The sequence below is a fragment of the Falco biarmicus genome, chromosome 1, assembly GCF_023638135.1.
Source record: "Falco biarmicus isolate bFalBia1 chromosome 1, bFalBia1.pri, whole genome shotgun sequence".
NCBI lineage: Eukaryota > Metazoa > Chordata > Aves > Falconiformes > Falconidae > Falco > Falco biarmicus.
In genome coordinates, this window is record NC_079288.1 from 82,793,878 (window position 1) to 83,001,158 (window position 207,281).

The 207,281-nt window shown below is 43.1% G+C and overlaps 6 protein-coding genes and 1 non-coding gene across 27 annotated transcripts; 4 read left to right on the forward strand and 3 right to left on the reverse strand.

Annotated features, from left to right (window-relative positions):
* Window positions 1–30,211: 30,211 nt before the first annotated feature.
* On the reverse strand, window positions 30,212–64,551 carry POLR1A (RNA polymerase I subunit A). 2 transcript variants are annotated; one of them, XM_056341006.1, is made up of 34 exons: window positions 64,362–64,551; window positions 63,034–63,238; window positions 61,073–61,222; window positions 60,875–60,982; window positions 59,868–59,953; window positions 59,649–59,758; window positions 57,955–58,041; window positions 57,174–57,276; window positions 56,551–56,713; window positions 54,610–54,783; window positions 54,300–54,422; window positions 53,253–53,480; window positions 51,378–51,632; window positions 50,823–51,014; window positions 49,891–50,034; window positions 49,268–49,451; window positions 48,072–48,154; window positions 47,800–47,958; window positions 47,372–47,470; window positions 46,334–46,486; window positions 46,061–46,143; window positions 45,133–45,298; window positions 44,401–44,622; window positions 42,643–42,857; window positions 41,833–42,000; window positions 40,761–40,896; window positions 39,604–39,761; window positions 38,535–38,649; window positions 37,821–37,931; window positions 36,699–36,974; window positions 35,837–36,037; window positions 34,951–35,068; window positions 33,533–33,697; window positions 30,212–31,212 (listed from the first exon to the last, which is right to left on the reverse strand). In XM_056341006.1, the coding sequence occupies exons 1-34, from the start codon at window positions 64,436–64,438 to the stop codon at window positions 31,112–31,114; spliced, it is 5,118 nt and encodes a 1,705-aa protein (XP_056196981.1). In that variant the 5' UTR covers window positions 64,439–64,551; the 3' UTR covers window positions 30,212–31,111. The 2 variants fall into 2 exon arrangements, with proteins under 2 accessions (XP_056196981.1, XP_056196974.1); XM_056340999.1 differs by having other exon boundaries at window positions 37,821–37,937.
* Window positions 64,552–64,583: 32 nt separating this feature from the next.
* Window positions 64,584–86,190, forward strand: PTCD3 (pentatricopeptide repeat domain 3). 3 transcript variants are annotated; one of them, XR_008822192.1, is made up of 25 exons: window positions 64,584–64,733; window positions 65,958–66,007; window positions 67,086–67,125; window positions 68,158–68,203; window positions 68,945–69,013; window positions 70,308–70,412; window positions 70,830–70,953; window positions 72,029–72,147; window positions 72,889–72,962; window positions 73,277–73,364; window positions 73,470–73,530; window positions 73,814–73,896; window positions 74,571–74,715; window positions 75,771–75,821; window positions 76,742–76,825; window positions 77,759–77,787; window positions 78,286–78,389; window positions 79,472–79,550; window positions 79,637–79,727; window positions 80,928–81,013; window positions 82,199–82,344; window positions 83,220–83,261; window positions 84,587–84,745; window positions 85,147–85,344; window positions 85,513–86,190. XR_008822192.1 is itself a non-coding variant. In XM_056341055.1 (24 exons), the coding sequence occupies exons 1-24, from the start codon at window positions 64,639–64,641 to the stop codon at window positions 85,580–85,582; spliced, it is 2,040 nt and encodes a 679-aa protein (XP_056197030.1). In that variant the 5' UTR covers window positions 64,584–64,638; the 3' UTR covers window positions 85,583–86,190. The 3 variants fall into 3 exon arrangements, 1 of the variants encoding a protein (XP_056197030.1); XR_008822195.1 differs by lacking the exon at window positions 64,584–64,733 and adding an exon at window positions 64,924–65,017; XM_056341055.1 differs by lacking the exon at window positions 85,147–85,344.
* Window positions 73,607–73,747, forward strand: LOC130143992 (small nucleolar RNA SNORD94). Its single transcript, XR_008819977.1, has one exon. It is a non-coding gene; the product is annotated as a small nucleolar RNA SNORD94 (small nucleolar RNA).
* A 1,052-nt stretch (window positions 86,191–87,242) lies between the features above and the next one.
* On the reverse strand, window positions 87,243–111,688 carry IMMT (inner membrane mitochondrial protein). Of its 4 annotated transcripts, none has more exons than XM_056341025.1 (15): window positions 111,534–111,688; window positions 105,115–105,191; window positions 104,497–104,686; window positions 102,822–102,942; window positions 102,076–102,153; window positions 100,907–101,008; window positions 97,960–98,096; window positions 96,844–96,947; window positions 95,200–95,335; window positions 94,253–94,382; window positions 92,207–92,221; window positions 90,398–90,621; window positions 89,049–89,180; window positions 88,530–88,659; window positions 87,243–88,199 (listed from the first exon to the last, which is right to left on the reverse strand). In XM_056341025.1, the coding sequence occupies exons 1-15, from the start codon at window positions 111,576–111,578 to the stop codon at window positions 87,589–87,591; spliced, it is 2,232 nt and encodes a 743-aa protein (XP_056197000.1). In that variant the 5' UTR covers window positions 111,579–111,688; the 3' UTR covers window positions 87,243–87,588. The 4 variants fall into 4 exon arrangements, with proteins under 4 accessions (XP_056197000.1, XP_056196991.1, XP_056197014.1 ...); XM_056341016.1 differs by having other exon boundaries at window positions 102,076–102,156; XM_056341039.1 differs by lacking the exon at window positions 92,207–92,221.
* Window positions 111,689–111,874: 186 nt separating this feature from the next.
* Window positions 111,875–114,270, forward strand: MRPL35 (mitochondrial ribosomal protein L35). The gene is made up of 4 exons (XM_056341215.1): window positions 111,875–112,030; window positions 112,147–112,315; window positions 112,850–112,994; window positions 113,901–114,270. The coding sequence occupies exons 1-4, from the start codon at window positions 112,003–112,005 to the stop codon at window positions 114,087–114,089; spliced, it is 531 nt and encodes a 176-aa protein (XP_056197190.1). The 5' UTR covers window positions 111,875–112,002; the 3' UTR covers window positions 114,090–114,270.
* An 854-nt stretch (window positions 114,271–115,124) lies between these two features.
* On the reverse strand, window positions 115,125–185,652 carry REEP1 (receptor accessory protein 1). Of its 15 annotated transcripts, none has more exons than XM_056341149.1 (9): window positions 185,450–185,643; window positions 157,954–158,026; window positions 154,808–154,884; window positions 152,821–152,941; window positions 151,081–151,194; window positions 143,619–143,669; window positions 137,541–137,709; window positions 121,636–121,668; window positions 115,125–119,051 (listed from the first exon to the last, which is right to left on the reverse strand). In XM_056341149.1, exons 1-8 carry the CDS (start codon window positions 185,479–185,481, stop codon window positions 121,649–121,651), a joined length of 657 nt encoding a protein of 218 aa, XP_056197124.1. In that variant the 5' UTR covers window positions 185,482–185,643; the 3' UTR covers window positions 115,125–119,051; window positions 121,636–121,648. The 15 variants fall into 15 exon arrangements, with proteins under 15 accessions (XP_056197124.1, XP_056197094.1, XP_056197143.1 ...); XM_056341119.1 differs by lacking the exon at window positions 121,636–121,668 and adding an exon at window positions 130,191–130,226; XM_056341101.1 differs by lacking the exons at window positions 115,125–119,051; window positions 121,636–121,668 and adding exons at window positions 125,941–125,992; window positions 130,191–130,226 and having other exon boundaries at window positions 185,450–185,644.
* Window positions 185,653–195,281: 9,629 nt separating this feature from the next.
* LOC130143742 (uncharacterized) lies at window positions 195,282–204,788 on the forward strand. The gene is made up of 2 exons (XM_056326613.1): window positions 195,282–196,745; window positions 197,680–204,788. The coding sequence occupies exons 1-2, from the start codon at window positions 196,196–196,198 to the stop codon at window positions 198,324–198,326; spliced, it is 1,197 nt and encodes a 398-aa protein (XP_056182588.1). The 5' UTR covers window positions 195,282–196,195; the 3' UTR covers window positions 198,327–204,788.
* The last annotated feature ends 2,493 nt before the right edge of the window (window positions 204,789–207,281 follow it).

The following is a 207,281-nucleotide window of genomic DNA, read 5'->3' on the forward strand; positions in this document are numbered from 1 at the left end:
TTGCAATAGATACAAAAAATAATAGCGAGTCTTTCGTGGAACAAATCAGGGAGTCTGCCAGAGTTTGACTGTTCTGCAAGGCAAATAGATTGTTTAAGATGCAGAAGAAACATCTGGAGAAGATACAGCCAAAAAAGCAAAGCTAAATGGGTTTATACATTTATGAATGGGGTGGATGAGCTTGGGCAAACTCCAATACTGGGACATTTCTTTAAGGGGAGTAATTGGGAAAACATGTCTCAGATTAAAGTGTGAGTATAAAAGATGAAGGAAGACATTAACAAAATGAGCAGTAGCGAACTGCTGAGACCAGATGGTGTTCAACCAGGAGTTTTCAAGGACCTCAGAGATTAAGTATTTAAGGTACTAACTGCTGTCCCTAACCTCTCACCTAAAACTACCTCAGCATCAGGCGTGTCTGGAAGGTTGCTCACATGACACCAGATTTTTGAAAGGATTTCAGAGAAGATTTTGGAAGCTATAGACCCAGAAGCCTGACATCTTTACTGAACAAGTAAGTAGAAATTATACTAAAGAACAGAAAAGACTTAGTGGGCACATGGAGAAAGTAACACATTAGGGGAAGTCATTATGGCTTTCAGAAAGCAAATTAATGTCTTGCAAATCTATCAGCCGTCTTTAAAGAATCAACAAGCTCATGGACCACAGAAGATTCAATTAACTGTCTATGATGATTTCCAAAAACACTCAGTAAGATTCTTCCCAAAAGGAAGTAAAAAAAAAAAAGGCTGCTAATGGGTATGAAACATGGACAAATAACTGATAGAAATGGAGGTGAATAGTGATTTACAAAATATGCTGATGATAGTAAGTTATTCAGGGTGGGGCTAACTAAGAAAAACTGTGAATTTCTTTATGTCACTAATAGATTCAGTGACAAAATGGCAGGTGAAATTAAAATCAGATAAATATGAAAAGATAACATGAGAAAAAAAGTTCTAACTTTACATATATGCTGAGGAACTTTGAGTTGACTTTTACCACTGAGGAAAAAGGCCTTGAGGTTATGAGGGGTGGTTCTGTGAAAACATCAACTCAAGGCTCAGGAGTGATCAAAATGGAAATTGAAAACTTTTAGGATTATTGTTAATTTTTTTTAGGAGAGAAATAGAGACCAAAAGAGAAAGAATAATTATGCCTTGTATAAATCCCTGTTGCACCTTCATCTCGAATCCTCTGTGCAGTTCTAGTGTCCCCATCTCATATATAATTTGGCAGAACTGGAAAAGATATTAAAAAAAATAAATGATAGAATTATCAGAAATAGGAGGGGGACTTCCAGATGGGGCATGGCTAACTCAGTTGGGTCTCTTCAGCATGCAATGGAGGGGAGATAATATCACAGTCTACATAAAATCTTCAGTGGTCCCAATAAGGAACAGGAATCAAGATTGTTCACTAACTTATCAGACTTGAGAACTGAGGTACATTAAGTGAAAGTAGAACTTGGAAAGCTCAGAACAAAAAAAAGGAGATAATGCTCAATACAGAGCTAGAAGAAGTCTTTGCTTCAAGATATTGTGGATACCAAAACTTTGCATGGGCTTAAAAAGCTACTGAAGAGTCATCAAACACATTTCATCTAGCTCAGCAAGTTCCTGACTTGTAAGTTGCTGGAACTGGGAAGGCATCATGGAGAAATACAGAATGTGTTTGCCCTGTTCTTGCTCTCTTCCTACTCATATCCTATCAACCACTGTCAGAAACTGCTGGGCTAGATGGAGGTTTCATCTGGCCCAGTATCAGTTTTTATGTACTTATGATTATTTTAATGTAGTGAGCTTGATAATATTACCTCCCAACCTCAGATCATCCAACTGTTATAATTTCCCCAAACTATTTCAGATAATTAAGTAATTGTGTAGGGTTTCTGCACCTCCTTTTTGTCTTTGCCTTAATTCCTTTGCCATTTCATGTACCTTAGTATTATGTTTAAGCCTTCATGCATTTTTGGCACTTCCCACTAATTTGAAATAAATTTCTCATTAGAAGTCTTAACATGTTCTTCCCAGAAGCATTAAAAACAGATTAATGCTGGTCGGTGTACTGCCTTTCTCACTTCCAGGGGAATGCAGTTGTCAGTGCAATCTTAAATACAACCTAGATGGAAAGAGTAATCTGTAGTACGTGCTGCTGTAATGTAACGTAGTATGCTGCTCTACAGGAAAATAATACATTCTGTGGTGAAGTCACTGGTCAAAATGTTTATATTTCCCATTTTAACTGGTGCAGACAGGCTTAGGACTATTGGAGTAAAGAAGTGTCAATACAAATATGTAATTTATAACGATGATAGACCAGATATGATTTGTGTCCGTTTGAGTTTCTTTTTCCTAGAAGAAAATATTTTCATGCAGTTCATATTATTTTAAACCTATTAATAATTGTGCAAAGCCTTAACAGCAGAGAGTGTAATGTATATATTAATAATGCATTTGCAGAGAAAAATATATTAATGCTTTCCTAAATGCTCAATTAAGCAATTACCTAATGCCACAAAGCATTAGTAATGGAGAGCAAGTATAACCTTAAACCATTTCATAAGATTGTAAATGTCTAAGAGTTTTTTAAGAAATCTGAGAGAAGAGCATGTGAAGTGAAGCAGTCTTGAGAGGAGAAAAGCATCAGCCCACTCTGGCAATGCCTTGGGAGGTTGTCACAAGCTCTTTTTCCCTGGCTCAGCTGGCCAGGAGGCATACCTTGGCTACAAGACTGTGGGCTACCACTGCTGGGGATATTCGATATTGTCACCACAGCCCAAGCCAAAAGGAAGACTTTTATGACTTCCTTTTTCCCCTTCTTTCTCTTGCTCCAGCCCTTCCTGGAAATGTCTGTGTTAAAATGAGAACTGAATAATGTAAAACATAAAGCAGAAGGAGCAAGTCTGTAGATTTGTTTAGCAAGCTTTCTCTTGAACTTAGGTAAATGTTGCCTTTTTTATTCTAGAACATTACTATTTCCTGTGCAGCTGCTGTAGCAGTTATGTCTAAAATCTAATGACAATCACTGATACAATTTGTCATTTTTTTCCTGAAATTTGTTTAGGCAGTGTCGTGACCCGACAGACTAGCCGCCCACTAGTCAGAGCAGGGAATCTGCTTCACCAGTTAGGGGCCCAGGAACTAACACTGGGACTCACAGTGTGATTAATATAGTTACTTTAATAAACACCATAAATCAATGCCCACAAGCAAACCACTATACCTATTAACAGAATGGAGGCAGCGATCATATGTTGATCACCCTTGATAGTATTACAAAAAACAGTGCACAGAAAGGTAAAGAAATAGACTACAGAGTTGATCAAAACATTATAGTAAGCTACAAGCGAAAGAAAGCAAACAGACATATGACCCACCCAGAGGGAAAGTGCAGCATGACGATGGTAGGGAGTCTCAGGCCGGCTGAGAGGGAGCTCCACTGAGTGCTTTCTGAGTCAACATTTTATACCCTTGCAGTCATGTAAGGTTTTCATATGGAGAACTTCTATAAGCAAGCCTTTTTTATCGGTTTAGACACAACATGAAGGTGTGATGTGTGCTGCCCCTTAGCCGATAGATAGTTTTATCTTCTGGGCTTTGTTCCCTTTGAGATGGAGAGTGTGAGTGAGGCGTTGTTATCATATATGCACAGTAGGGATCAGGGACCTCAGAAAGGAGAAACTACCTGGCCTACACCCAGCCTTGCTCCTCTCTTATGGCTTCAATGGCAGTTTCCCTTCTTCAGCACACTTCTTTGTTGTTTTTTCCATACAGCCTGGACCTCACAGGCAAACTAAGTAGATTTCTTCAGAGTAAAATATAAGCACTTATCACCTCCTGGTTTAAATTCTGACACTGTGGTTTTGATCAGCCTGTTTACTTAGCATATCTGCTGTAACCTTTGGCATGTCTCTGAAGCAGGGACCTTAAAAAAAGAGTTGTTTAATGTGAAGTATGTACACACCACAGACCACACACTTTTTGTGGTGTTCTTTATCAGTTAAGCAAACTTTCAAGTCACCTTGTCTACCATTTTTAGATAAGCTATTTGCAGATAAACTTAAATTACATACATTAGGATCATACGGCAATTCAGGTTAGAATGAACCTCAGGGGGTGTCTCTTCTCCAATCTCCTCCTCAAAGCAGGGTCAGCTCTGAGATCAGACCAGGTTGCTCAAGATGTTATCCAGTTGGGACTTGAAAATCTCCAAGGATGAAGTTTGCACAATCTCCCTGGGCAACCTGTTCCACTGTTTGGATGTTGTCACAGTGTAAAAGATTTTCCTTATATCTAGTCAGAACCTCCAGTGTTTCAGCTGATGCCTGTTGTCTTTTCATTCTCCCACCATAGACCCCGGTTAGGAGCCTGGCTCCATCTTCTCAGTGACCTCCTCCACAGGTACTGGAGGGCTGCAATCAGATCTATGAACCTCTTCTCCAGGCTGGATGAGTTTCCAGTTTCCTCAGTCTCTCCTCACGGGGCATGTGCTCTAGCCCTCAACCATTTTGGTGGACCCCTGCAGATGTCTTATTTAAAGTGCTAGGTAGAGGGGTATTGCCTGTGATGCTGTTAATACAGCCCAGGATGCTTTTTGACCATCTTCGCTTCCAGGGAACACAGCTGGTTCATGTGCAGCTTGCTGTCTACCAAGACCCCAGGTTCTTCTCAACAGAGCTGCTCCCCACCCAGTTATTCTCCAACCTGTGTCATTCCCAGGGGTTCTTCCTTCCCTGGGCTGGGGCTTTCCATGTGTCCTCGTTGAATTTCAAAAGATGAATTTCTGTCATCCCATTCCTCCAGCCTTTGTAGGTCCTTCTGAGTGGCAGCCCTGCCCTTAAGCATGTGGACTGGTCCTCCCAACCTGGTGCCACCTGCAGGCTTGATGATGAGAGTGTACTCTATCACCTCTTCCAGACCATGGATGAAGATGTTAAACAGGACAGGTCCCAGGATAGACCCTTGCAGTACTGCACTTGTTAGCAGCCTCCAGGAAGAGTACACCCCATTAGCCACTCTCTGAGCTTGATCGTCCAGCCAGGTTTTTACCCATCTCATTGCCCACCCCTCCAGACCATAAGGTCCTAACATGGATACAAGAATATTGTTGGCAACACTGTTGAAAGCTTGCGAAAGTCAAAGTGACATCAGCTGCTCTTTTCTCACCCACAAATCTAGTCATTTTTTCAGAAAGGGAACCAGGTTATCAGGCACGATTTATCCTTGTTAAATCCAGAGCTCTTCCCTGTCACCTTCTCCTTCACATGCCCAAAAATTGCTCTGGGAGGACATGCTTCATAATTTTCCCAAGGTCCAAAGTGAGACTGTCCCACCTGTTTTCCAGAGGTTGAACTTTTGGACCTTCTGGAAAATGTGTTTGGCATTTGCCGTTTTCCAGTTGTTGGGGTCTTCTACCAATCTCCATGACCTTTCAGAGATGACAGAGGGTGGCCTCGCAAGGACATCGGCCAGTTCTCAGCACCATGGATGCAGCCTGTCAGGTTCCACAGACTTGTATGTGTCAAGTTACCTCAAGCAACCCCTTGACTTGACCTTCAGCCATTGCTGTGTAAGTTACCCCATGTGTAGCCACCACTGTAATCTTCACAGCAGCTTCGCTTGAGATAAACCACATACACAGTGATTGAAACAGTGAAAAGGAGGAGGCTAGCGAGGCTGGGATTGAGAGAAACCTCCTGTCCCTCTCTGCAGCCTCCCAGAGCACCTCTGGTACCTTGGCTATATTCAAGATGAGCCAGAGAGCCACTGCAAAAAATACTTAGTGTGAGCAACAGAACAGAAGCTTGCTATGAGTAAGGCTAAACTGCCACACATAGAAAATGGATAAAATAAAGAATTGCGCCAAGGCTACAGCTGCCAGGCACAAACTCTGTCAGGCTGATGTAGAAGGTGTAAAGCTGCTGTAGAAGGGAAAGGTGCATACTAGCTCTGCTCCAGGGCTGAGAGGGCTTCTTTTTAGGTGGTGCTAAGATCTGGGAAACTGAGCAGACATGCAAACCATCGATTGCTTTAGTGTATGCTTTCCCCAAAATGCTTTTACCTAATATAAAATCCCAAGGCAACTCTGTCTGGGCATAACATATATAACTCATAATTGGGCAGCAATGCTACAACTCTTGAGCTGCAGTCACATCTGCAGGGCAGGTCCCAGGGAGCTGCCCTGAAATCAAAGTCTGTGGTTTGCTTTGGGAGGAGGGGGATTCTTGCTTAGGGGAGACATTGAAAAGTGACTGTTGACCTCCAGCCAACCAAACACACTCAAATAGTTCTGTTTCTATTGCCATGTGTTGTATTTTCTCTGCTTTCTGTGAGCCCAAAGGAATAATGAGGAGGAGGAAAGAGCTGATCTGGTGTTGCCTGACAGATGCAAGAGCAATTACCAGAACCCATCAAGGCTTTTCTCAGCTGCAGAAAGCGTGAAGAGCATATTTTGACAATGTGCCACAGGCAGACTGGGTCCTGCTTTGTGTTACACTGTGAATAAATAGTGCCTGGCTGTGTCAGGGGTTTACGCAGGGTTTTCAGGATCTGCTGAAGATCTGTTGTTGGTAAGTTTCTTTTACTTCTCTGAACTGCATAACAAATTAAATAAAGCATGCTCTCTGCAACACACGGTTTTACTGTGCCATAATAGGAGTCAGAGCAGGGCAAAACAATTTAAAAGCTTTAAAAAGAACAGGCAAGATGGAGGCCATGAGAGACAGATCAAAACAGTCCTGTTTTCGTACTGTAGAGATGTGAGGCTGCTTGCTGGTGCCCAAAGGGGAAAGTTGCTAGCTCTGAGAGGATGGGGTTATCAACACTGCACTGGGTACTGTTGACACATCTTACAGAACAAGCATAGAAATCCCACAGCTGATCCCTCCTCTCCAGAAACAAGGCTGTTTTCTCAAAGATTTACCCTAGCAAACATCCCCATTCTGCTGCCCGTGCCAAGTCCAGCAGGGCAGCATGGTCTGGGGTCCACCACACGTGATGTCTGTGTGCTTCTGTCTGCCATCATGTGGTCAGACATGTAGCCCATGCATGACCAGAGCATCTTCTGAGTAGATACAAACCATCTTCTTCCTCTTTCTTTTCCTTCATTATCAGAATCATGTTTTCTTTTGAGGAATACTCCTTGAAAGCAGACCACTCCAAGAGGTTCTTAAATCAGATTGTTTTGGTTCAACAACTCAGGGAAAGAGCTTCCTTCCACTTTTCTCTGTATATGTGGGTAGTTATTACAACAAGGTTACGTGTTACAGCATGTCTTTCCTTAATAATAAAGAGGCAGGAGGAAGTGGCATGCATTTAGTGCTGGGGGCTCAGCAATGCTTCTAGGATCCCGCTTCAGAGGGTGGAGTTACCTGCCAGCCTTGTCACTGCAGTAAGACCACCAACACTTCCTGCATGTGGAAGATACCTTGACAGCAAAAATACGGCTGCTTTTCCTAGAAATGTACAAATGTTAAATTACGCTCACTCTCTAATATCGCTGAAGTTCTGCCAGAGAACAAAAAAGATGCCTGGGCCAAGATAAATCAACACTGAAAACAGAGAAGAGCATTATTTGCCAGGTAGCCTGGTGAACCAGTTCAAAACCAAGTGCCCTGAGCCAATACTTGCCATTTTTACCCTTTCCACTGCTGCCAAATGACTTGCTTAAGATGTGGTGTTTCAGGTTGAGAAGCAGAAATAATGTGGTTTTGACATTGTAATAGATTTATAGAGAATTCTTCCTGCAAAAGCATGTAACCTGAAAGCCCATTTGCAGGATTTCTTGGAGGCGTCTTTGGACTTTCTCCATGCTTTGAGTGCTCAGTGTGTTGTGATATGTCTTTACTTTTACTTAAATTTGCATTGTCTTTTCTTTTTATTTTTGTTTCCATTTTGATTTTATTTTTGTTGGGAATAATAATAATAAAAAAAGGCAGCTTTGGAATACATGTTGGTTTCTGAACATTCTCTTTCTGCTGAGATGTTTGTTCCTGACAGACAATGGCTAAAGCCTGCGAGCTTCTCGTTGTTCAGATGCTCTCTCAGTGAACCAGAAGTATAAATACAGCTCTGTAGCCAGACTAAGAGGAAATACTGCTGGTCTAGCCTTTGCTTTCAAGAGTTTTGAATGAGAAACCACCAAAATAATTTGTGGGAAGGATGCTGTGTTTTCAAACACAAGCAGAAACATATTTTGTTACTTTTGCAATGTTTGTTATCAAAAAAGCTATCATTCACCCTGCTTGAATATTATTCTTATTTTTAAGCCTTGCATAGTAGCGTGTGTGATCTCCATGAGCTGACACCTACAGGACACTAGTTCTACAGGAACATGGTCGATACTGAGGATGGACTGATGTACTCTGGCAGCAGTTGACATTGCCTTGCTTTTCTGAGAGCTTTCTGCCTTGTGGGAGAGAAGAGGATGTCACTGAGTCTCTTGTAATGTACCACAATGGCTGCCCATTCCTGCCTTGCATCGCAGCACCAAGCCTGAGAGAGGGACCAGGGATTTTCCTGGCTTTTCCTTTCCCCCCAGCAGTGCTGCAGTATCATCCCCTTCACCAGGATTACTGTTTCCCTGCTAGATCCCTTTTTTATCCATTATCCCTTCTATCCAAACAGCAATTTCCAATCCCTCTGGCCATGTCCACAGTGCTCCCTTCCCTGACAATCAGAGCTGAGCCAAGACATTTCCTTCTCAGGGATGCAACCCGAAGTTAACCCAAGCCTTTTTTATTTTCAGCTGAGACTAACTGGCCTGGAATCTGTGTGCTGAGAATGATAGCAGAAAGAGAGGTCTTTCCGAAATATGGGAAATATTAAGGTGGAAGAGATACTTGCTTGAAGGTGCCTTTACAGACTTTTTTGATTAGAGACCAGAAAGCCCTTTCTTAGCCCTAAAGTTAGTTTTCATAAACACTTCCTTTTTTAGGTCTAGGGCAGCATTCAAAAATTCAAGTGGAGCAGCCAACACCACAGAGCTAAAGCATGGGAGCATCACTGTGGTGGTGGTGCCAGTACCACAGCACGGCAGGCACTGGAGCAGCTGAATGACCCTGTGGTTCTTCCTCTGAAAGTGGTTCCAATTCACTTGTCAGGAGATTTTCTGGCACCACTGAAAGCAAGGCAACAGGCAGCAAGCTTTGTCAGTAGGACTTTGGGGTGTCAGTCTGGCCTTTGGTGTTGTAATCCCTTATAAAGATTATAACTTCTTTAATTAGGGGTATGAACTTTTCTGTTTGCTTGGGTTTTTTGTTCCACGGAGGCATCCTACCAGGAAAAGCCACAAATATTTTAGTATAAACATGCTCACATCATTATAGCTTATTTCCCTCCCCAAATGGAAATGCACTTATATCACTATTAAATACTTACTGCTTTGAAGTTTACTAGTTTAAAAGCATTAGAGAGAAAGCAATGCATTAAGCATGAGTATGAAGTGGCTTTAGAGGAAATACAGCATTTGCCTATTACCCTCTAGCACTAAGGACATTTACCACCTCTGTGGCCATAGGGGCCAGGCTCAGCCTTTAAGCTTGGGTAGTGAAAAGATGTTTTCTGTGATTTTTTTATTTTGGCTGAAATACTGTGGGAAAACTCTCCCACAGTGTTTGCTGGAGTATCCGCTCCCTGTGGTAACTGCACTTGCTATGGTTACATTGACAAATGTTTCTACCACAGCCTGTAATGAAAAGACCTTATAAAATTAATTGCAAATGTCCCCCCTGATACTAAGAGATGTTTGATGGAGTCATGGATGATTGTGGGGCTCCTACTTATAGCATGGGTTCTCTCACCCTGCTGCAGGCCTTGCTATGTGAAGAAGAGTGAATCCTACCTTAAATACATACACCTGTTCCTTGTGGCCGCTGCAGAAGGAAGCCCACAGTGTCTGGCTCAGATATCCACATCGCTGTGAGAGGCCTGGAGAAGGGGCAGGTGAACCTCAGGGGAAACCAGCATCAAATTTCAGATAAACAACATCAGGCAGGCAGATACACAGACCTTGCCTTAAGCAAGGTTAAACTGTATTAAAAGATGAGACTGGAAATGAAAACGGGGTGGGGGAGCTCATTTAACTAGGCATTACAGCCTCTGATGGATCTGAGGAGCTGGAAATAAAAAAATGCAATGTTTCAAATGGCTCACACATGAGTATGACTATGAGTCACCTATTTGCAGCTTTTCTCCAGCACCAACAGCAAGCAGAGGCATAAAAATTTATTTCAGTTCTTAGGGAGTAGCCTGTTTGCAAGCCACATGGAAAAGCCATAGAATACGTCTATTTAAATCAAATTAGAGTTATAAATTTTGCTGATAATGTAATTGTATTCTCTAGTAGTTATATTCGTATCTATATTCTTCTGATCACTTACCCTGTGTTGGGGAGTGTAAGTGTTTTATTGCTTCTGATGAATGATATAAAGAGTAAGGTGGATAATTATCTTGGAAAATGGGGTCTGTGGCTTTCGTTTACATCAATATTGCTATGATTTAATTAGTGGTGAGAAGGCAGAGCTCAGTTTACTTGCCTCCTCTACCTTTACTTATCACTAGCAAATAAGTGGGCTTTTAATACAGCAGAAAAGCTTCTAAAAGGTCTGCTGAAGATGTAATCTAACCCATCGTAGGTACCCTTAGTGCTTCCTGTGTTTGGAAATGACACAATTTGACATTCCTTGTGTGTGGAGATGAAGGTGGAATGAAGAGATTTTTGCCTGGAAGTCAAAGGCCTAAGAGCCATGGGTGCTTCTCAGCATCAGCTTCATAAACCTGCTGTGTGCCCACGTACAGGCAGGAGAAAAGCAGGCTGTTGTTGGTACATGTCTTGTTTTAGCACCTGAGAACAACAACTGCATTTTCTTTTTAAACCCAAATGACTACAGTTTGTTTTGCAGTAAATCTGCCATAGCGTTTCATTATAAAAAGGTCATCTAAAAAAAACCCAGACAAAACTGTATCCATTTTAAGCCCCTGTATTGTTGGTAATGCACTAAAAATGGTGTTTGCACATGTCCTTTTAAGTGACGCTTCTCCAGCCATCCTGTAGCAAGTTGTGATAGAACCAGTGTCTTGCTCCTCTAGCTGTCTGCTTGAAATAACATTGCCAAAAATATTTGAAACCACAAGACTTAGCTGTGAGGCCAGTTTGACATCTAATACCAATGATCATTTCATTGCTTTACACTTGCTTTTTACCTGATGCTCCATGTACAGCTGGCAAGATCCTTCTCTATTCCCCATTTTGAGGGCATGTGAGATTGCATCCTGAGGGACAGTGGGGCTCCTTGTGAAATACAGTTGGCTCGTTCTGACCCCCCAACAGTTATTGTGGGTTCTGTGAAAATAAAATACTAAAAATTAAAGAATCAGCCTTATCTTTGTCATTAAGGAAAGAGTTCGCTTTGTTCAGACCTGCTGGGCAGGGCAACATGCGTTTCTCTCATGTTTAATTTTTGGCTTACCTACAGCTGCCTCTTAAGACTCTGACAGCAATGGAATAATAGGTGTAGAGATTTCAGTATACAACTGAGACAAAAAAAATCTCACCTTCCTGATGCTGCTTACTTCCTCACCACAGCTTGGCAGCACCGCTCTGGTTTTACTGCCATGTTTGTGTCTCCTGCATTAATCACGCTGCTTCCCAGCCTGCACAGTGTGACTGGCTCTGCTCTGCACAGACCACCATGCAAGCCTGGTCCTGGTTCCAGTAGCTTTCTGTATGTGCCTTCTGTTGGCCTTCAGCCTGCTTTACTTGTCCTGCCATACAATGGATGCAAAACATAGGTCAAGCAGAAAGTGTTTACTTTCTCCTTTCATGCTTTGGCTGTAGATGAGGTGCATTGAGCAACTCATCTTGCAACAGCAACCTTGCTCCTTAAAACCCCATTCCCCAGGCTGCGTTTCTGGGACTATTGCAGCAGCAGAGTGACTCACTGCTGTCTCCTCATCCCCAGTTCACTTTGTTCACAGACAAGAACAACACTCCGCCAGAATCCATTTTCTCTGTACCAGTACCTTGTTCAGCTGATTGGATAGCAACCTAGCACTGCTTCTGATAGCAGAGTAAGCTGATGCTTATCCTCATCTCCCCAGTGGTGCTTTGGTCTGTAAAAGGCACTGCTTACTCTTAACCTCCATTAACACTGTCTCCCAGATCACCTCTTCCCACCTGGTTTCTATCCCGTTCACAGGGATGAGGTTTCCCTTCTGCACCTGGCAATGCTCCACCTGGCATACCACTGATTCATCACCATGGGCATGGTCTGCAGGCTTGTGCTGGCCACGGTTATCTGCCTAGGTGCTTTCCTACCAAGACCAGCAGCACAGACATGTCTGTTTGGTGTCTGTTTTGAGTGCTCCAGGGCCTGCTCCCATCTCCTCCTCACTCATCATCTGCTTCTGTTTCACCTGGAGCTTTATTTCCACATACTTGGCCTCCTAGGAAATCCTTGCTGGCTTTACCACTTCTCCTTCTCACTGGGTTTATGTTACTCTTCCTGTTTGATGGACAAGAGAGATAATACTTGGCTAGACAATGGACTGGACTGGAGGTGGTGCCTTCATGGACCAGTTGGAGGAAAATTCAGTCCATCAAAGGAGGCAATGAGTGATGGAGTTGCCATTTTCAGAGGGGTAGAGTGACACAGCAAGAATTTCCCCATCCCTTCAACTTCATCTTCCAAAACTCAGATCCATCCCTCAGAAAATGTACTCATTCCCTAATTCATGAAGTCTGAGCAGTTTGGAGAGCACTCACTTATCCAGCCCACTCATTGCCGTATACAGATAATTTTGTCTATTGATTATCTTTAACAGCAATTACTAGTCAGGGATGGCAACGTTGCTTATAATGGTAAAAGAAGCTGACATACCTTCACAGGGATAAAAAAAAAAAAAGTTAAACCTTCATTAAAGTGCTAAAAAGCACTTGGATGATAAAGAAAAGGCAGTGGAAGAGCTGGTAAGTGTGAGCTGAAGCCAGACTAATTCAGATGGGAAGCTCAGATGATATTTGCAGCTGTAGCTGTAAGTAGTTTGTACCAGTGTTCCCTGTTCCTTTGAGGTCTTCAGACTGAGATAGATACTCTCTGACAGGAGAGTTTTCATAAATTATCTAACCTGTGGCATTCTGCTGCCCTCTTCCTCTGGGGTCCAGTGGCTTCTCCTGCATCATGTGCCTTGTCATACATCTATCATGTCCTCACAGAGGGGCATTCATGTTAGATCACTCAACTGGAGGCCATGTGTGTTGTCCACATGGGATGGGAGCACATCAAATCACAAGTCATTGGCACTTCTGGCCTTAATAGCTGGAGTACATGAACTGATTAAATGTGTACTATTGGATGGCATTGGCTATATCTTGCAACATTACAACATGCACTAGATAGAGTTTAATTAGTCTAAAGTAATGCACACCTGCATTACAAGGGTACTTAACCTGTCTCAACTCTCTTAAATTGGTTTAGCTTCTGCCTGCAAATTACTGAATTCTAGTGTAATTGATTTAAGGAAGGGTTAAACTGGGTTAAGTACATCTCCATTATGTGCTTTTATTGCTTTAATTAGGTCAATTTAAAATCAATTTAGCAAACTTGCACTGACTGGTTTAGCTAATGAAGATCAGAATCTAGATATGGTGAAAGAGCAAAATAATCCATTGAGTCATCAATTCATCATTTTTTATGGCCAGATGTCAGATGCTCCCTTTGACCTAAATTTATGCTTGTGGTAAGCCCAGTTCTCCTGGAGCATACATGTATGCTGGGGATGAAATTAGCTGAATTTGAAAATAGCTTTTCCCACCCACACTACTACTTGTTTCATGCTAGCAGTGTTGCTAGTTACAATGGAGAGCAGCCTTAGTGTTGAGCTGTAACCCTCTGCACAGCTTACACCCAGCTGGTCTGCTCCAGGCCTGAGCTTTGCTCCATGGGGACACTTGTTGAAAGAAAAACCACACTGCACTGTATGCATTTTTATCGCCAGCAACCTGGCACAGTTCATGAAGGTCAGACCTGAAGCTGAAAGCACCCTTATGGCCCTAAAACGTGATGTAGAGGAAAACACTTCCAGAATCCCCTGCTTCTGCAGCTCCTCTCCTTCACTGCACTGGGACACCGCTGGATCCAGAGGCAGGGAGGACCGTCAGATAGCACTCATTCTAAAGTGAGCTCTCCACTGTCAGGGATAACCCAGTGCATGGACCGTGAGGACCTTATTGAGGAAGAATCATAGAAGATCAGGCTGAAGAACTGAGAGAGATCATCCGTTCCACCTCCTGCCTGAAGCCAGGGATGACTACAGCAGTGGCATTTCTGAAGCTAGGGTGGCTGGCTAGGCTAGACCTAAACATTCCAGGAAGGAGATGAAGGTGAGGGCAAGGAGAAGGAAGACCACTGGACAGAAAATCTGGGGCTTTTGTCCCCCAGCCCAGTGGTTTGGACAAGGAAATCATGAAAATAACAGGCTGCACTGGAGTCCAGGGCAAGGTGAACCCATGATTGGCATCAAGGGGAAGGCTCAGAAAACCAGGAGAACCTCACTGCTAGCTACAAGGGTCTGTAACATGGTCGCATGACCCAGAGTCAGAGGGGAGACCAAGGCAGTGGCATCACAGCATGGAGATTTCTTTCTGAAAACTCACCTTCCTCCAGAGCTGTAGCGATCTGGGAAGGAAAACCACTGAGCAAAGACATGGTTCCTTGCATTTCAACATTGCTCATGATGTCAGCCAAAGTACTACTAAAAAAAAAATAAAAATAGTGAAACAAACCCTGGACTTAGGTTTGGATTTTTGTGGTGGGGCAAGAGGCAGGGCCTACTTTTGGTTTGGACAGGATACAGCAGGAGCAGTACAGGCACCACTGTAGTGCAGATGAGCAGTGTTGTAAACTAGAAATCCTTATTGGTTAATAAGGATAAACTAGAAATCCTGAACTGGTTAACCATGCCAGTATGAAGCAATTGTAAAACAGCACCATAAAATCAGCCTGATATCACATAACCATGGGTTCAAATAGCAACATGCAGCAGGCTGAGGCACAGGGGTTTGATCTGACAATCCTGTGAAAGCAGCTAGTCAAAAATCTCCATAGCACAATATAGCTCTCCAAAGGTGTCATTAAAAAAATGGCTTGTAGAGGGTGATCCTTTCTCTGTTATTATTTCTGAGATCCTGCCAATAAGCAACATAAGGATTTCCTGATGTTGTAAAAAAGGCCAGCATGCCCCTGAGCTGCCGAGGACCCTGTCCTCTGTGAACTGGCCTAATCTTTTCTTAAACCCCTTTAGACTTTTCATTACTAATATTATCTTGTGGCAAGGAGTCCGATGGTTTAATGACTGCTAGGTATGAAATCACGTCCTTTTATGCGGTTAAAGCTGTTTCCTGCCAACATCCTCCAAAGACGAAGTATGGACTGCCTCAGCCAGAGCTGCAGCACTGCCGCTGGGGTCGAGGGTGCTCAAAGGGCAAGGAGCGAGTCTCATACGCTCAGCAGCTATTTAAAAAAAAATTGGGGCAGAAAAGGAATGGGAATTTGGGATTTCATTCATCTGGTGCCTGGGCCAGAGGGTGAATGAGCAGGAGGGTGAGAGGCTGCAGGGGAAGGGAGAGGCTGCTGCCATGATGCACCCATCCCTCTCTGGCTGGACATTTCACACCAAAGCTGGATTGACAGGGGGAAACCAGAACTTCCCAGGCCATAGGTTGCATGATTTGTCAGGTGTGTGTTTCTCCACTGAAAACAGATACACTGGAAAAGGAGTCTTTCCTAATAGATAGTCAATAATTAATTTGTTTAACCCAGAACTGTGGTGGTTTTGAATTCTCAGCCAAATAAGTGTTTAGGAAAAATACTTCTGTGTGCTTTTTATCTCTCTTCTCTCAGTGGTTGGATCAGCTTGTTCTCCACCCTCAGCCAAACTTCCCAGCTGCAACATTTAAATGTCTTCATAAATCACACTTCCCATAGCTTTCCATCATTGGGATGTGTCTTTTCCAACTCAAGGCTCTGGTTTTCCATCCTTAGAAGAGCCAGAAAAGCTGCATCATTAGTTTCTCCACAGAAATCCCTGCTCTGCCTGTTTGTCAAGCTGGATGTAAAGACAACCACATGTGCAGTGCTGTGGGGATGTCAATCTTAACTGCTTCACAGCTGCTCATTCACAGCCTTGCAAAGGCACCACAAATATAACTGTCTCATTGCACTCAGTGTCAAAGCAATTGCATTTGCAGGCATTCAGGCAAATTTCAAGGAGATTATTTGCATGAATAGTTATTCTTGCTCTGCATAGAAATCACTGCAATTAACTTCCTCTTTACTGGGTGGACTCATTTCTATTTGTTTTTATTTAGATGTGTAATTGTATGCACACTCAGAGTTGCACAGTTTGTCTAAGGCTGGATGAATGGGTCAAACACTTCTATTCCGATTTGCTCATCAGGAATATTATTTGCAGCTCAATCTTTCATGAAAAGTTGAAGTGAAGCATCAATATATATATAAATTGCCATATACATATATCTCATTACATATATATACATAGGTATATTCAAGAGAGCGGTTTGGAGATAGTCTGTTAGGCTTTTGCTAACAAAAAGTTACCACATAGTGAATTTAAAATTAATTAATATTTTAAAAGGGAAGGATCCATAGGAAAGCAGTGTGTGTCTCTTCTCTAATAGCCATAAGGATAAAAGGATTTGTGCCTCGGCTTAGAGGCAGGGATTTTAAAAATAGCATGGTGCAATCCAAATACCACATAATTATCCTCACTGTATTTCTAAGCCTGAGAGCTGAGAGTCTCAGCTATGTGCAAACTGCCTGACGTTTCAGGACTGGCACCTGGCAGAAGCTGACCATGAACTGTCACCAGAGACATCCCCACCTGCTCCCTATCACTCCTACCTGCAACGCTGAGAAAAGCGTGAGAGCACAGCATGATGGAGAGCAAGTGAACAGATTGGAATAGGAAGGGAAAGCAAAGTCCTAGCTCTATGCAATTAGGGATCGCTTCTGAAAAGTGAGAAGAGCTCCAAATTCTGCCTGCTCATTTGTAATTTGTTGTCAGCTTTACATACAATATGTAATTGTATGTCAACTAGTTGTAGCATCCCCATTTCATAAGCCATGCTGGGAAGGGGTAGATTTTATTTAAAACTGTAAAGCCCCTCTCCAAGACATCCTGCCATGCATGGGAATGTCCCACGGCCACCGCAAGGGCAGAAGCAGCACTGGGGCACTGCTGTCCTACACACACACACGTACTCACGGAGGGGAAGAGAAAAAGCGACTTTCGTTGTGCCCTCCTACCCTTTGCTCCGCTCTGTCAGGTGCCTGCTGCCTGCAAAGCCAGGTGATGGCTCTGGGCTGGCTCTGATCACCCCCCTGCTCATCACAGCTGGGTTTAGCAGAGTGAAATGCCCAAAGCATACCTAAAAGAGTATCATTGAATAATATACATATATAATATTTATATATATATATATAAAAACCCCTATTATATATATTTTATGCATAAAAAAGTTAATGCAGCTGCTTGTGCCAGGATGCAGCCCAGCAGCAGAACAGTGGGAGCAGACAGCAGGCACCTTCTTCCTCCCTACTGAGCACCATCCATGCCATGCACTAACTTAGCACCGATGTTTAAGCCCTGCATTAAGCCAGTATCAAATCCTCATCACTACTTCGTGGTTTGTTTTTAAAGCCTGGTTCATCTTCAAAAATAGCCTATGCAAGCCCTGGCCTGGCCCCCAGCCCTGGAGTGGTTTAAGTCTAGATGATTTCAGCCAGCTCTGACAAAGGGGTGGAAAGACTTGGGTTTGCGGAGTTTTAATTCATCAAAAGCAGCTAGGGCCAAATCGGCAGTGGGTGAATCAGCTGCACTGTGAATCTGCAGCATCCTCAGCATGCGTTGACTCGCAGCCCCTAAACAAAGGAGACAGGCACCATCGGGTGTCGTGGATAAAGTGCCAAGAAGTGGTGGGAAGAATAGGGATGCATCCAGAAATATTTCAAGGTGGAGACTAAAGGAGGCACAGAGGTACCAGAGCTGAGGGACACTGGGAATTCAGGACATCTCAGCCAGGGTCCTCCAGCCTTTGTTTTCCCTTCTCTGGCTAGTGCTATGCAGAACAATGACAGAGCTTGTTGACCACCAGCCCTCTCTGATATTTCCCAAATAAATCCCATGTATCGATTTTTCCTGGACAATAAACTCTCACCTCAGCGTCTAGCATTTTGCTTCAGCAATTAATTATTAACCCTCTCACCTCGCACTGGGGTCCAAAGACCAGACCACCTCTGAGAGCTGGTTGGACCCAGTGCCCATCCAGCAAGTGCAGGGGAGGGTGGAGAGGGTGGACATTGACCCTCCCCAGATGGTGTACCTCAGAGCTCAAGTCTCAGAGCCCTGCCAGCATTTGCCATTCAAATCTACATCAGCAGATTTTCCAAGCAGAAAAACAAAAAACCCAAAACATACCTTGGAAAGGCAACTTCCTGGCAGCTCCCACCAAGCCAGAAGCCAGAAGGGTGGTGGACAGGGTGGGGTGGCTTGGGGGGGCAATGTGTAGCAAAACCTCTTGGTCAAAAATCTCAGCAGGAGGTTGGTGGGCACAAAAGATGGCCGGGACATAAAAGTGCGCCAGGACATGGTCTAGCTCTGATATACCCATGGCTATAACTCAGCTTGATGGTTTGATTTTTTTAATTTATTTTTTTAAGGCCTGTGGTACCTCAGGAATAGATTTCCTTTTTTCCATTGAAAAGAAAAGCACTGATTTGCTTATCAGAAACACACATCATTTATTCTTTCCTTCTATTCAATCACCTGTGTCTTTTTTCATCTTCCAAGCTCTTTACTACTAATTAAATGAGTTGTTTCCTTATTTTTAGTGTTAGTCATCCCAGATATTCATAATCTGAGGCTACCCAATACTGTATGATTTCTTAAAGGTAACACATTTGGAGTTTACTTTGTTTTCTGCCTTTAATGATCTGGGTTCATGTGTTGAAGTTCTTAACAGTAACCACCACAGTAAGAAACTTCCTCTTTCAAAAAGAAAACCAAGTATTTTCAAGGTATTAAACCTCCAAGAGAATCCACCTATCACCACATGACATAAACCCGTGACAGTTACCACCACTGCAGCTTTTTAAAAGCAAGCAACTGTCACAGCTGGAAAATCAAATGCAGACTGCACAGATGTAGAAAATTTCAGTTCCTTTGCCACCCCGATATTTGGGGCTAGCTGTGATTTCACAGGGCTGCCTCAGCAGCACAGATCCCCTCGGTGAAGGAAAGAGACTGTTTGGAGCTTGTGGGCCTGGGAAATTTCTCTGTTGGTGGCTAAAACCACACAGCTCACATCTGTATCCAAATTCTCCCTAGGGTAATCAAAAAGGTGCTGGAAATACACACTGGTTCACACTTGAGCATAGAATATTCCCAATAGCAAACATCAAAACCCCCACAGTCTTGTTTCTGGATGATCTCTAGCATTCAATCTTCACATCTGCAGTGTGTAAACATCCCCAAGCCCCTCATATGGAGGATGCAAAGTGGTACTGGGGCTGTCCACAACCACCCATCTCCTTAGACACAGGTGGTGAGCATAGCCTGGCAGGGCACAGGACCTGGCCATGACTTGGCAGAGGGCTGGGGACCCATGCTGTGCAGCACAAGAGCTTTTGGGGGCCTTCCAACCACAGGACAGCCAAAACCAGCATCCAGGTTGCTCCTCAAACAGCACTAGGAGAAACCACACACCTCCACGGCTTGTCCACATCTGCCCTGAAGGAACTTCTTAACATGTGCCACCATCTCAGCAAATTACCTGCTGAACCCCACTTCCCAAAATACCTCAGCAGAGAAGGAAAAATAAGGTGAATGGGGAGCTTTTAGCACTTGCTGAATGTCAAACAGCTGGCCAGCCAGCAAACACACTTTGATCCCCTTTGCATTTCAAATGCAACTTGACACTTGCATGCCCTTGCTGGAGGCACCACCACTGTGCTCAGTGCATGTCTGGCTGAAAAACCTTGAAAACCCTTTTACTAAACCACGTGCAAAAGCCTCAAGGTGGTTTGGGCCTATGGTAGCGCTTGGACCTGTTCACCAGGACATGCTTGGGCTCAGATACTGCTGCTTCTCTTAATAGTGAGAAGCTTCTGAGCTGGTGTGGGAGCAGGAACAAAATCTCCCCAAAAAGGGGAGAAAAAAAAAGCACCCTGGGTTAAAGAAGGCAGTGCCCTATGGATCAATGGCGAGTGGGATGAATTTGCTCACAGTGATCTAGCAGAGCATATGTGGTCTATCTCAGGGATCTCCCAGGCTGATGCTGGGAAACCTTCTTCCTGGGGAACAAGTTTACTATGTCCATGTGTTCACAGTCTGCGTCAGAGCCCACCCAGGAAAGCAACAGCTGTACGCAGCAGCCTGGCTCCTAATCATCATACAAGTCGTATAAACAACCCCAAAATAAGTGCCAGTTTGGTTTCTGGAGGTAGGTGCTTTCTGCCATGGGGCTTTCCACACCAAACAGGAGTCATCAGGTAAAGCTGAGAAAAAATGGAGAAGTCAGCATCTTGCAAGGCAACGCTAAGTCAAGCTTTCAGTGATGCAGTGATGGGTATAGATAGGGTTGGTGGGTCTGCTAGAAATCCAAGCTAGTGACTGAAGATACCTAGATATATTCCCCATGTCCTCTCCCTCAGGGGCTCGGTTGCTTCCTGGGTATTTTGCCTTTTGAAAGGTTTAGTGTAAGTAGTAATTGCCTGTAAAATACTAATGTAATCGATGACTGGGAATTGAGTTAAACCTCTTCAGTACATCATCACACCTCTCTCTCCCGGAAGGGGATTATCTGGCAGATGAAAACTGCATTTGGATGGACTGCTTCCTTCCCAAACACAGTTTTTCTCATCAGAGCAGAGCAGAAGATGATTGCAGTCTGCAGGATACTAATGTATGTAGTGCCAAAAAAATGCCCAGGTCCTCTACCACGCTCTCAAGGTTTGCAGAAATAACATCACACATGCTGGTGGCTTTCCGAGCTGACTGAAAATTGAATGGCAAATGCAAGCAGCAAAGAGGCAGGAGGACCCCAAGCTCTGGGTCCTCCTTGCATCCATCATTTTGGGGTCTGGATGTTTTTTGATGATTCCCTGTGGACAGAAGGTAGGAAAGTAGATTGAGAACCCTTATACTAAAAGTACAGGCTGTGCTTACAGCTGGCTGAAGAGCCTCTGAGCTAGGGAATGTTTTATGTTTCTTGAATCAGCACAGCAGAGGACTCATGCATGACAAAAACTGAAATGCTTGTGGTCTCTTCTGTCTTTAATAGGACAATATAAGTTTAGACAGGCTGCTCCCTAACCATAATTCTTTTCTTGCTGTGCTGAGAAAAAAAAAAAAGAGGATAACTGTAGTTTGAAGGGTGCTAAACAAGGACTGACTCAACCACCAGCATGCTCTCCATAGGGCTTTCTAAGTTAACAAAAATAGCATCAGCCATCTTTGAGGTGATCAGATATGAAGCAGAAATGGACAGCAAATGCAGTCAGGAAATGGCTTTATAAGCCTTTATTTAGGACCAGTGGCTTCTGCTGGTAAATCTCACAGGGTGCTGCAAGCTGCCTGTATTAAAGGAGTATCCACTGTGTTGCCAACGAGCCCCTCCCCACACATGGAGGAGTTATGTGATCTGTCTGAGATCATGAGACATCTGTATCTGAGCTGGGAACAGAGCCCAGACCTTGTGAGCGTTAAAAATATCTGCTTTAACTACGCAGCTTTTCCCTTTCACTTAGTGAAAGCTTTGAGCTGCCCCAGCTTCGTTGCATTAAATCAACTTATAACAAGACCAGAGTGGCACAGGTTGCCCAGAGAGGTGGTAAATGTCCCACCACTGGAAACATTCAACATCAGGTTGATGTTCGACAGGGCTCTGAGCAACCTGATCTGGATGAAGATGTTGCACTAAATGACCTTTAAAGGTCCCTTCCAACCCAAACTATTCTAATGAAGCGAAGGCTGAGATGGTCTGACTTGACCTGATGCTGTGGTGCTGATGGGGTGATGCCAGGTCTTAGCTAACCAGAAGCAGCGACTAAATAACGTAGCAAGAAACATTGTGATAGTTCTGCTACTGAGCCAGAAAAAAAGACAATGCAAAGGGCTTAAAGCTCCCTACTGCATTGCCCACTGTGCAGTGCAGCACAGCTGGACACTGCAAACTATTGCATTTTCAGATCACGCACCAAGGTAATTAATTACTAGTTGGCTGGCAGGTAGCTGTATCACTGCAAAGTTGCATAATTACAAAGTCATTTTCTTCCCTGCTGCACATAAGGGTCAACTGCCAATATATTTTTTCTGACATAGTGGAAAAAGCATAGTGGTAACACAGTAACCTTTATCTGACCTTAAAGATTTTAAAACCAGCAGGCTTGGCTTTAATGGGAATGACAGGACTTTACTGTTCCTTTCCCCTTCTCTCTCTCTCTCTCTCCCCTTGGTACTGCTTAACTCAATGTGTTTATCCAGGATTTCTCAGCCTGTTATCCCAAACAGCCACTGTAAATACACTCTTTAACAGATACTTATCTGAATTCACCCAACAACTTTTTTGAATTACTTGAGGTTTTGCTAGGAAACCAGAGACATACTGTAAAGCTGGTGCTTTGTGTTTGTCAGGTACATGTAAGATACAGTAGTTCTCAGATGATGCTTCCAAGTCTGGGAAGGAAAAGATGCACCAAGAGCACTTTCCACATCTCCATGTTCCGCAAACCCTTGCTCATCCATGATGGTCCCTGAATAAATACAGAGGTGATGGTTCAAATGAGGCACTAGCAAGAGGCAGGTGCCTTGGGTGAGTGCTTAGTTCTAGCATGAGATTTCTGACTGGTCTTGACAAAAATGTTTTGTGTTAATTTGCCAGGAGGGACTCAGTTCCAAGAAAAGGCAAGTTGTATTTTTCAGTGACTTCAGCCCTAGGAGCTTACACCCATCACAAGTTTTCCTTATTTAACTGTAGATGGATGTTTTTCAAATGTTTTATCAGGCAGTGAATAAATCCATTCTTATCCACAAAACTCCCTCACTAATTTAAGGAGGATTTACAAAGTAATTTTAGGACAAAAAAAAAAAAACCCAAACAAACAGAAAGAACTGCAGATGTTGAAAACTGGCTGGTTTATTTTATTCTGGCAAAAACCTTTTCACATCTAAAATCACTTCAAGAATTGTGGATATCTTAAGTAGCTCCCCTAAGCAGACACTCAGATGCAATCTTTCGCTTGACTGCAAGCAAAATGTCATAACAGGAGAACTCCTCTCTCTTGAACTACCATGCTCCTCTGTTTCTTTGGGGGTTTTATGGTGATCCAGTGAGGTGACAAGCCAAAGTCAAACCAACTTTTCAGGATGCATGTGTTCCCTGTGTTGACATTTCCACTTTCTCATCCATAAAACCATCAGTTTTTCTTGCATAGACGATGCAGTACCCAGAAGTCCAAGTCCTATTGCATACTCCTTTCACTGTGGCAAAGAAAGCTTTGCTTCCCTGGACTAACTCTGCATCTCCAGGAAGAAAATTCAATCTTATTTTAAACATTTCCTTTAAAAAATAACCACAAATCCCAGGAGAAAATGTTTGCCTCACATGGCTTTGTAGGACTGCGTGGAACGAAGCCCTAGCTGATGACTTAAATTCACGGTCAGAGAGGCCCTGAGAAACACGGATCCCTGCAGCATAGCCCCTGGGCTGTAATGTCGGGATTTAGCTGCAAAGGATGAACCCCAGCCTGGCTTTACACTCCCCCTCCCTGTAGCAACAGCCCCACCAGCAACTTGGGAAAGACAACATTAAACATGGGGAGGACAAGTGGCAACCCCATCATGGTCTTTTGGAAAGGATGACCAGCACGGAGCAAGGGGGAGGCTCTCACAAAACTGGCATGCCAGGGATGGGGACACAGCAGGGGAATGCAGTTACACTGGACACAGCTAGGTCTGGCTTTGCTACAGCTTCCACTGCAAGAGCTGTTTGTCCAAGCCAAAGTAACACCTACAAAACCTCTGTAAGCGAAGTCTAAAGCTGAGAGCCTGAAAAAGCACTGTCTGGGAAGGACTTGGCTTCAAGGGGCCAACAGAGAGACCTGCAGCCACTCAGTGGCAAACATTTGGGTCATGGGTTAAGGTAAAAGGGCTAGATCCTGTCCATGCTCCCACTACGTGCTTTGTGACACCCAGTTGCTGCTGGCCTGTCAAGTTGGGCACATGCATAGGCATTAGCTCCATCTCCAATGAAGGAAGATGAGCTCGTAGTGACCTGGCTGTACCAGAGATAACTGAGCAGCTCTGCAGCCTGGTGGGTGGAGGACCAGCTGCATCAGCACCCTAAAAGAGCTATTTCAACAACACTCTCCTGCTCAGAGCCCTGGCCCAGCCCCAAAACATGAGACAAAGCATGAGAGCTGCTGTCTGAGCTTCAGTTACTGTAAAATTACATAATGTTGTCCCCAAAGCTGTTTGTGCAAAGAGGGGATGAAACTGGCACTCCCTGCAGCTGCCCCTCATTTAGCACCTGTCTAGGTCCGGCCTCAAACTTCTGGCCAGCCTGGGCTTGGCAAGAGCAGGAATTCACACTCTGCTGCCTTTCCACTCTCATAAAAATTCACTTCTGTAGCTTTATCCAAAATTAAAGAAGATCCATTAAGTCACAACTGATTCCTGTGGGAGGCTGAGGGCACTGCCCTGATTTGTAGCATTATTTACATTCACGAGGCTATTGGGTCTAACACACATCTCAAATTCTGCATCTGCCAGAAATAATCCAGGCTCCCAGGCAGAGGAAATACAGTATAATGGAAAGCAGAAGAATCCTGCATTGAAGTGTTTTACAGAGCATCGATTTTTTCCCAAGGTACTGCCCTGGGATTTTTCTGCAGAGCTGTTGTACAGTCTGCATGCAATTTGCTCTACTTGCCCTTTCAGTTTTAATGTTCCATTAATAATGCATCTCTGTATTTATTGCAGTTTGCATTAATGTTCCACTTACTTCTTGATCACTCATTATTCTCTGTAGTGCTAGGCAAGGCTCCAAAACCCAAACAAGGGCAGCAGTGTTACTACAGACCAAGATGCAGCCCCATCAGATTCAAGGCAGCCCTGCCAAGGGGGATCATTTATCTTCCGGAAGCTGGCAGAGCATGATGCACCCAGGAAAACGGGAACGGCTCTACATCCTCTCCAGCTCTGTGATCAGACCTAAACGTTTCCAGGGCAATTTGAACAGTCAGCTCTTTCAAGGGATCTAAGCCAGAAAACTGTAAAACATCATTAATGAGCAGCTTGCTTAATCCTGGCTCTACAGCACCCGCTGAAACAGGAGCAGGAACAGGCTGTCAGGCTGGCTTTGGCAGACAGCTCACTCAGCTCAGTGGCAGAGGCCCCTGTGGAGGACGCACTGATGATGACTCCCTAGATCAACCTTGCCTTCCTGAAAACCGCTGCTTTGCTGCCCCTTGACCCTGCAGCCAGCAGAACTCTATACGTACCTTGGTTTCTCACCCCGCAGCACTCTGAGCATCCCATTATACCCCTGTACACCTCCAGCCAAGCACCCAGGCTTGAGCGTTGCACCGCCACTGTGCGCCTCCTGCCAGGAGCATCCTCCCTCACCAAACCTATACCACACTGCAGGGCAAATCAGAAACTATAAAAGAGATGCTGAAGGAGCTGGGTGGTTGCCTCACCTGGGCGTCACAGTGCTCACGCATAGCACAGGGCTTCATAACCCTCTTTTGCCTAAGGGACTTACAACCCCTATCTTTCACATCACAGGAAAATACCTTAAATCCTGAAGAAGACACAGTTGCAAAAGGATAAAAAAAAGTCCTGTTTTGAGGCAGGATTTCTCTTCACCCTCCTGGATGAAGCTGCACAAACACCAGGAAAGGTTTCTCTGGTCTTCCAAGAAAGCCCTAGTTTCTCCTCCCTTCCTCAGGAATGAAGCTGACCTCTTCCTTCCTTTATCCCTATGAACAGCACATCACTTCCAGCAGCAGCAAGGAGTTTCAGAATAGGAAAACTGAAGCTTCCCTGTCTTGAGCTGGTGGTTAGGGCACTCAGAAAGTTGGTGTGATGCTCCTCGGGGCACTGCAGAGAGCCCAAAGCAGGTCTCCTATGTCCTCAGTGCCTGCCCTCAACATTGGGCTTATGGGCACAACCAAACATGGTTCACCTTGTCTACAGTTGTATTATTATTACACACTTATCTACAAAAGAAAACTTGGGGGTCTTCAGGTGAAGCATCTTCTGTGCTGCTTAGCACGCTACATAGACAGGAAGGAAAAGCAGGGACTGAAGCACATTTCCACTGTTCCCTTCTGGCTTCGGTAGCTTTCAAGCCCACAAACTGTGCAAGGTAGATCCCATTCTCACCCACTGCACAGCAGCCATCTTCACACCCACAGACCCCGGCCTTCACATGCACCCCAAATATCAAGACTGCCACGTTCAGCACCAAAACTTTCCAAACACTTTTTGGATCTCAACCTTTACAGGCAACGTTCACAAGTTCTCCTGTCTGACCTAATCCCAGAGAAAGGTTTTTGCTTTGGCTTGATCTGCCTGCTGCCAGCCATATGTGGGAGCATAGCGTGGTCACCAAAATCTGACTTTGTGTGAAGTGTCCTTGAGGTGTCACATGCCCTCGTACCTGCCACACTCCTCAGCAGTTGAGGTAGCTTCCAGATTTCAGTACTTACTGGCAAGCTTCAAGTGGTTTGTCCAGAAAAGCTCTGAATGATTAAAGGTCTCTTCAGGCTGTGTTGCTGCCGCTGCTTGGGTACTGACCTACACCAGCGTAACAACATGGGAACCAACCATCTGGCAAAACAAATTTTTCTGCTCCCTGCCTCTAATATTTAGCTTGCTTTTGAGACTAAACCAGCACGAATTCCTCTTTGTATCCATTCTCATTGCCCAAGTAAGTTGGGGTTAACATCTACTGACAAGAGCATGCCTTCTATTACGATTTACTAAGCTTGAACATAGCTCACTTTCCAGCTGCTGTGAAAACACAAGATGATTCACTGTTACCAACACACTGAAAAGATTTGTTATCCCCATCTTACAAGTAACAAATCTAGATCAGCAAGTGGGTGCTTCATGCTGTATGAGCAGGATAAAACCCACAATATAGGCCCTGCTTGCCGAAGCACATGGGACCAGAAGACAAGGATCACTGCTTCCCTTCCTGGCTGAGTAACTCTTAAATATTCTATTACAGCTTTAAAAAAGCCTCTTCCCCCAGCTTTCATATTGGCATATACTAACCAGCCCGTTCCTGAAGTGCACACTTAGTCAAGGTTTAGCTTTCCAGACAGATCATTTGCAATCATTAACGGAGATAACACATAGAAAGCAAGCCACCTTTTCTTCTCATTCCCCTCCCATCTTGGCACCCTACAGTGCAGCAGATAGTTAAGAGAAGGAATGGTTTCCAGGGAAGAAGCATTAAAAGCGCAGCCAGTGCCAGCATCTGACTTCTAAATCACCTATAAATGAAAATGCAGCATACATACGCAGACTAGAGGAAATCACCACAAGATTTGACTGTTCAGTATTAGTTTTGCATTACATCTGATAATTGTGAAAGTAACGTCAAAAATATTTGAAGAAAGACTTGTAAATACCGTGTATTCAAAGTGATCCTGCAGAAAACAGTCAAAAATAGCATGAAGCGTTCTTGGTGCCACCTGACGTATTTCTTCACCACTTCTTATTAGCCGAGCTTGGTCTGCCACCAGAGAGAATCAGGAGGTTTCCTCAGTGGCAAAACATCACACTGACTTCCGATCCAGAGCAGTAATAGTTACTTGGAGAAAAAAAGAAAAAGGAAGTCCCAGCTCCATTCTCACACTCCAAAGGGGTTTTCTAGCCCATTCTTCTGGCCTTTTGATCACATTTCTTCCTCTCCATGAAATCACATCTTTGGGGTCCTTTAGGTCAAAGCTGACTCCATTTGTCTGGTTTACATAATTACAAAGCAGCAAGAGCCCCACCGTTACTGCAGCCTTCTCCCAGACTGTTTGGCGGTAGGTAGCTCATACTTCCTCAAAAAGTACTGTACAGCGACAGCCATCGGTGCACTGAGCAAGAAACAAACTTTAAAACATAAAAGATCTGGCTGCACAGACCTACATGTTGCATGAAGAGAAACAGGTTTCTGACCACAGGAAGCGGGACATTTCTTCCACCTTCATTTTCTGCACACATGTGAATTTTAAGCAAACTGAAACTCCTCCCATCTCAGCCGGCTCATGCTATGGATTAAGAGTAACTGCTACCACAGCTGCCTCTCTTTCAGAATATAAACTAAGCCCATTTATATGCCAAAAGAGTACTGGTCTCCAGCCTTGGAGGCACAGACTCATCTAAGGTCCTGCCACACTCCCTCCCCTACCGCTTTTGTCCATGAACAGCCACCTACTTTGTTTTCCTAAGCAGATGTTAGGCAAGTTCTAAACTGTAATGTTATGGGCTTTCCTACACCTGCAGTTCTTTCAGTACAGATCAGAACAGTTTTTCAGATCCTGGCCTGTGCCTAAATTTGACAGGCAACTCAAAACTGAAAGGGGAGGTTGGCTCATCCTGCCACAGCCAGAGCACATTTTTCAGCAGCTCTGTTTAAAGGTCATCAGTATTAGATAACCTGGGTGCGCAACTGACTAACCTACTACTGAATTCAGCATCATTTCCTGCACAACCAATTCTGCAGGGAGCAGGAAACAGCAACTGGACACACAACATGTTGTAAAGCAAAGGACAGACACCTCAGTACATCTTTTCAAAACAAAACTATGTGCTATTTATAGCTGCTTTGCTGCCCTGCCCATTTAGCATCTGCACCACTTGCTCCCTAAAGCATGTTGGCTGACTGCTGCCCCACCACCACACAGGACTACTTCTCACCACCGAAGAGATGATCTTAAAGGCCTTTTCCAACCTAAATGATTCTATGTAAGCCTACCAGAGGGACTGCCACAGCAACACTGGCCTCAGGAGCTTCAGACGGCAACAGAAAAAGCAAGGTACTGACTAGAAAAGGATATCAAGTTGCATCAGGTTCTCAGGAGACACGACCTCTTCTCAGTTGTCGCCCAGCATAATTTCACATACACACATTTCAAATACACAGAATATGTGTGTGGATGTATTATGCCAAAATACAAGACTAGTAAATTTTCTTGTATGTCATGGCTCCGTAACTCCAAGGATAATTCATTACCATGACACAATCACAGTGACCTCTTCAGCTTCATAAGAGAAGTGATACGAACACTGGGATAAATGAGTTATTTAGGTCAAACTCTTTAAAGAACTAAAGGATGCCGCATCTCCAGATAGAAAATACAGCATAAATGCTCTTCACTGCAGGACTGTGAATACCTCTTGGAGATCTTTCTTAGCAAATGGTCTGTAACACTATAGACTGCAGTCTGAAATCAAAAGTCTTTTTGCTACTACATTTGTTCTTTCCCATCCAACCATTTGCAAAATGTATCCAACTAATTCTGTCCCAGCTGTTTGCAGAATGACATGTTTTTGAGAAATGCGTAACAGGTGCTAAGATTGGAGAAAGACACAAGGAAATCTTTTCTGAAGATCTGCAAAGTGAAACTGGAGGCCTACCGAGCTAATGCATTTGTTAAGCTTCAGTGCAATCTGCAGTACATTTGACACAGTTTTAAGGGGCTGAGGCAGAATGGAGTCCATCAAGACATTCCACAGAGGCTCTTTCACAATCCCAAGTTGACATCTCCCACTATCTGATCTGATCACCTTTAGCACAGCTCCACTGGAAGCAGGAGCTCCTCTGCTGCCTAAGTGAACTCTGGTACTTTTCCACTAGCTCAGAGATTTCAACCCCATTCACTCTCAGTGGTACCTGTTAGAAAACTTGCCTAGATGGTAGTGAGCAAACTCCAAAGAATTTAAACTACTTGTGTGCATTGCATTCTGATTAAAATCACATATATAAACAAGAAAATCTGACTTCTGGAGAGTGGCTAACAGCTGTCAGCTACACAATTTTTAACAGCCATTGGAGTCAAAGTGATGGCTGTTGGCTACGTGACAAAATTCCGTCAGTGATGCAGCTACATCACAGGGCATTCAGAGTATTTCTTTACAACATCCTTTATTAAACATCCTCTTATGTTACAGAATATTTAAGCAAAAATAGTTTTAAAACTTTCAGTAATTCTTACAGGAGTCTTCTGCATAGTTGTTACAGCAGCTCATGTTGCCATTTAAGGAGTAAATCTTTATCAACTGGCATGTTTCTCACTGTGTGGAGATCTGTTCCATACAAAGAAGTTGTAACAGTAGGCATTGGAAAATGCCTGTAGAAACCACGAAACCTCTGAATTCCCATCTTTAGCTAATAAATTTAACAATTACGTCATAGACTTTAATTCTTAAAAAATGAAGTAGCAGAATAGGAAAATGCATCCTCTAAAGCTTAAAAAAGTCATGGCAGAGCCTGCAAGTACGGCAAAAGTAGAGGATACGCCTCAAGCACAGACACTTCAATATGATGGTAAAGCTTCAGTAGAGCGCTGCCCAGCTACACCTGTGACTTCTGAATGCTATTTGAAGTACCGGAAATTTGTCATGTAACAACCGTGTGGCAACTGGCACCACCCACCGAGATAGGATTCTGCCCTACAAAAAGTAGACAGCATAAACAGATTCTGCTTTGACTCCTGTGTCACAGGTGTTACACAGCCTGTTTGAGACCCAGTCTCCTTCATTTTATTCTTTTCTATGTAAACCAATAATCTCATTTTTTACGTTAATGAAAGCAAATAAATGTTTCTTTGGATCAAAGGATAACTCCTATAGTTGCAGGTATTCTCATTAAATAGATCAAGCTCATCAGGTATCCAGATTAATGAACCTATTGACACAGGGAATATGAGTGGGGACACAGTATGTGCCCTTCTTACATAGCTGTAGAGAGCATACATATCTCTTGTGATGAACATTTCAGTCAGAATCCTTAAGTTATAACCGAAACACTATGTAAGGGGCTGCTTGAGGTCAAACAACCCAGTCCCTCCTTTAACAACTTTTCCAACCACTAGGCATGCAGAAGGGGATCGCAGTTCATCACGGGCACCTGTAACAAATTCAAATGAAATTATATTAGGATGTTTCCAAAGGTTTCTCAAAGGTCAGTGCTGAAAAGAAAGCATTGTGGTTTACTCGCAACAAGTCACCTGGTTCAGCACGCACCCCCACACCCCCAGTTTCAGAAGGGCACTGCCACCTACTGTTCAGATTGAATTGGTATTTCTGAGAGCAGGAGTCCAAAACTCTTCGGGCAACTATTATCTCATCCCTATCTTTTTGTCCAAGCAAAGAATTAGGGCACACATTCCTAAACTCTCCCTATTCAGAATGAAAAGACAACACATTCGAATTCTAAGAGAACACTGACTGAACCTTCCAGGCGAACACATTTTGCTGATTAAATCGCTAAAAAATACATGTGAGGCAAAACCAGAAAGATTCCCTTTTCATCGCTGCCTTTTTTCTTTGTTAAGAGTGAATCCTTTTGATGTGAATTTTAAATCCTTCTGGCTAGATATGAAGAGAACTTTTCACTGGAGAGACATTCCATGAATTCCTTTGATTTTGTGGTTACTCACTGTAGCGAAATAGTGTCACAGAAATTTGGAAGCTCTCCAGATGACATGTCTGGCTAGAACTGTTTTGCTTTCACTGTTTTTATAAGCATTGAGGCTGGTTTTCATTCATCCTAACTACAGCAAGCTGGAATTCTGTCATTAGAGCAGTTGGAAGATTGGAAATAAAATTGTTAAACTTTTGACAAGTTTAGGTCACCTTTACTGAGCAAAATGCACGGAGCTCTCTCTCATACAAAGGGTGGGGGGAGGAGTTACACCATAGCACAGTGTACGGCATGTGCTTCCTGCTCTGTAAGCTACCACTAAATAATTAAAAAGCTGCTCCTAAATGTGTGTCAGCTGAAGAGCACAACAATCACAAGTCATCTTTTTTCCTTCTTATCGATCAGGGCCATAAGCAGGCAGCCCTGCAGTATCTCTTCAACTGAACAGTAAAGTTACCAGTTACATTAAAGCAAGTTAGATCCAGACTGCTGCAATCCATATTATAACTTTGATTTCCATTGTGGTGAAATCAGGAACTCCCTCCACTCGTGTAATCAGCGTAGCTTTCCTGCCAATTCTCCATGTTCTGCCAGTATAGACTTCATGTCTTTATTCATAATATTATCCACAAATATATTTACATTTCACTTGGAAAAAACTTTATCTTACTTCTAAGTCAGCATGTGTTATAACATAAATACAGAGAGATAGCGCAACTGTGCAAGAAACACTCTTCTATTCAATTTCATCCCGTATTTACCTTTTTCTTTCAAAGTTTCAGATTAATCTAAGTCAACTGTAACTAATACTGTTTATTAAAAACCAAATTACCTTCCCAGAAAAGGTGTAAGACAGCATTAACAAATAGGAATTCAGTGATAAAAGTATCTCTGACATCTGTGAAGACCATTTAAGACCCTAGCTGAAGAGACTGTGTTGAGAGCTTTTCCCATTTGTAGTAGGTAGCAAAGCAGCAGCACAGTAGCATCCAAGAAAGAGAGCATCTAACTGGCAAGTGACAGAAACCAAGACTGTTTGCAAAAGGGCAATGTAATTAGTATCCAAAGCATGAGATCATGCAAACTGTCTAATGACAGACTTAAAGCCTAAGGTTTTTTTCATAGAACTGATAATTGTTTTGATAAGAGATGTAAATGGCTAGTGCCATTTCAAATGTCCTAAATGATCCATGCAGCCATGTGATCTCTACACTTTCTAAAGCAGCAGTGAGGGGGCAGAGAAGATACTCTTGGGCCTCTCAACCCACCATTAGATAAATTAGTCTGGCCTTTTGTCTGTGTTTGAGGAAAAAAAAGTAAAGTGCTACAAAGCAGCAGAAAAACAGAATCAAAGTAACAGCCAGGAGGACTCTTCTCACAATAAAATGCTGAATAGCAACGTTAAGAGATGAAAACATGGAAGTTGTAACAAAGCCAGGAAAACAAAGCAGAGATGACAATTTTAACAGCAGAGACAGAAAAAGGCAAATTTTAGTAGTCTGTTATAAAGCTTTGCTATAAAAATCTCAACAATCTTAAGGTTTGTTATAAAAGTGCCTATCTAATCCTTTAAGAAAGGAGTCACAGACCCCACAAATTACATGCTGGCACTGACTTCATTTAAGCTGACAGAATTTTATTAAAAACACCTGGAAAATTTTCCTAGACAAGGGCTTAATTAAAATTTTTGCCTCTGGCATTTTTTCTAATGCAATTATGCATTACTCAAAATAGTGGAAAGTTACGATGAAAACAAAGCATATGTGAAATGCTGCAGCAATATATTTTGAACTAAACCATTTACCCATCATTGTTGCTTCCTTCAAGAACTTGTAGCTGGTTTCAAATGTCATCTGTTGCAGAGGGGAGGAGTTGGACTGAATTCCAAAACGATTTAGTGGTTTATAAAATCCTTCAAAACACATGTAATCTGCCACAAGTGAAAGGTGCCGAGGGTCTACCACAATTCCTAAGAATACAAGAAAGAGAAATAATCAGAGCATTCAAGGGCTAAGGGTTTTTGGGTTTGTTTTAATAAATCAGGTCTAAATTAAACTCCTTGAATCTAATCAACATGGAGAACATCTCTATTAATATTCATCTGGCAGCTGTACCTCTTTGTGCATAGCTGCCTTAACTGCTAAGCCTCGAATATCCAAGAGGCAGACCTCACTATAACATAAAACAGTATCTTTCCAGGGAAACTAAATTGTCAGGAATGCTGTAAGGCAGCAGTTTTTCTACATAAAATCAGTTAAGGTATGCGTCATCTTTGTTTATGCAGAAGCAGATTACACATCCATCCATTTGTGGTGGGACAGAGCTCTAGCCCCTCTCCTGGTGGCCTGCCCTAACTAGGCACTGGAGTCAGAAAGGTTCTGATATCTTGCAGAGAAAATACTAGGCATCCACAGAAAACCCCGTTTAGGCTAGAAAGAAACAGCACATATTTTTAAACAATGCTTGTGAAGTCAGTGTAATGGGGGATCACTGACAGCTCTGTCCACATTTACCTAGCAGTTCTTGAACAACTGGAAGGGCAGACCATTCTGGGCTGCCAACTGGCAAATCTATTTCACATAACTGGTTGCTAAAATTCCCACTGTGTTAATCTTCCCTCTTCTCAATAGTTTAATTCATAGCAAGACTTAGCTCACTTAAGGCAAATTCAACATGCCTAACTTTAGCAGCCTGTGAAGTCAGGCATCTTCCTTAAGTTAGTTGTCTGGACTCTGAATAACCTACATGGGGAGAACATTCAGACAATGCAGCCAGCATAGCTATTTTAGGAAAGATATAAAATACAACTACAAAGGGAGCCTAGACTCCCATCATTAAAAAGCCAGAGTAAGGCAAGATCAATCCTATTCTCAGGGCCACTATACAAGTCTAACGGTTACCTTCCTCTGACATCAGTAGTTAATTTGTCTGAACCTTCCAGCTTGCAAAAAATAAATATACCAGAATAGAAGAGCTCTGTGAAGGGGGGATAAATTCAACCTTGTCTAGTGAATTTTCTACTGATTAAATGGAAACTAACAACTAACTAATGAAGTCTTCATAGAAAGCACTGTAATGATTAAAACGATGAAAAGCTGCAACTGAAAAATATACACATAAATTAAAAGATCATGCAAAACCATGACTTTGTAAGCACTGTGGCTGGGTTTTCCCATCTTAATGTTAACAAAGACTATCTTTAAACATGTGAAGAAATCTTACCATATACAGCAAATACATCTTTTATTTCCTTTATTATCACCCTCAGGGCAGTCTCAATTCCATAATTCTTAGCCATGGCATGAATATCATTGGAATAAAGTCTGTTCAGGTCCAAAATCTGAAAGCAAAGAAACCAAGTTAGGACAGTAGTTACTCTAGAGGTATTTCCAAGTAAATCAAGCTAAGTTAAGATATCTTTTTTCTCTGTTTTTCATTAGCTTAAGCAGCACCAACAGTTACAGAACAACTAGGCAGCAGCTCAGTCAAGTACAGACAAAAACGATTCTGGGGATTTATGTTTAAGCTACTGATCACAGCATTATATACGTGAGTAACAGTACTGGAATCAAAACTCACCGGAGGAGAAAATGATCTAGAATTAGAAGCAGCAAACTAACAAACCACCCCATGCAGCAGAGGAACATGTTAAAGTCTTCCAAACAACACAATGCAATGTCCAGTCTGTCTCAGCTAGCCAGAACTTTCAGTAAAAGCATTAGAGAAGATGTAGCTTAAAACAATCCTGTGCTTGTGGAGTTATGGGCTAGATGGCATAACAGAACTATTAATCTCCAAGTACTGTAATTCATTTAGATGGAAGAACTCCCACAAGTAACATTTAGAGAGACAGTCAGAAGCATGGTGTGAAATTATCTGTCATTAAGACACTGGGCTGCTGCACAAAAACTGATTTGCAAGCTGCCCTTGAGAAAAGACTCTGCTAAGCTCTGAACACATCTGGGGGTAAAAAATAGGAGGAAGAGAGTTTATGAGCTGAAAAGGCTACACATCACCCCTGTTAAATTTAAATAGCATCCACCATCCACCATCTCTCCCTATAGCACAAAAGATCATTCAAGTTCAGTATTATAAATAGATTACATACATCAGAATATCTGAACATCTCCACAAGGTTTATCCCTTCAGTATGCAGAACAAATTCCTTCTCTCCTTGCTTATTGGTACTTTCATTCAGCAAGCATCGTGTGATCCCCTTCACTTCATGGATAACTGTGCTTCGTGTGAGAGACACAAGCAAAGAGGAGAGATCAAAGTACACCTTCATCAACGGAAGTGCCAATGAAACCTGAGGAAAAAAACACAATGCAGTGTTGTTCTGTAAGGAAGCTTGAACATTAGGCTCAATCCTACTTCTTTTTAGGCAAAATACACACAACTGGAATTGTCTGGATGCACAACACCCTAGTTGTGTGTCTAGAACAGAAATGTCTGACTAAAATTACACCTGAATGATGCTAATATGAACACTCCACCCCAGGATCATTTGCCTGACTAAAATTACACCTGAATGATGCTAATACGAACACTCCACCCCAGGATCATTCATTAACATTGTTTTCAAGATCCCCGAACTTGGGATTTTTTGGGGGTAGCATATGTGTGTGTATTTACTGGAGTTTTTGTTTTGTTTTTTCACCAGTCCAGCCATCACTTTTATTCATGAAGAGCTACACAGTGGTGTATCATGTATTTAAAGATTAAAACACAATAAACCTGTCAAGTACCTACTTTTAAAAGGAAGTTTCATCAGGCATTCTGAAAGTTAGACGTTACTAAAAATTTTGTCAAGAAGTACATTTGTACTGCCACTCTTCTGTATTAATACAGGATTCCTGAGACAAAACAGCAGCACTGCACTGAAAAGATCCATTTTTTATGTGCAGTGCTGCACTACAAAGATCCACTGTGCAGCCGTGTGCAGATATTTCCAGGCACCATCATCTTACCTCACACCAAAGTTCATTATTGGTGTCGAATGTATAATCCTTTATTGATGGGTGGCTGTCCAGAACAGCGTTTACTCGCAACTCTGCTGACTGACGTAATTGCTTTTTCTCTTTTTTAGTCTGAGACGTAAAGGAAAGATGCTGAGATTCATCACCATCTGCTCCATTCTGATCTTCATCAGCATGAGGAGACTGTTCTTTTTCCGATTCAGTGTCTTCATCTTCTAGATGCTCATCATTTTCTTCCCCATTCTCTTCTTCACTCTCATAATCAACCTGCAAATAAATAATGTTACATTTACCTGAGCCAGAACATGTACGGAAACAAAGCACACCATGAATACTTTTAATTATTAATGTTCTTGACAGCTGAGTTCCAAATATCTCGCCCATGACACAACAAAAATGCAATTCTGTTGTAAAGAAAATAATGCAACAGATTCAGTTCAGTCTCCGTTTCTTTATAATCTTGCCATTATTCCTCAATACAGACCGGGATGCTACAGGTTATTGGGTATGTAGCAGAATTTGTTTTTCTCCCCCTGAAAAAGGCTCTTCCCATAATCCAACTCTGATGATGGGATTCCCTCAGGATTTTCAATTACTCTACCCTCTTGCTGAAATGACAGCAATCCTTCTTTTAAGCAGCGATTAGAAAGTATTGAACATAGAGAATGTTTATTAAGAACCACACTAAAGGTTTAAAAACAACTAATGGCATGAAATTAGCAAGAGGTAAAGTTAAGGTGAACTGCAGCAGGGACAGTCTGACTGCCAGACACATCTACTCAATGCCTGAACAACAAGGCTTTGGAAAAATGCAGCTCTCTTCCATCTCTAACTTGCATGGCTCTGTATTACTTTTAAAAGGACAGCAGTGACCCCGCTCACCTATGATGACCAAGGTGATCACAAGTCTCAGCCAACATCTTCTGATATGGTTTTCCCCCCATCCAAATCAAAACTGATCAGTACAAAGCAGAGACCCTCCTATCTCCTTTCAAGTGGGTTTTGCCTTGTTTCAGCATCTTGTTTCAATGCAAGCTTTCCTTCCCAACTCAAACCAAGGCACAGGAAATTGGGAATTAGAAGTGCAGTGCTGAGCACCTATAAAATCATTACCTCTTCTTCCTGGTTCTTCTTCCGTTTTGCTTCTGTAGCATCGCCATCCCCTTCATCAGCTTCTGCGTCAACAATGTTCTCTTCTTCCTCTTCTGGAGCTTCCTGATTATTCTGTGTCTAGAAATCCATAACAGACCAGATAATCTAGCTGACTGCTAGGAAGCATCAACTGCATCAAAAAGCTTTAGCCAAGCATTTGGAATTCAACAATTCCTTGTCCAATGTTCTAACTTTCAGGACCAATTAATTTCTATAAGCCCACTACTATGAAGAAATAACTTTAACATTAAACAAGATGAACATCTACAAGAAAGATAAGCTATCAGCCTGCTTATATGACAGTTCTTGATGAAAGAGGAGTGACAGCAGGAACATGCAAAAGCTTTTCAATGAAAAAAGCATCCTCCCTGAAGTTTGGACAACCACTGCTACAACAGGACATTGATCTGGGAGTAAACAGAGAGTAATATGCTTTTATCTCCCTGAAACTGAAATAAACAAGTGTTTTCAGAGTACAATCTTAAGTAAATTAATTTCCTTGTTAATTTTATGAGACTACGAAGACAGTTTATGCATAAAGAAAAAATTTAACAAGTAATTTAGTATTCACACATTTCATGTTCACATGGAAACATGCTATTGCTTTTTCCATACTGTGGTTCTCAAAACCAGTTAAAGCGAGCGAGGCATTTTTCAGGTAATGTTTTTCTGTACCTTGTCTTGGTCAGCATCTATATCTTTCCGAGTTGTCCTCCGGGTGCTGACTTCAGTAAAAGATGCCATCTTTGCACTCTTCCTTTTAATTGCTTCCAGAAAAATTTTGAAGAACCTGAAAGAAACAGCAACCCACAATGTCAAAGCTCAGCAGTACCGCAGTCAGTTTCAAGTTGTCAGAAAACTAATTTGTTTAAGAAGCCATCCAACTCATGACAAGAATATTCACTGGTGGATACAAAAGTACTTCCAGGATAAGACAAATAATTCTTCTTCTTGTCCCTTTCCCATCCCTTTAGAAATCAAAAGGTTGGTATCAGCTCTCTTACAATCACAGATGTAGCCATACATCCAAAGCTTAAAATGATAAACTCATCTGGACTTAAAATCTACACATCAAATTGACCTTGAGAAGAGATGGCGTACTACTGGACTTTTTTTTCTTTTTTAAATCAACAAGCACACATGTAATTATTAAATAAAATAACCCAGCTTGAACTCACGTGGCCTGAAGGAGGAAGAAATCAATGAAGGCTTTTTGCAAAACAAAAATAGCTTCCAACAGACATTTATCATTAAATGTTCTACTTTTAAATACGCAAATTTGGCCAGACATGGCGAAGGAAGCAGGGGAAAAAAAGAAAGGGGGAAAAAAAAGCCAGCCTTTTCTGATTTATTTATTTTTAAAAAAGAATAAAAAAATTAAGGTTTAGTTCTGTTCAATGAGAACACAAAGTGCTAACTCCAGTATTCCAACATTTTTGCTGGTAATAAATGTTTAAGCATCCAAATATAAGGTATGATGTGTTGCTTATACGGCTCTTCTCAGAGTGTATCAGAAACATGTGAAAGATCTGCCTTGCTACAATTCTGCATTGTCACCACACCACAGATCCACAGTTTTATTTGACATAACAGGTAACTGTGCAGATGCTTCTGCAAGCACATCTGCAGGAAGCTGTTGCTCTGGAAGACATAGCAGCAGTAATAAACAACATACAGTGACCCCTGGAGCCCATGGAAAGGCAAAATAAGAGCAAATATTAAAAGTATCTGAAAGCAAACTCACCTTGTTTCCATGAAGTGCAAGATGTCCCTGGGCTTCACACACTTCTCTTCTCGGTAATATTCATGGGGCAAGAAATGGAATTTGATTTTGTAGAGGTGATGCTTATTCTGCTCGCATGTCACATGCAGGGATTCCTCTACCTCAACTTTCTGCAAGACCTACAAAAGCCCCAGGTAGTAACATTCCTTCTTTAATGAAGACATTTCATTATTTCCTGCAATTCCAATGCTTTCCACAGGAGACCAGAATTATATAAGGCTAACTAGCAAACTTTTCTGGAGGCTCTGTGGCAGCTCCTGGGCAAAAGGACTCTACCCTGTTGCACTCCTTTTGGCTTAAACTCCTCCCAACAATTAACTTAAGAGAATACCGGGAGAACAGCCTTACCTCCCACATGACTCCTTCACAAGAGACTAACACTTCTTAGTGGGCCAACAGCTTCATTCTACTGACCCGTGCTCATTGTGCATGACCATATTTCAGCACAATGCCGAGTCTTAACTCTATCCTTGCTGCTTTCAACTTGAAAGATTAAGACAGAAGAGGCTAGGGCATGCAGGAGAGCACAAGAAAGACTGCACTCTTAGGAAGAGAGAGAGCACAGAATACATCAGCCTTCGGTACATCAAGTCTCCACAGAGCCACACACTCTGCTTCTGTTGAGCACAGCCACTTGTAGGAGACTAGGAAGGAGTGGGGGACAAACAGAAAGGTCTCCAGTATGCAAGTCACACCAGATTAGCCTGTCTCAAAGACAAAAACTCCTCCAATTCTAGAGACTGACAAAAATGAACTTGAGAAAAACCCAACCAAGGCTATGGCAGCAAACATAAACCCTTCCAGCCATTATACTGCTGCTGTGTCTGAATTATTACCCTTCTTTTACGTTCTGTAGTTTGCAGCCTAACAATGCTCTACAGGTTAAACTGGATTTAAGTTCCATACAGCCCAGTAACTGCAATCCCTTTCAATGCTCCACTTCCCAGCAAGTATTAGAGGTTCAGTATGAGAGGGTCCTTTCTTTTCACCTCTGAATCTTGCAACCACAGATGAGCCTTCAGAAATGGAAACTGCTACAAAACCAGACCAACTGATAAGCTCAAACAGGGAATTTTGTTTTGCTGACTCCCAAAGGATACACTGAACAGGAGGCTCACCTCAGCTAAGCACACTCTTGTGAGCTGTTTCTTAAGTTGTTTCACCTTCTTGAGAGCTTTCTTGGTATTGAACACAGGAACACTCATTGTTGGTGTTTTAATATTTGCACTGGCCACCATCAAAATTTCCCGCAACCTTTAAACAAAGAACGATCTTTCAAATTAAATGATAAAAGCACTATGCAATGAAATAAATACCTAGTTCATTTATTTAGGCAGCATGCAACTGCTATTTCTACCCAAGCCACATGTATCAAGACATGTGGTTACCCACTGCCTGCTCCTCTTCACTGTTCTGGTTCCTCATCAGGCACAGCACAACAGTATTCTACTACTTCAATTAGATTATCATCCCAATTACAGGAAGAGAATAGAGATGATAATAAATTGTTCCAAGAACAGAAGAACTAATAAAGCCTGTTTCCTACAGATGCATAATGTGTGCTTCCTCATACCTTCTCACCCTTCCCTGCTTCTCTGAAGTAACACAACCATCTCCCACCCACAGCATCACACACCTACACACAAGGCCAGGGTCAGCACCTGTGTTATTCAGAACAAGCTAAGGACAGGCTGGTAAACAGGTGTGTGGTGATAAAGTCACAGTCACCAAACAGAAGATACAGGGGAAACCTGCTATAAAACAGGTCTCTTTCTACATAGGTGATAATACTACTAAACATACCAGATTTTATAATTGCAGTGAAATTTTGTGTATGAAATAACAGGTTTAAAAGTTAGTAGGGGGAAGAAGAGGTCAGCAGAGGGCAAAACCACAAAGCACCATTTCTTTAGGCTTATACTGTACTGACTATAATACAAAACCAAATAAGCCATTTAGTAAGGTAAGGTAAGAGTAAGGGGCCTTCACAGATATTTTTTTAGCAGGAAAATGAACCAAAACAACTGTAAAATTGTAAAATGTTACAACAGCTCTGAACAGGCACAATTTGCAATTAAACTGAAGGACTATTTGCTCTCAAGATGACACATATACCTGCGAGTGAAATTAAGCACTATTACCTAAGTGCCAAAAATGGCAAAGGACCCACTGAGAACACAGTTTTCTCACCTTGGAATACCCAGTGTGACATTCATTTCACCTCTACCAGCAAAGTGGAAGGTGTTCAGAGTCATCTGTGTGGAAGGCTCCCCAATACTCTGAGCTGCAAGAAGACCCACAGCTTCTCCTGGGTCACAAAGAGATCGCTGCCACTTTAAATACAACAAATCCTTCAATCTGAAAAGAGGAAATAAGAGGTTTAGCTCAACCAAAAAGAACTCTGAAAAGACTGAAACATTGCTCAGTTCAATGAAAGTTACCTCTTGCAGCCAGTTTCTCCTAGTAGCTTATGATATAAATACACTCAGAAACTGTAAAATTGTTTATCCCAATCTGATCTGGCAAATAGAGCCCATTAACACACAACTGGGTCCTTGGCAAACTATAGTTTAGTTCTGCTGCTAATTCCCAGAATGTCAGCAGAGAGACCATTTACTCTCACTCGCTAATCTTAACTGCCTTGCTAGCTCCAAGGTGTGTCAAGAACATATTTTGTTATTATTATATATTAACACAGTTACTGTGAAGTACTATATGTAGGGGGACAGCACTATGTTGCTGTTATTCCATAAAGCCTTTGCCAAAGCCCTTAGCAGCATGGAAAATTCAAGTTTGGAAGAAACAGATAGGCAGGGCCTCTCCACTGCACACTAAGCACACTTGGCTTTCAGGAACCATTCTGAAACCCACTACTTTGTTTCACAAAGGTCACAACAAAAACAAGAGTTGATAAAGACTTTTCATCTTTAGCAAACTCTGTCCAAAAATAGGTATTTTGGGTTTTGGCTCAATGCTTAGTGAAGACACAGAAGTTATTACCTATCAGAAGAAAGTGCAGGGTGCATATAACTTTGTCTGTTCTCATATTCCCATCTGTTGATATAATCTTCCACGCCCTTTTCAAAACTTTCTGAAACAGATGCAAAATAAGTATCTGGACGCCAAACACCAAGGCTTGGGTCAGGACATTTACTTGTCTTCTTCAGATACTTTCTTCGTTTCTTCTCATCTAGTTCATACCACATCTTCAGTAACTGAAAATGGAGGAAATTTATAAGCAGACTGGTTTATCCACAGTAAGACCAAAACCAAATAACACTGCTTCCACCAGCAATCTAACAATAGTGAAGGTGGAAAAGATTACCTGTGTAAAACTTAAGGGTGTACATAACACAGCAAACAACTCGGCTACAAATACAGTATTCTCCATGTTCTGATACTTAACACTTTTGATCCCAAATGATTTCAAGATTCTTTACAAGCTTGAAATAGTCAGACTTATCTACCTGTAGTGATTATTCCAGAAATCAGTGAAATACAACCCTCTAAGAATGATTTTAACTTAAGAGTGAGCCCCCTTAACAATCATTTACAATCTTTACTCCTAGTTGACTACCACCTCGCCTGTCTAGAGCTGGCATGACAAAGGAGCTTCACTGATTTTCAGTTGTTAACTTTTAAGGCCAGCAGTCCAGCAGACACCTTAAACATAGCTTGCATCTTACACACGATGACTGTTCTATTGTTCAGTTTATTAGTCTTTCAGGTAACATTTCAAATGTTGCATTTAATAAAGGAAAAAGTTAATACCAACATTAAAAAAAAAATCAATACAGAAAATGAGCTAAACATGCCTCGCTGTTTTATGAAGGAGGAACTGGCTTGTGACATAGAAGTTTGTCCACTGAGCTCTATAATATACCAAGACAGAGATAAACATGTATCTATATCTACCCATCTACTGGAAGAAAAAAATGAACAAACAGTAAAAGAAATCCCAGGCCAAACTGCTTTGAATGTTACCAAAAGTGTCAACAGCAATACAAATTCAGCATAGCTGAATAAATGAACCAGTGATTAGGCATAACATTTGCAGACAAGCTGACATGAGTTACATTTCTCAACACCTTCAACTTGGGAGTTTCAATCTAACTGTCCGCATTCTACCAGGGTAAATTCCTTGTGAAAGCAAGGCTGTGAAGCAGCACCTGTTTGCATTTTGTGTTTATATAGAAATTTTGTATGTTTTTTTATATGTTGTGTTTGTATGTTCATTAGAAGCCACAAAATATAGATTAGTGCCCTCGTGTACAAGAGGCTTAAGCAAGAGTACTTTTTTGAAACACTAGGCAGGGCTGGCTCAGCCCTCTGATCTTCATATTTAAACAGGCTCTCATCCAGCTAGCAGGTATCTGTCCATCCAAAGACAGATCTACTTTGTGTACATAGGGAAAAAAAAAAAAAAAATCAAAACCACTAAAACCCAGAGAAACCCCAACAACCCATCACCAAACAAACAAAAACAATTCCCCCAAAACACCCACAAACATGGGCTGTTTTCTAAAACCCATTTTACCTCAGAGTTTCTGCCCTCTGCCCTAGCACTAGGGCCCGCAGACTTTAATAAATGAATCTCAGCTTCATCACCCACACAGCTGACATATGATTCCATCAAAAGGTAACTTATATATAGTAGACTGTGAAACACTTTGGGACATAAAAATCCACTTAAAAAACCAAAACACTGAATTCTACAACTTTTAAAGGGCTTGATGGATTAAACTGCTTCTGTGTCACCTGTAAAGTAGCAGGATCTCTTCCATTTTTGATTTCACCTCCTGGCATCTGTGCTTTTACACTTGCCATTTTCTTTTGGGAAAACATCAGAAAACCTCCTTCTCTTTGCACAGAGTTCTGGTGCCTGGCTCTCCACTTTTTGATGGCTTTGAACTGCTGGTTAGCTTGGTGAGACTCCATCCTTGCTAAAGCTTCATCCAGATGGTTTGTCTTCTGGATAACCTATAAGAAAGTTATCTGTATGATTTTTCTTCTCTCTATGCTTACTGTAGAAGAAAAGGCAAAGCAAACCGAAAAGGTCATCCACCACCACTCAAAATGTTCAGCTGCTGTAAGACAATTTTCAACCCAACTGAGACAAAACTCCTTATATCCTTATGGGACTATTGCCATTCTTTAATAAGCAGTGATGATACTGGTAAAAGGAAATTAATCAAACTTGACAGACTGAAGAGTAAAGTCATCTGTCTTGAATCCAAGTAAGAGTTAGAAAAGAAGAGAATAGGGAGAACAGTTGGTGCTCTGCTGAAATTGAGACAGCTTAAATCATGTCACAGACTTCAGGTTCACTTCCATATTTTGTACAACAGCAAATAAAAACGTAGGTTAGTCTGAGAGTGACTGAGAGAAATAAATAAGTTACTGGATCTCTAGCAGATATGCCAGACGTTAACCATGCATTTCAGTCTCCCCCTTTTCCCCATATAAATACTTAAAGTTTAGGTGTTCTACCTCATAGTTTTCTGCAATGAAAGGAAACTGCTCAGGTTGTAAGAACTGAGTTTTAGGAATATCAAGTCCGTCTTCTCCATATAGAAACTGCACCACACTGCCATCACTATCCCGTACAGTCAGGTCATACTGAACTACCAGTCCTTCCAAATGTTTTATGACGCACCTGTTCCACAGGAAAAAAAAACCAAAAAACAAAAAACGAACACTGCTATTAAGAGGCTACACAGCAATATGCAAGACAATACTCCAACACAAAAAATACTGTTTTCATTGGTATCTTAAGTGCACTTAAGGACTGATAAGGAATTCTGGTAGCCAAAAATTATACAGACATAAAAAAAGGTGAAAAGCGTAATGATATTGCAAATCTTTCTGCATGTTGCTCCCCCCAGCTTCCTTGGATTGGAGTGACTTAAAATTAAATAACTAATTACTCTCTACTTCTGCTGTCATTCTTAATTGCCTGAAAGAAGGGGGCATCCCTTCTTTCAAACCCCTCACTATCCTCTGAAAGAATTAAAAAGTTCAATCTTCTATATATTGGAGGTGTTGCCTGAATAAAGACAAGGGCCACACAATGTGGTCACGAAAAAACAGCGTTGCCTGGAATTTGTGCATCTTTACTTGTACCAGGAGAAATATTTTTCCAAAAGGAAACATTGATGATACTACGTGTCTGAGATAACTTAAGAGATGATGAAGTTAAGTTGCACTTGGTCTAGTCCTTTAGAAAGTTGGCCTTAGAACAAGCATTTAATACTCAGTAAACATTTTCCTAAAAAGCAAGTACACTGAAGTTAATATAATACAGGCACTCCTTCCAGCCTACAGTATTCTACAAAGTAACCAAAACCAACCCAAAACCCAGAAACCAAGAAAACAAAAGGGCCTTTTAAAGGCTCAAATTCTAAACCAAGCCTCTTACCTTTGTAGGTACCCAGAACGGCTGGTTTTGACAGCTGTATCCACAAGACCTTCCCTGCCAGCCATGCAGTGAAAGAAGAATTCCTAAACAGAAGCACAATGCCATCAGCATTCTGCTGAGAAGTATACCAAGACTGGCAATTTATGCCCTTTCTCCAAAGCTACATATGAAAGTAGAGTGAATAAAGTCAATTTATCTATAATCACAGACACTACATTAAAATACCAAGATTTAAATAAACTTCAGTATAAGCACAAGCAGTATTAAACTTACAGAAGGTTTGATCCCAGTGAGAAATCTGCCAGTCACAAATCCCCCTGAGCTAGGGGAAAAATCATAAGGCTGGAAACATGGCAGCGATTTGCCAGATGCCATTAGTGGGGGTCTTCGACCTTCCAACTCAATTTGTCCCAGCAAACAAGAAATCTAAATGCAGACAGGGGAAAAAAAGAAGCATCACTTTTCTACCCAACTATTTGCTACGTAAGTTCAACAATTTTTCTTGAAAAACACAGTAAAAAAATGAAAACATTCATTAAAAGTTCTCTAACTAAGTGTCAACATGTTCATTAAATGTTCTTGCTACTGATGGGCATAAAAGGCATGTAGGTCTCCTCTGGTCTTTTAAAGTTGTATTCAACTGCCCTGACTCATTTCCATTCTCATCCTGTATGCTCATTTTAATACAAAGAGATGTGAAACTAAAAAAATTGTAAATATATTATTGGTCCCTACATTACCCTCACCACCTCTCAGCAGTGTACTAAAATCAGCACACAAAAAACCCCAAAACAAAACCCTCTCTCTCTTGAGCTTTGGTCATTCTCTCTCATCAGAGACAGAATTTTAGATGGCCTTTTTATATAGTATTTCTTCTTGGTGTCTGTGTTTCAAAAGGCAAAATGAAAAAGCATCCTTGCCATTTCTACCAAAATCAAAGTAAGATTTAGTTGTTCCTATTCAGTAGTGGAAGATGAAAAAAGAGTCAGTCTCCAACACAGACCTGGAAAAGTTCTTTCTCCTACAGTAGGACTGTTCGTACAATCTGCAGCATTCCTTCTAAAAAGAAGGTCTGATGTTTCTATAAATCCTAATGTACTGAAAACTGATTAAAAAAAAGAGAAGGTTACAATAAATATTGACTGTCCTCCATCACCCACTGAGGTCTTTATTACATTCCTCTAAATTTTTTCCATGCCAAAGGCCTCTATTCTCCAAAAATAAAGATGTTTTTGTATTAAATATACTTCTCAATAGCTTACATTCTAGGACAAATCACATGTAGCTGCTAAATATTCTAGCAGCCATTACCTGCATTGTATTTACAGTCGATCCTTTGGCTCCTGACTGTACCATCAACTGCAAATTGTTCTCAGGAAAGCTCCTGTGCAGACCAAGGGGCATACACACCTAAAGAGTTGTGGTGGGGTGAAGGGAACAAAACCAAACCATTATTAATAAAATAATCAACCAAAGCAATTCCTGTTGAAGGCTTTAAGAAAGTGAAACAAAGAGCAATCACAATCATTCCTATTCATAATTTTTAAAGTGTCTTGGATATTAAGCCATCTTCTCATTCAGGGAGGACAAGGCTGACGTGGCCAGGCAGTATGTGAAGACTCATACTGGAGGAAGATGGAAAGCTTCAGCCTCTGAACAGTCAGGCACCCCTCATCGACATTAACTTAGTAAGAAAGTCTCCAAACAAGATTAGTATACACGGATGCCTTGATGTCAACCTTGTTAACTTCATTGTTGTAATTGTTTACTTCCTCCTTGAATTTCAGATCAACCATGTTAAAATCCCTCTGGTCTTTGCAGAGATGGGCATCCTGCCATTTCTCTTGGACCTCCTCACATGATGCTGTTTCTGGCAAATTAAGAGCAGCTCTAACAGCCTGAAATTAAAATATAGGGGGGTTAGGTGCGAAGCAGGCATGATTAAACAGGGCAGGATTTAAAAAAAAAAAAAAATTATGGGGGGAAAAAAAATTCTGCAAGACAGACTTACTTCAATACCATGCTGCCTTGACTTTGCAATGATTTTTTTTCTTTTGTGGTCTGCTTGAGGTTTAACCAAAATATCTTCAATCCCTGTTAAAGAAAAATAGAGCACATAACAATCTGAACCCAGAAAGAATTGTGGAAGGAACCACATTTGGCATCAGAGATTTTGAGAGCAGAGAGCTAGAAAAGAAAGTCACAATTAAATATATAGCAACTCTTAACCTGAGACTAACTCCAATTTAACAAGAAAAAAAAATTCTGAGTGGCTTTTTGAGGGAGAAGCCATTTTCTTTTTCTGATCTCTTTTTCTGATGTTTTAACTACCTTGTGATCCCAGGCTCATAATCTTTTCCTAAGTTTTTTACACCCTGGCTCTCAAGACATATTTTCCATGTCTTGGTCAATTATTTACCTTCCTCGCTTCAAAGATCTCCATTCTTTTACCTCAGCCCACCGCAGTCTGTTGGTTCCTCACTACTGCTGTCTGCCAGTTGACTGTGTCTACGTAACTTTAAGTGAACATACTATCCCTTCAGATAAGAGCCAATGTAAACCCTTCTGCTGCTATATACTGTATTTCATTAGTATAAAAACATCTTGTAAAGCTCTATATGGTAATTTGAAATATTTCAACTACTGCAAGAAGAGAGTAATATAAGGGTCAAATTTTTATTGCGTGCCAAGTGCATTTCTGTATGAGTTTGCAAAGCCATAATGGAAGTCAAACATTTACCAAAAGATTTACAGTAGAACGAAATATGCAAGACTTGATGAATAACCCCTCAAAGATCTTCCACCTCGCTTTGTCAGCTGTTCTGGTTTCTATGCAACAATTCTTTTTCAAAGAAGTAAAAATAACAGACTCCTAGGAGCTTTTGATCTAAACAAAACTTCAACACAAGACATCTAGACTGTGTATGCTTTGACTAGGCAGGGTAGAAGAGAGAACTTGATGGTCATACTCAGGATTACACTTTCTCTTTATGCTTAGAAGGCCAGCTATGCACCAACCAGAATAAAACAAGACAAAAAAATAAAATAAAAAAAAAAAAAAAGGCTGGCAAACAGCAATCCCACTCAAGGACAGTCTGGCAAAATTATATTTACAGCACACTTAGCACGTATTATGCCCAGTGTCTGTTTTATATCTTAGAAGGTGCTGCACTACAGCACTGGTGAATTACTCCTTGTGATACTCACCCATTGTAAATCCCCTGTACAGCTGCAAATAAGCAGTAAAGAGGCGTCCTAGACACGTTAACACTTTCCCACTGGTTTCACCCCCATAGATTTCATAGCAACAGTGGACCAGGCCATAGGCAGAGCTGCCAAAGTGAGCCTTGTCCAAGACTCCACACAGTAATTCCCCATTTCTAATAATAACCTGAAAAATAAAACCACAGGTATTCAGGAAAACAGAAATTTTGATCTTACTACAAACTCTACAGGTTTTTCTGTGTAACCTATATGAAAATACGTTTAAGTTTTAAAAGAGTCAAATAAGGTCAGATTATCTATACTTCCAGAATTTATAGTAGAAATAAAACTTCTAACAGCATCTGTATTTTTCCACCTATGAAGTCAAACAATGAAGACACACACATGGTCTAACAAAAACAGATGGAATCTCCATCAGTCAGGATGAGAACAGAGTTTTTCCTGATCCCCAGGCCTATCCTCTCATCACCACCCTCTGGCAATAACTGTTGCACAATATCTGCTTTTAATTTTGTCACCTGCCTGCTTCCCATTCCTCTACTTTACACACAATTTTCTTAACACTACAGCCCAGCCCAATTTCCAGAGCTGCTGCCCCAGCATACCTGAGATTCACACATTGAATCAAGATTTAGACATCTGTTTGCAGGTCCCTTTACCCAGGCTCTTGGACCAATCTTAGCTTTGCCAGTCAAATTCAGTGGGACGTGGTTTTCTGGAATGATGTTTATTAACAATGTAGAAACAACCTATAGAGAAGCAGGAAGAGTGGCAGAAACTATTTCCTGTATTTCCTTCTTAACATAAAGAATCTGGCACAGAGGAGAAAAGCAACATCCCATACGTATTTTTTTCCACTGACAGCAAAGCTTTGAAAGCCTGGAAATCTGACATTTACAAAACAGGAATATCCTCTTGCTACTCTAGTCTTTGAAAGATCAATGAGCTAAGACACATAATTATTCAGAAACATATGGCACCAAAGATTTTTCCAATAATTAGACAGATATATTAATTAAGAAAAAAAAAAAAGTTGTCTAAAAACTGGCAGAGAATTTCCTTTGCTATGAGGAGACATAATACTTGGCTTGAAAGTTAAACTCTCTTAAATAGTGGAAAATGGAGCATTCGCTTGGGCTTCCTAGGTATTACATCCATCTAACAATGACCTCAACCAAAAAGTCAAACACCAAAACATTTATTTACTACAGCCTTTTAAATTCAGAGATTTAAAAGCTCTGACTGGCATAGCTTAGTTTACTATAATCAACAACAAATTCCTTCTCTGCTCCCATGCCTGTAAACTGCAGCTTTATACTTCTGTCTGCAACGCTGTTCAGCGTGCTATTCTTGTATTGTCATTTTAAATGAAAGAGGACTCTCATAGCTCAGTAACACACACCAACATCTACCTGGTGTTGATTTAGATGATGGAATCTGGCTTTTCAGCAACCCTCAGCAGCACTGGTTTTAACATTAGCATTCTGCTCACTTTGGAACCACCAGCATTCCTCAAGCTAATTAAGTTATAAACTACCTGCTTTCCTGTCCACAGTCGCTGTGGTTTCATAATGGCAGGAGGAAAGATTTTAATTCTTCCTTTTTTGTCTGTTAGTCCTCGGTAAACAAGCTCCATATATTGCTCTCTGGTGAAAAAGCAGCCCCGGATTGTCATGCTGACTCCAGAAATCATGTGATCCTGGATCAAGCCAGGAAGCGGCTTCCCATCCTAAAGAGATAACAAGAAAAAGGGTTGGGGGGCATAATGTCACATGCTAGCAGCTCCCCAAAGTATTCCAGCTGGATAAAAGCACTAAAGTAACTTGTAAAGAACTCAACATCACAGCATAACTATCTATTAAATCTCTTATGGACATACACATTAAAAGGACCACATTTTTTGGATGTACTGGGCCTTCTTTAGACAAAGAGAACTGCAAGTGGAGACAGAACAGAAACCAGGAATAAATTTAAAAAAATAAAGGGAGGGAGGGGGAATCAATCTATCTCATTTATCATTAGACAAACCAACCAAACAAGTCAAACAAACTGATTTCACATAGGAATAAATTTATCTGACAGTTTTATTCACCTTTGGGACCAGATACTGTTCATCAGTGAAGGCTAAGGTATAGGCTTCTGCTCTGCCCAGCTCGCTCTGTGGAAAATGGGCATTCATTTCATCACCATCAAAATCAGCATTGTAAGCCTTGCAGTTGGCATAGTGAAGCCTCAGCACTTTTTCTCCAGGCAGGATTCGGGCTCGGTGAGCTTGGATGGAAGGTCTATGAAGAGTGGGCTGGCGGTTCAGTAAAAGGACATCTCCATTTTTAATATGTCGACATACCTGCAAGAGAATTTTGGTTGCTGCTTATAAGGCACTTCCACGCATGCTTCTGAAAAGACTCCATCTTAAAATACGCACACATCCAAAACATTTCCTTTCCAGTACTTATGTTCTGTGCAAAACTCTGTAAGAGAGAATCAAAACTACTTGGCCCTGAACAGCCCCTGCTCTCCACCAAACCACACTCTTAAGGCTGCGTATCCTCCATTAACTCACACAGACCACAGTGATCAAACCAAGTTAACAGCATGGAAGCCACACACTACGAATCTCTCCTCTCCCTTGGCAATACAGCGATCAAAGACTGAAAAAGAAAGACAACTATGCCATTTGTAAATGAGAAAATAAATTATTAATCCAAAACCCACTGGGCTGAATTGAGAATACCTGTCACCGTACACCCAGCACAGGACACCCTACAATCAGGTAATAATATGACCCAGTAGCTGAAGCAAAGATCTCCGAGTTGTAACTTCAGGTTTGAGTAAAAGACAATATGTTCTTATCTAGAACAGTCTCTCAAAACAGTGTCATTTTAATTTCTAACACCCATATAGCTATTTAAGTGATTATCAACATGAATATGATAAGCTGTACAGTCTAAATACTGTTGTTTACCTCTGTGACAGGTTGAGAGAACTGGCATCACAGAAATAGTCTTAAATATTAAATCTCTACCATGTCTCTAACAGAGACAAGGATATACATAACAGACATCAAAAAGACTATTCATCACCAAAACTTTTGCCCTACCAGCTAAATAGTAAGTTCTCACTCTTGCAAGGGATGGAGATAGTTAAGAAGTTTCAAAGGCTGGTTAAGCTGTAGCACAGAGAACTCAAACCCTCCAGCAGCTACGAAGAAACAACTGGTGTAAGCACTAAGCATTTCTCAAGTGTTAATGCCTGTACAAACAGGTGGATATCAGTGTGGTTGTCTCTTGGTTTGTCATCTGTAAAACACGATGGTGATGGGAAGATGGACTCCGGGTTATAGCAGTCAGCACTACAACACAGCCTTCCCGGTCAGTGCCACTGCCAGCATGGCTGACACGGAATGGAGGACTCTACTTTGTACATCCTCATGGACATCCCGCTCTGGAAGACGTCACATCAACTGCTTGTGTTGTACCTACTCTACAAGTATACTGAATTTCAGCCTCCAGGACTACCACCAAAAATACAGAACCTATTTCATATTTCATAAGGAGACGAAAAAAAGATAGATTTTTCTGAGAAGGACAGGGAGGCAGGGGGATATAGAAGCATAAGATGAAAGCAGTATTTTATCTTCCATACTGCTAACATTTCCCAGGAATAGTCAGCTGTAAAATACAGACTCTGCATCTTGGCCAGATGAATGCCACACACTGCATATTAAGGAAGAGTAAAATTCAGGATGGAAAAACAGTTTATAGAATTTGAAAAAGTATCAAGCTTTGCTTCCCAAACACCCCCCAACTTTTCCTCAGCCATCTACTAAAAGACAAGATAACCCTGCCCTGGGAGTCTTTGTGAGCAGGTCTGTTGGAATCACTAGCAAGGACAGTAGTAGTAGTAGCAGTTTAAGAAAAACACTACAGATGTAGAACAGCTCCAACAATCCCTCGGTCACACTCACAATCTTCAGTCCTGATTGGGGTGCACCTGAAGAAGGAGTGAGGAGCTGCTTAGCTATGGCTTCCCTCTGGGTCAGGCTGCTCGCACTCAACACTGTGCGAGATCCATCTTCATTAATGACCATGGAGGCTCCAGGGTGAACCTTTGGGCCATTTATGACAGCCTGCCTCAGCTCTTTGACATTCCAGGGAGTGACTGGCTGTGGGTAAGTCAGTTTGGTAGCAAATACCTAGACAGGAGGGAAAGAGGAGAGATATAAAAAGCTGTTCAAATTTGGCTTAGAACAGTACTAAGTCACTGAGAAAACTGTCAAATGATAACTCATACAATATAAAGATAAATTACTTCAAGCTCTTGGATGCATCTCCCCTTCAATCCACTGTCATGCCAAATAAATACATTTCTTTTTTAAAATCCTCTACCATAAGAATAGAAACAATGTCCTTTTTACACTGTTCTACTGCAGTAGAAAAGAAAACCCCAGTTAGCAATTAAATAAAAAGGCAAGCACGATTTTAAATTCTGCAAACCAATCAACAAATACAGAGAAAAAGTGCATTATCACCAGGTCCACTATTTGCAGATAGGCAAGCAGAAAAAATGATATAATGAAAAGCTCGAATTCAGGCTTGGTGTCCTATCTGTGTAGTTAAAAATCATCAAGGATGAATGAAGTTGGTGACATTATTATGACCTTTTATTAAAGGCTTCCATAGCTGTTATAAGATACACTGTACAAAGACCACAGGAGAAACAGGTTCCACTTATAAAATTTGCATCAATTCATAACCCAGGAAGCAAGCACATATTTTTTTTTTAATCCGCTTTCCCAAAATGTGATGTTCACTATAATGGTGAATTCCTGCTCTTCAATGCTTCTTCTTTATTAACACATAGTAGTAACGCACAGCAATGACACACTGGGGAGGAAGGAGGACAGATGAGTTGGAAAATCTCTACATTTTAAACTGCTTGCTATGTAGCTGCAAGTGCTACAGTGTAGTTCAGTCCCCAGCTGCACCAAAAAGAAACACTCATTTATTCTTACCATAGGAATGCCAATCTCATTGGTACCAATGTACATATCGGGGCAAATGACTGATCGAGCAGCAAAATCCACACGCTTTCCCATCATGTGCTTGCGGAACAGTCCTTCCTTTTTCTCTAATAGCTTTGAAAACAGAAGTTAATGATTAAAACGTGAAAGCATGCAACATCAGACAGATGTCCAGACATTGTGATGAGTATCATGAAAACGCCTACATACTAACCACAAATACTTCACTTTTTCTTATTGCAACAACTTCTCTTAAATGTCTGGACACACAAAGTCCAGAGTCTCTAAGACTGCTACCCACCTGACGGATACCAGGGTATTTTTCTGTCATTAGTTTGTCCATGTCACTATCAAATACAATGTTGACATGGCTCTGAAGACGAATCCAGGCGTTGTACAGCTTATCTGCAATGGTTTGTCCTGGAATCATCGTCAGGACAGAATGGTCCAGAGGGTCATCATTGTCTCCTGTCTCCTACAGAAACAGAAATTAGCAACTTGGACTTCATAAAAAATACCTTCTATTTACTAGGCTGAAATTATAGTATTAAATAGCTGTCCCGGTTTCAGCTTTGATAGAGTTAATTTTCCTCTTAGTAGTTCACTTCTGTGTTTTGGCTGTGATGTGAGAACAATGTTGATAGGACACCGATATTCTTAGTTGTTGCTGGTGATGTTTATACTAAATCAAGGACTTTTCAGTTCCTTAGGCCCTGCCAGCCAGAGGGCTTGAGGGGCACAGGAAACTGGGAGGGGACACAGCCAGGACAGGTAACCCAAGCTGGCCGAAGAGGTATTCCATACCATATGATGTCATGCTGAGTACATAAACTGGAGGAAGAAGAAGGAAAGTGGGGACACCTGGCATTATGGCATTTGTCTTCCTGAGTAACCGTTACACGTGATGGAGCCCAGCTTCCCTGGGGATGGCTGAACACCTGCCTGCCCATGGGAAGTGGTGAATGAATTCCTTGTTTTCCTTGCTTGCATGCGAGGCTTTTGCTTTACCTATTAAATCGTTCTTAAGGCCCTTGAGTTTTACGTTCCTTTCCGATCCTCCTTCCCATCCCTCTGGGTGGGGGGGAGCGAGCAAGCCGCTTTGTGGTGCTTGGTTGCCGGCCAGGGGTTAAACCACGACAATAGCAAATGGAACATTGGCCACTATTTCACAACATGTTAAAGACACTAATTAAAAACAAACAAACAAACCATTTACATTAACAATGTAAAGTAACTTTCAAATTATTACAACCAAGTGCCTCAGACAGGTCTGGATGGGAGATCTCCAAATACCACAGCTACATATACCAGTGGGATTTTAAAGATGATTGCTAATCAATCATCTCCTCGTGACAGTCCTCTTCCCAAATTAGATGTTACTGGTTAGTCAGTCCATGCTACAAATCAGTGTGCCTCTAGGAAGTCCTATCCTTACATAAAAATGATGTAAATCCAAGAGCTTTTGTCACCCACATTACTTTGATTTCACAGTCTAAAGGTCAGTAAACCTCTTGCATCCGAAACGCATAAACCTTCTGACCCGTCAAACATTTTAAGATCATATCTCCACCTAGTGGCTCAATTCTGAGTAACTACAGATGTTTTCAAAATGTTTTACACTTAAGATGTATATCAAATTCAGCTGAAACTAACTCCAGTATCAAAGAACTCTCAATAATACAACTCATGGACAAATATGAAAAGAAGCATGGTGACATACATTATTATTTACTACTATTTGACCATGTGAACTGGTCGGTAGCAAACAGGCATTGTTACTAATTAAGGTTACTTGTGAATATTTTGATTTCATTTAGACATCAATGGCCAAAAATAACCAAGATCACAGTTGGCTCTACTAGGCTTAGAAGATAAAGTGGCTTTTATCCCCCACATCATTTTTCATTCAATGAGATGTGGGGAAAGTTTTACTGTGAACTGTTTGTGCAGTACATCTTTCACTCTCCAGTAACTGGAGTCCACCATGTCTCACATACAGTGATCTAATACAAAAACCATGACTAAAGGAGTTTGAGGAAAATGTTTTTCCCCTTTGTACCAGGCAGGTGACTGGAAAGAGGCAAATGGGGGAGGAGACAATTAACCTATGGAGAACATGTCCAACAGCGCACACACCAACAGCCCAGGCTAAAACTGTTACTGGAACAGTTTAAACAGCAGCCTACCTGAACCCAGCCCATATATCCAAAAAACAAAGAATAAGATAACCACCAACTCTTACTGTTTGGATTTCTTCTTCTGCAATTTTCATTGGCTGACATTGTTGTTTTGCCATGAAAACCAACAGCTTCCGTATCATTTTGGCATCTTTCATGACAGCCTGCAAGTTCACAGTCTGACCATTTGTAAACAGTCGGTCTCCAACACGATTTATGGGACGATACCTACAGCAGATCAAAGTAACTTTAGAAGATAAAATTCACCAAAAAGTAGCATGATAAATCTCAAACATTCTAAGCTAAGCCTTCAGCGCATGAAAAATAATCCCTATAAACTAACAGCGAGCATTTAAAAATTACTGTATCATACTCAGACAGTCATAAAAGAGGACTGATTCCTCAACAAGAAAATCTACCAGCACTATACAATTAAAATATTCTGCAGTGATTTAAAATACTAACTTTTTTTTTTTCATAATTAGTATTTCAGTCCTTTAACAAACTCATCTGGAGTTATAATAAAGCTTACCATCAGTTACTGCTGTGATATTATTTTTTTTTAAACACTCCACTGATACTTCAGCAGATCACTGTCTGTACTATAGATGCTTGCATCTCTGACTCCTGCAAAAAGTTTGTGCTAAACCCCGTGATTCCTACAAAAGTTTTTTGACGGAAATTTTACCTTGAAGGTGGAACCACAAGTAGGTCTAAAAAAAACATCTCTGGACTGAATTCCAAGCTCTCATGGGGATCCATCCCAGGGAAGAGATAACGCAAAAAGAAACCTAAAAAGATACAATAGAAAATGTAAATTCATTATCACTGCTATTGTTTGGGAATTCAAACCCCCAGATGCAGTTGGTCAATGAAGTCAAAAAAACCTGCTAAGTTAAATACCAGCAAGCTTGCTTGAAATAAAAACATTTAGACATACTTTAGAAAGAACTGCCATTGTTATTTTTGGTCACATACATGTTATTTTAGAAACAACTCTAAATAGAATTAGAGTATAGGAAAAGAAAAAAGCAAAACAGCAGGAAGAAACAGTTTCCAGCTACTAGCTGTGACTGGTCATGAAACTGCTTTGGTTTTTCCTGGCAAATGCAGTCAGATTCAGAGTACAGGGAACTTAGAAAAGATCGCTAAATACATCCTCAGTGTTTAACCAATGTAGCTGTGGGGAATATTAGGTGTAGCACCATATGAGCATCAAATTCTCTGTAAACAACAATCGTGATTTGTGGGGAACCACAGTTTAAGAAGAGCCGATCAAACTATCTACTGAACTCAACTCACTGCATTCACTAGCTACCAGTTCTCCTGTCATAAAATCTATCTTGCTGCCAGGAGCCCTCAAGGCAAAAGGCAAAGATCTGACAAGGAGTTCATACAGGAATATTTGCAGACCCTGTCCACTAAAGGATAACAGAAAGCAAAGTAATGTTGCTTTTAACAGTCATTACCTTCATTCCTCCACAAAGCCAGTATGTATTCCTTGGCAGTCATCGGCGTCAGGTATCCTCTCTTCCCTAATTGGCTTTCATCAATACCTGGCGAAAAAAAAAGTTAAAAAAAATAATCACAAGAGGTTACTTTGAAAGTTTTTTTGCTTACAATGATAAGGGATTCCAGCTCAGAGAAGAAATGGAAATACATGCAAAATACACTGGCTGACATCTACATTAAAATTATTAAAATGCCTGCTTTGGCAATACGAAATTAAAAAGAGCAAGCCTTCCCAGGATTGGAAAAACCAGCCATTTCTGTGATTAATGGATATCAATGTAACCAACTGAAACACAACTCAACTTTAACATCTAAAGCATACGCTTTGTTTGATTAATGGTGAGCTGGACTCCTTTTTCAAATGATCTCGGCCACTGACTAAAACACTAATTACAAGTCAACCTACAGCTGGGAAACACAGAAGTGGGATTCAAACATTACCAGTGAGATCAAGGTTCCCATGAAATACCCAAACGGATGAGACAACAGTGACAGTCAGCAACCCATCTATATTGTAACTTAAGAGTCTAGGTTAGCCATATTTTGGCAGGGAAAGAAAACCTATGGGTTTGCTATTTAAAAAGCCAGAGATTTTGGGTCTCAATTCCCATTTCTCTTGTAGGCCAGCTCCTTGTGTCCCAGGGAAGCCAAAGTACATGACTTGATGAAAGGCAATTATCTCATGATCTCAGAACTCTTCTTTTGACTTAAGGCCAGAAATACAGATTTTTCCACACTGAAACATCAATTCAATTCTTCACTAGCATAATAAAACATGTCCCAGAGTGTGGACACACCTAAAGGGGCTCAAATAAAAAGCTCAAAGCAGTATCATACAATTTAATGCAGTGAAATCATAGCTGTCACTCAAAAGTAGTAACACTGGGATACGCAGACTTTTCTGCCTTTGTTGAATGTATCATGAATAGGAACCTAAATGTTATGAACAGGATGTTAAAGCAGAGATCTGACCTTTCTGCTTTAAAACCCATCATCCACGTTGTGCTTCTTCAGCCACAACTCCAGAGATTTAATCTAGTACTCAAATCACAGATGAGCAAATGGAATAAGCTTGCTATATGAATTTTCTCTAAAGGATTAAATAACACACACACAAATCTACTTTAATTCTACCTGCGTGTGTAAAGGATCAAGGATACAAGAGGAAAAAAGTTTAAAGTGATTCAAACACCAGGTCAATTAAGCCTGGGAAAAGTCATCTGCTTTCTTTTCTGTCTTTTCCCCTTTACAAAAAAATTCTTCCATAAGACTCAGGATTACCTGATTTTCTTTCTGAAGTAAGGCTGGTCACCTTCTTTCTAGTTAATTTTTTATCTAGTCTATTTTACAAATCTAGCAGAAAATCATCTACCTGCCAAAAATGAAATGTCCTTCAACCACATCAGTTGACATAGATTATGCTTTTGTACTTCTTTTCCTGACATACACAGACCTCGAAGCTGCAAAAGCACAGAAGGCTTGCAAACACAGAAATTTAATGGAGTTGGGTACTCCCCTAATGCTGAACTTACTGTTTTATTTTATTTTCTTATAAATGAGTCACAAGTGCATAGTCACTGCTAGGAATCTGGTGCACCTTAAATACAGGAAAGTAAGTGCAAACATACTGAGTAGAAGACAAATATTTTACCTGCTGGCTCACTTAGAATGCTTCCCTCTCCTGACTTATGGTATACTGTAGAAGTATAGGTTACTGTCAGCTTGCTGTTATGCTCTTTTCGCACCAGTGATCTCCTAGATCTTAAAGGAAAAAGAAGGAAACCAGGAAAGGCAGTTAAAAAGTTAATACAAACGCTCACTGTATTTAACTTTATACCAGCTATTTACTTTCTTATGTAGTTAAACTTACTTGCAGTTTGGGCATTTCTTGGAAGTCGTATGTGCTTTCCAGAACTGTGCTATCAGTTTATTTCTACACTCGCATACATTTTTGACCTGACAAAGAAAAAAAAGACAAGAAAAAAAAAAAAGACTTAAAAATAATGAAAATAAAAATAAACCAGAACATTTGATAAGGATTATTGATTAAACACTACACAATTAGTGTTAACTATCAACATGAACATTATTACTATCAATGCACACACATCCTTGTATTGATTTAATTCATGCCTTGATCTATAGTGTTCTTCCATCATCTTCCCATGTTTGCTGGAAAAATAACCCCCTCAATGCTCACCATCTTCCTTTTTAAATGTATTACATAAATAGTCTTTATTTTTCATGTCAGTACTGAATTTTAAAGCTTTTCTCTAATGACGATTTAAGAAGGTAGATCACAAAAAGTCCTTAAGGTTAGTTTTGAAACAAGGAATTAAAGAATTAAACTTGGCTTATAAACAAACCTGCTTTAAGATGCTAGACCTTTAAATATTTTCTTTACTAACATTCTCCTTTAACTAACTAAGTACATTAAAATGCATTTAAATGGAAATGAGAATTCAATTACATAACTAAAAATTTCACTGTGAAGAAATTCTGCAAATTTGCTGGATGCCTGAGTTCTCAAGAAATGTTCTGCAGCTCAAAAGAGCTAAAGCATCACACAAAGAAGCATCAACATCTGTCGGTAATGTACTGAAAGCAGTGTCAAATTATTTTTATGTATTTACACCATCAAAACATTTCCCTACACAGTGTATTTTCCAGAAACCCAGTAGCTGTACTAAGAGAAAATAAAATCTTTTTAAGCTTAATTTCAGACATTTCACCCACAAAGACCTCTAAACATAATACAGTTCAGAACTCCAGGAGAAAATCTAGAGTCTACATGGTCCAAGACAGACTTTCTTTTGCACATTACTATTTTAAGAGGACAAAACCCAAGAACTCAGGAGAAGCACTGATTATACTTACATTTGAACACTGATCTCTTATTTGATAACTCTGTAGTATTTCCTGAACATGGTGATTTAACTCTTCTTCAATTTCTGAACCTGTGGCATCTGCACATTGCTCTAAAAACTAAACGAAACAGAATAAAATAAATTGAGATAGCTCCATAGTTACAGCACTATCAACTCAAAAAGGAATGGAGAGATACATAGTACTTGCCCTGTTCAAAATGACTTCAAGATCATGGACGGCATGAAGCAACCCTTTCTCCAGAACCTTGAGCTGACTTAGCAATAAGTGAACCACAGCTCGAGTACATGTCAGCATGTGACAATTTAAACAAGAACCTCGAATTAGAAGGTATAATTTCTGGAAAGAAAAGAGGGGGAGAAGTTAGCTTAGTAGACTTACTGGCTTGCAAGTAGATAGATTTATCTGAACTTAAAGAAAGTGCTACTATAAATGAGAAATTAGACTAATCGTTAAATTTAGTCATAAAGAATTGGACTGAAAAAAAAAATTTCTTTCAGTTACAAACTCAAATGGAAAGCATGATCTGTAGACAAACTATCTGCAGGCCAATTACATTAACAGATACAGGAAAATCCTGTTGTATCTACAGCAACTCTGGTACCAAGGCTGCTCTCACATAGCACTGTGATTACAGTTCCTAACAGTTTGTCCTGTAAAGGACGATGTAGTACCCAAAACTCCAACCTAGTAAAATGAAATGTTCTGGCACAAATACATTACCAGTGTCCCTCAAGATTCTTCATGCAACCACATTCTCCTCAAGCTTCAGGAAAGTATCAGTGGTTGGTTTTTTTATTATTTTTCATCATAAAAAGGTATTCTGATATTTTATTATTCAGCATAGCTCTGCACACAACCCACACTAGCTACACACAGCACCAGGGGCCTGAAGACTAGGAGTTACTACTGCATGATTTTATTCCTCGTTCAAACACAAGCATTTTACTTGAAAGCCGAGACACTACTAGAAGTGGGATGGACCTCATCTAACTTCAGTCATCTGAAAGTGACATTTTTGTTCTCAATTAATAGGCTATGCAGGAGTCAGCTACTGTAAATAGGCTGATCAGCACCTCAGGAGGACAATTCATGCCAGCTCAGGTTCCTGCTACGGCTAGATGAATCTTCACCTGCTAATAGCCCCACTCCTCAGAGTCCAGAAAGAGCTACAAAGTACAATCAGATTACGCACCTAACTTTCAGAAGACCAAAATAAGGCAAATCCTACTCTCACAGCCAGGATTCATTTTATATTTAAAAGATGACCCTTTGAAAAAAACATCTGCATGAAACACTTAGGAGAAATGTGCAGTTTGACCACCACCACCAGTAGCTTTCGAAACAAGCTTATAACAGCTGTCCCAAAAGATGCACGCCAAATAAAATCTCTGCCCCAACTTAGGTATCCCACATACCATGTACATGCAACAGCTGTAAAGCTATGAGAAGCACGTGTGCCAGACTTCCAGATGTAGGAAATCTTGTTGACAGCCACCTTTTTTTTTTTAATTACAGAGACAGATGGATTTCTATATAGCTTAGCATTTTTCAACTGTCTGCTGCCACCAAACTTACAACGCTATATTCTTTCACTTACTTGGCACACACATGCCACTCAGCATACTACTGGATAGGTTGTTGGGTTCTATCCACACTGATCCAGTTTTCCAGAATAAATTATTCTGGAATAGGAGGACCTGCTGGCCAGAATGTACAACACAGCTATACCGAGAAAAAATAAGCCCTGAATGTCCAGAAAGCACCTTGAGAACCTAGGATAAAAGTAGCTAGCTGTTCATGTAAGCCTGTGGTAGTTGTTTAAAGGCAACAATGATTTTTACTGTGTCATCCATTTAACTAAGGCATAAGACCCTACAGTAGGTCACATAGTTTAGCGATCAGCTAAGTCCTTCTCTCTTGTTAGTCAATACTGAGTAAAATAACTGTTACCACAAAGTGTATATTCTGCAAAAATCTAAGGAGTCTATTTGTATTGAAGTACCATGACACAAGAAACTTTTTTTACTACATTTGCTGTTATTACACTTAAACTGACAGCAAAAGCAGACCTCGGCACCTTTAAACTGTACGACAGCTTGAGTGCCATCACCCATTTCACCAGCAAGACAATAATTAAGCATACATACATCAAAAAACAGAGGGTTGTAGACAGTCAAAGGCAGTTCTATATGGCCAAAATGACCAGGGCAGTTGCTGAAGTTCTGCATGCAAGTTGCACAAACTTCTCTGGAGTCTGGAGGTCCCAAAGCCAGATCGTACAGTCCATTAATGGCTGGATTCCCCACATTATCCAAATACTGAGGATTTGTTATGGCTTTTACACTCAGTTTCCTGAAGTTGAAAGAAAAGAACAAAAACCAGTGGCAGCAAACAACCACATGACAGGCACTTGAACAGTACAAACAGCATTGACATTTCGTATAAATACAATTTTTTTTATTGATGAGGGCACTTTGTGCATGCAGTGGGAATTTCTGTATTGTCAATGTCATTGTCCGAGTACAATCACACCACAGCAAGTACTTCTTTTACATCTTAAGTCATTTCATTCAGAAGTCAAGTAATTTTGCCTGTGTGTCCTCTCAAGCAGTGGGAGAGATTTTAAAACCAATAAAAATACCCAGACGATGACAGCTGCATCTACTTGACTATACAGTGCTAACATCACACCAACAGCTCTCTGGAACTCCAGGAGACACAACCTGCTGGAAAAAGCTGCAAAACAACCTCTGCAACAAAGGCCTCAACCCCGAGATACTTATGCTGGTGCTAAAATATCTGAGCATTTTCCCCTCGCTGAAACCTGCAAGGTCTCTTCCGTGCCAGGCACTCAGGATCAGATCCCAGGCCAGGTTTCCAGTGTGCCCACCGAGGACCAAGCCCTGCCTCACCAGCGCAGGGCTCCTGCAGGCTGGCACTGCGGGGGGGGGAAGCCAACACACCCCCGCAGGGGAGGTCCCCCAGGAGAGGCACAGCCTTTACCCTCACAGAGTGAGTTCGTGCTGCACCCCACAGGCCCTGCCGCCGGCAGCACACGGCCACGGCCACGCTGTCCCCGTCTCCACTGCCAGCGCGGGGCTCTCCGGAGGGGCCCGGGGCCGCCGCCCCGCCTCCTCACAAACCCTCTCCCCGAGCCCGCCCCAGTCCCACACAAGGAATCCCCCCCTTCCCCGCTCCTCCAAGACCCGCAGCGGCCCCAGGCCACGCAAGGGGCCCGAGAACCCCCACAGAGGGTCCAGCAGCCCCCCAGACAGCCGGGGGATGCCGAGCCGCCGCCGTGCCAGCGGCTGCCGAGGGCCGAGGCGCAGCCGCACTACGTGTCCCAGCAGGCCGCGCGCCCACAGCCCGCTGGGGCTGGCCGGCGCCGTGCCGCAGGGCACGCCGGGAGCTGTAGTCCTCCATGGCACTCACGAGGCGGGGAAGCGGCCAGCCCGCCGCTGCGGCGGAGCCTTACCTGACCTCCTCGGCCGTGTACATCCCGAAGGAGACCCCAACCAGCCGCCGCCACGGCACCACCTTGGGTGGCTTCATGGTGAACCAGCGAGCCTCCCCCAGCCGTCCCTCCGTCCCCTTCTGCTGACAGAGACGCTGCGCCACGGGCGGCACCACGCGGTCCCGGCGGCGGGGGCGGGCGGGGCCGGGCGGTACCACGGCCGCGGAGGGGCGGCCTCACCCCCTGCGGCGGCAGTGGTGCCGCCTTGCTTCCCAGAGGGCAGTGCGCCGGTACCGGCATGGCGGGGCGGCGGCTGGGGGGCGGCTACTGGCAGCAAGTGGTCTTGCTGAGCCGGCGGTGCTGCTTGCAGGGCGGGAGGCGGCAGCGCTACCGGTAAGGCTCCGCTGTTCCCTCAGTGGCGGAAAAGAAGGGCCCGGCGGCGGCGCAGGGGAGGAATAAGCGGGCGCGGGGGCCTGGGGAGGTGAGGCGGGGAGGGCCGTGCAGGCGCGGTAGGGGACTGCGCATGCGTGCTGGGGCTCGGGCCGCTGGCGGGCGCCTGAGGCGAGCCGGGCCGGGCCGGGCCCGAGGCGGGGGAGCGCGGTTTCCCTACTTTTGCTGAGTTCTGCAGTTCGGAGCCGTCCTGGGAGTGAGTTTGAGCTGTTAAGTGATTCCTAGAGGTAAATCTCCCAAAAAGCAGGTGAAGGGAGGGAGGTTGCTTTCAGGGTATGCCTCAAGTGAAAAGGACCCGCTCCATTGGGTGCTTTGTATAGGCAAAATATAGCTCACGTCTGGGATGGTGAAATCGTACCTAATAGGTTTATGTAACATATATGGACGGCTGGAATTATGCATTATGACTGTAAAGCACAAATGTTTGAGTGCATGTTAACAAATGCCAGAGTTACAGTAAGGCTTTAGTGTTAGATTGCTTCATGAGCAAAAAAACCTAAAAGTATTTTAATACAAACTTTTAATTTGCATTAAAAGCAATAAAGTGTGAACAATTCTAAGAAAGATTTGGAGTAGTGTCATGTGACTGCACTGAGCCCAAAGCAGCTACTTTGTGATATTCAGCAGAAGCAGGTTTATGTGGATGTGCCTTCTGCAGCTGTGGTTATATGAATGTGCTGCCTGCAGCTCTGTAGGACTGGGCATCTGGAAATAAACAGGTCTGATTCCTCTGCATCCCAATTCAGGGTCTTCTGCCTGTGTACACAGTACTCAGGTCTAGAATATTTTTCAAAATGGTACTGCTTTCAGCTGGATCTTGCCTCTAAAACACAAAATGTCTTTTCTAGACACTTTTTTTTTTGTTGTTTATGTCCAGGATTTTCTTTCTAAGGTGCAGTAATCATGCAAACTACTTTAAATCCATGATGTCCCCAAAAAATAATTACAAATTTTATGTAACATGATTTTCTGTGTATAACTTATTGTGTCTTGAAATTAGGGCTTTAAGAGAAGCATCAGATGTGAGTTTAATCATAACAATTTGGAGTTAGTGCTACATTTCCCCTCTAATGTGTTAATTAATTCTGATCTGTAATACACAATTTCATTAAGCTAATTTTGCCACGTTATTGTGACTACCATTGCAAAACTCTGATTGGTTTATAGGTGCTCTTCCAGTAGTACAGTTCTTGGGAAGACTGTGGACAATTCAGAAGGTATGATACCTTGATTACTAGTTTCTTGTTATGTTTTTTTTAATCTCTAAACAACATAGTGTGTCAGGAGATAAAGACATAAATACCCTCTCCCCCCTTCTTAGATTTTCTTTTCCCCCGTCTTCGTTGTGCAGAGATTTTCTGGCTTAACTTGATTACCCTCACCACCAACCAGCTCTGCTCTGAGACCACGAATGGAGTTTTCCAGTTCCATGAGCTGTCCAGTTGCTCTTTGAAATGTAATAAACTATAAAATAAGAATAAGGAGCTTTCCACCTTGAGCCTGACAGTTTCCCTCACGTTCTCTGTACTCCTTACCATGTTTCTATGAGGAGTTTTGGGAGAAAAGTTAGTTGGAATGCTTGGAGCTGTGCTGCATGTGGGAACAAGTTTCTGCCAGTCAGTAACAGCTCATGGAAGCATCAGCACAGAGGCAGTGGGAGAAGTGCATCTGCAGACCCTGGCTCTGGGGGTTGTAATCAGGAGATCCCACATGCTCCTCTCTGTGTCAATTTGTTAAGATGCTTTACTAACAACCTCTAGCTTCTGATTTTGGTATTGTCGTTTTTCTTTTTTCCTCTTTTGGAGAACGGGGGAAATTGATCCTTGGGGTGGAAGGAACTGAGCAGTTGGTGTCAGGCTGTCAGAGCAGAGACCTGAGAGGGCGCTTTGCTGCAGCATTCAGGCAGGCTGAACTAGAGAAGCCAGATGGGAAGAGATGGCAGACTTTAAACTGGGAGACTACAAGTAGGGAAGCAAGGGTCTGGGAAGGGTTTTGACTCAAATGAGAAGATTTAGGATAAAGATGATTGAAGAAGTTTGAATAGCTAAAAGGGTACAATCTCTTTAACATTTGTTTACCATAGGGCCCTGATCCAGTCTTCACATAAGATACTTAAGCTCCCCACCAGCTTTTTCTGTTGTCATTGCAATAAATTGTGGCCTGCGTTAGACTGTAATTTTAAAATCCTTGCTTTAGTACTTTCAACTGGATCAGCTTAAATCATCAGTTTTCACAAGGTCGCGATTTTCTTTAGGCATCTGTTTCCAATAAGAATTTCAATACTGTTTCTCATAGTTACTCGAGAAGAAATTGTGCTCCCCCGAAAGAAAACCTGGTGAGTATTTACTCCTGGAATATTTCTTGACTTGGAAGAAAATCATTGTTAGACAGCTAAATGTAGTCCTGTCTACCAAAGCTGAAAAATAGAATTCGGGCTGCTGTATTCCTAGATTTAATGTATCACTAGTGGCTTTCCTGCTGACTGGGAGCTCTGGGAATATTCTTGACTCTTACTCTCTGTGCAAAACACGTGTACTCTGTTCCCGACCTTTCTTTCAAAAACAGTTATAAGGACTGCATTTTTAGACATAGTTCTGTTCCTTTGTAAAAGATCACATTTGGTAGAAATCTGTAAAATCAAGTTAATTTGGCTGTCTGCATGTGGGTGTGATTCTTTCAGCAAAATAAACTTGACCATTGATAGCTGGCTGAATAAATCCTATTTAGAAATTGCACAGCTGAACGAAAGCTATTTTGTTGAGAACACTTAAGATGAAGTTGTATGAGTGTACAGCAAAAACTTAAGTTTATAGCCAGTTGATGTCTGCATGTAAACCTAAAATAAGGCCACCTTCACCGAAACACTTGCACTGGCCTTTTCTTGTTTGCTTCAAGCACAGCCAGAGTCTTAAGGAGCCACAGGCACAGGAGCCCTGAGAAATCTGGTTTTGTTCTGGGGCTTTATTTCTCCCAAGACTTGTCTTGGAAGGGGACTCATGTATCTGTCCCTCAGCAATGGGGGGCCCCCGAGAGAAGCATTCCAAGGAATTCTTTCTGTGTCCCTTCCCTACGTTCTTTCTTTGATAATGTATAATAAGGGCTGGAGTGGTAGCAGGAAACACGCATGCTTTTCTGGTTTTCCTCAAAGTCTTTTTCCTGTGGTTATTGCAAAACTGAGACCATTTTTGCTGTTGAGTTTTCCCTGCCTTTGCAAAAAGTGCTGTTTTCTAAGTTGAGCAAAAATGTTGTTTCCTAGAATTGAAAAGGCTTATAGGCCAGGATAATCCTGTGCTTGTTCTGCATACGATGTTATCCATAATATTCAAAGTCTGCAACCAAATATTAATCAAAAGTGCTTTATGTTTAGGGACAAGCTAGCTGTTCTTCAAACGTTGGCTTCTACCGTGAACAGGGTAAGTAGTTCTGTTGTTAGGGAAATAAGTCACGTTTTCCCTCTCACACAATAGCCTCACACCCTAGAAGCTTATAGTCCTACTTTTGCCATTCTACATCTGTTTTTTTATGGGGTTTCACTTTTGCTCAACACATTTTGCTGTGGTTTTGAAGCCTCCATTCTACTGCTAAGACAGAGCTGCAGCTACCAGTGAAAGCTGTAATACTTTGATAAGGCTTTTGCAAATATCAGGAGCCAGTTCCTTTACCAGTTTGGCTTCCCAATCCAGACTGCCTCTTCCCGATCACAGTCCAGAAAGTAAGCCTTGCAGAGAGCAATGAGTGTGTCTGCTCTTGCTAGGCAACAATTGTAAATGCTGTGATGCCATTGTTTAGTCCTGTCTGTCTTGAATTCTGGAAACTGAGTCTTACCCTGCAAGTCCCCTCAGTTCCGCCGAGAGTTACTGTTGTGGTCCTACTTGCTTTGCAGGGTGTTTACTGCTTGTCATGTTATAGTAAAGACCCTTTTGTTGTCACTGTGTTAGCCTGCGTGTGTGCGTATAGTGGAAATGCTTTTTAAGCTATTTTCAAACAGGCTAAACCCTTTTGAACAAGAGGAGCTTTTGTAAAATGGGCATCAAGTGGTCGTTAGGATGGAAGTATTCATTGTGCCTTAAAGTCTGTGAGGCAGTATGGTATGCCTGCAGCATGCCAGTGTACATAACTATAAACATTTCAATCCTGGGTTCTACTTTCTACAGGATCCTACTGCTGCTCATTATGTGTTCCAGGATGACCCTTTCCTTATGCCAAGAAATGCAGCCAATTCTGTAAGTATTGCCTTTCAAGTTCTTAATAACTTCCCCCCCCTCCTCCATCTAGGCTGTAAAAACTGTCTAATCGGAGCCTAGTTTCAATTATAAAAGAAAATGAAGTATCAGATTTTTTTCAGAATTTTCTCCTCTGTATTTCTGAATGCATAATGACTAGGATTTCTCTGGACAAATACACCCTGCACACGCAAAGTTATCTCTTCTTCCTGCCCCCATAGGGACCTTCCAGCTGTCACAGCTCTGTTAACATTCCTGCTAGTCGGTGGGTTACCTGCTGAGTTGTTCTGTCTCTCCATGTTCTTAGTCCGTTAAATAATTCCCAACAGTAATTCTTTAGGTGAGGCATTCAGCCTGTTAAAACAGTGTTTACATACTTTAGATGTAGACTGTGAATATGTGGTGTTCCAAGTGTTGAGATTTTTTGCTTACAGTTTAGTTAAATCTGAATTAAATGTGTGACTTATACACACAAGTATGTTGTGCATTTTGTTACTACCTAGACTTTGTGTTACTGGTTTACTGTCCTGGCCAAGCCCCAGGAATTTTAGTTTTACCACAGAGCAGCTATTTGGTAACTTAGGCTTATGGAAATAGTAGTATTGAGATGATAGTAGAAAGGAGTTTTCCCCTGATGTTATCTTTGCATATGATTAAAGAGCATGAAGCCAAGGCAGGAAAAAGCAGAACTGCCAATGAGAGCAAGGAGGAGCTGCTCTGTGCAATGTTAATCAGAGCGCAGTGAGAGAAGCCTGGGAGCTGAGATAGGTCGTCACAAGGCTACAAGAGAACTTCAGTTCCTGTGCATACCATGGGTGAAGCCATGTAGAAGACTGAAGGCAGCTGTTGAATGTGAAGAGTTTTAAAAGAAATGGCAGAGGAGGATCTGACTTTAGAACTCCAGGAAAAGAGGTGAACGGGAATGAGGTGATGCTCTTGGAAATGACAGAGAGAGAAGCGTCCAAGTATTGTAACTAAAAAGAGAGATACTTTTGAATTTGAGATAGTAGTGCAGCCTTTCAGGTGTCTGGTACAGAACTTTGTTGCTCGACTAAGTAACAAGGATGTAAATTATAGTCTCATTTAAAGAACAGACATTCTTATATTAGCATAAATACCAGAATGTTTATCTGGAGTGTTATCTTGTGCCTGTGTATTTAGCAAGAGTTGAAAAGAAAGGATGAGTTTAATTTGATCCCATAAGAATGCTCAGTGTTAATGGAAAATGTTTTTCCTCACTCTCAGTCTTCTAATTGTATGTTTCTTCATCTTGTTCTCTCTCATTCCTATGCAGCGTCTGTTTTTATTGTCGAAGGAGTCTGGGAGAAATGCTGCAAAATACATTATTAAGCAATTTCCTCAGTATTTTGACAAGACCTTTGCGGATCCCAACGTACTAGTAAGCTTTTTGTTTTTCATTTTCATTGTATTTGTGCTTTGTCAGGTAGTGAAATCAACTGTGAGACTGGTCCAAGACTAACATAAAAGGATAGTTTTGTTAACTCTTGCAGACAGTTATGAAAGCAATACTGTATTTCCATTATGTTTCTGAAGTGAACATTTTTCCTTTGGAAATCAATACCAGGTTTTTAAGATAAAAGTAAGAAAAGAAATGTTTAGATGTTGATTTAACTAGCATGAAAGTGAGAGATCAGGATGTGTGGTCCTTCAGTCACCAAAAGGACTGCTGCTGTTAGGCTGGGAGAGTCGGGAGATTATCAAAGCAGAGTACTGGGCGAAGAGTATTTGGTTAGTGGTTTAGTGATGGTTTAGAGAAGGTTTGAGCTTGTGTCTCACTTGTACTCTTTGCTTTTAGTGCTTGATGCCTGAGACTCTTACACCTCAGATTGAAGGAGTGAGTGAGGAAGCTCTAAAAGAGCGTATCCACCTCAGAATGGTGAAAGATTCTGTGAACATGTTCGATCAGCTCATACAAGCAGGTATGTGGGCACCTGCCAGATTCCGTGGTGGAGCTCTACTTAAATTGTGCCAGAAATACTTCAGTAGCTGGCACAGGCTGTGGATGCAGTTTCATGACTATGTTGCTGCCTTTCAGAGCTGACTCTGGTCTGGTAAAGTGGTTCTCCAGAATTACTGGGCTCTCCTTAGCCACTGCTTGTCTGACATGTCACTTTGGTGATAAGGAGAACAAATGATTTCTTGGCCAAGAAGCAGATGATACAGTGTTGAGTCTTTTCTCTTCCAAAGTGGAAGAATTGTGATGCAGTAGAGCAGGGCCTGTTACAGGTGGATGCCATGTGACTGGGTGATACCATTCTGCCTGCAAAGGCCCTTGTGCAGTAGCATCCTGGTTGGTATATGCTACATCTGTGCTGAGCACTGTGCTGCTCTGTTGGACCGGTATAGCATACCAGCCGAGTGCCCCTCCTGTGGACCTGCCCTCAATAAGTGAGTTTTTCTCAGTTCTTCCTTAATTTGGACCTTATCTCTGTTATGTGTGAATGAGGAGGAGACAGAAGAAAACTAACTGATATGAGGCTCTGAAGGAGGAGGAGTTACTGGGAAGGTGAGACCTTCTTATACCCGCTGCAAGATGGAAAGGAGACGGTTCCATCAAATAGCTCTTTTCTTTTGTTGGTTTTAAATCTGTTTCATAGAAAGCGAAACACACAAGTGGTCTTCATAGGAGGTGTATCCTAGGAGTGGTTATGAAAAGCACTAGAAATTTTGAACATTGCGTCGGGCTTGTGCTGCTTCACAGTTCTGACTGCCAGCTGCCACTTCCCCCTCTCACTTGGTCAGGAAAACTTTACCCTTTCAGCGGTTTCGATAGAAAAACAGAATCTGTAGTGCAATGTTAAAATTGTCTCCTGCTGTGAATGGGTTCATGGAAGTATTAGTGTTACACTCGGGTTTTACAGTCTTACTAGAGAACGCCTTTATGTTGAAAGAACAAAGTGGTGTAACTGGGTGTTTGAAAGTTTTCTGATACAGCTGTGGAATGATGTGTTCTTTATTCTCTTTGTGACTGTTGTACATCCTCATTTTCTATAGGCACCCCTGTATCTCTGGAGACCACAAACAGCCTTTTAGATTTGTTATGCTTCTATGGAGATGGAGAATCTACTCGAGGAAAAGAGGAGGAAGGCAAAGAGGATTTGGAAGAACCAGGGGTATGACAAAACTGTTGATCTCTATTTATTTATAGTGGGAGTGTGTCAAGATGATGTCAAGATTTTGGTACTGTGACTGCCTGCCTGAGAGATGGTGTGAAGCAGATCAGATGCAGTCAACACTCCCAAGAGATACAGCAGTCCTGTGTCTGACCTAGGCGCAAAAGTAGTTTCCATAAATCTGAACTTAGTGGCTGGAATCCCATCTTGGCTTAGTTCTGCTGAACTGTGTGTAAAGAACTGTTTCTTGCTGACAGCCTTGTTTTTAGGTGCCTGCAAAGGCAACCTCTGGTACCTCTAGTATAGATTAGGTAGTTAATTTTCTTCCACCTGAAGCACATTAACTAGATTTCAGTGAACTTGAGGGTTCCTTCTGTGAACTCATGGTATCAGGTCCCAGGGTACACTAGCAGATAGGTTGCATAGGATCTGTCCCTGGGAAGACTGTTGAGAGGGAAAAAGTTTTACAGAGTATTTGTTACAGTCTCACAGTTCCCACCAATTCCACAAATACATATAATTTGCCTTGTTAGTATGTTTAATAACATAACCAGTATCCTTAGTCTAGTTACTGCTTCCTGAACATTCTAATAGAAGTTATTTTAATATAACCCATTAAAAACACTTTTGGTAGTATATAAATTGCTGCTGAACATCTGTATTGTTACCAAATTGTGTCATTTGATGTTTAATAGTAACATCAAACTCTGAGAAACTTTATTTCTACGAAAATCTTTCTAGGTGAGCACTTCAGAGCAGAAGGCTCCAAAGAGACAATTCCAAAGAAGTTCACAGTCATCTGGCTCTAGGTGGAGGTATACAAAATGTTGCTAATAATTCCGTATTCAGTGGGTTGTGCACATGCATTGCTATAAAACAGACTTCAAGACTTTTTAGCGGCCTGTACTCGCAGGTGTTACTTGTTAAATACATCTCTGTGTACTACTCTTTAAAAGTGTCGATGGAACTCTAGTAAGTGATCGTAGAATAGCTCATAGTATCACAAGTAATATGTTTGAGTGTCAGCCCTTAGGAGTACTGCCAATTATTTTGTTCTGCACGTTGCATTCTTTTCCTGAAGGTGTCTTTTATTGAGTTCTTTAAAATTCATCTTGTTCATTGATTCTAGGGAAAACAACAATGCTGAAAGGATATTTAAAATAATGCCAGAGAGGAATGCACACTCCTATTGCACGATGATCCGTGGGATGGTGAAGGTAAAGTTATCCTTCAGTGTTGGAACGACTTTTTTCAGCTTGTGAAATCTCACAAAATAGTTGTAGAGATTGTTTTATTTTTGTTGGATTTTTGGTTTTTTGCAGCATGGGGCTTCTGCTAAAGCTTATGACATGTACATAGACTTGCTGAATGAAAGACACAAAGGTAAGTGTCTCCTGGTTTTCCTTTGCAGTCTTCCAAATAACAGAAGCCCGTTGTTAGGTACATAAATACCTGTTCCATGGCAATGATGATTGGCGCAGGGGTACGGACCTCAGCTAGATCATGGGAGCTGAGTGCAAACCGGTTATTCAGTGCAGCTGGCATGTGGCCGGCTCACTGGAAACAGGTTTGCATGAGACTTCGCCAAAAACTGAGCCATGTTACAGTAAACTGTTTTCTGTAGAATGTAATTATTAGTTAAAACAAATTATCTTTTATTTTCTAGCTGATGTGCACACCTTCAATGCACTGATTACAGCAGTCCCATATCTAAAGGAGAGGTTCATAGAAAGATGGGAATTAGCCAAGGTAAGAAGGTAGAGCAAAAGAGATGGGGAAGGGGTAAGAGTGTAGGAGCTGAGTCTGCTTTCTCAGTAGAATTTTGCAGCTGTTAAAAAAACTAAAAACAAGTGCTTTGTACGAAGATACTAATATCTGCTGCAAAGGAAGTGCAGTAGTTTAAACATAACAAACTGAACTGTTGAGGAGTGGAAAAGGTACAAAATCCAACCTTGCCTTTGTGGAATGATTTGCCTTGTGAGAACATAACCTGATCCAAAAACTGGTGGGACGGGAAGCAATCGGGAAGTGCTGGGAGATAAAACCAAACAATTTTAGATAAAAACTCCTTTGAATTGTAATTCACGGTGGTGTGATGGAAATGGAATTTTGAGGGGTGACATTACAGGCTCCAATTTTAATGATGTAACATCAGTAACGAAAAAAGTATGTAAATTTAAAAATTTCCTTGATGTTCTAGACACAATTCTCCAAGATATAATCTGATGTAGTTTTGTAGTTGTGGGTTTTGTTCAGGTTAAAAATTAGGTGGTACTTCCTTAACAAATTATCAGTTGACGTAGAGTCATTCGCTTGAAGGGGGTGAGAAGGATTAGGTTGAGGAAATGCATGTATATCTACCTGAAACCTGAACTGTGTTCCATAGCATGTGAAGCACTAAGGATTTGGGGATTTTGTTTAAGGTCTTCCTGAATCACATGGCTCAGCAGGAAGTACAACCAAATCTGCTAACTTTTAATGCTTTACTGAAGACTCTGAGAAGATGTGGTGGTGTAGGCAGAAGTATGTCTTTATTGGTAATAAAGGAAATGGAAGCACTTGATATAGGTAAGAGAACCAGAATGGTTATTATATTCCAGTGCCACCTCCAGAATAGTTAACTTAAGAGTTCAGCAGCAAACAGCACAGTGATTCCTAGCTGCAGGGAGGAAGTCCAGGAGTTGTGGAAAAAAGCATTTCTCACTGTGTTCTCAACTTTATTGTTCACTTCCTTTTGCAAGAGAACTGAGAAATAAAAATGTGTAAGTACTAAATTGTGGCTACTCAGCAAGCCAGTGCCAGTGGATTTCAAATTGAATCATTTTCAGTCTTTGATCAGTGTTGATTACTAATTACAATATAGTAGGTGCACTTAACCCCTTAGGTCAAATAATGAAGCATTTTGATGCTGTAGTCTTTTAGGTTAGGAGCATGTTTATCATTATGTTTTCACCTGTAGTTGCCTCTAGCTGCTCAAGGGCAGGTGAGTGTATGCAGTGGGGGAATGTGTCCTGGCCCATAGGCTCTTTCTTAACTGGGTCCTTATTGTAGTACTGCTGTAGAAGTAGTGAATAATATGAATATATCTTTGCAGCAGTCAACTGAGTCTGTTAGCTTCTCATAGATCAAGGAGATTCACTTCACAAGCCATCAAAGCCAGTTCAGGTCTATATATATCTATATCTCACAGAAAAAAGCTTTTGATTTGGTTATGTTTTTTGATGTCAAACACTGCAAAAACAGGGAATATCTGCATAACTGATGTCATGTCTTGTGGAGTGTTCTTTGCCCCAGTAACATGCTTGTTGATAAGCTAAAGATACGTTAATGAGCAAAAGGGAAACTTAACTGTGAAGTATTTTTGCTTTTAATTTAGAGCAGGGAAGCTTGGCTGCTTGCCCCATAGCAATACAACGCTTCAGCTGGTGGTCCACCCTCGGGTATATCTCTCCCAGTTGTAATGTGTATATAGGAGGTCTAGTTCAGCATTAGCATGAACAGGGAAAGAAATCTGAGTAAATGTATGCATGCCACCTGACTGGAAGGGCCAGAGACTGAATTAGAACTCAGGCATAATGTTCAGTCAAGAATGCCAAAGTAACTTCAATGTTTTTGCTTTTCAGAGCCTAGCCTTGCAACGTATGATCATCTCCTCTTTACATTTTATAGAGGCGGTATGTGCAATACCAACTTGTTCATGAATGTGTCCTGTTTAACAGCTGCTTTAAATGATATCCAGACGTGATGGGTGAAGGCAGTTGATCATAGATTAAAAGGCAACCTCTTATGTGTGCAATCCCAGTGTTCCCTGTGCAGTCTGATTGTGCTTGGGTGGAGAAAAGACCACAGAGGATCATAACCTCTTACAAAGAGGGAAGAGTCCTTGTGTTTTGAGAAAGGGCGGAACTGGAAAGAAAGGGAGTTTCCTTTCCATTTGTGGCCACAAGCTGATAAATCTGAAGAGCAAATGCTACTCGGTCTCTGTGGAGTCTGGATCTGACTACAACGTGTGTGATTTCATAGACTGTACCACTCACATGAAAGAAAGTGCACAAGGATTCTGTTTTTCTGCAACAGTTCTGTGTGTTGGAGACATGAAATAATAGCTGTTAGAGGGCAGGAGCCTTTAGCCAAAAATCTGTGGGCATGGGAAGAGGATAGGCACAGTAGTCATAATTGCAGCCCTTCTGTTTAACAGATGTGAAGGAACTGCTCTGAGGTCTCTGGGTTTGGGTGGGGGTTTTTTCTTGGTTATTTTTCCCTTTTAAAAATATTTATTTGTTTATGAAATGCTTTGCTTTTCCCAGTGCAGTCTTCTAACAGACAAACTTCCAGGCCCATTGGATTCCTTGCTAGAAGGTAGTTTAATCTTTCTGAATGTGCCCTGTTGCACTGTGGAAATCTGGCAACAGTAGGACAGATTTTAGAGCAAATAAAATAGTGGCTGGTTTGGAGCACCATGAGAATCATGACACTTGTTTGAAATCATGTTGCTTGTTTCCACTTCCACATTATATCTGTAGGCTGACACTCTTTGCTAGTGAAGTGCTTAGCACAGCTGAGATGTGGTGTGGCTTGTCTCTTTATCCCACAGTTGATCTTTCCCCGTCTGGCATCATGTCTGAGGTGCTGGATGACGTTGAGAAGAGGAGTTTCACTCCCCAGGACCCTGATGATGGTAAGGGACTCCAATATCTGACAATTTGCATTGATTAAGTTTGGGTGAAAAGGTACCTATGAATTACAGGTAGTTTTACCCAGCTACAAAAAATGAATGCAGCTTGCTTATATCAGTCCCTTTGACACTTTTATGGAGACAAAGAAGGACAAATTCCAGTGCCATTAAGCTGTGCTGTGCATTGGTGCGCTGGCTTTTGTGTGGAAATAGTGTATCCCATGTGAATGAGTGTTTGAGCCCCATAACAACAAAAACCAGGAAGCTATTTACAAGACTACTTTAAGGAGGAACATCTGCTAGTAGCTTCACTAAATGATACACATCTAGTGAACAGCAGGTTTTTGTTACAGTGTGGTGTGAGTGCCTATTCTAGTTCTTCCTAATGTTTTTCAGCTCTGTGCTGCTTTGAAATGTCAGTTGCAAAAGCAAGAGTTAAAGCCTTGCCAAATGGGAAGGAGACATTTTCAGAGAGTAGTTGTATGTTCTTGGGCAGCTCTGGGGTGTGCTACTGAGGCGGGTAACCTGCCTGAACACCTGTCTGTGGCCTGTGCTCTCTTCCAGTGGAGTAAATGGAGAAGGTGAGCGATGGGGCTGCCTTTTTTTGTAGCCTGCCTGTTACACAAATAATGCAGTCTTGCATCAAACGAGAACATAGCTTTTGTAAAATTGCCTAAAGTCAAACAGATCATCTGCTTAAATCTGTTTCCAAAAGCATGGCAGCCTAGCTGCCTCCAGAGCACTGGCTAGAAAAACTCATGCCGCACCAGAGTCTCTACATACAAAGTGAAGATCCCTGCTACGCTGTCAAACTGAGCTACAGATTCAGCTTTCTAATTTATCATGTCGCGTCTGTTCTCTGGGAGGCCAGTTAATGAGCTGCTGTATGTCTCCTTGAAAGTTTGAAGCTAATAAAATTCATTTTCTCCCTTTCAGCCAATTTCTTTGCTACTGCTATGCAAGTGGTAAGTGCCTCTTTTCTGCAATCAGAATTCCTTTGAGCCCTCCAGCTGTTTAAGAATTGCCTGTGAGTTTTCCAACCTGTCATACAAGGTTTATCTCCCTTTTTCACGTGTTCATCATCTCCTGTAACTTTATAATTCTGCATTTGATACCTTCTAAATTGGTAATTTGCATGCCTGTGATACATGCATCTCTTGCTAGAGATGGCTGCATAAGTCCCTGTCTGCTGTGCCTTACCTCCTGCTTTTAGTGACGCTGCAGTGGTCGGACTGTCTCCGCACCAGAAGGTGTCACTTTTGGTTAGCAAGCTCTCACTCACTGCGAGAGGCGTGCGTTTGTCTTAACCAAACAAAATGCCTAGGCAGTCACTGCACTGATTTGTGTCCTGTTAAAAATGTTTTGTCAGCTCATTGCTCTTCATACCTTTGTGAAAGTGAGTCTGAGAAGGATGTATTAAGTGTTAGATTTTGTAGTTTTAAAATTTGACTGGTTTATTGCAGTGCTGTGATCTTAAGGATATTAAGCTTGCCTATCGCTTAAATAAGGCAATGGAGAAGGGAGACAACTGGAAATTCTTGGACATGGATCGGTTAAATGTGTACTGGTGAGTGAAGTGCAGCTTACATTAAGCATCTTGGTGTATTGTTCGTTTGAATACGAGCTGGGATTCAGACGTTGCACAGAAGGATGCTTGGTTAACGCCAGCTGCTTATTGTATGTGCAGTTTGGGAATTAGGTCCCTCTTAAGAACAGTGATAGCTTAGGATGTATGCCCAGACTGAAATGGAGTGTCTTGAAGTATCAATTTAGCTTCATGCCCATTCAACAACTGTACCAACCAGCTGTATTTTCTACAGTCCTGTTGTCCACTTAGGATGGCAGCTTAGGAGGTAACACCAAAACAGTGTACAGGTCAGCAGAGCACCTAGCTCTCTGCGTGGTGTTGTAGAGAGAGGTTGCAGTGCAGCTGGTGTATTTAGGCACAAAACTCCAATGGGTTCAACCATTTGACACTGCACTCAAGGCATCTGAAACATTTTTACAGATGTCATCAAGTGCTGCAGTCACTGAATGTCATCAAGTACTTGGAGGATACTGATTTGAAGAAAAGCCTGTTTAGGCGTTGGAAGTAGAGATGCTCCAGTGAATTAATGAAAAATAATTCTCATCACAATAAGATGCTGTTTCAGGGTTGGCATGACACACACACTTTTACCTTATTCAGCCTATAAATAAATCAAAGAAAGTGAATGGAAATTAATTTCTTGGTGTAGGGACATTTTTCTTAGTGCACTGGACCAAGGTCCCAGGCTTGTATTGCCAACTTGCAGAAGTAACAGAGTTAATTTAGTTCACTTCTTTAAGTGGCTCTTAACCAGAGGTTGCATTTGAGACAGATGCAGATACCTCAAACCTGGTGTCAGGCAGGGAGATTGCATATTTTCAGTATTTTAAAATGTAGTGGTCTAACTTCTGATTAATTCTGCCAATTACCTAGTGTCAGGATAAAAATGTCTCACAAAAGACGCTGCTGCTTTTTTAATTGTATGGAGTATTGCAATCATACAGCGAAATTTCCCTCATCTGCAGTACCAGTCTGACTAGAACACCATCATTTCCTGGTGCTTCTGTATGGTTTGGTTGATGTACTCATTACTGAATTAGAACACTTTTCCCTTCCTCTAGGTCAAAATTCTTCTCATTGTTGTGTATGATGGAACAAATCGAAATTGTGTTGAAATGGTACAAAGAAATGTCCCCTTCGGTAAGTGTGCATTAGGGTAAGCAAGCTTCAAGTGTGGAGAAATGGAACAGTTACAGTTTACTGAAATGATTCTCTTCCTTCATCAGCTCTTCTATCCAACTCCTAAAAATATATTGGACCTCCTTCAAGCACTCGATGCAGCCAACCACTTGGAAGCAATCCCTTCGGTCTGGGAAGGTTAGTGATAGCCACATGGCTACATAGGCAGTTTGCTTGATGAAAGTCAGGAGCAGTGCAAAGTGGGAGGTAGTTGGTAAACTTCCCAGTACTCAGATAGCCATGATAAGGTGCTTTGGCATGAGGGATGTTACTCTGTAGTGCAGCGGTGGGACTGTTGTGTTAGAGAAAGGCAGAACCGATAGCGCAGGCTGTCGGAGCAGTCGTGTCTGTGTCACAGTTAAATGTCAATGTCTTGGAAAACTGAATGCTTACCAGAGAGTACTACCTGAACCAACAGCTCAGACTTAAATCATTTAAATTATTTGCCTGTTCATTGCTCCTTAAGAAGAGGAGACAAGCATGTAGATACAGGCTTTAGCACACAGAAAACATGCTACTGTGGCCCGACACTGAGGGGACAGACAGGTTCTTTTAGGAGTCCTTGGTAGAATGATGACCACTAATTCCTAGTTACAATTAAAGCTTTATTTTCTTAACAGTATTTTATGATTAGCGTAGCTTAGGATTTATAATCAGAATAGCACAGGATTTCTGTAAGCAGAATCAGTGTGGTTCAGTTTTATAAGTAGCGTAGTGCAGAATTTTATAGCACCACTTAGCTTATGGTTTCTAATCACCTGGACCTTGTGTAGATTCGGTCAAATCTTAATATTTGGTTTGCTGTATCAACATAAAAACCACAAGCTAGCCTTAAAAAACATACAAAAGAACATGAGTCACCACTCAGTCCTCAGGGGAAGCAGATGATGGTGGAGGTGTCTCTGGGCACCAGGGAGTCATGGGTCTCATAGTCCACCAGCAGTTCAGGTCCAGGTTCCCACTGAGGACCTGTAACTGCTTAGTTTTATAGGCAGCGCTGTTACCTGCCCTTGTCTGTGACGGCGGCGTCACTGCCGCTGGGTTGGCCGGGTGCCTGGGACCTTGAAGGCCGTTAACAAAGGGAGTAGTCAGCCTGGCGCCCAGGAATCTTGAGGCCAGCAGGGAGAGGAAGAAAAAATCAGTTTGGTTCATGTACTTGGTGTGCAGGACCTTCAGGGCCTGATAATGAGGGGAAAGGGAACTCACACATGACCTGCTTGGTCACAAAAAATGGCTGTTTGCCCTACAAAATGGTGTTAGCTATGCTGACTAGATTACCAGGAGTTGCGAGGAGGGGATACGGGTCACACTGACGAACTACTGCCTTTCTCTAAACAGATATGAAACAGCTCGGGTTTAGCAGGAAACGTGACCTGTTGGAAGAGCTCCTGGCTTTGATGAGCAGGGAGCAGCACCCTGATGAGGTAGGGAAGCTGCCGTGGTTTAACCCCGGTAAACGGCGAAGCAGTGCACAGCCGCTCGCTCGCTCCTCCCCGGTGGGATGGTGGAGCAAATCAGAATGGTAAAAGTGTAGAAACTCATGGACTAAGCTAAGGACAGTTTAATGGGCAAAGCAAAAGCTGTGTGCACAAGCAAGCAAAATCCCATCAGCAGGAGGGAGGTGTTCAGCCACCTCCAGGAAAGCAGGGCTCCATCACATTGTAACGGTCACTTGGAAGGGCAAACACCATCACTCCGAACATCCCCTCCTTCCTTCTTCCTCAGGCTGTTATTGCTGAGCATGGTGCCATATGGTATGGAACACGGAATGTCGCTGTGGTCGGTGGAGGTCTGCTGTTCCAGCTGTGTCCCTTCCCAACTTGTGCACCCCCAGCCTGCTCGCGGGTGGGTTGGGGTGAGAGGCAGAAAAGGCCTTGACAATGTATAAGCACTGCTCAGCTAAACTAAAACATCCCTGTGTTATCAACACACTTTTCATAACAAATCCAAAACATAGCACCATACAAGCTACTATGAAGAAATTTAATTCTGTCCTAGCCAAAACCAATATAGAAGCTCAGTGAAAAGAGTAGAAATGTCTCCCCGTTTCTGTGTGCAGCGCACGGACTCTGTGTAAGTGCTGCATTATTGTCCCTGGTTAGTCCTAGAGGTCCAGTTCCAGTGCATATACATGATGAATTTCCAGATCTGTGTAAGCTTATTCAGGCCTGCTGAGCCCTTCAGATTGTCTTCAGTCTATAGAGAAACCTCAGACTAACACAGGAGAGGATCACTTCCTTACTGGGGTTCGGAAGAGTAATCCAGCCCAGCTGGCCACATCTCTGGGGAAGTACATGGCAGAATTCAGGAATTTTTGCCGAAGATGTTATTGCAGTACCCGGCTTCTCAGGCTGAGGAGGATTAAAGGCTTATGCGTGCTGCAGAGGTCTCTTAGCTGCAGCTGTCCCTGCAAAGCCATCTTGGTGCTTTCCTAGGGGGGAGACTGGCCCTGACAGAAGTGAGAGCTTTTTCTGCCAGGACTAACCGCTGTTAATTCACAAATCTAAATCACATACGGGGCAGACCGGTAGGATCTGTAGGAAGAACTGTGCTGAAAAGGATATGTTGATTCTAGAGGTTTGGGGATTAATAGCACAATCTTTTCACAGATTCAGCTGGTGTTTGCCAAGTGTGCTGAAGACATCAAAGCTGTCCATGAGCAAACTGGGAGGGAGGCCCCACTGGAATGGACAGGCAGTGCCCTGTGCCATGTTGCTCTGTTGTTTTCCAGGGCTGGAAGAACCCAGGATGCTTGGTACGTGTGTGGCCTTCATGAGCTGTTGGCTTGCTGACACTAACTCAAGGCTTAATCACAAAAATCAAAAGTTAACAACTGATTGCCTTGGAATGCTGGTGCGGCAAAGGGAGGGGATAAATCCTTCTGGGAATGTGAGGGATTTTTTTCTTAATTTTATTATTCATTCTTGGCACCAGGTTACAGTTGTGAAGCTTAAAAAACGATTTGAAGTTAACGTAGCAATTGGCTTAGAGCATTGTACAGCTGCTTATGGCAAAGCGGGGTTTAATTATCACTTCAGTAAGCACTGCTGATTTCCTACAGCTTCCTATTTTCTACTTTTCAGAACTCTTTGAAATTCAAACTTCTAAAGAGATTAATTAGCGTTTTTTAATTAAACATTTAATTAGAATTAACCCTAATTAAAACTCTAAAGAGAAATTTTTTTAGAACTCTCCAGTAGTAGAATTTGCTGTCCTCAACTTGAAATACTCAACTTGAAATACTGGTTAAAATATTTCCTCTCCAATTTAAAGGTTCTGAGCTCTTTTTTGTTAAATACAGATGTTCTTTTTGCAGTGATTCATTTGAAACAAAGAAGTGGCAAGTACCCTTCTAAAAATATGTAGTATTTTAAGGTAAACTTGCCACCAGCTACAATTTTTATTTTTTCTGCATGACTTAAGACACTTCTTGTTAAACAGCTGGTAGATATTGCATCTGCAAGATGTCATAGGATCCGTTTCAGATCTTTGGAGAAGATTGTTTCATGACATGGAGCTTGCCTGTGTTTCAACAGGGGCTTATCCAAGAGATTTAGTATCTGCCTGTTACTGTTTTACTGTTTGGTGTTTGGGTTTTTTTTAATTATTGCTTTGTTTTCTTTTGAACAGGAACATGATGGAGCATTTCCAGAAAATCAATAGGATTCCCACGTAAGTACTTTTAGGTTCTGACTTCAGGTACTGCATCTCCCCTTTGGCTGACATCTTGCATTTCTGTTACGGAATTGTAGAACAGCTTGGGTTGGAAGGGACCTTCAAAGGTCATCTAGCCCAACTCCCAATTATAACTGATAATAGTGGTCAGTATCTAAGTGTGACTTCCAAAGCGTGAGTGTGTGTGTCTGTCTGTGAGCACGAGTGTTTGTTTATCCAGTGATATGTTCCAAGACCTTTCTGTCTTGAAAAATATTGAAAATGCAAAGGAAGGGTTCAAGCAGTTGGTCCTTGAGATGTCGCTGAATGAAGCTCTGGGACATGGAGAACGTGGGCTACAACAGTTAGCTTTTTCTCAGGATTTTGGGGGCAAAATTCTGTTTGAATTAGCAAAGAACTTCTAAGGAATAGCAATATGTTTTACTTGTTTTTTTTTAAAATAGAATTAAATGCTTGGAGCTCGTCTAACTGAACACTGTGAGGGTGTGTGGTACCAAAGGCCGCTGTCAGGGGCACTCCATGCTTGCCTGTTTCTGCAGACCGCCACTAGCGTGTCCCAAGGAAGCCTTGACATTGCCAAGCTGCATCAGAGAGCCTGTCCTAATTTCAGGAATAGAGAAAGGAGAATTCTTCTGAAGTTGTGGTGTACTTGACAGTTTGTGGCTGCCACAGGTCGTGAATGTAAAGAGAAAGGAAGTCTTTCCCCTGCTATTACTAAATGGATCAGAGACTTCTGTGGCTGAACTGACCCCTGCCTTCCCTTCTCTGCCAAGCAACCTGTGGCACCAGCTGCAAACACTTTTTTCCCTGCCTGCAGGCAAGAGAGGTGTCTGCAGCAGCTGTCACAGGTGACAAAGGAGCAGAGCCAGCACTTCAACTTAAAATGGAGCTGGCAGGGCTGAGCCAGCAGCTCCCAGTGCCCACAGACGGCGGCGGGGCAGCCTCTGGCGGGTAGATGCCTGCCTTTGATTTAGAACGCTATTAACTGTTCCTTTGCCTCTGCCAGCCACGTGAAAGAGGGTTAGGGCCTGGTGTGGGGGCTGTAAAGAGGGCAAGGTTATTTCGGCTGCTGCTAAGGTGGCGTCCTTACCCTAAGCAGTGAGCTGCCGCCCTCTGGTTTTGTGCAAGGAGCATCATTGCTTCCTGCTAGCATAGGAGTTCCCAAGTGCACCACATCAGTGCAGGATGAAAGGTGTGGGGAAATGCTGACAGGAGCAGAACTGGGCTGGTTGAGTGATCTGAAAATCTGTTGCCTCCTCGCGCTCTCTATAGCACCTGCTGTAAGTTAATGCCCACCTCACTCTTTGCCTTTGCTTTTGCAGTGACCGGGTGATGGATGAGTTCTTGAACTGTGCTAAAAAAACCAGCTGCCCAGATGAGGCAGTTAAGTTGGTGAAGCTGGCGGCATCCCTCGGTCTTCCTTCAACTGAGAGGCTTAAAAGCAGAACGGAGAAGGAATTTGAACTCTCTGAAAAGCAGAAGTAAGTTGGGAGTACTTCGTGTTGCTGCTGAAGGGGTATAGTAGACAGGGTGTCGCGGGGGTAATTCCTGCAGAAAGGCTTCTCCTCCAGGGTGGCAGGGAACTGGTTTCAGAACGGTGTGCCTTTGTGTTGATGCGGGTCGATTCTCGCCCCTAAAATGGCCCCTCAGGTTTTGATTCCATGCTGCATCCATCCCACCTAGGAGGGAAGGTGATTTCCCGTGATGAGGTTAGCCTTACCCACTGCTCGGATCTGCTGTTGCCTTTCTTTTCCTAGCTGGGCCTGGCCACCTCAGGGACACCGGCCGCAGGCTAGCGAAAGCAGGGAAGTGGTACAGGGTGGCCCTGCATGTGGTTTGCAGGTTCTGAGGCTTACGGCAAATCTCCCTTGTGTCTTGCCAGCCGCTGTTGCTTGCTGCTGAGCTGCTGCAGCCAAGGGCAGATGCTGGGCTTAGCCTTGAGGGACCACGGTTTGGAGGCAGTGGTGTGTCTGGAGGCAGTGGGGTGGTCCGAGTGAATGAGTAACTAGAAGTCCAGCTCCCTTGGCAGCTGGCCCACAACTTCCTGGGGGACTGAACTCATCTGCTTTTCCAGAAGGAGGTGGGTCTGCTTCCACCAAATGCTGGGTGGGCCTGTCCTTTGAGGATAATAGGCATCAGACAGCCCATAATGCTTTCTTTGGAGGGGGTCTACCCTGTGTTTTGGATCTTTCTGTTCAAGTAAAAGTCACAACAGGTGACTGATTACTGGACTGTTTTATATATGCAGGAAGGCATTGGAGAGTATCAAGTCAGACAGCGACAGCAGCGATAGTGACAGCGACAGTGACCACGACTAGCTGTCCCTGTTGCCGCCGCCTTGGGAAACCTGGGAGCAGCCGCTGCCTTGCCAAAGCTGCTGTGAGAAGTGGAATTACCAGCGGGCTGGCTTCTGGGCGGTGCTGCGGGACAGCTAAGTGTGCCCGAGCGTTCTGATGGACGTTGTCCTCGGAGCAAGCTACAAGCTGTCCTGTTCCATTGTCTCGGTAACTTCCATTGTGGCGTGGGCTACGCCAGCACCTGCAGGGGCTGACTCCTGCCGGGCAGCAGCGCCTGCTCCAGCAGCTTGGCCTGAGGCTCTGGAGGGCTGCAGTGAGAGCAGAGCTGCTCCCTGGAGGCTGCTCGGCCGGTACAAGACTTGGACAGCTTGAGCAAGACTTCTCTTGGACCTCCTGTGACTTAAGCCTGTGCCGGATGTAATTCCTTTCCAGCTAATTTTAGTGAACTACTTACATGCCAAGACGACTCTGAAGTAAACACTGCGAGTAATGCCATACTCATTACCTGTGCTGTTACTTCTCGTCCTTTCTGGTGTTTTGGGACGGGCTTTTTGACTGTGGATGTTAAAAAGCTACAGTTTGTCCAGCTGGTGGAGACTGCATCTAATAAATGGCTGACATTAAAGTGAGCTGTATTCTAGTAATCGCTAAGCAGGAACTGTTGATTACAAAGTGGTGCAGCTGCTCCGTGAGGCCAGAACCACAGCACTAAAATGAGGTGACGCCGCTGTCCTGCTCTGCCTTGCAGGTAACTGGCCTTCACGGCATTGTGCTGCTGTTCTCACCCTGTCTAGGAAGCTTGAAGGGGTTTTTTTTGAGGTATTTCTCTTGAACAAGCAGAAGTGGCCTTGTTCCTGAGAGAGTTAAACAAGGTGCTAGCAAAAAATCATTAACGGTTGATTCCCTTTGTGAAAAATAAAACGGTGGTATGAGTGGTGCTGCAGGGCAAGTAAGACCACTTCAGTAGCATGTTCCCTCAAGACAAGTCAGTAGCGAGTTCAGGAAACGACAGCTGCTGGAGATAGAGCAAACTACAGCTGAAAGGCTAGAAGTCAACTGTTCCTTGCATTACAGGAGTGGGCAGAGAAGCTGTTCGGAGGCAAGGTTTGCTCCAGAAAGCAAACGTGCTTCTCCCAGGACAGCCTGGTGCAGGGGGAGATCAAAGGGCTTCTGGGGGCAGTGACAGCGCTCCTTGCTGTATCGTCCTGACAGTTTCAAACTGGATCAGCAAGGAGAAAAAGCCAGTTACTCATTTCAGCAAGTGAGTGCTAAGTATGATCAATCTCTACTGGTAAGTCTTAAAGGAAAGGTAAGAGAAGGAAGGAAGGAGCTGGGTCTTTACATGAGCTCCTGTGGTTGAACCGGTCTGACTTCTAGACAGAAATACCTGCTCTTCTAAAAGTGGTCTGACAAGAACCATAGAGGGGTACAAGTCCACCAGAGTATGTGCTCTGATACCAGCTTAAGTACTCATACAGGGGTGTGGGGGTTTTCTTACAGATTACAAGAAATGTTAATTTCTTACTAATTAATGAATAGATGTATTAGATCAATGAATTCTCCCTCTGTGAAAGGAGTAACAGAGATAAGTTTTAACTTCTTCAGGTCGGTCACGGAGAAAGGCTGATTTTACGCTGCCCAGCTGTATGTGATGCTTAAATAGGAGACTGAACAGCAGGAGAAAGTGGTTGAAGTCTTGTTTTATTCAGCTGACAAAATGGCAAATCATTAATGGCAGGTTACAAACATTATTTTGGTTGGATCACAAGCCCGCTTGGTAAGATGGGGAAACAAAATTCTTACACAAATTGTAGAGAAGCTTCCTGAAATCAGTTGTCATGGTAACTCAAAACCAATAAAAATACAACAGGAAGTGAAGTTAAATACAACGCAAGGAAACAAGACGGTACCCGTGCTTTGATTTAATGTTTCCAGCCCCTGCCAACAGTGTGGTTTACAACCCTTAGAAGATCATGGGATTTCTTTCCGGCACAAAGAACTGCTGAACTGCCCCCAGACCTACCATCCTAGCTCTGCACTTGAGTTGTTCCTAACCCCACAGCACTGGCATAGGCTGTCAAGATATCCACAATTTGTTTTGTTTCTAGGGTCATTCGAGCTTCGGTCAGCCAGTCGTGTGCCACTCTCCTAGACTCTCCTCTTAACTGGTTGACAAATTTAGCCGCCAGCTCCAGATCTCCGTGTTCGATGCAATACGAAGCATAAGACAGTAATTTAAACGTATCCAGGTCGTCAGGGCTGAGCTCGGCAGGTGGCTTCAGCTGTTGAGGGTGAAACACAAGCAGCGACTGCAGGTAAGACAGGAAGTACTGATACAAGCTGTTTCTTGTTTCATCGATCATAGCCACACGTTTGGCCAGTTTTTGGACTGTGTAGAAACGTGCTCGGAGGGCCTCTTCGCTGTACACTCCCCGCGTCAGAGACTCCTGAGGGAGAGCTGCTGTTAAGGCTTCTGTAAACGCGTTATCAGAGCAGCTGGCTTTGATGGCCTTCACCGCGCTCTCCAGTGGTTCTGTGGGACTGTCCCCGGAGGCTGTTTTCATGCAGTATTTGAGCGCTTCAACGGAAAGCCACAGCTGGTGGGCCTTTCTGGCTTCCTCTTCTGCTACTGCGTGACCTGCAGAATAAACCAAGAGGACTCTCAGCTGGGGCACACGTACAGGAAGAGCGTTTTGAATACAAGCAGCAAAAGCCATCCCTCTAAACACTGCTTTCAAAAGCAGCCACCCCCTCAGCACTTGAGCTTAAAGCAAGTCTGTTCCGCAATTCAGGGCTGGAACAAGACAACGGCTTTTGGGAGAACCAGCTTTAGAGGCGCGCAGCTGGGATTTGCTGGGTGCCCTGTGGCAAACCCAGGCTGAGCCCGGGTTCAGGCACCCAGGGTTGGGTAACAGGCCTTTGGGGATCACAGCTTCAGTCGTTCAAGGAATGCGACTTCAGTGCTCACTCTCAACTGCTTGCTCAATTCCTTTCAGCCTGGCGTAGGCAGTGTTTATATCCAACGTGAAGTTGTCGAGCTGCTCCTGAGTAAGGCGTCTGAATTGCATTTCTTGTTCACTGAGTTTCTCCGATAAGTTCTGAAACAGAGCGAGATACACCTATCAGACCAGAAACAGCTGTTTAAATACATTTACCTGATTTTTAAGATGTTTCTATAAGTCTGTTGTTCTTGCTTGGGACAATGCATATAGTAAATACAATATACCAGTAAGAAACCTTATTAGGGTGAATTTAACAGTTACTACACTGTCAAAAATTTCTCACCTATAGCAAAAGCTTAAGGCGAGTCTGAATAAAACCTGTGTGTTCAGGCACTTTATGTCATCTCTTCAAAGAGCAGGCCTCCCTCCCCAGCCCACATTTCAGTCTCCCAGAAGACAGTTCAGGACTCCTGCCTTGTGAAGCGTGCACTTTGCAAGGGTTCAAATAATATCCCCTTATTTCCTTGGGGAGTCTTCTCCCTCACCTGCTCAAACTCCACCTTTAGTTCCTGCTCCTGGATCTTAAGAACATCTCTCAGATGGTCTGTGTGGGCAGCAGCCTGCCGCCGGAGCTGAGTCCTCATTTCGCTCTCCATCACCTCTCGGACTTCTTCAACCTGTACACACATGAGCCGTTGTTATTACACTGCTATTTTTCAACAGCTTGTCACACGCTATGATTATATCATACATCAGTACATGGTACATCTTACAGATTTTGTAGAAGTGGCATTGGCAGAGCCCATATTTCAACTTAAAAAGCTGCTGAGGTGCATTTTTATAGCTGAGCCTTTGTTAAAGAGGAGCTTCATGATCCATAATGGCAGTAACTGGTGGTTACCCACTAGTGCAGTTATCACAGTAGTATATATATAAAAAATACAGTAACGTGTCAAACTAAACACACAAGTGTTTATAACCCAGCTTCCAAACCAGACTTCACCTGTTCCCTACGCTCTGTAATGCTGTCCGAGACAGTCTAACAAAATGGTAAAAATGGTCATACCCCTTTTACCTGATCTGGTATACAACAGCCAGTTTAGCAGAAGGAGCATGGTGCAGGTTCATTTAGGAGCAGTTGAACAGTTTTCTGGTTTCCTGTTTCTTTTTTTTTTTTAGAAAGGATTGTGTCACTTCCAAACTTCCATTAAATGCAAAGATGACAGTTCAAGCAACTTTCAAAAAGAGCTCTAAATTAATGCCTCTTACTGCGATGCCCTGAACTAACAGGCTATAGGTGACATTCTTAGTTGCCCTCATTTGTGCAAATATTTCAGCTAGCAGCCGGTGTTGAATCCCATTTTCATAAACAGCAGGAGCATGTGGCACATGTGTCTGCTGCAATCCGGTATCTCAAAAGATAAAACCTCCAATGCCCAAATTCCTACATTTGTGCATTGCATTTGGTTCGCATCAGAAGTGGCATTAAAATTCATGAGTTTTCATAGTCCTTTTGAAAGAAATCAAATCCCAAACCACTGGCAAAGAGAACAGGATGGAGATGCCTCCTGGAGGCAGGACAGAAGGACAACGCAGCCCTAAGGTGGCCACGCTGGGTCAGATCAAGTATCTATTTTGACCCAGTAGTCCTATCTCCAACAGCAGACAGGAAACATGGAAAAGTCATTCCCTGTTTCGCCACATGGTGTTTCCATTAGAATTCTGGAGGAGTTCCCTTGCTCAACATCTCCTTTCCATGCTCAGCCTGGGGGTCACCCTATCGGCAGTCTCCCAACACTCAGAACATCCCGGCTGCTCTTCTGTGCACTCCCATTTAGCTCTTCTACATCCTTTATAAGCCAGAGATTCACCCGGGTGTGTGACGCCACTTTACCTTTTTCTCCTGTTCTATTTCAATCTCACTTTTGTGATGCTCCAGTGCTTTAGCCACAGCTGCCTCAAACGCCTTTTTATCTTCAAGTTTCTGCTTCTCCAGGGCTGACTCGATGTGCTGCTGTTCCCTCACTCGCTGCTCTGCCAGCTCCTTGTTTAGCTGGTCAATGCGACGATGGGCGTGTGCAATAAGAGAATTCAAGTCGTCCGTCGATAACTGGCCAGCTAAAGGAAACACGGAGCGTTAGGAAGGTCTGCAGGGAAACTGCCACCAGGTGCTTGTCCGCCTCCCACTCCAGCACTCCGAGGCTGCACACGGCTGAGCAGCGAGCAGGTTTTATGACAAGTTTTTCTGAGCACCTCAAGCCCTGGAGTTGTGCTAATGCCCACCCAATACCACCTTCTGAACCCCACCTACAAGCAAGTAGTTTCTATCCAGGAAAGAAATTATCTTTGTTTCTCTGAAATTACTCACAGCCATTATTTACACTCCCATATCCAGATCACGCTCAATTAGAGGAGACTGTTGACCACTCTGTCCGTTTCTTGGTCTTTACACCACCGTGTATCTTCCCCTGTGACAGCACTCAGGGCAGCAGGATATCTAAACCCCCCTGAGCATCAGCTGGGTACAAGCTTACGGAAATTTGATCCTGAGAACACCGAACTCACTGTGAGAGACAGCCAGAATTACACTCTCTCTTCAACCATCCTCCAGACCAACTGCTCCCCATCAGATTTCTTGCCCCAGTTTGTACCTTTCAGGTTTGTCTACTCGGAGTGCAGCAGGGGTCACAACCACACTATATTGGCTAAGAAGTTTGCCATTTCTCTGCTGAGAGAGGAGGTCGACACAAGTTACACCTGCAGCATTTGGTGAGCTGAGATTTGATGGCCTGAGAATGGCATAGGCTCTGTAAAGTGCCGCAGCTCGTTTGGCACTGGCTACCAGCTACATTGCCTGTATGGAAAACTAGGCACTACTCGGGAAAACGTTCCTGCAGGATCTGAAGGAAGTGAAATTCCACAGTCCTTCAGCCATCCTGCTGTGGAGTGCTGGGGAAAGGAATGGCACAGGAGGGCTCAGCGCAATGGTGCTCGCGTGTCCAGTGGGGAAGCTGATCAGCAGCACTAAGCTCAGCTGTTGAACTTTGCTACAGACAGAACGAGGTTTTACTGCACTCCGGTTTTAAATTACATTTCTTTAATCAAAAGGGGGGAAAACAGAATCAACGAGTTAACCAACACATCTAAAAATGAGTCGTGAAGATTAGATTTGGAGAATCAAGCCAACTTCAGGTTAAATGCACCTGGTTTTGGTGACGCAGCTCAGAGCGGCCCTGCGTGGCTTTTCAGGCATACAAAGTACCCAGACATTTCAGTGGCCTCAGCAGAAGCTGGTGCCTCCAGCACCTCTCTCAGGCCAGGACTGCTGCCAGGTGGGCCTCCTTGAGGACAAACGCCACCACACAGCCTAACCAGCATTAGCCAGCACTTCTGTTCCTCATTGGAATCTCAGCAGCACGCATCGACTGGCTTAAATTCACAAAGAGAAGTTAAACCTGGCTTTCACGAACCAGCAATCACACCGACCTGCAAAGTGCTGCCAAAGTCTGTGGTTTAAGCTAGACATGCAAAATTAGTGGAAAGGATCCCAAAGCATACCTCAGCCTGCAATGTTTCAGGAATGCCACATTTCACCCCTTTGTTGATACTGGCTGTAATTTAAAGCCACATACCACACAAACACGAAAAAGGACAAAGAGAAGGGAGGACATTCACAAGACCAGAACAAGTTACCGTAACTCACCTAAGTCAGTTATCTCTGCAACAGAAAGAGGAGAGGTTGGAAGAGTTAATGCACATTCACTACAGCAAGTCAGTCACCCAAAAGTAAAATAGAAAATGAAAAGCCTCTTATCTACAGTGACAAACATGAGTCCAAGTTTTTAGGAATTCAGGAAGAACAGTACGTCGAGTATGAAAGTTTGTATTACAGGCAAGATGTAGCCCAAAACATCCCAACCACTAAAATCACTTGTGGAAACCCACAGATTGACGCTGAAGTTTAGCCAAAGCAAGGAATACAAGTCTGAAGTAGAGAAGTGCAACAGGACACTGGAAATTTTAGTCCGACATTTCTAGGTTCTTATAAATCAGAAGCGGTTGGTTAAGAAAAATTCCCAAGCACCAGTGAGTCACAGACCCAAACAGGTCAGTCCCATATACTTCAGTAGGTCTCATCGGTATGAAACTGAGTGCATGGAAGCTATCAGACTCCCCTTCCTCCCTCAAAAGGGCAGTGATCACAAAAGTCAAGAGATTGTCCCTTCATCCTGTGCATGGAAAAGCAGCTGCATCTCCAGGGTGCCCAAGTAAATTTTTTTCTTCAAAACTAATTCCCCAAAAGCAAACTCTGCAAATGACTTGTTAATTTAAAATGTTTTCACCACATGTAGTGGGTGGGTGGTTGGTTGTTGTTTTTTAAACAAAAACTGATCATTCCAGAGATCTGTATTCATTTAGCTAGGAAAATTACTTTGTGGACTAAGGTCCACCTTTCTAAAGCATAAAGCAGCATTAAGAAAGAGCACGTTGTAATTCTTCATAGTATACTTCAAGAAAACTACAAAGGCAGTATTAACACCACTTCCAAACAGTAGTTATCACATCTTGTGACTCAGAAATAAAGTCATGACAGCTCCCTCTGAAAGCTGAGGCTACAAAAGTCTGGAGATCACAATTTATGTAAAAACCCTGACTGGAAGTATCTGGGAAATGTTTTTTAGGGAATTAATTTTTTTTAACTACAACAGGCGATAACCACTCCATGGACCTACGACACTTGAGTTCTTGCAGTAGCTTACCCACAGTAATGGCATATGCGCACGGCTCCTTCTGCACCTTTGCTTATCTTTAAAACAGAAATACAGGGAAGTAACGGTACCTGTGGGCACGGAACGTGCCAAGGGGATTACTGTGGGTGAGCTAGTTGTTAAACCATAACAATTTCATCGTAAGACCAACTCCTTTTCTGCAGCGCTACGGTGTATGAACATTTCCAGCAGCTGAAGGTAATACATTTATTCCTCTAGTAAGAGAGAAACGAGAAACTGTCTAACTATGCTTTTGAATCACATTTCACCCTTTTTTCTGTTATAAGGAAAGCAGAAGACAGCTCAAGTTGGAAAACCCAAGCACCTCAAATAAATACAAGCTCATAAGATCATCTCAGGCAAAGCACTGTAGTAGCAGTAATAGCATCAAAACCCCTGATGCCTATTCCCTCCCTGCTTTTGTGCAGCACTGGCTATTGTTCAAGCTAAGTTACCATGTCAGTGGAAGTAATAGTAGTTACTTTAGAAGTAATATATACTGGGGTAGGTAGGGTATGAACAACGTCCTCTCTCTTTCAGTATATCTCTCATTTCAGTGATGATCTAGAGAAATTCAAGGAGTTCTTTTATCACCCTGTAATAGTGGTGTGTTGTAACCTATAATCCCAGGGAGAGGTGATGGAGCAACACTGATTTGATCCAGATCTGGAGTGACCTGGCTCTCTTCCTGGAATACCAGGAGGGAAGAGATGTTGAAACAACTACATGATATTTATCATACAAGAGCTACATTTTGTGAAACTTTCAGTACAGCACAGGTTGTTTCGAGAATTAATTAAAATAAGCTCAAGCAGGTGTTATGAAGAGCCTTGTGGACAGATTTTCACTTCAAACCAACCAAACAACATGGAAATCAGGACGCTGGACATTCAATTCAGTGGCTGTAGTTCCATAAACAACAGAAACCAAAGAGACTGGCATGTTACGAGCCTGAAGTAACCCTGCCATCAGAGACTTACTTAGCCCCTTCCAGCCAGGCTGCACGTCAGGGGTGATACTGTCAAGCTCTCGCTGAAACTCTTCCCTAGCTGTAGCCACAAGCTCATGATATTGAGCTACTATCTTGGCCTCAGACTGTGCTGCCTGAACCTGTAACAAACAAAAACGAGATTATTTTTCAAGGCAAGTATTGAAATCGGAGGCATACATAATTTAAAGCCAGGCCCTGGGTTTGTGGCAGATTTCATTACCCTCCAGCCCAACCAAAGCAAACTCACTTGGAAGAGAAAAAACCCCACCCTGCGATATCAAATTTCTCACGTACAGTAATTATAGCACACTGGAACTAGACGGCCAGTCTGCAGCCCAGACAGGACCAAGAGTACCTTAAATTCAGTTTATATATTTAAAGATCTCTAGCTCTTTATCTCTGCGTACAGCTGTCGTATAGGCCTAGTAAGCTAATCCTGTGACAGCTGCCCTCATCAGCAAGTTCTGGTGCTTCCACTATTAGGTTAAATTCACTCAAAACCACACCTGATAAATTATCAGCTGTCCTGCAAAGGGAGATAAATTTCACATTTCTTCCCTGGTCTTCTGAGCTTTCAAGTGATTTATCCACCGAGTCATTAGCGCACATTGCTCCTGCTCCTCCCTAACCTCGTACTCTCAGTTCCTCTCAGAATCAAATGAAGAGAGTTACGGGTTGCCCACAGAAAGGGCTGACACCATTCAAGCTGGCTGGAGACTTTTTCAGGACAGAGTTCCAGGTTCTCACAAAGATCTTGTCATGCCTGACTAATGGTAGTACAATCAGCTCAAAGACCGAGTGTAGCTAAAACGCAATGGAATTTACACTTTCGAAATATTTAACCTGCTATAGAGAATTTGGGAACGGGAGGTCTGTGCAAGCTGCCAATTAGCCTTTACTCTAATGGCAATTACAGACAGTCTGTGGAAGCATTACCTTTTTCACTACATTGTCCAAATCAACTATCATATGATGAAGATTTTCTTCTGCAGCAATAATATGAGATTTGGCTCCTGCAATCTGAGACTTCTTGGCATTCTCGATGACGCCTTTCATCTTCTCTAACTCTTCTCTGGAAAGAGAAGAAGGTGCTAATTATAATGCATGCAGGTGTCATGCCATAACCCCAAAGAAATGTTTACTTTATGCTGTCTGTATTTACAGGAAAAACTACTGGATAACTCTACTGGTGTTTCCCCATCTACCAGCTCTATGGCTAAGAGGCTGTGATTAAAGATTATTTTTTTCCCCACAGCCTGAAACCTAAAGATGTCAATGTGTCTATTCCACATAAAATGAGAAATACTTCTACTGCAATTAGTACTGAAGACTCAGCTGGAGGGGGAAGATGAAAGAAAGTTAACTGAAAGGAGTTAACGTTAGTAAAACTAAGTTAGTATTAGAAGGCAGACATTTCCATCACATAACAGACTATCAAGGAAACATTTTTAATATAGACTGCTTACTCTTGCAGAAGTGTTTTGGACATGGTGACTGGTGGAGATAAATGAGGATGGGAGAAAATTTATAGAGCTCTGTAAAGATAGATTATTTTTTTGTAATTAAGAAAGAACCACTTTCTTCTAGCATAACTGGAAATAAAGGAAGAAGTGAAAAAGCGTTCCTTTTCCAAATCCATTCAAACCAAGGGAGGTTTCTAACGACCTCACTGGAACAAGGAACAAGTTTTAAAATAAATTAATAAGTAAACAAAAGCAAAGGCATCCAGTAGAGCAATAGAGAATGAAAGCTGGCACATCTGGGGTTTGCACTGACCTCCTAATGGGTTTTAGTCAGCACAGCAACTTCAAAGATAAGTTTATAACTTTAATAGCAACTGCACAGCTTCAATGATGATGCTGCCCTATTAGCCTCAGATGCATCAAAGGGTTTCCACATTTATTTCTATCCTCATTACAAGGGCAACTTGGAGAGATCTGTCATCTCATTTTTGCTGCTATGATCTCTACGCAATGAGTCCATGCACCAAACTGAACGCACATCAATGTGGTTCACACAGAACCTCAGCTTACCAGCAGCGCTCCACTGCAGAATTCAAGTTTTTCTTAGCCACGGGCTTAGTAAAAATCTAACCTCCAAAGCAACTCTGCTGACAGATGGAACTGCCAAATGACGCTGTAAGGTTTCATTTTTCTTTACAACTAAAATCAGCTAGTCATGTTACTGACTCAATACCCAAAGAGTGCAGTCATGGAGTTCTTACAATAGATTTTATATATGACAAAATTATCCAAAAATAATACTAGAAGGATTATGGATTTTTTTGAATTTTACTTGATTTACCAACCAACACTATAGGTAAGTAATAAGGAGATAAAGTTTTTAAAAAGAATAAAAGGACTGTACCAGACTCTTTGGTACACTGAGGACTATGTGCGCAGGCACCCAAGATGTACGTGTTGCAAATTAAAATATTCATTAGTGCATTAAACCCTTTTTTTTTTTTTGGCACAACTGTCAGTTTAATATGAACACAGGTGACTGCATACTTGTCTGCCAGCCCTTGCACGGGCAACGCACACTTACCACTCAATAAGGCTTAAAACCCAAGGAACTTACTTGGCTTTCAGAAGAGCATCAGCAGCTTCATCCACTGCTCTCCTCCGATCCTTCAGCGCTTCTTCCAGAGTGCGCCACTGAGATGATTTCTTCTCCCCAGCAGCCTAAGCACAGATTCCCAATCAGGGTCATTACAATCATTAAATAAAGAGAGTTATCAGAAAGGAAAGCCTGTAGAGATTCATATGTCACCACACATTTCACTGAGATTGAGCAACACTCTTCTGTTTTACCAACAGAACAGCACAGCAGTCGGTAAAAGCGTTTACAAATTATTTTTCTCTTCCAACATTTTGTTTTGGTTTTGTTTGATTCTTAATAGTTTTTTTCCCACCTGAGCAACAGCCATTTGTCCACACAGAAGAGTCTGCGTGAGGATCACTATGGTGCCACAATGGTTTCAGGGGAAACCTCTATGTGTACTGAAGTACTGCAATACATTTAAACTGCTTTTAAGCTTAATACTTAAGAGTTGCTTAATTTTAAAGCTTAATACTTAAGCTTAAAAGCAAACGCTTACACTTTTTTTACTAACTACTAGATTAAATCTCAACTGCTTGTTTAGTTGCCCACATACCCCAGCTCAATTAACTGAATTATATCCTGTACTCCAGAACTGAATAGGCAGTACCAATTCCACACAAACCCTGTCATTAGCACACCAGAACCATGAGTGGGATCACTCATACATCCCCTACTCATTTCCAGACGAGAAACAAACAGTCCAGCAAGAAGATTTTGGCAAAGGGAATAGTTCAATGGAATTATCAGAGTGGACAGCATGATAACCCAACTATACCTAGGTAAAAAAGGGGCTTGGGAATTAAAATACAATGAATTAAAATGTAACGTGAAGACTATGAATGCATTAACTTGAACTTTTCTTTTTGCAAAAGAGAAAGAAAGGAACTTGGGGAAAAAAACAACTAAAATTCAAAAGCAAAACCACTGTATTATTCAACCACACCACATTTCACAAGTGGAAAGATTAGTTAAAACTGTGATAAAAGGCACTGCAAGAAAAGCTTCCAAATTCATTTTTAATTGTGAGATTAAAAGTTTTTCTGAACACAATAAAAAAAAAAAAAAAAAATTGCCCCGGTTTGTGCAGTCTACCTCAGAATCGTCCATAGCCTCCTTCAGTATTTGTGAATGGGCATTCACTGCTTGCACAGCAGACTCCTGGGCAGTAATGGCCTGAAGGGTTACACGAGCAGTTGTGTTTAGGGCTCCTTCTAGAGTTGCTGCAAGGGCTGGGAAAAAAAAAAAAAAAGTCAATAAAACTATAAGGAAAAGAGCTTTATATTTAGTAAAATAATGCTACATCCTCTGCATCTCCTTACATTTTCTATGATCTGAAAGAGTTGGTCAGTTTGGGAACTACATCGCAGCCTACAGAAGAAGAAAGGTCACCAAAACTCGCCCCTTACTTAGAAAAGGGGCATTGAGGCGCACGTCTGGACTTACAGCAATAAAACTACTCAACAGAAAACCTTTGCCATGTTTCTGCAGCAGGGTGCATTTAGTCCAGTAGGTAGATCTCATCTTCACTTGTTATAATGGTCATTAAGAGAAAACAAGTTAATTTTCCTATCTTCCACAAGGAAAATATATTCCAAATAGAGTTAACCTTCCTAGCCAAGAAGGCGGTGGCCCCTGCTACCTGTTCCTATTGGTACAGAAGCACAAATGGGCTATTAATTATTCAAGCTGCAACCAAACCAGAATGGTTGATTGGAGTGAGCAATGTCTGCCTTCCTGGAACCAGACACATTTCTAAGTAGTGGGGTAAGTAAATCCACCTTTCCAGTAAATAATCCTCCAGATTTTTTCAGTGTAACGTCTCAACTTCTTCACTTGCAGAAGCAAGTCCTTGTACGAAGCAGACAGCTAATGACAAGCCTCTTGTTTCTGTTCAAGCTGCTCTTCTACACCACACAAAGCTCTGAACATGAGCAAGCAGCAGCAGACCACAACAAGTCTACTCCAAGGCCATTTAAGTCCAGGCTTGTGGATCCTCCTCATCCCTCCTGTGCAACAGCTAGAGGCTCAGACTCTGGCTGAGGACCAAAGCACTCTGAGGGAAGGCTGAGTGTGGTCGACACATCTGCCAACACCCCGTCTATGTGCACAGTGGTCAGACAGGTCACGTCAGACACAGCACACTGCGCCAGCACCTCTGCCACCATCAGCCCTTTCCAAGCAGGAAGAGTTACAGAATGAAACAGGCCGTAGCTCCCACAGCAAGCTGAAGCAGGTCCAGTAAGTGGCCTCAGTACTGTTAAACTCCCTTTCAAGCCTATTTTCGTTGGCTACACCTATGTTAACAGTAAACTTTCACTTACTTTAAATGCAGCTTCTGTTCAGCATCCTTGTAGTCAATGCCTCTAGCCCAACCACCCCAAAGACTCCTTCCCTCACCGCAGAAGGTCTGCAGAACCACTGCAGTCAGCAGTCCCTGCACTGCCAAGTCAGAAGTCATCCTTCAATACCCATCCATTTCTCCAAGAGGACAGTCTCCCTCGTCCTCATCATCACCAGCTGAAGGAGGACACGGAAGCTTTCTCACACTGCAAGCAATCCACAGCTTGAGCTGGGTTTGCTTTCAGAAGGAAAGTATCAAGGTAGCTGGCTACAGATTGCCCAGGCATGCTAGACAGCAAAACACCATCTACCAAAAAAATGTCTCTATTTTTCTGGCTTCCCCTCAGACAAACCAGGCAAGGACCCAAAAATCTTGATTAAACAATCATGCTGCAGCCAAACCAAGACCAAACAGCCCAGAAGTATTTAAAATCTAACAAACCAAGTGGGGAGCGAGGGGGGGGATGCAAAACTCATTGTTTTGAGCAAGACACACAAGGAGAACGTTGAGTTTTGGGACACAGGAAAAGCCAGACCACCTCTCAGTAATACAGCTGGATTAATAGGTCTGAGTCAGGACCCAGGCAAGGAACTGTCATAGTTCCCAACCCAGAACCTACAGGCAACTCTTCCCAGAGCCTTGAAACACCGTCCCTGAACCACTACCGAACAGGTCTGCAGCAGCTCAGTAGACAAGGACCTGAGGACCCCAGAACATGGCAAACTGAACATGGGTCTACAGCGTGCTCTGCAGCAATGAGTCCTGTGAACAGGGCTGCATCAAACAAACACACACCCTACAGATCAAGCAAAGGACTGATTTTCCTCTAATTGGCACTTACAAGACCACAACTGGGCTACAGTGTCGCATTTGTGAGCCTCAGTATAAGAAAGACGCAAACAAACTGGGGAAGATCAGCGGAGAGGCACTGTGGTGGTTAGGGGATGGGAGCACATGACAGATGACAGGCTGAGGGATTTAGGCTGCTTCTGGCCTAAAGAACAGAAGCTGAAGGGGTATCTTAAGTGATGCCTTCCACACCTAAAGGGGTGTTACAGAAGACATTGAACCAGATTTCTCAGAGGTGCCCAGAGAAAGGGCAAGAGGCAACAGATCCGAGTGCAGCAAGAAAAATTAATTGGATGTTACCAAGTTCTGCATTGTAAGAAGTGCTGGCAAACCTGCTCAGAGAAGTGGAAAAATCTCTATCCTTGCAGAGCTTCACACATCCAGAGGAGAAGCCTTGAGCAACCTTCCTCCAGAAGGATCATTATACTTTTAGAGGGTGGTTGAACACTGGAGCAGGCTTCCTAAAGAGGCAGTCGATGCCCCAGGCCTGTCCCTTAACACCATGCTTTAACTTGGGCAGCCCTGAACTGGCAGTTGGACTGGATGATCATTATAGGTCCCTTCCAACCAAAACAGTCCACCCTACTGTAACCTGCCCCAACTCTCCAAGCAGGGGGATAAAACTACAGACCTTGGAGGTCCATTCCAATCCAAAATTTTCCGTAATTGTTTACCTCTTAGTTACCTGTTAGTGAGTGGAAGAAGCTTCAACACCACTCATTCTGCCAACACAACACAGGGACAACAACAAAGAGGTGCATGACTAACTTCGAACTCTAAACTTAATACAGTCCAACAAATCTACTGTCACATACAACGCCTACAGGAAAACTAACAGTATGGACTTACCTGCTATCTTCTCTTGCTCTTCTTTGTCTTGCTGGGCAAGCCGGGCTGCAACTTCTTCTGGTGACCGTTCTTTTATAGCATGGGAACCTTCATGTTCTTTACCTATTCAGAAGTTAAAAAAAAAGTTAAACTGTTTAAGTGGAGAGTCCAAATTAGAATGTGGATTACTTGTAGGGAAGTAATTTTCTTTTGAAAACTAATTTTTATAGTCTGTATCACTTTATAAATCTTCTGCATGAAGCCATGATGAAACTACTTCAAGCGGTTTTTATACCCATAATTACAAAGGCCGGTCTCACATCTTAAAGGTAGTAATATGGATACCTCGCATGCATCTGTAGATTTTATGTTGTCGAATTACAAAAATACACAAGATTCAGAAGTGAAAGGCAAAGCAAGAAGCAAAATACACTTATGGAGCCAAGTCTAAGTTTTAAGTGAACATCTGTTCTGATTTTTTTTTCAGTTCTCCTCTGGCATGCTTAGAGTCCAGACAAAATAAAGATTAGTGAATCACAATTATACTCTATTGCCTAGCCTAAGGCTACTCAAAATGCCTGTAAGAGTGAGCACTAACCTAAGTTTACATTTGCACTGAGGAGAGACTCCAGACCTCTCAGCCTCAAGCTGCAACAAAACCTATCAGGTTACCCTTTAATAACGCTGATGCTAACTCTGAGGAACATCTTCACTTACTGCTGGCATACATTTTTAGGAGATGTGTTCATACATAAAGAAATCAATATAATCTCATCCGGAAGACACTACTGTATAGAAAGAGACTATCACATAGAAGCTAGTGTTTCTTGCTGAGCTAAACAATAAATGCAGTGCCTTTGCTTGGCTCTGGGCAGACACACTTTTCTGAACAGCAATCAGAAAGCCACAAAGAGCAGAGGCAAACTGGACCGCACAAGTTCCAGTTCAGCATGAAGGCAGGCTTTCCTCTTGCATTCACACCTATACCTGTCCCAGCATCAATCTCAGCTTCTTAGCGTGTTTAAAAAAAAAAAAAAAATCTATTAATAGATGATGGAAGTTTTCTTCTGTGAAAGACACAAAGAATCACACCTTTAAAACTGACAAATACCAACACACAAGTAAGAATTTATGCACTTGAAGCTACAGGATTTTGCTTTTCTTCATCGTGTTCATATGATCTTTTTCACCTTCTTGGGTCTGTATCCCCGGAGCTGGCATCGACACGGCTACACCTGTTGCAGAGATGATCTGTGCTGCAGCCTTGCCTGCTGTTCGATACAGTTACAGAAGAAAACCAGTCAGTATACACGCGCTACAATGTAAGAACAGAGATGTAAGACTTTTCCCCCCCCTGTAGAAACATATGGTTTGGAGACTGATATTATTATTCCCAGAAAAAGAGAATTTCCTGGACAAACTGCAACCAGATATTACACATACACACACACGTGGCCAGGAGAGATAAACGTAAAAAGATGACGTAAGTGCTCCTCTCTAAACGAGTTCCATTTGATCTGCCTTTAGAGTAGCTCAGTAATTGTGTAAAATTAAGCTTCTTGCGCTTGCAAGAAGAGGTAAATGGCCTCAGAGTCCAACACCCACAGTGCTCTTCCTTCTGAGTCTCAAATCTAAAATATGCAGGATAGTAATTGTTTACCTTCGATACCAAATATTCTATGAAGTAAGTAAATTTCATAAAAAATAGCCAAAAAAAGCCAATGGCATTTTAGGAGAAAAAAAAACAACAACAACAACAAAAAACCAAACCCAAACACCAACTTATGACTGAAAAGAAAATAACATTAATTCTAAGAAATAACAATTTACTCATCTTCAATAATTCCAAAGGACTACTTTAACCTACCCTAGCCAGTATGAAATAGGAGATCGTTGGGTCCTTTGCTTCTCACTACATGACATTCTATACATTTACCTTCTTTTTCTTCTGAAGGAGCAACAGCTTCTGTTTTGCTTATCTGGGATTTGGTAGCAGGTTGTTTAGACTCTTTCATTACTTCTGCTACAGATGAGATCTTCAGTGGACCTTGCTGTATCTTGAAAAGTCAAGAACAAGAAACATCATCAGTTTTCCAAACAGCTTGTGTCTCATCGATCCCATTATAACAGAAAAGAACATCTCACGTCCAGACAACTGTATTAGAAATTTAAACTTCAAGGTACACGTGAAAACAGTAGCAAGGCCATTATCATTTATTGCTTTGATTTTTAGTTTAGAAGGAATCTACAGTTTTCACCTCTCCAAAACGGAAGGTGTAGTAGTGCAGTTTTCATGACAAACAAATACTAAGGTACGCATAAAAAACAAGTAATTCCATGTCCCAAATACTCCAAACACTTCTGAGTGCGCTGGACACTACAGATAATGCAGAAACTGTAACAATCACATGCACATGAAGGTCTGAAACAGCTCCAGAAAGCATATTTTGATTATTTCCCCTTGGACATTATTTAGTCTATACAGGTATATCTTAAATCAGTTCAGTTGATTATGGGAATCACCCCTCCCAGCCTGTCCAGTTTCTAGGCAGTTTCTTTTGAAGTTGAGTGGAAAAAAATACATAATTTTTTTAAAGATATGTGACTACATAATTAGAGATATGTTTTTAAAAAAGAACAAACATGATGATTTTGCCTGGATATCACTGAACAGAAGATGCTACAGGCATGGTGTGGGGTTGACAGGCATGCATGACTTCACTGATTTCCCTTTGAAAGGATCCAGATGCTAGTGTTCGGGGCAGACAAACACTTACTCAAATATTTTGCGAGGTTTTATGATATTAATCCTTTAATATTCACCATGCAAAGCCACCAGGCAAAAATGAAAGCATGTGAGTCAGGACCATGACTGGGCAGGTGGTAACTTTGTCAACTGACAAGTCCATTTTACAAAATTTACTAGTGCCTGGGAGACATTAAGAGCTTGGATGATCGCATGTCAAGTGAGCTAAAACCAGAATAGATACAGTCTTGGTTAATTGATATTCTCCCATTCATTAAGAACAGCTTTCTTAAACTCCAGTTTAAAATACTTCAGGTTTCTTGAAGGTCAAATGGCTCCTGAAAGCTCAGGACAATTACAACCAGAGCAGCTTTCTGGCATTCTTGGATAATTAGAAAGTGTTTGTTTTCAGACGCAGGAACACAGAAACTTCCAAATTCAATTTCCAGAGCTGTGCTGAAGGCAGTATCAGGTCGGCCTTTCTGCAGGGTCATGTCACCAAGATTTCAAAGTATGATGCTTATGCATGGCTCTATACCATTCAAAAATGTTCTCAGTCCTCTTTAAAATAAATTTCAGCTTACAGTAAGTTTTCTAATCCTGCTACATCACAAGTAAAAATAAGTTTCACAACCCAAAGACCACAATCGCAAGATGATGATGGCAAATGTACAAGCATCACTGTTACGCAGCATGAAATAGTGCCTCAGTTCATAATTCTTAAAACTTCTTAATTTAAGATTTCTTAAAAATTCTTAAATTCTTATCACACAGCAAAATGAATCAGAATTTGAGAACTAAGAGCAGGTGCTCTCTCCAAAAAATAAGGAAACTGAAAGGGTGGGGGTGAATGGGAAACACTTACCGGTTTCTTTGGCATCGGTGCACTATAAGATGCAGGACCAAGTGCCATCTCAAAGAGTTTATCAGAGTAGGGAACAGCCTTCTCTACGCTCTCCCGGAACTGCGTGTCATAGCTGGCATACAGGACGGTTCCACCTACTCCTCCACCCACAAACAGGACACCTGCACCAATGACTTTGCCTACAGAGACACTGAGGGGGAAAGAAGAGTGAAAGTTAGGATAAACATCAAACTGTGAGTCTTAAGCTTACGGCTGGGGACAACCACTCCGTTCCAGAAGTTTGCCAACAAACCCAGCGCCTACTGGGTTTTGAAGTGGTTTTTTAAAACCACTTTCAGCATCAGCAAAACCCTGGTACCGTACTGGTTCATGACTAATGAAAAGATAAGACAGCAACCCACAACCTTCCTAGTAAATACTGATCATGTTGATTAGCTTCCTTCAAACCCAACTGAATCAAACAAGGAACACACAACACCATGAGAATAAGAGTTACTCAACACAAAAAAAAACCATCCCACTGCTACCAATACGCTCTCGTTTGACACTAAGGAGCAGATTCCCTCTTGCTCAACACAACAGAAGAACCAATTCCACCCTTCAAAACCTTCTACGTACCCAGACTCTCCCGAGGGGGTAGCATATCCACGGTACAGTTGTAATGGACGGAGTGACGCTCTCCCACACCGGCTATTCTGCAAGGGGTAAAGGAGGCAAGAGTTAAGCAGTGAGCACATTTAAACATCCCTTCACCTCAACAGCAGTATCGGATCGTTTGCTCCATCACCCCATCTTGCACACCCTCTGAAGGAAAGCAGCAGCTGGCACTAGGGCAGTGATGCTGGGGTTTGTTTTCCCTGAACAAAGATGATGAGCTTTATCACATGCAGCTCATAGGTTAAGATTTAAGTAGTAATCAGGCATTTTGAAAAACAAGCCAAAAAAAACCCCCCACAACTAAACCAAACCTAAAACCTACCCCAGCTTATGCATTTATTTTGCCTATTTATGTTCCCCACCTCCCGTCTGGACAGGACAACTGCATTAGTTCAGATGTTCAGATTCTCTTCAACAATCACGTGCTAGAACAGCTTGGCTGCGAGCAGCGCAGAAGACAACAGCAGTTACTGAAATACTTAAAACTATGAAAACCTATATTTAATACTTAAAACTATTTCTATTTCTGAAGACATATAAGCGGTTCTCTTTAAGCTTGCAAACCAAGACTTCCTCTTTAAAAGAATTAACAACGCATACACTTTCCAGATAGACTTCGGATTATAATATAAATTAAATCACTATATGAAGAGTGATATTTCATTATATTCTACTTAACAGAAATAAGATTACCCAAGATTTTTATCTTCTTTATATTTTAGCTGAGAATTAAGATTTACCAGAAAGACCGGTTAAGCTGCTGTAGCCTACAGAAGGAAAAATGCTGTCCTTCTCAGGTCTTTTTTTCGCCCCCCACAAGAATCGCTAAAAGAGAAATACAGGACTCACAGAAAATCAGTGTACACGGCACAAAAAGAAATTTTCCCATACTGGAGATATTTTTGCTAGGAAATTTTTCTTTAAAAACAAAAAGAAAACTTGGAGATGCTTCAATATAACAGAACCCTAGAAGATAAGTTTCTCTATTTCCTTCTGCATACGGCAATATGTAAAAATTACAGTTCTTGTGGTTTAGGTTCCATCCTTGTCCAACAGGATAGAGAGGATAGGCAGGAACACTGAATTCTTATTCTTTCCAGAAAGGCAGCCAAACCATTTTTAATTAGTAACAGAAGCATGTGTACAGCAACAGGAAACATGCTCTTCTTACCCTTGAGACCTTCACAAGCCCTAGCTGTGCTCTGTGGTTGATTTTCTCATTACAATGGATAGAACAGGCAACCAAATAATAAATTCTGTAATATTTTCAATTATTAGACTTGATCGCCGCAGAAGCACACACTGAGGCTTCACTGCTTCTTTCAAGGGGAACTTCACTAATAAAAGCCTCTTAAATCATTTTGTAATTGCCTGCTCAGTGTGCTCCTGACTCTCAACAGGTCCCTATTACACCATGAAGCACAGAATGAGCAAATTATTTCAGCACTACGCATACAGTTCAATCCAATAAAATAATAAGAAAAAAAAGTTATCTTCTGTGGATCAGGTCAGACTGAACTTTCAGTCCCTTCCAACACTTTGGCTGTATGTTAGGATATAAGCTGTCACTCCCAAGCCCCTCACCAGGCTTTCTGGAGGTTATCTCACCCTGTCCCCACCAGCCACAGCAAGAGGGTGCTTACAGCAACTCACTCCCACATCTTGCTTGGGCTGGACTTGCCTTCTAGGCGATCCTGGAGGCTGCCACAGCTGTAACCTTGATGCCTGGGCCAGTTCACCCATTTTCACATTGGCTAAAACCCCTACTCACATCTAGTGATGGCAAACACCACCATACCCATTTAGTTCTCCCACCTTCAGTAAACACATCTGTTCCCACAATTAGGAACAGGCTACGCTTAGGGAGCTAGCAGGACAGGGGAGAAAACCTGTTTCTCCTAGTTCAGCACTTAAACTTTGTACACCAGGAGGGCCTTTTTTGGGTGGAATTACTGGTTTTTAGTTCAGATATCCTTTGGACCAGATGATCTTTTGAGGTCCCTTCCAAGCAGGGCTGTTTTACAACTAGCCAAATCTTCATTTTTATTTATCATTCATCAAGATAAGAGGAACGAAAATGCAGGTGCTAAATCTACGATGTTGGTTTCTCCCACTAGTGTACACGTATGGGGGTGATAACTAAACCCCAGTGAAGTCCCCACCAGCTCTTTCTTTCAAGATACTGCAACAAACAGAAATTACTGGAGCTGATCAGGGAACAGCAACCTGAAACCTTTAGGTATCAATGTTTTATGAACAGAAGCCCAAGTCTAATTTTCCTCCCTCACATCCAAATATACAACTACTACCTCCAAAAATCACTGATTTTTATTAAAAATAAGGTTTTTAAAAGCAGCATTTTTTGCTCTCTTTTGGCCATCATAATGATATTGCTTATATTTGCTTTATCACCGTAGTTTGGAAACTTACAGATAGTTTCTAACCTACCCTTTGCATAATTCCCATGCATTTGTCATATTTTAGACCCCTGTTATTTATTTGTAATAATGCCTCAAAGGATTTGGAAGAAATACATTGCATATGCTTTTCTATGCCCTGTAAAAGTAGAAATAAACCGCTTGCTGTCCTGCAGAAGAGAAGATAGAGAAAACCTTTTGGATAAGGCAACACACAGACAGCACAGATCCCTCTAGCAAGGGCACTACAAAACAACAACAGCTGTTGCCGTTTTGTTCTCCTCTTCAAGCAGTTCTACATGCTGTTCCACCTACTTCTTAAATGCTTATTATTTTACATTAATTACCTGCTAATTTATCACCATGAGAATCACTTTGCAGGGTACATCATAACTTCACTCTGGTTAATATCAAGAGCCCCAATGAGTCTAGCATTTCAGGTTATCCACACCAAGCTCACCCTGGCAAAGCACTCAGGACAGGCACAGCAGAACATCATTAAATACCATACTCTGCCTTGCAGGCTTGTACTTCACATGTCACTTCAAATAACCAGATACAGACACACCATCCTCTGCATTCATCCAGTCGCAGCTAAACATCTCCTCGCCAGCAGGCTCAAGCATCTTGCCTCAGAATTTGCAAAGAATAAGCCTGCAAGACACATACAGTTTTCTGCTACATGGGGTTTGTGTACTTACAACAGAAAAAGCAAACCAGAAACTTTAGAGGAAATTCATCTTCGTAATGACAGAGGTTAGGTGTAACAGGGACATCTGACCACAGAACTCCTTAATTTTTTATTTCCCATCATTCAAGACTTCTGCCAAATAGCATTCCTTTTTACAAAAAGCTGTTTGGGGTTTTTTTTTTTTTTTCAAAGAAAACTACAGAAATACTCCAAGTAAGGGAAGAAGAGTCTCTCTGCAGCACTGTACATGCAGCTGAAAACATTTATGAAATCACTGTGATGAAGACCTGCTTCTCACAAAGCCACAACTTCAATTCACCTGTTAACAAGCTTACCAATCCTCCACGCACACAGCTCACAGAGAAGAGGATAGCATTTTTCCCAGTCTCACTACAAGACCTCTACTGAGATTTTTCCATACTTAAACCTTCACACTGCTCTGGCTTTAGGAACCAAGCAGCTGCTTTGCTGTCCCCATCCAGCCACACTCTGTTTCTCAGCAATCTGTCTGCTCATGCAACCGAGCATCATCAAGGACCTGTTACCCCACAGTACTGACCATGTCCAGCTCTCCTTAGACAACTGGAGTCTCTTAATATCACAAAACAGAAGCAGACTTGCCTCACTGTCAGCTTCCATATAACAGATATGTAAAAAGGGTTTATTTCCATTTGTAAAACATTGTTACTCCCAATGTTAAAAAAAAAAACCAAACCAAAAAAAAACACAAAAAACAACCACAACAAAAAACCACACATTTCTTTGTGGGCTGTATCAAAGCAAAACAATTAAGTTTTACTAGCTGAATAGTAAGGTACCAGTCACTCACAACAATGCCACCGTCAGGTCTGCAGGCAGATGACAAGGCTCTGGCCTGAGCTTTAGCTAACAGAGAAACTCCTGACCATGACATGAGACACAGCAAGTCTCATATCAAAAAAAAAAGAGCGACAAGAGTGCTGAAGGGGTAGGAAAGCCAAGAAAATGGAAGATGGATAATAAAATACAAAAACTGTGTAATTGCGGCTGCCTGGGGATCACCAGAGCTGGAATGGTGAATAAACCAATGCTGCTGCTACAGCAAGAATGTGTCTGTTGAATGTGGTCTCTCAGGCAGGAGGATGCAGGCAGCAAGGATGCCTTCCCTTATTAGCCAGGCAACAGGCAGCACAGCCAGATGGAGCATCCTGCTGTCACCACGCTAGTGCCCCTTTCAAGACTGACATCAGCATCTGCCCAAAACACTCTCAGCAGCCAGAGGGTCTTACTTCCATGACGGGAGTTTTCACTACTTGTGGAAAAGCTACCTAGTATCATCTCAGATCAGGTTAGCGCTTCTTGATTGGAGTCCACAGTTGTGCACCTCTTGCAAAACAAGTACTACAAAACATTAGTGTCTTATTTCCAGTTTCTGGCTCTTTCGTTAGCCAAAAAGAAACAAGTTTTAGCTGCAGAAAGTCCATGGGCTCAGCCACAGCCTTCATGTGTATACACCACAGTGTGCCACAAAGCTTCCTCTCAATATCAATAAAAATGAAGCAAAACATATAAGAAATTATTGTGGCTGAAACCTGGACACATTGCATGCCCACTTTTGCTGTTCAAACTAAATCTTTGTGTATTCAGTCTCATCAGAAAACATGAATAGGGATAAAGGAAAAAAAATAAGTTCTTTCTGGAAGTAAGGAAACAGCAAGGATACCGACACCAAACTTCACAGTGTGCTGTGGCATCTGTTTGCACAGTTATTCCATCAATGTTTACAGACCGAAGACACGCTTCCAAGCTGCAAAGTGCATCAGTGGCTTTTCCAGTGCTGTACAGTCATTCCAGACACATTCTTTTGAAGGCTAAATATATGCAAATAGTCCTAAATAATAAACATCCACGAAAGGCTGTTTTCTGGCTTCTCAACTCCCAGCTAAAACCTTCCACAGGCTTGTAAACCCAGAGCCTTATTTTAGCGGGCATCAGATGATCTGGCCCAGAGAACTCTCCCGACTTAAAAAGCAGCAGAGGAAACGCCAGCTGATGTGGTGAAAAAGGTTGCTAGCTTTAAAGTGGTTTCCCCTCAACTACAAAGTCACTGGGGGATGAACACACAGCTTTTCCTTTGCTGAACTGTGTGAACAGAGTAACGAACAATGGAATTTAGAGCAGAGGATAAAAGCGATCTAATCAGATTATTTTTTGTTACTGTTAAGCAGACACCTGAAACACAAGTTGGGGCCTTAGCGGAGGAGTCACCCTCACCTATAAGCCCTTGTAGCTCCTTAAAGTTGGCCAACCACTTTAAAAATGCTCTGTAGCATATCATCACCCTCATCTCTGCTGAGGTCTGCAAAGGTCCCCAAAATAGGTCCAACGGGCACTAGTCATAGCATTGCATATTCTCTCCTTTTACTGTGAGGACTAAAGGACTCCCATAAGGGCCACTCAGTACTGCAAGCCCCCTCGCACCCGCAAGCTGACGTTACCCCGAGCACCGGGACCCCCCACGTTAACGACAGGGCCGGCCGGGCACACCCGCTGGGGTCAAAGCGGGGCAGGGCTGTGAGGTACCGGGTGCCGCAGGCCGGGGAGGCGCAAGGGAGGCCGCAGCAGGGAAGGCAAGGTCACGTCCTTCTCCACCAGCGAGCGGGCCCGGCCGCCCCACCACCGAGAAGCCGGCCGGCCGTGTGCCCCCGCCGAGCCCTGCAGCTCCTCCGGGCAGCGGCCGCTGCTGCCCAGCACTGCCCCGGGGGCAGCACCGGCGGGAGAGGCGGTGGCGGGCCCGGCCCGGCTGAGGAGACTACGGCCTCCAGCATGCACCGCGGCACGCCCCGCCCCTCAGGGGACGCCGGCCCGTTGGACGCCCGCAGCGGACTACAAGGACCGGCGTGCCTTGCGGGCGGCGCGCCCCTCCGAGCGCACCGGGCTGCCGCGCCGCACGCCGGGACTCGTAGTACAACCCGCCTTACCAGCGCCCAGCCCCCGCCCGCCCCGGCGCCCTGTTGGCACTCGCGGCCGCCCCTCAAACGCCGAGCAGCCAATCGCGGCCCGCGCGTGCCGAGTCATTCAGAGAAGACCGAGCCGCGATTAGAAGGCGCGCGGCGCCTCATGCCCCGCCTCATGGCTCCGCGCTGTCCCCACTCGCCCCCGCCAGCGGGCTCGGCACAGCCCGGGCCAGCCCGGTCCCTGAGAAGGCGGGCGGCCAGGCCTCGCCGGCCGGAGGGCGAACAACAGCGCAGGTGGCTCCCTCAGGGCTGCGCGCCGCCCGCCGCCCCGCTCACCTGCGCGGCCACAGCGACCCCCGCTCGGTGACACGCCCGCAGCATGGCCTCGGAGCCGGCGGCGGCCGGGGGCAGGCTGCGGGAAGGCGCCGTGCGCGGTAACTGCCAGCGCCGCCTGCCTCCGCCCCCCCCCACCGCCCGTAACGGCGCGGCGCGCGTGCGCGGCGCCCGCCCGCCCTTCCGTTCCGCCAGGGGTGCGGCCGCTCGCCGCTGAGAGTGACGCGCGGCGTGTCCAATCAGAGGGGAAGGAGGCGGCGGTATGCAAATGTCCCGGCCCGCCGCCAGCGGCCGGCTGTCCCTGACGCGGGGCGCGCCGCGGTGGGAGGCGGTTACCCCGGCCCTGCGGGGCGGGGGCACGAGGCAGGCCTGGGCCGCAGCGCCTCTGGCAGCGAGGGCAGGGCGGTCAGCAGCCGCGCGGGAGCGCTCCGCCCCCGGCGCAGCGTGACCCTCGCGGGCTGCCGTACGGGGCATGGCGGCGGCGCGCGGGGCCGTGGCGGGTGGGTGGCTGCGCGGGGCTGAGGGGAGGCGGGCGGCCATCTCGGGGTGGGGGTGGGGGAGCGCCGTGAAATGGCGGCGTGGCGCGGCCTCGCCTAAGGGGTCTGGCTCTCCGCAGGGATCCTGGGCCGCTGGGCCGGCCGCTGGGCCGCCGTGGGCCGCGCTCTCCCCGGCCTCTCGGCCTGGCGCTTCGCGCAGGTGTGGGCACCGACGGCGGCCCCGCTGTGGAGACCGCGGCTGCCCGGGAGGGCCCTGTCCGCGGGAGGCACCCCCTCGCTCCTCGGCAGGTACGGTCGGCTTCTCCTTTGCAGAAAAAAAAAAAAAAAAAGTTGAAAAGGAGGTTTATGGAGCCTCTGCTTCATGCGGTAGCCAGCCGGTCTGTGAGCCCCGCTGGCAGTGCTCGAAGCAGGGCACAGCATGGAGCGCGCCGTGCAGGCGTGGGCCCCCCCCCCCCCCCCGTAACCGTGTCATAATCGGTGCCGTCCTTCGCTGATGATTAATATCCTAAAAGCAATTTGTGAATGCACATAACAGCCGAGTGCTTGCTCTTGAGCTTGAGCCGCTTTTTGTTGGTGGAAAAGAGCCATTCTGTGTGGAATATAACTTGGAAATGTATTTTGACTAGTGTGTGGCGCCGCGGTTAGCATTGGTACCTACACACTCGTTCAGTGGTGTGCTGTAATGTTACATGAGCTCTCGTTAACCTCCAAACAAGTCTCAGCCACTTGTGATTTCTCTTTATGTGAGAAAAATAGTGATAACTTGAGGAAAATGTTTCATTACTGTTCTGTGTTTTTCCATGCTTTGGGGGTGTTTTTTAGTGTCACATCTCTGCTTCCGAGTATCCTTCAACAGCCAGCGAGGACTCTCACTTACTGTAGCTTACGGAATGGAAAGAGGAAAAGCGTGAAATCCGTCGTCAAGAGGTTTCTCCGGCTGCACAATGGCCTTTGGGTTAGGAGAAAGGTAAGACACTTTAGCGATAGCTTTACAGTCAGTGAGCTAATTGTTTTACTTCCATTAGAGGGCAGTAGCTGGTGTGGAAGTTTAAAAAAAAAAGCTCTGTAGGGACAGTCATGCCTTCCTGAAAGTAGGGAGCTTGTCCTGGTTTGCTTATCAGTGAACATTACAATGAAGGGACAGAGTGTACCGTCAGCAAGTTGGCTGGTGACACAGAGCCGGGAGGAGCGGCCGATGCCCCGGAGGCTGCGCTGCCGCTCAGCGAGGCCTGGGCAGGCTGGAGAGTTGGCGGAGAGGAACCTCATGGAGTTCAGCCAAGGCCAGTGCCAGGCCCTGCCCTGGGGAGGGACAGCCCCAGGCACCAGCACGGGCTGGGGCTGCCCTGAGGGGATCCTGCCCCTGCCCTGCCCCAGTTCCAGAGACAGGGAACTGCTGGGCAGGGGCCAGCACAGGGCTACAAAGATGATGGGGGCACCTCCCTTGTGAGGAAAGGCTGTGAGAGCTGGGCTTGTTTGGCCTGGAGAAGACTGAGAAGGGATCTTATCCATGTCTATAAATATCTTATGGGTGAATGTCAGAAGGATGGGGCCAGGCTCTTTTCAGCGGAGCCCAGTGACAGGACAAGGGGTAAGGGGCACAAAGTGAAACACAGGAAGTTTCTTCTGACTATGAGGAAAAACATCTTTACTTTGAGGGTGACCAGAGCTCTGGCAGAGGCTGCCCAGAGAGGCTGTGGAGTCTCCTCTGGGGACATTCCAAACCTGCCTGGACGCAATTCTGTGCAACCTGCTTTAGCAGGCACTTGGACTAGGTGATCTCCAGAGGTCCCTTCCCACCCTGACCATTCTATGATTGCTGTATATATATATTTACAGCAACCCACTTAAAAGTCTTTTGTGTATTTTCTGACAGTCTGGTTATAAGAAGAAACTGTGGAAGAAGTCAGCATCTCAGAGGAAGCGTTTGAGAGAGCTGATGTTGTGCACTAGAACACAATGTAAGCTCCTTGATAAAATGACCACTTCTTTCTGGAAAAGAAGAAATTGGTATGTTGATGATCCCTACCAGAAGTATCACGATCGCACAAATCTTCGTATGTAGAAATCTTGGTTTCATTTTTGCATCTCTCTAGGAAAGAGGTGGTGGTGGTGGTGTGTGGGGCATGGTCTTAATTCTACAACATAAATCTGTAATGCCTGTTAGTTTTCTAAATAAACATATGCATATCATCTTATCAGAATTACGGGTATCAATGCCCAAAATAAAGGAATATTCAAGATTATCTTCAGCTGCAATTTGTATTTCACTTGGCGGAGGTCAAGCCGGTCACCTACATGTTCTGATGTCTGTTGGTTTCCTGTGATTGTGTGTAACTTGGATGAATACAGTCTAAACATCACTAAAAGTGAATAATTCAACATATTTAATCTTAAATTTTTTAAAAGGAACATGTTCAGATAATCCCGGGATATATTTTCCTGTGTCCATACTTACTGGTAGCTCCCTCCTTGGGGAAGGGGAAAAAAAGAGAGCAGGGTCAGCTTCAGTATTGTTGCCTGTCACAGTACCAGATAAACTGTTGCCATGTCTCCATGCCAGAGAGCATAGAAAAAACCCCCACCACCCAGTGTTTCATGGCTACATGCAGTTTTTATAAGTGATGTAAAAATGTATTAGCCACCAAATCACCGAATTTCACTACAGGACTCACATTTTATATCCTGTGTTGATTTTTTTAGAAGTAGAATATATTCTTTGGGTCTTACAGTACATCCTTAAGCAGTCAATTCTGAGTATTTTCTTGTTTATTCTTTAAGCCTAACTATACCTCACACTGCTTATCTCTGATCACACATACATATGGAACACCAAGTATTTATTTCAGGGTCCTTTTGGAGTGTACAGGCCAACTGGTCTCTGGTTTCACTAAGGGCTAGATCGGAGGTTTGCTCTAGAAGCTGGTAACTTCACAAGTGTGTGACAAGCAGTTGCTTCCAGCAGTAACTTCAAAACATTCACTAATAATTAATCCATTATTAAGCAGATAGTCCCTGGTTATCGGCTCCAGAGCCACATGTATAGTGAGAGATGGTTTGCTGTCCAAGGCCGTAGCATTCCAATGAATTCACCAGTTACTCAGAGTGTTCAGTAGCTGTATTTTTTTTCCAGTTCATAATACAGAAAGAAGTTATGAAGGACATGCAGCACTTGGTGAATACATCTATGTACAGTCAGCCAGAATTGAGATAAAAATAATACAGTGATCAAAGTAATTATTCTGGCCTGCCAGATACATTGAACAGACTAAAGATGTTTTCTTCTTTTTTTTTTTTCCTTTTTTTTTTTTTTTTTTAAAGAAAAGATTAAGACTTTATTCAAGCAGTATAACAAAACCAGCAAAACATCAACCTTTGGAATACTGTTGTAATGGCCATCCTTGTGAGTCATTAAGTGTACCATTCCAGCACAGATCTTTTCTACCGAGCACAGGAAAGAAATCACACAAAGTGCACAATTATGATCCTTAAATAGTTTGTCTAAACGCAAATCCCAATGTAGTGTTCTCTGCTATTTCAAATATGGTGCTAGATGCAAAATGGGTACCCGAAACGAACAGCAAAAAGGAAACTGTGATTAACGAGCATTCAGTCACAAGTACAAGGGTTTCATCACGACATGAGAACACTTCAGAGAGCAGTCAAAGGCAGCAGGTTGTTTACATGAGGCCAAGGAGCGTTGCATCTCTCCAAGCAGCTTTCTCCCTCTTTAATAGGAATAAATAACCCAATTCTTCTTTCCTTCCGTGCTGGGTTTGCACTTACACAATTTAGATCAGTGTGGGATTAATTCCGAGGTGACAGTGATACACATGAAGTCTGTCTTGCCTGTATTTGATGTGATCCTGATTCAGCAATTGGCGACTGCTGTAACTGCGCTGACGCTGGCCCCTGCAACAAGAAACGAGGCACGGAGGGCTGCACTGCGCTGCTTTAAGCTTATTCTTTTCATAATTTAGGTGAATTTACGGTAAATTGGTGAGGTAATCGCAGGCCTGTTTACCATGGAGCATCTTCAGCTGCATTTTCCTTCCCCTCAGCCTCAATTTTACTTGCTCAAAGTAACACAAGTCTCATTTGAGCCTCGTGCTGGGTAGAGGCTGTATTTTCTACAGCTGGCCTGTTTCTTTCAGCACCGCTCTCCAGCCCACCTCTGCGGAGTCAGGAGGTGCCTGCCTGCCCTACAAGATTGATCATCGAGACCAGCAGCCCACAAGGCACCAAAACTGGGCTTTTCTTACTTAGGCCATATCTGTTGCTATTTTAAACCATCAGCTGAAAGATTTCTTGCTTTTCAGAGGAGTATCTGCAAGCGGTTAGCGAGCTTGCCCCCTCGGCCGGAGCCGGGAGGAAGCTGAGCATCGCTCCCCATCAACGCATTCCCAAGAATCCACCATCCACCCGTGCGCCCTCCCCTTGCTCCGGTCCTGCGAACCCCCGTTTGCCAGGAGGGGTCAGCAGCAGCGCAGGATGGCGAGTCGCTGAGTCGGGCTTGTTCCTTGCCGGAGGCTCAAGGGAGAAACAAACAAAAGCCTTCCTGCCTGGGGGTTATTCTGAACGAACCCAAGTGCCAAAGAGTGAAGTGACGGACTTGGGGCAACACCTGTAAACAACCTGTGTGTGGAAGATGAGGAATCAAAAGCAAATGACCGGTCTCTTTGTATACAGAACACTACAGCACTAAGTGTACGTGGTTAGGCATTCACATTTCTTGTCTATCTATACACAAATATACAGCTCAGTTGATAAATTAATACATTTTTGCCAGATATGAAAAGGTTTATTTTTCTCATTTATACAGTGAATGTTTTGAGAGATATAAGGCAACTCCCTTGTCAACAATTTCACGTCAGCACTTAAGAAATGCTAAACAGTCAAGTTTACAGTAAAACAGCAGATTAGACGCACATTTAATAATTTTAGTGAGAATCAATGTTAATACAGCATGTCTGAGAATTTGTCAGATGTTATGTAGCTCTATGTTGGGGTTTTTGGCATTATTGAGTGCAAACTTGTCAGCTTCTTTTTTATCTTATGGCAGCCCATTGCATAGCAGGGAAACAGAGCTTGCTTGCAACAGGATTTTATTTTCTGCTAACACTGCAGGCAGTTTTTCTATTTCTTTTTAACGTTTGCCAAAAGAAATCAAATAAACTCTAAAGCTGCTTAAAAGTAAAACACACAAGCTTAGCTCCTCAAAGCTTTTGCTGAGTATCTTCCAAGGACTGACTCTTCTTTAACTGCTATTTAGACAGGTTTGGTGGTTGGGGTTGGTTTTTTTAATTTATTTTCTGAAGACTTTTTCCTTCTTACCCATTGCAAAATATGATTGAATTAGCACATGTGAAGGAAATAAAATTCTCAGGTAATGAGGCCAAATACTGTGGCAGACACAGGAAATACCTGCTTGCTTTTTCCACTTCCTAGCCAGGTCAGATAAACATTTGTGCGTGCGCATCATTTGTTTCTCTCTTCCCCACATATGTAAGAAGCTCTGGGGGAAAACCTCAGGGATCCAATCAGACAGGGACGGCTGGGATATCGATGCATACCCGGCAGAGAAAAGGTTTCAAAGGCCACTTCAGATTTATCTCTGAGCCTGATACACTCCAGCCAGCTGTTGGCATCCTGGACTGCTGCACCTGGATTAGCAGTACCCTTCACCATCAAGCCCATGTACTGATCCGTTAGTGACGGCATGTTCTACGTAATGCTAAACGTTTTTCTAGTCTATGTGACAGGTCTAAGAGCAAACACAAAGGGCCACGTAATTAACTTATGTGTGAATCTCACATGCTCAACACTTACAAGGGACACCAACTTGAAGCACAAATACACAAACCCTACCACATCTTCCTCTTCTTTTATGTTTCTCGTTTATATATGGATACGAATACACCACTCCATCTGGTTCTTGTGGCTCTAACCAAACTCCATGCTACAGGTGAAACTTCAGGCTTCAAATAGCGGCTGAGACCCAGCACCCTGTTCTGCTCGTGCAAGTAGAACAGCAGCACCTCGCCAGGAAAGCAGGGCACTGGGACTGACACTTGCAGGCAGGGGAGAAAGGTGCGTTTTCCCCTGGAAATGCATCACTAAAGCAGTTCTAATTTCTGTTGCTGCAGCTAGTACAAGCCTGGCTTGCTCACACTTTAAAACTGGCAGTAGAACATTTGCCACAAGTGCTACGATTTAGTTCTAGCCACCATAATTTTCCACACAATACTCTTCTGGCTCAGGCTGATCAAAATTAAGACTCCCCCTTCATTACATCATTGAAACCATTTATTTTCTCTCGCACGTCTCTTCCTCGTCCTCTGTAAGTGGCTCTGTCTCTATGGTTTTTGGCATAATGATTCTCTCAGAACATGTGACTTACTTGCAGAAAGAGCAATGGAGTTGCAGCTCAGCTTTCACTATTGAATCTTGGACATTTTGTACAGTCAAAGTACTTTGACATTTGTTACATCATTCACAGTCTTGAAGAGGAAGGGAAGAAAGAGAAATCCATGGGTTCTGCAAATCCACTTCATTAATGATAAAGCCATAAATAAATACACTGTCAATGTATCATCATGAGTAACTGATTATTTTTGTTTCTGCTGTGCATTCACAGAGCTAGAGCTATGCAGACACAAATGAGAATTGGCAATGTACAGCCTTACAGGATTGGCGTTGAGTGGGTGTACCCTCTGCAAACAAAACAAGGACTCTTCACCTGCAGGTGTCTGCCAGACTGTCCTACCCATGTCACGGACAAACGCGAGAAGCATGTAACAGAAGGATACAGAGAGAGGAGAGAGAAAGGCCATGTCTACAATGCTGTACATCAAAGCACATCCATCCCACTGCTGTTTCCTACATTATTAACGAGTAGCTCTTTAAGGCAGAAGAGAGACATTCTGTGGATCTTGGTGCTATTGGCTCATTGCACTCACATTGTTTCAGTGGCAGAGGACGAGGTACTTTTCTTCCTGAAGCGAGGTCTAAGGGTCCTAGGCGGTGCCTGCAGAAAAGCAAGAGAAAACTTCGGTGGCATAATAGGAAACATTTTTTCTTTCCTTAAAACTCACCCACCTTTGTGGCACCAATCCCATTTCAGGCACGAAGTTAGGGAGAAGCAGATCTTAGCCCTGAAGATCGTTAATCAATGGCCAGGTGAGGAATAAAGCCTTTAAGAAACCTGTTGTAGTCCTTTAGTCAGGTTACACCAACACCTTTGCCTCTGGTGCTTGGTTAGAAGTGTGGCTAAAAATTGCTAATAACTAATGGTCAAAGGAGCCAGGGCCAATTGGTGCCATTTACAGCAGCTCATGGATCAAGAGAGCAAACCAGTGGCTGAAAGCCAGCTCAGGTGTCTCCCAGCCCATCCTGCACTGTCCAACCCAGACGCAGCCCCTCTGAGGGTACAGCTCATTGGGGCATTGCAAATCTGAGGGGGTCCCCGAGGTGAAACACACTGGGCCTGTAATTCTTACAAAGCAGAACTCTTAAAAGATCAGCTTCTTGCTTGGGAGACAGGCCAGACACAATCCATTGAAATTATTTTAGAAGCCAACTATCGCAATTCTTTGCAGTCAGCTGATGCAGAGAGCTTTAAAAAGAAGCCCTGAATGCCCAGGAAGGGCCAGACCAACTCCATGAAACTGGTTTACTGTGATGAACACCGTTCTCCAGATTGAGACAGACTAGCAAACAAACAAACAAACAAACAAACAAAGCCCCCTAATCTGCAGCATATACTTCTCTCAGAAAACCTTTGGCATGGCATTGTGCCTTTCGAGCTTCACAAAAAGAAATGGTTAGCAGATGTTGCGGAGGAGCACAAATTCTCAGTGTGGAGGCCTGTCATAGCATCATGTAACACTGCAGGGCCTGGTAAGCTGTTCTGCTCCATTTAAATAAATATCCGAAGCCTTGTTTTCTCTAACAGCATCAACCTATTCACCTGTAAGACCCTGACAGGATCTTACCATTTATAAGTGAGGACTTTGTAATTTCTATTTTATAGGACATTCAAACCCAAGGTCATGCTGTGTTTCCACATTCCTGTGATGCAGCAAGGTATAAATATTCACACAAATAAGGGACTACAGCATGGCGAGGTTTTGTTTAGATTCCATCCAAATCTCCACCTCTTTTAGCTTGCCCATGGACCAAAGTAGTTTCTCGCAAAGATGGGATTCATCCGACATCTCACTCCATCTTCCAAGCCTGAAATTTTGCCCCAAGTGTCCACTGTGAATTCCCAAAAGCACAACACAGCCGGATGGGACTTTTGCACCCAGAAACGCACAGCTGGAGGAGAAGAGCTGAGGAAGAAAGCTGCTATGCATGGCAGTCAGGGATCCTGCACCACGCCAGACTCCATAGCTGCTGGCTCAGAATCACTATCTGTAAACCAGGAGCCCTGGGATGCAGCTGGACAACCAGAGCAGTACCTCCTGCAGCTTGGGAGAAGGCTGCTCTTTGAGAAGCCAGGTGGCTTTTAAACCAAAGCAGCCATTAACTGCACAGCAAAGACTCTTAAATTAGGAATGAATAACTCAGCCTCCTTTGGGAGGCCACTAGATAGCTCTGAGAGTAGCTAGAGAGGCTGCACCTTTGTAAGTTAAGAACAGAGCAGCCCAGCTTCTGGTGAGAGCCCCCAGTTGTAGGACAACCCACCAGAAGGACATAAAACTGCTAAGCAAACCACACCGCTCCTGCTCCCTCACACTGAGCCACGGGGAGGGTAGGAGATCACCCAGCTCAGATCTGAGAGCTCCTGGCTGTGGCTCCATCCCCCCAGCCCAGATCTGGAAGGAGTCTTTGCCTACAGCATCTCCCATGGAGGTTTTATTTCCTCCACAACAAAATGTTGCTAAAATATCTTTTTGGTAAACCACAGTGTGAGATCTGTGTCTCCTTTAGTTCTTTTCTTTCCATGAAGCAGCTTAAAGCATACTTGTTCATACAGTGCCTGATTCAAAAACCTATCGAAGTCATGAAGAACTGCCACTGGTCTCGGTGGGGTTTGTGTAGGTGTGAACTCAAGCAAAAGGAACTGGGCTCTGAACTGTGGCTGCTGGCTGCTCTCACCTTAACTACCCTGCCTTGGGGGTGAGAATGTATTTTCCTCTACAGACATGAAAAATCATGCTATCAAAAGCAGTTGATAGCCAAATCTTGTCACGCAAATACCTCCAAATTAGCACATGATTTAGAGCTCGATCCAAGTTTTGCAATTCAGATCCAACTCTGAAGCCCTGTGTAACTATTATCTCCACAGGCACTAATTCAGACTTCTTTCAGGAAATGCACGCATGCAGGAAAGTGAGCAAACCCATATCAAGACCCACTCTTGAAAGACCAGAAATGTATTGTTTGGACTCGGTGTTTTTAGACCAAAGAGAGATGTTCATTCAGTTGAAGAGTCAAGTAATATCGGAAGGAGGAGCCTTGACAGTATGGAAGTACCTCAAGGGGTTGATCCTTCTTTTTGGGCCTTTTGTTCATGAATGCACAATCCATTGAATCGTTCTCTTCATCATCTGAGAATACAGAGCCTTTTGTTTCACAGTTTGCCTCAGGTGTTTTTTCATACTTACTGTCCACACCTATTTAACACGGCCATTTACAGTCTAAACGTGAAGACAAAGGATGAGGAAATCAGTGATGGTTTGATTCACACTCTGCCAAATGCCACCTCACTGCAAAGCCATGCATCTTCCAGGGATTAATAGTCAGAAGGTTCACACATCACACTCCAGTAATAGTAGCTGTGGGGTTAGAAATCAAAAAGCTCTTGTTTATGAAGCCATTATAAGCTCTACTTAGACTATTTTACATGGAATTGTGACTAAATTCACAGCCTCTGACATTCTGGAGGTTGACTCTGAAAAGGTGGGGGGTTTTTTGTTTGGCTCAGCAATAAATAAAATAGCTGATTTCTTGAATTGCTGATTCTGTCTATACTTCCTGCATCTACTGCTTCCAGGAGTGTCTTTGAGAAGTCACCAAATCAATGTTGAAGCCCTCTGGTCAGTATAGAGAGCTGCCTAGGATGCAGAAATATGAAGCACAGCAGCACTAATAAACATGAAGCTGAGAGAGCTCAAGCCAAGCACAGCCTGAGATCCACTGAAGTTAACCAAAAGCCTCACGAACCATTGAATGGACCCTGAGCAAGGTGTGTTGCTTGAAGACCAGAGCAGGGAAAAAGTCTCTTTTCTGTCATCTGGAGTAAATCTTATGGAGCATTAACTCCACTGATGGATCTGAAGGCAGATTATGGCCCCATGACTACAGACCACTAACGCCTGCTTGGTGGTTCTTACCCTTGTAACTGACAGCATCATCTTTGTGGGGCTGGTCATGTTGCACAACACAACCCATTTGCTGCCTTCAATCCAGACAGTGAAGCAAGATGGTATTTTTAATGGACAGTCCAAAGCAAGAGGTACAGAAGAAGACACCCAGCTTGACCAAGCTTCCTGCATCTCCACAGACAGTTTCTTACCAGCAGGGCTGGAGCTTTCTCTGTTTCACTGATAGTTAGGCTCTTTTCATTCTGAAACATGTCAGGAGTGGAAGTGCTTGCTGTTTAGATAGCATTAATCACAATTATTTGGCTCTATATTTAGACTGTTGTATGAACATACATAGAAATAATGCTCCATGCCTCTTGTCTCAGTCTGACTGTAAGACTGCTGGACCAAAGACTAAAACCCAAAGTCTAAAGCCAAAGAGGATTCTTAAACATCTAATACTTATTAATCCATTTAGATTCTTAAAGCACAAAAGAACTGAATTCTCCAACAGCTCTTTCAGATGGGTAAGAGAGACAAAGGGGAAGTGCTTTGGCCACAGCAACACCACGAGTCATGAGCAGGTCACCGGGGCTCTCTCCAGTGCCAAATTAAAGTCAGCAGCTGAACGCTCTCAGCCCACAGGATATGGCTGCTGCTCAAGAGAGCGGTGAGCACCATCCCCGGGCCACTGACCCCCTGTTTCTACCCCTTTATCATCATTTGCGTGGGCAGGCTGGAAGACACCATCGCAGGTTTCCAGGAAGAGCTGGAAGTTGACTTTTTTCCCAGCTGTATGGAAAATGCTGACAGTTACGTTGCAGAAAGGCCCAGGATAATGCTGAATTGGGTTTTTTCTATGTATGACCACAGCATTAAGACTACACTGTGGGGAGAACTGAATGTTCTCTAGACCACATGGCAAAACACTACAGGAACATTTTATTTTAATTACTATCTTAACCTTCCACTTGGGAAGTGAGCTACCCAGGAGGAGCCTAGCTTAGGTCATCTTGGATGTGGAAGCCGGCCCTTGGTGCCACTCTAAGCCAAGCAATAATGGAGTCAAGTTTGTTTTAAATGCTGTTTGTTCAGCAAAGCCTGAACCAAGCACGCCCAAATCTGCAGCCTGGAGGCCAAGTACTGCCCCCAACACCAATTCAAATGACTGCTCCCAGCTGTCCTCTTCTCCAGAGGTCCCTCAGATGTGGACTGCAGGTTGGACTTCAGGGAGTTTGTTTCCAGACAGTAAAAATAGGTCAGGTCTACTTTCAACTGCCTCACTGAGGTTTGCATAGCAGCCCAACACACCTCCAGCCATGTGCTGCTGCAAGGAGACAAGGGCTTTCCCCAGGGAAAAGAGGACCTTGAATGGGACAGGATGGAGGGGTGTTGGAGAACCAGAATTAGAGTACTCAGTGACCAGAGTGCAGAGACACTGCTGAAGCCGAGAGCATACAGGATCAGGTAAATGTGCCCTGCTCCCGTTCATCTACAGCCAGCAGCTATTCTGCTGCAAAAGGAGACAGAAGGAACTCTCAGCCCTGATAACAGAGTACATTGCTTTTTGCATTCTTCTTCTCTCTCTGAAACTGGGTACTGGGAGAAAGACAGGCAGCTCTGCCACCCGTGTCGTCTGTCTCCGTGGCAGGCACAGCAGAGGCACAGCCTCCTGCAGCCTCTTTCATTCTTTCCACCAGCCTGAGCGCCACATCCATGTCCTGGAGCTGCTTCCATGAAGATAAAGAGAGCTCAGCCTCCAAGCTAACGCATACTGCTTTGAAACCCACCGCAGAAAGATCTAAACTCCACCGGAAGTTGGGCTGACACCCTCTTCTCCCCTGCCTCATCTCATTGTGAACGAAGCACTGAAAACCAGCCAAATGGGAACCACTTTTGCTTCAGCCTCACTGAACTGGAAAAGGGGAAGAAGTGGATTTATCCCAGGCCTCTCCACTACATTTCTGACCATTGATGACAGCAGATCTTGAATACACAGGGCCCTTTCTTTAAGAGCAGGAGCAAGAAGGGAGGACTCCCTGCCCATCCTGCCTCAGGGAGGACATCTGTATTGTGGGCAATCCCAACCTTGTGCTGATCTAGAGTGCCAGACTTTGTCCCATGTTTGTGGAAGCATCACACTGTTGTGGGACTGGAGGCAACTCATCTCCAAGGGCTGGCTGCTGCGTGAGCACCAACTCTGAAGTTTGTTGTTTTTTTCTGAATAGGGTGATGACAGGATAAAAACCTACTTTTCCTCCACCAAGGGAGTGATTCCTCTGCAGGAGAAAATGTAAAACAAGGGACTAACCAGAATAATAAGCACACATGTGAGGAATTAGTGAGAATGGATGGGTTCTGGGACACCAAGGTTTGTTTCTGGTGAAGGTAAAGACTGAGGAGCAAAACATGTCACAACTGGCACATGCTTCTTGAGGACAGCACTTGGCCTCAGGTGACCTCCTGTGTGTTTCTAACAGCCATCTTTAGGGTATGAGGCTGTGGGGCCCTCAGGCCACTATCAGATGTCCCCAGAGTGGCAGAGCCAGCAGTGTGTGCTGCTCCAGGGAAGCAGCTGACAGCCCCAGAGACTGTCACAGCCAGGAGGTAGCACGGACCACATACCAGACAACTCTCCTGGCTCTCTCATCTTTGGGAGACTCTCACTCCTCATCTCAGAGCAAGCTGTGTTTCGAAGGTCTCCACCTGTTATGGTTATGGTTCCACACTTCTGCATGGAGGGGCAGAATCGCTGCAGAAGCGGGAAATCCACTGGTGTGCCAGGATGAAAGCTGCAGCTGCCTCCTGCAAACGTCTTTTCAGCATCCAGACCAGATTACACTCCTCTCTTCACTAAGGCAAGACAGAATCTGACTGTAAACAGTCTAAGGAAATGGACCCCTTAACTCCAGTTCCTATAATTCTATTCTAATTCATTCAAAGGGAAACAATATAACACATTGCGTGGGAAGCCCTGAAGCTGGGCTTATTTCAAGTTAAAGTAGACATCCAAGTGTTCTGCAGAGTTGGGATCTAAGCTATTAAATACACAACAGGAAAAAAACCAGGATAGACAAGGGAATATAGGGCCAGACTGTCATCGTCTTTAATCTCTATGATTCAACAAGGGCTAAGAAATCTCACTTGCAAAACTCTTTCTACAGCAACAAATGGGATTCAGTAGCATGCTGGGTTTTTTTAGCAATTGCTTTGATTCAGACTCTGGTCTATGCTGCTGTGTAAATCTGGAGTAATTCCTACGGATTTTCATGAGTACAACAGGGTCAGGACCTGGCCCACTCTAAATACAGATGAGCAAATGACTTTGATCTAGATTCTCTGAAAAATGTGGGCACTTAGGTACAGTTACAGTGAGAATCAGGCACCCCAATACCTTTGAGAGAAGCTGGGCTCCCCTTATTTTGCTGGGCACAATACTTCTTCCTCCCACCACTGTAATTCCTTGGGAGCAATGGGGAAAACCACAGTCACAGACTGCACAAGCCAGGAACAAAGTATTGTATTATTGTAAAGGAAGATAAAGTCACTCCAAAGCTAAGCCTTTCCAGGGGATAATTCACATAAAGAGGTTTGCACACAACTTAATAGGAGAACGAGAAAATATATTTATTATACGATGGTGATCAGCTTCTTGTCCCTGCAACAAAGATAAATTTGCCATCATTTCCAAAAGACATTGACCAAAGTCATGTACTTCCCCAACAGTTTTCATTGCCAAACCAAGAAGTTAGGAGCAGCCAACTCCACCAGCACACACTGCCTGGAGCCACAAAACAGAGGCAGACAGCCTTTCCAAAGCTGGAGTCAAGTGCAACCAAAGCAAACAAGTCTAATCATATCAACAAAGTCATCCGTTAATGAAAACACATCCCACAAATGATTAAGTTGTTAAGTGCCAGTCTATTCCAAACACCTCAGAACAAAACTCATGCAATCTGTAACACTTACATCAGCATCCCATAATATTTACATAGAGAAAAGGAAAGAATAAACTGTTAGGGGAAAACATTTGGGTGTAGAGGGGGAAGGAACATTGTTTCAGAACACAGAAATCTTCATCTTTGCTTTCATAATATCTGTGGTTCAACTGGAATTTATTAAACAACAATTAATGTTTTAACTTTCTGTTGTTAAAATGCAAATATACTTAAAGAACCTACTGATCTTCTATGAAAATATTTCCTTCCCTGAAATAACGAAAATAAGTATGAAAGTATTTTTAAATACCCAGACAAACTCCCAAACTGCCACTGAGAGGTACCACTGCAAAGTGATGCAAATCATCCCTGTAAAAATTTGATTCAACATTTAGTAAAGGGAAGTTTTAAGGAACAAAATGCCTAGAGCAACAGAAAGTTGTCATTTGTTCTTTAAGTTCAATGAAAAAAATGTAAAAAAAAAATCCCCAGAACAAGAGCTGGAAGTGAAACTGGCTAAGAACAAAAATGAAACAACCTACACCACTTAACTGAATTAGTTTCAGAGATATGTGAACAGCCTCCTTGATGCAAAGTCAATTAGTTTTTTAGGAGAACTTTCCACTGTAATAATCTCATGTGCAATTAGTAACATACCACAAAGAAGGAGCTGAATACATCTAATATATCAATAAGGTGATTTGTTTAAAACACAATTAGGTGAATGTCCCATTAAGGTCCTTGCTGAGCCATACTGCTGATTGTGTGTGACCTGTCACCTTCTGTTCAGGGTGCCAATCACATGTAGCAAGAGATCTAACGTTATTTTATTGGGAAAACTCCAGGGGCTGGCTTTATGCTGCAACACCTTGCGGACGGCTGACTGAACATGTCAGCTAGGTTGACCATCAGCCACTGCCGACCTGCAGTTTTTAAGGCACAGGTTACTCTACCAGTCACCACTATGGAGTGCACACTCAAAAACCAGTCCCATTCGTCGCTATTTTCCTTGCACATTTCTTATATTGCCTAAGGCTCCCGATCAGTATTTTAGTATTAAATTCTCCCTCAAGTACATGCAGCCACAATAGTTCTCCTGATATACAAATGATTCTTCAGTGTCTGCTAGATATATTTATTCTATGCAAGGATTAAAATTGTTTACACCTCTCAACCCTGCCACAGGTCTTTGCAACAGCACCTAAGAGACGTTAGTTGAGAGAATACCACCAAACATAATATTTGTTACTTCTTAAAAGCCAGTTCCAAGCAAGATTGTTTAATATTGCCCAGAGTTTAAGCATCTACCAGACAGTGCCAAAAGACAAACAGAGATCTCTGGAGATTTTCACTCTGTCCTTCCTGAAGGGAAAAAAGAGCTCTTACGTAATTGTATCATTGTTCCTTAATGCTGCAGCTTGACTTTCAACAGGACGTGAACATAGAAGAGATAAATCAGAAACTTGTATAAAGACTTGGAAGGAGCTTTGCCAGTGAAGGCCTGCCACTGAACAAGAGTAAGAAGAGCTGGCACAGAAAAGATGACATGCTAGAGTATATATAGTGGGACACACTTGTAGTTAGTGAAGCTGCCCAGAGCCAAGGAGGAGGAATGTCCTGAATTGTGTCAATGCTTTGTCATGTGCAGACTGTAAGGCTGGCTGGAGTGAGCCAACTGGGCAAGAAAGAGCTCTTCTGTGAAACAAACAGCTTCAGCAGCAGAGGAGCCCACCACCGCTGACAGTGACAGATCCGCTGCAGTGCAGGGGGAGCTCATGCTGCACCCAGCCTGGCCTTCAGTCTCTGCCTAAATGCACACTCCACGGCACCAGCAGGCCACATCCTTGTGAAACCTTCTCTCAGGGTATCATCTAGGGAGCAAGATGGGCAGACTTCCGCTCCCACCAGCCTGTGCTCTCCTAAGAGCTGTGGGGCTTTCTGTGAGTCAGCCTGTGAAAGAAACAATTTTCACCTGCAAGAGCATTAAGCCAACTGCTCCTGCCAAAAAGGCTGCACCGTGGCTCTAAACCAGCCTTTAATACTCCTGCTGGAGGTAAGGCTTGACTATCTGCCCATCGAGATTATTACTCTTTGGAAATGGGTACTGTTAATAATTGTACTCTGAAACTGGCTATGCAAAAGTCTGCAGCAAGGGAAGATGAGTGCCAATAGTTGAGGACAACTCAGTCCTAGCTAAACAAACTTAGCTTCTTTCTTGCCCCTGCTTTTTTTGGCATTGGAAAAAAAAAAAAGTGTTCACATTACGTAGTCAGCTCTCTAAGCTACCAAATCTGGACTTACAAAGGAGCATTTTAAACGGGAGGCCATTGTCTGAGAGTGCATTAATGCATCTATTGCCTTGGAGACAGAGAAAGGGCAGCCTGTGGAGACAGAATGAACCGTCTATGAGATAAAGCCTCAGCATAACCCTATTGACATGGTCTAAGGGACTGGATTATGTCAGGGAAAAAAGTAAGACAAGCCAACCTGAAAGACAGGGAACGCAATTTAAACCAGATCAACATGACTTTGGGCCCAATTTGTAAACATATTGGATTGATTACTGCTTTAGCATCATTAAATGACTTTCCAAAGATTAACTCATGACTATTAAGCTCTCAAGGATTTAGTGATTCTTTTTATAAATAACACTTTGAAGTCAAATCCATAAAATTGATTAGGCTAAAATTAGAAGGGTGCTAATAAAATGCACTGAGAATGCACGTGTTTCATGACTGCTTAAACAGATAGCACCTTAAACAGGCTTCATTCTCCTGCACAGCAGCACACTCATCCCAAATGTGCCAGTGCAAAGAACCAGAAAAGGACAACAGGAAGAGTGACAAACCCAATATGGGGCTTGGTTTGCCACCTACGCAGTGTGCAAGGAGCCTGTGTGAGGCTGGGATCATCAGCCTCCAAGCACTAATGCTGCTCAGGGCTGCATGGCACATCAGGTGCAAGGCAGCAGGATGGCACGGATCATTGCAGCATGGTGGCAGCACTGTGATCTTTCATCCCTTTGCTGCTGTCCCCAGGTTGATTACAGTGGGCAAAACAAACAAGAAGCACATGAGATGAGAAGGAATTCTGAAGGTCTTTTGCATCCACTAACATGAGATGCTGCCAGTCTGGATTTATTCTTTCTCCCCAGACAAGCTGCTTGGCAGCCTCATCCTCTGGCATGCCCAAATCAGAGGTCTCCCCCTCCTCTCGTCTGCCACTGGGACAAAATGCAGTACAGCTCAGATCTTAGCAACCAAGCTAACTGGTGCAGCACTGAAAAGACCACTGGCAGCTAAACTGTTGACTACACTCCTAAGTTTGTAAACACAGTAAATGCTGGGAACAGCGGGGACATATTTCAAAAACAGCTCTAGCGCAGACTGCAGCAGGCAAGAGTCTGTTCAAACCTATTTTGTCATACCAGGGTCTGCTACCAGGCTTTGCTATACGCTCTGCTCATCCCAAACACAAATGCCTCTCCACTAACAGAGAAACATGTGCCAGTCCTTAGGGAACAGAACAAAACCGGGCTGGGACTGAGGAAGGCTTGCTCTTGCTGTGTTCCCAGTGGTTTTACACTAGCACTGGGGGATATGGGGTAGAGGAGTTAGACTGGTGCAGCAAGGACCGTGGCACATCCTCTAGAACACAAAGGACTTAGGTTTTTCTGCAGAGAAACGCTCCCCAGCCTTGGGTAACATATGTCAGTAAGGTGAGAAGCACCACAACACTTGCCATCAGCACACACACAGCTCACAAACTCACTCACAGCCTGGCTTTCCCCTGTTTTGTTCCCCTGGTGTTAGGAAACCCAGTGAGCAAGAAGAGCAGCAGGAGCAAGCCAGGCTGGGGAACACAGCCATGCCTGAAAGGGATGCGTGGGTATCAGGGCACAGGAAATCCAACACTCACCTCTGAGGAGTCGGCATACTGAGCAACACGTGCACACTGAAAGAGGAGCTGAGCATTAGGAACTCATCAGGCTAAGCTATTAACTCTCAAAAAAAACCACTTGGCATCAATTTGAGGTGGACTTCAAGGCCCTCGTGTGCACAGAGAGATGATTGTCTCTATTCACCAGCACAGAGTAGACTCCAGAACGTGCCTCACCCCAGGCTATGTGCCTAATGAGTGTTAAGGCTGGGATTACGTACAGCTCCCTGACTCTGTTCTCAGATCACTAAACAGAAATAACTCCTGACCAGAGGGACCCGAGAGTGTGGATAAGCAACACAGTGCAAAAGGCTGTATGATAATAAACACGGGGTGCAATACTGGGGCTTGTATTGCTACATGCCTGGGGTTTTTTCAGTAGATTTTGACTTCTACAACCACTGGCGCAGCCATTCACACAGCTTCTGAAGGAAAACTATCCACAGATTCCTGATCTTCCTAAATCAGGAATGTGCTTAGAAGTCCCACAGGAATGTGCTTAGAAATCCCACAGGAATTATATTTTGGTGGAATTACTGTAAGAACGAAAGCAACCAAGGGAACTGCTTTGCATCCTCCAATGCAAATGCAGGTGATACACAGCTGTTCATAAAAGTGTGACCTTTACAGCTTCATCTTGTGGATAACTTGTGTTCCAGGAAAGAGCCTTCCAATAATTTCCAGTTTAAGCCTTCTAATTTAACCCCTCAAGTGGCATCAATGGCTCCAGATAAAAAAAGCTTTTGAACAAAAAAAAGATTTGAGGTTTGTGTGATATCTTTAGTCATAATTAATCTGCAGTGTAGACACTGAAAGTTCTTCCATAGTTTCACAGTCATTTTAAAAAAGCATAAACTAGTTCTGCTGCTGAAAGCTGATGTCCCATTGCCCCTCACACTCTGGCCTCCACCTTCCTTGTCCCACCGCTGATCTCTGTGCTGCTGCTCTCTACTGGCTTGAGGGTCTGACCCAGGTCAAGAGCAACCTGGAAGCAAGGAACCACATTTAACTTGAACCTGTTCCCTGACTGGGATCAGCATATGTAAGTAAGATTTAAACATGTCCAAGGGAAAGAACGGTATGGGGCAGAAGCAAGCAGTTGGGTCATACCCTTTCAAGAGGAGTGCTGGTTCACATCAGCTGGATGCTGCCATGAAACTATGGCCTTCGTATAAAAGAGATGAGTCTCAACCAGTGTCAAGAGGACTGCTGTAGGCTGAGCCTCTGATTTTACACAGATGGTAGCTGATCACAGATTTATGACAGTTTATTTTCTGAGAGCTCATACAACATATACATACATGTTGTTCTCACGCATCTTTCTGGAGTTTTTCTGCTTGGTGGGGACTGAACTACGCAGATATATTCCGAATGCTGATATTCCCCTACCTTTGTTCTGTCCTACAAAGCCTTCAGCACTTGAGCGCGAAACCAAGAAACGGCCTTGACTCGCTCCTGCATATAACAGTGGAGAATATCAGAAAGCACACTGGGCATTTCTGCTTTGAAATCATTCCATCTGAGAATGTTCTCTGCCTGGGATAAGCTTAAGCAGAAAGGGCACTGGGTCTGGGCATTACGGAGGGTGGTTCTGTAATATGTGATTCTCTATCCCAGACAGCGTCAGCTCTGGACATTGACCATTCTGTGATGCAACACAAATCTCCTGCTGCTGAAATATGTCCCACTGACTTACACAAAAGCAAGGCTGCCCTCCAGTACCCAGCCCACGCTGGAGGCTTCTACTGACATCAACAACTGTGAGACATGTTTGCATCAGCTATGGGATTGAGCTATGTGACACAGTGGTCAATATCGCACTCCTCAAGTCACATGTGTCACTCACCAGCCATCACAAAGTGAACAAGTTTTATCTGCACAGTCCAGGATGTTTTTAAGGCAATACTGTAAGGTTAAGAAGTGCAAAAGCCACACACACCCCCACACACTCCATTGATAGTCACATCTGTATGTAGATTGTTACTGGACATTTGCCAGAACAACAGGATTGCCTTGAAAAATATTTGGAAATGTTGCTCTGGAGCCTCCAGTTTTCCATAACTATGAGTAGCACATGACATTTACAGTTCCCAAAGGAAAGAGACAGTTCTGCCTATGGAAGAAGCACAGGTTGGAACAGGCATTGAAGCTAAAATATCACAGGCTATCATCAGGGTGCCAGGACACTAAAATGAGAAATGCTGAACTAAGAGCAAAGCAAGAGATCAGATAAAGAAGACAGGTGGTGGGCCTGCTACATGGAGGAAGGCTGATCATCATGTTTCCTCAGTGTGTGTCAAAGGAAGGTGTGCACATGCTTCACTGGAGCAGTTGCAATGCCTCATGTAATGGAGAGAGGGGTGGTGGTGTTAGCAGCCACACACAAATCATGGCAAAAGCAGCCTTTGCCCCTTCGTGTTGTCTGCATGTAGCTTTTGACTGGGTGTGAGGAAGAGGAGAAGGGTCTTTCTGTGGTATGGGCATGAATATAACTGGAGCCCCATTACACACTCAGCAGTCCGGCTCCTGTGGAAGGCCATCCACATAAGCGAGACTGCTCAATGTGTAGTAGACACCACTGAAAGGCAGCAAAGACAGCAAAAGGTAGAGGTAAAAAAATAAGCAGCAAAAGGTCAAGGAAAAGAAGGAATAATTCCCTTGTCTCAAAGGCAGCTCTTGCATATTCTATTTCTTGGCCTCATAAGACACTCTTCAGCAGGCAAAAATAAACCTTTGCTGTGTCTGCATGCAGTCGTTACTAAGTAAATGCCAAGCACTTCACACGGTGCTTTGTGTCAAGAGGAGATTCAGAGAGTCACAAATCCATCTACCCAGCATCAGTCACATAAAAATAACAACAATGGAAACGAAACAAGCTGAGCAGTCATTCAATGTAGCCTGAGTACAGCGTGGTCCTGCAGCTAGCTTTTGGCCACAGCCAAAGCCCACCAGTGTCAGGAGAGTCTTTTCATGGGTTTCAGTGGGCTTGGAAACATACCTGAGAGATGTGAAACCAGAAGCTGAACCACTCCTGGTGCTCACAGAAGGAGTGGGGGGGTTTCAGCAGTGTCATCTGTGCAGGGAAGACAACAAACCTCTCTCCATCCCCCTGTCTTTCCAAATCACTTTCTTTCAGATGTCATATCTGCTCACAGTCACACAACAGGACTGGAACTAACAACACCAAGTTCCACGCCAGAACTGGTTGTGTTTTCATTGTTCAGGGAATGGGACCCACCTAAACTCCTGTAACCTTAACCTAAAGAGCCATCTCTTGTCTTTGCCTCACTGTTGTAAGCTAGGGTGTGCTTTCATGTACCATTTGTTCAGTAGCAAAGCTGGCTTGAAGAGCTTCCCATTCCTGGCCTCTTGATCTCATAACATATCTCCACAAAGGTCTTCCAAAACAGTTATTTTGGAGGCTTCCAGGAACGCAGATCAACAAATTGGTCTGAGTTAAAAATAATCCCTCAAAAACAGTACAGGAAATATTTTTAATCTGGATCAAACTCAGATTTCTTCCCGAGTACACAGCTCATTACTAGTAGACAGCCTGAGTGACCATAGCTAGGTTGTTTCATCACCTGAGGGTAGCATTTGACATCGTGTTATCACAAGGCTGCTATTCTCTCTTCCATGTGGCTATCTCTCCTGTTGAGAAAATGAAGAGCCTGTGCTAGACACAAAACTAATTCTTCGGCCTTTGTACATCCCCGACAGCCATACCAGAGAAATAAAGGAAGCTATAAAAGCACTCCCTTTGGCAATCTGTGTATGTACTCTTCCATCAAAGACTGTGACCCCCATATGACTGAGCGATGCTCACACACGCTCCCAGGCACAGGGATGCCAGTCCCAAAGTGAAAAGGGTTACAGTTGCTACAGCAGCACTTGGCTTTTCCGCTTGTAAGGCTGGCTGTGGCCTAGCGATGCCCCCTTCCTCAGGAAAACCCCACTTGCAGCAGCACTCCTCAACACATCCAGTCAGTAACGCTTCAGGTTCTTGTCCCTGCCACAGTCACTGATCAGTTGTAAATTCAGGCAGTGACTCCGAGAGCTGCACTTGCAGAGAACTGTAATAGACTGGTATGGATCGAGGATGCAGGGAAATGGGTGGGGGTGGAAGCACCTGAATGAACAAATGGCAGAAGGGCTGTAAGACTGGTACCCAGATCAGCAAGTCATCAAGATCCCAGCACTCCCACATGCAACTTCTCAGATGCCAGGGTTGGGAAACAAAGGACTGAGTAAAAGAAAGGAAAATGTAAAAAAGGACATTTCATTGTCCAGAAAGTTCTCAGAGGTAGTGGCAAGATAGAGCACTGTTACTACACGCAGAGAAGCCTTCTTGCAAAACTGGGATCAATCCATAGACATGACTTTTCCACAGATATTTTGCATATTATAATCACTGAAGTAAGGTGTACAGGAAAGCCACAGAAGAAATCTTCTAAGGTATTGACCTTAAAGTACACATGCATCTTCTACCACATATGGCTTTCACAACCTGGGCATGGGAGGTACAATTTGTTCAGTTTTACAGACACACTGAGGACCAAAGGTATGCTCCAGGTCATAACAGTATTTTGCAATAAAGTAGGGTATGAATTCATGTGTCCTAACTCATAGCCTTGCCTCCTAACCACCACACTGCTTGTTCTGCAGACACAGGACCTGTTCCTTCAAGCTCTCCCTAAAAGTCTCTGTAAACGTTTGCAGCCCCAGCCAGGCTCTCTACTAATATTCTGAAGTTGTTTCATGTATCCCAGCTACTGCTGTCGGGCTTTCTAACAGCTGGTTAGGAAGACCTTTACAAGAAAGGTGAGGTCTTTGGCTGAGTCATCCTCATGTCAAACAGTCTGGGGTATTTTTGCTGACTCCATCTGGTGTCAGACCAACTATGTCCCGTTATCTCTAAAGCAGGAATATAAAGAGAAGTTTGATGTTTCTGTGAGGCAGTGGGGACTGCTGACACGGACATTTGTGTTATCTGAGGGCTTTGGGACAGGAAAAAAAGCTGTGTGTCAGCTGTTCTGTAGTGATCGCTCATGCACATACTCATATATGTATGTATTACGTGTATATACAGCATAAGAATAGACAGCAAATTCTGTCTGCCCCTTGCTTATGTGCAACACTGCAACTAAACAAATACAGAAGGTGGAGTGATGGCACCATGTCTGGGCTTGGTGTGCCTAGAGCAGTGTTGCCTCACCCCGAATACGGCCCTCAAGATGTGATACATCCTGGCTGATAGATCACACTCTTCCATACATACACACACAAACACATGATACTTACGACTTTGATCAATTTGCCCTTCTAGAGATTCTGATGACATATATAATTGTGCCCGCACAAAAAAAGCACAAGGACTGGAAAGACCAGGACCATATCTTTCACCTAATCTGATTAAAGTGAGAGCAAAACTGTGGCCATAGTTTTCCTCACAACATGATGCCACCACCTGTGAGTGAAATCACCCTCTGGAGGTGCCTCTCCATACTGTCTTCAGGGGAAGAAGGGGCTAGATTAGGGACCTTAGTGATTAGAAAATCACTAAGTGAGATAGGACAGATAAAGATCTTGGAAGCTTTTGCAAATTTGTGTTATTCTCATTAAAAGAAGAACTAAAAACAAGATCTCAAATTACTCAGATCCAAAATTTTGTGATAAACTCTAGGCTCAGTTTGAAAAGTTTATGAACAAATCAATTTTCCAGAGATTCATTCTGAGAGATCCTTATACAGTATTGATACAAAACCAGATCTAAATCAAAAACTTCTGTGTGCTAAGATAGGGGTTTGTGGCCAGGTAAGCTGAGTTCACTGCCTTAAGTAAAAAACTACAAAGGCTGCTCTACATAACATAGAATTAAGATAACTGAATTAAACTTTATTTGTGCCACTGGTTATTTTGGTCTAAAAATTTAATTATTTTTTTTTTAGTAAGAGTGTTATATTTTGTGTTTGAACACTTAACTTTCAGATTAATTACTTCAAGAGAAGTGTATACAAGACCTTACATAAACATCAGAATAAAACCACTGTGCACCAACATTAGCTATTTCAGTTTACCTGTAAAGAAAATTTATTCAACAGATGATATTAAAAAAAACCAAACAACAGAGAAGTCTGTGAGCTATAATTCTCAGAATTTGTAAAGGGCTTGAAGGATACTCCTTAGAAAGGACAACACGTTTCCAGTACATTCCAAAGGTACAGCAAACTAGAAGGAGTAGCAATCTACATGGGCTTGAAACATAGTGAATGTTTGCACAGACCTCAACACAAACCACCTGAAACTGCTAAATTTCAATCTTGCCAGCATATGTTTCACAAGCTACCAAGTGCAACGTGCCTGGAACTCTCTGTGGCTTCTCGTCACAGCAGTAGAATTGCATGATCTTTGGTAGTGTTCAGGAATCCTGGAAGCCATCTGGAACCCCCTGCTTGGGATATCCTTCCATGTCTCAATTTTTGAGATCTAATCTGCAAAGCTACCTCAAATTAAATGTTTTAGACCTGGGCTCACTAAGATTTTTTTAACGAAGGTAGAAATAAATTTTTGTAACTAAATCCTCAGAAATGGATCTTATTCCCACCATGGTGTTTCTTCCCTTTGTTCTTTCAGAATTTGAAAACAAACCATTGCCCTTCAGAGAGACTTGTTTTCTGTAACACTGCTTATGCAGACATCCCTCATATCATAAACAGCTGTCAGATCTGGGTCTTTGCTTCCAGGACTGCTTTATATGGGTTTTATTTCTCAGTAGGCTTCATCAGTGATAAAGTTCTGGAACTAAAACTGTCAAATGTTGTAACAGCTACTGTACAGTTTATAAGAAACACAAGTGGACTTAATTCAAACCAGATACCCATTAGAACTCACATTTATGTTTAGTTGGCATAAGAGAGAGAGACTGTATCACCATACCAGGGCTTTGATCATAATAATGAGCCTTGCCCACTATTGTGCATTCTTATCCCCTCTTTTCACACTTCCATTAGCTCCTCTCATTGAAAACCCACCATGGCTTGCAGCTCTCATGCCAGAACCTAACTTTTCAGCTCAAGTTGCAAGGATTGATGCTGGCTCCCTCATACACTCAAGTCCCGTTCTTAGTACCAGCCAGGAATAGTAACCATCAAACGATGATACGTTTTCTCTCTTAAGTGCCAAGAGACTCAACAGCATGTCTGTGTCCTGTGAATTCTGGTATGTGCTGCCTGCAGTGTCTGTTTCTATATATTCCTGCCGACTACATGACTTCATTCAACTGTGTGATATTCCAGACAACACAACACTGCAAATAATGCTGGCACTTACCTGAGCTGCCAGTGCCTTCCGATGCACTTCTGGATGTTTTTGGCTGGCTCTGTTTGCTACTTGTTCGTACAGTGACTGAAGGAGGAACAGTGCTGCTGCTGTCTCCACGAATCGTCGAGAGATCCTGCATGCTAAAGCTCCTCAATCTTTCAGACAGGGCCCCCTGTCCCTAGTTAAACAAGCAAGCAAATAACACACATAAAAGTTAGATTCAACAGTGTATTTTATGACTTTTGTCTCCCTTGCTCATTGAAATCCATCAGGACAACAGGAAGAGACAAAATTGCCTGGTCCAGTAACCTAGAGAGGACAAAAAATGAGTTGTTAAAAGCATCATTTCCCTCTCTTTACTCTTTCTTTTGGAGTGGTTCTATATACAAAGTCATTCAAACTTTTGACAACAAGCATCTCTGATTCTTCAATGCAGTCATTTGGGCTTAGGGCAGCCTTGGCCACATCTAAAGTCGCAGGATGTTGTATCTTTCTGGTAGGTACTTTTCTTCACTAGGATCTGAGTCAAATAGGTACTTGGTTTCAGAAACACAATTAAATGGTCTGCATCAAAATAACTCCCTTTTAAAGTTAATTATCTATGATGATATTCACTTTGCTGTTCTCAGTCATACACAGAATTTCCAGAGCACAGAAAATTTGAAAATTTAAATAAAAATTTATTACTAAATGCAAAGAAATATTCCAGTGCTTTTTTTTTCTTGCAGCTTAAGGAAGAAATAAAGTAACACAACATTTTTCTTTCTTTTTAGACTAGTTCTCAATCAGGCAACAAACGTATTCCTTGGTGAAAAGAATGTTGCTGTTCTTTGTAAAGGATGGGTTGGTTAAAAGACATCTTTCATCAAAACTATATCCCACCAAAAAGTTGACTATAATTATACCTCTTTCTGAATTCTGTAACCTCATACTACACCACCATTGCCATGAAGTAAGAATGCCAGAAAATACAGTCAATACAGAACCTAGCTATCCTTCTCTGTTGGTTACGTTAAGTGACATTCAGAATATAAATAGCATAGCTGATAAAAAGTGCATTTAGGTTTTAATATTTTGTTGGGGGGAGGGTCTGAAAGACACTTCATAGCATTCACAGTCTTGAAAAAAATACTGAAATAAATACATAGAGCCTGATTATAAAATTATTTCTGCTAGTATAAATTGGGAAAAATTCAATGGAAGTTTCGACTGAGGTAAAATCAGAAAGATGGCACACAACAATAAATATTGTCCTGTTTAACAAAACAGAGAAGGCACATCCTAGTAATTCACACACCAGTTTCATTTAGATGTGTAAAGTACATAAGTGGAAGCATAGCCTGAATGCTGCCAGAGTGCTCTAGGCTGGGGCTGGACCAGCATACGTCGTGCTCCCTTCCGGGCTGCAGATTTGAGTATCCTGCGCACAAAACCAGGGTGCAGGTGAGGGGCCAGTGGAGAGTGCTCTGGTGCTGGCCTGGCACAGAGAAAGGACTCATCCTGACCATCTATGATCAAAGGCAAGACTGCACCACTCCTTGCTAAAGCAATTTGGCAACACTACCTGTCCCCCTAGTGCATTGGCATTGATACATTGTGAAGACAATGCATTAATTTACCCGCAAGTATTGATTTACCAACATCACTTCAGAAATTTTGCATGCAGAGTCATGGAAAATCACTGCTTCTACCCCATCTAAATGCCTTAGCACTTTACTTTTAGGGACTGTAAGTAGACAAGGCAGCAGGTGCTTATAACTACAGCCACTGTGACAGTCTGCACTTTCTACATTGAAGAGAACTGCTAGATCAGTAATCTCACAACTTTTCATCCTGAAGCTTTTTATACGTATATAACGAGTTCAGATTTCCTTCTCAGCTCCAGAGCATATCAGTTTAACCATGGGCAAGCTATCCATCCTGGACTACAGCACTTTTTTGCATCAGCAAGAAGCAAACAGCACACGACGATAAAGTCTTCAATGCTGCGTCCCTGAGCATCATCAGTAGAAGTATGCATCATCTGAGAAAAATAAAATTGAACTGTCCTTGGTAGGACAGAGTCATCTGGTAGAGCTAGCCAGGAAGATGCACTGGAATTTTTTTATTAATTTTACTGAACATGTGGTTTCTTAAGATCTTTCTACGTCTGCTGTGTTTGACAGCATTTTGCTTTTCTGCAGACTGCTACACAGAAGTGTCCACACACCCACCATGTTCTTCTTACAGACTTACTTTGCTCTTTTCCATTACCCTGTTCCACCTTCTGAAGTATTTTAAATGGATGGGGCTTTTTTTCTTGTATACCAAGACATTTTATTTTGCTGATTTTATATATTTGGCAGTGGAGTCCTAGGAGTTCTGTAAAAATCTCACCTATGCTATTGCATTCTCCAACCTGCCACAAGAGTTGATGTCTGAATTTTGGGTACTCCTGTGGCTGAGCCACTCCTGGGAGACGTTCTCACTTCAAGTGGCATCTCAAGTTGTTCCTCGTCGGCCAGTCTAATGTACATTTATTCTGCAGTTCATGGCTCCAGCTGTTACTGGGCTGGTATACTGAAATCTCCTTGCATGGCTGGTTAGCTGGGGGTGATCTCAGCTGCCCAGAGCTCAGAGCAGCAGAGTTCTGGATGGGTTTTGTAGCTTGCACTGAATTCCTGCACCACTATCCTATTCTCAGCAGCTGATTTAAAGCTAACACAGGACACCCTACCCTGCAGCCTGACTACAACAGACAGACCCCTAGCGAGAGCAATCAGACTAAACAGTATTTTGCTGTTGCAGAATGCCTGGACCAGCAAAGCTGGAGGGTTAGCAATCGACAAGCTGCTGTAACCTGAGTCCTGTATTGCTCCCACACCACCAGCTCAAGTGTCAGCAGTGCTCAAGCTTTTAACCTCCTCCCAGCAGCTCTGCTCAGCAGCTAACCCAAATACCATTTCATTCCACCAAGCGATTTATGTATGCGAACATGAGTCAGATTAGAGACAAGATTCATGTGTCAGACCAACTTGGCAGGGATGATGACACTAATGCGCCCTTTTGCATTGAAAATGAAGAAGATATGTTAATATTCTTGCATTGCAACTTGTGATATAGTGGCATATAATGATCAAAGGCCTCAGAGAAAGCTATAAAACAACAAGGGCCTGGTATGTGCTTGTCATCTTGTGGGTCTGTAACATCAGCATATAGTACACAACCACAGCCTTAAACAGCCACAGCAGCTGTGCTAAAACAACTTTGATTTTCTCCAAGAAAGAAATTTTAAAATTGCCTTTTCTTGATTTTTGCTTTAATTTAACCTGAATTTATAACAGCAAAGATAAAGGCTGCTTATCACATAGATAACAGCAAAATATTACTGTTCCTACCATTCCAGCAGTTTGTCCAAACCTCAGAAATGGCAGGAATAGCAAAGGTTTAGGCCAAGTGAGGAAACTGAACACGCAGGAAAGCCTGCGGACTTCCCTCCCATTTACTTTCCTTCAAAGTTTTGCACCTTCAGTCTGTGTAGAGATAGACTTGATGAAATTGCTCGTAGGATACAACATAACACAATTCTTTCCCAGTTGCCACATTTCTACCTGACCCCAGATAGAAACATGACAGAAAGTGTGATAATCAAAGATGATTACAACAGAATCAGGATGGTTTCAGAGTAAAACGGCAAATGTTGCTACCAACCTTAATTTCCCTGTCAGATAAGCAGCTGCTGTATATGAAATTACAAACATTTGCAAAGCCAGCACTGTGAGGGTCTGCACTGCTGTAGCTATCTGTTTTAGCAATAAAGATTTTATCCAGCTGTAATGCTTATTATTCCACAATAAGACTTATCACATATTAACAAAAGAAAAAACAAGTTAATAGCTTTATTTCACAACAGAATATATTTAGCACAGCACACATCTTGGGCAGTGTTTGGTTGAAACAGTTATATGGAAGATGAAGAGCAGCTGTTTCGGGGATAGTTGTTTACTGTCTTGGCCGTGAGCACACAGATGCTCTTCCAACTGCTACAGACATGGGAGATGTCCCAGGAATTTCAGCACAGAGTGTGTCTGCACAGAGAGAAGATCCAGGTCCCGAAGCTATCTATGTCCACGCTGCAGGCCAGAGGCATGTTTGCAGCATGTCCACACAGATCTGGGCTAGTTTTATCCTAGAGAATGCGACAGCAGTAATATCACGACAGTAGCTGGGGTGATATTTGACTGTGTCAACAGCAAAACAGCATTATGTTATTATACAAGCTTTTGAAAATGGGGACTGGGAGGGCTGTGGGACTATGGATGACATCACCTCTCCCTCTCCCATCACTGAACACCAAGTGACCTGTCAGGATGATTGTGCTGGCAGCGTGGGACCTGTATTTTGGGGACTTCATCCCCTGGTAGAGGACACAAGCATTAAGTGGTGCTGGAAGACTGCACCTTACTCTCCCTAGGCACAAGACTACCTGCCCAGACTTGACTTCTACCTCATCCAGCTTCTCCTAGGACACAGACTGTCCCCATAAGCATAGCACTTCTGATCCCATAGACAGTGGTTTCACTAGATGGTGAGGTTTCGGTGGCAACAACTAGGAGCAGGTGTCTCTCTGTTCCCTGCTCCCTGTAAGTGTATCTGCTCCCAAATTCATCTGATCTTCTTGCCTGTAGGAAAGTTCACCACATAGGTGAAGGTATGGCACAAGCTGAAAGCAGACTTCTTCAGGTACCTTCCTCTAAACGTTGCAGACATCGTCATCTCCAGAAATGAACATAACTGTGGGCCCAGAGCACAAACACTGATGCAACCAGTATTTGCTTGGAAGGATCAAATCTTTCCAAAAACTGAAGTCAGTATTGTGACAGGCACTGTCAAAGGCATTCCTTCAGAAATAGCTGGAATATCTGGAATTGTCTTACTTTACCTCTCTATAATTAATCTCTGCATTCACATTTGAAGTAAAACTTTCTAGAGGGAGATGATTCAGGAGTCTGGAAAAACTGGGTCTACATCCAATTGAATTATTCATTAAAAATACTCCACATATGTAGGTAGCTTTACATAGGGTCTGGGTAAAAAAAAAAACAACAACCTAGGAACATAATGTAAAAATCTGCAATTTATATAACAGTTCCACTAAATAGGATCAGAATATAAACAAATAACAGTGTCTAGATTTTCTCATACCTTCAGTCTGACAATCCAAAATAATTCTGTAGACATTATTCAGGCTTCAAAACATGTCTAATATGTACAAACCCCATTTTACAGCTGTGGAAACTATAACACAGCATGGTGAAGTGACATAAATCAGGAACCAATAAACGTCAAGTCATAAAAGAGAAGCTTTTAATATGATCAGTGTTAATACAGGATGGCATCTTCTGGCCTTATGCATCCTAAGATCAGTAGTTAAAGGCCAGGCAAGAGAACATTAAGTCACGCTCACCACACTTCCAGCACAATACTAAACCTGTTAATGTTCTCCTATCTTTTTGCTGTAACTTTAGTTAGCAGCTCCCCTCCACGCTAGCAGACATGTCTGCATGCATGTTACAGCCTCCATCCTTCAGATACTCACTACAAGGTGTAGTGCATGTTCCTAGGATGTCAGTTATCACTATGGTATCCACAGGACTTCCCCAACCACACCTATCAGAAAGTGCTTGCAGAAGTGCATCTTCACTTCTGAGCCAAGGCCCGGCCTCACTAGCTCAACTGCAACCCCAACCACCCTAATGGGATTACAGCAGTGGGAGAGAGGCTCCCTTTACCCGTTAGCGAGAAAACAACAGCAAACACAGCAGCTTGGCTAATGCAGTAGCAACAACCTGAGTTAAGTGGGTTTTCCACATACAAAGCTCCCTGCCTGGTTGCTGGAGTCTCTCTGATTGCCAGAGGAGGACTTGGAAGGCATTCTGCTGATGAGATCAAAGACAGGCTTTTAAAGCTCAGCACGCAGGATCTACCCACTGGAAATAGAGCAGACAGCGTCTGGCCTCAGCCCAATCTCAGCTGAAAACAGTTCAAACTAGTCTAATGTAGAGGCAGATGTTAGTTAGGCATTAGTATAAGCACTCAGCAGATTACCTGCCCTTTTTCCTGGTCCAAATACAAGTGTAAATGAAGTAGCTGAGAGACCTAGCAAGGGAAAAAAGAGAGCCATTGTGGCAACGCACATAAAAGCTTTGCAAATAAGATCTATGTGAAGCATAAGTAATCGAGGCGAGACACTAGCACCATGTGCAGGGACTCACACACACATAAAAAGCAGGGACACCCACCTGTGGGCTACACCTTTGAATGTAGGTTGTCCCTTCCTCAGCTTTCCCAGAGAGGTGGGGAAACCACTCCAAAACCCCAGCTGACAGGGTGTTACCTAGCAAGTGCGTTTAAAGAGTACAGCAAATTATAAACACAACAGGCTGCCATTCCACTCCTTGCACTTGACCGATGCTCCCCACTGGAGAAACCCCCAGTGTCTGGCCACCTCGGTAATCCACTTAAGATCATTAAGAACAGAGTGCATTTATGACTAATTTAGGCACAGGATTAGGTGGGGGACACGTGGCAGTCATTTAGGACTGACCTCCTGGTGACTGACAGGTCTTCTGAGAAGTAGAGTAACACTGGGGAATTATTCATGGCAACAAGCGGGTGTTTGCACGCAGGTGCAGTATCACGCCTGGCTGCAGGCAGGCCCTGCTAAGAGCAAAAACATTTGCTTTGTGCTTTGAGCACAGGCCTCAGTGAAGGAGGAAATTGCTTCTGCCACCACATGAACACAAATATCCTAAAAGCAATATCCTTACAGCCAGGGCCTGCGTGCCATGCCTAGCCTGAAACAGCCACCCAGTTTGGAGGTGTCAGACAGTATTAAAGACTCAAAGGGAAACCAGCTGACGTTAATGTTGATGGTGGAAACTTAATTTCATCCACCCTTTTTGTTTGTGCAGTTCATTTCCTCTCCTGGGAACTGTTTGTTATTGTCTCTCCCAGCCTAGTCTCTCTGTATAAATTTATTGTTTGGTTCTGCTGCCTTGGGTGTTCACTGGCTATTGTCTGCTTCTTGGAGACACCAATGAAAGAGCCAACAAGAGAGATAAACTAGAAACAGCTATCTGGATGGTAGCTCAAACAGCACTGGGTTTTTCATGATTTGGGAAAAACAGATTCTCAAAGACTTAAGAATGAAAGATACATCACACCATGACAGAACAGTTCACAAAATACTGTGATCAGTGGCACTCTATCATATGGTTTAAGAAAGCCATTTGTTGTTCCTTTTTATTGATGTAACATAGCTCAGCCGTGAGATCTTTGATTTTGGATCCCAAATGGAAATCCTTTAAAGGAAGCTACTTTCAAAAGTAGCATGCTCAGTCAGCCCTTCTGAGACAACGCTAATGGGTCCCCAAAGGTTTCTCAAACTGTGTACTCTAAATCACTTCTGACTTCTGCAGCTCTTGATCATGTTACAGACCAGGACACACAATGTGGCCATTACAGATATGGTAGCTAGCAGATTGGTCAGAACTGCCCTCCGATACATTTCGTACATGAAGAAACACTCTCCTGTCAAGCAGTGGGATCTAATAATTACAAAGAGGCTTTATCCAGCATCTTAAAGGAAAGGATGCTCCCCACCCTCTGCTTCCCTCTTTCCCAATTAAGTAAAAGTGCAGTTCTCCACTGTTGTGTCACAAAAGGTAATATCTCTCCCATAAAAGTTTTTGCTCCAAACTCCCACAGAAACTAGGTCTCAATTCTCATGGAAAATCAGGGATCTAAATATTGACTTTCAGGCAGTTGCACCGGCTATACCAGCCAGATACTAGAAATAAATGAAAAGATGCTGTTTGATTACAGAGGATAAAATCTAAATCATCACTAGCACTTCCCTTCAAGTGCCTGGCTTTAAAAATGAGCAAATGCACTGGGAAACTTCCCAATACATTTATTGCACTAAGGGACCCTCAAGTAGGGGAGCTGCAACCCCCTAGGGGATGGGTGAGACCAAAGGTGAAAATGGAAGTGACAATGCCAGACCAGACTGGTGGTGGCAAGCTAAAGCAGTTTGGAAACTGCTGACACTGCACTCCTGAGAGTTAGAGGTGGATGCACATACTGAAACCCTCCTGACTTTGTCTGCATGCCTGGTCCTTTTAACCGATAACCAGAGTGATTGCTAGCTCTGGCAGCACCGCAAGCCATGTTTCTCCATGCATGAAAGGCTCCTGGACTGTTTCTCAGACTTATTAGGCACAAACAGGCTTTTCATCAACACCAATCATGCATGCCTGCTCCCTCCACCTCATTTATCATCTCCTGCCAAGACACTGCACCCACTGCCAGCAACACGCTGTGCCCCACTCCCCTTCTTAAAGGCAGGCTGTACCAAGGGGCACGCAATGGGCCATAGCACCAGCTGCTGTGCAAATAGTCCGTGCCCTACAGACGGGAGCGTAGAAGGACAGAGGAAGGTACGTTATCAGAAACCTCTGGGTTATGATGATCTGTTGGCTGTGAGATGTTTTCTGCAGCTCTCCTTTGAAGAACAAAGTTGAGGCTGCAGCTCCGGAATGGGTAAGTGGTTGGGAGCAGGATTTGTCTTGAGGGTAGGGAAAGATGTTGGCCTGTTTGGCAGAATTGGTTTGTTCAGGGTGAGGAATAAGGATACATGCAAACAGGATCTGGGAAACCCTGATGATGGGCAGGTCATAGAGACAGAGGAGGCAATGGCAGGGCTGGGCAGCATCTTGAGAAGGCAAGCAGGGAGAAGAGTTAGGGATTGGGGACAGGGCAAGGCAGCAAGTGGTAGGAGCCTCAGGGTGACAGACAGAGCATGAAAAAGTGCTGGGAGCATGGTGACAGCAAGGGAGTACATATGAGTGTGCTGGAGAAGGCTGGTGCTGCCTCCTAGCCATTGGTACCCCTCCTCACTGCAGCCACATAAGTGTCCCAGCCGCTTACATTGGAAAAGCTGACTGGTGCCAAGGAAAAGCCCACTTATGTCCAGGCCTCCATCTGTCAGCTCCATTGCCTGGCCAAGGTCTTGCACCTGCCCCACTACTGGGGCTGTAACAGCCTTGCTGCTTCTTCCCTTCTGCTGTGACCCAAAAGCAGGCTCCTTTTCTGCCTCTCTTCTCCCTCGAGGTGAGCTGGAAAGAAGGTGGTGGTCAGTGCCCAGGGCTCTTTGGGAACAGGAATGGCTGAACTAGTTGGAACTAACTGAAAACACACAAAAAGCAGCAGGATTTACTGCTCGGTCATCTAATCCTGCCACTTAGGACTGATCTACTTGAAGTCACAGCATGTGACAGAATGACCAAGCAATGAGGACAGGATTACAGAGTCCCAAATGAGATTATGCTCCTTGGTGGGGATGCAGGCTGCTGGTGGCAGGGAAAAGATCTGTGTTGAGCACCTAGTACGGGTAATAAGAGCAGATCTCCAATGCTCTGTCTGCTTAGAGCTTCAAAAATAGACTCTGTGGAGAGAGAAAACACCCAAGCGAGCCAGCTGGGCAGACTCAGGGTACTTGGGACACTGACAGCTCCTCAGCCTGTAAAATGAATTGGCACAGGTTTGTGCCAGTGTTAGCACAACTGTGGCTTCAAAACAAAACAGAGCAGGGGAAGGGAGCAGGAGGAAGGGGAAGGCAGACAAGCCTGCAGTTGGCTAACTAAAACTGTACGCTGCTTAAGATAGAAAGGGGAAAGGGCCAGAGGATCAGAGATAAGGAAGGCGTGGCTCTGCACAGCTTGCATCACCTCAGCATGTGGCAAACATGTAAGCAGCAGCCTGTTACACACAAATGTAATCAGCCAGCTGCATTGTGCTGCATAAATAAAAAGGTGATGGATTTTAAAAAAAAAAAAAAGATAACAGATAAAAAGAACAAAGAGATGGGCTTTACCCAAAGATGTTAACATGAAAGACAAAAGAACATGATGGATCCTGTGGGTACACAAGATCAGTTACCACAGCTCAGAGAGGAAGAAGACAGCTATGCACAGTGGAAGACATGTCTCCAAGTACAGGAGCCTTTGGATTTAAGCTAATTTGCTGAAAACAGGTCTGTACAGAGTACACTTTCAGCCCAGCAGCTCAATCTGTATTTGCTACTAGAAGATACTGATCTGCAAAGCCTGAGGGTCCATTTCTTAATAACAAAAGTATCTTTTTCTCACCCATTAATCCAAGCAAAGCAGGAAATAAAACAGATCCTCACACTGACTTGCTGCTAAAAGACACATTTTCTGTGGCAGCTGCAGGAGCTCAGTGCTTCTGAATAGATGGTCATCTCTATAAGTTCCAATTCTAACATGTTCCATTTAAAGGCTGAAACCCAATGAACCTGTTCAGGGCTCACTAACCCATCAACACTCAACACTTATCACAGGGTAGCTGGATACCCTTAAACCTTGGCATTGGGAAAGCCAGTATAAGCCTTAGAAATAGTATGCTCTTTCCTCTCCCCCTGGAAACTTCCCCTGAAGGACAGCACTGCAGTCTTGTGTGGCATCTGTCTCCTCAAAGTGTTTTCCAGATAATTTGCCATTTAAACTTCTCTCATGCAGAATAATCTAGCTCTGTTATACCTCCTTCTCAAGTGAGCAATTAAGGGCATTGACATACATTTAAGAGCAGCTGAAAACCTGTTTTCAGGCAAGAGAAAGCCGTTACCACCCATACCTGCTTGTATCACTCCTCTCTTTTCATAGCAGCAGGAACAGCTAAAAGGAGACACATCCACACCCGACCACTCACATCTCACATCCTGAGTACCTGAGGAACCCCAGGTCAGCACTTCTGTACTTCAACACATCAGGCTGTAAATCACAGCCATTCAGCTCCCCCTGCCCGAAAGACAACAATTTCAGTGTGAGAAAGGCAAGGGACAGAAGCTGCTTTAACCATTCTTGACTATTATACCATGAAGAGTAAATGTATTAAGGTGTGGTTCCATAAGCAGCAAAGCTAATCTGCTTCCCACAACCAAGAAGGGATGATCTTGCTTTCCTCCCCTCTGGTCATACTCCTCATAATGCAGTTTCATCCCTTCCCTTGTGCTGGCTCAGGTACTCGAGACACATTTGTGATCTCAAAAAACAGTATTCCCTTTCTTTCTCTTTCTGGATTAGCTTTCTGATAAATCAGAGATAACCTGCGGAGGTCCAAAGAGCTGGTGCACAGTAACTCACTGGGAGCAGGAGCATTATCCCATTCTGGAGGAAAGCTGTTAGATCAGCTCACCCTGTCTCTTGGATCTGCACCCTGAGGCATACAGAAGCCAGGAACTTGCTGGAGGCCACGTACTGAAGTGCCGAAGGAAGCCAAGAGGCTATTTTTCCTCACATATTCAGAGTAATTTAAATGTCAAGGCTGAAGCAAAGACATGAAAGTCCTTGCTTTGCTCTAAAAATCAATCAATCCATCCATCCATCAACAACCTCTCAGTCTTATCAACAGATCATTTTCCCCTCCCTGAAGTAGTGTGCAGGAAAGACTCTTCTGGTCCATTCACAGGCTACAGTATCTTAACTGTTTTCTCTCAAATTAGGCTGGCAGATGTGCCATACAACAATACCACACAAGTCACAGTGTTTCTTTTTTCCACCACTGAATGGGGAGCTTCATTAACTCATGCAAAACAATAGCTTCCTTGTACTCCGGAGACTTTTCTCCCTTCTACCCAGCTTCCCATTGCCACTAGAGCCACATTTCAAGACAGTGAGATTCTTAAGAAAAACAACAGAAAAGCGTAACAGTGGGAAGAAAAACTGTGGTACTGACTGCTCATTCACGTTGAAGAGCTAATGAAGACACAGTTACAGTCCTGAGATGAACAGGTTGGCACTGTGCATCTGGGCTACTGTTGAGCTTCTCATACTCAGGAGCTACCCAAACAGGAACTAGAGTTCCTTTGGGATTCACACATAGTTTCTCACTGTGTCCTAAAAAGGGCTCTAGCACAGAGTCTGCAGCACCTTGTAAGGAGGGGCTCAGAGCAAAGGCAGTGCTGCAAAACAGGCACTCCCAGAGCCTATTTATGTCTATGGTGTGACTTCTTCAGGTTTACACAGCAGCAGCGAAAGTGTTAAGTGCCATGGAGGTGCCATACGAATGTTGTTTTGTTGGGCATATAATAAACAGCTTTGCCTTAGCTCCACATTTATCCCAGGCTTCAGTGCAGGTCTGGATTAGCTAGCAGTGCCTGGGTTAGCAGAGCCTCCCCCCTGAAGAACAGTTAGAAGAACTAAGCCAGGCCTGACAGCCTGCACCATGCTTGGCAGGGAAAAGGAAGGCAATTCTTGGTTTTTCTTTGGAATGGGATATAGCTTTTACATATTCTTGTGATCCTACATGTGCATGGCACACCCCAGGGGCTCTCCACTTCTATAACACCATGTATTCAACATGCTTTACAGACTTTATGGTATTTGGCCTCCTAAGGATGTATTATGCATTTTTACAGAAGGTAAGGCCAAGACATACTAAAATGATGTGCCTTAGGTCATATGAAAACCATTTCACAAAGGAAAATAATTTCCTCCAACTCCCATTCACATGCTTTTCCTAATACCAGTACCTACCTTACCCATATGTTTCTACTATCCTTTTGCAAGAAGCATTGTATCTGACTGCATGAAAGTCGTATCTTTTGTACAAGCCTTGCCCCCAAAACACAAGGGGATAGTCACTGCACACATCTACCCTGAGCCATGATAATCCACCACCAGAGAGGAGGACCACAAAATGCAGTTATCAAGTCCTTGCAGCTTTTACACAAACAAAGAAACAGAGATAACAGCTATTTTCTGATTTTGGCTCTAAGCCAGGAACAGAATACAGGATACACCTCCTCAAGTAAGACCATTCAACCAGTGTCTACTCATTCTCCAGAAGTGACTATTGCCACTTCCCATTCACTCTTACATAAATATGTCACCAAAGAGTTATACACCAGATATGTCATGCGTAAGCCTTGCAGACAACCTTTTAGCCTTCATGAGCTTCAAATCACATCTGTTTTCTGTCTGTACCCAAACTGTAAGTCACTAGATCCTCCAGACTTCTCAACAACTCAGCATAACAAATGAAAAAAATGGGGTGCAGATGGCTTTTCCCTTCACTGCAGAAGGTGCTGACCAAAAAAAATAAAAATTTCCCTGCTAGGGTGTTAACTTGTTCACCTAACATCAGCATCTTTCATGGAAGTATGCTCCTATTTTGACAGTGAAAATGAGGAGCACAGGCTGTGATGAACAGAATTGCTAATGCTACTGATGGAAAACACAAAATTCAATAGAGACCTGAAGCAGATCCCAGCCTTAACCCTGTATTTCCAACCTCCTATAGGTTCACTAGGCACCACACTTCCTGTCTTCATCCCAAGAGGCACCTGTGTGGCTGGTGAATGGGAAACTGGGAGGCGTGATCAAAATCACCGTGAGAATCCCTACCCTCACCATCTCTCCCCCTCCTCACTGTAGCTGCTGTTGGCAATGGATGAAGATAAGATGCTAATCCTGACCCGCACCTTTACCTTTGAAGCTGCCATGACGGCTGCCGTGGCTGCGACGTTCAGCCCCCGCTTCCCAAAGTGCACAAGGGCATCATAGCTCCGGTCTTTTGCCTGGACGAGGCAGTCATCGATCTCCTGTCACAGCAGACAACAAAACAAACACACACAAACAAAAAACACAACACAAGAAGTTCAGAGTGTTCCTAGCCTCAGATTCTCGGCAGGGCCAGGTCACCTTTCATGGAGGTAGATAGATATCCTCCATTTCCTCCACCTCAGCTGGAGAGAAGTTCACAGCCAATGTTTGCAAAGAGGAAAGGTTTGCAGGGGAACAGTAATTCCCGTTGCAGGCTTTGGGAACCCTTTATACTGTGAATGGAAGATTGGGACCCGAAGTTCAGATACACTTGCATAGTGCAACCACCACCAATAGGTCCTGGAAGCAAGACAGATAGATCCACCTGGGCAGAATGGACCAGGAGCCATTTGCAATGTGCGGAGTCTAAAGACAAATAGATTGCCCCATTGTTAAAAAGAATCATATTACGACACCAGGCAGCTGGAGCTGTACTGCCCTGCATCCAGGACTGCTGGTCTCAGAAGTATCTGAGATCTCTCTTGCACATCACTGCAGGGGCCACCTTCAACATGCCTATGGAACTGGTAGGTCCAGAGCTTCTGGACTTTGATGCCGCTCAATATACAGTGAAATAGTTATGAAAGTACCTGCCCTCACCCTGCCCTCCCTCAAGACACATGGGTCTGGATGATAATGGATGACAATGACTTCTAGTACTCAGCTACTGGATGTTCTGGGTTAGTAGGGACTGGAGGCTGTTCAGCGATTCCCTTCTTATTCCAAGCAGGTAAGAGGTGGCAACCCAAAATGCATGAGTACTACTTGTGAGAAGCATAAGCAGAAGTTCCCAGGAAGCAGAGAGACAGGGGATTGATCCCTACAGTCCTTCTTGGACAGGACTGAGATACAACTGTTCATGCACTGCCTGTGGCCAAACAGAGATCTTACATTTCCATAGTTGCCAATGTAGGAAACAATTATTCGTTTCTTAGTAGTCTGCATGTTGATATATGACCAATAGCTATTCTTGGCCCATGTATTCACATGAACCAAATGGATCTGCCTAACAATGTCTCATTCACAGCCACAGGAATCTTCTAGGCAGGCAAATGATCCAAGCTGTAATGAACCCCGCCCCAAAATTAGCATTAATTTCAGCAAAACATTTCTTAACCCAGGACCTAACATGCTACATGCCTTACTTAGCATGCTATACATCTCCCAGGCAGGCAAGTGCTTGCTAAGCCCATTTTATAGACTGGCTGGACTGTTTCTGTCTCATTGCTGTACAGTGTTTTAGGCAGAGCTGGGAACAAAGTTAAGGAGCCCTGGCTGCCAGCGCCTGTTTCTCTATTTGTTATATCCAGTCACAACATCGCACTCCAGGTATATTCAGCCAGTACATGCAAAGCAGCTTAGGAGGTATTTTTATCCCACTCCCTCCCAACTTCCCAAGTGCACAAAGATGAGTTAATATGTGTGAGTGTGCTGAACAGATGGCCAGTATTTAAAAACACAACAACTACAAAGAACGAAAACACCAGCCAAAAGGAGATGATAAAATGACAGAGGACAAGAATCGGCAGCTCCCAGTCCTTCAATGAAAATGAGTGATACAAAGACTGGAATAAACACACTCTAGATCTGCTCCACCCAGAGAGGACCTGGGCACCTGTGATTACCTTTTCTTTTGAAGACAGTGTTGGATGAACAAATTTCCTGTACAGGAGGCTGGAGCCTTTTGTGTATGGAGACAGCAGCCAAGCTACAAAAGCTATTTTGAGTTCATAGTAGAATGGAAACCTAGAAGAAAAAAAGCTGTTAATGTCTGCCCCCAATTTAACCACTGCCCTTAATTAGAGATGCTCAGCATGGGAAGGAACTGGCTGGTCTAGCTTAGGGTAGCTTTTGCTTACTAAAGAATCCCAAGACCAAAACACATCCACTCACCTTTGCATACATCTCAACTAGGCATGCAGGTAAATCTTTACTTGGGTATCAGGGCCATTATTTAATGGTCTGGAAGAGACTGCTGTGTGATAAAAGGAGCTTTCTATATGCAAATAGCACAGGTGCTGTATTCATAGCGTCCTCAGTCACTATGAGGGAGCAAAGAGCAAACCAGCAAATCAATATGTCATTGATATATTTATGCACTTTTCATCTCTCTGCCTTTCTGCTTTTAAGATAACACTTACCTGACTGAAACTGAAATTTAAGAAGCTTTTGTCCAAGCAACATGTATCATAAAGGTGCAGAGTCATACTGGGGCTTTCAGGTAGCACTGCAAAATATGCAGTGGACTTAACTAAGAACAGGACATGCTTTAGCTGTAACAAGCCAGGGACTTCTTGAGATTAGATTATCCTGACTCTTTTCTGGAGGACAAAGCCTAGAGCTCAAGGCTGGCCAGCCAGCAGCATCCTCATATGGTCAGACATGTTGCTGCCAGCAGTGTGACAAACCAGTACCTTTTATAGGCAGGGGCAAGCAAGAGCAGTGCAGAGACCCTGTGATAGCTGTGCACCAGCCCAGCTGGACTCAGACAGACTCCTGCTGTACTAGCACAGAACTGTCACCAAGCCAACTGGGCCATACAGTGTCCAGGTCTGACCTAATGGGCCTCTGCAATGCTCGACTCTGAGATGGATTTTCCAGGTTGGTCTTCCACCTCACTGAGGATCTCTAGAACATATTTGATTTCATAGGCTGGACACCGAGAGGCCCACATAATACATTCTCCAAAAAAACCCAAAGCTCCAGATGAACACAGTGGAGACAGATCCGCATCCAAATTAGATAGAGAGACAGTAACATCTTTTATCTCCTTTCCAACAGATCTGACATGTTGCCAAGTACTCCCAAATCCTCTTTGTTTGGAGGACTCACTAGAGGAATGCAGTGCTATGCAGGAACAGGCTTTAGGTGAGGGCCATGCACTACAGTTAGATTTTCATTGTGAAGTCTACTGATCTCACTGGTTTCCCCTAGAAAGGCCTTACTAAAAAGGGCAACCAAGCAACAAACATTTCCAAACTTGAGCATCCGTATTTAAGGAACTGAATCTGATAACCGGGCATTTATGTGTTGTCGACCTGATAGACATCACCAGGAATCCTTCCACTGACATCAGAAAGCCCACATCAGTATGGACTATCACTGTCCTCCATCATACTGTAAACCCAACCTAACCAGGAACGGACCTGGCAAAACATCCCAGGAACAACCACACACACAGCAACTTACAAAGTCCTGTGCTGCAGGGCTGCTGCTGCCTGATCCCTAGTCTGTGTATTTACTGTAGGACACAGCTAGCAAATCTAGAACTATGCCTGTAGTTAAAGCTGCTGTTGTCTATGTGATGATCTCTGCAAGCATCCAACTTGGCAATCAGTTGTGCTTCTCTCTGACAGGCAGGGGACTGAGACTCCTGTAATGATTTCTTCACTAATGAGATACCACTGAGCAGTTCCATCTTCTTTCTTGCTTTTCCTATGACAGCACTGAGAAAGGAAGCATGGCTCCTCCAGACAAAACACCTCTATGTACCTGAAGCTGCTAACCCCATGTTTAGGTGGCAGTGCAACTTTGTGTCCCTTTTTTCCCCTTGTAAACATTTCTATTTTCTTTCCATCTCATGCCGAAGATCCTCTCCCATCTGGTGCTCACCAGCAAAGAAAGATATCCGTGAAAGTCTCTGCTGTCGTGAAGAGCGCAAATATGATCCAGTACATCATCCATTTGACCTGGTAATCAAAAACAGTAGCTGGTTCATTTGTCCACAAGAGCCTCAAACTATCTCTTAGAGGCACAAATGCACAGAATAATTTTCACAGAAAAAAAGGTTCTTCCCCTCCCCTCTGTGTATTTAACAATTACTGTGGATTTGAAGATGCCAGAGCTCCTCCCACCTCAGCACGTAACACATCAGATTTCCACAGACACCCTTGGGAAGGAAGATTGTGGCCTTTAGGACTGGTCTCATGAAAAGAGAAGCAGCCTGACTCTGTCCTTACAGAGGAAGCTCCACCAGCCAGCGGAGGACCACAGCCCTATCACAGGGCATTAAAAATATCACTTGGCTCATCTTAATAGCAAAGGTTAATACTAGGGTGTTGGCAAAACTTCAGTTAAGGCAAAATGTAATTACATAATATTTACAGGCAGGGGAAACTAGCCAGGAAGAGATAAAGAGGTAACTGCCCATCCCATGACTCAGGGCTCAGGAGCACAATCAACTCAGCACAAATTATTGAATTAGTGTGCATCACTTGAGTGGTGGTGCCTCCTCACATCCACACCCTGAACATATTGCAGTGACAAGGGCAAGTGCATTAGCTTAAATCCCTTACCTGGGCCTTAGGTGAGAGTATTTTACTTCACATTGGTAGTGAAAGCACGTGCTGTGCTGTCACTGTGTTCAGATATAGTGGGTGGACTGTTTGGTCGGTGATTTATGGACCATCTCCTTTGCGGTCAGAAAAGTCTTTGGGCCCTGTGACTTGGTCAGGGAAACTATAGTATCTTGAGTATTTCAGGAATCTGGGGATTTTTGTCACTGAGCACTAAATGGCATTAAAAAGCACAGATAAACTGTTCTGATGTACGCAGTATCCGTTCTTCTTGGGCTGCAAAGGAACAGTGTATTTGTTATATGCCATCAGCACTTCCAGTGATTTTTATCAAGTGATGTGGTGCGCCTCTTCTGCAGCACTGTCACCGCAGAGATGATGTGAGGAATAATATCCAAACACTGGAGATGAGAGAGAAACCTTTTATTCCCCCTCAATATTTTTTTTCCCCATTGCAAAATTGTAAAACTTAAAGAACAAACAGCTTTAAGAATCTGTCTTTCCAAAGGAAAGGAGATGGTAAGACAAAAGTTGTTAATTTAACTGAAAATTGTTGTCTGATCAGCTATATTTAAAAATGGAGATCCCTTAGCAACTTTGCTGGAATGTTAGAAAGCTTAAGGAAGTAAAATACATGAAAATCCATGAATTAAGAGAATCGGACTGTGTTACCTAAGGTTAGGATAATTGCAACAGAGTGAAGGAAGGCTGGAAAGAAGGCAGTACTAGAGGGATACCTACACCAGGTACTGCTCTGGGGAAGGGAGGATGGAGGTGGCAATAAATGTGGATCTCACCAGCTCTGAAACGGCCCCAACACAGTGGGGACAGTACCTGTAGTTTCCCTCCATCTCCCTGCAGGTACTGAAATTATTCCCTGAGCACCTGTCACTCAGCTATATAACTGCTCTCCTGGGATTTACATGTATATTCATATTTAGTGTTATAGCAGTAGAATGGCACTGCCAAATGCCTGAGAGCAGTATCTTCCCAGGGCAGCTTCTGCCAGACTTTTTACATAACTGCAACTCCCTCAAAGCCTCACTGCCAGCACAGTTCTCAGACATTACTGCCAGCAAAACTTTAAAACACACACCAAGATCTGCTGTGGGTGGGCTTGGATCAGCTTAAAACACCATTTATCCAAATTACTATTACCAAGCGGAATAAAAGTAAACTACAGTGATAAAAGTTTTGACTAATAAATGAAAGTTTGTATTGTGTCAGGGTAAATTACTACTATTTTTTTTTTCAATCAGACCTTAATGGACGCACTGCCACAACTGGTGTGTTAAACTGAAAAACAATTCTAAGCTCAAACCAGGTCTTAGATCAGCTGTTCTCACATTTGGGTCATGACTCCACATGTCTGATACAAGTTCCTCTTTTGCAATTGAATTTCCAACAGGAACTGGACCCTTCAACAAAATACTTTCCAAAAACAGACTATGGAAACGTTAAGTATCAGTGGCAGACACTGATTGGGGATGCTAGCATATGTCTTCAGCATTTCCAAGCAAAGGGTGTACAAACTTTGAGAAGCACAGCTGTGCAAGGGCTGCAAGGACATTTTGCCTTAAGTATCTGATGTGTTCTGTAACGCTTAAGATTCTCAGCATATCCAAAACCATTATCTGAAGGAGGGGACTGAGAGAAAGAAAAAAATCTCAGCAGCCACAGTGGGTCCCAGTTTGAGCTTGCACTAAGGACTTAATGGGATAGCCATCTATGCTGTTACCCAGAGGAGAAAATGGACTTGTTATCCCTGGGATCTTGAGAGGATTGAAAGGTCAAAATCTGGAGGCTGAGCCAGGTTCAGTGAAGTTAACAGAGCTCAGGTTGTGAAAGGCACTACAAATCCTACAAGACACCAATAGCATCCAAGAGGTTTTGATTCTCACACATTTCACTTTCCCTGATGGTCCCATATGCATTTAGAAACTGCAGCCCAGGGAAGATTTTTCAGCAAAAGGACAAGACAGAAAACCCAGTTGCCAAAACTGTCTGTAAACAGGTTGCTCCACAAGGAAGGATGTTTCTGTCTGAAGATTCAGTCATCTGTGCTTCAAGTTGCCTCCTCTGATCCTTGTTTTGAATGAGCAGCTACAGCTTCAAGGCTTTTTGGAAAGGCTTTGATTTATGCTGCTCTTCAGAAACAAAGGAAAACACACAAAGCTCTAGATGCCAAACACCTTTTAAGTTGGCTGTATATAGTTCGTACCACCAGAGAAAAAGCATACATTTGTCAAAGAGCACATCAACTCACCAGAGGAGCCAGAAGCACACACCCAAGCCTCCTTATTTAAGACTTGTGCCTAGCAATCAGCCAGTCCACCTTCAGGCTGGTCTTCCCCTTGTACTGGTTTACAAGCTTTCCCAGAACACAGGCAACACCTTACAATGTGGTGAGCAGCAATCTTAGAAAACAAACCCTGCAGCACAGCCACAAACCTCGTTACTCACATATTCTTTGATGTCCTTTGATTTCACGGCTTTGTAAGAATAATATGCGGGGTAAAGAGTGCCAAATATAAGCCTGGAAAAAAACAAACAACGAATGGATTAAATTGATTTCCTGTCACAGAGAAAGATTTCTGGTGGTTTTTTTTTCCTGTCTGTTAAATCTGTTTCTTGCACTAGTAAAAAGTGTTAGGATTTGATTTAAGCTTGAGTGCACTAAGTACAGGAGTGATTTTGCATCACTGAATTCAGAGATACTATTGCCAGTGACATGAATGAAGACCAGGGATTCAGGCTGAATTTCCTTTTGCAATGGTTTCCATAGCCGTACCTTAGGAGTTACATGCAAAACCAAAACAAAACAAAAAAGGCCACCACACTTTTAAAAGGAAATTAAAAATCTGATTTCAAAACAATCTACTGTGACACCAGGGATATAGGAGTATTGCTTTCAGAGGCAGCATAAAATGAGAAGCATTTAGCTAAACCCCCTTCCACATCTATTAAATATTCTGAAACGCTAGCAGGTGGTAAAGCAGGACCCAAGTTCTACTGGTACAAGAGTTTGAATGCTGGGGCCTTATCCTACATTAAATCTGCCAAAGGGAAGAGCCCTGCACTGTTTAGTAAAGTCATTTCAGCTCATCAAAGGAGGAGGAATTTGCCCACCAAGATATGCCAAGAGCATCAGGCCTAAAAATCCCAACTCTACTGTTCTTTCATACAGTTTCCCCTGGAAGAGGATGCTGTCAGCTTCAACATTTCATGCAAGAAATAAATAAAGATCCATAAGTTAAAAATAGCACTACTGAGAAAAAAAGTTGAGCATTTTTTATACTAACTCCTCTCTGCCTCACTGCCTAACTGCTTATTCATTTCAATTATTCTGGACATAAGCATAGGCTTGTCAAAACCACTTTACCCTACCCAGGTTTCAGTCAATTTTATTCAATGCGGTAGGATGATGCTGCAAAGTCTAAATTTAATAGATTGCAGGGAAACGTTTAATGGCTTGCAACTACTTGTCTTTCCATTGAAGCTTTTGCTTTAAATTCATACAGCTGTTTCTGCTGCTCTTGGGAATGGAAACGATCAATGTTTCAGTCCCTAACTGTAGAGCAATATGGACTGGCAGTCATCTTTTCCATCCTGCCAGTAGCAATTGTGTGCCATGGGACTCATAATTACAGTTGAGTCCATTACATGCATAAGACATTAAAAATTAACACCCTGGGATATGGTGTACCATCATACTTCCCGTAGCATAAGAAGGTATTTGCGAAAGAATGGGGTGAGCCAGCACACATCTTGATTTCCAAAGCAGTGACCAAAGACAATTTGCCTGCTATTCATCATGCTTACTGTAGCATGGCTTAGCAAAACCTGAAGCACAATGCAGACTTCAGAAAAGCAGCTACTGACTGAGGAGATTCAGTATTTTACAGAGGCTTCACACTGCCTTCAAAAAGCTTTGATGGAAACAGTCAGCTCTGAATTTATTTCACCCACAGGGGCTGTGCTATATGCAAGGATCAGACAAATGCTCAGAAAGATTCTGGGAAACCAAATGCATTTTCGTCCCTTGCAGTGTCTTAACAAACAGCAGCACCAGTTAAGGCAAGGAAGAACACACAGACAATAGCTTGATCTTATTCTCACTGAAGCTAATAGCAAATATCCCCTCTGCATTCAATAGCAGCAGGACCTAATCCAAGGAAAGTAAAGCTCACAAAAGCAAGAAAGCTCCACAATATTCAGAAACTAACATCTGAGCACATGAACAGCATTTTTGGTTCTGCTTATAAAAAATACCGCATTTTTGTCCTTCCTTCTTGTCCCAGGCCAGCTGCTATCTCACGCTTTTATTTCCTGCAAATAATCGCTGAATGATTGATATTCATTTCCTCAGTTTGTGCTGGTAACAGAAAGTAACTGGATCCTGAAGAAGCAAAGCGTTTACAGGATCACTAGAAAAGAATTAGTTGCAGACAATAAACATTAGAAAAAAACTTCTGTGAGGGAAGGAAACTACAATAATTTTGCATATCCAGAGCCATGGACAGTTAATAAGGTGATATGCTCTCCCTAAATTGGAGACTGAGAGTTTCACTGATTTGTCTTGTATGCATATATGGACATTTATTACTGCTATGGTTTACCAGACTGAAAACTATTTTAAGGAATGTTGGATCCCAGCCTTGCCACTTCTGTGGCTTACTATGTGGCTTGGAGTCATTTAACCTCTGGGTACACCCTACAAATGGAAGACAAAAGTTGTTCAGGCATTTCTGTAAAGCATCTTAAGAGTTTTCAAGACAAATACCTGCACATAGGCATGTTCCAACAAGTCTCTTGAAGTTACTGTCTTCAATGAGCTTTGGATCAGGCTTGAGTACAATTGATTTAATTAAAACATACATGTCAATCCCCTCTCTCTTCCCTCAGTTCCTCTCCCTCACTGAAGACAATACTTCTCTCTTCCCCCTCATCCAAGCTTCCTTCAATATATAAATTATCGATTCCTGCCTTCCTTTATGCCCATGCTCAGACTACTGCCAAATCACTCCTTCTACACAATATACCCAAAACCAAGGCTGACTGATTGTCCCTCTGCTCAAGCCACTAAGTCATTCCTTGTCTAAGTCTCCTTACCAGCCCCTTCGCATGGTCTCTACCCCACCTAGACACAACACTGTTTAAACCTCTCTTCCCTGCCTCTGCCCCATCATCCCTCACCTCCCTTCCCTACCAAGCTGAAGTAACTTACTGCTTTCCATGTCTGAGCAATGTTGCTCCTAACTACTGTTGGTTTGGTCTTTTACCACATCCCACCTCAGTCCCTTCTCTACTTTAACAACTGTAGTGCCACCAGCTTCTGACTCTGCCATTCCTTGTATGTCTTCTCCCACACCCTGGAGCTCCTGTGCTTCTTGCTCACTCACTGTGTATCAGCCCATCACCTGTAAAACAAGCTGTGCCCTGACAGTTATCCTGACAGCTGACAGTCTGAGAGCTAGCAGCCCAAGCCACACAAATTCCAGTCATGTCATTCCCCAGTTCCTCTTCATCTCTCTAATCTTCTTCTGCAACACTCCAGTTCTACCTGATGTTCTGTGAACCACACCACAGAACCTTCAGCTTTCCTCACACATGCCCAGAATCGCAGCACAGACCCTCAGGCTCCCTCGCACAACAGCCAGCTGACCTGGGAACCACATGCGCTATGACTGCTGTGGTACGCACATTGACTGCCTAGCTGGTGCCTGCCAGCTGGCAAACCAAAGTAGTGACCTTCCTATAGAGTTAACACTGCAGCTTTTACCTCCTGGCAGACACTGCTATGATACAATCTCCTATCCAGCAGCTAATTCTTATGAATACTGTAGAAAATTAATATTTGAGACTTCTCTGACCCATTTGTTTTGGCCACAATCACTTTGCGGATCCAAAAGTTGGCTGCAGTGGAAAAACAGACTGCTTAAGCCTTATTTCCTTTATGAAACTAGGCTACAGAGTCAACCCACTCTCCCCACCCATTTCCATCTTTCAAAGCTCCTCTGAATGAGCTATGTACCCTGGAAAGCCTTGGCTCTCTCACCCTCTGTGCAAAAGCAGAAGCAGACATCCTGATCAGCAAACCTCCCAGAGCTTCATGTAGTAGTTGCTATGTTTAAAAGCGACAGAGATGTGTTCCTACAGTCTGGGCTAAAACAAACACATACCCCCAGGGTACAGGGAAGGGCAAGGAAGTAGTGAGATTCATCAGTGAGTTTGGAAAAGCTCACTTGCAGCACTAAACAAATAGCCACAACAGTCTAACAATCCTTACATTGCTCCATGCTGGAGGTCTACATCAATTACAACCACCTTGAAAAAAGGACACAACAGCAGCTGTAAAGAAATCATTGAGAAGTCAACTAATTGTGCAACAGAAGCCAAAAATCTAAGTAAAAGGTTAGTCTGCCTAAAGAATAGGATAAGGATTAATGCTGAAAATCTTATAATCCTATTAGGCATAGCAGCAGCAGCAATCCCCAATCTGGACCTCTACATGCGCTTCCGGTCATCCTTTGTCAAAGGGACACAGTGGAGGCAGAGGAGGAAAGGAGAAGGGCAAAGAAAGCATGTGGAAACACACCGGGGAAGATCCTTAAGAGCGATTGTAAATGCTGCAATTGTTTCTTTTGCAGCAAAGGCAAATGACCGAAGGTATTTGCTCCTACTCCTGATATAGTGTAAGGGGATATTCAACTGATTCAAGAGGACAAAGTCAAAAAGGAGGGCAGAAACCCTCTTTATCACCAAGAATTAATCTGTGGAATTAACTGTATTTATTTATATAAATGATATAGGATTTTGGGTTTGGTTTTCATTATTCTAGTTTACCACTAAATGAGACAGGAAAGGATGAAACTTCCCATGTTGTGGGGTTTCCCGATTATCAGGGGAATAGTAATGCAACTGAACTGTTGGCTCCTCTTTAGCAATCTCTGTCATACTCGAGGGGAGCAGCCGCATTGTCACCAAACCTCCTTCTGTCTCCACTTACCAGTACAACCACAGCCACCCCTGGCTATTTTATCCTCTATTTCTTCTCCAGATCTGCTGGCACAGTGATCTAACCATCAGAGAGCACAGGCTAACCCAGATGTGACAATACTCTTAATAGTATCTAAGTTATAGCCTGGGGATCAGCATCAGAGCTGCCACCAGGACCTGGGAGGGCCCAAATGACATCTTGAGTTCTGATGATTTGGTAATGTGTTTTCCTTGTGAGGCGCCTGGTCCTAAAGCCATTTACCTGCTAAATTAACTCTCACATTCTGTACAGCAGCCACTGAAATAAATTGACAGATTCTCAGTAATTCTCAGGATTACTGGCCAGGACTCAGGTTACCTCCAGAAATGCCTGCAGATCCATGTTCTTGAGTATTTTTAACCACACAGGTATTTTCTGTAACCTACTGTTATGAATACACCATCACAGTGCTGTTCACAATCCAAGACATCCAAGTTTTGCTCATCTAGTTACCATGCCACCAGCGCTGTTTGGGCTGCCCAAACATTTAGAACACTTCACTACCGCAACACAAATAGAACAGCCCTTATTTTGCCCATAAATAACTAATGTTTCCATATCATCGACGCACAGCAGCCAAGATAGCAAACTTCTGCTCAAACACAGGAGTGGACACATTTAGGAATCACTGAAATATTTCCTCTTTCCTCAACGTGTTCACTGGCTAGTGTGTGCTTCTTATGCATGGAGCAGCAGCTGAGCTGTTACCACACCAGCATTCCTTGCTGAAACCACCAAGGGTGCCAATAGGTTTGCATTCCTTATCATCAGTCCTAATTAATGTTTTCACAGTGCCACAGATTAAAAATAAACGGCTGCCACAGATTAAAAATAAACGGCACTGTCTTTGTACCAAAGGTTCTCAGTTTAAATGCAACAGCTGGGGATGTGAAAATAAGCAGTGACCCTTTCTCTGACATTGTGCAATGTCAGCCCCTTGACAGGCCAAATGCCTGATATCCAAGAAGAGACTGGAGTGGAGGAAGCACCACAGCTGCAGAGGAGGCTCCAGGCTGATATTCCCTGGGAGATGGCTCCTGCAGATTCTTTGTGGTCATTTTGCAGCAGAATAGGTCCTGCGCAGTGGCTCCAGGTCAGTCAGGAACTTCCCCGTTCACCTTCAGGGTGATAGCTGTCACCATGCCCACCCTGGGCCCCAGGAGACACTGATACATGGCCATGCCAGCCTGACACTCCAATACACCTGGAGAATACCAAAGGCGCAAGGTGCCTCAGTGACAAAGACATCCACCCAAAGAAAGCACTGGGCCCTGACACCCCTGAGACAGATCAGGCTCATTTCAAACTCCATTTGCAACTCAAATCAAACATCCTCATGGGGACGGTTCAATGCTGCTGAGGACAACTGCACAGCTGCACCCCTGTCACTTGGCCAGTCATGCACCACCTCCACAGGTATTAACAAGGTGTAAAGCTCCACTTGAACAGTCACCCAGCACATGCTTCTGCTTTAGGAAACATTCCTCCCCACCTCCTCGGTGGGTGATCTGCTTAGCTCTTCTCAGCTGCTGAGAAGTTGCCCTCATGAGCACTTCTGAAGCACCCTGCACACCCACAGTGCCAAGGAAGAGAAGGCAGGCCCAGAAGAACTCAGTGTCTAACACAAAGACGTTTTGCCTTCCATCCAGATCCACCTCTAATTTCTCAGCCAGGCTACTACAGAAGCAAACTGCAAACTTCATCTTGGTTAATGTAGCGTAACAGCTGATGAAACCTAATAATTGCTCCTCTTGGTGTAACTGCAGGGTAGACACCCAACTGTCCTTCCAGCAGAAATAGCGAGAGCTAGGGCTGTCCTTGATGCTTCTAATTTAAGCAGTCTTGATCTTCCCAAAGCAGCACATACTCCTGTACAGTTGACACCACCTTTTATTTTCTCCTCCTCAGCCAGGGCATTCCTCACATGGGAGCTGGAAGATGGCCAGGCACAAACAGGTGAAGAGACATAGCAAGGGGCATGGGTGGGGGAAGAGGCCTTGGCCAGCCTGGAGCTATCACACAACTATTACATTTACTCACGTTGAGATCCTACATCCAGACTTATCTAAAGAAAGTAAATACGATTTCATTTTCCCTGCTTCTTGTTACAGGCAGAAGACAAAAGCACTAAAGTAACAATACTACTGATGGAGACACCCTGTAAAATACTGGGATTGTTAAGATAATGGACATGATGACTACTAAAACCTGATATTCCTACTAATACTACCAGCGGTCAAGGGTCTCGCAGGGTTGATATTTACACTGACACCCTTTAGTATCATATTTAAAGCCCAACCAAGATGAAGCAGTACTTCACCCTTCCCAGGGCTATTGTTCCAGGATGTCTTCAAACTCAGGTGGAGTTGCACCAGTTTACAGATAAGCTAACGCCTCAGTTTTCTTTACAGTCCTTCAGAACAGAAAAGGCCTGTGTAGCTGCTATAAAAATACCCCACGGCTTTCCAGCTATTTTAGGAAGCAAATTTACTGCAGGTAGATGGCTTACTAAGCTGGTGCGTTCTACTTGCAGTGCCTTCAGTGGAGCTGCCTGGCCCAGTGTTGGTGGGCTGCTGATGAGCAGGGAAGGGGAAATTGTCTGCCCCTGAAGCAATGTTCTAAAGGAATAGTCTGCATGGAGAGTGCGTAGGGCTGGTGTGGGGCCCCGAGCCATGGGTGAAAAGCTGCGGGTTGATAGGAAGGCTGCGCCTGGCACATGCACAAGGCTCCAAGCAGCTGCCTGCAAGAGATAGTGTTTCGTGGGCCTCATTGGAGGCAATTTCCCTGTCACTGCTCCTCCCCGCTCCCTGCTTCGGCTCGGCAGGATCGCAGGAGAAAGCAGTCCGCGGCACTGAGCTTTCTCCCAGTACTGGCACAGCCCACCACTTCATTCAGACCCTTTCGGGGGAAAAGAAATAATTCATCAAAGCGTGATACTGAGGCAAATAAAACCTATGCCTTTTAGAAAAGAAAACATTCTGTGCTATGTGACCGGGTCAGATCTTCACCCAACTTTACCGCTCCAAAAACGCAGGGCTTAGCATCTGTGTGCCCCTGATGTTTTCCCTTATCCAGCACTGACCGTATAGTTCCTGCTTTGAGAGCCCTGTCTTTTTCCAAGCCAAATAAATGGCAATTTGAAAAGTAAATGGTATGTTTTAGATAGGAAGGGCTGCTTTTCCTGACTCTGGAGAGGGGATGTTTATGTGGAAAAAGGCTTTTTTAGAAGCACTGACATTATAATCCAGAGATGACAGATGGTCTAAAAATCTGTATTGTGAGTTAGCCTACACATTTATGGTAGGCTCGTGATACAAAACGGAACAGAAAGAGATGTATAACCTAACCAAACTAATTTCTAGGCTAAAAAAGGTACAAAATATGGATTGCATATCAACAAAGAAACTCTGCATTATTTTCATCCAAAACCACAAAGATCATGCTGCAAGTATTGTTTTGGAGTTATTTTAATTGATGTTATGTGAATCAACTTCTAGGAAGCATAAAGACATACAGAAAGCCCAATATAGAGCATAATCCTACATCCTGTGTACCTGAAAACTCAGTTCAGGTTATGGAAGACCTTCACCATCACCCCTAACTGTCTGAGGACGTGGTGAGAAACACAAGAGCTCCTGCTTGTCTACTCCTCACTGAACAACAGCTTTAGACGTCTAGTGTAGTACTCATGAGACAGAAAACAAGAATAAAAAATTAAATGAAATTATAACTCATTCAAATAAATTGCAACAGGATGTCCTTACAGAAACATTACTTAGGCTTCCCAGGGACAGAATATTACTAGAAGTGCTTAACTAAGTGCCAGAAATATTTTAGCTCACTGATGTAATTGAAAAGCCAAATCCAAAGACCTCTTTGGCCCAAACATTCAGCTAAAGCCATGAAAAATGTTGACTTCCCATGGGTTACCAATGGTTTAATCCACTGAAACAAACCAAGCAGTCTCAAGGCTGCTCTGAGTAGCACCAGGTCTCAGAGATCTCCAGAATCCCTTGGGAGGAGGACAGAACCCCCAGTTAGATCTCTACACTAGCTAAAGAAGTAGTTTGGCATAGGAACAGGTATCAAGCACAATCATGGCCCGCGTGGTACAAATCAGCCTGAGGAGAAAATCTTACTACTGTCTGGACATTTCTATAAATATGTTAGTAAATTAACAACAAACAGCATAACTACTTCTGTCAGTAGCTGACCTCAACTTCTGTCTTTGAGGACCCTAGGAACATTAACTTGAAAAACTAGAAGACCAAACATTTGGAGGGACCGGCCACACTGAAAACACATGGGACCCAACTCAATTGCAAGCTCTGTGCTTCCAGAGCACAGAATTCCAGAGCTGGTGTCTAATTCTTAGTTACGTAAAAAAACCAAACAAAAAATAACCTCACCCACCTTTAAAGCATGTCTTCTCATTTTGCTAACATATTTCAAAGAAGCATTTCGAAGTGCAGCATAAACACTAGTGACTTGAATGTTAAAGCTGATTGCATATCCATTGAATTCTGATTATTCCTGTCTCATTTGTGTTTTACATCTATTTTAAATGGTAAGAACAGTGAGACCCAGTTGAAATTATACAGGAAGCTCATGTCAGAGGCATGGACAGTACCGAGTTTTTAACTCCAGTTTTAAAGCAAGAGTGTAGGAAAACTAAGGCAAGATGATTCTACAGGTAATTTCAGAATATTCAGGCCATCTTAACAGTTTCGTTAGTATGGGTATCAGAATGCCACATGCTATATATAACAGCTGTGACATTGCAGGGAGTTCACAGGCCATGCAAACCGCATTTCCATCATGGCCCACAGAAACATATCAGCATTTCTTCTGGGTACTACAACATTTTAGGGAGGGGCGGGACACCTGCTTTTTTTACGAGGACCTGCCTTTTTTCTTTTTTTGTCTTTTTTTTTTCTAAGTAAAGAAAGGAAAATGAGACACTGTCATACAGCTTGAAAAAAACAGACTTCTAGTCTTTTCTCACATGCACTTCACCAAGATTTCTAGTGTGAATTTAATAGAGTTCTTTCCTCCAGGGTCTTTTCTCATGTCATTCATGCTTTTTAATCCCTCCATTTTATACAGCTAATAACAGCTTCTTAATGAAATGCATCGTACAACTGAGATAAACAAGCAGAAAGGGATCTCCAGCTGGAGCTAAACTGATATAGACCAGCCTCCAGTCTAACCTAGACATAAAGGAGAGGAAATCTGAGGGAAACAAGCCTCTGTACTGAAGCCATGGACCACTAATGTATAATCAATCAGAGCTTCCGGCTACACCTCTGAATGCAGTTTCAACTACCAGTGAAATTATTTGTCTCTAATTAAAAGAAATTTGAAGAAACATGACCATTTAGTGCTTAATCTTAAAACACAGTGTTAGGATAAGTGACAAAAAACAGCAGGTAGGGGAGCCTAAATAATACCTTAACCCAGCACCTCTTAGGGCTGTCCCAGGCTGTCATCAGCCCCATGAGTGGCAGCCATCAAGATGAGCTAATAGGAGAGGCTTTCCAGACCATCGTACAGACTGGGGGTGGTTAGTACCTATAGGGGTAAGAAACTTATTATGGGATGCATGGGTGGATGGTGGACTAGGGCTCACACATGAAATGAAAAGCACACCAACATGACAGTAGTGGCACCCTGTGTAGTCTTGTTTCACATCTTGCTCTTTCATATCTTAGTCTACAATGGTCAGGAAGTGAAATACCTACTGAATCTGCTGAAGTTCTCGTGAAGAACACAGGGGTCAGAAATGCTTTGGCTTCTGTGCTACCAAGGAGCTTCGTCAATAGCACTTATTGGAGAGTAAGAGAATTTTTTCTAGTGTTGACTCTGGAGGAACCAGACTCACCCAGCACCTAAAGAGCAGCACAGGTCCCTTGCAAGATGTAAATCATCAGGCCATTTTCTCCTGTATCAACAAATAGCAACTTAGATATTTAAAAAGCCCATCAACACTAAACCAAACCATTGGAAACACCTTTCTTGCCTGCACTCTCCCATCTAAGAAAAAGAGCAAAACCCATGCGGTGGATATCATGTAGTGTGCAACTGAAAACCATTCAAGTCAAAGAATGGCAAACGTAATATAAGAAATAGAAATGTGTCCTTTAGACTAGAATCACAGAGTAATTTAGGTAGGAAGAGATCTCTACAAGTCTTTAATCCAAAACACGACCAGCTTCGAGTTTACATCAGGTTGCTCCAGGCCCTGTCCAGTCAGATGTTCAGTATCTCCATCCCTGGACCCCTGTTCCAGTGTTTGCTTAACCTCGCTTTGAAGAATTTTTTCTTTATAACCAAACAGAATTTTCTTTGCTGTTACTTCTTTCCATTGTCTCTCACCTTTTCACCGTGCACCTCCACAAAAAGCCTGGTTCTATCTTCTCTGTAACAACCTGTCACATTTTTGAAGACAGCAATAAGACCTTCTCCTCAACATCTTTTGTTTGGGCTGAGCAAACTCAGCCCACTTACCTCTCCTGGTGCACCATGTGCTCCAGTTCCTTTCCTCTGGACTCACCACACTCTGCTGGTGCCCTCCTTACTCTACGGAGATTCAAATGAAACGCACTACTCCAGCCAGACACTCTCACACTTGCTACATAGAGAGGAACAACCATTTTCCTCTATCTGCTGACTAACCCTCTTACTAAACCAGTCCTGTATTAATATCTGGAAGAGAACAGCACTGCACCTTTCCTATCACCAGAGGTGCAGAAGAGCCAGGCACCCGCTCCCTGAATGATGCGGAGACTTTTCCTTGCTGCTTGGAGAACCTTCTTGCTCAGCCACACCACACCCTTCCCTTTGCAAGTGGTGCTGTCTGTCCCCAAGGAGCTAAGCTGGGTTCGTGGTATGACAATAATAGATGTCATGCTACAGCAGGATTCTGAAAATGCTGGGTTTAGCCTACTCCAAATGAGCTGTTGCAGTAGTACAAACCCTATTTAGCTACCTGTAAAACAAAACTTGACTGCCAAGGGACGTATGTGAAGAATAGTACCACGCTATCTTAGCTCTGGGACTTAACATGGACAGGGCTGCTGTTAGCAAACAGCTTTAGCAAAGTGGGTTAGGGAGATAAAATTAATATTATTCATAATAATAATAAAACACTTATTGCTTAGTTTCTCTGGCTCAGCCATTTTTGGTAAGCTACAAGGAGAACAGCTAGATTCCCCTTATCTCTACTGCCACATATTCACAGTCTAAGGCTTCATGTCATTAACTGCACAGTGTCACTGTAAAATATAATGGCTTTATGGTAATGCTGTTGCATGATCTATTCTTACATGAAGCCACCAGTAGGGAGGTCATTATCATTACTTCTGTGCCAAACACCATAGCCCGTGGTATATATCTGAAGGTAAAATGACACATCCTTTCTTTTGCTGGAGCTGGGAACCTCGTGGAGAAAGTAAATTACCATACACATGGCTAACAGTCATGCTGTGATCATTTTTAAAAGGATCATAGGCTGCAAAGTCCAGCAAAGCCTTGATTAAACTAAAAATTATTTAAAGGGCTTCCTTAAATGACAATCTCCACCACAGTCCTCAAATTCATCCTTTAGAAGTTGTATTTGCAGGTTAAATGAAGAAAGATTAAATCATAAAATCATAGAATTGGTTAGGCTGGAAAAGACTTTTAAGATCACTGAGTCAACCCATTAACCCAGCACTGCCAAGCCCACCACTAAACCATGTCCCTGAGCACCACATCTACACATCTTTTAAATATCTCCAGGGATGGCAACTCAACCACTTCTCTGAGCAGCCTGTTCCAATGCTTGACAATCTAAAAAGAACTATATTCAGCACTTTCAAAGGGTTCACCTATGTTAGTAACAGAACAAATACATACCCCAGGATTCCAGAAGCTTTAATTTCTCCAACCTACTAATTCTAAGAGGCTTTCCAGGACTATAACTGAGTGCATAGCAGGACTTTAGGCAAAGTAATATCAGCACCTCTGTAAGTCTTACCATCCTCAATTAGTTCTCTCCAAGCCTTTGGGAAACAGTTAAGTTCTTGTATCCCCATTTAACAGATTGGTTTCTCATAGGCCCAGCTGAGTATTCCCCTGGTTGGGCATCCATCACCCAGTGCTGACATGCAAAAGCTGCATCTGTTGTGCCTTTAACTTGCCGGGGTTGGGCAGGATATTGCCAGTGTTTCTGGCTTGGAGCATACCAGCATACAGTGTGGGTGTACTAATACACTCTTAGGAGGAGATGCAGTTACGTAGCCTCTAAAATTCATGCCATTCCCTCAGTAACACTTGCTTGTTGCCCAGAACCACAGCCCAAGTTAAAAATTTCTGATTTGCAATTCACTTTGCTGGTGCATGTGACAGATATAACTCATGCAGTCAGCATACAGGGTTCTAAAATATCTTGGGTTTGCTCAACAAAGAGTATATATGCACAAATGTATACACCAAGAAAGAAATACTGGAATTTAGACACATTTCCTCAGCACTCTGGGATGTTTCTTAAAATGCAAGGCTTCTCTTCTGAACTTTGGAATGTCTGCATCTGTTTAACTTTCCTACATCACAATTCATCCCACAACTGAACACACAGTTGTGTAAAAAAAGACAATTTTTCCCTGCTCTTCCCAAATAATTTTATCTCATTAAGTATCTCCAGGTTTTGTATTTTTTGACCAACATCTGATGTATTTTTTAATTTCTGATGCTGTCCTATCTTACCATAGCTCCTCCCTAAAGCTTAACAGGTTAAATGTCTTCCTGGTACAACAAGGACTCTAGATTTGAGTCTCTGTAGTGTTTCAGGAAGTGCACTTTGGGTCTTTAACTAAAGATAAGACAGAGGAAGGGGTTTCTTTTAGCTTCCACCAATTTACATAGCGCTATTACTATTAATCTGCATCACACTTTTGAACAACCAGCTATGACCTAAAGTGCAGGAAAGACTTAATAGCAAGGACAGGTATCTACTGAAGCAGCTCACGGTATAGCACTTCATACGGAGAGCTTCACAACACAAATTGGAAACGATAGATTTTTAACAGAGAGATTCCTAGGGTAAAAAACTTTAGAGAAGCCTGAGACAACAGGCAGTTTTCAGAGATTATGAATACCTACAGGTTCCATTGACCATGCTGGAAATTAAATGGTTGCCGTCACAGGTGACAAAAGGTCACAGCCCTGGTAGAGCCAATGTGAGATCTGGGAACAGAAGTTGCAATTTCCAGGCTACGCTTCTGTACTAGCCTTCCTCACCTTCATCATTACACTTAGATGATCTTACTGTGCGAGCACAGCTTAGTATCGCAGTACTGCCAATTCTCACTTTTGTTCATTTAATCTCATCAGGTGATTTCTCGGAAGTGATTGTAGAAACATCTCAATTCAAAATAAATTCTCAGAATTAACGGTTTCCCAGAAAAGAGCACACAGGTTCAGAGTACACATCAAAGGATCTGATGCACATATAAATAAATATATATATGCACATATTATAAAAGTTGGGATTTTAAATCCAGCCTTACAACTTAGTAAAGAGGTGAACGGGTTTGACTCAGGGTTTTTTAATGCCTCCAGACAACAGTATTGCTACCCAGATACTCAATCTTTGTGCTGACAGAAGATGTTATGTTCCCATTTGCATTCAATTTTGGTGTCTTCCAGACTTCTCATATCTTTCTGAATTTCAGGCTTTGGCTGAGAGCATTAGAGAGTAAAAGGATAAGCCATGCCACTCTCTTCTATTCTGTATTTGCCCAAACACAAATGTGTTCAGATCAAAGCCTATGACACAGGCATAGCTCCATTCTTACACCGTAAGGAATACCTCTTTGTTTCAGGCTTGGATAAAAAGCCAGTGCCTTGTACAATTCAGAGTGGTAAAGGCTTTGCCTCTTCTCTTTCTTTTGGCTTACTGACTTCACCTCTTTTCCCTTCTCACCTCTCTTACACATATATACCTTGCAGCTGGCATCTACTCAAAATATAAAAAGAAATACAAACTGAGGCTTAGGGGAGCCAGATGGAGACTTCACAGAAATAACTTTAGAAGAAAGCAAAAGGAAAGACAGCCAATGCTTCCAAGTCCGTTAGAGATTTCTAAGTAAGCAGCTTGAGAAGGCAGCTTGTACTTTTTGTGGGAACGCCCACACTGCCTGCTATCTTATGTATGCTTTTCCATCACTTCTTATTCATTGTAATACTGCTGGTTGAAATGCCACAGTCCAGTGTTTGTTCTCCTTCTCAGGCAAGAAGATTCACACAGAAGGATGACGGTGTGGTAAGTGCCACTCTCCAGAAACAAAGCATTGCTATTTTGAAATGAAATGGTTGTTTCAAACAAAACATGCAGCTGTAATAAAATGTGCCTCGAGAACTGGATCTTCACAGACTGGGCCCATTTATGAACTGACTGCCCAGAGTGAGGTTTCTTGGTTTCAAGAATATACCTAAAACACAATAGTTTTTGAATAGGGATCTGATTTGTTACACCCAAGTATCTGCAAACTTCAGCAGAATATTAATTGAAAAAGAACACTGCGCTGTTCCAGTGGCTGTATAGCATATCTGAGTACAAAAACCTGAGGACACACACTACAGCAAAGAGGGGAAAAATATCTAATCTGTAAGTAAATCTGGGGAGGGGGGCAGGGCGGAGAAGACAGATATTTTACAGAGTGAATTTACATGAGATTAACTAGGAATCATACAGAAACTACAAGGAAAGCAGACTGGTTTGGTTTCAAGTACCATGCAAAATCTGGCATAGTATTTTTGTAATTAAAATGCATGTCCTGCCCCATGGACATCTGGCAAGATCTTTCACTCTGGCTGTACACAGTCTCTTAACCAGCTCTGCTCTTTCTGTAGTGATCTAGGAATACTCTGTAGAAATATGCATAGGGTCTGTATCATCAGCCATGTGCCACACCCCCTTGGGCTCTGGAAATGGCTGTCAGTGAGCCCCTGGGATTCCCAATTCTGGAAAGTCTGCAAAGCAACACTGATTTAAGATAGTCAGGATCAGGGATGCAACCAAAGAGCTAATGGCAGCAGGCCATGGTTAGCTAGCATGCTGCAATGTGCTGCACCAGATCTGTAACAGATCTTCACGTAAGGGTACAGGGATGAAGCATGAGAGATGACAGAGTTTCTCCCTGTCTGACACTGTTAAAGTAGCTTTTAAAATATATGTGCTTGGGTGGTCTGCTGTAAGGCATTAGGATTCTTTAGACTGAATCTGAAGAGAAATCTTCAGCTTTCAGTGGGTATTAACAATAGTGAAGCTCAACAGAGTGCTCCAGATCTGATGTCAGAGATATCTTGATAAAGGGCTTTGGGGTGGCCCATTTGATTGGTTTTGGTTGTTGAAGTGCAGGCAAAGCCATATTCCAAATCTAGTGATGAAATTCCCAACACTATAATGAAAGAAAGAATAAAATAACTGTCCTGACAGAATCATATCTTTGGGAGCCCTCTGTCCTCAATTTGTCACCATTCAAAGGGCAGTTTAACATGAGGCTTGTAAGGAACCAAAGTCCTCTGTTATCTCGAACTGGCCAGTTCCTGTCCCATAATATTCAATTTTCTAGGATCTAGCTGGCACGCTCTACAAAGCCCTCACCGTTCTGAGCCACAAACACAACTTCAGTTTCGATTCTGACCTGGGTAGATTTATCCATTCACTGACTTGAGCAGAGCTGCACCAGTTAACACAGCTTGAAGCTCTGGTATTGCCTTAGGGATGAGAAATGACTGAGGTTTGCATTCAGTCAGCATTTTCCAGCTATTTATTCTGCCTGCAGAACATCCACCCTTGACCCTTCAGGTTTACCATAAGCCAGGACTAGGAATTTTTGTGGCCGTTCTTGTTAAAATTTGGTGATGCACCACTTAGCCTACTTCCACTGACAAACAAAGAAGCTGCAATTATTCCAGATATGAACAATTTTACCCCACTCATATACTGTGGCTTTTTTGTTAGAAGGTTACATCATGAACTTTTCTATTAAATTCCATCTTTTCTGTTTGGATGACCACTTTTCATTTCACAAGGATTCTGTAACTCTGCCCATGTCTCTGTAAGGCTTTTTTAAGTGTCTAAAATGATGATCACTTATTTGATTGCTAGATTAGAGAAAAAGTGCTGGTGCAATTCCTGTTAGATCAGGGGTCCTCAAACTTTGTAACCAGGGGGCCGGCGCGCGGATGCAGTGGCAGGCAGTCATCTGCGGCTGCTTGGTTTCCCCCCCCAACCCCTGGCGGGGGTGTGTGTAAATACCCCGTATCCGGCCCGTGGGCCGTAGTTTGAGGACCCCTGTGTTAGATCTAAGGATCTCCAAAACTTCTAAGTGGATGTGTGATTACTCAATTATCTTCAAGTGTTCAGGTGCTAGACCACCATTACAAATTCCTGACTAACAATCAGCTGTAACAGAACACACCATATACAAAAATCTCAAAATGCTATCCAAATAGATGAAACAAGCTTTATCTAATGCTGTGAGATGGGAGACTAATATCACAAACACAGGTCTAGGCAACACAGAGATTCTAGTAGGCCTGTTCAAAATTACCACAGTAGTCTATGTTACAGATTCAAGACAGTTACAGCTATATATATACACAGATACGGATGTATTTGTGAGAGAGAGAGCCTATGTTCTGAAAAAGGATCATTAGATCACCATTTTCCCCCTAAATCATTAGAGTCAGCAGGGGATTGGTTTGACTGATTGCATTCTGACAGCTATGAAAAAAGGCTAGTACAATATAACAAGCATGAGAAAATTCCTACAACATTTATGCAGGTAACTATTCCATTTTCTGTGTTAAGGTATCTCTTTTAAGTAACAGCTTCCTTTCTGCTTTAGATCCTACAGGGAAGACCCCTTCTGTATATAGGACAGCAGTACGTTGCCATGGAAATTATTATGATCTACTTAAATTCAACAAACCCAGCCTTATGGGGTGTATTCCTTGGAGTATCTCAATTTAATTATTAATGTTCTTTCTAAATAGCAACATCCTTCTGTTTTGACCGAAATCCTTATGAGCAGAGTGAAAACAATAAACCTGGAAAGTGGAATCTTTTGTTCAGCTGCAAAACAGGTGCAATTAACCAGGGAAGATGCAAACTGCTTCCAAGCTGCTCTGCCAACGTGCTTCAGCTGAGACCTACATGGATCATCTGGAAGGGAGAAAGTCTCATTCAGCGCCTGAGTCCATTATGTCCCTGACCTCTCCCTCTGCTGTGACTTCCAGAAAAAATACTGACTAGGATAGTGGGGATTTTTGCAGAGGGACATGCTCAGTGAAATCTAAACACTGACCATCAATTAATTTCCATATAGCCACCAGTTTTGCTCTCATTCTCCAGCCGTGCAACCGCATTGAAACCACTCAATGTTTTCCCCTGAAATATATCACTAAACCCAAAGCCTTTTAGCCTCAGGGCAGCTCCAGCATCCATCTTTCTCTTTCAAGTGTCACCATGAATTCTGCAGGTAGATTTTAGGAGCCAGATGGTGTTATTCAGGCTGATCTAACACTTCGGATAGTTTCTTGTGGGTCACATAATATAGGTGGCTCATAGGTACAAGTTTAGACATGCACAGACACATGTCCTCCCAAGTGCCCAGCAGAAGAGGCAGCAGGACAGGCAGAACCCTTCCATGAGCTGGATGAGGCTCAAGAGCCTTGAACTGCTCATCCACAAAAGGGCCCAAGACAGAGCACAGCCCAGAGCAGCCCTGAAGCAACTGCCTGAGGCAGAATGGCAACCTTATCACTATGGCTGTTTAATGGGACCTGCAGCCCAGGTAAGCTGCTCTCCCCACATGCCCACAGCAAGTGTTAGAGCATTTGTGCTGAAGACATTGAGACAAAGGTAGCCATGAAATGTGATGACAGGAGAAGGTCGTCTTCCTGTGATTGCTCTGCTTTTAATCTTGACCAGGTGTTTCCCATCTGTCTCCCCAGAAGTGCAGTTCTCATGAAATGCCATCTAAGATTCTTGGTTTCACTCCTCCATGAGTGCTTCTCAGCAACTGATAATCAGGAGAGCTTTGCCACAGAAGAGGCCAATCTACACAAAACATCCTGAAGCACCCCTGAACTTTTGACCGCTGACTTGGAAATTTCAGCTCAAAATGCATATTTAATTTGCCCCTCCAATTCAACTGGAGAGAGTGTGTCTCATGCCCACATCAGGATCTATCACATGTAAAGCAGAACTGACAGTTTAGATGGACAGAATTTACCACTAAGCCTATGTTATAGGTACCAAATTAAGAATAAATAACTTGCCCTCTTCCCGCAGGGAGTTTGCCATATTGCTGAATCCAGACTCTTGGTGTTCTCATACAAAATGTGCAGTGCAGGCCCTTTCCTCCCTTGTAAAAGGCTGGTTATTGGTCATAAGCCTCCCTCCAAAACATGAGGGAAGAAATGTCTGTCAGTTTTTGGCTTTCCTCTAAAAACACTTATTTAAAGGCTGGAAACAAGAAATAGAATAAATGAGCTCAACTGAGCTGAATGAAAGGAAGCAATAGTATGAACTCAACAGAACAGAAATGCTTCTTGAGCAGGAGCTTCAACTGTTTGTTGATACTGATAGCATTGAATTGCTCAGTAGACTCAAAAGCAGGCTACGCACGTTGCCCTGGCATCCCTGGGACCCGTCCAAAAAGACACAAAATTCCAGACATGAGGGGCATTCTTCCTAGCTCCTCACAAATAGGTTCTTCAATACTGGTTTTGTTGTCCTGTAAAATTTGCCATTTTGGAAAGCAAAAGACTGCTGTTGGCTCTGTGAGAGAGAAGGGGGAAAGATGGACTGCAGCTTTACTGACCAGTTGATTGATTCCTGCTTTGGAATTGGTTGGTCGGTTATTTATTAGCAATTAATGCATTAGCAGTAAGGGACACGGCAAGCAAGCAGGCAGCATGTGAAGAAGCAAACCTTTACTAAAGTACGACACCAAGCCAATGTTCCCAGCTGTCCTGCTGTTGCTCCCAAAAGTCAATCTCCAACTTGATACCTAATCCTCTGCCTCCATATAAATGTGTGTCCCTTCTGAAACATAATTCTTGCTCGTCATTTGTACTTACTGTACAACCAGCTTCTCTCCTTCTTCTGTACCATCCTTGCCCGTCTTATGGCTATGTGGCAGCTTTACCAGCCTGCAGGTCACTGCTTTACCACCCACATCAAATTAAAACCCCTTGTCCTCCTCTTCTAGATCCTGCAAAATGTGTCTACAAGAAACAAAAAGCAGAGCACCCTACTAAGGAGATATGCCTACTCTGAGGTTCGTATCAAAAGATGAAGTGATTCTGTGTACAAAGCTTGGGAAAGTACCACCCGTGCTTCTAGTTCTGGCATGCTGCTCCAGGTCTGGAGTGCCTTCCTGAGGCCTGCCTGCAGAATGAGCAGGCATGTCCCATTATCTCATTCCTTCTCTTCAGAAGCAGACAAGTCATGGAAAGGTAAAACACAGTTTTCATTTTGTCACTTCTTCTAGTTCATTCTCACCACTCTGCTCACCATCTGTTTTGCCTATATTTCATCAGTTTAAATTAAGAGCTCCTCAGAGCACGAATCTTGTCTTACTACATGCATGGGAAATACCAAAACAGAACATGAATGCTGTACCAGTAATAGTGCCACAAAGAAATTACCAAGGAGCACAGCATCAATCCATAAATGATTCACCTAGAAGGCAGAGTTGCATTTATTCATACAGTATTTACTTTTATATTACTACCGAACTTAAGGGAACCAGCCAACTAGAGACTAAACCCCATTGTCTAGAGTGCTGTAAAATCAAAAATACTAAATAAGACTTTCTGCCCCAAAAAAGTTTACAATCCAAATAGCATACAAGTGATAACAAAAGCACGTGACACCTTCCTCTGCAAAAAGCAGCATATGATTAAGATGAACAACACGGATGATTTAAATGATTTTTTGCCATACATGCTTTGCTTGCAAAGAGCCCAATTACAGGGATCATCCTTCTATAAAGCCATTTCATCTCACAAGACCTAGGTGAAATCTGCTGAGTGGCCCTGAGCAAGTCAAGTGGACAACTCAACAAAATGAAATCTAGACTCAGCTCCTAGCTGCCTAATGAGGACATAGAAAAAATTTTGCTATATAAAGGTTCTATGGCAGTCCAAACCAGACAACATTCCTGCAGTGCTCACCTACCTTTATGATTAACCTGAAAGTTTCCAAGATACCACCTCTGTCTGCTGAAAGCATGGAAGCAGAAAGGCAAACACAGTGCTCAGTACTTAGAAGTAACTGCTCAAGAAGTGGGCGACATGATTATATGCCCTCCTTTGTCCTCTTTCTACCAAGCATTTCCTCTTGACCAAACAGCTTTCCATGCTACACGCTATCTTTATGGAAGCTCCTCAGAGATGTCGGTCTCCTCTATTAACTGCAATAAGAGCATGGAAGAGTGTTTCTCAACTTTTCCTCATCACTGGACTACCTGCCCCTTTGAAAGAAACATACAACTCATTTTATATCCCATTGTCGTTGAAGGATAGCTGGCAAATAATGAGTCACATGGAATTGGTAAAATGCTGAAACATTAAACTTCTACAAAATTGTAATTCGGTAGAATTACAAAGCTTGTAACTAAAAAAATGTAGTAAAAAATTGTATCACCTGATTAAATCGGTTCATATATAACTGATAACTGCCTGTATGAGGGTTACTGTTTTAGACCTGAAACATTTCTATGGACTGCCTGATTTGTGGACTACCAGCCATCTGTGGACCACAAGTTGAGTACCTTGGATCTAAATCTACCAGCTGGGACTAAGTAACCAACATTAGGTAGTGTAATGCCTGACTTTTTAGCCTGAATTAGGCAGTCTGGCTATTACATTCTGCTGTCTGTGACACTGACAACAGCACTGAGGATCTGAAAGGGAATGGGTCATTATTCATAATATTTAAGCCTTTGGTTGTTTGACTGCTTCAGGTAGTACCTATTTAAGTCTGTAGGTTTTTTCTACCCCTCTCATACCCATCACAAGTCCATCACATTGCCTAATTCCCTTGATTAGATCCCTATCGTTAATTTATTCATCAAGGAGCCTGAAGGAAATATACTACCAGTTACTACAGGTTTCCCATGGAATACTGGACATGCCACTTGATCTCCCTGTGCCTCAGTACTTACCAGTACAATGGCAGTAAAAATCAGTCCAGTGACACAATACTAAATTAATGCTTCAATATAGTGAAATGAAGAGGGTCCCACAAAGGCAAAAATACTGTATTAAGGCAGCTTCAAAGGCCAAGCCCCTTAGATATAACTCATAATTTCTTTGTAAGTTTGGTAAAACATCCTTAATTACCAAACCAGGACTAGTAACATCTGTAACGTGCATGCAAGAAAACCTTCCCCACCAGGGCTAAGAGCATTTCCAACACATCTGTGCTTGTGCAGGAAAATCTGGGTCACGGTTGACAAAGCAGTAGGCAGCATTATCCCCTGCAGCATGATCAGCACAGTCACATCTCATGTGAAGGGCAAAGCAAATGTCGCACCTGCGCTGGATGCTCCTCTGTCAGTTACTGTCACCAACAGGTTCTGCCCCCTCAGCAGAGCTGTAAAAGCTGCAGTAGAGATGCACATGGTGGAAACTGAGCTGAGCTGGGAGCTGCAAAGACCCCCTTGCTTGTCAGGCAAAGGGGAGCAGCAGTGCAAGACTGCATGATCATTTTCAGAGGGATTGCACCACCTTATTATAACATTTCTTAGCAAACTCTGCAGGTGGTTTGCCCTTCCCACTTCCCAGCCTCAGAGCATGTAAAAAAAAGTCTACTGCAAACTCATCCCATAGCCTTAGCTGAGAGCTCAAGGCACACTAGGCCCATCACTGTGTTTTCAGGAAATTTTGCATCACTGGTGTTGAGGCCTGAACAAAGCAATAAATACCATAATCCTTCACATCACCCTCTCAGCACTAAATAAAAAACATAGACTGTGAAGAAGGACCTTCACATATGTGGAATATATCAACTGAAACACTAATGCTGATATATCAATAACCAAAAGCACAGAGCTGTGCTATGCCTTCATGAGAACAACCCTCACCCAACTGAGGAGATCCTGTCTGCCTGCCTCTGGTGAAAAGGATACAAGTTAACGCTTTCTATCATCATATAGTATCTATTATATGGCTTAAGGTTTTTTTCATTCATAAATCTCTTCAGGCTTCCACAAAAAACAGGAGGAAGAAGGATTTTGTAAGTTTCTCTAAAATGGAAATTCTTTACTGATGTAAGCAGTGTCTTTTGATTAAATTGACATCTGACTCAGTAGCACTATGGATTTACACCAGCTGAGGATGGGGGTGGTTAATCTCACGTACCCTTGCTAAAACGGCATCACAGTAACCAAGAAAGAAAAAACTGACAAACTGTGACAGGGAAGGAAATTTTACTCATCAGTTTGAAGAATTCTTTGATTCCTCTTCAGTTTTGTTCAGACCTACCTACTTCCAGTGACAGCTTGAAGAAAGGATGCCTCTGATAAATCCCCAAATCCCTGTTTACTTCCACACAGGGCCAGGAATTCCCAGTGAACACATCTGAGGCTGCCACCCTATTTCACATCAAACCGTAAGAGATCAGACAAGCCATTGCTGATATTTTGATTAAAAAAAACCAAATACTGGCAAAAAAGCATGATTAGGCTGCAGTTTTTCACCATGAAGAACATATCTAACCATTTGCAATGTACTTCTAAGCTTCTCACAGCAGGAATTCAAATGCCTAAGTCACACAGTAACTTCTCAACTATCGATGACCTGTCTGATCCAGCCTCTTTCCTACTGACAACTTCTTCTGCCACGTGTTCCATACTGAAAGGCTTTCAACAGGCAGTATGATGTGCCTAACTTCCAGAGTCAGAGGAAAAACTTGTATTTCTGTTCTGCGTGATCCCAAGCACAAAAAGCAAATTCCACGTTTCTGGGAAAAGAATAGGATTTCCATGCAAATACAATAGGCCTCATTTAGAAATATCACTTTTAACTTCAAAATACTTTTAGACAACAGGCAAAAGGTATAGCAGATCAGTAACCACCTAGGACTGCCAGTGGTGTGCATTGTAGCTGAACTGGACTGCAATAATGAAGACTGATCCTGATCCCAAGTCTTTCTGCCAGAGTGGTCTTTACCACCTGAAGCAAAAAGAACCTCCTTTGAAGTGAATAGTAATAAGCTGTAGATGGTAGGACATGCCACTGATCCCTTCTGGTCTGTCTCAAGCAAGATAAATTCAGCACAGTTCATTACACTTCACAGATGAGGAAACTGAGATACAGGTGTTCCAGGATGTCCTTTGAGATGTACTCAGAGATGATGAATAAAAAAGGATTGTAATTAACGCAAACATAACGGTGCTATCCCATTCCAGTCACTGCAAGAGACAAAGTAACAAATAACTCCAAGATGCAACAATTGCTATTACAGCAATCACAGACATCCCCTGGTGGAAAAGTCACCTGTAATCTACTGCCAGAAAAAGAACATCCTGATTTTGTTTCATTGAGCTTTGTGAAAAAACTACCTGGACAACAGGAGGATGAGAATTGAGCTTTTAACGGAAACAGATATCCAGGCACACCCCTGTCTTTTTGCTTTGCATTTGTACAGTACCTAGTGCAGATCCTGACATAATAAAGTCTTAGACTTTAATGCACAGCTATGGCAGTATAAGATGCTGCTCTTAAGTTTTTGTCCTCTCTTTTCTGGGTGTTACCTACACATAGCTCTGCAGGCAGAACAGAACAAGCAAGCCAGCACTCCAAAACAGCACTAACACAAAGTCCAAAGACTACACTGAAATGATGTAAGAGCAGGTTTGCAATAAGCTGCCTGGCTTCCCACTGAAGTGGGTGAGGAATGCTCACAGACCCTTCTTCTTCAGCAACATTTTGGAAATCGAAACATCCAGGACAGAGATAGTAACAAGCAAATCGGAGACAGTGGAAGCAACAGAGCACCCAAGAGCCAAAGCGAAGGTTTGCTTTTTGTTTTAAAGCCCTTTCTGTTAGCTGAGTCATATCAGACATAACCCCCACAGAGATCAGCTGAAGTCATAAGAGCACAAAGCAATACTCACAGTGTGTCTAAAACACACCACACCACTTTCCTCATAATCCTTATGAGTAAGATTTGATGGGAAAAAAACCTAAATAGGCATGAACAGGGGAGGGAAAAGCCCAGCCAGGTGACCATTCTACTTAGAGCACAGCTATCTGTACTGATGGATCAACTAGTGATTCGTAATGAGATGAAGAAACCAGATTAGACAGGTTAAATCTTTGCCATGATCCTAATCTGAAGACCACTGTACACCATAGAGTCAGTGATCCACCCAACAGTTAACCTGAATAGGCGCAGGTCTGTGCGATGCTGCACATATCTTGCCCTTCTGGCCAACACTGTACTGCACATTTCCCTTGGATGCAGTGCCAACTCAGCTGGTTAACTGCAACAAAGAAGCCTGTAGGAAGCTCACCAGTCACCAGTCTGCCTGTACCTGTTTGTCTTCCTCTAAAAGTGTGGCCACAAGTTCTTTCATGAACGTCCTTTTCATTTGACAGTAGAAATGATGAATAGGATTGCCTTTTCTTCTTTTTCTTCTTCTTCTTTTTTTTTAATAAAATAAAAAGCGAAAATACTATAAGGCTCAAAAAACCAAAATGTAAGGTAATCTTTTCACAGACGGACCTGCATGGTGGGTGTGCTGCACCCAGACTGGAGGGCTGTTCCAGTTTCATTAGTAACACTCGGCAGTTCAGGGTTTCCAGCATCTGATGGGATGTAAGATTATTTATACTCTCCTCTTCTTCTTTATGATGTTAGCTCTGGTAAATGGTATTTTAAGCAGTAGTCTACAGAGTTTGAGTTTCTTGCTGGGATCCTAACAAACCAGCACTTCCTGGTGCAAAGCATTCTTAAAAGATAGATGTATACTAAGTAGCAGTGCAAAGAAAGTGGTGATCAAGCTTAGCTTGCCCTAGTTTTCCTTGCAAAATTATTTTAAAATTATTACTATGATTACTAAATTATTAATATTTACACTGCATATTCAAATTGTTATTTGATGTTGAAATTCTAGTATAATAAATAATTGGTACCATAATCTACACAGCTGATTTCATACTGTGACGTGCTATTCAGATAAATAAAGCTGAAGAGAACAGGAAGGTTTATATGTTCAGCTAATTAGCTGACTGTAGATGTCAACTGCTCCATATCGTACCCCTATCAGATTTTCACCCAGTCTATATGTCTTAGATAAAATCACCCATGTCTATGTGTGTGTGCTGAGGTAAGTAAGTTAAACTACCACCTCTCCATAGACATTCTTTGTTCTTGAGGGTTAGCTGGGTTACACGATGACAGGTTTTTTCAAAGTGGAAATTAGTAGAGAAGAAAAGCAGCCTTGGACAATATATGTTACGTCACATTAACTGTGCAGATATTTCTGACAGCATACTGTACAAATTAAATCATTTACATATTTAACACGCTTTACCAGAATGAAGTGCAAACCCAATAACAGCTAGCAACAACTGCAGCTGAATCCACATGATATACCTCAAAAGGCTAAATTCAACTTTGGAATCCCCCAAAATTTTCATATCTGACAGCCGCCCAATGTCTTAGTGATACAGAGAGAGAGCTAAGATCAAGGCGAGTTTCCCTTCTGATGTTTCATCTCATACGGCAAAAGAGGAGACCTTGAAAATGCCTTTCTGGAACTATGCTGATGGTGCAACATCATGGCACGTTTCTTGCAGACAAAGAAAGTGACAGGCCCTTGCAGACCCTTTACAATAACTTAAAAAGCACAACAGATGTTCTCCTGAGTCTGCAGCTGTATGCATCAGACAGAGAAAACTGGCAAATGATTCATCTGATTTAGTGTACTACCCCTGACCAGCCACATTTCCAGAAGGGAGACAAATCAGCCATCCTTGCTGCCCCACCTTAAGCCTAAACTCCCTCCCCAGGAATTTTCCTAGTGGTATCAAAAATGACCTTTTCTCACTGAATCTCTTATCAAGTGGGGCAGATGAATATATACCTCGAGGCTGCTCCATTTTACCCTGTTGCCGGGAAGAATTTCCAGGGAATTTCTACATGTATTCCCACCTACAGCATTTCGAGCCATGGAAAAGCTGTAGGACAAGTGCAAAGATCCACATGCTTCTCCTCCCAGGCTGACAGGTTAAAGGGAAATCGAGAACATCTTTTGAGAGGGTGGGCGGCAAGTGACAAAGAGGAAAGAAATATTTGATATTTCTTAAAAAAAAAAAAAAAAAAAAAAAAAAAAAAAGAGAGAGAGAGAAGAAAGCCGGGGGAGCGGCTGGGAGACCCCGCCGCTGCCTCTCCCACGCCCCCTCGCGAGTCCCGGCCGGCCGCGCCGAGCCCCGCTAACAAAGCCCCTCTGCCCAAATCCACGTCCATTTTCCCACCCGCTGAGGCTCGATTCCCCCTCCTGACCCCCAGGACCCTTCATCGCCGAGCACCGGGAGATGCCAGTCGCCCTCCTCCTCCCCTGCCACCTTGCGCTGTACAGCACGGCAGCGTTTTGCCCTCCATCCCCTGGTAATTTTCCCACGCTGGAAAATACCGTTTGACACACCTTATCTTCTCCCTCACCCACCAAGCAGCCGAGCTGCCCATCCCTACCAACAACCCGCTAAATTTAGCCGACTCGCCGCCACCGCGTCTCCATAGCGGGGGCGAGCGGCAGAGGCGGCACGGCCCCCGCACACCCCCCGACATGCAGCCACACGCGTGCCCACGGCCGGGCGCGGGCGTGCAGGTGCCGGCTGGCAGCTACTCACACCACTAGCCTGGAGATGATCCATGAGACCATGGCGCTAGGTGCCGCAGGGCTGGCTCTCCCGGCAGGGAGGGCTCGCCCCGTCTCCTCGCCCGCCGCCGGCCGCCGCCCGAGTGAGCGGGGCGGGCGGCTCGGCCATCCGGCCCCGCAGCCTCAGCGCAGCCTCACTGGCGGCGCCGCCGGCAGCCAACGCGCGGCGGGCCCGGCCGCCCACATTGGGCAGGGCCCGCGGCCGCCCCCCGCGGTGCTCGGCGCTGCGGGAGGAGGAGGGGGAGGGGGAGGAGCCCCCGACGCTTCCCCTCTCCCACCGGCCTCCCCAGCCGGAGACCCCCGGCCGTACGGGGGGTCTTCGGGGACGCAGGGGGCGGTGGCCGCGCCAGCCGGGCTGGGTCCCTTCCCCGCGCTGCGGCAGCGGGCACACGCGTGTCGCTCCTGGACCACCGCGGCCCAGCAGGACACAAAGCAAAGCTTAGCTTGACTGTTCGTACCAACCTAAGGACAAAGTACAGCATGGTGTTGATGGGCTTCTTGAATATATAGGAAGAGACAGAGTCCCCCCCGTGCCCCAAAGTTTCCAGGCACAACCAAGAAGGGTACTGGCCACACGATCCAGGTGGATTCCCATCACGATGCATGATGACAGCCAGTAATCTGTCCTCCACGTTAGTTTTCATTAGGGGCTCTCACAGCCGTGAAGCCCAAGTTCCACAAGGAACATTTGCCCACACAGAAAACAACAGATGTTGGCTTGACCTGCAGGTTGCTCTTCCCCAAGTTTCCTTCGGATTCTTCTTTTCTTTCGCTACATTGGCACGTGCTGGACGTGATTAGAACACTAGTAATCATCTTCTACTGCTTTGCTTTTTTTCTTCTACCAGAAGCATACATGCCCATGGGAATTCATGATGTGTTTTAGTCTTCAGCAATCCTTAGATCTCAAGCTTGCCACCAGGAGACCAGCCCCAAGCTTCACTTAGAGGGTGCTCCATGGAGCAGCTGGCCTGGTTTCAGGCACCAGGGCCAGGGTTCCAGCCACCCTGGCTGCACTGCAGGATCCCTGCCTCCATGCCCAACACATTGTTCTTCTCTAGGACTGTGCATCTGCAGCAAATTTTCCATCATTCTGAGACAGCATAAGCTGAAAGAGGCTGAAATTCACTAATGTATTGTGAGTAACCCGTGAGGAACTCTTCTGGGGAGAGACTGAATGTTTCAAACCAGAGGCAGCAGAGCTAGAAGCTGATCACAGATCTCTCCAGTCCCAGGTGGCCACAGACATCCTCACACTCCTGCCCTTTTCCACAGGGAGATGATCATCACACAATATCCAGCCTTTACCTAACACCGTTCTTCCACAACGGGATCAACTTCTATTACACAGGCTCACTGGAGCTGGTCCCCAGGAAACCAGTAGCACCCATAGGCTTCAGCTAAAGCCGCAGGGATGGACATACACGTAGTTAATGTTCAGCTCCTCTAAAAACCACCTCCGAAGGGGAGGACCCGCATTGCTGCTCTCGCTGCAGTGGGCCTGTTCCTCCACCAGGGGGAACTTCCACGCCACGCCGTGCGCGGTACCCGGCTGCCACCTCCTCACCCCGCTCCCCGCCTTACAGCGGCATCGCCGCCACAAACGCCGCTGGTTTTTTGCTTACAGACAGGCTGGGAACCACGGCTGAAGGTACGGGGCCACCATCAAACGTCCCCACCTCCGCGACTGCAAGGGCCTACAGCGGCAGCATCGCTACAGCCATCTGCTTTGCTTTTTTTCTTCTATCAGAAGCATACATGCCCATGGGAATTCATGATGTGTTTTAGTCTTCAGCAATCCTTAGATCTCAAGCTTGCCACCAGGTTACCAGGTACCAGGTTAGGTACCAGGACTGCGGTACAAGCACCACAAAGCCAGGAGTGGGTGGTCTGTTGCAATAAGCAAGTGGTCTCCTCAGGACAAGGATCGCTCTCTGGAAGAACTGCCTTCTCACCAAAAGAAGCCACTAGGTCATCTAGCCCAAACTCTTAGGCAGGAATCATCCAGTGGCTGTCTTGCTTGTGCATTGTAGCCAAGCAAGTACTTGAAAATCTGTTACCCAAGATTTTTCATGTATTGGGATTATTTAGTGTGAAATTTTAGACTGCACGTTGGCAGACACTCCACAACATCATTACAGTTAATGGTCTGACACTATCAAGTATAAGGCACAGTTCTCTCTGCACAAGTATTTGTGTAGTCACTGCAGTACACAGAACTTGCCATGTAGTACTTGTAATACACTCGTACTTAGTAATACACTTAGTATTCAAGCATAGAAAAACAGACCAACAGGAGAAGATACTGGATCATAAAGAGACATAACAGACAGCACAACACCACCCAAAGCTGCAGCAAAACATTTCAGTATCAAAAGCATAACTCAGCCTCATGCTCTGATGGCTCTTTCCAGCCCACCATGCTCCCTGAAACTCCTGCTAGTTGCCATCACTGCTGACCCGCAGGTCCCTTTTCTGGGCAGCGACCATCAGAAAGGCTTGGAGAAATTTTTCTTCTGTTTGGTAGCTCTCTCTGACAGGGGTAAGCAAGACTTCGACCCCTCTTAGTGCTGCTGGTTTGTACACAACGACACAATCACCACCTGATGACTGTTGACTGATCTTAAGCCTCAAAGGTACACAGCTAGTTAACAAAGTAGTCCAGTGATCGAAAGCCTAATGAGCCTGTCAATGTGAAAGCAGGAAGCTTTACTTAAGTACATACTTGGCAAACAGAGGGTGAAGGAGAGAAATTCAGCTCAACTGAGTCATCAGTGTAAGGGTGACAATGCCCCCTATCTACCCTTTATGGACTGTGTCTTAGGATAAGTCACAGAGCCCTGCGACTGTAAGCTCCACACATGACATCCCAAGCATCCCGGAAAGACACTTTGCTTGAAGAAAGCCTTTCCTTTGCGATTAAACCTCCTGATCCAGTATATAAAGAAATAATGGAGAGACACATTAAGAGCTAAAGCTTAGGGACAGGTATGAATTAATTTACACAGCCAGCTCAGCAGAGAGGCCACCCAATGCTAGTGGAACATTTCAGAAGAGCTTTAGCAGTGGAAAAAAGTCAGGCAGTGAAAAAACCTACACAGACTGCACTATTAGATGGTTTGTTCCCTGTTCCCCAAATAACAAAACAAATCAGCTTTGTTAACGGAGGCAATGCCACCACTCTTGCCCTAAATACTATGCAGCCTTCTCCTAGCAACTACTTTTCCGAGCAGCTCACAGCTATGGAAAATTCAGACCCCCCAACAAACACCTCTATCATAACCAGACTCATTCCTCTTTGGCTCTAGGGAGAGGGGATGTCAGCCTCAGAGCTGCACAACAACTGTCAAGCCAAGTCTTCTTAGAACAAGAAGAGTGATATATATGCACAAGGCACTCTGCTGCTGAATCCAGAAAAGGTCAGGAAGTAGCAAGTGCAGACAACTCTTATCAAGAAGGAATGTCCTCCAATGGATGAAGCCTACATGAGAGGCATTTCAAACCAGCTTGAGAAAAACAGAGAACTTAGCTAGGGAATGTCCCCAGGTATAGAGAAAAATATCAGACAGGAAACCTGTGGTGATGTTTGGGTGCTGAAGTTCATGTAAAGAAAAACAATAACAAAAAAAATATTAAAATATTAAAAAATACACACACAATAGAAACAGTGCACAGATATATAGTATTGTTACAGTAGCTAAAAAGTATCAGAAGAAATATAGTTTGATCAGGAAATAGATATTCTTCAGGCACATGCATGCGTGCACACACATACACACGCTCAGCCTCTTGGAGGAGAAATGTTTGGTCTTCCACCCACTGGAAGAGAATGGGTGATCTCTTGCATTTATCTCCTGACTTCTACTTGGGAAGCAAAAGAAAAAAACAAATAGACAAAACCTGAAAAAGATAATGTGGACATTTAGAGAAAAAATCCAAGAAGGATGCAGCTGCTGAATACAGTATGGAGAAATGCCCATTTCTAAAACTTCAACTTTACTAACAGATATGGACTAGATAGGAAAAGGTTAATGCTACTCTATGTGGAGTATTGTTAAAGCATGTGGAGACAGTCAGCATTTTCTGGCTGCCATTTCCATCTTTATTATTGAATTACTTGCTTCAGAGCTATGGCCATTAGCAAAGAGAGATTAAGAAATGCCTATTTTGTCTCAAAAGTGTGGTCTGGCACTTGAGCTGGGAACTGTGATTGCTGAGAAGCACTCTTCATTCTCAATGACTCACTACAAGATCTTGGGGAAAATACCAGTGCGCTTAATGTATCACTTGGCTTTAGGTAACCAAAATGGGACAGCTTAGCCCCAAATATTCTAATATGAAACTCTGCAGCACAGAGATCAGTCACTGGTACTCGGCATCCCCAAATACTAAGCTCTGAATACCTCAAGTCATGCATCAAACATATGTTCTAAGAAGTCTGTTCTTTGCTTCCCATACCTCCTTCTTTAACTTACATGACGCAAGATGCCTCTGCCTTGGAATACATCCATGTGTCTTAGATTAATTCACCGGTGGCTGTGAGGCACTTGCAGAACCTTCAGCTCCATGGCAAATTATTCCAGTTCAGCATGTTTTCGATTCTACCATTGTAGAACAAAGAAAATGCTTGGATAAGAGTCTTTTTTAAGTTGATGAAAAAAGGACTGTATCTTAGAGTAGAACTTAATTTTTCAGCCTTAAAAGCCAATAAAGACATTAACGAATTGTCACTATTACTACAGTATTTCTGACACTTAGATTAGTTTTCTTGTCCCTTGTTACCTGCTACCATCTTTCCAGTTCAGCCTTGCCATGCACAACCATCAGGTCTATTTCATGTCTCCAAATGATCTGCCTGTCATTATTTATGTTCTAAACACCCTGCTATGGGCAGCTCACAACAGAAATGTAAAATGAAAGGGAACAGTTCAATAAAAAAACATATGTATGAGCAAAAAAATTGGTGATCAGAAAATAGATTGTTGGAAGAGAGATCTTCTGGATCAAATTGTATAGCCTCCTGGTACAGCAGGTAAGAAGAGACATTGCCTCCTCTTAGGGACGTGATGTACAGTTTCCTTATATTTATGAAGCACTTCTCCCCATGTCCCTGCCAGAAAAGAACCCACTCACATATTTGATAAAGACTGCAAAAAAAGGGGAAGACATGCTGCTCAGATATCTTGGTTGGATGCTGGGAGAATGTCAGCTTGGGATTTCCCTATAGCAGGTTCAGATTCTCACCGTCTTCCTTCTGAGGCTTTTCTTTTTCATGAACACTAGCTGTCTGAATGTCTGCTGGAGTGAGATGGCAAGCATGACAGAGATGTTCCCTCTGTTAAGGAAAGGAAACTTCTAAAAGAAGAACTGCAAGAGTGACTTCTAATAATAAGGCATACTCTCAAGCCTGGAAACCACGAGCAAGACCAAGCCTGTTCTAGCTTTAAAACAGGACATTTCATCATTCTGAAAAAGGAAAGGGCTGCTTCCTGGGCAAACTGCTGTGGACAGTGCATACCGAGTGAAGACCAGGGGAGGGTTACTCTTTCAATTTGCTGGTGTGTGCCTCTCTGGGCCCTAATTATCAGCTATCACCAGGCAGAAGATACTAAGGTGCACAAAGCTTTGGTCTGATCTAGTGTATCAGTTCTCATATTCTTGCCTTGGAAGGATGGGCTTTTTTAAATTTTATTACTGTATACTGTCTAACAGTGACTACAATACAATAGTAAATGTACTGAAGGATGACTTGACCATGTTCTTGCCCTTAAAGCAGACACAGAGAGAAAGGAGGAAGGTAATTAAGTGCTAGAGTGAACATGACATTTGTTAAAGAGGGATGTTGAGAGAAATATGGTCAGTGCATGGCCTTGAGGTTTCACTGAGGCGCCATGCAGATGGGAATGCTAAAGATAACAAGAAACTAAATAATGAGTGAAAGGGGCCTCTCATGAGCAGAACAGAGAAGATTTCCTTCAAACAGAGGAGGAATGTTGGGGAGGCTATTGATAGCCTTAATTATGTTAGGGGAAAGCTACAGGACTGTTGCAGACTGGTCTTAGCAGTTTCTAGTGACAGGCTGTCTTCAGACTGATGTAATAAAAAAATCAAAGGCAGTAAGAGAGGAAAGCAAAGTGGGCTTCTTTGCTGTCCCTTGCCTTTAACCAACCGATCTGGTATCACAGGCATTGCTCTGTTTAGCAGTATCCTATACATAGGTGAAATTACTAAGCAATTACTAGACTACTATGGCTTTGTAAAAACATGCTTTAATAAACTGTATAAATGCTACTTCATGGTAAGTGTTAATAAAAAGCTGCTAATGACCTTCAGGATCAATTTAAATCCCAGCACAAACCAGGATGTGGCAACTACAGATTTCAATTTCGTGCTGAGCCCCAAGGGAGACAGAAGGAATCTAACTGCACTGGCACACCTGGCAAAGATGCCTTCCCATAGGAGCTGCTCAGAAGTACTTGCAGGTGAGCAGCAACCTTGCTGTGAGCGCACTCATTTCTCCAGGGGCTTTCCCATACATCTACCAGGGCTTTCCTCCTCCTCCCATACACAGCAATACACTTGCCTCTCCCATGTGTGTCCTGTTCTGTTCCTCTTAAGCCGTGTAAACCACCCACTACTTTATAACTGGTTTCTCCTCAGTTCTAAATGCAAAGAGAAATGCTGAGTGTCAAAGCACAGAGCTTATTAAAGACACTGACTCTCATAGTCATGAACATGAATTTCCACCACAGTAAACTAGTTCCAGTTCTATTTAATTCTAGGAAAAATAAAAAGGATGTCAGAGAAATATGCCTCTCTACATAGACAAGTTATATAACTATATTTTCTCTCCGCAGTCAGGGTATACGAAAAACCTGCAGTATCATCCTGCTTCTTTCTCTCATTACGTGGCAGTAAGAACAAGTATTAATTGCCTTCCCAGGGACAAAAAAGGCTAAGCTCCAAACCTTAAATGGAAAAAAAGCAGGATCCAAACAAACAACTTGGAGACTTCAGAAAAAAGACAAAGGAAAAATACATCCATTGTGATAAGAGTTTTCAAGTTACCTTCTATAGGTTATTTATAGAGGACCCATCCCTACAAATGTTGCTCCCTTTCAAAGACTTAGAATATCTGACTTCAATGCCACTATTAATGAGACCAGATAACAGTTTCTTGGCTAGTAGCTACGTTCAACTTACAAAGGTCAGAGTGGTGTGGGAGTACCACATAGAGCACTCCCAACATTTGGTACTGTGAAGTGATAACATTCTAATACATTTCTGAATGATGCATGTCTGACTAAGGACAGCAGCAGTAGTTTTTCCCCACAAATAGTGATCCCATCTGACTCCTAACTCAAGATTTGAAAAGGCTCCAGCTGAAAATGAAAATTTGGACTCCTAGAAGTCTATGCTACAATACCACAAACTATAAATACAATCAAGAGAAAAAAGACAACAGCCAACTGCTAAAAAAAAAATAAATAAAAAAGCTATCTACATATCAGTCTCCAGCCAGAAAACTGAAAGTTTCAATCTCTCTAGCTGCTAAGAGAAACATTTGCAAGCACCTGTTCTCCCTCCCTCTCCCTCCAGGCTCCAATAAGACACTCTAAATTGCAGAGTATGCAGGTGACAGAATGTTTCTGTACTCTCTTCTCCCTCAGACCCCATTTCAGGCATCCTCTGTTGAAAATACTTCGTGTCTAGTACAGCTCAGAGATTCTCCAAGTGCCACTGAAATGAAATGGACGAAATAAAGCCAGTTGAATAGCACTGCCAACAGCAGGATTGTGAAGGTATATCTATATCCCATGAGAAGTGTGCCAGCGAATCATATGGTCTTCCCAGAACTACCCTGAAACCAGTTAGGGCACTGATAAAGGTGTTGCTGTAACAACACAGAGCTTACTCTGAGACAGCTACACAAGTATGTCCTCAGTAGCCAGGGGATGATATTCAATTCATGCTGAGCTCCATACCGCTGCAGCTACACCTGACTTAGTAGAATAACTGAATAATTTAGGTTGCAAGTAGCCTGTGGAGGTCATTGTGTCCAACCTCCACTTCAAAGCAGGGCCAGCTTTGAAGTTGCATCATACAGGGGAGAGCCTTGTCTCCAGCTAATATTTCATAAAGTAGTCTAGACGTGACTTTGTGAGTTGTGACTGTTAACAGCATAATGGGACATGAGATAGTTTTAACCTTACAACAGCTCTGCAGAACTGGTGTGGTAGGCAGAGACCTGAAGCTGTTTTAGCACTAAAGTTGTCTTCCCTGGTGCCAGCAGCATAGCAGCTACCAGAGTGCTGTGCAACAGGTTGTGCTACAAATCTCTTACTGGTAACAACTAGGTCAAGACATTGCTCTTTTGAAAGGAAAACTGGTTCTGCAGAAGTCAAGTGCATTCCTTCTATTCACTATAGGCAAGAGGATTTCAAACCCTGGTTTTGGGCTATAGTAAACACATGTGGTGGGCAGCTGCAGCTATTACTTAAGAGCTAATCCCTGTAATATCCTTTGTTAATCTAACTACAATGATAGAGTGAAATGGAACATATTCAACATAAACACAGGGTGCATGTTAGATTAACAGGATTACCTGCTGCTGATGGTAATACTACACTATATTTATTCAGCACTTCTTCAAATAACAGAAGGTACTTTTTAAAGGTGGATAAATATTGGTTAATCCAAGAGAGGAAAATGTAAATGCAAAGAGGTTAAGTAATAATGCCAGTTCCATACAGTGAACTAGTAGTAATAACCCTAGACACATGCTCTAACACAGCATTTCTTAAGCCATTGGTTGCTATGACCTGCTCATGAAGTCCTAACAATTACAGCACATCCTGTTTTCTCATGCTAACAGTCTGCTTATAAAGCAATGTTTCTATTGCTAGTTAAGTCTCCAATTTCACTGCTCGCTTTTGGCTAACTTTGAAAGAGTCTACACAAAATCTATTTGGGGAGCAAGCATATAGTTTACAATGGTAAACCTAGAAAAGGGATCATTCTTTCCTTTGCACTGTAGTGTGTCTAACACACTGTGCTATGGAATAGTCAAATGTAAGCAACCTGAACCCTTTATAACTTATCTGGTGTTTTCTATAGTCTTTGTTCATAAATTATTATTTTGCATTCTTCCTGTACAAACAATAGATGTGTTTAAAGCAGTCTGATAAAATAATGAACTTCAAGAATAAAACTTTCATTTTTTCACCTCTTTAAAAAATCCTTTATGGCCACAACCAATTCCTGTGATTCCCCTCTTTAGACATCATTCTTCTAATGTTCATAAGGTCATTTGTACCATGGGAAAACTGTGAACCCTGAACATACACTGTACTGCTTATTAGCTCATTAGTACCTTGTACAAGCATTCACTCACAGTAGCTCTTAATAAAGAAAAAATTTAAATGCCTACCTAATTTGGGCAACAATGTGTAAACCAAATAGTAGCACAGACATCATCCCACCTTATGTTTGCATCTAGTTCAGCGTTTACTCTTAACAGAAAAGGTGGAACCCAAGTCAATAATCAAGGACCTCTACAGCAAATGAGGAAGATTGTAGAGGAATGAAGGCGGTGGGTTGATTAGCATTGATAACATGCAGCTGTGGCCTTGCCGCAGAGGCAGTGGGTTGATTGACATGGATGATGTGCAGCTGTAGCTCATTCCTGATAAGTAGTTAAATAGCCCTGAGGAGTGTGGGGGTGTGTGTTGGGTGTGGTCTGCTCTCTGGTGGAGGGAGATAGGGCACAGACAGTAGAATTTGACCAATGGTGAAGCCTGGTTGCAGCCTACTGGTTTGTTTGTGCTGCAACAATTGGTGCCCTGTGTGAGGCTGATTGAGTTGGTCTCTGACTACAACAACTGGTGCCCAACATAGCTGGGACAAGTGGGAGAACCTGCAACCCATAACAGACACCACGCGAGATGAGCTGTTACAACCAGTCGATATGGGTGTATTGCAGTATTTGTTGTCCATCTTAACTCAAATTGAAAATTTTGGTACCCAATGTAGATGGGACTAATTGATATGGGTACAGAAGAATAAAATTCCACTTTAACAATGCTTATAGATATATTTCAAAAAAGAAGTGTAAAGTATAATAAGAAGGCAACAAGAACTTTGCTAGGATGGTGCAAAGTAAATGATGTGCTAGTTATGCTGAAAAATTTCTTCAGTGTTCAGATGTGGCAGAATGCTGGAAAATTTCTTTTTGAGGCTGCCTTGAGGGGCGATAAAATTGCAACAACATTGCTAACAACATGGAGATTAGTCTCAGACTTACTAGAACAATTAAATGTGGACAGGGAGACAAATTCTATATTTGCAATGCTTATGGATATATTTGAAAAAAGAGGTGTAAAATATGGCAAAATGGCAATAAGAATTCTGCTAGTGTGGTGTAAAAAGTATGATTTGCCAGTTACAGTGAAAATGGTTTTCAGCATTCAGACATGGCAAAGCATTGGAAAGGTACTTTTTGAGGCAGCCTTGAGGGGAGACAAAATTGCCACAGCTTCGTTAACAACATGGAGATTGATCATAGATTCACTAGAACAATCAGATGTGGACAGAGAAATAAACCCTATATTAACAATGCTAATAGACATATTTGAAAATAAAGGCATAAAGTATGAGATGGCAATAAGAACTCTGCTAGGGTGGTATAAAAGGAATAATTTGCCTCTTATGGTAAAAGATGTCTCCAGCATTCAGAGACTGCAAAGTGCTGGATTGTTACTTTTTGGGGGCTGCCATGAGAGGGGACAAAATTGCTACAACGTCATTGACAACCTGGAGATTGGTCTTAGGTTTACTAGAACAATCAGAAGCAGACAAGGAGACAAAGGCTGCAGTTGAAATAGCCACATCCCTGTTTGCAGAGATGATGCCCAATAAGGTACCTTTGGCACCATTGGATTCTCTGCCACCACCTGATTCACGCAGTCAGGGCTGGCAGGAGGAGCAGAATGGTGCCAGGTCAAGTGGGCAGAGTCAGTTCCCTTTGGGGCAGCAGGGAGATCCGGTCATTGTCCTGTTGCCTGTCTGTGATCCCAAGCCATCTGTGATAGGTTTATCGGAGGAGACCTCAGGTCATGTTCAACAACCAGTCCAAATGACAGCATCGGGACCAGATCCTGCCAAATTCTGGAAAAAGATGCAGGAGCAAGCACCCACGGAAGAGGATATCAATGCTGCAACTGCCATGGGGGGCAGGGTGTTAGCTTGCTCAGTGCTTCGAAAGGATGGTAATGCTCCCCCTGAGTGGGAACCTTTCAACTGGGGAGTGATAGAAGAGTTAAGATCAACCTGTATACAGTACGGAATAGGCTCACCCTATGCTCAATCATTGTTACATAGTATTTTCACAGCAAAGCTTACTGCTTATGATTGACGTTCAATTGTGCAAATTATATTGACCCCTATGCGAATGTTAATGTTTGAGTCAAATTGGAGGTGCTTGGCAAATGAGCAATCATTGATGAATTTAGAATACCCCCAGGATGATCCACGTTTTGGGGCAGGGATTCCACAATTGATGGGGTAGGCTCCAGTTAACTCTCCTCAGTTACAAGCTCGCTTACATCCTTTAGTCCTGCAGCAGGGCTCTCCAAGCTTTATTGCAAGTTCCGAATCATGGCATTCCACAACAGTCATGGACCACAATAAAACAAGGCCCAAATGAGGGATACGTGTCATTCCTGGATAGGTCGAGAGACGCCTTGGACAAGCAAATACAGAATGGGGCAGCTAAGGAAGCATTGTTACTTCAGTTAGCTAAGGACAATGCAAATGAGGATTGCAGAAAGGCGATTGCAGGCATGGTGAATTGTAATCCCACTTTAATAGAATTAATGGATGTAGGTGGGAAGGTAGGAACCACTGCCTTCCAAATGGAGCGTCTGGCAAAGATCTTTGCTGATACAGTCAGGGTTGTCCACCATTGTTACACATGTGGGCAAGAAGGTCGCCTAAAGAAGGACTGTCCAAAGCAATTGAGGCCGGGAAGGACTGATGGCTCTGGTTTGGTATGCCGTCGATGTAACAAACCAGGGCATTTTGCAAAATACTGTAGACCTAGATTTAACACTCAAGGACAGTTACTTGTAGGTGGCAACAGAAAGCAGGGAAACGGGGAGGAACTGTAGGATGATACAAATGAATCTTCCACAACAATTCCAGGCTTATGCAGCCGACTCACAACCCAAACTTCAGGGAGCGCCAGATTGGATGTTACCCCAGCAGCCGCCATCACAATAGAGGATGATATAGTACATAAGGTCCCACTGAATGCTGAGGGACCCATCGGCAATAAAATGAGTGCACTGTTGCTTGGACGTTCTATTGTAACATTACAAGGTTTGTTTGTCTTACCAGGAGTCATTGATGCTGATTATATGGGTCAGATTCAAGCAATCGTGTGGCCCCCCATTTCCCCTGTGTCAATTCCTGAAGGTAGCCAGATTGCACAATTAATTCCTTTCCAGGCGCAAGTTCATTATGCCCATGACGAAGTCCGGGGCAATGAAGGGTTTGGTTTGACAGGAACATCACAAATTTTCTGGACTCAAAGTGTACAAAAGGCTCAACCAGCTCTAACCTGTAAAATCACCTTTGCCAAAGGGACTCCTGTAACACAGGTGACCAGAATGATTGACATGGGAGCAGATGTAACTATTATATCTGCGCACATCTGGCCTTGCTCTTGGCCTGTCTGTTCTGCAGGTTCCATATTGGCGGGAGTGGGTGGTGTGACACAGTTTCCAAAGTCAGCGTATGGTGCAAGCTCAAAACCCTCAGGGCCAGACGGCAACAATCCATCCCTATGAATTTGTGGGGAGGGATGGGACTTTTTGGGACAATGAGGAGTTATTATTGGTACCCAGAATGATTTTTAATAGGGGCCACTGATGGAGCGAATACGAAGACCTACTCTGCCTTTGACTTGGAAGACAGATACCCCTGTTTGGGTGGAACAGTGGCCCCTTCCTGAGGAAAAATGTGTAGCCCTCCAACAATTAGTCAAAGAACAATTAGCACAAGGATACCTAGAACCTTCCCATAGTCCTTGGAATACCCCTGTGTTTGTGATAAAAAAGAAATCAGGCAAATGGTGTTTGTTACAAGATTTAAGGAAAGTTAATGATGTAATGGAGGGAATGGTAGCCCTGCAATCGGGCATGCCTTCCCCAGTGATGATCCCGCGAAACTGGGACATTTTGGTAATTGATTTAAAAGATTACTTTTTTAGTATTCCTTTATATGAAGCTGATAAATGTAAATTTGCTTTTTCAATACCTAGCAGAAACAATATGACTCCTTGTAAGCGATACCAATGGACGGTGTTGCTGCAGGGTATGAAAAATAGTCCTACTATATGTCAATGGTATGTAGAAAAGGCATTGTCACCTGTACAGGAACAATTTCCACAAGTATATTGTTATCATTATATGGATGATATTCTTGTACCAGCTGCAAATAAGGCTGAACTTCAGCAATTGTATCCAGTTTTGCAGCAGTTGTTGGCCACCTTTGAGCTATGTATAGCACCAGAAAAGATTCAACAAGCCCCGTGGAATTACTTGGGAGTTAAAGTCCTAGATCGGATGCTCGAGCCATAGTCTATCCAGCACTGAGTAAATGTCAGAACCCTAAATGATTTGCAAAAATTATTAGGGACCATAAATTGGGTAAGGCCATACTTGGGCCTTACAACAGAACAATTGAAACCACTCTTTGATCTATTAAGGGTGACACTGATTTAATGTCTCCCTGATCACTAAGGAAGCCAGCTTAGCCCTAGAGAGGGTGGCTGATGGTCTGCAACAAAAAAGGGTACACGGTGTAGACTTAGAAACTCCAATATTTATGTTCATATGTTGCCATTGCTAACTATCATCCCATGGGATTGTTGGGCCAATGGAATGAGTGCCAGCAAGATCTGCTACATGTCTTAGAGTGGTTATTTTTATCTGTACAACCACGGAAGAAAGTAAGCACTCAGATTGAAATAGTATCAAAAATCATCACCAAAGGACACACACGGTGCATTCAGCTCTTGGGCCAAGATCCCAATTACTTTATAATTCCCACTGGATGTGATTATATAAGCTGGTGCTTGGCAAACAGTTTACCACTTCAGTTGGCTCTGGAAGGATTCAAGGACAAATATCCTATCATCTTTCCAGTCATAAATTATTATAAACTTATTCGGACATATAAATACTTCAAAAGCTGCTGGTAGCAGATAGCCCAGTGCAAGGCCTTACGGTCTTTACAGATGGTTCTGGGAAATCAGGAAAGGCAGTGGTCACTTGGCATGATGGGAAGCAACAGCAAGAATTGATGCACTTGACACAGGGATCACCTCAATTGGTTGAACTTAGTGCTGCCATTGTTGCCTTTAAAACGTTTTCTCTATGTGCTGTAAACATTGTTACAGACTCTTTATGTTGCAGATGTTGCGCAACACATTGACAGTGTGCTGCTTAAGGAGGTAAATTCAGAAGAACTATTTTTTTTATTAAAAACATTATGGGTAATAGTGAGTCAACGTACACATAGATATTACATCCTGCATGTCCGCAGTCACACTGGATTGCCAGGATTCATCTGTGAAGGAAATGCCTGTGTTGATGCTTTTGCAGCTCCTGCTTGGACTCCTCCAGTGCTGTATCTGATATAACAGGCCCTCATGTCTCATCAATTTTATCTTTGGGGGCTCAGGCACCGGTCCATCAATTTAAAATATCTTCTGTGGATGCAAAATCCATCATCGCCACTTGTCCAGAGTGTCAGCAATTGGGTCCTGGACTAACATTTCCACGAGGGGTCAATCCATGTGGATATCCGTCCTTGGATCTGTGGCAAAATGATGTCACATATGTGCCTTCTTTCGGTCATTTACAGTATGTTCATGTCTCCGTTGATACCTTCTCAAAAGTTGTATGGGCATCGGCCCACACTGGGGAGAAGGCTCTGGATGCCATTTTACATCTTCGACAGGATTGGGCTGCTCTGGGGGTTCCGAAGCATCTCAAGACAGACAATGGACCGGCATATTCATCTGCACACATGGCCAAGTTCCTTGCCTCTTGGGGGGTGGAACATGTTACTGGCAACCCGCATTCCCCAACTGGCCAAGCCACTGTGGAATGTGTTCATCATACTTTAAAGCTACTTCTTGAAAAACAAAAAGGGGGAATGGGTTCTGAGACTCCACATGCTTGTCTATGGAAAGCTGTGTATACATTGAATTATTTGACTGTGCCGGCTGGGAAAGAATATCCTGTGATTATCTCACATTTCTTGTCTTTGCAGGGAGGTGATCCTCCTATCTGAGCAAAGGTTTTAATGTGAGATCTACAAACGGGAAAATGGACAGGCCTGTGGGATTTAATTACCTGGGGACGAGGGTATGCTTGTGTCTCCACAGGTGCAGGGCCGTGGTGGCTTCCAGCTAGGTGTGTTAAGCCTGTTTTAGATCCTAGAATTGACAAGAGGACATGAGATACCGGCTGTTCCACAGAACCCTTGAGAGGGGAGTCAGAATATCTGGGTGACCCTGATGCGGAGGCTGAATCAGATGTAGCTTTGTGCCTTTTTAACTCAACCTGAACAGCCTTTCCACATATCCTGCCAAGGGCCCTACAATAGATGATAGACATGGCCCTTTTGGTTAAAAACAAAAAGGGGGAATTGTAGAGGAATGAAGGCAGTGGGTTGATTAGCATTGATAACATGCAGCTGTGGCCTTGCCTCAGCGGCACTGGGTTGATTGACATGGATGATGTGCAGGTGTAGCTCATTCCCTCTAAGTGGTTAACTAGCACTGAGGATTGTGGGAGAGGGGGTTGGATGGAGGAGGACAGAGAAACAGCACAGACAGTAGAACCTGACCAACAGTAAAGCCTTGTTGCAGCCTACTGGTTTGCTTGTGCTGCAACAGAAGATCAGGCATCTCTCAGGGATAATTTGTCCCACTCATTGTAGACACCTATTTTAGTATCTGGGGATGTTTCTCTCCATTCCATGCAGAACAGACCTAGACAACAAGATGCCTGCTGGTGGATGAAATTCATTAAATGCATATTTGTTGTATTGGCAGTTTGTGACCTACATGTTATACGAAGTGAGACATATTCTACCTCTGCTGCAACCAGAGGCATAATGCTAGTCACCTTAGTGGTGTGAGTCAGGGAAACTACCACATGACATAGAATCATGCCTTCTAAAATTCAAAGTCCACTGATTTTTTTTTTTCCCCAACATTGCATTTATAGAACCCCTTTCAGCTTTGCCAATTATTTAAAACACCTAAAATATTTTTTCACTTGCTTATGAAATAGATCCATCTCCAGCCACACCAAAGCAGACATACAGGTTTTAAGCTACTCCTCAGTTTACGTGTCCAAGTTTGCTGGACAACAGAGACAGCCTGGAATAACTTGGCTGTGTCTCTTATATTCTCATTAGAAAACTGCAGCTGTAAATTTTATTCTGATAATTTGTGCTTAGGAAATAAGAGTAAGAAGAAGCACTAGAAACATATGTTGCAGCACAAGTTCCTCTGCAAATGAAACTGGAAAATGTCATTTCCATTTTTTGGACAACTGCAGTTAGGTAATTATGCTATTTAGGGCATTAGATACTGGGAAGCAAGAAATGTTCAATTTTGCCTTCTTACGCTTCTTAGAAGAGATGAGAGACAAGACAGGCTGCTATCTTCCTCTTATGAGATGACAAGGCTGACATATGATCTCTTTAAAAAATTGGTGAAATTCCTGTTTTCACTGGAGTCAGGAATTTGCTTCAGAACTACTGTTCTGATTTCAGGCACAAACCTCTACTGCCAAAGTCTAGTGTTTGGAGAACAGCCGTTAGTTTCTGACAGCTGTGAAGAGAGATGGTTAGGGAAGACGCTACGAACTTTCACTGACAGGTAGTTTACTTGGGAAGCTTTACAGAGAGAAGGGAATGACAAAGTGCTTTACAGTGATAAATACATTGAACCATATCATAATTACTAGGGCCAGTACTAATGCCCAGCTGCACTGCAGGCTTCAGCTTGGAATTCAGCTGCCACCCCAGTGGCCCTGCAACTGTCCAGTGCTCCCTTCTGCCAGGCTGGCTGGCAGTGCAGAGGAAGCAGCCTCGGTGCATGCCAGGAGAGCTGAGACTGAAAAAGCACCAGTAAGAATCTGTAATTTACAGCTGTACCTATTTTTTAAGGGATACTGTTGCATTTGCTTTAATTAAACTGCACAGAAATCACAATGCCCGTTTCCAATTTTTGGACTGAGAGTACAGGGAAGGTGGGAGGTAGTTTGAAGGCACAGGTGCATCAGATGCACTGATTTTCCTTTGAATATATTTTACTCAAAATCTCTGCTCTTCCATATTATTTCTTGCATTGTCTCTTTATCTGAAACAGATGACTCAATCCCAACTTAATATTAAATATCTTCTGGGAAAAATTCTTAGCAGCTGCCTCGCATGCATGCTTCTTTTCCTCCCTGGTATTAGACAGCATAAGAACTTATAAAAGTTTAAAAGAAAAAGGAAATATTAAGATTAAAATAATGTTTAATTAGTGGCTATAATACTCATCATCTTTCACGTACACAACATAAAGCAATTCATAAGAATGATTATTGTTATCCCCATCTTACAGAGAAAGGAGGTGAATTAAATTATCTGCCTAATGACACACTTAGTGTTAGATTCCAGATCTGGCTCCCAGTTCTGTGCTATACCAACTAGGTCACATTTAGCAGTGTACAGTTTTTAAAAATTCTATGTTCACCAGTATCTGGAATCTCAACCTTTCACACCCCTTTTTTTTTTTTTTTTTTTTTTTTCCCTCCAGCTTCACAGGTACTGAAACTAATCACATTCCTTTAGCTTTGTTAACATTGTATCAGCACAACATGCACAATTTAAAAAAAAAACCAACCACAAACAAACCAAAACCAACAAAGGACTGACTTCTCAGTTGACTCTTGACATGAAAAGACACTGTATTTTCCTGGAATCAGAGTTTGTACACGAGCAGGGAAAACATACAATATTCTCTGCTAAATATCCATTGCTCCAGGGAGCACTGGTAAGTGGCAGGACAAAAAAAATAGAGTTAAGAAAGCCAGCACTGTTGGCAGGGAGTGGAAGGATTTGCAGTGCATCGGTAAGACTCAAGCACATACACCCTACCCATCAGGATCACTCTCAAGTGCTTTCTTCACATCCAAGTCCAAAGGCTGAGCCCCTTTTTAGGTGAATACACATTCAAGAACAACTAAAGTTCTTGTCCAAATTGCACATACTTGTGACTCACAACAATCACTACTTCTCCCCCTGTTCACTATTTTGTCAAAAACTACATTAAATTATCAAAGCTGAAAGCATCCCGAACACTTTCACAAGAACACACATGTGGTTTTGGAAAATCAAAAGCAGACTGTGAATTTTGTCCAAATAATCCTAGAAAAGCATGTGGCAGGCTAGTTCAATATTAGAAAAATTTCTGTCACCTAGTCTAGCATTCACTGACCTCTCAGAAGCCTGAGATGCTGAAATTTCTTGGCAGATCCACAAGAGGAAGGTGTAACTTTCCTCCCAAGGGAAGAAGCTCAATCACAAGACAGATTTGTTTAAAAGAAACAGCAGGAAGGCCTTATAACAAACTTCAAGATCCTCTCTGGCACTGGCAGGGAATGGTGTAAAGGCTAACCAGACATTGGCAAATCCCAGGTTTGTTACTTCAACGATGAAAGATCCTGGACATTACTGAGTTGCAGAATATGAGTAACATGATGTGCTTTCAGTTTGTTCTGAGTCTTTTGGAGGTAAAGCTAATTAACAAAGAACAGTTTCATAGACTCACAGAATCATAGAATGATTTGGGTTGGACGGGACCTTAAAGATCATCTAGTTCCAACTCCCCTTCCATGAGGAGGAACATCTTTAGACCAGGTTGCTTAAAGCCCCATCCAGCCTGGCCTTGAACACTTCCAGGGATGGGGCATCCAAAGCTTCTCTGGGTAACCTGTGCCAGTGTCTCACCACCCACACAGTAAAGAATTTCTTCCTAATATCTAATCTAAATCTACCCTCTTTCGGTTCAAAACCATTCCCCCTTGTTCTATCGCTACAGGCCCTACTAAAAGAGTCCCTCTCCCTCATTCTTATAAGCCCCCTTCAGGTACTGGAAGGTGGCTATATGGTCTCCCCAGAGCCTTCTCTTCTCCAGGCTGAACAACCCCAACTCTCTCAGCCTGCCTTCATAGGGGAGGTGCTCCAGCCCTCTGATTGTCTTTGCAGCCCTTTGGACTCTCTCCAACAGGTCCATGTCCTTCTTATGTTGAGGGTCCCAGAGCTGGACACAGTACTGCAGGGAGGGTCTCACCAGAGTGGAGCAGAGGGGCAGAATCACCTCCCTCAGTCTGCTGGCCATGATTCTCTTGATCCAGCCCAGGATACAGTTGGCTTTCTGGGCTGCAAGTGCACATTGCTGGGTCATGTTGAGCTTCTTGTTCACCAACACACCCGAGTCCTTCTTCTCAGGGCTGCTCTCAATCCATTCTCGGCCCAGCCTGTATTGATACTGAGGGTTGCCCCAACCCAGGTGCAGGACCTTGTACTTGGCCTTGTTGAACTGCATGACGGGACCAACTCTCAAGCCTGTCAAGGTCCCTCCAGTGTGTCAACTGCACCACTCAGCTTGGTGTCATTGGCAAACTTGCTGAGGGTGCACTCAATCCCACTGTCCATGTCACCAACAAAGGTGTGGAACCTCACCGGTCAGAGTTCAGACCCCTGAGGAACACTACTCATCACCATTCTCCACTTGGACATTGAGCTGTTGACCACAAAAAACACTTTGAGTGCAACCATCCAGCCAATTCCTTATGCACTAAGTTGTCCATTTGTCAATCCGTGTCTTTCCAGTTTAGAGACAAGGATGTCACATGGGACAATGTCAAAAGCTTTGCACAAGTCCAGGTAGATGATGGCAGTTGCTTTTCCCTCATCTGTCAACATTGTAACCCCCAGTGTTCCTCAGTTCATTAAATAATGTTGCTTAAAGTTCACCGCATAGCTTTACCTAATTTTCAGTGGCTTTTTTTGTACACAGGTAGCAACATCAACAAGACATTCCTGCTGTGCTGGTCGTTTCTAAGACTTGATTCAACTATATCCATCAAGATAATATTGATTTGCATTCTTTTATTAAACAATGATATCCCAAACCCTTTGAATTATTAACTGACAATGTATTAACACCTGAGGGGAAAAGGCTTTTTTCTTCCAGAACAGGTCTTCTCCACCTGGAGCAGCCAAGGAATACCAAAATCAGTATGTAATTACTAACCGCACTTTATGTCTATGTTTGTTCATGGTTATTCTTTGAAGGTTATTGCATCACTCTATCTATAAATACCTGCTTAACTTTAAAATTAGTCTGAAAAATTTAATATTGAATCCCAATCCCCAGACAATACTTAGTATCCAATTAAATAATTAAATCATTAAATGTTAAATTAATTCAATTAAAATTTAATAGTTGATCCTGATTTACCATTCTAAAAGTCCTCTCACAATTTCCTCTTTTGACAGTTCTGATAGCAAATGTCAGTCCCACTAACCCACAGCTTGCAAAAGAAAAGCAAATCAGTCCCCACTGTGGAATATGTATGGTAGCGGAAAGGAGTAAGTTCAGCATTTTTTAAAAATTTTCCCTTCAGCAAGTAAACGTAATTGCATAGCATTATAATGTACTTTGTGTCAAAATATGTGCTTCCTTTAGCTTTAGACAGGGAGACAAAATTCATTACTGTAAGACACAAATTACTTTATTTTAACTTATGGTAGAGAGATAAGCATGGAAAAAAGAGCCAGAACTAGTTCTGCCAGTCTTGCAAAGCTGATCCATGTGAGATGTGCTGAGGTAACATGACTGTACCTGAGAAAAGAGCTTATACAGGCTTTTATCTTTTCATGCTACAACTGAAGCTAGATTGAATAGCAGTAACTGATCTACTTTAGCTACTTAAGGAGTAATTAAACTACATCAGTTTGGTGCTAGTGAATAGGCAAGTTTCTCATAGTCTGTTATCACTCATTCTTTAGCACTGTATCTCAAAATATACTGGAGAAATGAAACTGTTGGGTGTCTCCCAAGGCCCTGTTTCTAGTTAGCATGGCTGGTATTTTTGCTGTCCGACCATAAGCTCTTTCAACTTTATTTACACATTCTTACACCATCATCATTAATCATTAGAAGATAAAGTACTTTATATTCTATTTCTGTGCTTGTACAACCTATTCTATCCAAAAGGGCTTTGATTGAGAACAAGACCTTTAAATACTGCTACAGCAGAGATTTTAAAAAACAGTATCTGTAAGACTTTGCACTGATCATTGTTTGTACTAATTGCACACAAACTTTTATGGTTCTCTTGGAAATGCAGGAAGAGAGCCCTGATAAGCAATCTGCTCTTGCTTACCACAGAAAACATCTTCCAAGAATAAAGTGCCATGGCAGTTAATGTTAGCTACTGGCCCTACTGTGAATAAAATTTCCCTTTCTTGCAAAGTGTCTGTGATGGGTGACACCAAACGCTTTTAGATAGTGGAAGTCCAGTTTCCAAGCACAAGTATTTGAATAGGACATCCAGATTTTATAAGCAAAGAAGTAGACTTTAATGTCTCAATATGGTATTTTTATGGTATTGATAGATATAAAATTGGCTTTTGAGTTTTACCACATATATTGTTAAATTTAA

Bases quoted from the DNA above. Each gene is read 5' to 3' on its own strand.
- POLR1A (XM_056340999.1), bottom strand. From the start codon at position 64,438: ATGAAGCCACCCAAGGTGGTGCCGTGGCGGCGGCTGGTTGGGGTCTCC. The intron at 47,471-47,799 runs GTTGACATCAAG...ACAACTCTTTAG, and splicing joins ACAACAATGAAGTTAACAAG to GTGTGTATGCCCCTTGGTCT. The intron at 33,698-34,950 runs GTAAGATTTCTT...TTGTATTCTTAG, and splicing joins AGATGTATTTGCTGTATATG to GAATTGTGGTAGACCCTCGG.
- PTCD3 (XM_056341055.1), top strand. From the start codon at position 64,639: ATGGCGGGGCGGCGGCTGGGGGGCGGCTACTGGCAGCAAGTGGTCTTG. The intron at 64,734-65,957 runs GTAAGGCTCCGC...ATTGGTTTATAG, and splicing joins GGGAGGCGGCAGCGCTACCG to GTGCTCTTCCAGTAGTACAG. The intron at 67,126-68,157 runs GTGAGTATTTAC...CTTTATGTTTAG, and splicing joins CTCCCCCGAAAGAAAACCTG to GGACAAGCTAGCTGTTCTTC.
- IMMT (XM_056341016.1), bottom strand. From the start codon at position 111,578: ATGCTGCGGGCGTGTCACCGAGCGGGGGTCGCTGTGGCCGCGCAG. The intron at 95,336-96,843 runs GTAAGTTCCTTG...TTCTCTTTCCAG, and splicing joins GATGCTCTTCTGAAAGCCAA to AGAAGAGTTAGAGAAGATGA. The intron at 88,200-88,529 runs GTGAGCACTGAA...TTTATTCTGCAG, and splicing joins AATTGAGCAAGCAGTTGAGA to GTCACGCAGTAGCAGAAGAG.
- MRPL35 (XM_056341215.1), top strand. From the start codon at position 112,003: ATGGCGGCGGCGCGCGGGGCCGTGGCGG. The intron at 112,031-112,146 runs GTGGGTGGCTGC...GGCTCTCCGCAG, and splicing joins GGCGCGCGGGGCCGTGGCGG to GGATCCTGGGCCGCTGGGCC. The intron at 112,995-113,900 runs GTAAGACACTTT...ATTTTCTGACAG, and splicing joins GCCTTTGGGTTAGGAGAAAG to TCTGGTTATAAGAAGAAACT.
- REEP1 (XM_056341073.1), bottom strand. From the start codon at position 185,481: ATGGTCTCATGGATCATCTCCAGGCTAGTGGT. The intron at 143,670-151,080 runs GTAAAGGTGCGG...TTCCCTTGCTAG, and splicing joins CCGTCATGGCAGCTTCAAAG to GTCTCTCAGCTACTTCATTT. The intron at 137,710-143,618 runs GTAATCTGCTGA...TTGTTTAACTAG, and splicing joins TGGACCAGGAAAAAGGGCAG to GGACAGGGGGCCCTGTCTGA.
- LOC130143742 (XM_056326613.1), top strand. From the start codon at position 196,196: ATGTCTCCAGCATTCAGAGACTGCAAAGTGCTGGATTGTTACTTTTTG. The intron at 196,746-197,679 runs GTAATGCTCCCC...CAACAATTCCAG, and splicing joins CTCAGTGCTTCGAAAGGATG to GCTTATGCAGCCGACTCACA.